This window comes from Peromyscus maniculatus, chromosome 17 (assembly GCF_049852395.1).
Source record: "Peromyscus maniculatus bairdii isolate BWxNUB_F1_BW_parent chromosome 17, HU_Pman_BW_mat_3.1, whole genome shotgun sequence".
Taxonomy (NCBI): domain Eukaryota; kingdom Metazoa; phylum Chordata; class Mammalia; order Rodentia; family Cricetidae; genus Peromyscus; species Peromyscus maniculatus.
In genome coordinates, this window is record NC_134868.1 from 51720804 (window position 1) to 52007829 (window position 287026).

Consider the following 287026-nt stretch of genomic DNA (forward strand, 5'->3'; position numbering starts at 1 on the left):
TCTCCTTTGGAGGCCCAGAAGGCTCTGCTCTTCAAGATGCAGGTGAGTGGTGGTGCCCAGTATGATAGAGGGTTGGAGTTTCCTGAGAGACAGGAAAAGATGTGGCCTGGAATCCTGTCCAGAGCTGTGTGATTCAGGTAAGTATCTCTGCTGATCCTCTAGGATCTTTCCCATCTTATTTATAGAAGTAAGAGTAAGATTCAAAACGTGTAATTGATTTTCTTTCTTTTTAAATTTTTGATCTAAAAATCTATCTTCAGAATAATTTTAAAATATAGAACCAATTGATTAGCCCTTTATCTATTCATTTGATAATTTTGGTATAGAAAAAATCTGCTTTGTATAAAATAATAGATTTAGGAATCAAATGCCAGTGTGTGAATGTGTTGGTTCAAGAAGACACAAAAAGGTGAAGGAAAGTGAAATGCCTGTCAAGTTGTGCATGTGATCAACACTTGTTCAGTGTATCCAGTGTTTGGAGTCGATCATAGTGCTGGGTGTGATGTCACCAATACAAACAAACCTATTTTGTACCATCTATCATGCATCTTCATAGTATTTTACACTATTGCATACTGTTGGCTACCTTACTTAATGCCTGATGCTCTCTGTTTCCTCAGCCCCAAGAAAGGTGACATGTCACTGCAGAAAAAAGGGTTGCAAACGTTCTGAACAAGTCTCTGGTTCCTGCAAGGAAGGTCCAATACACTCTGTATTCTGCTGCCGCTGAGACCAGAGACAAGATCACCATGTGCTCTGAGACCTCATCATCTGACACTACCCTTGTACTTTGCTCATTTGTTTTTCCTTCTCCAATAAATTTCCTTGCAGAAAAAGAATCTGTTTTTATGCTTCTTTGATGCTTTCTATGTGGCTTAGTCAGGACTCTTCTGAGACGTTTAGTAGAATCTGCAAATGAATCCCTTATAAAATATGTCTGGGGTCACTTATGTGTACTATCATATCATCTACAAATATTGAAAGTTTGATTTCTTACTTTCCAATTTGTATCTCGTTGATCTCCTTTTGTTGTCTTGTTGCTCTAGCTAGAACTTCAAGTACTATATTGAATAAATAAGGGGGGGAAGGTAGACAGCCTTGTCTCTTTCTTTATTTTAGTGGAATTGCTTTGTGTTTCTCTCCATTTATTTTGATGTTGGCTGTCAGCTTGCTGTAAATTGCCTTTATTATGTTTAGGTAGGTTCCTTGTATTTCTGATCTCTCCAAGACCTTTATCGTGAAGGGGTGTTAGGTTTTGTCAAAGGCCTTTTCACCATCTAGTGAAATGATCATGAGGTTTTTTTTCTTTCAGTTTGTTTATATAGTGTATTACATTGACAGATTTTCATATGTTGAACCATCCTTGCATCTCTAGAATGAAGCCTACTTGATCATGGTGGATAATTTTCTTGATGTGTTCTTGGAGTCAGTTTGCCAATATTTTATTGAATATTTTTGCATCAATGTTCATGAGGGATATTGGTCTATAATTCTCTTTGTTTGTTGCATCTTTGTGTGGCTTGGGAATCAGAGTACCTGTAGCCTCATAAAAGGAGTTTGTTAACATTCCTTCTGTTTCTATTGTGTGGAACAATTTTAAGAGTATTGATATTAACTCTTCTTTGAAGATCTGGTAGAATTCTGCACTGAAACCATCTGGACCTAGGCTTTTTTTTTTTTTTTTTTTTTTTGGTTGGGAGACTTTTAATGACTATTTCCTTGGGGGTTATTGGTCTATTTAAATAGTTTATCTGGTCTTGATTTAACTTTGGTGTGTGGTACCTATCCAGAAAAATTGCCATTTCTTTTAGATGTCCAAATTTTGTGGAGTACAAGTATTTGAAGTATGACCTGATGATTCTCTAGATTTCCTTGTTGTCTGTTGTTTTGTCTCCCTTTTCATTTCTGATTATGTTAATTTGGATAATCTCTCTGCATTTTGGTTAGTCTGGATAAGAGCTTTTTTTTTTTTGTTTTTTTTGTTTTTTTTGAGACAGGGTTTCTCTGTGTAGCTTTGCGCCTTTTCCTGGAACTCACTTGGTAGCCCAGGCTGGCCTCGAACTCACAAAGATCCACCTGCCTCTGCCTCCCGAGTGCTGGGATTAAAGGTGTGCGCCACCACCGCCCGGCAAGGATAAGAGCTTTTTTATCTCATTGATTTTCTCAAAGAACCAACTTTGTTTCATTGATTCTTTGTGTTGTTCTCTTTGTTTCTATTTTATTGATTTCAGCTCTCAATTTGATTATTTCCTTGCGTCTGTTCCTCCTGTAGGCTTTCGGTAATTTTTGTTGTTGTTGAAATCTAACTTTAAGCCGTGGTGGTCTGATAGAATACAGGAAGTTATTCCAATTTTTTTGTATATGTTGAGATTTGCTTTGTGACCGAATATGTGGTCAATTTTAGAGAATGCTCCATGGGGTCCTGAGAAGAAGGTATATTCTTTTTTCTTAGGGTGGAATGTTCTGTAGAAATCTATTAAGTGCATTTGAGTCATAACATCTGATAGATCCCTTATTTCTCTGTTAAGTTTCTATCTGGCAGATCTGCCCATTGATGAGAGTGGGGTATTGAAGTCTTCCACTATTTTTGTTGTTGTTGTTGTATGGAGACAGGATTTCTCTCTGTAGTTTTGGTACCTGTCCTGGATTTAGCTCTTTAGACCATGCTGGCCTTGAACTCACAGAGATCCACCTGGCTCTACCTTTTGAGTGCTGGGATTAAAGGTGTGAGCCACTGTTACCCAGCTAAATTCTCCCACTATTAATGTGTGGGGTTTGATGTGATTTATACTTTAGTAGTGTTTCTTTTACATATGTGGGTGCTCTTATATTTGGGGCATAAAGGTTCAAAATTGAAACTTCATTTTGGTGGATTTTTTCTGTGATGAGTATATGATATCCTTCTTGATCTCTTTTGATTGATTTTAGTTTTGAAGTCTAGATATTAGAATAGCTCCACCAGCTTGCTTCTTAACTCCATCTGATTGGAAAGTCTTTCCCCAGCCTTTTACTCTAATATAGTGTCTGTCTTTGAAGTTGAGGTGTGTTTCTTGCATGTAGCAGAAGAATGGATCCTGTTTTCATAGCCATTCTTTTAGCCTTTGTCTTTTTATAGGTGAATTGAGTCTACTTTCTAGCTATTGTGAACACAGCAGCAATGAACATGACTGAGCAAGTATCTGTGGAATAAGATGTTGAGTCCTTTGGGCATTTTCCAAGGAGTGTTTCAGCTGTGCCATATGGGGAGTTTCTTATAGTCTTTGAGAAGTCTGCACCCTGATTTCCACAGTTCCTGCACCAATTTGCAATCTTGCAATCCCACCAAGAGTGAATGAGGGCTCCCCTTTCTCTACATCCTCACTCACATGTGTTGTTAGTTGTTTTCTTGATCTTACCTGTTCTGACTGGGTTTAGATGACACTTCTCAGTACTTTCAATGTGCGTTTCTCTAACTGTTAATAATGTTGAACACTTAGATATACTTCTTAACTATTTTTATTAGCTCTTTGAAATTTCCAACAACCTGTTGATCTGTTGGGGTAAATCTCTCCCCAAACTCTTCCCAGATCTACTCCCTTCCTTACCTAACCAAGTTCATGTCTTTTTAAAAAAAGATTTATCTAGAGCAATTTGTGCTGCCCATGTGTTTTTAGATGTGAGATTTTTCACATGACCAATTTACCAGGGGTTACACTCAGAAAAAACCATTCCTCTGTCTAATTAGCTAAGAACAGGCTAATACTAGGGGTGGGATTTTTATACCCCACTCCCAAGTTCATGCTGGAATCTGGTCTGATTTGGGCTTGCACAGCCATAAGACAGACCCTGAAAATTCCTGATTTCATTTGAGGCATTTTAATTTCTTTTTTTCTGAGCTCTCTGTTCAGATCCATAGCTCATTTTCCAACTGGGTGGTTTTCTTAACTGTTTTAGTTTATCACTTTAATTTTGTTTATGCTGGATAATAACCCTTATCAGATGTATAGCTTGCAAAGGGAATTCCCACACTGTGACCTTCCTCTTTATTAGACTGATTAATATTTTTATTGGCTATAGGGAAGGATTTTTGTTTCATAAGGTCCTATAGTCAGTTGTTGGCCTAAATCCTAAGTGGTTAGTCCTGGACACACGGACATATAAGCGATATTACATGGAGGCTGTTATACATGCATGTATGTATTTGTATGTATTTTAATTCTTGCCCATGGATATATATATATAATAATTATAACTAAAAAAGTGGTAGTGAGTTTGGGAAGGGATGTGGGAGGAGCTGGGAGGGAGGAAGAGGGCCAGAAGCAGAGTGGATGCAGTGTTGTTCATGTACGTGATTCTCAGGAAAAATTTTAAAATAAAACTGAAATTTAAAACATCATATCCAACACAGATTCTGTTAGAGACCTCATCAAATTCTGCATGTCTCATAGTTACTGTGCCCAATGGACTGTCCTCCAAAAGCCACTCTAACTTGATGCCTTCTCTCTTTCTCTTTGTTTAGAAAACAAGCAGGCAAATAAAAAAATAAACAAACAAGAATAATTATCATTATCAACTGGAAGGGAGGGCTGTCACTGATCACACAGAACAACATCATGATGGCAGCTGTGAGAACAGAGGAACATCAAAGGGATCTGGAGGGCAACAGTTTCTCCCAGTTACCATCTGTGCATGCCTTCTCTAACAACAGGGCCTGTCTCTGCTCCTTCTCATGACAGCCCTATAAATGCAGCCTGGCTCCTCACTCCCCACACACTGGGCTCCTGTTCACCCTTCCTCAAGGTGACTCTCAGCCACGAACTCAATTGTCCTCCTCACTGCCTTTATCTAGCTTGTCATCCTGGCTCAGGCTGATCCTCTCCCAGAAACAACTGAGGAGACTAAAAATGAGGAGCATTCAGGGGTAGAGGACCAGGATGTGTCCATCTCCTTTGGAGGCCCAGAAGGCTCTGCTCTTCAAGATGCAGGTGAGGGGTGGTGCCCAGTATGATAGTGAGTTGGAGTCTCCTGAGAGAAGAGTGAAGATGTGCCATGTAATCCTCGCAAGAACAGTCTGGCTCTCTTGATAACTCTATCTTACTTTCTTCTATTTCATATTCATAGCATTAACAGTGAGACAGAAGTAAAGTTTTTTTTTTCATTTTCTTTTGCTTTAGTCTTTTGCTCTAAAAATACAATTTGGAATTTTACCATAATGGAGAGCAATATATTGAGTAGATCCTTATACAACAAAAGAAGTAGTCTTAGGTATGAGGAAAATAATTTTATTGCCTAAGAAAACCTCAAATCAGTGTAAGAGTTCATTCAATTATATAAATGGTAAGAAAAGGAGCATAAAAATTAAAGATACATCAGAATGGATCTGAAGTCTGGCATATTATCAACACTCCTCATGTACTTAATTTCAATTTGTGTTGAGTTAACCATCTTGCTGGCTGTAATGTTGCCAACAAAACATATCCATGCTTGTATCACACATCTTCATAAGACTGTATACTATCCCATCCTGGTGACCTCCAAACTCAATTCCCGTTTCTCTCTGTGTATCTCCAGCCTCAAAAATGCTCTTGACATGCTACTGTTGATGCCGATTCTGCAAAATGCTAAACCGCATCAGTGGGATTTGCACCAAGGGTAGCAAAATCTACGTGATCTACTGCCACTGAGCATGGAGACGAGAAACAACAAGATGACCATCTGAGGCCCGAGAGAGGCCTCTGATTACCACCGCCCTTGTGCTTCCCCTTTGTCCCAATAAACTGCTGGCATTATGCTCCCCGTGGGTTTGCATTCTTCTAGTGTTTGCTATAAGGCTCAGTCACGACTCTGGATATCAAGTACCAGAACCTTCAAGGAAACCTTTGCAAATGAATAAATAATTTAGTTTTTATTTTAAAAAGACTGACTCCAAATACTAGCAATTTTAAGGATGATCCCAGGGTTCAGACACAAAGTATAAAGGAAGTTCAGAGTGCTGATAATCTTGCTACATTTCTTTCTTGACTTTTGACTCTGTCTTCATGTAGATTCAACTCACTCTCAAAGACATGCCTACATGTTAAGAAAAACTACAACTTTGGTTTTCAGGTTTATAGAGTCCTAGTATCTTAATTTTTCAGAGAGCCACATTCTCCTTAAAAAGTGTTCAAGTTTCAATGAGTAGGTCTGGATTGTGCCTCAGCCTAGTAAGCCCTGGGTTGTTTTCAGCTCCATAGAGACAACTTTTTCCAATATTAGAAAAAGTTAATGCAGAGACACAATGGGTAGGAAGAAAATCAAGTCATTACTATCTATGATGTGCATATTATCTGCAGCACTTATGCTTATATACCACAAAATGTATTTTCTATACAGAAAATTGTTCTTCACATACAGAAAGTGCATGTGCCTAATGACTCCAGTATGCTCTGCAATATACACTCAAGTGAGTTACCTTATAGCTTTGGTGTGCTTAATACAGCTTGGAAGTAATTCCAAGAAAAATAAAGAAATCAGCAGACAGTTCTCCCTGCAGCTTGGAGTCCTCAGTGGTGCTACAGGTTGTTAAGACTCAGACTCCAGAACATTGCACACTCCTTACAGGAGTTATGTGTGTTATCTGATGAAAAGACAGCAGTGGTGACCTCTTAGACTGCCGACTTTAGTAGCCCAGATAATGTGGGTTCACATCATACATCTTTGTGGGCATTCAATAAGGAAGGAAGGATACTGGGAGAATAGAATACCACATCACTCTGAGGAAAAAAGAATGCTAGAAGCATCCCATTAGGTAATTGTTATAACAATCTGTGTTGGGCTGTGACAGATACCAACTCCACCAAATGAACTAGTAGATATAGTGTAACTCTAGCCAGTACAACTTTTTCTGCCTCAAATATCACAGAAAACTGATTATTGGATTGCAAATGTAATATTTAGTTACCAAAGTCTGGGGGCATGTATTTAGATATTTATGTAATGTCAGGATGCACAAAAATGTGTGATGGTAGTGGCACAAGAGAAGGAAAGGAAAATACCAAGGTTTAACGTGTATATTTATTCATATTGATTGTGATTGTTAAGGCTGCTGTCAGTAATGGTGAATGAGGGGGACCCACTTCACCTAGCACATATCATGCCCATATTCACATTCACCGTGCTGACCCAGGCACTGACTGCATCTTGTGGTCCTTGTATCCCCAGATGTGCAGTCAGGCTTGACTTGCTATTGAAGATTAAGGGGCTGTGGATTTAGAGAATGTCTCATCGGGTTCTGCAGGTTCCAGAGTGTCATCTAATAACTCTGCTGCCCCAGAGGATCACTAAGAACAAGAAGAATAGGTTTGTCATATGAATTGAAAGCATGAAAGATACTACTTGTCCCCTGCTGTGTGTCATAAAACAAAACAGCCAGGAAATCTGGGAACCATGGAAAAGCCAAATATAAGAATAATAGGAATAGAAGAAAAAGAAGAATGCCAACACAGAGGCACAGAAAATATATTCAACAAAATCATAGAAGAAAACTTTCCCAACTTAAAGAAGGAAATACATATGAAGATGCAAGAAGCCTATAAAACACTAAGCAGACTAGACCCCCCAAAAAAAGTCCCCTTGCATCATAATAATAAACCCCTAAACATAAAGAATAAGGAAAGAATATTAAGAGCAGCAAAAGAAAAAGACCAAGTGACTTATAAAGGCAGACCCATCAGAATAAGACCTGACTTCTCAATGGAGAGTGAAATCCAGAAGGAACTGGACAGATGTAATGTAGACACTAAGAGACCATGGATGCCAGCCCAGACTACTATACCCAGCAAAACTTTCAATCACCATAGACAGAATTAACAAGACATTCCAAGACAAAACCAAATTTAAACAATACCTATCCACAATGTAGACCTACAGAAAACACTAGAAGGAAAACTTTAACCTAAGGAAATCAGATGCACCCAAAAAACACAGACAATAGAAAACTCCACAGCAGAAAATCCCAAAGAAGGGAAATACACACACTACTACTACCAAAAGAAAATAGGAATTAACAATCACTGGTTGTTATTATTATCCCCTAATATCAATGGACTCAATTCAACTATAAAAAGACACAGGCTAACAGAATGGATATGAAAACAGGATTCATTCTTCTGCCTCATACAAGAAACACACCTCAACTTCAAAGACAGACACTACATTAGAGTAAAAGGCTGGGAAAAGACTTTCCAATCAGATGGAGTTAAGAAGCAAGCTGGTGGAGCTATTCTAATATCTAGACTTCAAAACTAAAATCAATCAAAAGAGATTAAGAAGGATATTATATACTCATCACAGAAAAAATCCACCAAAATGAAGTTTCAATTTTGAACCTTTATGCCCCAAATATAAGAGCACCCACATATGTAAAAGAAACACTACTAAAGTGTAAATCACATCAAACCCCACACATTAATAGTGGGAGACTTTAGCCAGGCAGCAGTGGCTCACACCTTTAATCCCAGTACTCAAAAGGTAGAGCCAGGTGGATCTCTGTGAGTTCAAGGCCAGCCTGGTCTACAGAGCAAGATCCAGGACAGGCACCAAAACTACACAGAGAAATCATGTCTCAATACAAAAACAACAAAAATAGTGGAAGACTTCAATACCCCAATCTCACCAATGGACAGATCTGCCAGATAGAAACTTAACAGAGAAATAAGGGATCTATGAGATATTATGTCTCAAATTCACTTACTAGATTTCTAAAGAACATTCCACCTTAAGAAAAAAAAAATATACCTTCTTCTCAGGACCCCATGGAGCCTCCTCTAAAATCAACCACATATTCAGTCACAAAGCAAATCTCAACATATACCCCAAAAAATGAAATAACTTCCTGTATTCTATCAGACCACCATGGCTTAAAGTTAGATTTCAACAACAACAAAAATTACAGAAAGCCTACAATCTCATGGAAACTGAATAGAGCTCAACTGAATCACTAATGGGTCAAGGAAGAATAAAGAAAGAAATTAAAGACTTCCTAGAATTCAAAGGAAAGGAATGTACTACATACCCAAACTTATGGGACACTTTGGAAGCAGTGCTAAGAGGAAAATTCATAGCACTAAATGCCCACATAAAGAAGCTGGAGAAATCTCACACTACTGACTTAACAGCACACCTAAAAGCTCAAAAGAACAAAAATCAATGTCACCCAGGAGAAATAGACAGGAAATAATCAAATTGAGAGCTGAAATCAATAAAATAGAAACGAAGAGAACAGTACAAGGAATCAATGAAACAAAGTTAGTTCTTTGAGAAAATCAACAAGGTAGACAAGCCCTTATCCAGACTAACCAAAAGGCAGAGAGAGGGGGATTATTCAAACTAGCAAAATCAGAAACGAAAAGGGAGACATAACAACAGACAACAAGGACATCCAGAGAATCATCAGATCATACTTCAAACACTTGTACTCCACAAAATTGAGAAATCTAAAAGAAATGGACAATTTTCTGGATAGGTACCACACACCAAAGTTAAATCAAGACCAGATAAACTATTTAAATAGAACAATAACCCCCAAGGAAATAGTCATTAAAAGTTTCCCAACCAAATAAAGCCCAAGACCAGATGGTTTCAGTGCAGAATTCCACCAGATCTTCAAAGAAGAGTTAATACCAATACTCTTCAAATTGTTCTACACAATAGAAACAGAAGGAATGTTAACAAACTCCTTTTATGAGGCTACAGGTACTCTGATTCCCAAGCCACACAAAGATGCAACAAACAAAGAGAATTATAGACCAATATCCCTCATGAACATTGATGCAAAAATATTCAATAAAATATTGGCAAACTGACTCCAAGAACACATCAAAAAATTATCCACCATGATCAAGTAGGCTTCATCCTAGAGATGCAAGAATGGTCCAACACATGAAAATCTGTCAATGTAATACACTATATAAACAAACTGAAAGAAAAAAAACACATGATCATTTCATTAGCTGCTGAAAAGGCTTTTGACAAAAAACAACACTCCTTCATGATAAAGGTCTTGGAGAGATCAGATATACAAGGAACTTACCTAAACATAATAAAGGCAATTTATAGCAAGCTGACAGCCAACATCAAAATAAATGGAGAGAAACTCAAAGCAATTCCACTAAAATAAGGAAAGAGACAAGACTCTCTACTCTCCCCATATTTATTCAATATAGTACTTGAAGTTCTAGCTAGAGCAACAAGACAACAAAAGGAGATCAAGGGGATACAAATTGGAAAGGAAGAATTCAAACTTTCACTATTTGTAGATGATATGATTGTATACATAAGTGACTCCAGACATCTTTTATAAGAGATTCATTGCAGATTCTACTAAACAGCTCAGAAGAGTCCTGATTAAGCCACATAGAAAGCATCAAAGAAGCATAAAAAAAGATTCTTTTTCTGCAAGGAAATTTATTGGAGAAGGAAAAACAATTGAGGCAAAGTACAAGGGTAGTGACAGATGATGAGGTCTCAGAGCACATGGTGATCTTGTCTCTGGTCTCAGGGGCAGCACAATACAGCGCGTAGTAGACCTATGTTGCAGTTTCCAGAGGCTCGTTCAGAACTTCTGCAACGAAATTTTCTGCAGCTACATATCACCTTCCTTGGGGCTGAGGAAACAGAGAACATAAGGCATTAAGTAAGGTAGCCAACAGTATGTAATAGTGTAAAATACTATGAAGATACATGATAGATGGTACAGAATAGGTTTGTTTGTACTGGTGACATCACACCCAGCACCATGGTCATCTCCAAACACTGGACAATAACACACTGAACAAGTATTGATCACATGAATAACTTGACAGGCATTTCACTTTCCTTGACCTTTTTGTGTCTTCTTGAACCAACACATTTGCACACTGGTATTTGATTCCTAAATCTATTATTTTAGGCAAAGCAGATTTTTCTTTCTATACCAAAATTATCAAATGAATAGATAAAGGGCTAATCAATTGGTTCTATATTTGAAAATTATTCCACAGATAAATTTTTAGATCAAAAAATTTAAAAAGAAAGAAAATCAATTGCACTTTTTGACTCTTACTCTTACTTCTATGAATAAGATGGGGAAGATCCTAGAGGATCAGCAGAGATACTTACCTGAATCACACAGCTCATGTCACGATTCCAGGGCACATCTTCATCTGTCTCTCAGGAGACTCCAACCCTCTATCATACTGGGCACCACCTCTCACCTGCATCTTGAAGAGCAGAGCCTTCTGGGCCTCCAAAGGAGATGGACACATCCTGGTCCTCTTCTCCTGCCTGCTCCTCATTTTTATCCCCCTCAGTCGCTTCTGGAAAAGCATCAACCTGGGTCAGGAAGACTAGCAGGATGAGGGCAGAGAGGAGGACAAGTGTCTTCATGACTGAGAGTCACCTGGAGGAAAGGTGAGCAGAAGGCCAGTGTGTGGGGAGTGAGGAGCCAGCCTGCATTTATAGGGCTGTCACGAGAAGGAAGAGAGACCAGCCCTGTTGTTAGAGAGGGCATGCACTGATGGGAACTGGGAGAGACTGTTGCCCTCCAGATCCCTTTGATGTTCCTCTGTTCTCACTCACAGCTGCCATCACGATGTTGTTCTGTGTGTTCAGTGACAGCCCTCCCTTCCAGCTGATAATGATGAAGGGCCTTGCTATCTTCTCCTGTTTCCCATCTGCTTGAGTATTTACCTTTCTTTGGTCAGGAAAGAAAAGAGTCGGGCATTTTATAAGTTAGTAAACTCATGGAACAAGGGTTTTTGTGTTCTGAAGTTGAAGCCTGCTATTGTCAGAAAATGTGGACCCTGGAACAGACCTGAATACCTGTGGCTTGAACAGTCAGTTCTTTGAGTGATGCTGGGGTGTTATCACCCTCATGAGGAAGTGTAGCAGGAATCTTAAAGGTTCTTATTAATAAAATCAAACCTGAGGCCAGTTATTGGGGTCAATGCTGCTGGATCAGAGAGACAGAACAAGCCACAGCTATCTCACCTCACCAGTTCCTCAGCTGGTCCTGTTTCCTCAGACTGGAAGCTTCTGTGTCCTCATCCAGAATGAATCTCAGCTGTACTGTGTTGCTCCATAGCCTGAAAGCTTAACCAGGCCAAATGCTTAACCAGCCAAATGCCTCTAGTTTCTGGTCCTCACGCCTTATATATATCTTTCTGCTTTCTACCACCACTCCCTGGGATTAAAGGCTGGCTTTCTGGGATTAAAGGCATGTGTCACCATGCTTGGCTATTTCCAATGTGGCCTTGAACTCACAGAGATCCAGAAGGATTTCTATCTCTGGAATGCTAGGATTAAAGGTGTGAGTGCCACCATTTTGTAGCCTTTGTATCTAGTGGCTGTCTGTTCTCTGACCCCAGATAAATTTATTAGAGTACACAATATTTTGGGGAACACAATATCACCACAAGGAAGACTTTGTGAATCTCTTCCTTTGTGTCCATTATACAGAAAGTTTGATGGACCTGGTGAATTGATCTCAAGAAGAGATGAGGGCAGAGTTGATCACAATGGAGCCAGAGCAAGATGTTCTAAAGAAGCCTGAGTGACCAGCACACATCTCATGAGTGCATTCCAGGTGCCTCTTCACACTTTGGGAGCCAACAAATGATGTGCTGTGGCTTATGTCTCAGATTCTGCCTTTTTTTTTAATTTTAGAAATTGTGATATTACCTAAAAGAAATAACATTCAAAATATAGAGATGATGATGTGTTTTGTCCCAATCCCATGAAATACTTCTACTCCAAGAATTCATTGTCATTCATATATAAACACAGGTCTGTACATATTTTTATCCATTTTCCCTCAGTATGTATATGCCAAAAGATACAGAACATTCTAATAATTTCAATCAGCATATAATGTTCCAGTGTTATAAGTGCTATCTCATTCATATTTCCATGTTGATAAATACTGTTCAATTGCTAAAATAATTTTAGTCACAGCTATGTGCAATGACTAGAAAAGCAGTAAGAATGCTACTTTACATGCACACCCACACCCACACCCACAAACAGATAGATAGATAGATAGATAGATAGATAGATAGATAGATAGATATAGATATAGATATAGATATAGATATAGATATAGATATAGATATTTCATATTGCCTAATGGGATTGCCTATCAGTGAAAAAGTATGTCTTATACTTCAGACACATCACTCACTGTCGTCTTGGTCTTCACAGAGTTCTCCTCACTAGCATTCATTAAGTTTTCATACCCGAAAGACCACCATGCTCATTTGAATGATTTATTTTATTGTGTTTTCATTTTCCATTCTTCCTGCCTGTTTTCAGCACAGAATCATCCATTGATGTCCCAGATTATTTCAAACCATTAAAATATAACCTTTAAGAAGAATGCCCCCTTTAAGTAAGGCAATCAAGTTTTGATTTGCTCCGTAGTTTTCCTTTTCTTGTTACTTTATATTCTCTCTCTTTTTTTTTCCTTTCCAAATCCTGGTGGCAGCAGCTTCTCACTTGAAGAAAGACATCTATCTGCTCATGTGGACACCAGAGAAGATAGAGCCCAGATTCCTCCAACTGTGAAGTCATCCTATTTCTGGATTTGCTGAGCCTTGTGGGGAAAAAGATCTTTACTTTGTGAGTTTACACTCTGCTGGAGATTTTATGATCTTTGTGGAAGTTGATACCTGTACTATGATGCTTTTCTCATAATTCCTAGTCCCAATCTAATAGGTAAAATTGTTATTTCAGTATCATCCTTGTTTACCTTTTTCTCATGCATCGATGGCAAAAGTGCACATGCCCAAGGAGTGTGTGCACCATGGGTACTTGGTCAAATGCTCCATTCAGGGAGGGGTTGCCACATTCATTTTACTCCTTTAAAAATATTTGCTTGTTTTTATTTTGTAAGTATCAGTAATTTGCCAGCATGTATGTGTGTTGTGCTTGTTGCCTGTGGGTAAGACAATAGATAGCCAATTCCCCTAGAACTGGAGTTACAGAAAGCTGTGAGAGCTGCCATGGGGGTGTTGGAACTGAACCTGGGTTCTCTGCAAGAGGTCCAAATGCTCTTATCCACTGAGCCATCCCTACAGACCTACATTTTCTCTAGTTAACCTTTAGCTGTTGTTCAGAAATTCTGGAAATTTTCTTTTTAACATGTTACAGGTTATCTTAAAGATTATCATCTTTCTTTGTCTTTTTTTATTTGCTGTGCCAAACTAGATTTAATTCAGTATTCAATAACATTTCTGAGTTTTCTTTATTTTAACTTAAATTTGTAAAACTCAAACTTGGGTGTCTTAGTGATTTTTGGCTTTAACAAAATTCCTGTCATATCCTGTGATTGAGACAGAGTTGTCTTTCTTACTCACTGCCACAACTGAGGAAGTTTCATCTTCCCAGGAAGGGTTTTCAGGATCATTAATGTTCTCTCATATAATATCACCTATGGATGCCCAACAAGCATTTAGAAAGTAGAGCTGTGGATGGAGTTGGTGGGTCAGAGACATTGAAGTGATGTTGGAGAATGAAGGAACTCTTCATAGTTCACTGGTGTTTCTCCTACATTTCATTGCACTAGATTGTGTCCAAGTACCATCACTTATTCAAAGAGTGCAGCTAAAGAATGGAAGTTACCTCCACTGGCCCCTGAAAGTTCAGATCTTGTAGCTGACCCATGTGTGCTCATGGAAGGGCTCTTCCTCTTCCTTCTTCATAGGCACACACTCTACTGACCTGCAGGAGTACTGGGTAAGATGGATCACAGCCTTGAGGACTCTAAGATGTATCAGGCTGTAATCATTCCTGCACTTGTTTTATGTCACAAACCAGTGTGCAAAATGTCAACAGAACTCCAAGTTACCCTTAATAATCAGCTCTATTTCTTTACCAGTGATTATATTGTGTGATTGTTTTATTTGATAACTGGCAAAAAAAACCTTTTCTTCAGGCATTTCTAGAGAGAGTAGGATATTTATTAGTTAGTTCACTTCAAATCCCAGAGGAAGGAATTTGCAGAGGTAGAGACCAAGGAGAAGCTGTGGAGAGACCATCTACCAACAGCTATCTTCCAACTTTGAGCAACTGTCAGGTTCTAAGCAAAAAAAAAAAAAAATTTCAATAAATGACAGAAGTTAGCACTCTAAAATGTAGACGTTATGGTGGAACATTGGCTAGTGTTGACATACAAGGGTTTTGGCCACAGCCCTGTTACCAATTCTTTAGTGCCTCTGAGTTAGGCAATTAACATCTTCAAAGCTCCTTTACAAAGTCACAAAATATTAGACAATAAGAGCAGGTACTTAATTTAGTTGTTGTGAAAACCTATTATTGAAATAAATAAATAAATAGATCTTAGCAATCAATAAATATAAGCTAATATAAATACACTGCATATAACATATACTTTGAGAATGCTACCTGGCATCATAAGTTTCAAATTATCATGATTTCTATGAAGTCTCACAAAGCTGTTTTGACTCTACAATAAATGAAAATTTAGTTTTCTCACCTTATGTAAGAAGTTAAGTTCAATAGCATTTAAATGTTTTATCCAATAGTTAATAACATATTTGTTAAATTAGCAAGGATCATATTTTCTAGTTTCAAATACCTCAAGTATTTTATGGCATTACTAATCTCATTGATAAAGAGAAACCACACAAAATAAGCAGTTTTCCAAGTTAAAGTCAAAGAAGTTAAGTATAACTATGGAAGAGTGAGATATCAAGTCTCCCTTGAGGATGGATGAGACTTGGATGATCTGAGAAGTGAAGTGTATTAGAAATGATAATGGTGAAACAGGGAAAGTCCAACAGAGTAATGTGCAGATATTTGTAACCAGAAGACCATGATGTTAGGATGGTTAATGGACAGGTAAGCTGAGCTTCATATTAAGTTGAGTAGTTTCCTGAGACCATGAGGACAACCCCCCTGTTCTAAAGATGAGTGTTCAGGAACCAGTGAATTTTAGTAGAACTTTAATTCTAAAATCTATATAGGACTTCTGATTCCAGTCCCAGTTTACACACTTTTTCCCTGTGTTTCCATGTTCTACAAGGATTCCAAAGTCACAGTAGGAAGATATAATTTGGGCCTGCCCAGAGTTGGCTGGTATGAGCCAGTAAACATGTCTTATCCATTAGAAATTTCTGTGATATTTTGAAAGATCTTGGGGTTTTGTTTTTTTTTAATGATAACAAAGGTTGCTTACTGATATTTCTTCAGAGAATCATTGTAGTGCTAAGTGATGGCATCTGGCCCAATTGGTGGACATGTTGACAATGCCATGTTGATAAAGAAGATGTGGTTCCTATATGGACATGTCTTCTGAGCATCACAAACTATAGTAATTCTCAATTAGGATATAAACCGGCAGTTCTTTGATGTTTTTCCAAGGCCAAATGAAGTTAACTGTTTAGACTTTTTAGGATTAGGCTAAACTAGGGGACCCATCTGTGGGACAAAGTATGTTTTCTGTAACTGAACCCCAGGGGTGTACCAGGCTTTATCACCAATCAGCTCCCAAATCATAACATTGAGACTTCTTTTTTTTAAAAAATGCCGAATGCCGTTTATTGACGTAAGGAAGAGGTCTTAAATACAGGCTTGTTGTGGATATCATTCTGTATAAATAAAACACTGATTGGCCAGTGGCCGGGCAGGAAGTATAGGCAGGACAAGGAGAGAGGAGAATTCTAGGAAGTGAAAGTCTGAGAGGGAGACACTGCCAGCTGCCGCCATGACAAGCAGCATGTGAACATGCTGGTAAGCCACGAGCCACATGGCAAGGTATAGATTTATAGAAATTAGTTACTTTAAGATATAAGAACAGTTAGCAAGAAGCCTGCCACGGCCATACAGTTTATAAGTAATATAAGTCTCTGTATGATTATTTTGTAAGTGGGCTCTCAGACTGCTGGGGCTTGGTAGACCCAGGGAGAAAATTCCAGCTACACAGGCTTACAGCACAATGGGAGAACCTCGGAGGGCAGAAGTTCACTACCTATGTTTTACAATCTTGCAACTAAGCTGTTAACACCCAATATGCAGTATACCCAGACAAGGAATTTCCCTTAAGCATTGAGGAGGGTGGAACCTGGAATGGAATTAGCATAGGGAGGATATTAAGGTCAAGATCAGCAAGCAAGGCAACAGATACTCAAAACGGGGGCCAGGACCCTACAGGTCCCACTTTTAATAAAAAAAAAAATGAGCTACTGACTTAGGTTGCATGGGACATCAGCAGGTCACCTTACCTGTCATGGAGACACCTACCCAGGCCACACAGGCGCTCTGTCTTAGGTTGATGAGACTTCTTATTATTTATGAAGGCTCAGCCTAGCTTATGCTCCTTTCTGGCTAGCACTTTTAACTTAAATTAACCTGTTTCTCTTTATCTACCTTTTGCCGCAGGGCTGTTTTCCTTTCTTTACCATTCTTTCTATATGTCCTACTCAGTTTCAGCTGTCTGGTGGCAGACTGGCCCGCCCCAGAATTTTCCTTTTTTTTTTTCATTTTCTCTTTTGTTCTTCTCCCTTTTCATTCTTCTTGCCCTCATTTGTCTTGAGCCTAGACTTCTCCTTCTATTTATTTTCTCTGCCCACCAGCCCCACCTATCCATCTTCTCTGCATAGCTATTGACCATTCAGCTCCTTATTAGACCAATCAGGTGCCTTAGGCAGGCAAAGTGAAACAAATGAAGCACATCTTTATATAATTAAGCACACATCCTTACATTGTTAGAAAAATATAGCACAAACAAATGTAATACACCTTATACTGTTAGTGTAATATTCAGTAACATAAACAATATAACACATTTTGCCTCATTAAAGTAAAATTTAACAACATGAGGGAGTCTGACTCATGAAAATTTGTTTTATATTTATATACCTAGTGTAGAGAGAACTCATATGCCACAGTACATGTGTGGAGGTCAGAGCATAGCTAATGGATCTGTTTGCTCCTTCCCCTGTGTGGATCCTGAGGTTGTTCAAGTGGGATGGTAACATCTCTCCCACTAAGCCATCTTGTTGGCCCTCATTTATTTAATTTCTATTATAACTGACTTACTTTGTGCATGATTTGTTTCCTTGGTATTTTATCTCTTGACTAGCCTTTCTCTTTGTTTTTCCCTCTATTTTTCACTACATGAATTCATTGATATTCCTTCTTCAGGTGTCTTGTATTCATTTTCTCTGAATGAGATTGTTTCAGAAAAATATGTGAGCCTATTGAATAAGAGATGCCTTTGTAATGAGTCCAGTATAAATTAAGGCAAAACTAAGAGAGAAGAGCTATATAACTGGGCCAGCAGAATCATTTGAGCTTTTTTTTTTTTTTTTTTTTTTTTTTTTTTTTTTACTTTGTAACTGGAATCTGTGCTCCCCTTTGCAATTGCTACTAACTGGAGTCTGGGTTTTGATTAAAACAGTTCATTTAAGAGGCAGACACTTACTTTCCAAAGACGTCATTAAGCTCACAGCATTATAGGTAAGTTCTATGTAATTTCTAGATTTAAAGTGAGCAGTACTTTAATTTTTCCCCATTCTTGATACACAGAATGAGCAGCATGAATCACCTTTTTATATAGCCAAAGATTCAGATTCAGTCAAGAGAGCTGTAGACTACTCCCATAATGGCAGGACAAGTCTTGGTTAGGCCTGGAGATGCAGAGAGTATAAAACACTGAATGAAGAAATTACCAATGAGTGAAAAACAACCTTGGTAAGATACTTGAGGAATCCAGAATGTTTGTCATATTGGCTTCATGACAGTCAGCAGCATGATCAAGGTGTAATATGGATGGGAATGGTTGAGCATGTATATTTTTTTTTATGTATCACTGGGGTAGTGTACTGATATACTCAGCATTTATGCTTCTAGATATGTAGTGAACACAATTGTTGTTTTTAGACTACATGACCTATTTTTATGTTTTTTAGTTATACATGTATCCATATAATGACATATATAGATGTTTTCCTACTTATTATAAAAATACAGAAATAACTAAATTCTACCAATTTGGAAATGATCTCAATTTTTAAAAATGAATTCAGAGATATCATATACCATGAATAATTTAATGCAAGACAAAATTTTGATATTTTTTTCCATGCACAACATGAGTAAAACTAATTTTACTGTGGAAAAGGTAATTAATAGTTGAGTACAGAAAAGTGTCCTGGTGAATACTGGTGGTTTTGTAGAGAACCAGAAACAGAGAATTTTCTAGCATAACTATGTAGATAAAATTCTAAACAGTCTTAGTAAATAAGTGATACAGAACCACATACAGAGGTAATAGTCAAAGGGAGCTGAGAGCCACGACTACCTTATCTTACAATCTTGCTGCTGTCGCTTCCCAAGAGAGAGGATCTTCCTGTCTGACTTGTCTTTTTATTGCCTTTCTGTTCTGCCTTCTCATTGACTCTAAACCCAACTGCATGACTTCCTCATCACTGCCTGTCTATACAGACATCCAAGTCTCTATAGTTGGTACTGGGATTTAAGGTTCATGTCACCTTGCTTGGCCTTGTCCTTGACCACACATAGACTGCCTGCCATGTGATTGGATTAAGGGCATGTGCTACCACTGCCTGACTCTGCTTATGGCTCACTTTGACCTCTGATCTCCAGGCAACTTTATTTACTAACATACAAATAAAATCACATTTCAGCACAAATAAAATATTACTGTATGACTGAGGATGAGAAACGGCTTGTAACCCTCTTTACTGTGTAAGTTTTGTGCATTTATTGTGCCTTAATTCTCATTTCCTAGAATTAGAAAGTCCAAGATCTCAGACATGAGACACAGCACATCAACTGATGGCTCTCAACGTGTAAAGAGGCACCTGGAATGCACTCATGAGATGTGTGCAGGGCACACAGGCTTCTTCAGAACAACCTGCTCTAGCTTCACTCTAACCAACTCTGTACCTCATCTCTTCTTGAGCTTGATTCACCAGGGCCAACTTACTTTCTCTATAATGGTCCCAAAGGAAGGGATTCATATAGTCTTCCTTCATGAGGGTGATAATACCCCAGCATCACTCAAAGAGCTGATGGTCCAAAGCACAGGTGCTCAAGTCTGGTCCATGGTCCATACTTTCTGACAATATCAGGCTCCAACTTCAGAATACAAAAACCTTTGTTCCATGAGCTTATAAACTTGGGAGTTGCCTAACCAAAACACCAACTAAGTAAGACAAGAGTCTTGAGTCCTCAATTTCTTAAAAACAACAACAACAACAAAAACAGAATTGTTCTTGGGATGTATTTTGAGGTTCCTCCCAAGTGTAGGGGTAGGAAGGAGTTTACTTCAGATTACTCCTTAACTGCTTGCTGTGGTTATTCAATTAAATGTTTAAGTGATCCTTTATGGATCCTCTATGGAAAAACACATTTTTGCCACCTGTGCCTTGTTATTGTGATTGTATACAGCTTGAACTCAGGAGAAATTTACTCATGTTACTTTTCTTAACCCCCAGAATATATATTGTCAGGGGCCCTGAATAAACTTGTGTATGGCACAAGACTTTAGTCTGTCTACTTTATTGACTCCATTCTCCCAGGTCCCACTGATGCTTCTGATGAATGTCCCCCATTGCCTCAAGTTCCTCCCAGCCTTGATCAGCATTCCAACCTTCTTTGCCCCTGACAATGAGATCCTAATTTCAGCAAAGAACACTTACTGAAGAGAGTATGTCACCCTTATCCTCAACAAAAGGCTGGAATGTTAGGTCCAAAGGAAACTAGTTCAAAAAAAAAAGAAAGAAAACCGACAAAAAGACAAAAAGAAAGGAAGGAAGGAAGGAAGGAAGGAAGGAAGGAAGGGAGGGAGGGAGGGAGGGAGGGAGGGAGGGAGGGAGGGAGGGAAGGAAGGAAGGAAGGAAGGAAGGAAGGAAGGAAGGAAGGAAGGAAGGAAGGAAGGAAGAAAAGCTAGTTCACTTCTACCAGAAGGAGTCACTTCTCTTCTCTCTGGCCAAATAACAAATAACCTGTGTGCCTATTGAATACCAGGGCCCATGATGGCCTCCAGACTCCTTCAGATCGCAATTAAAACTTACAACAACAACAAAAACTTGAAAAAGGATTACTCAGGATGGGATCTGACTGAATGCTTTACTCATGGTTAACAATTTTACCTGGATAAAGCAGATGTCTATTTTCTCTTACTGCTTTATACATCCTAATGCTCATTTGTGAGTGTCAAGGACAAATACTACATAAACACTGAAAATTAAATTTCCAAGATTCAAATCATTCACCTGGAGCCAGGGGGAATGTAATAGGCTACTAAACTGTAATTATGCCTTTTCATAAAAAGAAAATCAACTGTTAAAATATTAGCCCTACATGCTCAGTATCCACCTGTATCAACAGGATTCAATGAACTGATTCATATGCTCTAGAGCCAGTGGAGAATGTGATGCCTAAAGAAACTAACTGGAGGCCAGCTCTCAGAGCAACCTGAGGCTGCTTAGATAATACCAGGAATCCCAGGAAGGAAGACAACCCAGATGTTCTTTCACACCTGAGGAAACTCACTCCACAAGAGTTCATTGTGGCTTTTGCATTTAAAAGAAGCCCTCCCCCCTTTTAGCTGGGTCCCAGTTCCAAATCCAACCAAAGGAGCTGAGGATAGCAGCAGCTTAAAATACAAATTCAGCTAATTAAAATTTAAACTGAGTCAGTGTTTTTTGGGGCCCATAACACTTGGAGCTAGGATTTTTTTCTCAAAAGATTTTGAAGTAAGATTCTGAGGCTTGAACCCAGGTCTTTAGAAAGACACAAAGTAAATATCAATGAAATAGTAGAAATTTTTGAGATGAAAGTAAATTGCAGACATTGCATTAAAATCCCCTTTTAATATATAAGTAAATTAAAATTTACGGTTTTTCTGCTTTCCTTACACAACATAGAGAAAAGTTTCATCCTGTGACCCATACAGGTCTTATCTTCTGGTGGACACCTTTTTATTTAAAAAAAAAAAAAAAGTTTCTTAGCCTGGTAGGAGTGGCATAAGCCTTTAATCCCAGCATTTGGAAGGCAGAGGCAGATGGTTCTCTGAGTTTGAGGCTAGCCCTATCTCAGAACGAGTTCCAAGAAAGCCAGGGATACACACACACATACACACACACACACACACACACACACACACACACACACACACACACACACACACACCCCAACTGGAACAAAAAACTTCCAATGTTGGACCTGGAAACATGGAGAACATTAGACAATAAAAATAGGTCCACCTCACAATAGTGGAGAATCTGAGAAACCCCAGGCTGAGTTGGGTGGGTGTGTTATCCTGGCTACATCAGAGCAAGCAGCTTGAACAACTCTGTGGTGGGAATTGATATCCAGAGGAGCTGTTGTTCTCTCCAGGATGTGATAATTTTTCTTACTGCTTTTCCTTGTAGGTGTTTCTGGAACCCAGCCTCAGCCCACATGCTTTTAGACAGTCACACACACACCTCCACTTTCTATAATCTCTTCTAATAGGAAGAGTCAAGTAGGCTCTGCAATTAAAATGAATATTTAAATATAATTTTAATTACTCAGTTTGCCTTTTTCTAACTTATAGCTAGCAAATTTCAAACATATCAAAAGTTTATGGCAGAAGAAAATCTATACTTATTTGAGTCTCATGCTTGAACATATAGATGAGATAAAAATAAGCTAAAGAAGGACAAAGATATATAACTATAGACATAAATAATATAAATATATACAAATAGATGATATCAATATATGGATATAGATATAATCTTTCCAGAATTTTTTATGCAGACTGTATCTAGCTTCTCCTCTCTAGATATCTCTCCTATCCTTTTGTGGCCATTCTTCTGCTCTTTAATCATGTCATGGTTCTCTATCCAGATGTTCCTGGCATAGAGATGCCTCAGGTTTTTCTCAAAGTTGTCCGTTTTGGGCCGCTGAGGAATAGCAGTTCAGAGCCACCTTCAGGACTAGAGAGTGTGAGCTGAGTGTGTGTGTAGAGTGAAGGCTAACTGTATATGCATAGATCTGTTATGACCCTGTCAAGGATTTCATTAAGCAGTTTCCTATTTGAGTTTAAATAGCAACTTCGATAGTTTACACCTCTCACTCAAAGTCATTGAAGACTAAGCAACATGGCTGTTGCATATTAATTTTCAGCATGTTATAGAACTAGCTATTCTCAGTGTTGGTAACATGTGTGTTCTGTACCCAGAACCCAACAACTCACTGATCATCTTGTGTGGCTATATGCTTTAAACATCACTACCTTTGAGACAATGACATGCCTTAATCTCTTATCTATAAATAGATGAAGTATAGCTAATTATCAGGAATTTTAAGCCATAATTTACACATATGACCATTAATTTTTACTTAAATAGTAAATGGACATAGTCTGTCCAAGGAATGGTAGCTGCAGTTCTATTGACTATCCACATTGGTCTATGGCAAAAAAACAAGAACAGGAACAATTGGGAACAGGGAGAGACTGTTGCCATCAAGATCCCTTTGATGTTCTCTGTTCTCACAGCTGCCATCATGATGTTGGTCTGTGTGTTCAGTGACAGCCCTCCCTTCCAGCTGATAATGATGAAGGGCCTTGTTATCATCTCCTGTTTCCCATCTGCTTGAGTACTTACCTTTCTGTGGTCAGGAAAGAAAAGAGGCAGGCAACTTCCAAGTGCATAAGCTCATGGAATAAGGTTTTTTGTGTTCTGAAGTTGGAGCCTGATATTGTCAGAAAGTATGGACCATGGACCAGACTTGAGTACCTGTGCTTTGGACCATCAGCTCTTTGAGTGATGCTGGGGTATTATCACCCTCATGAAGGAAGACTATATGAATCCCTTCCTTTGGGGCCATTATAGAGAAAGTAAGTTGGCTCTGGTGAATCAAGCTCAAGAAGAGATGAGGGACAGAGTTAGTTAGAGTGAAGCTAGAGCAGGTTGATCTGAAGAAGCCTGTGTGACCTGCACACATCTCATGAGTGCATTCCAGGTGCCTCTTCACACTTTGAGAACCATCAGTTGATGTGCTGTGTCTCATGTCTGAGATCTTGGACTTTCTAATTCTAGGAAATGAGAATTAAGGCACAATAAATGCACAAAACTTACACAGTAAAGAGGGTTACAAGCTGTTTCTCATCCTTAGTCATACGGTAATATTTTATTTGTGCTGAAATGTGATTTTATTTGTATGTTAGTAAATAAAGTTGCCTGGAGATCAGAGGTCAAAGTGAGCCATAAGCAGAGTCAGGCAGTGGTAGCACATGCCCTTAATCCAATCACATGGCAGGCAGTCTATGTGTGGTCAAGGCCACAGCCAAGCATGGTGACACGAACCTTTAATCCCAGTACCAACCATAGAGACCTGGATGTCTGTATAGACAGGCAGTGACAAGGAAGTCATGTGGTTGGGTTTAGAGTTAATGAGAAGGCAGAACAGAAAGGCAATAAAAAGACAAGTCAGACAGGAAGATCCTCTCTCTTGGGAAGCGACAGCAGCAAGATTGTAAGATAAGGTAGTCGTGGCTTTCTGAGCCCTTTGGCTATTACCTCTGTATTTGGCTCTGTGTCACTTATTTATTAAGACTGTCTAGAATTTTATCTACATAGCCATGCTAGGAAATTCTCTGTTTCTGGTTCTCTACAAAAACACCAGTATTCACCAGGACACTTTTCTGTACTCAACTATTAATTACCTTTTCCACAGTAAGATTAGTTTTACTCATGTTGTGCATGGAAAAAAATATCAAATTTTTGTCTTGCATTAAATTATTCATGGTATATGATATCTCTGAATTCATTTTTAAAAATTGAGATCATTTCCAAATTGGTAGAATTTAGTTATTTCTGTATTTTTATAATAAGTAGGAAAACATCTATATATGTCATTATATGGATACGGATATAACTAAGAAACATAAAAATATATCATGTAGCCTAAAAACAACCATTATTTTGACTGCATGTCTAGAAGCAGAAATGCTGGGTGTATTACTACACTAATCCAGTGACATAAGAAATCATATATGCTCTACTGTTCCCATCCACCATAACCTTGTGACAGTTGATCATGCTGCTGACTGTCATGAAGCCAGTATGAGAAACATTCTGGATTCTTCAAACATCTTTCCAAGTTAAAAGAAAGTAAACTCAGAAATGTTATTGAATACTGAATTAAATCTAATTTGGCACAGCAAATAAAAAAGACAAAGAAAGATGATAATCTTTAAGATAACCTGTAACATGTTAAAAAGAAAATTTCCAGAATTTCTGGACAACAGCTAAAAGTTAACTAGAGAAAATGTAGGCCTGTAGGGATGGCTTAGTGGTTAAGAGCATTTGGACCTCTTGCAGAGAACCCCGGTTCTGTTCCAACACCCCCATGGCAGCTCTCACAGATTTCTGTGACTCTAGTTATAGCCGATTTGGCTATCTATTCTCTTCTCCACAGGCAACAGGCACAACACACATACTTGCTGGCAAATTAACCATACTTACAAAATAAAAATAAGCAAATATTTTTAAAGGAGTAAAATGAATGTGGCAACCCCTCCCTGAATGGAGCATTTGACCGAATACACATGGCACACACACTCCTTGGGCATGTACACTTCTGCCATTGATTCATGAGAAAAAGGTAAACAAGGATGGTACTGAAATAACAATTTTCCCTATTAGATTGGGACTAGGAAATATGAGAAAAGCATCATAGTACCGGTGTCAACCTCCACAAAGATCATAAAATGTTCAGCAGAGTGTAAACTCACAAAGTAAAGATCTTTTTCCCCACAAGGCTCAGCAAATCCACAAGTAGGATGACTTTGCAGATGGAGGATTCTGAGTTCTACCTTCTCTGGTGTCCACATGAGCAAATGTCTTTCTTCAAGTGAAACATCTGCTGCCACCAGGATTTGGGAAGAAACAAAAGAGAGAATATAAAGAAACAAGAAAGAAAAACTATAGTGCAAATCAAAACTTGATTGCCTGACTTAACAGAGGCATTCTTCTTAAAGGTTATATTTTAATGGTTTGAAATATTCTGGGACGTCAATGACAAATTGTGGTGATACTGTGTTGCCCAAAATATCGTGTACCTTAATAAACTTATCTGGGGTCAGAGAACAGAAAAGCCACAAGTTAGGCAGTGATAGCACACACCTTTAATCCTAGCATTCCAGAGATAGAAATCCCTCTGGATCTATGTGAGTTCAAGGCCACCGTTGGAAAAAGCCAAGCATGGTGACACACGCCTTTAATCCCAGGAAGCCAGCCTTTAATCCCAGAGAGTGGTGGTAGAAAGCAGAAAGATATATAAGGCGTGAGGACCAGAAACTAGAAGCATTTGGCTGGTTAAGCATGTGGCTGGTTAAGCTTCAGGCTTTCCAGCAGCAGTTCAGCTGAGAGCCATTGGGATGAGGACACAGAAGCTTCCAGTCTGAGGAAACAAGACCAGCGGAGAAGTTGACCAGGTGAGGTTAGTTGTGGCTTGTTCTGTCTCTCTGATCTACCAGCATGGACTCCAATAACTCGCCTCAGGTTTGATTTTATTAATAAGAACTTTTAAGATTCCTGCTACAACAAATTCTATGTGGAACACAATCAGGAAGAATGGAAAATGAAAACACAATAAAATAAATCATTCAAATGAGCATGGTGGTCTTTCAAGTATGAAAACTTAGTGAGTGCTACTAAGGCCAAGTCTGTGAAGACCAAGAAGACAGTGAGTGATGTGTCTGAAGTATAAGACATGCTTTTTGACTGATAGGCAATCCCATTAGGCAATATGAAATATATATGCATATGAAATAGTATTCTTACTGCTTTGTTAGTCATTGCACACAGCTGTGACTAAAATTATTTTAACAATTGAACAGTATTTATCAACATGTAAATATGAATGAGATAGCACTTATAACACTGGAACATTATATGCTGACTGAAATTAGTAGAATGTTCTGTATCTTTTGGCATATACATACTGAGGGAAAATGGATAAAAATATGTACAGAATAGTGTTTATATATGAACATCAGTAACTTCTTGGAGGAGAAGCACTTCTTGAGATTGGGACCAAACACATCACCATCTCTATTTTGAATGTTATTTTTTTAGGTGATATCACAATTTCTAAAAGTTAAAAAAAAGGCAGAATCTGAGACATAAGCCACAGCACATCATTTGTTGGCTCCCATAGTGTGAAGAGGCACCTGGAATGCACTCATGAGATGTGTGCTGGTCACACAGGCTTCTTCAGAACAACCTGCTCTGGCTCTATTATGACCAACTCTGTCCCTCATCTCTTCTTGAGATCAATTCAACAAAGCCATCAAACTTTCTGTGTAATGGCCCCAAAGAAAGAGATTCACAAAGTCTTCCTCATGATGGTGGTAACACCCCGGCATCACTTAAAGAACTGACTGTTCAAGCCACAGGTATTCAGGTCTGGTCCAGGGTCCACACTTACTGAGAACATGAGGCTCCAACTTCAGAACACAAAAACCCTTGACCATGAGTTTACTAACATAAAATGCCTGACTCTTTTCTTTCCTGACCACAGAAAGTTAAATACTCAAGCAGATGGGAAACAGGAGAAGATAGCAAGGCCCTTCATCATTATCAGCTGGAAGGCAGGGCTGTCACTGAACACACAGAACAACATCGTGATGACAGCTGTGAGTGAGAACAGAGGAACATCAAAGGGATCTGGAGGGCAACAGTCTCTCCCAGTTCCCATCAGTGCATGCCCTTTCTAACAACAGGGTTGGTCTCTGCACCTTCTCATGACAGCCCTATAAATGCAGCCTGGCTCCTCACTCCCCACACACTGGGCTCCTGCTCACCCTTCCTCCAGGTGACTCTCAGCCATGAAGACACTTGTCCTTCTCTCTTCCCTTGTCCTGCTGGTCTTCCTGACCCAGGTTGATGCTTTCCCAGAAGCGACTGAGGGGGATAACAATGAGGAGCAACCAGGAGTAGAGGACCAGGATGTGTCCATCTCCTTTGGAGGCCCAGAAGGCTCTGATCTTCAAGAAGCAGGTGAGTGGTGGTGCCCATCATGATAGAGGGCTGGAGTCTCCTGAGAGATGGGGAAGATGTGCCCTGGAATCCTGACATGAGCTGTGTGATTCAGGTAAGTATCTCTGCTGATCCTCTAGGATCTTCCCCATCTTATTCATAGAAGTAAGAGTCAGAGTCAAAAAGTGTAATTGATTTTCTTTCTTTTTAAATTTTTTGATCTATCTGTGGAATAATTTTAAAATATAGAACCAATTGATTAGCCCTTTATCTATTCATTTGATAATTTTGGTATAGAAAAAAATCTGCTTTGCCTAAAATAATAGATTTAGGAATCAAATGCCAATATGCGAATGTGTTGGTTCAAGAAGACACAAAAAGGTCAAGGAAAGTGAAATGCCTGTCAAGTTGTGCATGTGATCAACACTTGTTCAATGTATTATTGTCCAGTGTATGGAGATGACCATGGTGCTGGGTGTGATGTCACCAACACAAACAAACCTATTCTGTACCATCTATCATGCATCTTCATAGTATTTTACACTATTGCATACTGTTGGCTACCTTACTTATTGCCTGATGTTCTCTGTTTCCTCAGCCCCAAGAAAGGTGACATGTCACTGCAGAAAAAAGGGTTGCAGACGTTCTGAACAAGTCTCTGGTTCCTGCAAGGAAGGTCCAATACGCTCTGTATTCTGCTGCCGCTGAGACCAGAGACAAGATCACCATGTGCTCTGAGACTTCATCATCTGTCACTACCCTTGTACTTTGCCTCAATTGTTTTTCCTTCTCCAATAAATTTCCTTGCAGAAAAAAGAATCTGTTTTTATGCTTCTTTGATGCCGTCTATGTGGCTTAGTCAGGACTCTTCTGAGCTGTCTAGTAGAATCTGAAATGAATCCTTTATAAAAGATGTCTGGGATCACTTATATATACTATCATATCATCTACAAATAGTGAAAGTTTGATTTCTTCCTTTCCAATTTGTATCCCCTTGATCTCCTTTTGTTGTCTTATTGCTCTAGCTAGAACTTCAAGTACTATGTTGAATAAATATGGGGAGAGTAGACAGCCTTGTCTTTTTCCTTATTTTAGTGGAATTGCTTTGAGTTTCTCTCCATTTATTTTGATGTTGGCTGTCAGCTTGCTGTAAATTGCTTTTATTATGTTTAGGTATGGCCCTTGTATTTCTGATCTCTCCAAGACCTTGTTGGAAGGTGTGTTGTTTTTTGTCAAAAGCCTTTTCAGCATCTAATGAAATGATCATGTGGGTTTTTTTTCTTTCATTTTGTTTATATGGTGTATTACATTGACAGATTTTCATATGTTGAACCATCCTTGGATCTCTAGGATGAAGCCTACTTGATCATGGAGGATAATTTTTTTGATGTGTTCTTGGAGTCAGTTTGCCAATATTTTATTGAATATTTTTGCATCAATGTTCATAAGGGAGATTGATCTGTAATTCTCTTTGTTTGTTGCATATTTGTCTGGCTTGGGAATCAGAGTACCTGTAGCCTCATAAAAGGAGTTTGTTAACATTCCTTCTTTTCTATTGTGTGGAACAATTTGAAGAGTATTGGTATTAACTCTTCTTTGAAGATCTGGTAGAATTATGCACTGAAACCATCTGGTTCTGGGCTTTTTTTTTTTTTTTTTTTTTTTTTGGTTGGGAGACTTTTAATGACTATTTCCTTGGGGGTTATTGGTCTATTTAAATAGTTTATCTGGTCTTGATTTAATTTTGGTGTGTGGTACCAATTCAGAAAAATTGTCTATTTCTTTTAGATTTCCCAATTTTGTGGAGAAGTGTTTGAAGTATGACCTGATGATTCTCTGGATTTCCTTGTTTTCTGTTGTTATGTCTCCCTTTTTGTTTCTGATTTTGTTAATTTGGATACTCTCTCTGCCTTTTGGTAGTTTGGATAAGGGCTTGTCTACCTTGTTGATTTTCTAAAAGAACTAACTTTGTTTCATTGATTCCTAGTATTGTTCTCTTTGTTTCTATTTTATTGATTTCAGCTCTCAATTTGATTATTTCCTGGTGTCTGTTCCTCCTGGGTGACTTTGATTTTTGTTCTTTTGAGCTTTTAGGTGTACTGTTAAGTCACTAGTGTGAGATTTCTCCAGGTTCTTCATGTGGGCATTGAGTGCTATGAATTTTCATCTTAACACTGCTTTTATAATGTCCCATAAGTTTGGGTATGTTGTACATTCCTTTTCTTTGAATTCTAGGAAGTCTTTAATTTCTTTCTTTATTTCTTCCTTGAACCATTGGTGATTCAGTTGATCAGTGTTGAGTTTCCATGATATTGTAGGCTTTTTGTAATTTTAGTTTTTGTTGAAATCTAGCTTTAAGCCATGGTGGTCTGATAGAATACAGGAAGTTATTCCAATTTTTTTTATGTGTTGAGATTTGCTTTGTGACTGAGTATTGGTCAATTTTAAAGAAGGCTCCATTAGGGTGTTGAGAAGAAGGTGTATTCTTTTTTCTTAAGGTGGAATGTTCTTTAGAAATCTAGTAAGTGAATTTGAGACATAATATCTCATAGAGCCCTTATTTCTCTGTTAAATTTCTATCTGGCAGATCTGTCCATTGGTGAGAGTGGGGTGTTGCAGTCTTCCACTATTTTTTGTTGTTGTTGTTGTTTGGAGACAGGATTTCTCCATGTAGTTTTGGTGCCTGTCCTGGATCTTGCTCTGGAGACCAGGCTGGCCTTGAACTCACAGAGATCCACCTGGCTCTACCTTTTGAGTACTGGGATTAAAGGTGTGAGCCACTGCTGCCCGGCTAAATTCTCTCACTATTAATGTGTGGGGTTTGATGTGATTTACACTTTAGTAGTGTTTCTTTTACATATGTGGGTGCTCTTATATTTGGGGCATAAAGGTTCAAAATTGAAACTTCATTTTGGTGGATTTTTCCTGTGATGAATATGTAATATCCTTCTTGATCTCTTTTGATTGATTTTAGTTTGAAGTCCAGATATTAGAATAGCTCCACCAGCTTGCTTCTTAACTCCATCTGATTGGAAAGTCTTTCCCCAGCCTTTTACTCTAATGTAGTATCTGTCTTTGAAGTTGAGGTGTGTTTCTTGTATGTAGCAGAAGAATGGATCCTGTTTTCATAGCCATTCTGTTAACCTTTATCTTTTTATAGGTGAATCAATTCCATTGATATTAGGGGATATTAAGAACCAGTGATTGCTAATTCCTGTTATATTTTGGTAGTAGTGTGTATGTATTTTCCTTCTTTGGGATTTGCTGCTGTGGAGTTTTCTATTGTCTGTGTTTTTTGGGTGCATCTGATTTCCTTAGGTTAAAGTTTTCCTTCTAGTGTTTTCTGTAGGTCTACATTTGTGGATAGGTATTGTTTAAATTTGGTTTTGTTTGGAATGTCTTGTTCATTCTGTCTATGGTGATTGAAAATTTTGCTGGGTATAGTAGTCTGGGCTGGCATCCATGGTCTCTTAGTGTCTGCATTACATCTGTCCAGTTCCTTCTGGATTTCAGTCTCCATTGAGAAGTCAGGTCTTATTTTGATGGGTCTGCCTTTATAAGTCACTTGGTCTTTTTCCTTTGCTTCTCTTAGTATTCTTTCCTTATTCTTTATGCTTATGGATTTAATTATTATGATGCAAGGGGACTTTTTTCAGGAGGTCTAGTCTGTTTAATGTTTTCTAGGCTTCTTGTATCTTCATAGGTATTTCCTTCTTTAAGTTGGGAAAGTTTTCTTCTATGATTTTGTTGAATATATATTCTGTGCCTCTGAATTGGTATTCTTCTCCTTCTTCTACCCCTATTATTCTTAGATTTGGTCTTTTCATGGTTCCCAGATTTCCTGGATGTTTTATTTTATGACATTTTTGGCTTTGGTGTTTTCTTTGACTGACGAATCTATTTCCTCTATTGTATTCTCTACACCAGAGATTCTCTCACCCATCTCTTGTATTCTGCTGGTTATGCTTGCACCTATACTTCTTGTTTATTTACTCAGATTTTCTATTTCCATCATTCCCTCTGTGTGTGTCTTCTTCATTGTTTCCATTTCAATATTCAGATCTTACACTGTTTCCTTCACCTGTTTAATTGCTTTTTCATGGTTTTTGGCTTTAAGGAATTTATTGATTTCTTCCATTTTTTTGTCTTTTTCTCAATTCTAAATTTCTAAATTCTCTAATGGAATTTTTCCTTTCCTCTTTAAAGGCCTCTATCATCCTCATAAAGCTATTTGCAAGGTCACTTTCTTCTGTTTCTTTTTTGTTGTGATGTTCAGGTCTTGCTGTTGCAGAACTGCTAGTTTCTGGTGATGCCATATTGTTCTTTATGTTGTTGTATGTATTTTTGCACTGGAGTCACCCATCTCTTCCTCCAAGAGATGTCAAAGGTGCCTGTGTCTGAGTGAGCTCTTCTTGGTACAATCTGTGCTTGTTGTCTCAGGGGGCTACTTTTGGAGCTGGTGTATTCTGTGTCTCAGGGAGCCGCTGACCTCACAGGAGAATGGGTAGATTTGGGGTAGGGCATGAGACCTGCAATGAAGGTCTTGTATACTCCATATTCTGTTGCTGCTAAGACCAGAGACAAGATCACCATGTGTTCTAAGACTTCTAGATCTGTCATTAATCTGTACTCAGCCTCAATTGTTTTTCCTTCTCCAATAAATTTCCTTGCAGAAAAAGAATCTCTTTTTAATATTTTTCCATGCTTTCTATGTGGCTTAGTCAGGACTCCTCAAAAGTATCTAGCAGAATCTACAATGAATGCCTTATAAAAGGAGTCTGGGTTACATTTAGTAGACATATCAAGGATAAACAGAAGTTTAGATACAAAGTCACATTTAGTGATTCTGCTCTACCTACTTCTCCTGTCTGTCAACTCTACTGTCCTTTAGATGGGACTCACCTTCAGAACTATGTCCCACATTTCCAGGATCCATTTTTCTATTGGAGGACATTGAGGTTGTTTCCACTTTCTAGATAGTGTGAACACAGCAGCAATGAACATGTCTGAGCAAGCATCTGTGGAATAAGATGTTGAGTCCTTTGGGCATTTTCCAAGGAGTGTTTCAGCTGTGCCATATGGAGAGTTCCTTATAGTCTTTGAGAAGTCTACACCCTGATTTCCACAGTTCCTGCACCAATTTGCAATCTTGCGACCCCACCAAGAGTGAATGAGGGCTCCCTTTTCCCTACATCCTCACTCACATGTGTTGTTAGTTGTTTTCTTGATCTTAGCTGTTCTGACTGGGTTTAGATGAAACTTTAGTACTTTCAATGTGTGTTTCTCTAACTGTTAATAATGTTGAACATTTAGATATACTTCTTAACTATTTTTATTAGCTTTTTGAAAGTTTCCAACAACTTGTTAATCTTTTGGGATAATACTTATCTCTCTCCAAACTCTTCCCAGATCTACCCCCTTCCTTACCTACCCAAGTTCATATCTTTTTTTAAAATTTTATCTAGACCAGTTTGTGCTGCCCATATGTTTTTAAATGTGAGATTTTTTTACATGACCAATTTACCAAGGGTTATACTCAGAAAGAACCATTCCTCTGTCTAATTAGCTAAGAACAGGCTAATTACTAGGGGTGGGATTTTTATACCCCACTCCCAAGTTCATGCTGGAATCTGGTCTGATTTGTGCTTGTACAGACATACCACCCTGAACATTCCTGATTTCATTTTAGGCATTTTTATTTCTCTTTTTATGAGCTCTCTGTTCAGATCCATAGCTCATTTTCAACTGGGTGGTTTTCTTAACTGTTATTTTATCATTTTAGTTGTTTGTTTATGCTGGATAATAATCCTTATGAGATATATAGCTTGCAAAGGGTCTTTCCCACACTGTGACCTTCCTCTTTAATGGACTGATTACTATTTTTATTGGCTATAGGGAAGGATTTTTGTTTTATACGGTTCTATTGTCAGTTGTTGGCCTAAATCCTACGTGGTTAGTCCTGGACACACGGACATATAAGCAATATTATGTGGAGGCTGTTATACATGCATGTATGTATTTGTATGCATTTTAATTTGTTCCCATGGGTATATGTGTAATAATTATAACTAAAGAAGTAAGTTTGGGAAGGGATGTGGGAGGAGCTGGGAGGGAGGAAGAGGGCCAGAAGCAGAGTAGATGCAGTTTTGTTCATGTACGTGATTCTCAGGAAAATGTTTAAAATAAAACTGAAATTTAAAACATCATATCCAACACAGATTCTGTTAGAGACCTCATCAAATTCTGCATGTCTCATAGATACTGTGCCCAATGGACTGTCTTCCAGAAGCCTTGGTATAAGCTCTGTCCACTGTCTTTTCCTCCAGCCTGTGTTTAGTGCAATACTGGCCACCCATGATACCTGACAACCTGGAAGACCTCCTGCTTAGAATCTACTACAAACAGAATTCTGGACACATAAACAAACTCCCTCATAGGGTAGTGATGAGGATACCCTTTTAATATTAAATACATTTGACTTACCATATATATCTTCATCTTCCTATTGTTTACACTTTCTTCTCTCTTCCTTCCTGTATTGTGGGGTCAGGAACCCGCTACCTGCTATCTTCTCCATGGAAGAGCCAGTTGCTTGATGTGCATGAAGGTCCAGATTGAGGTGGAATTTCTGTGTCCTCAAGACCACAGTTTCAGGCACTTCACCCACACCCTGCCTTGTATGTAGTGGCATTTGCTTGACCCATGACTTTGGGCTATATGCCCCAAAGGAGGTGGTGCTTTCTATCATTATATGTGACCTCTTATAAGGAGTTGGAGAAGGGTCACATGCTTTTTTTCTTCCTGCTCCTGCCTGGGAGGTGGATTAGCTCCCAGTCCGATCAGAGGACAACTTCTGCTTTCTACTCCATTCTGTAATCGTGAGTGTATTTCCTCAATTTATATCTTAATAAATCCTGTTACCCACTTAATAGACTCATGTGGATTGATCATAATAAGTGGCGCCCACGTGACAAAAAGACCCCACTGTGGTGATATTTTATTTGTACTGAAATGTTATTTTAATTTTATGTTAATAAATAAAGTTGCCCTGGGGTCAGAGCTATTAGAGCCATAGTAAGAGCGTGGTGGTTAGAAGAGCTAGGTAGATTTCTGTGTGTTCAGGGATACAGCCAGTATTGGAGACATACGCCTTTAAGACCTGGAGGGCGGTACTTACAGGCAGTGATGAGGCAGTCATGTGGTTGGGTTTACAACCAATGAGAAGGCAGAACAGAAAGATTATTTAAACAGGGACACAGGAAGTACCTCCCTCTCTCGGGGAAGCTAGGAGCACTGCAGGAGGTAAGATTTTATCTCTGAGCTCTGACCTCTCGGCTTTTCTCTTTTACCTTGGCTCTGTGTTTCTTATTTTAATAATACGATTGGTTACATCTACATCTGGCGCCCAACGTGACAAGAATCCATTAAAAACTGCTTGGGGCTGGCTCCCTAGCCGGAGCAGCCGGCTCCCTAGCCCCGGCCCAGGTCTGCTTGGGCTCAGGCTGGACTGTGAGCTGCTTGCTTAAAGCCAGTGCTACAAACAGCTCAGGCCTGCCCTGCTAAACAGGGCCCCTGCCTGTAAAGCCAAGCTTTGACTTGGCTCAAGAGGGAACAAGTGGCTGGCTTTAAGCTTTAGCCGGCTACCCCTTCGCTTTCACTTTCACTTTCACTTTCGCTTTCGCTTTTGCTTTCTCTCTTGCTTTCTCTCTGTCTCTCTGTTTCTGTCTCTCTCTCTCTCTCTCTCTCTCTCTCTCTCTCTCTCTCTGGATTTACACCTAGGACTCTAGGTGGCTGTTTTGAAATTCGCTCGGATTTCTACTGTTCTACGCAGATTTGGTAAGTCATAAAGGAAACTATTTAAAAGACAAATTTTTTCCACATTTAAAAAAATGGGTTTCCTGTGTACATTGGAAGAAAATTGGGTTTTGTTTGAAATTTTAGGCAGTCTGACAATGGAACAACTATATGAAAAGATTAGTATTATGGGAATTATGCAGTTAATCACCATGCTTATTCTCATTTTACTATTTAAAAAGATAGTCGATTTAAGTGCCAGGATAACAGCTTTAGAAAAACCTGTTAATTTTAACAGTGAAGTTGGTTCAAGTTTGGATCATAAGGTTACAGAAAGAAAGCCTGTTTTCACACAGTCATCCTTAATTTATCCTGTAACCGTACAGCAGATGCCTGATCAAATGGCTACACAAAATATCTGGGCTCCAATTGAACTGATGGATTTTAAAAGGTTTAAGGAGGCAATAGTATCTTATGGCATGCATTCCCCATATGTAAAGCAAATGTTAAACTCTTGGTCAACATATAATAGGATTATACCACAGGACTGGCGGGACCTTGCACAAGCTGTTCTGGAACCCAGCCAGAGAATTCAATTTCTAACGTGGTTTAAGGAGGAAGCTAGAAACGTAGAAACACAATGGAGGGATAAAGGAATACAAGTTTGTCAGGATCAGCTTATTGGAGAAGGCCAATATGCTTCAATACAAACACAATGTTTATATGATGTTCAAACCGTAATTTTATGTCGAATGGCAGCCTTGAATGCATGGGACAGAGTTGATGAACCAGGAAAAAAACCTGAGTCATTCACAAAGGTTATGCAAGGCCCAAAAGAATCTTTCACAGATTTTTTAGAAAGACTGGCTTCAGCAGTAAACAGAATGGTCTCAGGATCAGAAGCTAGTAAGGCAATAATTGAAGCTTTGGCATTTGAGAATGTAAATGTAGCATGCAAAAGAATAATCAGGCCGTTAAGGGCAAGATCTGCACCTTTGGAAGATTGGATTAGAGAAACAATTAATGTTGAGGTTGATGAGCATGATACGTGGGTAGGAGAAGTAATTTCAAAAGGTTTGAGGAGTGTTAGATGTTTTGGGTGTGGAAAACAAGGACATTTTAAAAGGGACTGTAAACAGGTCATTCCTAGAAGCAATGTTTCTTCAAGGAACAATGGCAACAGAAGGCCCCTTCCTTCTGGAGTATGCAGAAGGTGTGGTAAGGGAAAACATTGGACCAACGAATGTAGATCAACAAAGGACAGACAGGGTAATCCTTTGCCTCAGATTTCGGGAAACTCCCAGAGGGGCCTCATGCAGGCTCCCATAGCAAAACCAGTTCAAACCTTTCCTGCAGCTGTAGAGGAAATCCCTGCTCTGAGCGATTAAATAACCAAATGACTATTGGAATAAATCATGCTGGTCAGGATGATGAAAAAGAGAGAATAGAAAATTCAGGAGAAAACATAAAGAAAACTTTTTGGCAAACTTCTATTAATGAACAGAGACCAAAATTAACGATAAAAATAAATGGTGTTTTGTTGTCTGGTCTGGTAGACACAGGTGCGGACATTACCATAATTGCACCAGAATTTTGGCATCCAGCTTGGCCTCTTCAAGAGGTAAACGTTCAACTGTTAGGAATTGGGACATTATCTGGAGTGAAACAGAGTGCAAGATGGCTGGAATGTATAGGTCCAGAAGGACAGAGAGGAAAATTAAAACCATATGTCGCTAACATAGCTATGAACCTGTGGGGTCGAGACTTGTTGCAACAATGGAATACTCAGATTAAAATCCCTCCAATCTCAGAAACAAATCATAAACTAGCACATGTTTCTGAGAGAAATATTAGAAGGCATTATTTTGAGTGGTCACCAGCCATCCATATTATACAAGAACAGGGCACAACAACTGATAATCTTCCAAAAATACCAACAGCTCTACCTTTAAAATGGTTAACAGACAAGCCTGTATGGGTTCAGCAATGGCCTTTAACAACAGAGAAACTCCAGGCTTTAGAAGAGCTGGTAGAAGAACAGTTAAATGCTCAGCATATTGAACAGTCAACCAGCCCTTGGAATTCTCCTGTATGTTATTAAAAAGAAATCTGGTAAATGGAGAATGGTAACAGACCTTAGAGCAATTAACAAAGTAATTCACCCGATGGGCTCTCTACAATCTGGAATTCCTTTGCCTACTCTGTTACCAAAAGGATGGCCTCTCATAGTTATTGATTTAAAAGACTGTTTCTTTTCAATATCCTTACAAGAAAAAGACAAAGAAAGATTTGCTTTCACAGTGCCTACTTATAATAATTCTCAACCGGTTAAAAGATTTCAATGGAGGGTCCTCCCACAGGGAATGTTAAATAGCCCAACTCTGTGTCAATATTTTGTACAACAGCCATTGGAAGTGATACGTAAAAAATTTCCTAAATCTATAATTTATCATTATATGGATGATATTTTACTAGCTGACTCAAATGCAGATACTTTAGAAAGAATGTTTGAAGAAGTAAAGAAAATTTTGCCTTGCTGGGGATTACAAATTGCTCCTGAAAAAATACAAAGAGGAGATTCTATTAATTATTTAGGATATAAAATAGAGCTACAAAAAATTAGACCCCAAAAGTTGCAAATTAGGAGAGATAGACTACAGACTCTTAATGACTTTCAAAGATTATTTGGAGATATTTCTCATCTACGAACTATTGTTGGGGTAAAAAATGATGAACTGACTAATTTGTTCAAAACCTTAGAAGGTGACAAGGACTTAAATAGTCCAAGAGAATTATCACCTGAAGCTGAGAAAGAATTGGCCTTGGTAGAAAAGAAAGTACATGAAGGGCACGTGGATCGTATTGATCCAAAGCTGGATTGCATTTTGGTTATTTTACCTTCTAGGCATTCCCCTACTGGAATATTAATGCAGAGGGAAGATATTATATTGGAATGGATATTTTTACCAAATAAACCAAATAAAAAATTAAAAACTTATGGGGAAAAAATCTCTGACTTGATTTGGAAAGGAAAATTGAGACTTCGTCAGTTAGCAGGAATAGACCCAGCAGAAATTGTCGTACCTTTAACTAAGGAGGACATTGAAAAATTATGGACAGAAAGTGAACCTTGGCAAAGAGCTTGCAGTAATTTTTTGGGAGAAATTAACAGCAAATATCCCAAAAGCAACAGAATTGATTTTATAAAGAGAGCTGATTGGATCTTGCCTCGAATTGTACGGCAAAAACCCATATCTGGAGTTCGTACATTTTATACAGATGCCAACAAACAAGGAAAGGCAGGTTACAAATCAGAAAATTTAAGTAAAGTGGTACAAAGTCCTTATAATTCAGTGCAAAAATCAGAATTGTATGCCATTCTGTTGGTATTAATGGATTTTTCAGAACCTCTCAACATAGTAACTGACTCTCAGTATGCTGAAAGAGTGGTGTTACATATTGAGACTGCAGAATTTATCCCTGATGCTTCAGAATTAACTTCACTATTTATTCAATTACAAGATACAATCAGGAAAAGGAGTCATCCTTTATATATAACTCACATCCGATCTCATACTGGTCTGCCAGGCCCTCTAGCACAAGGCAATGATGAGATTGATAAATTATTGATAGGAAATGTGCTGGAGGCCTCAGAATTTCATAAAAAACATCATGTCAATAGTAAAGGTTTAAAAAAGGATTTTTCCATAACCTGGCAACAAGCCAAAGAAATAGTAAAGAAATGTCCTACTTGTTCCTTCTATAATCAAACGCCATTACCAGCAGGATGTAACCCAAAGGGTACTCAGAGGAATGAAATCTGGCAGATGGATGTGTTTCACTTTGCAGAATTTGGAAAATTGAAATATGTACACCACACCATTGATACTTATTCAGGATTTCAATGGGCAACTGCTTTGAGTTCTGAAAAAGCTGATTCTGTAATCACTCATTTGCTAGAAGTTATGGCCATCATGGGTATACCTGCACAAATCAAAACTGACAATGCTCCATCATATGTCTCTGTTAAAATGAAACAGTTTTTTGATTATTACAAAATAAAGCATATTACAGGTATACCACATAATCCTACAGGTCAAGCAGTTATAGAAAGATCAAACAGAACTCTAAAGGATATGCTAAATAAACAGAAAGGAGTAACAAAAACCCCCAGAAATAGACTGCATAATGCTCTATTAACTTTGAATTTTCTGAATGCCAATGAGAAAGGAACAACAGCTGCAGAGAGACATTGGGTAATAGAAAAAACTACAGAATTAAATCAGCCTATATACTTTAAGGATGTGCTGACCTCAGAATGGAAGCCAGGGTATGTATTACGTTGGGGACGAGGTTTTGCTTTTGTTTCTATAGGAGAAGATAAGCTGTGGGTACCATCAAAATTGATAAAGGTTCGATTTGAACAAGAGAAACCTCTTAATTAGAGGAGGTGATAGTTCATCAACCAGCATGAACATCCAATTTAAACTAACTTGTACCTGTAACACATGTCTTTTCATTTAATCAGATAATAACTTGCCAAAAAGGAACATCCCCAAAATTAGTCTTGGGGGAAGGTTTTGTTTTTGTCTTTTAGGAGAATGAAGGTTAAGGAATCTGAAGGACACAAGACAAATGAGACAACTGAAGAAAAGGGACAAATCATCTATCCCAGGAAACAGAGTATATGGGAGTATATGGCATATGGGTATATATTATCTAAAAAATTTTATGTCTTCTTAAATGTTTGTTTCTGCTTTTCTCTGAAGATTTAACACTATTGGTTTTCTAGTCCCAGTTCAATTAAAATTTAAAGCTGACTTTGGAGTTGGAGAATGGCTCTCTCCTTCTTTAAACTCAAGCATGTTGTTAAAAGGAAAATGCAAACTCCCTGTATCATGCCAGAAAGAGCCATTTTCTGCTATGGGACAGGACAAAAGCCAAATTAATTAAGGGACTATTCTATTACTAATCTCAACTCTTTGATTCTATTCTGATTCTTTAAACTTTTCTTAAAGTATAAATTTTATATCAAAATTTACAAGATTAATATATATATACATTTTAAACTTTGTTAAGATATGAATGGTCATATAGAGTACTAATTCTAGAAAAAAGGCTTCAATTAGCTGCATATATATGTCTTTGTGTTCGAGTCTCTTATCAGTTTTCTGCAGGAAATCACGGCCAGGCCTAACATCAACTGAAGTCTCCAGGAAGAAGATGGGGCCCCACAACAACAACAACAACAATTCCACGTGGACAATAATAATATCAATAAGCTGACAAACATCATCTACAGATCAGCTTTGAACTACAAGGTGCTCAGAACAATTTTGAGATGACTAGCTAAGATGATCCAGTCTCAAAGACTACTTGAATAAGGACTTGAGATAAACCCTGAACTTTGGCATTATACACAGACTGGATAATAATGAAGGATATAGTTACCTTTCCTAGAATTTGACAATTAACCTAAAATTTTCTTTCAGATAAAGATAACTTCGCCCATACCCAGCAGGAAGCAATTTTAAGAATATGACACCCACATTGCCAAAGAAGTGGTGTGGGGCGGGTGGTTTTTTGGTTCTTTTAATGGGTTTTGGGTCTGGGATAATTTTCATTGTTTAGGGGGGTTGGTTACAAGTTGTCAAGGGTTAGGAAAAAGGCTAAGCAAAGGAGATTAGATTTAAGGTTCTTGTTTTTTTAAAAAAAAAAAAAAAGAAAAAAAGAAAGAAAGAAAAGAAAAGAAAAAGACAATTACTAGTTTTAAATACTTTACATTATTACCAACTATTAGGATATAAAGAAATGAAAGTTAGTAATTAGACATTACAATAGAAATTGTAGTCATATTAGATATGTTTTAAAAATTGAGCAGATATATTTTAGACAGGTCATCTTCAAACCCTTCAGAAATCTACCGAATATGGCATTTAAAATGTTTTAATAACTTAGAAATTTTTCTTTTTTGAGACATGTCGGCTCCTGGCAGTACCAATCTACTTCAGAGAAAATATGGGCATTGAAGAAACTGCATATGGAGTTAATTTTCATTGTGGCAAAAGTTAGCCACTGGACAACAAAGTATCCTCGTATCAACAGGACAAAATGGACAGACAGAACACGAAACAAAGGACTACCGATTCCTGCCAAAACAAGTGTGGTTATGGCTTTATCAGAAGGCATCTTCTGAGGCCAGGACAATATGGCACCATCCCTGAAGTCGCCTTCACAATCTGGAAAAGGTACAGTACCCTTTTCTTCGAAGGCAGCTGAACAGGCAGTGGGCCGATGGCTTCTGTTGTGCAATGGAACAGCAACTGAAAGCTCACGCCTCTCAATAGTAGACTGGCATTTAATAGAGGGATGTGGAGAAGGGCATGCTTAGATGAAGCCATATATACACAGCCAAGAAGAATGGACAGCTGAATTCAAAAACCATCAACAATTTCCAGAATTTAAAATCCTGAATCATGACATGACACTAATGGAATTCAGGTGTTTCTGGTACATGGACTGCTCTCACCCAAATGGAGGTTGAACTGTTGACCTTGTGTACAACCTACTTCACAAATGAGTCTGTCAGATACCATAAGCCTATAGGCTGAAGATGATGCCCCAACACTGTGGAGAAACCTCAGGTGACTGTCCAGGCAGCTGGCTGTTTCTGTCAACTCACAAAATTTTTGGAAGTTGCTTTTGTGCACTTCCTGTTTTTATTTTTGTTAGCTAATATTATTTCCTTCTTGGGTCTCTGAGGGAGTTGAAGATTAGTTAGTTATAGTTGAAGATTAATTAGGATAGAAAGTGAATTAGATACATTTTGAACTTACTAAAATAGGATAGATAAGGCAATTATTTTCTCTGATTTGTCAAATACAAATGGACTAGACATCGTTTAGGTATTTGTTACTTGTATATATTGTATATAGTTATTGTACTTTTGTATATAGTTTTTCTTTTGTTAGTTATAACCTTTTGCCTTTTTTCTTTTTATTTAAATAGAAAAGGGGAAATGTAGTGATATTTTATTTGTACTGAAATGTTATTTTAATTTTATGTTAATAAATAAAGTTGCCCTGGGGTCAGAGCTATTAGAGCCATAGTAAGAGCGTGGTGGTTAGAAGAGCTAGGTAGATTTCTGTGTGTTCAGGGATACAGCCAGTATTGGAGACATACGCCTTTAAGACCTGGAGGGCGGTACTTACAGGCAGTGATGAGGCAGTCATGTGGTTGGGTTTACAACCAATGAGAAGGCAGAACAGAAAGATTATTTAAACAGGGACACAGGAAGTACCTCCCTCTCTCGGGGAAGCTAGGAGCACTGCAGGAGGTAAGATTTTATCTCTGAGCTCTGACCTCTCGGCTTTTCTCTTTTACCTTGGCTCTGTGTTTCTTATTTTAATAATACGATTGGTTACATCTACACCCCACACTCCCTATAGCTTCTGTCCACAGCCTCTGTGGCAGCTGCAGCAGTTGGCTCAGAGGCTTGTATGCTCGCTGCAGGTCAACCACACTAGCACTGCCAGAGCTACTGGTCCCAACCACATGCATCTGAGCCCCTCGTGTCCCTACTGGGGCTACTTGCATGACCAAACCCTAAAGTACTTGGGTGGCTGCTGGTGAGTTTCTCTGCCCTGCAGAGCCTGCACAGCACAAGCCCCCCAGGAAGAGCCTGACCCCTGCTCAGGTGACCAGTGGCAGCACCATGGACTAGTAGAGCCTATAGACTAGGCAGCTCCTGCAGCATGAGTCAATCAATCACTCTCTGGCCAGGTAACTCACAAAGCGGCAGCTCTAACAGCCACTGCCAGAAGCACATGTGTTCCTCAGCAGATAGAGCACCAGAGAAAGGCGCCCACACTAGTCCATGCTTTTAGTGGCCAGATCAGGTCACAGTTCCTCTCCTGTTTAGAGATTCCCAGCAGACTGTTCCCTTTACTTTTAAAATTGTTCAGTGTAGCAGCTGCCAATTCCAGGACACCCTAGGACACTGCTCTTGTGAGCTTACCTGCCTGTGCTCTTGAGAGCATGCACCCCACCACCACCGCACCTGCCTGCCCACCCACAGGCTTCCACCACTCTGGCTGAGTTCAGTCCCAGCTGTGACCCGGCCTGCAACCACTGCCATCAGCCCTACAGCACGGGTCAGACAGGCGGCTCCTGCCAGGTGTGTGACTGCACCTGAGCGCTTCCAGCTCATTGGTGTGTTGCTTCATTGTTGTATACAGTCTGTTGTGGTCCCTGCAACCCTATCTAGTGCTCAGGGGTTGCCTGGGTAAGTGCTTAATTCATAGGAGTCATTCAGGGACCACAGTCAGCTTGCATTAGACCCGCTTTAGTGCTATACTGGTGACACCTTCTGGCCAAACAGTGCTACTACAGCCAAAAAAACCCATTACAATCAAGAATTTCATTCCAGGTAAGAGTACTTGATAATTTTACACCTTAAAGCTGATTAATAATAATAATAATAATAATAATAATAATAATAATAATAATAAAATTAATAAAATTTTCCTTACAAATTTTGAATATTTCTCAAAGCATGGCAGAAAATATTACCTCAAATTAATTTAAAAACTTTTTTGCTTGTATGATGAATGAAATTTTACAGGAAATATATGACCTTCCTGGGACAGATTTGGTATGCACCATTTTGGCATTTACCATAATAATTCACATAACATTGAAAAACTGGTTTAGTAATAATAACAAAGATGAGTCATTATTGGGACTGATATAGGCTTTAAAAGATAGCAATGAAGACTTACATAAAAGGATTCTTTCTCTGGAATCTGCTACCCAGAATTTATGAGATAGTAATAAAGACTTTAAAAAACAGGTTCCTTAGCTTGGAATCTGCTAACTTACTACAAGAACTTCAGTTCATTAATAATAAATGTACAACCAGATTTGATTTTATTGATAATAAATATGAATACTTAATGGAGGAAACAATAACTCTCCAGAGTAAAGTTGCCACTACTCAGATACTTTATAAAGAAGAAAGATTATTGTTAACTGATAAAATAAGTTCTATGGAATCATGTGTTTCAGAAGAACATAAAGGGTCGCATGATTCCATGAAATCTCTGGAATCCCTTACAACAGAGGAGGTTCACGCACTGTAACAGATCCTAGGTGCTTGTTTGCAAGCCCTGAAGAAACTCTCAGTAAAGATGACAAGGGACCTAATAAGAAAAAGGGCTTGTGACCCTTCTCCAACTCCTTATAAGAGGTCACATACAATGGCAGGAAGCACTACCTCCTTTGGGCCATATAGCCCTAGGTCATGGGTGGAGCAAATACCACTACCCATGCATGCATAGGGATTTGATGTGATTCATTGAATTCCTCCAGTCTTTGGGCTGAAAACAATCAATGCATATATATATATATATATATATATATATATATATATATATGTGTGTGTGTGTGTGTGTGTACACATATATATACATATATGTATATGTATGGTGTATTGACTAGTCCTGGTTGTCCTGGAACTCACTTTGTAAATCAGGCTGGTCTCCAACTCACAGAAATCACCTGCCTCTGCCTTCCAAGTGCTGGGATTAAAGGTATGTGCCACCACTACCCAGCTAGATAATTTAAAAATATATTTTCTAAGTTGATAGGCAAAAATTGGCATTCCACTGAAGTGCTGTTTGCATTTTTTGTATGAGTTAGTGCTCCATTTGCATGTAAAGAATAATTTGCAGTTCCTGGTATACTGTTGTCATCGCTCATTTTGCATTTTGGTTAATATGTAATATTAATAGCTCTTCATAAATTTGATGAATTAGCACTGTTTCCTAGGTTTTACAAAATTTCTGAAAGCTTATAATTTTCTCTGGCATTAATTCCATAGTACATAAATCCTCTATTGCTCCCACTGACTTTTGTAAACCTGGAATCTCTGTATTAGTGATTTCCTGGCATAAACACATGCCTTCCAAATCGTGTCCTGAGTCAAGGTCTTTCTCTCCAGCAGCGTTTCATGAATGTTGTCATTCTGACATAAATATCACGTGCATTCGCCCAGCAAGTGCAGAGGAAACAGGACTGGAGATGGCACTGATGAGTCAGAGATGGCAAAGTGACTTTGATGACACCTTCCTGGGCTGTTCCTGCTTCTTCTCTGGTCTTCTGTGCCACAACCTTCTTTCCATCCTCCGCCAACACATAAGTCTTTTCATCAAAGATCCAAAGTTGATCCTGGACTATTACCTCTCATCTTTACCTGACCAGTTTGTGTGCTCAAGATGCCTGATTGTTCCCTCTGCTTCAAAGACAGTCAGACTGGTGCTCACCGCAGCGTGGAACCCCAAGATGGGCCACAGCTTTCAGTACTTGTTTCTCCTTGCAGTCGCTGTGTAGACACAACACCAACATTTCTGTCTTTGTTTCTGACTTTTTATTGAAATTGTTCCTTTGCACAATATATTCTGATGACAGTTTTCCCTCTCAAATCTCCTCACAGATCCTCTCCACAACTCCAACGTGATGCTCCCCCCCCCCCCGTCTCGAAAATGAGCAGGCAAATAAAACAAATAAACAAACAAGAATAATTATCATTATCAGCTGGAAGGGAGGGCTGTCACCGAACACATAGAACAACATCTTGATGGGCAGCTGTGAGAACAGAGGAATATCAAAGGGATCCTGGGGCAACAGTCTCTCCCAGTTCCCATCAGTGCATGCCCTCTCTAACTACAGGGCCTGTCTCTGCTCCTTCTCATGACAGCCCTATAAATGCAGGCTGGCTCCTCACTCCCCACACACTGGGCTCCTGCTCACCCTTCCTCCAGGTGACTCTCAGCCATGAAGACACTTGTCCTCCTCTCTGCCCTTGTCCTGCTGGCCTACCTGGCCCAGGCTGATCCTTTCCCAGAAGCAACTGAGGAGACTAAAAATGAGGAGCAGCCAGGGATTGAGGACCAGGATGTGTCCATCTTTTTGGAGACCCAGAAGGCTCTGCTCTTCAAGATGCAGGTGAGTGGTGGTGCCCAGTGTGATAGTGGGTTGGAGTCTCCTGAGAGAGGGTTGAAGATGTGCCTTGTAATCCTGTCAAGAGCAATCTGGCTTCCTTATAAACTTTGTTTTACTTCCTTCTCTTTCTTACTCATAGCAGTAACAGTGAGATTGGAGTAAGTCAATTGATTTTCTTTCTCATAAGGCTTTTGCTCAAAAAATACACTTTGGAATTTTACTAGAATGCAGAGCAATATACTGAGTAGATCCTTTTGAACGAAATGAGTAGTAGTCTTAGGTAAAAGGAAAAAAATTTCTTTGTCTAAGAGAACTTCAAATCAGTGTAAGAGTTCACTCAGGTATATGAACAGTGAGAAAAGGAGCATAAAATTTAAATGATTCTGCAAAATAATGGAATGCATCAGTGGGGTCTGCACCAAGGGTCCCAAAACACATGTGTTCTGCTGCGGCTGATCATGGAGACCAGAAACAACAAGATGACCATCTGAGCCGAGAGAGGCCTCTGATCACCACCGCCCTTGTGCTTCCCCTTTGTCCCAATAAACTGCTGGCATTATGCACCCCGTGTTTGCATTCTTTTAGTGTTTGCTATAAGGCTCAGTCAGGACTCTGGATATCAAGTACCAGAACCTTCAAGGAAACCTTTGCAAATGAGTAAATAATTTAGTCTTTACTTACAAAATACTGACTCCAAATACTAACAATTTTAAGAATGATCCCAGGGTACAGACACAAAGTGTAAAGAAAGCTCAGAGTGTTGATAATCTTTCTCTCTTGACTTTTGACTCTGCCTTCATATAGATTCAATTCACTCGAAGACATTGCCTACATATTAAGAAAAACTACAACTTTGGTCTTCAGGTTTATACAGTCCTAATATCTTAATTTTTCAGAGAGCTACGGTCTCCTTAGAAAGTGTTAAAGTTTGATTGAGCAGGCCTGGATTACACTTCAGCCTTTTAAGCCCTGGGGGGGTTTGTTTTTTTTTTTTTTTTTTTTGGTTTTTTTTTTTTTTTTTTTTTTTTTTTGGCTCCACAGAGACAACTTTTTACCAATATTAGGAAATGTTAGTACCTGACAGAATTGTCAGGGAGAAAAACAAGCCATCCTGTTCTATGATGTGCACCTTTTCTGCAACGCTTACGCTTGTATAGGACAAATGTATTTTCTATACAGAAAACTGTTCTTCACATACAGAAAGTACATGGGCCTAATGACTCCAGTGTGCACTGCAATATACACTCAAGTGTGTTACCTTATACCTTTGCTGGGATTGATGCCACTTGGAAGTGATTCCAAGAAAAATAAAGAAATCAGCAGACAGTTCTCCCTGCAACCTGAACTCTCCAGTGGTGCTATGAGGTGCTAAAACTCAGACACCAGAACATTGCACACTCCTTAAGGGAGTTCTGTGTGCTATCTGATGAAGATGGCAGTGGTGACCTCTTAGACTACAGACTCCAGTAGGACAGATAATGTGGGTTCACAGAATACATCCCTGTGGGCATTCCATAAGGAAAGAGGCATGCTGGGAGAATAGAATACACTCATCACTTTGTAGCATGAATCTTAAAAGGTCTTATTAATAAAATCAAACCTGAAGCCAGGTGTTAGGGTGAATGTTGGAAGATCAGAGAAGCAGAACAAGCCACAGCCACCTCACCTTGTGGATTCCTCAACAAGCTGATCCTGTTTCCTCAGACTGGAAGCCTCTGAGTCCTCATCCGAATGGACCTCAGCTGAACTGCTGCTCAAAAGACTAAAAGCTGAACCAGGCTCTGGTTCCTGGTCCTCACGCTTTATATACCTTTCTGCTTCCTGCCATTACTTCCTGGGATTAAAGGTGTGGGTCACCATGCCTGGCTGTTTCTAGTATGGCTTTGAACTCGCAGAGATCTGGATGGATCTGTGCCTCCAGAATGTTAGGATTAAAGGCGTGTGTGCCACCATTTTCTGGCCTCTATATCTAGGGGCTGTTTTGTTCTTTGACCCCCAGATAAGTTTATTAGGGTGCACAATATTTTGGGGAAACACAATATCACCACATCACTTGGCAAGACCATCCATCTACTGCCAGTCTCTCTACTATCTGTACAGCCTGTGGGACATCCAGAAGACATTCTGACTCAAGGGACAATCTCCAGAGTGTTTTGCCCGTGTTGCTGTAGATGACTGTTTATCCTTATCTGGTGGCCTAGAACGGTTGCATCTGATACCTCCAGAGAATGACATGGTGCATATGTGTCCATAACACAGGAGACTCCACTAGGGACAGTAGAGGAAGCAAGATGAGAATGCCATACTGGGAGGCTAAACAAAGATAAGAATTATGGGTTAATTTAAGTATCAGAGCTAGTTAGTAATAAGCCTGAGCTACTTACGGGCTGAGCACATACAATTTATATTAAAGCCTCTGAGTTAATTACTTGAGAAGCAGCTACCAGGTATTTGGGAGGAGGCGAGTAGGAGAGAAAAGTCTGTTTACATAGGGCGCCCAAATATTTGGCAAGGATGTCCACATAAAGCCTGAAAAAGATTTAAAAGGGATTCTAAACACACAACAACGGAGTCAAACTCAGCTTTTTCTTTTTCTTTTCTTTTCTTTTATTTTATTTTACAATACCATTCAGTTCTACATAACAGCCACAGATTCCCTTCCTGCCCCCCTCCCCTTCCCTCCAGCTCACCCCCATTCCACCCCCCATTCCCACCTCCTCCAGATCAAGGTCTCCACTGAGGACTGAGATCGACCTGATAAACTCAGTCCAGGCAGGTCCAGTCCCCTCCTCCCAGATTGAGCCAAGTGTCCCTGCATAAGTCCCAGGAGCGCCGGGAGTCTAATTTAATTAGTGAGAAAGAGGAGGGTTTATATGAGAGAGAATTGTTGAAACCAAGGTTGGATAAAGCACACAAGGACAAATAGCCAAACGAATGGAAACACATGAACTATGAACCAAAGACTGAGGGGCCCCCAACTGGATCAGGCCCTCTGAATAGGTGAGACAGTCAATTGGCTTGATCTGTTTGGGAGGCATCAAGGCAGTGGTACCAGGCCCTGGGCTCATTGCATGAGTTGGCTGTTTGAAACCTGGGACTTATGCAGGGACGCTTGGCTCAATCTGGGAGGAGGGAACTGGACCTGCCTGGACTGAGTCTATCAGGTTGATCCCAGTCCTCGGGGGTGGCCTTGATCTGGAGGAGGTGAGAATGGGGGGTGTGCTGGGGGGAAGGGGAGGGGGCAGGAAGGGAGAGAACAAGGGAATCTGTGGCTGTTATGTAGAACTAAATAGTATTGTAAAATAAAATAAACTAATAATAATAATAAAAAGAATTATGGGTTAATTTTAGTGTAAGAGCTAGTTAGTAATAAGCCTGGGCTACTAACTGAGCATTTATAAGTAATATTAGGCCTCTGAATCAATAGTTTAAGGAGCGCTACTGGGTATTTGGGAGTTGCTGGATGGACAGAAACTTTCACTTACAGGGAATGATAAGGATATTGAAGCAGTAATTGCTCTGCTATGGGCAATATATGATGTGTGCACATATTAAAAGGTCATCTTATGACTCATTACTATCTACAATTATTATGCTAATACATTTTTAAATGTTGAAATTGAAAATATTAACTACCCTGATTTAATCATTACATTGAGCATACATAAGTCAAATTATCATTCTGCACCCCCTCATGAATATATACAATCAAAATACAAATTAATAACAGTTAAAAGTAATGTAAATGTGACGTTTATTAGTGTCCTTGTTTTGCCTGACTGTGGAGGCCCACAAAGGCTCCTAGTGAGATCTGAGCTTGCTTTATCCAGCAGAGCTGCATTAGAGGATTGCTTGGGTTACCTGGTATTTGGAAGGGTCTGCACTTGGTTGTGCTAGGGGGAGGCCTTTTGCTCTACCCCTTGGCATTCTTTTAAAAAGCTCTTTAGAAGAGACAGAAGGGCCTGGTGGATAAGGATCCAGGCCCTCTCAAGCTATCCTGTGTTTCTGTCTGTCTCTCTCCCCTCTGTATTTCTATCTAAATATTTCTCACTTCTCCCCCGTCAAGAGTACCCTGAGGTAAAAATGGGAGTGGGTCTCCCACACCTGACAGGAAAATTGTCTGGTCAATGGGACCATCTATTCTGTCTTCGCCTCCTTGGATGCATTTGGCATGAGGAGGGAAGCCATGCTTTTTCCAGGTTTGTGTTTCTTGGGTAACAAAACCAAGCCACCGACAGAACCAGGTGTTCAGCAGGGGCATAGTACAGCCAGCATGTCACAATTATACTCAGAGCACAGCTAAAAGAGGATCTAGGCTGGAAGGGGGACGGGGAATGTCCCTCCAATGGGGTAGGTGGCAGACTTCCCCACCTGATCATAGGAGAGGCATGGAGGAGCAAACAGCTCTTTTTCTCTACCTTCTGAAAAACAGTCTCCTCTGCATCCTCAAAGCCCTGGTCCCTCAGTGACCTGTCTTTTCTAATGTGTCTACATGACCTGCTCCTGACCATCAGAAAAGTAGAGAAATTCTGCTCCAATAAGGAGGAGGCAATAACAATATAGTGTGCCATGGGCGGTCCACCATACCACTTGCCACACTCTGCCCTATGCCCCATCGTTTCCTACTCAGGTCTGTCAGAGGACAAAGCCACCGAGTCTGAATTAATCTGGCAGGTTGAAACCAGGACCCAAGGTATATGGAATACCAGTCTATGATTAACATCTAAAATCTGGACTTTCTGGAAACTCATCCTTTAAGGAAAAGGAGTAGTGTAATTTGGGGAGTCAGAGATAGAAAATACAACACATCCAAAACAACTCATGATAGCTAATTATAGGTGTCAGGCTTTGGGGACCACAGTGCCCAGATATCTGGCTAAACACTGTTCTGGGAGTAAGTTTTGTTAAGTAAGGTCAATGTTTAATTGTTGAAATTTGAGAAAAACAGACTTTTCTCTACAATGTGGATTGGCTGTTTCCAACAGTTCAAAGCCTGCATAGTACAAAGGCTTTCTGGAGTGAGAGTGGATTCTTTCAGTGGAAAGCTTTTCAACTTGAATTGCACATGCTTCCTGAAATTCCAGGTCAAAGGGCCTTGGATTCTTTGTGGACTTCAAACAAATTAGGTAGGTCTAGCCTATTACCCCTGGGCTCAGAAGTGGAAGTAATGATGTAAGGGAGAAAGGGGTCTTAATCAGTGTGCCCATGTCACAAAGACAAGGGGACCAGTCATACCCAACTCATCTTTGGGTTGCTGACACTAACTTTAGTCTTGCACAGAGAAACAGTTGGGAAAGAAAGTAAGAGGTGTGCATAATGTTAGTCTTTAGACTCTTGTCCATTTGATCACTGTCTCTATCCTCATTCTGGAAGGTTCTGAAAGGTGGCTCTGGAGAAGTCATCATCACGACATTGCCCGTGGGGATGTTGCCCATAGATGCATCTCATATCAGGTGAGGAGAAACCTCAACATGAGGATAAGACCTGCTGTTTCTCAAATCTAAGGTGACTTGATTTATAGCAATGACTAGAGACTTCTGTGTGCCTTGAAGGGCTGGCTGTAGAGCCTGAGAGTAAGATCCTTTACTTGCTCTTGGTGCAGTGTCTTTAGTCATAAATAGGGAAGGTTACCCACTTTAGATGAATATTCCTTAAATGATTGACATGCCTGCGCACTGAGCTGAGCAGGAATCTGGCTCAAAGTAAGAGAGACGGATACGAAAGGAAGGCAGAGATGCCTAGTGTTACCTTGCTTTTAGCCCCCCATCAAGCATCTGCAGGTCCAAGAAAGGAATGTGTGCCTCCCAGTCAAAGTTCTTGGTCTCAGATATGCAACCCTTTCCTGGGTCTCTAGCCTGCTAGCCTCCCCCTGCAGACCTTACACTTTTTGTATTCCCACAATCTCATGTCTAATCCCCAATAAAGGAACTGGTTCTGTTTCTCTGGAGAACCCTGACCGATACACATTTAGTCCTAAGCAAATGACATGAGGACACCGTGGTGGGGCTCTCCCACAGGGCTGTCTGATTCTGAATGGTCCACCCTGTGAGATAGTCCACAGGATTCTCCAAGCTTCCCACATCCACGTCCTTCCTAGAAATTTAATCAAAATCCACAGATGAGGTTTGGTAAAAACAACACGGATCACACAGGCCTGTATTTCACTTCAGACTTACAGAGAGACAAGCTGGGCCAAAGAATGGACAAAGGCTGAAGTGTTCATGATAAAAAGCAAGGTACCAGGTCCCTAAAACCCTGGGTATCAAGAAGGTAGGCTGTAGTTGGGAGCAGAGAGATGGAAGATTCTTGGGAGGCGGTGAATTGTGGGATTTGCAGACTGATATGGGAGAGAGCCCCAGATATCATTTCTGGAGAACCCCAGAAAGAGGTGGTGAGTGTCAGAATGTCTCTGAAGCCTTGGCTGGCCAGTGACCGAGTAGTCACCCTTGCCTTCATCCCAAGATACCCGTATGGAGTGAACATACTTCTCTTTACTCAGCTCTCACCTCCCATCTGAGATTGGAGGATGAAATCAATAGAATGATGGAAGAAACTTACATGGAGCGTGGGTCCACCATGCTCAGTGCTGCATCATTGTCATTCTTACTGAAAGGAGATGAGAGAAGTGCAAGAAATAGAGAGGTGAGCAAGAGGAGGGCAGGGAAAGGTGGAGAATTGAAGGAGGTCAGTGACATGGATACCTGAAACCCGGTATTTCCCAGAAACCCGGGTCACTCTCTTGATAAATTGTGTATCTAATTGAAAATAATGAGAAAATGCAAGTCCCTGTGGCTTTCAGCATGGACTAAAACAATGAGTCATGACCAGGAATGTGAGCACCACTCTAGGTGAATCACAGGGGTAAAGGTAATGCTTATTTAAGCATAGTGAAGTATTCTATAGGTCAAATGGGTGTTGGTGGGAGGATATCAGCTATATTACACAAGCTTCAAGAAAAGTTGGGCCAAATTTTACCTGATCAAATTATGCATCAAATTCAATGATCCCCAGGCAGGAACTTCAAAGGATACCTGGGTATTAGAGAGAGGCATAAGGGAGGTGCACAGTTTGTTTTAATCAAAAGGGACAGTGGTGAGTTTGAAGAATAAAGAGGGGGACTTCAGAAGCCATGCTCTGTTCTACCAGTAGGGGACAGCAAAATACCTCAGCGTGTTCATAGGACTTGGGGGAGCTAGGCCTGTCTCTTGAAGTGGCCTTCCTATATACTCTCCAAATAGTTCATCCAAATATCACAGACTTCACTGAAGACCAGATGCCTTTAGAGAAAACAGTGGGATTCAAGTCTCCAAAGAACCAGTCCTTATTACTATCAGGCCCCAGCTGCCACCCACCTCTGCTCGACAGCTGTATTCTGTGAGCAGGGCTGCTCACTACTTCCGGGCAGCTGGCCTTTTTTTCTTTACTTATATCTCCCCTCTTATTTGCTAAGCTATAAATTTTATTTAAATGCATACAAATAGTCTTGTTTTATTGTTCTATTCAATAAACATAAAATTTTAGATCAATAAATATGATTGATCAAAATATAACAGAGAAAGGCAAAACTGTATATGTGCAAATATTTGTTCCTTTTTCTTGCTTTTTTAAAACTTTTATTTATTATTAGTGCTACGGGGGGAATCACATGGAGGTCAAAGGTCACTTTATGGAGTCAATTTTCTCCTTCCATTTTATGTGTGTTTCGGGGAATCAAACCTGAATCACTAGGGTTGGTGGCAAGTTCCTCTACCCACTTTAAACAGAGAACTACGATTCTGTCTGATTCCTTCCTCGATTGCACCTAAACCATCCCCATGCACTACTCAGAAACTTCTGGAGTCTCTTGGCAAATCACTCAGTAGAGTTATCTTATTATCTTTATATTGGATTAAAAATAAATATGCAAATTTTACTTCACTGACTCAATGTTAAATTATTAAGTTTAATGGAGATATTTGATGAACATTAAAATTATAGACTAGTTCTTTCAAAAATAAATTCTTATATTATAAATGCTGCTTGACAAACTAACTTCAATGTCGTACCACCTATGACTCTATAAACAGCTTGCATCACGTGTAACTCATGATGTGAATTCAACAGCTTTGCAATTAGTCATAATGAACTCACATATTACCTAGACCAGAGGCAAAAAGTTCACAAGTCAGCTGTGGCCCACATCCAAGCACTGGGTGTCATTGCTTCCAAGGATGACCCCTGAAGTGTCTAATCATTGAATTGGTTCTCCTGGGATACCCAACATGAACCACTTTCTCCTTCAGCTTGGGTTTGTAACAGTCAGCTTGAGCAACTATAACAAAACATACCATATAGTGATTGTCTTATCAAGACTTGTTTTTCACAGTTCTGAAGGCTGGGAAGTCTAAGATCAGTGGAATTTTCAGTTGATTCCCCCAGAAGGGCTGCCTCCTGGCTTGAGATTGGAACCTACCTCTTATACCCTCATTTGGTAAAAGAAGGAGCCAGACCTTTAGTGTCTTTTTCTTCATTGTGGTGCTCTACCATCAGGACCTCCTCTAGCCCTAATCTCCTCCCAAAGCTCCCATCTCCAAATCCATCACGTTGGGAGCGAGGGCTTCAACACTTGAAGTAAAGGGAAGATAATCAGCTCACAGCAGCACCCCTCAAGATCCCTTCACAGAACCTAGGGGGATTGGGAAAAGCACTGTCTACAGACAGATGTTGAGAGCATCTGGAGAGAAGACAACTGATGAAGTTTATCCTGCAGACAATGCTGCTGTGCCATCAAGAGGACAGGAACTCCCCCAGAACTCACAGCACAGAGAGGATCTCCTCCTCGGTCTATCACCTTTGATTCTGGAAGCACCCTGGGACCAAGTCTTCTCTCTCCCTCCATCTGAGCCGGGGTTGTTTTGCAAACACATGGAGAACTCAGCTCCATTTCAGAAGTTGAAGCTTCTCTCTCAATTTCCCCTATTTGCTCTCCTATGACAATTCATTTAGAAAGAGAAGATTAGCGATCCTAGGACATTCTTAGTTTATTTATTGATGTATCCTAGGTACCTAGAGTCCTTGAGTCACCCAGCTTCATGATCCCTCAGAAAGGGAAATAAGAGAAAAGATTTTACCTGCAGATTTATCAGAATCTCCACAACAGGAAAGAAACTACCAAGCTCCCTGGCAACTGTGTGTCTCCAGACAGTGAGTTTCCTTCTTGGTTATGCTATGTTCCGGTGCAGAATCCAGGTTCCTTCCTCCTAAGTGGTCAGCACTCTCAATACAGGACTCCCATGTTGCCCTGATGTCACTCAGACAGCAGGCAGAGATGGAGGCATAGATCCCAAAGAGTACATTCACTGTAACAAGGCTTATGGTGGTGAAATGTTCCCTTGTCACTCACATCTCACCCATGAGTACTAATTACACAGGCAATATGGACACTATGTGGCAAAGGAAGCATGCTTGGTGCTAAACAATAGGAAACAGGTTCCTGAGCAGCCGGCTGACCTCTGACTTTCTGATCACCAATTATCTTACTTCCAACAAAGGTCATACTTGCCCCTTTCCCTAGGGAGAACTTCTAAATTTTATCTCCCTCTGTGTAAAGCCCACTCACCTTCATTAAGGTCTACAGGCGGCTGATTGTGGTCCAGGGATATAGAACTGAAACACAATGGATGCAGGAGAATAGACTACCTGGATTTGTAGGTCATCCTGCAAGAAGAGCTCCTGCTGGGGTGTCCTTGCTCTGATAGGTCTGACTGCCATTCCATCCTCTAACTTAATAATGATGGATGTAATGATCATTAACACTTAGGTCACGCATAGGCGTGCCAGGTTTCAGTTGGCACATTATTGATCCATTCCCCAGGACAATTTTACAATGCAGGCTCTGGGAGTGTTTTGTTTTTTGGATACTTTAAAAAAAAAAAAAAGCCTGACTCATACAGTAAGTAGATAAATTGTCTGTATTTTCATTTTGAAAGCAGGACTGGGACTTGGAACTGACCCTGCCTGCTTCTAAGGCCTGTTTACCATGAAATGCAGCCTTGTTTGGATTAACCACTCAGGATTTCAAGGACCCTCAGAATGCAATGAAGGATGAAGCATGCTTCAGATGCATTTCCTTCCCCCACCCCATTCCCCAAACAGAAAACACGTGCATGAAGTCACCTTTCCGGGTCATATTTTAATAGCAGCCAGCAGGTCCAGACAAGCTGGTTAGGGAGTGTGCCGAGCTGACTCCCTCTTCACCCCAGAGCCCTGCCATGCCTACCTCTCCAGTTTGTGTTAAGTAAGTATAGGACAAGATTCTGCATCTCTAGCTCCTAGGAAGAGAGCTCTAAGTGGGGACATTTGATCAGCTATTTGATGGCTCACTAGCATGGACCTGCATCTCATTTTTTTTTTTTCTAAAGCCAGGAACTAAAATATTAACCCCTCAACCCTTTGTGGAGCATATGACTTCTTGGTTCTGGGAATAAAACAGTGAACAAAGAAGCTTTGTAAACACATCCAGCAGCTGTGCAATGTGTCCCTTATCTTCCCTGCCCCTTCTCTGAACTATTTCCCGCACATTTATTAAAACAAAACATTGGATCATATCCTTCTCAGAACCCTTGTCAGTATCCCATTGTCCTTAGGAAATATTTCAGACTCCTTAAATGGTTTGAAGTGGTTCCTATATTGTGGGTCTCAGTCCCCTTTGGTGCCACATGTGTGGTATGCTAGGTTACCCTGAATCAGAGCACCTTCTTTCTGTTTTTCCCCAGATGTTGCTTAGCCAAGTTTCTATAGGACCAATACTCACACACCACCATGGACTCTTTCTTCAAAGTTTGAAGAAAGACAATGTGACTACATATCCTTGGATACCATTGCCTCCTCCTCATGAAACTCAGTGTGGGCTGCCGCCAGCCCCTGCATCGGCTGAGTTGGGAGCATGGTAAACCCAATGTGGGCCTTTTAGGTGGTCCATCTGCAAAGGCATCATGTCTCCAAATGGGACCACCAAACTATTATATAGTCACATGAATGCTTCTTGTCTCCCAATTCCATGCCTAAGAATATGTGGTGGATGGGTAGCATTGACACTCTCTCTCTCTCTCTCTCTCTCTCTCTCTCTCTCTCTCTCTCTCTCTCTCTCTCTGGAGTCTTAACCATTTTTCTTGCAGACCCTTTGTGGAGATCAAATGACCTCAACCATGACTTCCCCATCAACAACCCTATTTTATTCCTGACCACATGGAAAACATGGCAAGGACATACCCCTTTGCTCTACAATGTTGCCATGGACTCATTTAAATCTTCCCCTGTGATTCTGAACTCCATCAGCACCAGGGATATATCTGACTCACTTGTTATGCTCCCCAAGTTTAGCCCAGAGACTGACATTAATGAGGAAGTAGTGTTTCTGACTCAACACACTTATGTAATAACTTATGAAATTGTCTAGAAAAACACTTTCTATCATGGTTGGGTTTTTTTCTTTCTTTCTTTATTTCTTTATTTATTTGCATCTTTTCTGGGCCCTGAGCTTCTAAAATTGTAACAGCAGTGTTTTATTTTATTTTAAAGTCTGTATATTGTGGTGATATTTTATTTGTGCTGAAATGTGATTTTATTTGTATGTTAATAAATAAAGTTTGCCTGGAGATCAGAGGTCAAATAGTCAATCATAAACAGAAGTCAGGTGGTGGTAGCACATGCCCTTAATCCGATCACATGGTAGGCAAAGTCTCTGTGTGGTCAAGGACACAGCCAAGCATGGTGATACACGCCTTTAATTCCAGTACCAATCATAAAGACCTGGAGGTCTGTATAGACAGACAGTGATGAAGAAGTGATGTGGCTGGGCTTAGAGCCAATGAGAAGACAGAACAAGAAGGCGATGAAAACATAGGTTAGACAGGAAGAAGCTCTCTCTAGGGAAGCGACAGTGAGGTTGTAAGCTAAGGCTAGTCGTGGCTATTTGCTATTTCTCTGATCTCTTCGGCTATTACCCCTGTATTTGGCTCTGTGTTTCTTATTTAATAAGACTGCTTAGAAATTCTTCTACAGTATATCCACAGAATATTTGCTCAGTAAATCATGGAGGGGCACAAAAAGAAGTGAATTGATTCAAGGTCCTCCCTCCCTCATAGGCGTCCTCTGTGAAATGAAATAGAGGAGATGATCTCTGCTGTGGCTTCCACATATGTTACACTCTGTAATGTCTTCATACCAGGCACAGACAGCCACATTTCCAAGTCTTGGGGAGACAGAGTCCCGGCTTCAGAGTTACCTTACATAACAATTACTCAAACAGAGGAACAAGAAGAAGGGTGAGTTAAGGAGCTCCAGCTAGTGTGTGCCTAGAATTTCCTGACTCTCAGAATCTTCAAAGAGAATTCAGTACTTAGAAGTTGTTAGTAAACATTACAGAACAAGTCACCTGACCCAAGTGATAGAAAGAGCTCTTTCTTCGAGACACTGGTCTCACATGCAGCCAGTGAGAAAATGTAACCAGAGCTCTAATCACACCCCTGAAGTTACATGTTTGATAAGTGTCCAGACAGTATGCATAATTCACCATGCTCGCCCTCGAAGCTGGGTTTCCTGAACTGCCATGGACACAGGCCTGGCACAAGGAAAGCAGACCCCAGACACAGCTGGCCTTAGCTTATCACATCTGCACCACAACATACCAGTGTGCTAATGTTATTATCATCTATCCAGGAGGACTCAGAGACACATGGAAGCAAAGTTCTGCTTTCTATAGTCTCCTTCTTCAACCACCTGAGGATGTACAACCATCCCAGACAGTGTTTTAGGTTGCCCATATGGACCATTGGCTAGAAGTGACTGGCAGGCACTAGCAATGCCTGAATGCTTGCATAAAGCTGAAGTGTGTGTGTGTGTGTGTGTGTGTGTGTGTGAAAATGTTTGTGAACCCACACAACATTCACATATAGACACTGTAGATATGTACATGCACATGTGTTCACATGTATGTCTGTACATGGATGTGTACATTTCTGTATTTATAATTGTTGGCAACTGATCATTAATTAACCCTAGTCATTCCTATACAAGGCCCGTCCTCACTGCTAAATTCTCTGTTCAAATACCTTTCTTAGATTCATCCTTTTGGAATACCTCCATTTCAGACTGATTTCCTGTGCTTTTCCTGCTTAACTTTTACATAAACCTTTCCCTAGTTGACACTACATTTCTACACACACACACACACACACACACACACACACACACACACACGGGGTTGATTTATACACACAGGTGCACTCAGGCACACATATAGTTTTTTGGTTTGCAGTCCCTCCCATTAACTTAATATCTTCCAATAAAATAGAAAAAGGGAAGCAAGATGGCTCAGAGGGTAGAGGGTAGAAGCACAGGTATACAGGCTTGATAATCTCAGCTCAATTCCTAGATCCCATATGGTGTTAGGAAAGAATCTATTCTTTTTTTATTTTTTTTATTTTACAATACTATTCAGTTCTACATAATAGCCACAGATTCCCTTGTTCTCTCCCTTCCTGCCCTCCTCCCCTTCCCCCCAGGCCACCCCCGCATTCCCACCTCCTCCAGATCAAGGTCTCCCCCGAGGACTGGGATCGACCTGATAGACTCAGTCCAGGTAGGTCCAGTCCCCTCCTCCCAGATTGAGCCAAGCGGCCCTGTATAAGTCCCAGGTTTCAAACAGCTAACTCATGCAATGAGCCCAGGACCTGGTACCACTGCCTAGATGCCTCCCAAACAGATCAAGCCAATCGACTGTCTCACCTATAAGAAAGAATATTAAGAGCAGCAAAGGAAAAAGGCCAAGTGACCTATAAAGGTAAACCCATCAGAATAACACCCGATTTCTCAATGGAGACTTTGAAAGCCAGAAGGACCTGGACAGATGTAATGCAGACACTAAGAGACCATGGATGTCAGCCCAGACTAATATACCCAGCAAAACTTTCAATCATCATAGACAGAAGGAACAAGACATTCCAAGACAAAGCCAGATTTAAACAATACCTATCCACAAACCCAGCCCTACAGAAAGCACTCGAAGGAAAGGAAGAATCTATTCTTTAGAGTTGTCTCTGACCTCCACATGCACAATACCATGTGTACATACCCTCACACACTGTAGCATGTGTGCACTGGCATCCACTCCCTCACACAGATAAATATAAATTTTAAATATATATTAATAAAAGCCCTGGGGAGATAGGATAAGACTGTCTCAGAGAAACTGAGCTCATTCTGAAAGGGAGTTGGGGCAGAGCGACCTAAATCCATTCCCTAGACTGGTACAATAAAGCATCCTGCACAGCCTAGGCCTCAAGTCCTGCATGGTAAGATACCAAGCTCACAAGAGGGCTGAGAAACTTCACCTCCTCTTGGTATTTACAAATTTCTCAAGTGCTCCCTATATAAACTGATTACATGACCATTCCAAGGTATGGTTAAAGGAAAGGTTTTTACTGTAGATATGAGAGAGAGAGAACAGACAGAGGTATCTGGAAGAGTCCAGAGCAGAGAGAGAAAGCAGTAGACTGAACACGATCAGCCAACTAGCCCTAGCCAGGACACAAGCAGAAGGAGAGAGAGAGAGAGAGAGAGAGAGAGAGAGAGAGAGAGAGAGAGAGAGAGAGAGAGAGAGAGAGAGAGCAGAAGGAGTGGAGGAGGGAGACAGAGAAAGGAAGACACAAAGAGTGTGCAAAAGAGAGGGAGAAAATCCAAAATAGCAGGGTTATAAGGAGAATGAGTAGTTGGGGGGGGGGAGCCCATAAGCTGGAGAAGTATAGAGCAGGGGAAGAGGTGAAAAGAGCTTAGATGTTAGCATGGACTCTGAAATGTGTAACAGTAACTTGTGACACTGAATGGGCCTGGCGGCGAGCATGCACTTTGGTATGATAATAGGCACCATAGACAGCCATTTGTCCCTTCTGCCAGTGATAAGGTAGAGGAGAACCAGCTTCACAAGTCCCTGAGGAGTGTTGTGTTTTGTCCAACAGCCAAAATTTGGGAAAATGGCATTTCCTTTGGACCTGACACTCCCCACATTGGCAACCTCACTCAACATGGCCAGAGGAACTATGACAGCAAGCAAGAGTGATGAATGGGTATTTCTGAATGGCTAGGCACAGAAGTATTTAGATTGACAGGATGTAACACAAAAACACTCAAATCTTTGATGTTCAACGTCTAGTCATTTTAGCTGTTTAAAAACATGTACAATCTGGCCTTCAAATGCCCATTGTTAAGTTTGCATAGTTCCTTAGTTAGGACATTTGAATGCACAAGCTTTGCCATCATTTTTTTTTAATTGGCAGCTATTAATCTCTCCAAAAGAAAGACAACAACCTTGTGCAATGACCTGCAACCTGCTCTTATCTCACTGTGTGGTGGGCAGGCTTCTGTTTTTGTTCTCAGGCCCTTATGGGCTTCAGCTGCTTGTGGGCAGAGACCAAAGCTTTTCATCTTGGAAATCTTCAGGCTGAGGCCCTGTAGTTGTGTGTTGAGTGAGTAACAAGACTACAAGCTAGGCACAGCTGGCTGCATTGTTAATCCTCTTTGATAAGATAAGATACCACAGACTTCATTGTCTCCAACCAAGACACATGGGAATGTACTTTTCTAGAATCCGGGCTTGTCATGACACAGGTGGCAGATGATGTGGCTGTCACACCCATTGAAACAGGGTGATACCTTATAGCATGCCAAAAGGGACAACCCGTCTTCTCAGCTGAGGTTCCCAGACCTCAGCTTCAGTGACATGCAGGTCAGATAATCCTTTGTGGTGGGAAGCGGCCCTGTGTCTTGTGGGATGCTTGATAGCACCCATGACCTCAAGCTACCAGGTGCTATTGGCACTGTCTTGCCAGATGGTATGCCAAGATGGCTCCAGACATTGCCAGATGGTCCCTGGGAAGCAACTTTGTCACTAGATGGGGGTAAGGGGAGAAAAAAATAAAAAACCACTATTCTAACTCTTTAAGACTTTGGGGGAGTTTGGGGATGGATATAGCTCTCACCCCTCAACAAAGAAACGTTTTGGTTTGTTTGTTTGTTTGTTTGTTTGGTTGGTTGGTTGGTTGGGTTTTTTTTTTTTGTTTTTTTGTTTTTGTTTTTGTTTTGTTTTGTTTTTGTGTGTGTGTGCAACAGATAGAAACCATTACAAAAAAATCACCACAGATCAAACTGCAGAGAACAAGGATGATGCCCAGTACACCTAATCCATCTACAACAAAATTCCTAAACCTAAGGCTCAGGGATCATGATGGAAGAGAGGGCTGGAAGATGGTAAGAGCCAGAAGAACAGGGAGTTTGCTGTAAAACTGTGCTTCCTACCATGGCAGAGACTCTATACCCATGAAGTCTCATCAACATGGCTGCCTAAACAAGACCTGAACAAGGACAACACTGATAGACATGCTAACATAAAAAGGAGAACTCTCACAGGGCCTCAACCCTAAACAAAAACTACAGGCAACTAAAGAATGCTGAGAGTGGGGGTGGGGTGGGGGAGTAGTCTTCTCTGGGGAAGGGGGGAAATAATTTAATTATATTTTAATTTTAAAAAAGAAAATAAAGAGTGAATTTTTAAGTGTTTTTATTGATAAAAAAGAGGGATGATCTGAGATGATGGACACCTTAGGTTGACGTGGCTCCTCCTAGATGTACATTTACTCTAGACCACTGTGAGGCAGTTTAAAGAGATGGAAGAGAGAAAAGAATTAGGAGTCTGACCTTCCACAGACGGGACTGTGCTTCTTGGCACACACAGTGAGGGGCAGCCTCTTTCTTGAAGGAAGTTGAAAGGTCTGCCAAGGGAAAAAGCTGACTGTGACTCACTATAGGGGTGGGGTGAGAGGCTTGAGAAGGGGGATGCCTTGCAGCCATGGGGGTTATGTGTAGTTCTGCAGTCGGCCTCTCTTTCCTGGAATGAACTGCTTCAAGCAAGACAGATTATCTTGGGAGATAGGTTTTCTTCTATAAGCATTCCTTTCTAGGCTGAAAAGCATGACTGATTATCTTGGGAGATAGGTTGTCTCTATAAACATTCCTTCCTAGGGTGGCCCAGCAAGGTCATCTGTAATTCTGTAGGAATCTGGTTCTACACAGGCCCTCTATCAGCCACCATAAACAAGTACTATTTTCACTTGCCAATTTAAGAAAGCATTTCTTTTTGGAAAGAAATTAGGTGAAATGTATGGAAGGCCAATTTTTCTGTATGGCTGTTTGCTGGGATGATTTGGTAGCGACTTTCCAGATAACAAATTAATCAGTCTCTTAGATCACCCCACGCACTGTGCTAGAGGCTTTCCCGGCAGCGATTCACTGAATGGGACCACCACTCTGTAACGGGTTGGCCACAGTGTCACCACGTCTCACTTGCAATAGGAGGTGACAGAGGGGTAACCAGTCAATGCCAGTGGATCGGTGAGCTGAGAAGCAAGGCTCCCCTGGCTGGCAGGCCCTGCTCTTCTCCACACTCTGTAAGTGCTCGTTCTCTGTTCTCATGCCTGTGTTTCTGCAGTGGGAACAAAAAGTCAGAAGCAGGCATCACTCACTCTTCTGAAAACAGGGGTCTTCCTGTTGAAATGAGGGACGTTTCCCGTCTCTGGGAGAATCCTCTCCCCCGAGGGCTATTTGTAATGATTAGAGTACCTTCTCCACTCAAAACTTCGAAACTGGTCTTTATCATTAGGCACACTTCTAGTCTTAGGCTTAATGGCTGGCCAAGAGACTGAGACACTCCTACCCCATTGACTGAGACACTCAATTAAATGAGATACCTAGATTAGGTAGCCATAATTCATGTAATGTTTGTATCCACATTAGAAGCTATTGGAGGTATGGTGTGGTAGGATAGAAAGGGTATGCATTTGAGGCTAAAAGCCTAAGTTTAAAGACTGGCTGCTCTTCTCTCAGATGATTCTGAAGGCTTCGGCTACCATTATAAGTGGGCAATATAACTTGTGTTATATTGAGTTGTGTGTAAAACCATATGGTCCACAAGGATGTGAAGAAATTAGAGTTCTTATGCACTCTTGGTGAACACATGAAATAGTACAGCCATTGTACAGTTATTCAAAAGAATTAAACATAGTTACCACATAGTTCAGAAATTCCAGTTCTGAGTACACACCCCAAAGAAGTGAAATCAGAGAAACAAACAGATATTCATACAATCATGCTTCTGGCAAAATTGTTCACAATAGCCAAAGAGTAGAAAAAATCTGAATACCAGTTGATAGCAAGGTAGACAAAATAGGGTCTACTTGTGCAATAGAATATTACTGAACCCTGAAAAGGAAGAAATTCCTGTGGCATGTGACAACATGGACAAAACATGAAGGCATGATGCTAAGTGAAATGAGCCAGTCAGGAAAGAACACAGACTGATGAATCCATCTATATGAGGTATCTAGAGTGGGTCATATTCATAGAGATTAAAAATAGGACAATGGGAACAGGGCCTGTCTCCGACTCTTTTACTGGCTTTTGGGACCCTACCCCTCATACTGGGTTGCCTTGCCTAACCTTAATATAAGGTGGGGGTGCTTAGTGTTATTACAACTTGATACGCCATGCTTTGTTGATATGCATTGGAGACCTGCCCTTTCCTGAACAGAAATGGAGAGGGAGTGGATTTGGGGCAGGAACAGAGGGGAGTAGGGGGAGAGACTGGAAGGAGAGGAGAGAAAGGAAACTGCACCTGGGACATAAAATAAATAATGAATAAGTTTATCTATTAAAAAATATAGAATGGGGGTTGCCATGGGCTGAGAGGAAAAGGAATGGAAAAGTAGCTTTTAGTGGGTACTAGATTTCAATTACATAAGAAAAATATATGAGGTTGGATGGATGTAGAAGTCTAATACAGTGTTAAAGTACTAACTATACATTTAAATAACTAGGATAGGGAGATTTCTATTATACATCTATCCATAATTTAAAATAGAACACTACATGGTATCATAAACACTGGATACATTAGTGCCTGCTTTTATCTATCTGCCTGTTGACAGGAGAGCTTGACAAAGCTTCCGCAAATAAGCCAGATGTAGATGCACCTGATGTATGTGGAGGCAGGGTCCTGAAGGAAGAAAGTTTCTTTCTTGTGATCCAAGTCTGTGTCCCCAGCTTTTGTTCCCACCAACACTTCTCTCCAATACACTTGCCCAGAGAATTCCTGAGAACTCTTGAAGATCTGGAGGCACTGGGTACCTCTCTTCTTTCATGAGACCCACTCAGCCCTGGCCTCAGAGTATGGTATCCGTCGACTGGGTTTTATGATGGAGGACACTACTGGCACCTGATGGTTAGAGACCAGGAAGGGTGGTTATTACCCTGCTCTATGATGTACAGGCAGCCTCCATATCAAGTAATTACACAGTCCAGAATGTAAGTGGTACTGACCATCAAACTCTTCTTGGGAAAAATGCTTTGAAGTCTCCTCAGTAGGTCAATAACCCTCCATTGGCTATATTCCTGCCTGTCAAAATTCCTTTCAATGATGATGCCACCAAAGGCCTAGTCTGGTCAAAGAAGCATGGTCTTTGCTTGCTTGGGAATATGAAAATGAGGGGGCAGAAGAAGCATTACTAGGGATAATGGAGGTGCAACCAATCGACCCAGCATTTTCTGTGAGCACAAACTCTAAAATGTCATACAGGCAGGCAGACAATGAAAACCTCAGGGTACATGGCAAGAGGTTGAAGTCAGCCCACTTTAATCTCAAAAGAGATGCCAAACTTGGGTCTCAGTGGATTATTTCATCAGTAAAGTGCTTGCCTCAAAGGCCTGAGAACTGTGTTCAGATCGTCAGCACTCACATAAAAAGTCAGGTGGCAGGGCACCCCTATCATCACAGTACTAGAGGCCCAGAGAAGAGATTCCTGAAGCTCATTGGCACTAGCCTACTAACTTCTGGGTTAGTAAGAGATGACCTTGCCTCAAAAATTAAAGGTGGATGGGCTGGTGGTATGGCTCAGTGGGTAGAGCACTTGCTGCCTCAGCCTGACACCCTTAAAGCCCTGAGACCCACATGGTGGAATGAGAGATCCAACTCCAAAAACTGTCCTGTGACCGCTACACTTGTGTCATGTGTACACATAAAAGAAATAAATAAAATGTAATTTTTAAAAACGTTTCTCATTTAAAAAATAGAATGAAATAATAGTGGGGGTCAACTGAGGAAAGAGATCTAACATAGACTTCTGGCCTCCACCTACATGTGTATTGGTATCTCTCTCTCTCTCTCTCTCTCTCTCTCTCTCTCTCTCTCTCTCTCTCTCTCTCACATACACACACACACACACACACACACACACACACACACACACACACAACCTAATAACAAGAAGAAACCATGTCAAACTTCTCCCAAGGGAAGGGTTCAAAACAGGTTCTCCTAACAAGTCAGAGTTTTTCACTTGATTTTCTTGCATAAAAAATAGGAATTATAACAATATGCTCTTTCAGGTGTGAGCAACAGGCTGGGGAAGCCCTTTGAACCTCATATCATATTCTATAAAACATTTCTACCTGTTGTTCACTTTGCTGGTCCTTTCTCCTAACCCTCTCATAGCCAGGGTCCCTCTGGAACCCCCCCCCCCCGCCTTTCCTGAGCCATCCCGAGTAAATGTCTAGGTTAGGAGTCAGGGCAGGTAGTGAGGAGTTCACTAGGTCCCTTCCTTGACATCAGAAGGGGAGCTTGGTGAGAATGGGTCAACAAAAGTCACATGGAGAAACAAACAGACAAAATAAAACAAAACAAGGGAAAAGTCCAGGTTAGTGTGCTCATCCCCATGTGTAAATGCAGAGCACAGTCTGGTGCCTGAGAAAGCAAAGCAGTAAACTTAACTATCAACACCCTGCCCCACCTCTTCCAGGAGAGGAGTGGGCCATTTAAGAACAGAAAAGGAATCAAAACCTACCTGGGTGTTGTGGAAAATTACTTTACACTGTGATTGGTTTAATAAAGAGCTAAATGACCAATAGCTAAAAAGGATTTTCAGGGCAGAGAGAACATTGAGAAGAAGAAGGGCCGATTTGAGAGGAGTCATCAGCCTGACACGGAGGAAACAGGAACTATGGGCAGAGTAAAGGCCATGAGGCAGGAAGTAAATTAATAGAAATGGGTTAATTTAAGTTATAAGAGCTCGTTAGAAACAAGCCTAAGCTATCAGCTGTCTCTGTGTAGTTATTTGGGAGCTGACAGGACAGACAGAAAAATCAGCCCACACCTGTGTTTCCTCAGTATGGATTCATTTCCTTAATTATTGTATGAGCACAATGGCATACATTAGTCCAAAAGTTTTAATGCTAACTCACTTTTATAAGTTTGGCTATCCTCTGTTTAGACACATATTTGTGTTAGAAAATTCCACAGCTACATACAGTTGAAAAAAGTCTACCTAGCACAGTTATATGTAATATATTAATGCAATGTAGCACGAATCTTAAAAGGTCTTACTAGTGAAATAAAACCTGAAGCCAGGTATTGGGGTAAATACTGGAAGATCAGATAAGCAGAACCAGCCACAGTCACCTCACCTTGCTAGTTCCTCAGCTGATCCTGTTTCCTCAGACTGGAAGCCTCTGAGTCTTCATCCAAATGGATCTCAGCTGACCTGCTGCTCAAAAGCCTAAAAGCTTAACCAGGCTCTAGTTCCTAGTTTTCACACTTTATATACTTTTCTGCTTCCTGCCATCACTTCCTGAGATTGAAGGCGTGTGTCACCATGTCTGGCTGTTTCCAGTGTGGCTTTGAACTCACAGAGATCCAGACGATCTCTGCCTCCAGAATGCTAGGATTAAAGGCGTGTGCCACCATTTTCTGTCCTCTATATCTAATGGCTGTTCTGTTCTCTGACCCCAGATAAGTTTATGAGGGTGCACAATATTTGGGGAACACAATATTACCACAATGCAACTATTTGTTCAATGAGAATAAAAAACACTCACCCAAACCCAAAGCCAGTGATTTGTTCAGGAGACTGATACCTGCACCATTTCCCATGCTGTTGTCTTCTGAGCACAAGGCTGGGGAACTCAGGGTTCTGTAGCAGAATGGAGGACCACAGACTTCAGGTCAGAGAGCATCACTGGAAACCTACTGTGGTCCACACAATGCCCAGGTAAGAGGCATATCACACAAAGCTCCTGTCTCAAGGTGGACATGAAATTAGGCACCTGCAGGAAGGAAAGAAACAACCCATCGGCTCATGCTGTGCCCAGCACAGCTGTAACTCCATAATATGTGCAATCCTGTGATTCAATTCACAATGCTGTGATTCAGCAGGGACACTGAGCACTCAAGTAGACTGGGTCACAGAGAGACCGAGTCATAGGGAGTTAAACACCTCTCCTAAAGCCACTGAGCACCTCAGGAAGGATGGTCAGGTTTTAACCTCCCAATTCAGCAGGTCCAGCCTGTCATTTGGCACTGCCTAAGCCGGTAACCCAAGTCAGAATGGGAAAAGGTGTCATGATGGCACTGTCCTGGAAGGAAGTCACCCATCCTGGATCCCAGATTCAGATGTAGGAAGGTAGGTAGGGTCTTGGGAATGATGTGGTGTGAACAAAGCACTGGAGAGCATGGCTGACAGACCATACCAGGTGTGGTTGTACATCCCTGTGTTCCCAGCACTGGGGAGACTGAGGTAGAAGGTTCTGGTTCCAGATCAGCCTGGGATCCAGAGTGATACCTCGACATAGAAGAGAAGAGAAGAGAAGAGAAGAGAAGAGAAGAGAAGAGAAGAGAAGAGAAGAGAAGAGAAGAGAAGAGAGAGAAAGAGAGAGAGAATATCGGGGGAAGATTGAGGCCTAGAAAATGACTTGAAGATTTGAAGATTCTGGCTGGGCCCTTGTTGGAGACAAACAGTTCATCTATGAGTATGGCCCTCCTATCTGGGAGCACACAGCTTGCAGAGACAGCACTAGCAGTCTGCCCCGACTAGAAAGATTGGCTTGGTACCAGAAGGAGTGGAGCGAGCATCTGTCTGATCACTTGCCAAGCTCCCCAGGGCCCTGGATTCCAGCCCCTAGCCTAGTCTGCTGGGGCTTAACTGGGAGGCAGCTATGAGCTATGGTGAAGTATGTTAGGGGAGGAGGCAGTAGACTGCAAAAGACAATACCTTCCTGTCTCCTGTGCTCTCCTGCTGGGCTGATGCTCTACTGCCTACTGCCGTTCAGAAACTAGATAATCTAAAAACTAAAATGTGCTTTGATTCTGAACACCTGTAGTGGAAGTCATGGGGTGGAATTTCAAAGCAGTTTGGAACAAGACTTGCCTCTTGCCTGTGCTCCATGAGAAGACCTGCCCCTCTGAGTGTCATTTGTAGTACATGAAGCTACGTTTGCCTTCAGACAGGTGGCATGGCTACACTTAGTCATTTCTTCTTCCTTTTCCTTCTAGACTTATGTAAACACCATAATAGGGCCAGAAACTAAGACTGATGGCATTTGCAGACCCAGGAGCTGCCAGACACCAAAAATGTCCAAACGCATTTCTAGGCCTCAACTTCTTTATGTAGTTAGTGGGAAAGCATTGAGGTTGAGTCTACTGTACTAACCTCACAGAGGTCATATGAGGGCATGAGTCCAACAGGTTTTACACACTGTGCAATCACACCAAATTGGGAGCCACAGCAGAGATAGCTGCTCCCTGGCTCTCCAAAAGTCTTCTCTAAGATGGAGTCAGTACAACTTCTTACATGTCTGACATCACACCTAGCAGAGGACCTAGCACAGACACCCACAGTCAGCTGCTCATTCAATGACCACATGAATAAGCCCAAGAGCATCGAAGGATGGACTTGTTTGGCATCCGCAAGAAGTCCCTGAGCTATTGTGCTGTGCCAGTAGTCCTTGTGGGTTTAGTGTTTAGGAATCTAAACACCAGTCTACATTTTCTAATATGACAGGAGGCAGGGGACTTTGATTCAAAGCAGAGACACAGAGGACCTAGAAAATGTGTGCAAAATGCAACATTCATAATGGGGGAGGGGAGGGATTATTGGTGGTTTAGGAAACAGTCACAGGTCTGAGGTTGTAGACAGATTTTCAACAGTGGTGAGGGAAGTATGTCCAGGCTAGGGAACCAGTCTCACAATGGTGGAAAGCAGGGATGGAAACCTAGAGAAGAGAGTGGAGACCTGACCTGGTCTGATGGAGGCTGGTGAAAAAGTGGAAGCCTAGTTAGACCTAAAGAATGGCACCTCCATCTACCAGCTGTGGGGGGCTGGGCAGGGGGAGGCATGACTCACTCTCAGAATGGAAAGTATATTGGAGTTCCTGACGGACTTCAGCCCAAACTATTCATTTTCCAGGAAGAGAAGGTGATGGCTATGGTTTGCAAATGGATGACTCCTACCCAACACAATTGACTGATACCTGATGCAAAGCCCTGGTCTTTCACTGTGCAAGTCCTCAGACTCTCAGGTGTCATTAGGAATTAAACTGGATTAACATTACCCAGCTCACAGATTGCTTTGGGAACTGATTCTGACAATAGCCCTGCCAAGAATCTGGCTTGGAGAAGGGTGTCTCTTTGTCTAAGGAATGGCAGCAACCTTCTCTGCCACTGTGGACTTTTTTTTCTGCAGTGCAGATGTTGCTGTATGGGGTTCCATTATCTGGGGTCAGCAGTCAGAATCATAGAGACAGAAAATGAGATGGGTGGTGTTGGGAGCTGGGATGGGGCAAATAGAGAGCACTTCGTGGGTTCTGGGTTTTGGTTTGGAACAGTGCCAATGATCTGAGGCTAGTTAGTGGGGATGGTTGCACAGTAATGTGAATGTGCTCTGTACCACTGAACTAACACAATTAGCTAAGAGCTTGAGACTCTTAATCTCAGGGTCGTGGGTTCATGCCCCATGTTGGGTGCCAGATATTGGTGAAATTATTAAGGTCACTCCACATAGTTAAAAGGGAGGTTTATTTTGTGGTGAATGGATAGTTTACAGAATCTGGGAAAGGCATAGTACAGTCAGGCGGGTGTTCTCTCGAGAACTGTGCTCAGTCTACCTCCTGAGTCCAAGGTCCAGGAACCAAGAGAGCTGGTGTATCCAGATCTTGGGTCTTCAGGGTCCTCTCCTGGCCCTGCCTTGTAGGTGTGACAGTTACCAAAGCCTCAATGGGGAGTGGAACTTCCAGATCAAAGCTGGAATGGCTACCCACTACAGGTAACTTTCACATTATGCATATCCTTCAACAATATAAACAAGAGTAGTTTTAATGGTTTCCTGTTATCCCTGGAAGAAAGTCTCAGACCTTTGACAAAGTTTCTGAGGTGTGGCAGGGGCTTCTCCTAACATGCTTTTATCTCCCTTTACCCGCTCTTTGCTTTCCAGTTTTCACTCTATCAGCCCCTGAAATGCAGCCCCTGGGGGGGGGGGGGTCTGCTATTCTTCTTCTCTCTGCGTCTTTACTTCTTCACCTGGACAGGTTTGCTCATTGTTTAAATCCCAGCTTTAAAACTTCCACCTCTGCTGCTGGAAAGATGGTTTGGCACGTGAAGCCCTGGATGACACACCTGATAACAGGCACAACCTCCTGAAAGTTGTCCTCTAATATCCGAACACCTCCACCTGCACACTGTGACATATACACCCACAAACACACAGTCGCAATCACAAGTACACACACACACACTTAATAAGTAAATAATGTAAAATAAAATTTAGAATGTTTTAATTTTTGAAACTCTGAAAGGACTTCCCCCTAACCCAAGTGAAGTTAACCCTTATCCTGTATTATCCTGTATAAGTGCTGTATGTGCTCCTTCACCATGGAATTTAGCCCTTGAAACTCAACTGACGTTTCAGTGTTATGCTAAGAATGAGAGCTCATGGGGTTGGGGATTTAGCTCAGTGGTAGCGTGCTTGCCTAGCAAGTACAAGGCCCTGGATTCAGTCCTCAGCTCTGGGGGGGGGGGGATGAGAGCTCACATCTGTCCTGCCCACTGCCGAACCACTCTAAGTCTCTCCTATACAAGCTTTATACCCTAAGATGACTGTATAGCATTGGAATATAGATCAAGAGCAAGCTCAGAGACAGAGGGCAGAATCTACAAGTTGCTGTGACCCAAAGAATGATCACAAGACAGCTCTCACTCAACCCTCTCCTCCACCTGTGAGGAACCTGGAGCATGCAGCCACTCAGCCTCTCCCTTTCTCTAGATAGTTTATAGCCCAGGATGAAAGCACATCCCCAAACATTTAATCAACCTGAACTAGCTCTTGTCCAGATTTCCTTTATCCATCACTCACAGCAGCCTTTCATTCTTCACAGAAAGATACTCGAGAAGCTTAGTAAGTCCCTCAAGGTAACATTGGTAATACAGAAGCCCCGAGCCAAGCTATGTCTACAATGGGCTCCTTCGTCTTTTCAGGCTCTGAAGACACACATGGCACTCAGGTGCCTCACATCCTGGGACCTTCAGCTCGATATCTTCTAAATGAGACTTCCTCCACAGTGCTCTGCTCAGTCCCCACAGGAGAGAATTGTTCTCCTCCAGGTCCCCCATAGAAAGCCAACACTTGGTCCAAATGTTAAAAACAGTGTGATTTTATGGATTGTGAAAGGAAACAATGGAGGGGTCTGGATCACAGCAGTCAGAAGATTGTCAGATCTGCCCTTACCTTAAAAACGCAAAAGTCGAAAAAGTGTTTGCTTTCAGAAACACATTATAAGGTGTGTATAAACTTCAAAACAATGGTGTGCACATTTGCGGAATGTGTCAAAAAGGCAGGTGCTGCTGGCAACTCTCCTCCAGGGGCTGCTTCAGGAAGGGCTGCTGGCCTAAACACTGGTTCTACAATATTGTAAGAGTCCTGAAATTGAACCTGAGGATGACAGGTGACCCATGACTTATCTAAGATCCTGTTCAGCCAGTTCCGTCTAAGCCCTGTCTCTGAGCTGGCCTTCTAGTCTTCACCCTGGGCTTCTCACCAGGCCACTGCCTCTCTCCCCACTTCCTCTTCCCCTCCTAGTCCCCCTCTCCCTCCTACTCTCCCATTCCTCCTGTCCTCCCTCCCTCTCTTCCTCCTCCTACCTCTCCTCCAGCTCAGCATCTTTCCCTGTGTTGACAACTACAGCAGCGCCAGACTCCTGGTACCTTCTCATCTCTGTAAATTTAATCACAAAAACATCAGCAGAGAAGAATGAATTACAACAGATTTGGGAGGACTCTGGCAGGGTTGATGGAACATACAACTCAAATTTGCTTTTCATTGAGGACTTGCAATGCAGCCTTGAAATGAAGCCCCCTCTTCACACTTAAAATAAATGGAATGTAGGCGGTGGTGGGGCACACCTTTAATCCCAGCAGTCGGGAGGCAAAGGCAGGCGGATCTCTGTGAGTTTGGGGCCAGCCTGGGCTACAGAATGAGTTCCAGGAAAGGCACAAAGCTACACAGAGAAACCCTGTCTCGAAAAACCAATAAATAAATAAATAAATAAATAAATAAATAAATAAATAAATAAATAAATAAATAAATAAATAAATAAATAAACAGAATGAAAAGATATCATTCGTTGAATTTCTGAAATGCTTCCAATTATTTTTGTTTTCAATAATGTTAATACTAAGAAACACCCCAGGGGCTCAGGCAGCCTGACAGACAAAATGTACTCAGTTCCCAACATTAAAGAGGCCATCATGAATATAGTAGATACTGGTAATATGGACACATACCTAAAGAATACCTTAATGATAACCTTCCCAGTGATGAGAAACAAATGCAGATCTTAATAAGTCAAGGGCCCTGCAGAGCCATGTGTATGGTCAAATTCCAAGACCCTGAGAAATTAGTCAAGGTCAACAGTGAAAAGTAGCTTAAGGACTCCCTTTAGGGCATCGTCCAGGTGGAGTGGCCCAATCCCAGGGCCAGAACAGGCAAGTCATGGACTGTTTACCTGGAAAGCTCAGAGGAATCTTCCAACAGCCCCACTTCAGTGCACGATGTAATATTAATTCATTCTGCAATTACTTTCTGTATCCACAAAACATCTGATCCTCTGGAACTAGATTCACTTTCTCTTTACTTTCCTAACTACCAGAAACCCTTTCTTCCACAAAAGCTCATCCATGAAGCCTGAGAAATGGTATAAATGTATCACAGCTGTTCAGGTCATGATGGTGACAGCCCTGCTTGGTCCTTGGACCTCTAAGTCCCTACAGGAAACAGGAACTCTCTGAAATAGCTACTGGTTAAATGTCTTCCAGCTTTGATACCGTGAGTCTATGATTCCAACTGTCAGTAAGTGGTGATTCTGGGCAAAACCGTGCACTGATGATATCCACACTATCAGCCAAGCAGGAGTCTATCCTTGGCCCCACCTGCCAGATCACAGTCTGGAGCTGGAGTAATAGACCAGTTCTGAATTCTGAGACTATCCTTTATGGAGTAGGAGTATATGCCAGTGAGAGATACTTCCAAATTGTAAGCATTATAACAAATGGGAGGATTCATCAGGAGAAGCACATCATGAGTGTTCCCTTTGTTATTTTCCCTGGACAGGAGACTTCTGATGGCAGAAGCCATGATTTTGTGACCTCCGATGGAAGAGAGCCAGAACCCTACTTGATCTGAAGCCACTGCAATGCTTTCTGCTGAAGCAGCTACTACATCAGGTTCCTCTAGAAACACAATGTGTTTCCCGACCTCTGCAGGGTAGTCATAGACCCTCTTACGGAGGGACCAAGCCAAGACCGCACTCTTCCCTACAAGCACTGCTGAGGGATGTGAGGGAACAGAGAGGGTCCCACACTGGGATGAAGGTTCCTTCTGAGAAATAAGCTAGAAAATTAATCATAGGATAGCTAAAGTTCTGTCAACACAGCCTTAAGAAACAAAATGTCTCCAGGGTTCAGAGGAGAAAACATCACTTCTGAAAATTAGAATTATCATTTTGATTCAGCTCGCTCCCCAAATTCCTAGTTAAACTGAGATTACATGACACCTAGCCATAGAATTTTGAGATGTTTTGTTTAAAGATCACTATCATGTTTCACCTGCAGAATGACAGGAGTGCCCAATGCTATTTCCATTTCTTTGAAGTCACACAGGCAGTCCATAAAGACATGTGGAGTCTCTAAGTCAACTTCTTCCTGATGGAATTGGGGTTCACACAATGAGTAAGAATGAGAAAGAGCCAGAGCTGTGTTTCCTGTCTATTCCATGGTAACGCCCTATTCTCCAACCCTCAGATTTCCTGAAGAGGCACCCCTAGAAACTAGCCAGCGGTAACTTTACTTACAGAGCAAGTGCAAGTCACACTTTCTTGGGGCTTTTATTTCCATCCGGATGACACCATTAGAGTACCTACCCAGCTGCATCCTATGTCATCTTCATGTGTCTATACTCTGAGCAAAATTTCCAAAAGAAACTCTTCTCTCACCATACTCCAAAGATACTGAAGACTTCCTGCCTCACACAGGAACCAAGTAAATGTGCCCGTGTATGTGAATGTTACTTGGATCTTGATATAACATGCACTTAATAGTTCTTATGTTACTCCCAGCACGTTACATTCTTTGAGCATCGGTCTGCATTTCAGAAAACTGATGGGAGACACAAATAACCATGCACGCTATTGAATAAACACCCAACAGCCTTGCTTTCCCAGAATCTCTTGTAGCCGACCTTATGACTGAGGCTCTAGCAGTCAGTGAAGTATCCAGACTCAGAGCATGACTACAGAGAGAGAAGGGCCAAGGTTGGGATTGGGAGAGAAACAAATCTCCCCATGTAAATCTTTCTCACTCTGTCTTTGTGTTTCTCTCTGTGTATTTTTCTTTTCCTTTGCCTCTGACTTTTTCCCTCTCTGAAGGCAAACCTGTGTCTCTGTCTTAGCCATTCTCAATCTCTCTTCATCTCTGGTACTCTTCTAGTTCCTCTTTTTCTGTCTCTACCATCTCTGTCTCTATCTCTGTCTATGTCTGCCCCGGTATGTGTATCTCTCTCTCTCTTTCTCTCTCTCTCTCTCTCTCTCTCTCTCTCTCTCTCTCTCTCTCTCTCTCATATATATATATATATATATATATATATATATGTATAGAGAGAGATAAATAGATAGTTGTGTGCATATGCATGCTTATGTGTATATGCTTGTGTGTGTGTGTATGGGTATGCTTGTGTGTGTGTGTGTATGGGTATGCTTGTGTGTGTGTATGCTTGCGTGTATGTGCTTGTGTGTGTGTGTATGCTTCTGTGGTATTTGTGTGTGGTTGCATGTTCTTGTGTGTGTGCTTGTATCTGAAAGGTCAGGTCCATGTCTTAGTATAGAAAGCTGTTCTGCTAGTGGTGGCCATAGTTTCTGAAGAGTCTGTGCTGGTGCCTCCTTTGAGGTGGCTGCAGCCTAGGATCCTCATCAGATCAAGTGGCACAGACTGGACCTTGTTCCTAGCAGTTTAGCTACAGCTCAGTCCTCCAGCCCCAACAATGGGGCTATATGCTTCTTAGCATCACTTTAAGAAACTCTGCTCTTGGTGACTACCCTAATTTTCATCATAGAACTTTCGTCCAGTAACTGATGGAAGCAGATGCAGAGATTCACAGCCAAGCATTGGGCCAAGCTCTGGGAGGAAGGATTGTAGGAGCCAGGGGGTCAAGATAATGACAGAGGAAACCCATAGAAACAGCTGACCTAAGCTCGTGGGAGCTCACAGACTCTAGACTGACAGCTAGGGAGCCTACATAGAACTGACCTAGGCCCTCTGCATGTGGTGACAGTTGTGTAGCTTGTAGACACCCTACCAGTGGGACCAGGATCTGTCCCTGATGCATGGGTTGGCTTTTTGGAATCTATTCCCTACAGTGGGATGCCTTGCTCAGCCTTGATGCAGGATGAGAAGCTTGGTCCTGCCTCAACTTGATGTGCCATGCTTTGTTGACTCCCATAGGAGGCCTTACCCTTCTGAGGAGTGGATGGGAGGGTTAGAAGGGAGTTGGGAGAGGGAACAGAAAGAGAGGAGGAAGGAAAATCTCTGATTGATATGTAAAATAAGTTAAAAAAATAATAAAAAACATTCTCAGCTGGAAAAAAAACTCTGCTCTTACATGTTGGGTAGAGGCATTTACTGTTGCTTATAAATAAGATCCTTCATAATATTCTAGGAAATCTGCTTATAGATTTGCACTGGAAATTCTATGAAAAATAAGATATTTTAAAATGGTACAATAACTGAATACTTAGAGCCTAGCTAAGCATTCACCAGGTGGACAATTGCTCCTCCCTGGACTTAACTCAGATGCTTTTCTGGAGAGCCAGAGTCGGGAAAACCCCAGGAAGAGGTGCCCAGTTGGAAACACCAGCTCTTTAGAGCCTTCAGGGAGTAAGGTTTGAATGCAGAGATGAGAAAGCAACCCCCACTGCTGCTTCCATCCCAGCAATCAGCTCACCATCCTGCCAGGAGAAGATAAACCCTGAGCACGGTAAAGGGAAACAGCTAAACAAAAGGGAACCACAGCAGCCCGGAGCCACAGAGTCACCTGTTTGGGTTACTGGGCGACTCACAGGTTCTCTGAACCTATCTAACCCAAGAGGTCCTGATAGGGGCTGCCTCGCAGAGTCTCTTAGAATCTCAACCTGAGAATCAGAACAGGCTTGACAAGAGATGCCTATGCCTATTATCCAGGCTGAAAAAATAAAATCCAGCTAGAGCTGAGGAGAGGTAATGTACCCACAGGACTTGGACTCTTTCTCAGGGCGAATACCATGAGGTGTCATTTGAACTGCACTGTGGTTTGCAACGCCTCCCTTCAGCTTATTTATGAGGTTATGCAACCAGTGTTCCTATAAAAAAAACAAGCTCACTCAGGCTTCCGGAAGCATCTGTCAACTCAGCTACCTGGGAGTCTCTTGTCCTCTCTGCACTCTGGACGCTGGACGACCACGCCGCCGCTGCCGCCGCCACCGCCATGAAAACTCATTACTTTCTCCTGGTGATGTTATTTTTTCTCTTCTCCCAGATGGAGCCAGGTAAGCCTTGGGAACTTGTTGATGGCCCTGACTGGGACTGGGGACACAGAGGCTAAGGGGAAACAGGTAATAGTTAGCTCCTGGTTTTGCAAGCCTAGTGACAGGAGAGCCTTGTGAGTGGCCTGTGGTCAACTGCTGGGCATCAGCAAAATGAGCTTGGTAAGGAATTCACAGTGAGTAGTGGGTATCTTCCAGCTGTGATGTTTGTCCCTAGAATCTGAGACAGGTCTTGTGTGGGAGTCTGCTTTGCCTGTGCTAAGATTCTTCCACTGAGAAACAAGCTTTTTTATCCAGGGAGACACACTAGCCTCACCTGAGTCCGGGGTGGAGCATCTCTGAGTATCCCGCTTCAGGCAAAGTGCCGCTGCCCCTTCACCAGGCCAGCTCAGCCAGTTGTAAATGCCTAGAAACGCCAGGTAAGCAGTCAAGAGATGACAGATGACCTTTCGCATTCCCCAGTAGCCACATTCTTCTGGCAAGGAGATTTTACCCATCAAATGGAAGGGCTTCACATCTGTCCAGAGGATGCTCAGACTGTCTGGGCCACAGTAGCCTGTCCCTGACATGGGAGACAGGATCCTGAAGTAGTGATTGAGGACATATTTTTCCCCCAAAGTAATCTCTCAGGGTAACATTGAGAAAGTCATGCATTTCTGAGCTTTATTTCCATATTTGTATTAGGAGGGTCCTGGGGAAGGAATTTTAGTTGTGAGATTCTCTGGAAAATCCTGTTTTGTTTTTCTCTAGGCTATCATGCTAGCCTCTGGAGGTATGTGTTTCAAAATAGTTATGTCCCAATTTTCCCATGTGAAATCTGGATCCAGGTGCATTCTTAACATACTGTTTTTCATGGTGAGGTAATGGCTCTTAGAGAGGTAAAGAAATGCATTTAATAAGTTACACTTTTTTAGAGTCTGAAAAATGCCAGTACATGCCAACTGCACAGTGCATGCTATTTGACACACTTGTCTTGGCATGTATTAGGGGTGGGGTGGGAATGCTTTCACTGAGTAAGAAGGAGACATTTCCTTCTTGTGGCCCAAATTCAAGAAAATTTAAAAGCGTATTTTTCAGAATAAAGACTTATTTTTGTCTACTATTCTAAATGTGATGCTAGGTAGCTCCTTCAAACCATGGAAACAGGACCACCTCTCAAGGGTGGGCAGACTCAGTCATACCTCCTGATCCTTCATTATAAGAATGGATCCAGGAATACTTACCAGGATTGCTAGAAACTTCCTAGGTACAGCCACTCTACTTCATTCTTTTAGGATACAAATATCCTTTCTGTATAACCTGTCAGTACAAGAATTCTCAAGCCACCTCTCTGGAAATAGTAAAGAGCAGAGCCTATCTCACACCTAAAGTCAATACGGTGATATTCAGGTCACTCTAAGGGTCCCCGGGGCCAAGAAGGAACACCGAGGAACACCTAGTGTACTGCAAGGTTCTATTTGACCACAGGGAAGGATGCTGTCTAGTAAAAGTATTTTCCTCTGGGATTAATATGCTGGCCTGGTCCTTATGCTCTAGGTGGGGAGGAAGAATGAAACACCTCAGGTGTCTTTGCATTAACATGTAGGTTCCTGAGAGTCTCCAGAGCCAAGCTGCAGGTGGATCTTGCGTGTATTTGGCATAGGTTTTGGAGTGTGAATTTTGAGAGTTCTTGATTTGCTTTGTTTGGATACAGCCATAGATTGTAGGTAAAAATCATGTAGGTTTGTAACACACCACATGCTGTTTTGGGGAATGCATACACTACAAAACAGTTAGGTCTAGCTAGATACTGTACCCATCACCTCAGGCATTCGAAGTCATTGTCAGCTCAGTTGCTTTGTTCCTTCTGGCCACATTCTCTCTAGACCTACACTGTCTGCTGAACTCAGTTTAGTGTGAAGGGTGATGGCTTCTGTTTCTGGAAGGCTGTGTGGCCCCTGGTCTGATGTCATGTCCCATCTGAACCCTCACAGGCACCATCCCCACAATTCCTTTCTGGCAGAATCCTTAGACCTTCCCTTGTCCAGCTGGTCCACAGGACTCCACAAGACAGGACCATCTAGTTAATCAGCCTGTTTTCCTGGGAAATAAATAAATGGGCTCCCCACTATCTCCCTGTAGAAATAGTCTGTGAAAACAGAATGATGTCAACATAACAAGATCTCAGCCTAGGTCTTTGGAAACCAAGGGTGATTGAGGCTGCCACTGAGCAAATACTTAGTGAGAAACAAATATGTACAGCTATTGCCAGGGGAAGGAGGAAGAGCCAGAGAGAGAGGGGGGTCTCCAACTGTCTATAAACCTTCAACTCTAGAGGAAAACACAGCTCAAAATCTAACTATACAAGTGAATAACTCCATCTGCCCTGGGAAATGCTGCTGGTTTCAGCCGCCAAGAGACCTTGTAAAGAGATAACCTCCTCTGAGACATCAAGAAAGGCTTCTCTAAAGAGATTGAGATAGAAGGAGAAACAGAAGTCATTTGGTGGACATCGTGTTTCAAACATTACTTCTTTCTCAACAGTTAACAATAGCAATATGCCACATATTAGACTCATCTTTTGTTACAAACAGAAGATGTGGCTATATTCTTACTTTACCAATGTGGAATGTGACTGATTAGGGAGTGTTACTCTACACAGATGTCCCTACCCCAAGTCTCTGCAGACTCTATCACAACCTATCACTTTCCTTCAGACCACTGGACACAGAACTCTGAGATGCCTGGCTGCTGAGGACATTGTATGTGACAGGCGAGATGATAAGAGGCATATATAAAAAGTTGGAGAGAAACAAATCAATAGGACATTTACATTAAGTCCTCATAATATTTCCAAGATGGATATAGAATCAATATCTACATTTTATGGACAAACAACAGTAGGTCAGGAGCTCAGCCCCAGACCTCAGCTCTCCTATGGCTTCACGGGGACTCTCAAGGCTTGGAGGTAAAGCAGGGTTATAGAAGGAGGCACTGAGAGAGGGGATAAAAATCCTGTCAGCAAATCTATAGATAGTCAGGGCCAGATCAAGATGCTTTATGAGGTAGGACACATCTGGGATGGGTTGAGACAGGAACAAAATGGAAAATAGCCTTCTGAGACACTGACTTGTCTGGAGACTGACTACAGACCAGTCCAAGGTGACATCAGGCAGTCACTAGGAAGTCCTACCATCAAAGCCATGTTTCTTCCTATTGCACCTGTGACAATTAATTAGAGGTCAAAGAATTAACCCAGCCTACCCCTACAGTCATTCACAGCTCCACAAGCTCCTCCCTCCCTTCCCCGAAAACTCTAGATGCAACCCTGCTAGGTTAGGCCTATTGCCTGTACTAAAACAGGAAAATGACTCCAGGTACTAGCATTGTGTGACCTCAGTTACCACCCTTTCCTCTCAAGTGTCTCATCCAGAAATCTCCACCCTGATCTGATTGTCCTAATTCTCTCTGTCTCTTCCAATTCCCATAAAAGCTTTCAGTAATAGAAATCTACCTGCTACCATCTCCATATTCCATCTAGACACCACACATTCCATTAGCTAAAAAACAAAACAACAACAAAACAAAAAACAAAACAAAAAAAAACCACAAATCAGTCATATAACCTCCACATTGGGTTGGAGAGGGCCCCAAGTTAGCAAGATGTAGGGTTCAACAGGCATACTCCAAAGCATCATAAAAACAACACTATACTTTTCGCCAAGATGGCACTGAAAGCAAAGAAGGAAGCTCCTGCCCCTCCCAAAGCCAAAGCCAAAACGAAGGCCTTGAAAGCCAAGAAGGCAGTGCTGAAAGGCATCCACAGCCACAAAAAGAAGAAGATCCACATGTCCAGTGGCCCAAGACCCTGCGGCTCAGGAAGCAGCCTAAATATCCTTGAAAGAGTGCACCCAGGAGAAACAAGCTTGACCACTATGCCATCATCAAATTCCCCCTGACCACTGAGTCAAGAAGATAGAAGACAACAACACACTTGTGTTCATTGTGAATGTCAAGGCCAACAAGCACCAGATCAAACAGGCTGTGAAGAGACTCTATGACATTGATGTGGCCAAAGTCAACACTCTCATAAGGCCTGATGGAGAGAAGAAGGCGTATGTTCAATTGGCTCCTGACTATGATGCTCTGGATGTTGCCAAGAAAATTGGGATCATCTAAACTGAGTCCAGCTGGCTAATTCTAAATATACTTTTTCACCATAAAAAAAAAAAAAAAAAAACTATAGGTTTTTTTTTTTCTTTTTTGTTTTTCGAGACAGGGTTTCTCTGTGTAGCTTTGTGCCTTTCCGGGAACTCACTCTGTAGACCAGGCTGGCCTCGAACTTACAGAGATCCACCTGGCTCTGCCTCCCGAGTGCTGGGATTAAAGGCGTGCACCACCACCGCCCGGAAACACTATAGGTTTTGATTTTCATCGATAGGGACAGCTTTGCCAGTGTCATCTGAGTGTCCCGGGATATCTTCCACATGGGGACTCTGCCAGGCCTGCTCTACAGATCTTTTTATGACTCAGACAGGTTGATGGCAAGAACACATGTCCACTCAGATCCCCAACCCTGTATTCTTTCACTCACTTCCCAAGATCCCTGAAGAGATCATCAGACACACATTCCCTCTCAAGAAGAGTCTAGAGGGGCAGTGCATTCAAGCTCCATGAAGTTGGAGAGAGGTGCTGCTGAGGACTGAAGCTGGCCTTGGGTTTCCCGCTGCACAGCGGTATCGGGAGCCACTTGAATTCAGAAGAGAGACTGACTTGAGTCTAAGCTGGTTTACAGTTTTGTTGCTTTTTCTGGGAGTGGCAAGTGTAGTTGATGACCCTCCTCTTCTCATGCCTCCACTCATGACTTCACAAACACCCCGCCTCCAAGGCAACGTTGACTTTTCTTTTAACACCTCCAATTGGTGTTCTTCCTGGGCCCCTCCCCAACATGCTGGAAGCCAATTTCCTTGTCCTGACCTGGAGAAAGACTTTCTCTCAATAGCAAAATAGCAAGGATTCTGACAGGCTGCTTTCTTGCCTATGATTGACATTCAGTCTCTGCTCCACAGTCAGGGCTACGGTGTAGGTATGCAGTCACCATTAAGAAAATCCAGATGGTTCCCCTACATCTGAGTTTCTCTTTCATGTTCCACATTCACTCTATCCCATGGCCCCGACCTCTCTCCCAGTAGGTGTTTCAACACTGAGTCTACCCGTAGATCTGTCGGGAGAGATGGGTGAATTGGGGCTTTAATTTTTACCAACCGTTGTCCTTTGGCAATCCATTCCACTTCAGCCTGAAGGTATTTTACTCTAAAAATTTTTATCTTTTCATCAGAAATTCTTCAATATTCATTTGCATTTTTAAAACTTCACATTTGCCTATAATTACACCATAGTATCACAGAGTCTTGCCTGTATGGCTCAGGTTGTATTTATTTGTTTATTAGTTTTTTTCTTTATTTAAGGGATATTTTTATTCATTTTACATACCAACCACAGATCCCCCTCTTATCCCTCCTCCTGCTCCCACCCAGCTCCCCCCCTCCACTCCTTCAAAAGGGTAAGGGCTCCCATGGGGAATCAGCAAAGCCTGGTACATTCAGTTGAGGCAGGACCAAACCCCTCCTCCCTTCATCAAGGCTGAGCAAGGCGTCCTACTATAGGTAATGAGCTCCAAAAATCCAGTTCATGCACCAGGGTTAGATCCTGATCCTACTGCCAGGAGTCCCTCAAACAGACCAAGCCATACAACTGTCTTCGTATGCAGAGGGCCTAGTCTGGTCCCATGCAGGTTCCACAGCTGTGGGTCTAGAGTTCTTGAGTTCCTTCTAGCTTGGTTCATCTGTCTCTGTAGATTTCCCCACCATGATCTTGACTCCCCCTCCTTTTGCTCATACAATCCCTCTTCCCTCTTTTCTACTGGACTCCCGGAGCTCTGCTTGGTGCTTGGCTGTGGATCTCTGCCTCTGCTTCTACCAGTTACTAGATGAAGGCTCTAGCTTCTCTGGTGTATTTAAAGCAGGGAAACTGAGGACACAAATCCCGACATCTGCAGCCTGATTAGTGCATGTTCATTCTCAGATATCAACTCTCCCTGTCTCTTAGTTCCCCAAAGTCTCCTTAAGAAAACTTATTTTCACAGATCTCTTATATAAAGACCAAAGATCGCACTCAGTCTTTTAATAGATCTTCATTTGTGCTGTTGGTCATCCTTCCTTGAATCCTTAAGCATCTGCCCTACACTAGGTCATGGTTGGCCTCAGTGGCATGAAAGGTCCTTGGCACTTCGTCCTGCTGCAGATTTACTATGTGATGATTGCATGGAAACCAACCGTGCCCTGCCGACTGCTGCAAACTGTTTTCCTCCCTCCCCCATCCCCCTCCATGGTCCTCGAGACATATGTTGTTCCTCATTTCCTAGTAGAGAATCACTTTTGGTGTTCCAATAGCCAACACCTATTGTGGTACTTGACTAGAAAAGTTTCTGCGACTTTAGGACACTGAGGAAAGGTGACAGGAAGGCCAGGAGTCACGATGTTAGCTCTGGAGCAGAATAGAAAACAGTATAATCCTGATGCCCAGAACAATGAAGCATTGCTACCCCATTTGGGGGATGACTAACCTGACCTCAGTCCCACGACAGGTGGTAAGGTGGGAGTGAAGAGATGAATGTCACTAGAACGTATTAAACAAAAACATGAAACTGTCAAAGAATGTATTAATAATTAGAGAATAATTGCTGGGTGGAGATTTAGGATGTCAGGCATAAAAGGCAAGATTGTACATCATACTTACACAAAATTAAATTGTTGTGAGTTTATAGTAATACACTTGAAAATTTAGATAAAACAGAAAAATGGCTAGAAAAATCAAACTCATTGACACAAATGCCCTATGTAAGTCTCAGTCCAGTTAAGATGGCAATGGAAATATACCACACTGCCTTCTCAGCTGAGCCAGAGAACATTGCTCCGAAGTTTATCACTGTCCACTCATAGCAGATACCTACAGATCTAGACTGCTGCTGTGTGACAAATGGCATAGATGACTTTCAGAGACTCTTTAATGAAGAAATGTGAACTTTCTCCCCTAAACGGATAGCTAAGAAAATTGCAAACCAGAACATGTCTCTTTACTCACTTTGTTTTGTATAGATATTTTAGTTGGTATAGTTGACTTTTGTGCCGCCATCTGAGGGTCATTTGAAGGACAGTCCATCTTCTTGAGAGCCGATATGGCAGAAACATGACTTTTGGGATTTGGCTGAGTTTGATTTGGTTGTGATGGAATAATGGTCTACTCATTCACTCTCTCTGAGCCTCAGTTTCCCTATCTATAAGTTAGATAAAGCAATGTATTCCTTAGATGGCTAGGACAACTTTAATTTATTAATCAACCATGAAAGGAAAAGTGAGCAGCCTTGGTGTATGAGAACTGGGGAGATCTGACGATCTAGGCTCCTCGGTTGCCAATTTGAGAGGTGTGGTGATCTATGATAGGTCATATAAGAGACTTGTTCTAGGACAGAGTGTAACTAGAAAACTGGCATTATACTAACTATACAAAGTAACTGGTTCTGTTGTGTCATTTCCATACATACATACAATGTTCTGTGATTATACTCAAAGCCCATGACTCTTCCTAATCTTCCCTCACTGTTTCCCCTTCTACATCCTCAATAGCACCACTCTCATTCCCATGGGCCCTCACCCCACATGTAAGAGACAACATCCAATACTTAGCCTTTGTAGGACCCGTTTCTCTTATTACATGACCGTCTCTGGCTCCATACACCCTGGGTTTGAATCCAGCACTTCAAAAAATATATTCCTATAAAGTTGAGTTATTTTCTAGTTTATAGTTCCTAGAATAAATTATAAATGTGCAGCCAAATCTGGATACACACTGTTCATAAACATTTGACATGTATAGATGAAATATTTCTAACATTTACAGGGTTGGATCATACTACTAAGACATATTTGGAGTATTTACCTAGTCCATTAGACATCAGGAGAAATCACAGATAAAATACTCTCCAGAGAGTGGAAGCATCTCTGTCTTTAAAACATATGTAGAAAGTATAATTCCATAAATGCCAGAACAAATTACTATGGAGTCCAATAATTTTAATGATGTACAATGAACCAAAATTAAGTTTTTTGAGAACATTTAAAAAGCCTGACACTAAGTTCAGAGCTCTTTGTACCCTTAATATAAGAGATGATTAAAACTACAGAGATAATTAGTTCCTGACTTTTCAAGCTAGTGCATATTAAATATACAACACAATGGGGTTCGTATTACATTTCCATTCATGAATATCATGGACTTTGATCAAATTCACCCCTTCATCACCCAATCTTTATCCTCACTTTCCCATATAATATTCCTAATCCCCTTTCTTCTTCACACACTCATTTATGCCCCCAGGTTCCATGTAGGAGAGAACATCCATGATGCTTGACTCTGAGTCTGACTTAGTCCTCTCGCTCTTATGCTCATCACTTCTATCCTTTCTCCTTAATGGTGTTTTCTCTCCATTACGGCAGAAGAGAACTCCACCATGTATACTCACCTGTTTAAGGACATCTAAGATGGTTCCATGCCTTGGCTACTGTGAATAGTGCCTGAAGTAGCATGGATCTGCAGGTACCTCTGTGGTGTGCAAACTTACATGCTACAGGTGCACACCCAGGGCTAGTGTTGTAGATGACATCACACAGTAGTGTTAGTGTTACCTTTTTGAGGATATTCCATACTCATTGTCACAGTGTCTGCATTACTTTGCATCCCCCTGGAAGTGTATGCTCTTCCTCTTTTCCTGTGTCCTCCCAGCATTTCTTTTTTTGTTTGTTTGTTTGGTTGGTTGGTTTGGTTTTGGTTTTGGTTTTTCAAGACAGGGTTTCTCTGTGTTGCTTTGTGCCTTTCCTGGAACTCACTCTGTAGCCCAGGCTGGCCTTGAACTCACAGAGACCCGCCTGGCTCTGCCTCCCGAGTGCTGGGATAAAGGTGTGTGCCACCACCGCCCGGCCCAGCATTGCTTGTTTATTTTTTCTTGATGAAAGTCAATTTGACAGTGGTTATATGGGATCTCAGTGTTGTCTTGATTTGCATTTCCCTAGTGAAAGTTTAGTGTGTGTGTGTGTGTGTGTGTGTGTGTGTGTGTGTGTGTGTAATCATTAGTATTTTGTCCTTTTTTGTTGGAAAAGAATCTGTTTAATTCATTTATTTCCTGTTATTTTCTCTTCTGGTATTTAACTTTTGGTGTTGAATTGGATATTACCTTTTCAGGATATTGCCACTTGGCTGGATGAACAGTTGCCAATGGCTTTCTCTGACTGGCAGCTCTCTCTTAATTTTGTTGATTTCTCTGCTGGGCCAAAGCTTTGCGACTGCATGAAATCCTACTTACTTAAAGATTCCAGAAGTCCAAATCAGCCATGAACTAGCGAGTCGATTCTTAAAGCACCAGCCTTTTGATGGACATTTGATAACCAAGTATCACTAAATACTAACCATAAAGTCTTTATATTCTATCTTTACATGACGTCCTTATGTTTATTGAGTCACTTCAAAGTTTTAAGTCTAATATCAAGGTCTTTGTTACACTCCAGGTCAATTTTTGTGAAGACTGAGAGGCAGGAATCAAGTCTTCTACATGTGTGTGTTCAGTGTCCTCAGCATCAGTTACTGAAGCCTTGGGCAAGGTGTTCTGTCACAGTGATAGAAAAGTAACCAAGATATCAGGTCTTCCTCGCCATGATGCGCTCTCTCTCTTTCTCTCTCTCTCTCTCTCTCTCTCTCTCTCTCTCTCTCTCTCTCTCTCTCTCTCTCTCTCTGTCTGAAACAATAGGACAAAATGGACCCTCTTCCTTCCTTACATTGTTTATTGTCATGATATCCTACCACAGCAACAACATATAAGTCACTTATAGTGAAGTTGGTATCAGGATAGTGGAGTTATTGACATGAAGAACATGAGAGAATTTGGAACTTTAGACTAGAAAAGTCACTGAATTCTGTATCCTGAGTTAAATGAGCTGTTCTAGTGGAGTCCTGGAGCGATTCAAAATTCTGGAATTCTGAAAGAAATTCAGACAGTGGAGGCCTTGGCTCATGAGTTTTCAAAGGGAAAAATGATTCAAACTGTACCTGAGCTAGAGGTCATTCATAAAATTTTGCCAAAGAATCTGGTTGCCTTCTGTCCATGGCCTGAGAATGTATGTGAGGCTAAATTGAAAAGTGATTGGAGGAGGAGGGAATGGGGGATGTGTTGAGGGGGGAAGCTAAGGGGATGGGAAGAGAGAGAAGAGGGGAATCTGCGGTTGGTATGTAAAATGAATAGAAATTTTCTTAAAAAGAAAAAAAAGTGATGTATCGATTTGTTATTGTTGTTGTTAGGAAATTTTAACATAAGACATGGTTAAGTCTGTGGCATGGTTTATTAATTATGCCAGTTATTCAGCTCTACAATCAACAGGGACAACACACATGGTAGGAAAAAATAAAAATGTGCAGTTTGGAAAGAAAAGGTCACCAGGAAACCTAAGACTTCAATCATGTACTAAAAAAGAGTTTGTATTTTTTCATATTTTTTATTTATTTTACAATACTATTCAGTTCTACATAATAGCCACAGATTCCCTTATTCTCTCCCTTCCTGCCCCCCTCCCCTTCCCCCCAGCCCCCATTCCCACCTCCTCCAGATCAAGGTCTCCCCCGAGGACTGGGATCGACCTGATAGACTCAGTCCAGGCAGGTCCAGTCCCCTCCTCCCAGATTGAGCCAAGTGTCCCTGCATAAGTCCCAGGTTTCAAACAGCTAACTCATGCAACGAGCCCAGGACCTGGTACTACTGCCTAGATGCCTCCCAAACAGATCAAGCCTATCTCACCTATTCAGAGGGCCTGATCCAGTTGGGGGCCCCTCAGCCTTTGGTTCATAGTTCATGTGTTTCCATCCATTTGGTTATTTGTCCCTGTGCTTTATCCAACCTTGGTTTCAACAATTCTCACTCATATAAATCCTCCTCTTTCTCACTAATTAGACTCCCAACGCTCCACCAGGGGCCTAGCCGTGGATGTCTGCATCCAGATTCCTCAGTCCTTGGATGGGGTTTGTGGCACAACTATTAGGGTGTTTGGCCATCCCATCACCAGAGTAGGTCAGAGTTTGTAATTGTTAAAGAAAAGCTGTGTGATCTGCACAAGAACAACAGGGAAGGTTGTAGCTAGAGTTTTCTTGCCTTGCCCACAGTCAGGACAAATCTTTGTCACCCGCCAGTCCCACAGCCGCTCAGACCCAACCAAGTAAACACAGAGACTTATATTGGTTACAAACTGTATGGCCATGGCAGGCTTCTTGCTAACTGTTCTTTTATCTTAAATTAACCATTTCCATAAATCTATACCTTGCCACGTGGCTGGTGGCTTACCGGAGTCTTCACATGCTGCTGGTCATGGTGGCGGCTGCAGTGTCTCTCTGCCTCAGCCTTCTGCTTCCCACAATTCTCCTCTCTCCTTGTCCCACCTACTTCCTGCCTGGCCACTGGCCAATCAGTGTTTTATTTATTGGCCAATCAGAGCAATTTGACATACAGACCGTCCCACAGCAGAAGGTCCTCCGAGGGGCAAGACCACACTCAGATGGGGCCTCCATGTTATGAGAGAACTGTATTCAGAAGCTTCTGCAACTGAAGTCCAAGTGGCTAGGGACCATCTCAAGCTGGAAGCAGAACTTGATAGTGTTGCCCATGTGGCACTTGTTTTGAAGACAAGAACTATGGAAGATGAAGGGGGTCATGGGTTTTTTTTCCTTTGCGGTTTTAGAGAACTAAGGAGAACAGGTAATGTGCAGCAGGGTTAGAGTTCCTTCAGGGAATTCCCAAGGAACCCTAACCCCCATTGCATGACGCTGTCATAGTGAAACCTGGGTTGTGGTTGAGATCCCAAGATGTTTGAGATGCCAGAACCATGAGATATCAGCCAAGGAGAACTGCATACAGGAAATGGAATAAAAAAAAATCAGCCTAAGAGAAAAATGCAGATTGCAGGCAGCAAAGCCGGAGAGTTGGTTCCATCTGACCTATTGAAGCTGAGGCTTTAGATGCTCTACATGGGCCAACAGAATCTGGTCTTACCATGGTAGCTTTCAGTTTTGCTTTGGTCTAATCTTCCCTTGCTATGCTCATATTTCTCCATTTTGGAACGGAAGTATATATTCTGTTGAATGTTGAAAGTGTGTGATTTGTTTTGTAATTTTTACAGAGGTCACAGTTAAGAGATTGCCTTGGGTCTCAGAAGAGACTCTGGATATTGGAACAGTTAAAGATTATGAGGACTTTTGAAGTTGGATTAAATGCATTCTCATCATGAGATGGCCATGAGGCTTAAGAGGCCATGGGTAGAATGTTGTGGTTTTGCTTAAGTAGTGGGGGAAGGGATCTTTTTGGCTTTCTGAGTTTCCCCTCTGCAGAGGCTCTTTGTCAGTTTGTCTGGTGTGTGTGTGTGTTTCCTCACCCCCAATAAACACCTTTCTTCAACTGCTAAAAAAAAAAAAAAAAAAAAAAAAAGAAGTGGGGGAAGGTATTATAAACTTCATAGATGCAAATGAAACTTAAACAACCAGTTATTGTAACCCATGAATATAGCAATGGACATTCTAAGGACATTTATAGCTATCAGTGCTTGCAATAAAAAAATAAGACCTCAAGTAAGGCTCATGAATCTGAATATAAGTAGATAATACTGTTGGGGTTAGATTATGGAAGCTTCGGGAAGGGCAGCCTTGCTGGATGAAGAAGTCATAGGTTCTTGAGGGTTTATAGCCTCACTCCATTTCCTGTTCTGTCCCCCTGCTTCCTGTGTGATGAAATGTGATTAGCTGGTTCCCTGCTCCTGCCACCATGCTTTTCTTGACTGTAGCCAGGCCTTCCCCACTGTGACGGACTTTATCCCCAATCCCAGAACTATAAACCAAAATAAACCCCTTTCTACTCTGAGTTGCTTTTGGCCATGATATTTTACCACAGCAACAGAAAAGTAATTAGTAGAAGCAATATATTAAATAAGAATGGTGAGAGTACATACAGTCATCTCCTTCCTGATATTAAAGGAAATGGTCTCAACTTTTCTCCATCCAGTATAATGTTGACTATGAGTTTGCCAAATATAAACCTTGTTATGTGGAGGCATGATCCTTCTTATCCTGGTGTCTTCAGGGTTTAAGCACAGTGATATTAAGTTTGCTCAAAGTCATTTTCTGCATCTATTGTCATGGTCATGAAAAAAAGCTTTTCCCTTCATTATATTTATGTGCTGCACTGTGCTTATCTCACACGTGCTGGACTACTCTTGCACACATGGAATGAAATAAACTTGATCATCATGTATTGACTTTTGAATGTGTTATTGAATTTAGTTTGCAAGGATTTTATTCAGAGTTTTTACTCTACGTTCATCAAGGAAATTGATATATAGTTTTCTTTTGTCATTGTGTGCCCTTATCTAATTTTGCATTGGTCTAATAACTGCTTTGGATAATTGATTTGGAGATGTTCTTTTCCTTGTTTTATGGAATAGTGTGAGGTTCTGTAAATACCTGGTAGAATGCTATAGTAAATTTCACCAGTATTGAGTTTTCTTTGTTGAGGATGAGAGTGACTACGCCTTGAGTCTCATTGCTCACTGTGGATCTATAGCATCTCAATTCAATGTTTATAGGTCAGATGTGTCTAAGAATCTATCCATTTCTTCTATATTATATACTTAATGTCAGTATAATTCTCCAGGTATTCTGTAGTGGCCCTCTGGATGTCAGAAGTATCTGACGTAATATTCCCTCACTCACTTCCGATATTATTGTCTTCAGTTTTCACTTTCTTTTACTTCACTTTCTAGTTATTGTGGCTATGAATTTGTCTATTTTGCTTATCTTTTAAAAGAAACAATTCCTTGTTTCATTGATACTTTGACTATTTCTTGGTTTTAAACTTTATTACTTTCAGCTCTGATTGACATTTATTGTTTATTTCCTTGTTACTAATTTAACTTTCATGTTGATATTATTTTTTTAATATGTCAAAGTTTGTCATTAGCTTACTTGAGGTCTTATTTTTTATTGCAAACATTGATAACTATGTCCTTAGAATGTTCATTGCTATATTTAATGGGTTATGATAATTGGTTGTTTAAGTTACATTTGCTCCTATGAAGTTTATAATACCTTCCCCCATTTCTTCAATAACATACTGATTTTTCAAGAGCAAACTTCATATTTTTCAGTATATTCATGTGTTTATACCTTTCTCTTGTAGATAATTCCTAATTTTATTCTACTGTAATCTGATGAGATACAAAAGTATTTTAACATTTATTTGTTAAAACTTGTTTTGTGTATTTTAGAGCCTTGAGATGGAATAGTCCTTATAATCACTGCATCTGTGTTACAATTACTCTGAAGTTTCTGAGTTTCTGTGCTCATTTTTGTCTGGGATATTTCTACTGATACTAGGGTACTGATATCATCCATTAGCACTGAATCTTGATATTCTCTCTCTCTCTCTCTCTTCCTCCCTCCCTGTCTCCCTGTCTCTGTCTGTCTCTCTCTCTCTCCCCAATAGTGTTTGTATTATGAAATTGGAACCACCAAAATGATGAATATATATTTACAATCATTACATCTTTCTCTTACAGTTTTTTGAGATTTTCATGAGTACTGTATTTACATCTTGTCTACCCCAATCTTTCTTCTTCCAACTCTTCCTACATTCCCACACTCGCTCTCAAATTTATCACCTCTTCTTTGAGGTGATAAGTTATTTGATTTTTATCACCAAACACAACCTACTCAGTCAATTCGGTGTTGCTTATATGTATATGTGCTTAGTGCTGGGGAACCTATCATGGGCTCATCCCTGTAAAAAGACTCACTCTGCCTCTCTTAGCAGCCATTAACTGTGTATAGCTCTTCATCTATGAGTGGGGCCTTATGAGATTTCCCCCATCCATGTTGTAATGGCAACTGATGTTGCTATTGTATAGGTCTTGTTTAAGCAACTGTGATGTTAAGATTTCACAGTGCAGCTCACTGTTGCATATATCAGGGGATATATATATATATATATATATATATATATATATATATATCCTGATAATTGTGCATATATATATATATGCAACAGTGAGCTGCACTGTGAAATCTTAACATACATATACAAATATATATATACAAATATATATATATACAAAACCTGAATTATCTTCCCCTAGAAGCTATCAACAGTCAATAGTTCCTTGGTTATGGGTAGGGGCTCGTGAGCCCCCTCTTCATACTGGAATATTGAAGTGTGGCTTTACTTAGGGGGCTCAAGATTAATTTCATAACAATTGCCTGTAAGAGAGAATTCTCTTACGTGCTACCAGCTTCTCTGCCTTGTATTTACCAAATGTTCTCAAATCTTTGGCGTTACAGCTAAAAGTCTAAACATGTCTGCTCTCCCCTTGTAGGTGCTGGTATTCTCACAAGTCTTGGCCGCAGAACAGACCAATACCGATGCCTCCAACATGGAGGATTCTGTCTCCGCTCCAGTTGCCCTTCTCATACCAGACTACAGGGAACCTGTAAACCAGATAAGCCCAACTGTTGCAGGAGTTGACAGTGATTTGAAGAATGAACATAAAAGACAAGTGAGGGATAAACCATTAGTATTTTAATAAAGGAAATGTTTTCAAAGCCTATTTATATCAAATCAAAATGAATTCCATTTCTCAGTTTAGAAGAGGTTTTTAAAAGTGTAAGGCTGAAGTACAGGGCTTAGAACAAGAGGTTGGAAAATCCAGAAAACCTGCTTGGCCCTGAGTAATGATGGTCACAATTTGAGTAGTGTCATTTTTATTTCATTTTTATCACCAAACTACAAGCATCCAGTGCAGGAAGGTCACACAGAACTGAACAGTGATCGCAGCTATCAGATCTCCTGGGGCCAAACAGGATACTCTTCCATGGTCTCAACAGTCAGTTAAGTGAGGTTCCATATGCAGATCCAGGGCCGAGGTCTCTTCTTACAGGGCTTAGGGCAGTAATAAGTTAGCCTTAGTATCAGAACCTCATTTAAACTGTAAATTGTCCCATGAAAGCTTCTCTTTCATGGGTATTGGCTGGATTCCCAGATCAGCAATTTAAAAAATATTTATGCACAGCTTTCAAGCCTAGCTGTCTATCACACATCTGTGTTAGGTCTGGGCCTTCTGTGGTTCAGGTCATCTCACTGCTGTGTCTACAGATGCCCACAAGTGGACAAAAGCAGCCATACATTCAGTTTTCCCAAAAAATTCGCTTCCATCTCTTGATGGCACACATAATGCTGTTGTTTTCTTAATCTGTCTCTGACACTTTATCATCTACTCTTGGCAGGTAGAAGATAAATAAAGGGTACTTGTGGCTCTATTCCTCAGGCCAAAATGAAAGTCCCATTGCAAAAAGAATTTATTTAGCAGTCCACAGTAATATTCATCAATGAGATGATCTTTTCTGTAGAGAAAAGCTGAATAAGGAAGATGTTAGCACTGGAGAGGACATTGACTGGACTCAAACATACTCAGTAATACAGACACAGTGGTTTAAATCCATGCCTTTAATCTCTTCCTTAACACACACACACACACACACACACACACACACACACACACACACACACACTTTGGTCTATTAACTAGCCAAAGTTTGCATATATATAAACACATGCTTTTGTCTATTAACTGATATAAACCATGTTTCTGGTGTTTTTGTCTTAGAAATTATCTTCTCATAGAAATGTGAAATGAAATTAAAGAGCCAAAGAACAAGTCTTTGAGACTACTTATAGACGAGAAATAAATACCATAGCAGCTCATTACAATGGAAATAGAAGGCATTGTAATGGGAACAGACAAGGTGTGGCAAACCTTGGACATGTTTAAGAGGGTGAAGCCGAGGGAAGATTTCACAAATAAAAATGAGGAAAATTACATCAAACAGTTCAGGAAAAAAAATCTTGATGGCAATGAGTAACAAGAATGGTCACAACCCAGCCTTGAACACAGGACTGCTGGCAGTTGTCCTTTCACAGAAGGCCCCTCTGAAGAGTGCTGTGATGGTTCCAGCTGGTCACTAAGAAAGTCTGTTGTGGTGATTAAAAGCAGGTTTGTGACTGAGAACTTTCCTATAACCTTCTGATTTCACTTGTATTTTGGTAGGGTTGACAGAAGTGACTTTAGTGACTTTAATTTAACTCTGACAACTATCACATTTTTTCATAAACAATTAAAACAAGAATTGTGACATCTTCTTTTTTAATATCACTCCCAAGACTCCATACTACACAATTCCACAGATGGTCCCTGGGTGAGGCCATTCTGAATTTTACACGGATTCTCTTTTCCATTTCAGTAGCCACACCCAACTCCACTTTGGCAGTCACAAGTTACTGCTTGGTTTCTCACACCCTAGAACCAGTCAACCTCGTCACATATTGGTTTCCAAAATTAGTGGCCACAGTTCCCACCATGAGTTCTGATCTACAACAAAGGAAAATGTTTAGCTCACTAAGGATACTTTGGCAACCTTCACAACCTCTTTCTCATAGCCATGGTGAAGAGACTGTCCTCTGGATCCTTCTAGTATGAGTGTGTAGAGTGAGTAGAGAAGTATGGGTCCTTTAGAGTTGAAAATCTGTGTTCATATTCCAATAACTCTAAGCCTCTTAACTCCTACCCTCCCATTAAACCAGGAAAAAATCATGCTTCCAAATTGCTTATATTTTATCCACTTGTTTCACACAGTTAAAGCCCTCTCAGCTTCCTAAGTTATGTTAAATGCAAAATCTCTGCTTCATAGGCCAATGGAAATACATCTGGAGTGATCTAACATGTTTACTTCATGATCCTATTCCTCCAGCACCTGTTTGGACACATATTTCCCACATATTTGTTTGTATAAAATAGAAAATTGAAGTAACTTATTTGAAGAGTGGTATGCTCCTTCCTCATGGGTGATGTTCTCTACCTGGCCTCTAGTGTTCTGTGGTAACCGTAGTTTCATGATACATCTAGAATGAAAGAGAGGGAGGAAATATGCCTGAGAAATGCAGCCAGATTTTACAAGCTATCTGATTTAGGTGTCGTCACCATTTCCTCAAGAACATCATTGCTGACTTTTTCTCAGGTGGGTGGCAGCATTTGTTCAGATAGATGACCAGAATTAGTTCAGTGTCTTCATCTTCATGGAGGTGTTGGTGCAAATCTGTACTATATCTTTAAGAAGACTGCCCATTTCTATTGGTTCTCTAGCAGTAACAGTAAACATGCTGTGAGTCTGGAAATTCATCTTACATTGTCCTCTGGTCCCTCCCGGGATGAGGTTCTGTATCTGGTTTTCATAAAACACAAACCAAAAAGTATCAGATTAAACATCAATCTAAACTGGATTAAATACTTAAATATGAAATATCAAGCTCTGATTTTACTTTTAAATGCTCCATAAGTCTGAACAATGGTTTCTTAAGCATGACCTTAAAATATAGATTGCAATTTAAAAAAAAAGCAGTAAACAGTTATTCTGGACAATTGGAATAGCAAAAGACAGAGAGACAGAGAACACAGAGAGTAACAGAAAGTGTTTCCAAATCATACATAAAGGTGGGCTAACACATTATCTAAGTAGCTACAACAACTAGGTAGAACAACAAAAGCCAATTGAAAATTGACAAAGTAGGGCTTAAGAGAGGGGTCAGTAGTTTAGAACACTCCAAGGGGACCTGCATTCGCCTCCCAGCACCTATGTGGTATGTGGCAGTTCACAACTGTTTGTAACTCTAGTTCCACAGATCCAGGGAGGGGACCCAGTGTCCTCTTCTGACCTTCTGGAAGCACCAGGCACCACACATGGTACTCAGACATATATCCAGGCAAAACACTCATGGACTAACATAAAATAAATAAATAAATATTTTTTTAAAAATCAGCACAGCAGGGCTGGAGTGATGGCTCAGTATGTAAGACTTTCCTATGCAAGAACGAAGGCATGGGTCTGGATCATGAGCACCCCGTGTGAAGAAAAGCGTTGAGCCTCCACATGTGCTTATAACCACAGCTCTGTGGGAAGGAGACAGAAGGAGTTCTGGGAATTGCCACCTGTTGGTTACTTTTCTATCGATGTGGTGAGACATCATAACCAATGAAACTTATAAAAGAGTTTAATTTGGGGCTTACAGTTTCACAAGGTTAGAGTTCATGGCCATCGTGGCTGGAGCATGGCACCAGGCAGGCATTTTACCGAGCATGGAGCTGAAACAGTAGCTGGGAGCTCACATCTTGACACTCAACCTCAAGGCAAAGAGAGAGAGACACTGGGAATGGCGTGAGTCGTTTGAAACCTCAACTCCTGCCCCAGTGATGTAGCTCCTCCTGCAAGGCCACACTTTTTAATCCTTCCCAGAAAGTTTTACCAACTAGGGAACAAGTACTCAAACCTGGGAGCAATCCTCATTCAAACCACTACACTAGCCTAGCTCTAGGTAAGGGACAGACTCTGTTTTTGAGCAATAAGTCAGATAATTATAGAGTAGGTCCACCTTATCCTCCTTTGACCTCTGCATTGACACACGCGCGCACGCACACACACACGTATGCACACACACACACACCCTCATGCACATCTCGCCCAACACCCACATGAAAGAAAATGGGCCAAAAGACTTGATCAGACATTCTAAAAATAACATGGACAAATGGACAAGTGTTTCAGGAAAAATTCTAAAATTACTAATCATTAGTAAAATGCAAATTAAAATTACAAGATATAACCTCTCTCTCATTATTTAAAAATGATGCATACATTGGTGGGAAAGAGGGAACCTTGGTATGATGATGATAATGTGATTAGTATAATTCTTAATTTTTATTTTAATTGGTTAATATTAGTAGTAGTATATGCATGTGGCTTTGGATTGTGTGAGAGAGAGATGAGGGGGTCTATGCATGCCCTGATGCACATGTGTAAGACAAAGGACAACATTGTGGGCCCTTTCCCTCTAACTCTACATGGGCTTTTGAGACTGGTCTCAGGTTGCCAATTTGTGTGGCAACTGCTTTTACATTCTGAGCCATCTATTTCCCCTAGTATAACTTTTATAACCAATTATATGGAAACTTCTCAATAAACTACTGGTAAATTCTACTGCAATGGTACGTTCTCACTTTTGTGTATTTGTGCAAACAAATGAAATATAGAAATTAAAGATATGTCTGCACTTGAATAGTCATCACAACATTCTTCACAGTAGCCAAAATACAGAACCAGCATAGGTATGCATCATGGAAGACTGGATTAAGAAAAAAAAATTCAAGACCAAATGGATCAAAGACCTCAACATAAATCCAACTGAACCTAATAGAAGAGAAAGTGGGAAATAATCTTGAATACATTCACATAGGAGACAACTTCCTGAACAGAACACCAATAGCAGAGGCACTAAGATCAACAATTAATAAATGTGACCTCATGAAACTGAAAATTTTCTGTAAGGCAAAGGACACCATCAATAGGACAAAATGGCAGCCTACAGAATGGGAAAAGATCTTCACTAACCCTACATCTGACAGAGAGTTGATTTCCAAAATATTATAAAGAACTCAGGAAACTAGATATTAACAAACCAAATAATCCAATTAAAAATGGACACCAGTAAATTTGAAGGCAAGTGGACAGAACTAGAAAAAAAAATCATCCTGAGTGAGGGAACCCAGACTGAGAAAGACAAACATGATATGTAATCACTCATAAGTGGATATTAATTGTAAAATAAAGTCTAACTATGCTACAATTTACAGATCCAGAGATGTTAGGTAACAAGAAGTGTTCATGGAGAGATACCCAGATCTCCCTGGGAAGGGGAAATAGAAGAGATTTCATCAGTAGACTGAGGGTGGGTGGGGACTGAAATGTGAGCCATCAGGTCATGGGGGGATGAAGAGGGGGAGTACTAAAATAGACTACTGGAAAAGGGGGCATTTTATGGTCAGGTGAAAACCTGGCACAAGGGAATCTCCCAGGAATCTACAAGGTTGGCCGCAGCTAAGACTCTGAGCCATAGCAGATATGTAGTCTGACCTGGCCATCTTCTGTGGCCAGGCAAGACTTCAAGTGGAGGGAGTGGGAAAGCAACCCAGCCACATAACCTTTGACCTTCAGTCTGTCCTACCTATGGGATATGCTGGGTAAAGGTAGCCTAGAGATTGAGGGAGTGGTCAAGCAATGACTTGCCTAGGCTAAAACTCATGCCAGCAGGATAAACCCACCCCTGACACTGCCAGGAGGACTGGAACCCACAGGCTGGATGACTCAGAGACCTAGGATAGAACCAAACAGAGGGGGAAAATGTCATTGTAATGACACCTAACAATTTTCTGCTATACACACAGATTGGTGCCCAGCCCAATTATCATCAGAGAAGATTCATCCAGCAACTGATGGTAACAGATGCAGACCTAGAGCCAAACATTAGGCAGAGCTTGGAGGATTCCTGCAGAAGAGAGGGAGAAAGGATTGTAGGAGCCAGAGGGGTCAAGGGCAAGAAAACTGACAGAATCAACTAATCTGAGTTCATAGAGGCTCACAGAGACTGATCAGAGAACCACAAAGTCTGCATGGGACTGACCTAGGCACTCTGCATATTTGTTAAATTTGTGTAGCTTTGTCCTCTTGTGGAACTCCTAACAGTGGGAACAGGGGCTGTTTCTGACTCTTTTAGTGGCTTTTGGGACCCTACTCATCATACTGGGTCTCCTTGCCAAGCCTTACTACATGGGGAGATGCTTAGTCTTACTGCAACTTGATATGCCATGTTTATTGATACTCATGGGATACCCACCCTTCCTAAACAGAAATAGAGGAGGAGTGGATTGGGAGGTGGGAACAGAAGAGGTGTGGGAGATGTACTGGGAGGACAGTGTGGCTGGGATATAAAATAAAAAAAATACTAAAAAAGTAAAAAGAAAATTAAAGTGTATACATACATCAGTCAAGCCTGCCTCCACAGACTCCATGTTCTTAGGTCCATCTCTGGTCCCATAGCCCCTGTACATGCTTTCCTTAGTGAATCCTTTCCAGAACCAAGGCTGTCCAAACCATTTCCACATCCAAGTCTAGCTCTGGACATGCAGTTTGTGCATCCATTTTGCCTGGAGAGTTCCCTCAGGAACAGGCCAAACTTCACTTTGTCCACCCTCAGAGGCCTAGCTCCAGCCATGCAGCTTGTGACCAGCTTTGACTAGTGATATTCCCAGCACTTAACCACCAGCACCATCCCTACAACCATCAGGCCTAGCTCTGGAAGACCTGCTTCTGTACTGGTCCAGTGTGAGTCAGGCTGGACTCTCACATCAGACATACAACCAAGGAAAGAAGTCCATATGCTCAGGTAACATCATAAAAACACAAATAGTATGGAAGGGCAAGATACTATGCACCCACAAGTACACCCACAAGTACACTAGTCTAAGGTCTCTAAAGAGAATTTCCTAGACATTCCCAATGACACAGAATCTAAAAGAACAATAACAAACCTTATCAGAGAATTCAAGTTTAAAGAAGACATGAACGAGCACCTCAATGAACTTAGAGAGGATAAAAATAAGTGCCTGGATAATGGCCAAGAAAATACAAACATGTGACTGAATGAAATGGTAAAGACAATCCAGGATTTAGAAACTGAATTGAGCAAAGGTACAGGAATATTGAATGGGACTGAGGCTGCAATTGAGATGGAACTGAAAGGTCAATAACCCAATCACAAAACTTGGGGGAAGCCTTTCAATAGAATGGATCAAGTAAAAGATAGAATATCAGGATTTGATAAAGTGAAGAACAGGACCACTTAAACAAAGAATATGACATTTTTAAAATCATGAATGAAACATAGAAGAACTGTGGGGAACAATGAAAAAAGTACCTCTTTGAATTATAGGCATGGATGGAGAAGAATCCCAAGTCAATAGCATAGGCCAGATGTCCAACAAAATTATAGAATAAAATTTCCCCAAATTCAGGAAATATACACTCATATAGAAGCAAGCAGAACTACAAATAGACAAGATAAGACAAGAAACCCTCCATGACATATTATAAGTACATAAAATAGCAAATATACTAACAAAGAGAGGATATTGGAGCTGTAGGGGAAAAAATAAGGAAAATCAAGTCATCTGTACAGGAAAAGCCATTAGAATGATGCCTTATTTCTTTATGGAAGCTTCAAGTGTGAGAGGAGCACAATGTAATTCAATTTCTAAAAGACTATACATGCCAACCCTGACTACTGTACCCATCAAAATTATCTGCCATAGTTGAAGGAAAAAAAGTAAACTTTCCATAGTATAAACAATCAAAAAGTGTAGATGTAACCAATCGTATTATTAAAATAAGAAACACAGAGCCAAGGTAAAAGAGAAAAGCCGAGAGGTCAGAGCTCAGAGATAAAATCTTACCTCCTGCAGTGCTCCTAGCTTCCCCGAGAGAGGGAGGTACTTCCTGTGTCCCTGTTTAAATAATCTTTCTGTTCTGCCTTCTCATTGGTTGTAAACCCAACCACATGACTGCCTCATCACTGCCTGTAAGTACCGCCCTCCAGGTCTTAAAGGCGTATGTCTCCAATACTGGCTGTATCCCTGAACACACAGAAATCTACCTAGCTCTTCTAACCACCACGCTCTTACTATGGCTCTAATAGCTCTGACCCCAGGGCAACTTTATTTATTAACATAAAATTAAAATAACATTTCAGTACAAATAAAATATCACCACATTTCCCCTTTTCTATTTTAATAAAAAGAAAAAAGGCAAAAGGTTATAACTAACAAAAGAAAAACTATATACAAAAGTACAATAACTATATACAATATATACAAGTAACAAATACCTAAACGATGTCTAGTCCATTTGTATTTGACAAATCAGAGAAAATAATTCCCTTATCTATCCTATTTTAGTAAGTCCAAAATGTATCTAATTCACTTTCTATCCTAATTAATCTTCAACTATAACTAACTAATCTTCAACTCCCTCAGAGACCCAAGAAGGAAATAATATTAGCTAACAAAAATAAAAACAGGAAGTGCACAAAAGCAACTTCCAAAAATTTTGTGAGTTGACAGAAACAGCCAGCTGCCTGGACAGTCACCTGAGGTTTCTCCACAGTGTTGGGGCATCATCTTCAGCCTATAGGCTTATGGTATCTGACAGACTCATTTGTGAAGTAGGTTGTACACAAGGTCAACAGTTCAACCTCACACTGGGTGAGAGCAGTCCATGTACCAGAAACACCTGAATTCCACTAGTGTCATGTCATGATTCAGGATTTTAAATTCTGGAAATTGTTGATGGTTTTTGAATTCAGCTGTCCATTCTTCTTGGCTGTGTATATATGGCTTCATCTCAGCATCCCCTTCTCCACATCCCTCTATTAAATGCCAGTCTACTATTGAGAGGCGTGAGCTTTCAGTTGCTGTTCCATTGCACAACAGAAGGCATCGGCCCACTGCCTGTTCAGCTGCCTTCAAAGAAAAGGGCACTGTACCTTTTCCAGATAGTGAAGGCCACTTCAGGGATGGTGCCATATTGTCCTGGCCTCAGAAGATGCCGTCTGATAAAGCCATAACCACACTTGTTTTGGCAGGAATCGGTAGTCCTTTGTTTCGTGTTCTGTCTGTCCATTTTGTCCTGTTGATACGAGGATACTTTGTTGTCCAGTGGCTAACTTTTGCCACAATGAAAATTAACTCCATATGCAGTTTCTTCAATGCCCATATTTTCTCTGAAGTAGATTGGTACTGCCAGGAGCCGACATGTCTCAAAAAAGAAAAATTTCTAAGTTATTAAAACATTTTAAATGCCATATTTGGTAGATTTCTGAAGGGTTTGAAGATGACCTGTCTAAAATATATCTGCTCAATTTTTAAAACATATCTAATATGACTACAATTTCTATTGTAATGTCTAATTACTAACTTTCATTTCTTTATATCCTAATAGTTGGTAATAATGTAAAGTATTTAAAACTAGTAATTGTCTTTTTCTTTTCTTTTCTTTCTTTCTTTTTTTTTTTTTTTTTTTTTTAAAAAAACAAGAACCTTAAATCTAATCTCCTTTGCTTAGCCTTTTTCCTAACCCTTGACAACTTGTAACCAACCCCCCTAAACAATGAAAATTATCCCAGACCCAAAACCCATTAAAAGAACCAAAAAACCACCCGCCCCACACCACTTCTTTGGCAATGTGGGTGTCATATTCTTAAAATTGCTTCCTGCTGGGTATGGGCGAAGTTATCTTTATCCTGAAAGAAAAATTTAGGTTAATTGTCAAATTCTAGGAAAGGTAACTATATCCTTCATTATTATCCAGTCTGTGTATAAAGCCAAAGTTCAGGGTTTATCTCAAGTCCTTATTCAAGTAGTCTTTGAGACTGGATCATCTCAGCTAGTCATCTCAAAATTGCTCTGAGCACCTTGTAGTTCAAAGCTGATCTGTAGATGATGTTTGTCAGTTTAGTGATATTATTATTGTCCACGTGGAATTGTTGTTGTTGTTGTTGTTGTTGTTGTGGGGACCCATTTTCTTCCTGGAGACTTCAGTTGATGTTAGGCCTGGCCATGATTTCCTGCAGAAAACTGATAAGAGACTCGAACACAAAGACATATATATGCAGCTAATTGAAGCCTTTTTTCTAGAATTAGTTAGTACTCTATATGACCATTCCTATCTTAACAAAGTTTAAAATGTATATGTATCTATTAATCTTGTAAATTTTGATATAAAATTTATACTTTAAGAAAAGTTTAAAGAATCAGAATAGAATCAAAGAGTAGAGATTAGTAATAGAATAGTCCCTTAATTAATTTGGCTTTTGTCCTGTCCCATAGCAGAAAATGGCTCTTTTATTCTGGCATGATACAGGGAGTTTGTATTTTCATTTTAACAACATGCTTGAGTTTAAAGAAGGAGAGAGCCATTCTCCAACTCCAAAGTCAGCTTTAAATTTTAATTGAACTGGGACTATTAGAAAACCAATAGTGTTAAATCTTTAGAGAAAAGCAGAAACAAACATTTAAGAAGACATAAATTTTTTTTTTTTTTTTTAGATTATATATACCCATACGCCGTTTCACTTTGTTTCCTGGGATAGATGATTTGTCCCTTTTCTTCAGTTGTCTCATTTGTCTTGTGTCCTTCAGATTCCTTAACCTTCATTCTCCTAAAAGACAAAAACAAAAACCTTCCCCCAAGACTAATTTTGGGGATGTTCCTTTTTGGCAAGTTATTATCTGATTAAATGAAAAGACATGTGTTACAGGTACAAGTTAGTTTAAATTGGATGTTCATGCTGGTTGATGAACTATCACCTCCTCTAATTAAGAGGTTTTTCTTGTTCAAATCGAATCTTTATCAATTTTGATGGTATCCACAGCTTATCTTCTCCTGTAGAAACAAAAGCAAAACCTCGTCCCCAACGTAATACATACCCTGGCTTCCATTCTGAGGTCAGCACATCCTTAAAGTATATAGGCTGATTTAATTCTGCAGTTTTTTTCTATTACCCAATGTCTCTCTGCAGCTGTTGTTCCTTTCTCATTGGCATTCAGAAAATTCAAAGTTAATAGAGCATTATGCAGTCTATTTCTGGGGGTTTTTGTTACTCCTTTCTGTTTATTTAGCATATCCTTTAGAGTTCTGTTTGACCTTTCTATAACTGCTTGACCTGTAGGATTATGTGGTATACCTGTAATATGCTTTATATTGTAATAAGCAAAAAACTGTTTCATTTTAACAGAGACATATGATGGAGCATTGTCAGTTTTGATTTGTGCAGGTATACCCATAATGGCCATAACTTCTAGCAAATGAGTGATTACAGAATCAGCTTTTTCAGAACTCAGAGCAGTTGCCCATTGAAATCCTGAATAAGTATCGATAGTGTGGTGTACATATTTCAGTTTTCCAAATTCTGCAAAGTGAAACACATCCATCTGCCAGATTTCATTTCTCTGAGTACCCTTTGGGTTACATCCTGCTGGTAATGGCGTTTGATTATAGAAGGAACAAGTAGGACATTTCTTTACTATTTCTTTGGCTTGTTGCCAGGTTATGGAAAAATCCTTTTTTAAACCTTTACTATTGACATGATGTTTTTTATGAAATTCTGAGGCCTCCAGCACATTTCCTATCAATAATTTATCAATCTCATCATTGCCTTGTGCTAGAGGGCCTGGCAGACCAGTATGAGATCGGATGTGAGTTATATATAAAGGATGACTCCTTTTCCTGATTGTATCTTGTAATTGAATAAATAGTGAAGTTAATTCTGAAGCATCAGGGATAAATTCTGCAGTCTCAATATGTAATACCACTCTTTCAGCATACTGAGAGTCAGTTACTATGTTGAGAGGTTCTGAAAAATCCATTAATACCAACAGAATAGCATACAATTCTGATTTTTGCACTGAATTATAAGGACTTTGTACCACTTTACTTAAATTTTCTGATTTGTAACCTGCCTTTCCTTGTTTGTTGGCATCTGTATAAAATGTACGAACTCCAGATATGGGTTTTTGCCGTACAATGCGAGGCAAGATCCAATCAGCTCTCTTTATAAAATCAATTCTGTTGCTTTTGGGATATTTGCTGTTAATTTCTCCCAAAAAATTACTGCAAGCTCTTTGCCAAGGTTCACTTTCTGTCCATAATTTTTCAATGTCCTCCTTAGTTAATGGTACGACAATTTCTGCTGGGTCTATTCCTGCTAATTGACGAAGTCTCAATTTTCCTTTCCAAATCAAGTCAGAGATTTTTTCCCCATAAGTTTTTAATTTTTTATTTGGTTTATTTGGTAAAAATATCCATTCCAATATAATATCTTCCCTCTGCATTAATATTCCAGTAGGGGAATGCCTAGAAGGTAAAATAACCAAAATGCAATCCAGCTTTGGATCAATACGATCCACGTGCCCTTCATGTACTTTCTTTTCTACCAAGGCCAATTCTTTCTCAGCTTCAGGTGATAATTCTCTTGGACTATTTAAGTCCTTGTCACCTTCTAAGGTTTTGAACAAATTAGTCAGTTCATCATTTTTTACCCCAACAATAGTTTGTAGATGAGAAATATCTCCAAATAATCTTTGAAAGTCATTAAGAGTCTGTAGTCTATCTCTCCTAATTTGTACCTTTTGGGGTCTAATTTTTTGTAGCTCTATTTTATATCCTAAATAATTAATAGAATCTCCTCTTTGTATTTTTTCAGGAGCAATTTGTAATCCCCAGCAAGGCAAAATTTTCTTTACTTCTTCAAACATTCTTTCTAAAGTATCTGCATTTGAGTCAGCTAGTAAAATATCATCCATATAATGATAAATTATAGATTTAGGAAATTTTTTACGTATCACTTCCAATGGCTGTTGTACAAAATATTGGCACAGAGTTGGGCTATTTAACATTCCCTGTGGGAGGACCCTCCATTGAAATCTTTTAACCGGTTGAGAATTATTATAAGTAGGCACTGTGAAAGCAAATCTTTCTCTGTCTTTTTCTTGTAAGGGTATTGAAAAGAAACAGTCTTTTAAATCAATAACCATGAGAGGCCATCCTTTTGGTAACAGAGTAGGCAAAGGAATTCCAGATTGTAGAGAGTCCATCGGCTGAATTACTTTGTTAATTGCTCTAAGGTCTGTTACCATTCTCCATTTACCAGATTTCTTTTTAATAACAAATACAGGAGAATTCCAAGGGCTGGTTGACTGTTCAATATGCTGAGCATTTAACTGTTCTTCTACCAGCTCTTCTAAAGCCTGGAGTTTCTCTGTTGTTAAAGGCCATTGCTGAACCCATACAGGCTTGTCTGTTAACCATTTTAAAGGTAGAGCTGCTGGTATTTTTGGAAGATTATCAGTTGTTGTGCCCTGTTCTTGTATAATATGGATGGCTGGTGACCACTCAAAATAATGCCTTCTAATATTTCTCTCAGAAACATGTGCTAGTGTATGATTTGTTTCTGAGATTGGAGGGATTTTAATCTGAGTATTCCATTGTTGCAACAAGTCTCGACCCCACAGGTTCATAGCTATGTTAGCGACATATGGTTTTAATTTTCCTCTCTGTCCTTCTGGACCTATACATTCCAGCCATCTTGCACTCTGTTTCACTCCAGATAATGTCCCAATTCCTAACAGTTGAACGTTTACCTCCTGAAGAGGCCAAGCTGGATGCCAAAATTCTGGTGCAATTATGGTAATGTCCGCACCTGTGTCTACCAGACCAGACAACAAAACACCATTTATTTTTATCGTTAATTTTGGCCTCTGTTCATTAATAGAAGTTTGCCAAAAAATTTTCTTTATGTTTTTTCCTGAATTTTCTATTCTCTCTGTTTCATCATCCTGACCAGCATGATTTATTCCAATAGTCATTTGGTTATTTAATCGCTCAGAGCAGGGATTTCCTCTACAGCTGCAGGAAAGGTTTGAACTGGTTTTGCTATGGGGGCCTGCATGAGGCCCCTCCGGGAGTTTCCCGAAAACTGAGGCAAAGAATTACCCTGTCTGTCCTTTGTTGATCTACATTCGTTGGTCCAGTGTTTTCCTTTACCACACCTTCTGCATACTCCAGAAGGAAGGGGCATTCTGTTGCCATTGTTCCTTGAAGAAACATTGCTTCTAGGAATGACCTGTTTACAGTCCCTTTTAAAATGTCCTTGCTTTCCACACCCAAAACATCTAACACTCCTCAAACCTTTTGAAATTACTTCTCCTACCCACGTATCATGCTCATCAACCTCAACATTAATTGTTTCTCTAATCCAATCTTCCAAAGGTGCAGATCTTGCCCTTAACGGCCTGATTATTCTTTTGCATGCTGCATTCGCATTCTCAAATGCCAAAGCTTCAATTATTGTCTTACTAGCTTCTGATCCTGAGACCATTCTGTTTACTGCTGAAGCCAGTCTTTCTAAAAAATCTGTGAAAGATTCTTTTGGGCCTTGCATAACCTTTGTGAATGACTCAGGTTTTTTTCCTGGTTCATCAACTCTGTCCCATGCATTCAAGGCTGCCATTCGACATAAAATTACGGTTTGAACATCATATAAACATTGTGTTTGTATTGAAGCATATTGGCCTTCTCCAATAAGCTGATCCTGACAAACTTGTATTCCTTTTTCCCTCCATTGTGTTTCTACGTTTCTAGCTTCATCCTTAAACCACGTTAGAAATTGGATTCTCTGGCTGGGTTCCAGAACAGCTTGTGCAAGGTCCCGCCAGTCCTGTGGTATAATCCTATTATATGTTGACCAAGAGTTTAACATTTGCTTTACATATGGGGAATGCATGCCATAAGATACTATTGCCTCCGTAAACCTTTTAAAATCCATCAGTTCAATTGGAGCCCAGATATTTTGTGTAGTCATTTGATCAGGCATCTGCTGTACGGTTACAGGATAAATTAAGGATGACTGTGTGAAAACAGGCTTTCTTTGTGTAACCTTATGATCCAAACTTGAACCAACTTCACTGTTAAAATTAACAGGTTTTTCTAAAGCTGTTATCCTGGCACTTAAATCGACTATCTTTTTAAATAGTAAAATGAGAATAAGCATGGTGATTAACTGCATAATTCCCATAATACTAATCTTTTCATATAGTTGTTCCATTGTCAGACTGCCTAAAATTTCAAACAAAACCCAATTTTCTTCCAATGTACACAGGAAACCCATTTTTTTTAAATGTGGAAAAAATTTGTCTTTTAAATAGTTTCCTTTATGACTTACCAAATCTCCAAATCTGCGTAGAACAGTAGAAATCCGAGCGAATTTCAAAACAGCCACCTAGAGTCCTAGGTGTAAATCCAGAGAGAGAGAGAGAGAGAGAGAGAGAGAGAGAGAGAGAGAGAGAGAGACAGAAACAGAGAGACAGAGAGAAAGCAAGAGAGAAAGCGAAAGCGAAAGTGAAAGTGAAAGCGAAGGGGTAGCCGGCTAAAGCTTAAAGCCAGCCAGTTGTTCCCTCTTGAGCTGAGTCAAGGCTTGGCTTTACTGCCAGGGGCCCTGTTTAGCAGGGCAGGCCTGAGCTGTTTGTAGCACTGGCTTTAAGCAAGCAGCTCACAGTCCAGCCTGAGCCCAAGCAGACCTGGGCCGGGGCTAGGGAGCTGGCTGCTCCGGCTAGGGAGCCGGCCCCAAGCAGTTTTTAATGGAGTCTTGTCACGTTGGGCGCCAGATGTAGATGTAACCAATCGTATTATTAAAATAAGAAACACAGAGCCAAGGTAAAAGAGAAAAGCCGAGAGGTCAGAGCTCAGAGATAAAATCTTACCTCCTGCAGTGCTCCTAGCTTCCCCGAGAGAGGGAGGTACTTCCTGTGTCCCTGTTTAAATAATCTTTCTGTTCTGCCTTCTCATTGGTTGTAAACCCAACCACATGACTGCCTCATCACTGCCTGTAAGTACCGCCCTCCAGGTCTTAAAGGCGTATGTCTCCAATACTGGCTGTATCCCTGAACACACAGAAATCTACCTAGCTCTTCTAACCACCACGCTCTTACTATGGCTCTAATAGCTCTGACCCCAGGGCAACTTTATTTATTAACATAAAATTAAAATAACATTTCAGTACAAATAAAATATCACCACAAAAAAGTTTTTTTTTTCTTGGTTTTTCGAGACAGGGTTCCTCTGTGTAGCTTTGCGCCTTTCCTGGAACTCACTTGGTAGCCCAGGCTGGCCTCGAACTCACAGAGATCCGCCTGCCTCTGCCTCCCGAGTGCTGGGATTAAAGGCGTGCCCTACCACCGCCCGGCTCAAAAAGAATTTTTATGTCCACCAAACCATTCATCCTGAGAATATGGGAAACAATACTGTGGAGTCAAGAGAGGAATAAGCATAGCCAATAGACTATGGAAAGAAAACAAATAATATGTAATTACTGAAAAACAAAAGAGGACTAAGAACACGGACAGCAAATAACAACAAAACCAAAGTGACAGCAATCAACAAATACCTTTCAATAATAACTTTAAATGTGAATGGCACATAAGCCTCCAACCAAAAGGCACACGTTTGTTGAATCCATTCTTTCTGTTGCCTAGGTAAGAAATATATCTTACCTTCAAAGGTAGATACCACTTTCAAGTGAATAAATGGGAAAATATATTCCAAGAAAATGGGACCAAGAAGCAAACAGATGTTACTGTCCTAATAATTGACAAAATAGACATCAAGCTAAAATTAATCAGAAAAGATAAAGAGGGACACTTTATCCTAATCAAAGAAAGACTTACTCACGCTGTCACTGCACTTCTAAACGTGTTCACTAAATCCTGGCATACTCAGTTTTATAAAAAGCATATTACTGGACTTAAAGACAGAGATTACTTCCAACAATGTATTAGGTGAATTTAATTCACCCTTTCTCCAATACATAGGTCATCTGAAACAAAATGAACAGAGAAACATCAGTATTAAATTACACCTTACATTAAGTGTACCTAATGCACATCGGTAGACTATTATACTTAAACACCAAAGAATACGTATTCTCAGCAGCCATTGAAAGCTTCTGTTATAGAACACACACACACACACACACACACACACACACACACACACACACTAATCTTCACACATCTAGAAAAACTGAAATAGCTCTGTGTACCTCTCTGACCACAATGTTATAAGGCTTAACATCAACAGCAAACAAATTTTTATCAATTATTCAAACTCATAGATATTAAACAACTCATTACTAAATAATGAGGACATCAAAGAGGAAATCAAGAAATAAATAAAATATTTCCTATAACTAAATAGGAAATATTTTAAAATTTGAAATTGAAACTTTAAAATTTAAAAATTGAAAATGAAAACACAATACAACAAAACTCTGAAATGCACTAAAAGCTGTGCTAAAAGAAAAATTCAGAACTTTGCTTGTCTATGATAAAAAAATCAGAAACAGCAAAAATAAGTGACTTAATGATACAACTCAAGAATTTGTAAAAAAGAACAAACCACACTCAAATCCAGGAGACGCCTAGAATATATAAAAATCAAAGCATAAATTAATGCAATATAAATAAAAATACAAAGAATCAATGAATCTAAGAGCTGGTTCTTGAAAAAGATAAACAAGATCCATAGACCCTTATCCCAACTAAACAAAATGAAAAAGACCCAAATCAACAGATTAGGAAATGAATGGGGAAACATTACAACAGACACTAAAGAAACTTGTAATTTATAAAGGAAACACTTTAAAAACCTATACTCTGGCTGGGCATTGGTGGCGCATACCTTTAATCCCAGCATTCAGGAGGCAGAGTCAGGTGGATCTCTGTGAGTTCGAGGCCAGCCTGGTCTCCAAAACGAGTTCCAGGAAAGGTGCAATGCTACACAGAGAAACCCTGTCTTGGAAAAAAAAAAAAAAAGCTATACTCTGTTAAATTATAAAATCTAAAAAAATTTAAAAAATTTAAAATTTTTCCAACTAAGACTTCATAAATTATTTTAATAAATAGAAACAGAAGAACAGTTACAGACCTTTTCTACAAAGTCAGTATTACTATAATACTGAAACCAGGTAAAGACAGCAAAATAGAAAGCTATAGGGCAATAGTCATGATGAACAAAACTTCTCAATAAAATACCTGAAAACTGATACAGGTATATGTCAAAATAATTATCCATTTTGATCTAGTTGGTTTCATCATCAGTTTGTAGGCATTGGCCAATATAAGTAAGTCAATAAAAATATTAGCCATATAAATGGACTTTAAGATAAAAATAACATAATCACTAATGGATGCAGAAAATGGCTTTGAAAAAAATGTAACAAACCTTCATGATATAAATCTCAGAGAGAGTTGGTTTGAAGAAAACAAATGAGAATAAAATAAAGACTATATAGGACAAAGCCAGAGCCAACATTGCCCTGAATGGAGATAAACTTGAAACAATCCGGTTAAAATAAGGAACAAGGTGGGTCTGCCCACTATTTCCACTCCTTTTCAATATAGTGCTTGAAGCCCTAGCTAGAACAACAAGATAAGAAAAGAAAATTAAAGGGATACAAATAGGAAAAGAAGTCAAATTATTCCTACTAGCAGATGATAGAATAGTATACTTAAGAAATCCCAAAAATTCCACCTGAAATCTTCTATAAATGATCAACATTTTCAGAAAAATGGCAAGATATGAAATCAGCTCACAAAAATCAGTGGCCTCTCTGTATACCATTAACAAACATACCAAAAATGAGATCATGGACATACTCCCATACACTACAGTCTCAAAAATAATCTAGAAATAAACCCAACCAAGGAGGTCAAAGACTCTTACAATGTAACTTTAAATCTCTGAAGAAAGAGACTGTGGAAGAGAAATAGAAAGACATCCCATTCTCGTGCATTGGTAAAATCAGTTTTGTGAAAATGACAATCCTACCAAAACCAATTTTCATATTCAACTAAACCACAAACAAAACCCCCATCTCATTTTTCATAGGAATAGCAAAGAACCCTAAAATTCATATCAAACTACAGAAGACCCTGGACAACAAAAGCCATCCTGAGCCAAAAAAACAGTGCTGGATGGGTTGCTATTTCAGATCTCAAGATGGATGACAGAGCTATTATTATACTTGGTTCTAATGCTGAGTTACCACAATTATAATCAGCTGAATTGGGGATCTCACCTAAAGAACTGTCCTGAAGGATGTGGAAAGTTGCACCACAATTGAGGGCTATACTATCTGTTAGGAGCCCAGATAAAATAAGTTTATTTTGAAAGTAAGTTTGTTCTCACCTTTATCTGTCCCATTATTGCTGATGCTGTCCATTCCCTTGCTAACAGTACAGCCATGTTTGTAGCAGGGTCCTTGCTGTTGTTCCCTTTGGTGGTGGGGGCCAAGTAGGCGCAGAGTCAAACCACACAGACTCTGGGAGAATGTCGAAACAACAAGCTCCATTTATTCAGGAAGAGGCAAGCCTTATATACCCTCCACCCCACCCTTGGGGGAGGTCTGATGAATATGCATCAGCTGGTGTGACATGGCTGCCTCTCATTGGTCCAGGTCATCTCCAGCTCATGTTTCAGCTGCTGTTGCTAAGACCATCAGGCAGATCCAGGCTGGCTCTCAGAAAGTATCTTTTTTACTTGTTTGGGTCGTCTGGCCCTCAAGCCGGTTAGGGATGAGTCATCCCACATATCCACCCCTTTTTATTATTTTATAGGACATGTTCAGTGGGAGCTAGGGTACATTGCCCCACCTCAGGAGAGCTCAGCATAGTGGACTGTGCCTGTCTTAGATTGGCTTGCCAAACAAGCTTGTATCCGTCATTGACTACCAGCCCTGGAAGAGCATCAGTCCTGAAGAGTTGTCTGGGTGGTGGGCTTTAGGCAGTAGCCTTCTGTATCTCAGTGAGCCATATGTGTATTATCTCTCTAGGAGGACTTTGATCTAGGTATCCGAGAGCCAATAAAACCTGTAGGGTCACCTTTGTGGATGCCTTCTGTTAGTGAACCTTTTGCAGAAGATATTTGAACAAGAGAAGGATTAGTCAAAATTTTCAATCTCAAGGACATGGATGGGACCCCAGTCATTTTTGTCATGCCAATTGAAGTCTTTTTGGTGGTGTATAATCGACCTTGTAGGGGTCGAGGCAATTGCTTAATCTCTAGGGTCGCATGTCAGTGATGCCATGACCTTTACTAATGTCACAGTAGCAAGACAAATCATACATTACCCCTCTGAAGCTTCTTCTTTGTCCAAATTCTCTTGGTCTGCTGCTGGACGCACATCTCTGGAGGGTACCCATAATGGTGTGGTGGTATCCTGGGGAAAAATGCAAGCATACCCTTACCCCCGGGTTAATAGGGGAACAGTGTTGCCATTGAAGGGTGATGGGATCCCTTCAATGTACCAAGAGCAATGTTGTCTCCCAAGGCAAGTAAATAAGTGTGTTGTCCAATTCGGGCTTATATGACAGGGTTAACTTATGGTCCTCGACCCGTGAGCATCTCAAGAGAAACAGAGATGTTGTACTGTATATTAAAACAAGCCTGAGCCTCAGCCTGGTCATCATAGACAGCTCTCCAATTAAGGAAGACCATAGGCTCCAACACAGCCTTTATCAAATTGTGCCAGTCATAATAAGTCTGTAAATGCATTGCCCATTGTCGTAGGGCTTGCTCAAAATATGGTGAGTCAGGACCTGATTCATTAGCACCCTTACAGACCAAAGACAGGTCTGCAAGAGGGGTAGGTATCCACGGCTGGTTAGCCACTTTGGGGCCCACATTAACTGGAAATGCCATGGTGGGCATGTGTGGCACCATAGGTAGAACAGGCTAAGAAGTATGCGGAGCAGCTGTCTCGGCAGGCAGACATCCAGTCAAATCACTCTGTGGATACTGCAGTGGTCGGGTCGCCACTCGAGGCATGGGGGGAGCAGAGAGAAGGGCTGCCAGTATAGGCTTAGATGCTGCTGCAAGCATTTCCTCTCCCTTTCCATCACTTTATGTCTATTCTCATGCCTCTCCTTGCCAGCAGAGGCAGAGTAAATAGCAGTCATGGATGGAATGAAGGTGATAGATAAGTTAGTTTTACATTGTTTCTGACAGTGTTTTTTGTGGGCCTCAGTAGAGGATGATTTTAGGCCTTCAATTGTAGACAACAAAATGGGCATGAAAAACAATTGGAGAGTTACTCCTGAGGCCACTTCACTGTTTCTGGCCAGGAACAGAACTCTTATCCAAAGATCGGGTTCCCACATGTTCTCTGAAAAAAATCTATGGAGTAAGCACTACCAACTACTGATCCATCTCTCCAGGCATCACAACCCACAAGCACACGCATGCATTCACACACACACACACACACACACACACACACACACACACACACACACAACTAAAAATACTCAGATGGTGGCTGTTGTTTCCTGAGGGTCCAGCCCTTATATGGAAACACCAAGCAAGCCTGAACAAAAGTATGTGCCACCCTACCGTACAGACAGACTCACAAACAAGACAAACAGAAAGAAGAAAGTGGGGGTCCCAGCATTTACCTGCTGAAAGGACCGAATTTACACAACCAACGTGGAGGGACCTACTCACCGAAATGTACCACTCAAGGGGGCTTCTCAGAACCAACGTAAATACCGCTCAAGGGGGCTGCTCAGAACCAACATAGAGGGACCTACTCACCGAAATGTACCGCTCAAGGGGGCTTCTCAACCATTGTCGCATATGAGTAAAGGTAGACAAACAGACCCTGTTCAAGTACCATATGTCCCGGGTTTCGGCACCAGATGTAGCAGGGTCCTTGCGGTTGGGAGTGGGGGCCAAGTAGGCGCAGAGTCAAACCACACAGACTCTGGGAGAGTGTCGAAACAACAAGCTCCATTTATTCAGGAAGAGGCAAGCCTTATATACCCTCCACCCCACCCTTAGGGGAGGTCTGATGAATATGCATCAGCTGGTGTGACATGGCTGCCTCTCATTGGTCCAGGTCATCTCCAGCTCATGTTTCAGCTGCTGTTGCTAAGACCATCAGGCAGACCCAGGCTGGCTCTCAGAAAGTATCTTTTTTACTTGTTTGGGTCTTCTGGCCCTCAGTCCAGTTAGGGATGAGTCATTCCACACGTTTCCAGTTTTCCTCATGGAATAGGGACCAACAGATCCACAAGAACTTCCAGGGCTCCCGATAATACCAGATTGGGACTAGTGAAGTACCCTGACTTGTGGACTAGATGACTATTGATCATCGCCCTCCACTGACAGACAGATGCTCTGAGACTACTCTAGTGTTGAGCCACCAAGCCTCAAGGACCAAGTAATGGGTGCTTAGAGTCACAGGTATGATTTGACTATTACAATTTTAAAGGCCATTTACTTAATTCTGATTGTTTTCTTTTCATTTTTTCATCTTCTTGATTCTGTTGCCCTTGAGAACCCAACTAATACACTTATAATAATAAAAACAGAATGGTCCTGGAACAAAACAGAGATTTGGATCAAGAGGACAAAATAGAAACCCCAAACATAATACACATAACTACAGCCCTCTGGTATTTGACAAAGATGCCCAAAATACACCCTGAAAAAATGATAGCATCTCTAATATATGGTGCTGGGAAAGCTGGGTGTCTACGTGTAGAAGAAGAATATTAGACCCATCTTATACAAAAATCAAACTCAATGGGACAAATATATTAATGTGAAACTTGTAACTCTTGAGACTGATAGAAGAAAACATAGGCAGTGCCCTTTAAGTATAGGAATAGAAAAGGACTTTATGAATAGAACTCCAAAAGATAGGAAATTAAGGCCAACAACTCACAAATGATACCTCATAAAACTGAAAATCTGAAAACACAGGAAATGACTAAATAAATAAATTGGTGAATAATTCCTCAGAGTGGGAAATTATCTTTGTCAGGTATACATATAATTGGGTATTAATATCTGGGATATATAAAGAACTCAAAAACCAAATGACCCAATTAAACAATGAGCTATGTATCTGAACAGAGAATTCTGAAAGAAGAAATAAAAATGGCTAAGAAGTATTTTTAAAGGTGATCAACATCCTTTGTCATTGGGGAGTGTAAATGAAAACCACTTGAGATCTCATCTCATCCCAGACAGAATGGCTAAGATCAAGAAGACAACTGACTATAAACACTGATGAGAATGTGGGGGGAGGGGACACTCACTCACTGTTGGTGGGATTGCACACCAGTACAGCAGCCACTGTGGAAATCAGAGTGGAGGATTCTCAAACAGCAAAAATTGCCCCTATTATCCATAGAGGTGTTATTAACCTCTATAGATAATAGAGGCAATTTTACACTGTTAAAAGTTAATTCCATTTTTACTCTTTCTATGTATGTGGGGGCAGAGTAAGCTACAGTAGTAGAGTTACATGTCTTCTTCAAAAGGACGTTAACATTATTAATCTCTCCTCATTCTCCTTTTTGCCTACTCTCTGCTCCCCCACATCATTTAATGCCATCTGTCTCATTATTCTATTTTAACCCTTTATGTTAATTCATTCTATTCCCTCCCCTGAATGTAGTTCCCTCATGTTTCCTTAGTAATTTCATGACTTCTATCAGTTTTCCAAATGAAATACAAACATCTAATGTAGATATTAAAGCCAATATCCATAAATAAGATAACAAATGTGACCTTTGTCTTTCTGTATCTGGGCTCCCTCACTGTAGTGATTGTTTGCAGCTCTATCAGTGGCATGAATGAGTTACTTCTTTTGAAGATTTTAGACAATGAGATACTATAGACCCCCAAATATCATGAGCTATTATCATTGATCTTGGTTAACCTCCAGAAATTGAAGATGCTATTGCTGAAGACGCCACATACTTAAGTTACAGAACACGATGAAATCAAATTGGCATGGTCCTGGAAGCTTCATCCTTACTGACTAGCTTTTAGTGTTGGAATATGCTATGGAAGGTACTGGAGGAGAAAAGAAATCATTAATTATACTCAGCTATGAACTCTTCAAGCTACAACAATGACTGGCCTGGCAAGACATGTTGAAAGACCCCCGAAGGTAGTCTTCCCTCTGGAGAGACCCTCGCCCAGAGATCACACCGAGACCACAAGTCAGATGCAAACAGCAAGAGGCTTTATTCAGGAACACAGGTACCCGGGGCAACACAGTCCCTCAGGAGGCTCAAGAGACTGGCGCCCCGACGGGCTGGAGTGGAGGGTTTTTATAGGGTCCGGCAGCAGGAGCACGAGGAGCATGGTTTACAGGGTTCTGATTGGACGATTCAAATGAGGCCAGGTTCAAACTCAGGACAGTTCGTGGTTTTTCCCCGAGCTCGACACGCCTGTTGACTTGGTTACAAGTTGTTTTTCTGACCTATAGTACCCTGTTCTGGGGCCAGGTGGCCGACCGTAGATACCCCGTGCTTTTCAGACCTTACTCGAAATGGCGTTAGGCTAAGCTAGTATGCTGGGGTCTTTCAATGTCTACTGATGTAATAGTGGTATGAACACCATGGGAATAGCCAACCAATTTCTGATTGGATTTAAGTCTCCCTACAAAAGACAAATCCCTTACAGAATAATTATCAGGTCAAAAAACAATGCCTACACAGATGAAAGAACCTAGAACAAGAACCTACTCTTACTACTCTGCTAAATGTACATAGTATGAAACTAATATTTATCTTTGTAATCATAGATCAACTCATCTCAAATCTGTTTGCAGTGTATTATTAATGCAGAGATCCTACACTGGCCAAGCGACACAGAATAAGAGACTATAGAATGTTTAGCTGTACAGGGAATACATATACTGCATCCACCCATCCTGTGGCTCAGGGTTCATTTCGGAAGAGGTAGCAGAAAAAGTATAAGAGCAGAGGTGGAGGATGACTACAAGAAAACATCATCAGGACACAGCAGGTCAGCTGCACATATGAGTTGACAGTGGTTGTGACACCATGTACAAAATCTGTGCAAGCCAAAGCCAGACCAAATAATAGCATGGAAAGGGGAGTTGGACACACAAACCTCTCACTATCTGTATAATAATTGAAAATTGGTAACTTTGGAGAAAAGAGGCTCAGTTTTTTTTTTAAGCATGTAGGCCTTACTAAGTCAACCATTCTTCAGGGAAAGATCATACACCCAAGAATCTTTGGGGCATCACAAATAAGTCTTCAAAGTGTTTTTTAAAGGACTTGAGGTTGAGTTGGTCAGTGAAAAGTTGGGAGTGAATATAAACATAATAGGTTGCAAGAACTCAAAACTCTCAGGAAGATAAAAAAAAAATAGGTAAATGTACATGTGCTCCGTGGCCCAGCAATACTACTCTTTGATCATCCTAATCCACAGATACTTGGTTAGTCATGTTCATTGCTGCTCTATTCACAAAAGCTAAGAACTGGTAACCCAGACCCAGAAAGACAAAGGCCACATGTCCTGTCTTCTTTGTGAATCATGGCCCTAGTCTGTAGATGTGACTATATGTCTGGAATAACCACTGAAGTCAGGAATCTAAAAATGGGTCATGACAGTAGAGAGGAGCTCTAGAGAAGAGGAGAGTAGGACACGGGTGCTATGAAAGGGAATTTGAGAAAAGGTGGAGGGAGTTAACTGTGGAAGAAGAAATGAGGTTAATGTAGAAGAGGGAGGGAGAAGAGAAACAAAAATAACACTAAATATGCATAAAAGAGAGATATGGAAATGTCATTTTATATTTACTTTAAAATACATACATGATGTGTATATGGTGCATATATATATAATATATATATACATTATACTTCCATGTATACATGTTATATATATACATATATATATATACATACATATATATATATATATAATAATACAGCCCCCAAAGGCCATAGACTACCCTGTCCTGATGGATACATCTAAAAAACACTTCCTCACCTAAGGGTCAGGGAACATTGCAGAAAATGGGGTATTAAGGTTCTAAGAGCCAGAGGATTAGGGGGGTTGTGTGAGATTGTATCTCCTGGTAACATCAGAAAGTATACCCCTAAAGTCTCATCAACATGGCCACCCAAACATGAGCTGAACAAGGAAGACACCAATAAACATGGAAACTGGACATGGAGATGCCCACAAGGCCTCAATTCTACAGAAAGAACTACAGGCAACTGATTAAAGCTGGGAGTGAAAAAGGTTGTCCCACCCAAGGAAGAACAAACCAATTAGTTGTCCAGAGCCAAACAGGCAGCCTTGAAAACATACAGCCAAGTAACATTATAGGGACTCATTAGGTTATAGTTAGAAATGTATATGTATATACAAATACATATATGAATACAGTGACAATTAGTGGCAGGGGGATGAGTTTGAAGGGGAGAGGAAAGCCATATATGGAATAGTTTGGACACAGGAAAGGGAAGGAGAAATGTTGTAATTAAATTGTAATCTCAAAAACTAACAAAGAAATATGCTTATTTGGAAGGGAAAAAGGATTCTTGCTGAAATGAACTTAATCATCCAACTCCTGTACTTTATCTTCAGAGTGGCTGATATTCTGTTTCCTATGCTCCTCTGAATTGGGAAGGCATTCCATTGATGTTTTTATTTGCCTTTCATTTCCAGAATCCCTTCAGCTTGGCTTTTCTTCAGCAATTCTATCTCTTACTGAATTCTATTATGTCTTGAATCAAATCGAGTTCTTTATTTCATTCAGATCTTTGTTTTGTTCTCCTGGAACGCATCTGTGTCTTTTTGAGTTATTTAAACAAATTCACAAATGCTTTTCTGAATGTTTGAAGTTCTAAGTCATTCTTATTAACATCTGTAACTATAAGATTCATGGTTTCTTTATTGCTTTCTTCCTCTTTTTGTTCAAGTCTCTCTTCTTTTTTTCCATTGAGTTCTTTGCCATTTTAATCATGGCACTAAGTTGTAGAGGGGCTGAGGCATCATATTCCTATCAGGCTGGCATTCAGGGTTTTGGGCTCTCTCCCTAGTCATCCCCTGAGAGTCACCTACTGTGTGGAATAACAACCACTTTTTAGGAGTCAGCATGACCTCAGCCAGTCTATGTGCCCATCACTGCTGTGTGGGGTGGCTCCCCATGACTGTGGGTCCTACCCTATCACAGGTCAGCTCCCAAATGCTCATTTGCTTCTGTCACTTCTGCTATGTGTTGTGTATCCCCATGTTCCTTGGTGCCCTTCGTTGGACCTGTTCTGGGTTGCTCCTCATGTCTGCCATATTTATGGGTCTCTTTGCACCTGGTCACAAGACCCTAAGTCAAAATATGCCCTCTTCTGAATTCCATAGCCTCCACCCTGTGTCGTGACTATCTGTACCTGAGTAATCTGAATTACTACTAGCCTATTCCCTGTCTCTGCCTCATTTTCTGGATCTTTTCAAAGTTGGGTACCCTACCCTTGGGTCAGGTCTGGGTTAGTTTGTCTTTCACAGACTCTTCTTCCACAAGGCAGCCTTATTTTCAAGGACTCCCATTTTGGTTCACATTCAACCCATTTCACTTTCCTACAGCCTCCACCAAGTTTGCAGATCTCCAAGTGCCTGAATACCTTCTCTTGGTCATGTATATTCTGCTCCCCACCTCTGTTACTGTGACTGGATACAATACCCCAGATGAGCTGTGGCCTAGAAGATTTTAATAACATCCCAGGGGCGGGCTGCCCATACACAATACACTTTATCTCAAAATTTTTTATCAGTATGTCTTGCTCATCTAAAAATCCTCTATTAGTATTGCCTGTCAAATAAAATCATATCAATGAAACATCTTTCAATAGAACAGTTTGTAAAGACATCCTGTTTATGAACACAATGTATGGTTTTGTTTTTAAATGTAAATACACAGCTAAGAATAATAATAAGCTGAGGACAACCACTGTTTGCTGAAAAATATCACATTAAAAGGAACTTCTGAGATACTGTATAAGGCCATAAGAAAATGTTCTGAGAAAAGAACAGAGAATGTAAAGAAGACACCAACTATTTAAGAATCACTGGTGAAACATCCAAGCATGGTATCTTATGTCTCTAATTACAGCACTTAGATTGGAGAATTAGTTAGGAGAATTTCTGCAAGTTAGACACCAACCTGCCATACACAGCAATTCTCACACTGCTGTAGACTATAGAGTGAAATGCTCTGTTTAGATTTCTTTCTGATTATGATTTCTGATCCTCTGTCTCTCAGTTCTTCTGAGTCTCTCTCTTATACATTCATTCATTTCATTAGTTTGAGAGTTTCATGTTTTCATCATATCAACCCCTTCTCCAGTTCCTCCCATATCCCTTCTCTACCTGCTCAACATTGTACCATTCCTTGAGAAAAATCTATAGAGTCCAATTTGGGTTGACCAAATTGTGGTCTTTCAGTGGAGCATGGTCAATTTAACAAAGGCTGTACTCTTAGAGAAAACTGACTTTTCATATACTAGGAGCTTTCAAATTCCAAAAGATCTTTAGCTAGGAATGGGATCTCATGCCCAACTCCATTCTCCATCACAAAATTTGACCTGGTTTGATCTTACACAAGTCTTGTGTATACTGTTATAATCACTGTATGTCCATGTATACAGCTGCCCTGCTGTGTCTCAAAAACACTTTCTTTATAGTTGTCCAATATTTCCAACTCCTCTTCTGCAATAATACCTGAGTCTTGGGAGGAGGTGTGATATGAATGTCTCATCTATGGCTGAAAATTCTCAATCTCTTACTCTTTGTACCTTGGCCAGTTGTGGATCTCTATGATAATCACCATCTTCTAAAAATAGAAGCTTCTCTGATGAATGGCAAAGATATACATTTATCTATGAGTATAACAATAAGCTATAAGAAGTTGGCTTAATAATATGTTTAATTAGCAGTCCTCCCTTGGATCCTATGACCTGTCTAAACATAGGTCCTTGACTCCATAATGGTGGCAGGTATGTGGGGTGGGCCTTCAATCCAATCAGAGAGCAATTGTTATTCAATGATGTTCATGCCACTATTGTACCAGTGGGCATGTCTTGCCAGGCCATTCATAATGTGGCTCCAGAGTTCACAGATGGGTAAGTCTGATGTTTACTTTTTTTCCTCCAATAGCATGATATGTTATTACTAGCTTCATTGCTCCATGTTCTATGATTCAAGTATGTGATGTCTTCAGCAGTAGGGTCTTACTACCTTCAATGCCTGGTGAATAAATAATAACAATGGCAACAGTCTGTATTTTGGGGAGTCTTTAGGAACTCACTGGCCAATAAATCCTAAAAAGGTAACCCCTTCCTAGCAAAAGCACTGGCATTGGATTTTATTTATTTATTAGCCTATGGTGTCTAGTAGGGGCATTGTCACCCCATATAACCCCAATTCAATACTTTGATACTTCTTGTTCCATAATTCCTCTTTAGACATTTATAGCGCCATTTTCTGACCCAGTGTGACTCTGTCCCTATGTCAATATGATCTCTCTGTCTGTTTCTCTATTATTCTTGTCCCTTCCTCTCTTGTGTCTCCAGTGCAGTGAAGGTAGTAGCATAAGTTCACTTGGTTCACAATGATGTAGTGCTGATGGTAGCAGCTGATGCCATTAGCTTTATTCTGACTGGAGGATAGAACTTGGGGTTCTGACCAAACCATTTCTATAACACAGGTTGGATGTTCTTCCTGTTCTCTGAGCTCCAAGTCCTGTTCTCCAGCCTCCAGGCCCCATATTTAATTCTCTGAGTTAATCAATGTCCTCTTAATAATCACATCTCATGCTTAATGTAGAAGAGCAGTTACTACTGTTTACAACTGAACCTCTCATGGAGATACTGAGATAGCTACTCACAGAAACACTAAGAAACACCAAACTCAGTTACAGCTCCTCATACTTGACCCTTCAGTCCCTTGATTAATGTTCTAGGGCCTGACCTCTAGGAAGACAATGGGGAAATCTTAGAAATACATATCCAATTAGAAAAAAGAAACTTCTATTTGATCCTGAACAGAAAAGTTCTACACATAGAGATGTGAAAATACCCTTTCCTAGAGGACTGCACACTACTTCAGTCTGGTCACCTTTATAACAGGAATGAAAAAATTCTGGGTCAGTGCTACACAGGAAGACCAATAGTAACTAGCCTAGAGACAGAAAGTCACCTGGTTGAGTTGCTGGGTTTTGTCTCATGAGCTGTATGACCATTGCAACAGAAAGGATACTGGCAGGGACTACCTTACCAGAAACTCCTTAGAACCTCCTAAGAAGGAAAATATAACAGGCCTCACAAAATGTACCTAATCCTAATAACCAGGATGTAAAAAATATTTACCAGGAGCACACAGTACTCAGTGACTACTCAAGGCAAACAATAGTAAATTGGTTATTGGAGCTTTATTCGATTGCAACATCTCCCTTCAATTTATAAGTGGGGTTGTGCAATCCCCAAATCCCTATAAAGAACAGCTGTCTGGAAGTTCTGTCCACTTGTACCAAGGGGTCTCTTGTCTTCGCCACACTCTGGACTTTGCTGGCAGTGACCATGAGAATTGTTTACTTTCTGGTGCTGATGTTTTGCTTTTGCTCCCCCATGATGGTCCAGGGTAAGTCTCAGAAGCTACTGGAGCAACTGCCCCAGGGCTGGGGTAAAGGGGCTAAGGAAAGTCAAGGGGAGCTAGTTCTGGGCCTATAGGAACAACAAGAGTACATCCCACTGTTGACTGACCTCAGTCAGTGCTCTTCAGCATCTATAAGGTATCCACTGGGGGGAAAAAAGGGCTAGATACAGGAAGATAGAGGCATCTTCCTGTGCCCATGCTTGTTTTGGACATTGAGGAAATACACTGTGTGAGAAGGAATTTGCTTAGCCTCAATGTGATTCCTCAGAGAGAAAACTGTCCTATCTGGAGAGGGGCAATAACCATCATCAATATGGTTACTAGGTGACAGGACTTTGGGCAACTTGAGACAGGTCCAACAGACCATGTTACTAAGGACATGCAACTCACCAAGTGAGCAGGCAGTCAGGGGACCACAGGAGACTGTCCACGACTATGAGATATACAACCACATTCTCCTGTCCAGGTTCTATCAGCCATCAATGCAGGCATCTTCTCATCTAGTCAGAAGAGGGAAACTTCTCTATGCCTAAGCACCATGTTCCTGATGCACAAGTCTGCAGGACGAATCAAGGACATGGTTTTCCCAGGTCAATCTTTCATGGTATCCTGGTGCATACCATATATCTTGGTCATAACTATCCCCTATTAACTCCCTCCAGCAGCCCCTGTACCACATCATGTCTCCCATCTCCCTTGTTTTATGTTGTTGTGTTTTAAATAACGCATTAAGTCTACTTAGTGCCATCCACAATCCCATCTGTGTAAGGTCATCCACTACGGCATGAAAAACCTGCCAAAGTCTTCCTGCCTCCCCTAGGAAAAGTGACATTCCCCTTTTTGGCTTTCATTAACTGCCAATAACTTCTCATTTAGGCATGGGACACATGGAGACCCTCCCTCTTCTTTGCTAGAATTATTAACTCTTTTGATCTCATGTGAGCATTGTTCAGATAACCCCAGATACTGTGAGTTCATGTGTGTAGCAGTCATGGCAGGTCCAGAGGCCAGCCTTTCACAAGCATCCTCTGGGTCTGACTTTGGATCCACTTCATCTTTCATGACATTTCCCGAGCCTGAGAGTGGCAGTTGGTAGGTGTCCATTCCATCTATAGCTGAGTACTCAACGAATGTATTTTGAATAGTTATGAGTCTGCATTAACCACTAATCTCATCAATGAGATGCTTCTTTGACCACAGTTAAGAGCAACTCAAATATGTAGATATAAATATTTGTAAAGGGTTTAACAACGTGACCATTTTGCAAAACAGCAACAGTGAATTCTCACCTAGTTCACTAACCATAGTTTTTGACCATGTTTACATTCCCAGGCATAAATTCCCTCCTGTGGATCAGTTCTCAAATCCAATCAAGAGAGTTAGCAGTTACTCCCAAAATTAGTCTGGCTGCTATTGTACCAACAGACACATCTTGCCTGGCAAGTTCTTGTAGCATGCAAAGCCCAACACTCAGTAAGACCACTGATGCCTTTTCTCTCCCAGCAGCCTGCATAGCATTTTGTAGCACTACGAAAGCTAGCCATCAGGAAGGGAGTTTCCTCATGACTTCAAAATTGATTTTCCTGCATCTTAAGACCAAAATTTGTGAAGTCCGCAGTAAGAATCTTACCATCTAGTCATGATGGGCATACAAGAACCATAGCAATAGCCTGCTTAGTTTGGGGTAACTCTGGGGTCTTACTGGTTTTTTTTTTCAGTTCTTTAAAGTGCCCATGCATGGTAAATAGAATAGCAGCGATTGCTGTTTGATTTAATTCCCCCATTCTCTCTCTCTCTCTCCCTTTCTCTCTCTCTCTCTCTCTCTCTCTCTCTCTCTCTCTCTCTCTCTCTCTCTGTGTGTGTGTGTGAAAGAGAGAGAGAAAGAGAAAGAGAGTATGCATGTGTGTGTTTTCACTGAGTACAGTTAAAGTTGTTTCTAGTGTCCAAGATTAAGAGTTTAAAAACATATTTTGCAATACAAAGAGTTTTGTAATCATCAGGCAGACATGTGACTCTAGGAGATGCTGTCTCCCAGGCTGAGGATGGCTTACAGCTGGACCTGCTCTGGCCACCACAACAAATGCCACATTCTAGGGACCTTCTACAACAGAGACTTATTTAGTTCAATTTTTCTCTCATTTTGTTTGTTATTTGTTTGTTTAGAAATTCATATTTATTTTTATTTTTCAGAGATGTACAGGTAATAATAGAATCTAAAATTATATGGTTCACTTAGCCATGTAATCACTGAGTAGCATGAAGGAGACAGATAACCCACACAGTATGGGATATTAATTTGTAAATTGATATTGGGTTAAAAGAAAATAGCCAACTTATTCTTCAACTCAATGCTCACAGAAGTGACTTCGAGAATAGTTCAGACAAACAAATGGGTATCTTGCCTTATCCACATGGATGACACTGATTCTCTATAGATCAATGGTTCTCAAACTTCCTAATGTTGCATCCATTTAATACAGTTCCTCAAGTTGTGGTGACCCCCTCAACCATAAAATTATTTTCATTGCTACTTCATAATTGTAAATTTGCTACAGTTATTAATTGTAATGTAAACATGTATTTTCCGGTGATCTTAGGTGGCCCCTGTGGTTCAGAACTGCTGCTCTAAATGGAATCTGAGGCCAGGGGCAGCCATGCTGCTGCTCTCCTTGTAGCATCTTTTCCTGGTTTGCAGCAGGCAGTTGATTTCTCTTGTGGGTCTACATTGTATTTGAATTCTTCCCATTGGGGTCCTCCAGTCTCTCTGGATTAGGGCATACACTGACAACTCTATTCAACTTTAATAACCTCTTTAAAGGCCTTCTCTCCAAACACTGTTACATTCTAAGGAAGTTTGGACTAGGACTCACTCAGGAATTTAGAGAGGAAAATAGTGTTCATATTTGTCAGCCAGCTTTTGACTTCTGAAGAAATACCTGATATAAATTTAAAAAGGAAAGATTTTTGCTCAGAGTATCAGAGATTTGGGTCCAAGCTGATATGCCTCCATCTCATTGGGCCTCATCAGAGGCAGTACACCCTGACAGTGGAGTGTGATGGATGAGGCTGTTCAAGTCAGGATGGATAAAAAGCAGAAGAGAAAATCAGGAGGGGGATGAGGTTGAAGTGTAGCCATCAAAGACACACCAACATGGATTTGCCCTCTTCTGCTAAGTTTCTGTCAGCTCCAAGCAGGTACTAAAACTTGAAGGCCTGCCCCTGAACATCATTCACTCAAGCCCTCAGTACATCAGAATGGGGTAGAGTCCAAATCCAAACCACAGCAATTGAACCATTATGCAGTTAAGGCTAGAGAAATGGTGTTGGAAAGATCACTTACCATGAAGCTATGCAAAGGCTTTGTTCCTCAGTGGACTCAGGAGATGAGAGATTTAGTTACTTTCTAACTGTGAGGTTCTGTCCAATGGGGCAGAAGACAAAATAAATTCCAGCTGATGCCTGTAGCATTTATCCAGAGTAGCCACAATGAGCATCTGGCAGAAAAGGACCAGAGGATTTGCAGAAATAGCAATTGAAGATATGTGGAACTTATGTTCAAGTGAGAAGGATTTGTTTAATGGAAGGGAAGGAGGCAGGGCATTTCTTATGATGGAGTGCCCACTGTGGCATTCTGAGCATATGGGTTATGCACTGCACCAATGGAATGTGAGATGAAGTACTAAACTCACGTGGGAAACTTCACAACATGTGACCTTTGTACACTTAGAATAAGTGTTCAGAACAGAAGCTGTGGGGCTTCACATTCAATCTTACACTTTCAGTATTGAATATATTTCATGAACTTAATCATTACTGAAACCAAGAACACACGACAGGATTAGAACCAGAGAAACAATTATATCCTCTTCATGTCTCTGTCTACACCTGCATCGAGGCCTTTCTCATCCCATTATACTCCATCATGTCTGTGTATTCATGTTCTACCACACCCTCATGTACTTTTACACACACACACACACACACACACACACACACACACACACACACACACAGATAGATTCTGCATAAGAGAGAACCTGTGTATATTGTCCTTTTTAAAATTGTGTCACACTTAACATGATATATATTCTAAAACCATCCATTTTCCTGCAAATTTTTAGATTTCATTTTTACTACCTTTAAATATTACATTGTGGAGTAGGCCTTAGATTCCCAGAATCTAGAATTACAGGTGGTTGTAAGCAGGCTGATTTGGGTGCTGGGAATCAAACTTGTATGTTCTGAAGAATGGTTAGTGTTTTTAACTGCCAACCCATCTCTCTAGCCCCAAATACCTCCTTTTTTTAGACAGGTTTTTTTCAGATATTATGAGGTCTGGATGGATGAGAACTCACTATGTAGACCAGGCTGGCCTCAAACTCAAATCTCTCTGCCTCTTGAGTGCTAGGATTTAATATGTACACCACCATGCCACAACACAGACTTCTAACATATGACAGCTACTTTATTCTTGTGGTGATAGTTATAGAGTGGGCATTTTATAGCTGTGATGTAGAAATGACATAACCTGCTTCAAGCCAGAGACTACACATGGTAAAATTCACAAGTAAAAATAGGTCAGTTCTGCAGATAATACTATTAAATACCAAACAAAATTAGATAATAAGTTTATTTATTATGCTATGGATAAACAAGGATTGATTTTTTTTGTCTGTGAATGTGGACCATGCAATGTTTGAGATGTGCTTATTCTAAAAGCTTAATTGTTACCTCCCTGAAAATTCAGATTTAATGAAGTGGTCTCATTTTTACCTGGTGATCTTGTATGGAGAAAGCTATATCCCTAGTCTTGACATCTTAAAAGAACAAAGGGATTCATCCTCCCTGAGGTGCAGATCCACTCAGGCCACAGGGGTGCTCTGTTCACTGCAATCCATCGGGCCATTCTCACAAAACCACCACCACCACGGGTGTTGCTGCCCACTGCAAAAGGAAAGAGCATCCAAGGAGTTTCACACTAGTAGTTAGGACCTGGAGACCCCACAAAGCATCCTTTCCATTCAAAATACAGGGGCTGGGCTCATAGCTATATGTACTTAGGCAAAAGGTAAGACCACCATATTTTTGTGTTGAGACAACAGAAAGCCAGACCAATTTTTGAACACCCTAATAGAAGAGAGAGGCAGAAGGGAATATGGACAGATGATTGATAGAGTATAGATGATAACTGGATGATGGGTATATTCACTGATGATAGATATGCTTATGGAGGTGACTGTGATAGTAGCGTATGTCTGCATTGGCATGTTTATTTTTGTTTTCTTTCTATAGTGGCAATATAGCTAGATTTAGAACTAAAGTCTCTTATTCCCAGCTGCTGTGCTCTCCATCACAACACAGCACCTCAAAAAGCCACAGGCTTTGATAGAAACAATACTCAGCATTTACTCATGGCTGTCTTTCATTCTTTGGCTTTCTTGGCTTGGGGACAGAATTCAGGTTCTCTCTACTCTCTAACTCTCTCTATGACTTCAGGTCTTCCTAGCCTAACTCACTGTGACATAGGACCGTTGACACTGGTTATGTGCTATGGCGTGTCATGTATGAAATCGCACACACCACACCAAACACAGGAGGTACAGCACTCAAACCCAGCAGCACACCTCTTCGGTCATTCACTAGCTGTGTATAGCCTGATATTGGTTGCATACTAGTCAAGTTTTGAACTGTAGATGTAACCAACTGTCTTATTAAAATAAGAAACACAGAACCAATGTAAAAGAGAAAGCCGAGAGGTCAGAGCTCAGAGCTAAAATCTTACCTCCTGCAGTGCTCCTAGCTTCCCCGAAAGAGAGCTACTTCCTGTGTGTCTGTCTTTAAATAGTCTTTCTGTTCTGCCTTCTCATTGGTTGTAAACCCAAACACATGACTGCCTCGTCACTGCCTGTAAGTACCGCCCTCCAGGTCTTAAAGGCGTATGTCTCCAATGCTGGCTGTATCCCTGAACACACAGAGATCTACCTAGCTCTTCTACCAAGTGCTGGGATTAAAGACGTGTGCCGCCACCGCCACCACCGCCACACTCTTGCTATGGCTCTAATAGCTCTGACCCCCAGGCAACTTTATTTATTAACATACAATGAAAATCACATTTCAGTACAAATAAAATATCACCATATTGAACTGTCTGGGAGGAAGGCGTTTTAGAAAGGCTTTATACAGGACATGCGCAAGGAAGTGAGTTACACTCAGATTCTGGAGACACAGTCATGGGAGGTGTTTTCTCTGACCCAAGCATCTTCACATGGAAACAAAACTAAGTTATAGGCACCAAAGGCTTTCTGATGGACCAGGAAAACAAAACCAACAAAGAGGCTCTGGTGGCTACATGGCCTCAGCGACCACACGTCACCTCTACTTTATGATAAAGCAACCACAGAGAGTGAGTGAGTAAGCATGGGTAAGCTGTCTTGTTCAACAACACTGAAATGAGGACTTCATGCATTATCAAATGAGCTCCCTCATCTAATTTTCTTTATAATAGTCTGCCAGTGAGAAAATGGTTACCAGCTCAGGTCACACCCGAGCCATTAGAAAGTTAGTGTAGGTCTTGTGGACTGGTTTGCCCACCCTTGCTAGGCAGAATAAATCACAGCATCTTTGTTTTGATGAAGCTTTGTTTCTTTACAACTTCTCTCCCTTTTCCTTACAGGGCTCACAGGAGATTTGAGACCTCGTCATTGTGAGACTTTCCTTGGCATTTGCACGAATCAGATAATCCCTGGATGTGCTGTCCTGCATGCAAAATGCAAAGACTGATGCACTGGATACAAATATTGCTGTGGTGTTTAATGGCAGCTCACTGACATGTGCAATTGAGCGTTGAGTAGACACCTGCTCTGATTTCCATGAAATAAGGACAACATAATGCACATGTACTCTTCCCAAGATGTAAATTTTCAGTGAAATGCCAGTGTGCTTGAAAAGGGATAATGTAGTGGAGGGGTGAGGGAGGAGTTTGTGGTCTAGTATTTCCAGGTTCTTGACCTCTTAAGTCAAGAAATTAAAGGCTCACACAGATTTATAAATGTAGCAAGGAAACTTTGCTGAAAGTTTGGGCCTAAAAGCAAGGGAGGTTGATACTGAAATTTCTTTTTTTGTTGTTTTGTTTCTGGTTTTTCAAGACAAGGTGTCTCTGTATTGTTTTGGTGCCTGTCCTGGATCTTGCTTTGTAGACCAGGCTGGCTTCGAACTCACAAAGATCCTCCTGGCTCTGCCTCCTGAGTACTCGAATTAAAGGCATGCCCTACCAATGCCCAGCCTGATATTGGAATTTCTACTTCCTGCCTGCCTTTTTCATGTCAGTGAAGGTAGGTACTTAATTTGAGGAAAGTCTAAACCAGAAAATCTGTGGAATTGAGACAGGAGGCTAAGCAAACTTGTCAATGAGACACAAAGTTGTAACAGTTGAATGTGGTGATTTCAAAGGGGATAGGCCCTGTTGGCTCATAGTTTGAATGCTTGGTCCCCAGTTAGTGGAACTGTTTAGAAAGGATTAGGGGTGTGGCTTTGTTAGGAGTGTCTCAGGGGGAAGGGCTTCGAGGTTACAAAGGACCACAAGGCCCAGTCTCATCCTGCCATCCACCCAGCCCATAATTTGTGAATCTTGCACTCCAGAGCAACGCCTGCTTTCCTGCTGCTGAGCTCCCATCATGATGATGGACAAAACCTCCGAAACCATAAAGAAGCTCCCAGTCCAGTGCTTTCTTCTATAAGTTGCCTTGGTCGTGGTGTTTTCACAGCAATGGAACAGTGACTAAGACAATGATTAAATGAATGCTGTAAAGTTGAGATGGAGTCAGCAGTGACCATCTCCATGAACCTTTAGGAAACTGCAGAGCTGCCTCGGAGAAACTAACCTCGTCCCTTCCCCTGAAGAGATGTCTAGTTAAACAGGAAGTCACTGACACATTAAAGTAGGCAGAGGTTTCAGAATATGTCAAGTACCCCCAAATATTAGAGGGGGTGAGTGATATATATGTGTATATGTGTGTTCACTGGTATGTGCGTGCATGCATGTGTGCATGTGTGTGTGTATGTGCGCGCGCGCGTGTATGTTTGTAAGCCAGAGGCTGCTTGAGGCATCTTCCTCTACACTCTCCATTTCAGCTAAACTGGCTGGTGAGCCCTGGAGAACCCGCCTCTCTGACTTTCCTGGCGGTGAGGTTACAAGAACTGGTCACTACATCCAGCTTTTACTGGGCTCCAGTGATTCAAACTCAGGGCTTCACAATTGTCCATGAGGGAGATCTATCCCACTGAGCCACTTACCCCTTAGTATAAATTATTTTCTATAACTCACAGAGGTTCACTCTGCCTGGTGACCTAAGGAGATTCGGAATCTTGCCCTTTACCAGAGCATTAAGAACTCATCAATGATGACCAATAGGGCTTGTGAACAGTTCTGCAGTGCCTGCTCTTCTTAATCTGGGACGATGCGAAAACATTCCACCCTCTAAAAGCCCACTGATCCCACAATGAAATGGAGGCTCAGAGGCCAAATGCAGCACTCAGTGATCTAGATTCAAGTTGGGCATGGCTAGAGTGGGAGACATGAGAATTGCAGACACAACCAAGATGTTTTTAATCTCAGTGATCTACGGCAATCTTGTGATGCTGTTAAAATGGACATAGGAGCACAATTTATTAGAATGGCTACAAGTGAAGCCCCCACAAGCTGCACCTCAGTCCCCTGGCCGACTTTCATCACCCTCTGTTTGTTTCCCTCCACAACTGGAAAGTGTGCTGTGATCTCTAACACTGTGCAGTGCCTTTTCATGTCTAACCTAGGTCCACCTTGAATGTTAGTGTTCAAGAGGACAACAACCTCTCTCCACACCCAATACTCTCTGCTACCCTTGTGTTCTCACAGATTAGTATTATTCATCTGCTATACAGTCCCAGTGTCTCTAAAACACTGTCATGCACAAATCACACTTTAAAACCCCAGGTCTGCAATTTCCTGGAAGTGTCCATTATTCAACAAGTCAAAAGTTAAAGTCTTCCCCCAAGATTCCACATCTCTAAGGACCAACCCCCCCATGCTGTCACTTCCTGTGTATCTTTTATTTTCCTTTTATTTTTCTAAAACATGGTCTCATGTGGCCTGGGTTAGCTTCAAACTACTCAGTTGAGGATGATCTTAATTAAACCTCCTCATCTTCTGTGTCCACCTCCCAAGTACTGGGATTACTGTCATCTTCCACCATGTTTGGCTCTTTACTAAGCCCAGCTACAAGACATTGGCACTGTCTTAATCCACACCCTGAACCCCCAAATAGTTCTGTTGAAGTTGTATATACTAACTGATTTCTGTTTCTACCCTCTATCTTTCAATCCTTCTCCACATCACTAAAAATTCTTCAGTGTTACTTTATGGTATAAAAGATAAATGCATTTAGCTTAGCATCTGAAGTTCTTCAGATGTAGACTATTCCTTTGCAAGTTTTTTTCTCTCATGTTTTAGTTCTCCAACTCCCTCAAATTAGGATGGGAGTCATAATTCAGGCATAAAAACCATACACATTTTTCCTTCACAACAGAAAATATTTAGATCACTTCAACTTTGCCTGGATAGTTCTTAACTTTTAAGATTATGCTCAGGCATGACTTACCAGACAGATAGTCTTGATCTACCCATGGATACAGTTTCTATGCCTCTAAGTTTCTTAGTAAAGTTGACCTTGGATTAGTACTCCACCTCACTAGCATAGTTCTGATACACAGAAAGTACTCAATGGTTGCTTGAAAAATTAGTAAATAAATGAAAATAATTGCGCATGAGGTCTTAGTGTTCTGCTATATTTCAGAAAGGACAGAAAATATATATTCCTCAGGTCATGGTTCTCACACAGCAAGAGTTCCTGCCAGGGCACAGCCCTGGCATTCCAGTACAATTTGTTTTCTTCTTCAAGGCACATGTTCATGTGAGAGTCACAGTAATGGTGATCATAATCTATAGAAGGAAAATAAGCTGTTTTAGGTAGAAATTCTCAAGCTCCCTGTGCCCGAATTGATACCATCCAGTAGGATCAGGAACCCATAGACTCACTGTTGTTGAAGGTGTCTTCCTTCTGTACTGAATCTTTCCATTCAGTCTCTCCTTCCTCTTTACAGCATTCAGGAGCTGGTTATAAACGAAAATATTTGTGTGGTAATTTGCAGGGTAAGAATCTTCAATATTCCTGTAGGGACAGCATGCCATAGAACTTGTACAATAACCACTGGAGCTCTTTCATGCAACTACTCAAAAAATGCTGTTTTGAAGCAATGGATTAAGACTTCATGCTTTCATCTTCTCGGGACAGCATACCATTAAGTATATAATATAATAGCTTGTTCCCCAAAAAGGATTGTATTAACACAGATACTAAAATGTGTGAAGATAAATGATATATCCCAAACTTTTTGAGGCATAAACAACACTCCAAAACCTATACTCAATTTCCAGGCTTATAAAACCATGCTTGGTAATACACATCATAAGAAAATGAAATTGTAGCTCTAAACTAATATTTGAGCAAGGGACTCAGAATGACAGACACAATCTGAGGTGGATGTTTCCTAACTGGAAAAATAACTAGCTCCAGTCATGCAGCTTGTGACCAGCTTTGACTAGTGATATTCCCAGCACTTAACCACCAGCACCATCCCTACAACCATCAGGCCTAGCTCTGGAAGCCCTGCTTCTGTACTGGTCCAGTCTGAGTCAGGCTGGACTCTCATCAGACACACAACCAAGGAAAGAAGTCCATATGCCCAGGTTACATTATAAAAACACAAAGAGTATGGAAGGGCAAGATACTATGCACCCACAAGTGCACAGGTCTAGAAGACCATAGATCCATAGGAAGGTCTCTAAAAAGAATTCCCTGGATGATCCCAATGACACAGAATCTAAAAAGAACAATAACAAACCTTGTCAGAGAATTCAAGTTTAAAGAAGATGTGAACGAGCACCTCAATGAACTTAGAGAGGATAAAAATAAGTACCTGGATAATGGCCAAGAAAATACAAACTTATGACTGAAAGAAATGGTGAAGACAATCCAGGATTTGGAAACTGAATTGAGCAAAGGTACAGGAATATTGAATGGGACTGAGTCTGCAATTGAGATGGAATTGAAAGGTCAATAACCCAATTATAAAATTTGGGGGAAGAATTACAATAGAATGGATCAAGTAAAAGAATATCAGGACTTGATAAAGTGGAGAATAGGATCACTTAAACAAAGAATATAAAATTTTTTAAATCATGAATGAAACATATAAGAACTGTGGGGCATGGTGATTTCTACACTGCTGTGTTTAGATTTCTTTCTGATGATGATTTCTGATCCTCTGTCTCTCAGTTTCTCTGAGTATCTCTCTTATTAATTCATTCATTCACTTTCATTAGTTTTAAGAATTTCATGTTTTCATCATATCTACCCATTCTCCAACTCTTCCCCGATCCTAGTTCCTTCTCTACCTGCCCAACATTGTACCATTCTTTGAAAAAAGTCGATGGAATCCAATTTCTGTTGCCCATATAATCTTGGATCTGTGGCCTTCTACTGGAGCATGGTCAATTTACAAAGGGCTGTGCTCTTATTAGGGAAAACTGACTTTATTCCAGGAGCTAACAAATGCCAAAAGATCTTTAGCTAGGATTGGGATCTCATGCCCAACTCAATTCTCCATCATGAAATTTGACCTGGTTTGAGCTCATACAAATCTTGTGTACACTGTTATAACCACTGTATGTTCATGTGTACAGCTGTGTATTGATTGGTATTTGCTCTGCCCATGACCTTGGGCTAAAGGACCGAAAGGAGGTGGTGCCTCTTGCCGTTTTGTGTGACCTCTTATAATGACTTACAAGGAGTTGGAGAAGGATCACATGCCTTTCTCCCTGCTCTTTATAAGAGGTCAAGTACAACAGCAGGAAGCACCGCCTCCTTTGGGCCATATAGCCCAAGGTCATGGGCAGGGCAAATACCACTACACAGCTGCCCTGCTATGTCTCAAAAACACTTTTTTATAGTCATTCAATATTCCCAACTCCTCTTTTGCAATAACACCTGAGTCTTGGGAAGAGGTGTGATATGAGTGTCTCACTTACGACTGAAAATTCTCAATCTCTTACTCTTTGTACCGTGGCCAGTTCTGGGTCTCTATGATAACCACCATCTTCTAAAAACAGAAGCTTCTCTGATGAGGGCCAAGAGATACATTCATCATGAGTATAACAATAAGCCATTGGGAGTTGGCTTAATAATATGTTTAGTTAGCAGAATAATCATAGTATAGTAGGTTCTCCCCTGGATCCTATGTCCTGTCTAAACATAGGTCCTTGACTCCATAATGGTGGCAGGTATGTGTTCATCTTGTGGGGTGGGCCTTTGATCCAATCAGAGAGCAGTTGTTATTCAATGATGTTCATGCCTCTATTGCACCAGTGGACATTTCTTGCCAGGCCATTCATTAATGTAGCTCCAGAGTTCACAGATGGGTAGCTGATTAATTTTTTTCCTCCAATAGCATGCTATGTCATTACTAGCTTCATTTCTCCAAGTTCTATGATTCGAGTATGTGATGTCTTCAGCAGTAGGGTCTTACATTCAATGTCTGGTGGATAAACAATAGCAATGGCAATAGTCTATAATTTTAGGAAGTCTTTGGGATCTCACAGGTCAATTAATCCTAAAATGGTAACTGCTTCCTGGCACCAGCATTTGACTTTTTTATTTATTAGCCAGTGGAGTCTCATAGGGGCATTGTCACCCCATATAACCCCCGTTCAATAATTTGACACTTCTTGTTCCATAATTCTTCTTTAGACATTTATAGCACCATTTTCTGACCCAGTGTGACTCTGTCGCTATGTCAATATGATCTCTCTGTCTGTTTCTCTATTATTCTTGTCCCTTCCTCTCCTGTGTCTCCAGTGCAGTGAAGGTAGTAGCATGAGTTCACTTGGTTCACAATGATGTTGTGCTGATGGTAGCAGCTGATGCCATTAGCTTTATTCTGACTCAAGTATGGAGGATAGAACTTGGAGTCCTGACCAAACCATTTCTAGAACACAGGTTGGATGTTCTTCCTGGTCTCTGAGCTTCAAGTCCTGTTCTCCAGCTTCCAGGCCACATATTTAATTCTCTGAGTTAATCAATGTCCTCTTAGTAATCATATCTCTTGCTTAATGTAGAAGAGCAGTTACTACTATTTACAATTGTATCTCTCTTTGAGATACTGGGATGGCTACTCACAGAATTACACTGGAAACCAATGGGAAAATAATTTTAATGAACAAAGAAAGGACATGAAACAGTAATAAAACACCAAACTCAGTTACAGCTCCTCATACTTGACCCTTCAGTCCCCTGGGAAATGTGCTAGGAGCCTGACCACTAGGAAGACAGTTGGAAAATCTTAGAAATACATGGCCAGTTGGAAAAAAGAAACTTCTATTTAATCCTGAGCAGAAAGGTTCTACACATAGAAATGTGAAAATAGCCTTTCCTAGAGAACTGTACACTACTTCAGTCTGGTCACCTTTCTAACAGGAGTGAATGAATTCTGAGTCAGTACTATACTGAGACCAGTACTAACTAGCCTAGAGAAAGGAAGTCACCTGCTTGAGTTGCTGGGGTTTCTTTCATGGGCTGTGTGACCATTGCAACAGAAGGGATACTGGCAGGAACTACTTTACCAGGAACTCCTCAGAACCTTCCAAGAAGGAAAATATAACATGGCCCAGCCATATCTGAATGGAATGGCAGAAATCATAAAAGCCAGCACAGCTGCTTGACAAAGGTCCAGCCAAGCTGAGCCACATGATGGCTGCCATGCCACTTTGGTTTTCATCTCCACCTGTTGCATACTTAAGAGACTTTCAATATTTGTACAATTTGAGGATATTGGATTGATAGAAAATTACTTATGAATCATTTATGCCTTCTCCCAGGATAGTCCTGAACATACTATTTCCCCCACTTCTAGGGAGGTATCCTTATTGACTTGAAGGTCTTCTTTATGCCTTGGAGGTTGTGACACATAAAGAAGCCAGAAGTCTCTTCATGAGGCTATGAGACATTCTTGAAACATCCGTCCCTGTACTGACTCAGGGACAAGATAATCAAAACAATGTAAACTGAAAAAGGTCAACATGATTTGGTAGGCTAGAAGAGTTGGCCACAGTTCAGATTACAAGCCTCTTCCCACTGTACACTCAGACAATTATGTGGCATACAATTCTGCCCTACAAGAGACATACTGATGAGCAAAGTATGGAGTGAAAAGATGATAAAAGTATGAGGTGCCAGGACCTCCCTCTCTTAGAAAAGTCAGCTCATGCACAGCCACTATAATGTCATATGACCAAGGAACAACAGAATGCCAGGATTAAACATATAAATAAATTATATAAAGATATAAATGTGAACATTGTATTATGCCAGAATTTGAATAATAACTGCAGCAGCTTTAGCCTGAGGATATTTTCCTGGGCACTCTGACCACTAAAAGTAAATAATACACTGCTTGAGACATGGCAAAAAGATTTTGTTTTGGCCTAGTGCCTTGAGACCACCGAAGCTACCAGCCTGAGAGCAGGCTGTCTTATGCCTCTCGATTATTAAAAATTGGGTTTGGGGACTAATGAGTAAGAATGATAACTCTGTTTTTTAATGATGTCAAAACATGAGGTAGAATGATTGGAAATGTTAACTCTGTTCCATCATAGTTTATTAATGATGACTAAAAGATGATCAAAAGAAGTTGAAGCCCATGTCCAAACCAAAAATGATATGATCTATGTTTTGGGACATCATGCATGTATCCCTGCTTACTAAATTCTGTATAAATAAAGAAGCACTCTGGCTGCTACTCAGTCAGGTTGCAAGATTCTCCCAACCACCATGTCCTGGCTCACTTCCTTCCCCTGCGGACTCCTTACATCTCTGTGGACCTTTCCACCGCCAGGGATGGCTCCCAGCAATAAAAGGCCTCATAAGATGTACCTATTTCTAATAACCAGGATGTAAAAAAAATTCACCTGAGCACACAGTAATCAGTGACTGCTCAAGGCAAACAATAGTAAATTGGTTATTAGAACTTTACTCAATTGCAACATCTCCCTTCAAGTTATAAATGGGGTTGTGCAATCCCCAAGCCCCTATAAATAACAGCTATCTGGAAGCTTCTCTCCACTTGTCCCAAGGGGTCTCTTGCCTTCTCCACACTGTGGACTTTGCTGGCAGTGACCATTAAGATTGTCTACCTTCTGGTACTAATGTTCTCCTTTTGCTCCCCCATGATGGTTCAGGGTAAGTCTCAGAAGCTACTGGAGCAACTGCCCCAGGGATGGGGTAAAGGAGCTAAAGAAAGAGCTAGTTCTAGGCCTATAGGATTGACAAGAGTACATCCCATTGTTGACTGACCTTGGTCAGTGCCCTTCAGAGTCTACAAGGTATCCACTGGAAAAATAGCTAGATACAAGAAGATAGCGGCATCTTCCTGTGCCCATCCTTGTCTTAGACATTGAGGAAATACACTGTGTAGAAAGGAGTTTGCTTAGCTTCAGTGTGACCTCTCACTCTGAGAGAAAACTGTCCTACCCAGACAGAGGCAATAACCATCATCAGTATGGTTACTAGGTGACAGCACTTTGGACAACTTGAGGCAGATCCAACAGACCATGTTACTAAGGACATGCCACTCACCAAGTGGACAGTGAGGGGACCACAGGAGACTGTCCGCAACTAGGAGATATCCAACCACATTCTCCTATCAGTCATCAATGCAGGTATCTTCTCATCTAGTCAGAGAAGAGAAACTTCTCTAAGCTTAAGCACCATGTCCCTGATGCAAAAGCCTACAGGATGAATCAAGGACATGGTTTCCCAGGTCAGTCTTTCGTAGTGTCCTGGTACATACCATATATCTTGGTCATAACTATCCCCATTGATTCCCTCCAGCAGCCCCTGTACCACATCATGTCTCCCATCTCCCTTGTTTTATGTTGTTGTGTTTTAAATAACACATTAAGTCTACTTAGTGCCATCCATAATCCCATCTGTGTAAGGTCATCCAATACGGCATGAAAAACCTGCCAAAGTCTTCCTGCCTCCCCTAGGAAAAGTGACATTCCCTTTTTTAGCATTCGTTAACTGCCAATAACTTCTCATTTAGGTGTGGGACACATGGACACCCTCCCTCTTCTTTGCTAGAATTATTTACTCTTTTGATCTTATGTGAGCATTGTTCAGATAACCCCAGATACTGTGAATTCATGTGTGTAGCAGTCATCGCAGGTCCAGAGGCCAGCCTTTCACAAGCATCCTCTGGGTCTAACTTTGGATCCACTTCATCTTTCATGATATTTCCCGAGCCAGGGAGTGGCAGTTGGTAGGTGTCCATTCCATCTATAGCTGAGTACTCAACAAATGTATTTTGAATAGTTATGAGTCTGCATTAACCACTAATCTCATCAATGAGATGCTTCTTTGACCACAGTTAAGAGCAACTCAAATATGTAGATATAAATATTTGTAAAGGGTTCAACAACATGATCATTTTGCAAAACAGCAACAGTGAATTCTCACCTAGTTCACTAACCATAGTTTTTGACCATGTTTACATTCCCAGGCATAAATTCCCTCCTGTGGGTCAGGTCTCAAATCCAATCAAGAGAGTTACCAGTTACTCCCAAAATTAGTCTGGCTGCTATTGTCCAACAGGCACATCACATGGAAGTTCTTCCCAAAGGTATTGGACAATGCCACTATACTAATAACACAATGAGTATCCTTGGAAGCCAGAAAACCAGCAAAGGGCCATAGGAGTTTTTGAGGGAGTGGAGGAAAATGGAGGCAATTGAATGAATATAATGAAGTAGGAAGTGTTAGATGGGGTGGGGATGGGAGATCAGTAAACATGCAGTAGTATGGGGGGGAGGGGTGTGGAAACTTACTATCACAGAAGCTTCCTAATATGCTTCCTATGTATGCAAATACATATATAAAATGAGTTTAAATGTAGTTACCATATTATGGGGATAATGCTTCTCTTGTGGAATTGTAGGCTATGAAATGAAAAGCACAATGGCCAAGTATGGATTGCCTCTTTCTAAGTTGTTGGTTGTTGGGGTCCCATAGACCCCCTCAAACATTACAATTGTTCTTGATTACTTTCTAGAACTTGATAGTAAGACCCTATTTTTGAATAAAGTATGACATTATACACTTGAGTCATAGACTACAGATAAATCAATCAGGTACCCTAGAAACTTCAGTCCTACTGGTAAGCTTTCACACTATGGGAAGGTGCTGCACACACCAGAGACAAAAAGGAATCAACAGCCTCACCCAGCTGTGCACCCAGGGAGCTATGATAAGGACTGGGAAGATACACCAGCCTATGCAACAGTGCTTTCCCAGGAAGACTTACTTATCAAGGATCTGTCTCACATTGCTTTAGTCTTGGTGAGTCAAAACTCCAGTGGGAGGGAGACCTGACAGGTTAGAAACTAAGGACAGAATTTCATTTTCAAAGCCAGAACACACTCCTAGAAGAATTCCTCTTCTGGGCCAATGGCTTGGTTTTTCTTCTAATATCTTTTTCTACGGATTTAGTGACTCCCAGGCACATATTAAAGAGCAAAAATCTACCAATTTAAACACTGTATTAAATGTATCTTAATGAGGAGTAGATGGGAGTGGGGGAGAGGTAGAAGGGAATTGGGAGAAGGGGAGGCAGAGGGAACTGTGGTTGATATGTAAAATGAAAAAAATCTTTAAATAAAAACAATTCATTTTAATGTATGTATTAATATTACAATGTTCTTGACATCGTCAAAATTAAATAAGGAAAGTGTTCTGGGGAAAATTAACCAGTTCTTAGAGACAGTGCAAAGATATTTCAGCATTCCTGTGACAAAATCCAGAACCGTCATCCTTTCTCTGGTTTAAATATCACAGAAGGCAGTCCTGCTCTGCTCATACCCTGGTGAGCTACCAAGCAACAAATGACCATCCCTAGTCCAAAGTTTACAGAAATCACGCAAAGTTGATTCTAAAACACACACGGTGCCCAGACATGCTTACACAAAATCACAGGAAAAGATTCTGGCTCTCTTCTCCCTGGCTCCCCTCTTCCAGTTTCTCATCATCTGCTTCCTGCTCGCATATCTGGTCATGTATGGCATACATTGTCTTGGGCTCCTAAGAAGATAAGAAAACTTTGAGTAATATCAAGTTGTTTTTTAAAACTGTCTTTCATAAGCCTTTTCTGTGTCTTGTTCCTATGAAACCTGAGTCATTGAGACATAAAAACAACTAAAGTAAAGTGTCTTCAAAAACACTTTACAAGGAACATTAGAACAATGCATGAGTAACTACCTGCACACTGTGGCCCAGTAAAGTCTGCAGATACCCTAAGACTCAGGAACTTACTGGCTTCTCGCTCACCCTGGTGCCAAGTTCTAATGCTGTACCTTTAAATGACAAGATCTTATCAGCATGCTCTCGCCATGAAAATTTTCCAAATGACTTTGTTTGTCAATGAAAGTTCAGCAGGGAAGGAGATGTTCCTGCAGATTAGGTTAAGAAGGACAAGCTGACCCTCTAGATCAAAAGCCAATCTTCCCCTTTAAATGTTAATACACCACCAAGAATACAAACAGAGGGGCAACCAAAACAGGGTGGAGAAGAGACATCCAATGACAAACTGCCTCTATGATGTTTCATCTATATGACAATAAGTAAATGCCAGGAAAAGAACAGAGAATGGAAGGAAGAGATTCTCAAGCTAATTATTTAGTTCTTTAAATTTTATTGTTGCACATGTATGGGTGTTCTGTCTACACAAATGTCTGTGTACCATATACATGCAGTCCTCATGGAGCCAGAAGAGGTTATTGGATCCCCTCAAACTGGGGTTACAGAGGATTGTGAGCAGCTCAGTTGGTGCTGAGAATGGAACCCAAGTTCTCTAGAAGAGCAACAAGTATTCTTAGCCACTGAGCCATCTCTCTAGCCCTAAAAAAATAAATAAATAAACATTCTATACTAAAACCTGAAAGATAAATTTGTGTAAGTGTTTGAAAGGCAAAGAACAGAAGTCATGAGAAGAGAAGGATAAAATAAATTCATGGTATTTTCAAGAACCCTCTGCTTAAAGAAATTATAGAAGAGACTAGAAAGCCTGGTGGTGATAGCAAATGCCTTTAATTCCAGCACTCGGGAGGCAGAGGCAAGTGAATCGCTGAGTTTGAAGCCAGCCTGGTCTACAGAGTAAGTTCCAGGACAGTTAAGGCTACACAGAGAAACCCTATCTTGTAGAGAGAGAGAGAGAGAGAGAGAGAGAGAGAGAGAGAGAGAGAGAGAGAGAGAGAGAGAGAGAGAGGAGAGAGAAACTAGAAAAAATGCAATAATTATCAAAAATAAGAAGGAATTTTCCTCAAAATAAAGAAACATGTAATTTCTACATTTAAAGAGCCTGTCTAATGCTCAATAAACATTTCCATGGAAAAGCCTATTATGTGGACACATCACACACCAGGAAGGTCTTAAATTAGATGGGGTCTTCTGTAAAAGTGCTCAAATAAATCTCTCCTTTAGGAAAGACTTCCAGAAGTTTCTGCAAGAGTGAATTCAACGCCGGGCAGTGGTGGCGCACGCCTTTAATCCCAGCACTCAGGAGGCAGAGCCAGGCGGATATCTGTGAGTTCGAGGCCAGCCTGGGCTACCAAGTGAGTTCCAGGAAAGGCGCAAAGCTACACAGAGAAACCCTGTCTCGAAAAACCAAAAAAAAAAAAAAAAAAAAAGAGTGAATTCAAATACATCAGTGAAAAGGTTGCTCAAGTCAGAAACCATAGGAACAAATTGAATGCCAAACGTGTAAGATATGGATATTTTCTTTATTTTTCTCTAACAACAAAATTTATTTCTCACCTTTATTTTGGAAAGTAGGAATCTGAAATTTATGGGAACAAATGAATATTCAGACCATAGCAGGCCACAACTTCATTTAACTTTAATTGCCTCCTTAAAAGTCTCATATCCATATGCAGTCACTCTGGGGTGAGTCAATGCTTCAGCATGTAAATTTGAGGATGAGAGAGAGACAATGTGATTTGTAATACAAGTCTAACAAAGAAGAAAGTTGTTGGTTATAGTTTATAGGTCAAAAACCTATAAATACTAATATGGAAAAGGAAGTATCATTTTTTCCAGGATCTATAATCATGCACGGATAGCCCAAATGCTATAAGACCTTCATTCACTTCTATATACTGATCATACACATCACATACAAAATTCCCTAAAGTTGCCATTCATGTTATATGTAGCATGAAACCACACTTTTAGAAGGTCAGAGATACGGAAATTCTCAATACAGATGGATCTAGAAGTGATTGGTCTGGTGTATCTTCACTAAGGAAATATCTAGATGGTGCGTATTTGCTAATTAAAGTTAAATGAATTGGCCTGGAACCTAACTCTCATCCTTTTTGCCAATGTAAAAGGAGTAGAAGTAAAAATCCATTCCCCTCAGGCAAGAAAATATTTATCTCAGTTCTCTTCTTCCAGCCTGTATGTAGCTAAATGAAGTTTCTTATGCCATATAGCTAATGGAACTATGAGACAGGCAACAGCTAATGCTAATTAATCATTTCAGGTCAACTACAATGTGAAAATTCAGTTTGTTGCTGATGTTATGCAATCTTGTTCTTGATTACGCTTCTGATTAATTTATCAATTAATTAGAATTGTTCACATATCAAAGAAATAAAACTGGTGTTTATCAATCTTGCCTATTTTTTAAAGAACCAACCATCCTTTCATTGAATATTTTTTTAATTCTTTGAAGTTTTCACTGTAGAGGTCCTTTACTCCCTTAGTTAGGTTTATTCACGGATAATTGTTTTCTTTGAGACTATTGAAAATGGGAGTGTATCCATGATCTCTTTCTCTGTATGTTTGTTTTTGTTGTGTAGAAAAGCTATTGATTTGTACAAGTTGATTCTGTACCTTATCACATTACTGAATTTGTTTATCATTTCTAGACTATGGCAGAATTTTGAGGGTCTCTGATATATAATATTGTATCATGTGAAAAGAGAAATAGTTTGACTTCCTCTTTCCCTATTTGTATCCCTTTACTATATGTCTTCTCTTGCCTTATTGCTTTAGCTAGTACTTCAAGTACATTATTGAAAACAAGTGGGGGTAGAGGACATCCTTGCTTCATTCCTGACTTTGGTTGACTTGCTTCACACTTTTCTCCATTTAGGATGATGTTGGCTATTTTCTACATTCTCTAGGACTTTGGTGAAGACATGTTGGATTTTTTTTTTTCCAAAGGCCTATTCTGCATCTACTGGGATGATGGTATGATTTCTTACTTCTGGCCCATTTATGTGGTTTGTTACATTTATTGACTTGCATATGTTTGACCCATCCCTGCATTTCAGGGATAAAGCTGACTTGGCTGTGGATGATCTTTTTGATACATTCTGTTTATAAGTAGTTTGTTGAACGTTTTTTATTCTGTGTTCATTAGGGAAGTTGGCCTGAAGTTTTCTTTTTGTTGTCATTGTGTCTTTACCTGTTTTTGAGTATTACAGTGATAATGACCTCATAGGATATGTGGAGATGTTCCTTTTGTTTCTATTTTTTTTTAATGGTTTAAAAAGGATTGGCTATAGATCTTTGAAAGTCTGATAGAATTGTGCTGTGAATCCATCTGGATCTGGACTTTTTTTGTTATATGGAAGGCTTTTTATTACTATTTTTATATCTTCATTTGTTATGGGTCTGTTTAGGTTGCTGACTTTTTCTTAGTTTAACTTTGGTGGCTTGGCTGAATACAGAAATTCATCCATTTATCTTAGGTTTTACAGCTTTGTGGACTACAGTATTTTAAAATATTCTCTTGTACAAGTCGGAATTTCTGTGAGTTCTGTTGTAATGCTTCCCTATTCATGGATGATTCTATTAATTTTAGTCCTCTCTTTCTTTTGGTTAGGGGGCCAAATATCTATCAGTCTGTTCATCTTTTTTAAAAACTAGCTCATAGGTTACTTGATTCTTTATATTATTTTCTATCTTATTGATTTCTGCTGTGATTTTTTATTATTTCTTGCCATTGACTGAGCTTTGATTTGATTTATTCTTGTTTTTCAATTTTTTGACTTGTATAAATAAGCCATTTATTTGTGCTCTTTTTGATTTTTCATGTAGGCACTTATATCTATAAATTTCACTCATATGACTGCTTTCAATGTGTCTTAAAGGTTTTGTTGTATTGTGTTTTCAATTTCATTTAGTTCCAGGAAATTTAATTCTTTCTTGATTGCTTCTTTGATCCATTCTCCATGCAGTAACAAGTTGTTTAATCTCCATGAGTTTGTGTTTTTACTAGAGATTTGTTTGCTATCAATTTCAAGTTTTATAGCACTGTAATCAGAAAAGACACAGGAGCTATTTTAATTTGTAAAGATTTGTTTTGTGTCACAGGATGTGTTCTATTTTAGAAAAGCTTCCATGCACACCTGAGTATAATGTGTTTTGTGAGTGTGGGCTTGAGTGGAATATTCTATAGATATCTGTTAAGTTCATTTAATGTATGATATTAATTAGTCTGTTTCTCTGTTTTTCCTGATTACCTGTCTATTGGATAAAGTGGGATATTGAAATCATATACTATTAATAGATTGATGATAGTCTTTGACTTTAAATCTAGTAGTACATTTTTTAAGAAAATGGGTACACCAGAATTTAGTGTTTACATGTCCAGAATAGTATTGTCTTCTTGGTTAACTGTTTCCTTAATTGTAATTAAGTGTTCCTCTTTATCTCTTTGTTTAGTTTGAAGTCTCTTTTGTCAGATATTAGGATAGTGGTGCCTGTTTGCTTCCTGGTTTTGTCTGATGGGAATACTTCTGTTGGTGTTTTTACTCTAAAATGGTGACTATCTTTAAAAGTTAAAATGCGTTTCTTGTAGAAAACAAGTAGATGGGTTTTATTCATTAATAAAGTCGGTCTGTGTGTTTTGATTGGAGAATTGAGGCCATTGATATTTAAAATTATTGTTAAAATGTGTGATCATTGTGTTGTTGATTTTTGGTGGTGATGTTTGCATTCCCCGTGGTACTTTGTGTTTTTATCATTATGGCTTCATATTTTTCTTTCCACAGTCTCTCTTGCTTTGCTCACTCCTCTCTTCAGCCTGAAGCATTGCTTCCTGTATTTTATTTTCTTTAGGATTTTTGTTGAATATAAATTTTTAGGCTATTTATATCATGGAAAGTTTTTCTTCCCCCTTCAATTACGGCAGATTGTTTTGTGAGTATATTAGTCTAGGCCAGCCATCATAATCTTTTGGGACTCAGAACGCATTGCTCCAGGCTCTTCTGACTTTCAAATTTTCCATTGAAAAATCAGCTGTTGTTCTGATGGGTTTTCTTTTATATGTGCCTTGTGTATTTTCTCTTGCAGCTTTCCATACACTCCTTTGGTCTTTATATGTAGTGTTTTAACTGTGGTATGCTATGGAGATTTTATTTCCTGGACTTGTCTATTTGGTGTTCGGTGTGCTTCTTAGAAGTATGGGTGTGGATGTCTTTCCCTAGTTTGGGGAAGTTGAAGAGCTTGTTGAATATCAGATCTATACCACTGATATTCTTCTTCTAATTATTCTTCCTAAGATTTTTCTCCTTAATTTCATTGAGATGGGGTTGTGTGTGTGTGTGTGTGTGTGTGTGTGTGCCTTCTTTAAACTCCTTGAATTCCTGATGAAGTTTATGATTGTTCTTTTAAATTCTGTGTACTGTGTTCATCTCATTGGCAAACATTTTTACAGGACTGGTAAGCTTCAGAGAGAAGACAGTGCCTTGATCATTTTTATATTGTTGATTTTAATCTGGGCGTGTGGACTCCTTTGGTTAGATGTGTATGTGATATAGACAGAGAAGGTTGAGGCATAATATAGGATATGTGGTTGAGTTTGTGCCTAAAGTTTGAAATGACTTGGGTGGAATAAAGTCAAAGTAGACAAAGGGGACTGGGTTGGTGTGCAGAATGTGTGTCCTGGTCTAAGCCTAGAGTGTGGGGTTAGATCTGGCTGGGTGGAGAAGTTAGGTATGACATGGGAAAAGTCTGTAGCTGCAAAGTATCAAACCTGAGTCCTCTGCAGCAAAAGAAACAAGTGTTCTTAACCACGGAGCCATCTTTACAGCCCAATCAGATCATATTTCTGATGGTTGCAAGTCTATAGCAGAATTGATGGAAACTTGTTTCAGAGCTCCACCTAGTGATAAGGCAGCAGAGCTAAGTCCAGACTCAGATTCTAGGCAAGTTACACGTTTGTCTGTACTCTGTTCTTGCTCTGATCAGGGATTCCACTGCTTTGGGTGTATTTTTGTTTTCTTCATATTTAATTTTTGTGTTCTTTGTATATTCTAAACACTCTGCCACATGTATAGCTTGTAGAGATTTTTCATCATTCTGTAAGCTGCTTCTTCACTCTTATAGTGTACACACATTTTTTAGTTTAATTAGGTCCCATTTTTCAGCTCTTGGTGTAATGCCTGTGCTTACAAGGGCACTATCAAGAAATTCATTTCCTGTCCCTATAAGTTGAACTATATCTCCTGCTTTCTCCACTAAGTTTTGTGCAGGGTGAGAGGTAAAGACCTAGTTTTGTTTTTCTGCATTTCTCTCTCTCATTTGTCAGAGGTTCTATGTTTTTTCCAATGTCAAAATTTAGGAAGTTGTAGGAATGCAGAATTATATCTGGATCAGTTCTATACAATCAATCAGTGTGTCTGTTTTTATATTTTATTTGCATGACCCTGTAGGATACCTCTAAATCAGAGGTGGCAGTACTTTTAGGAATATTTTTTATTGCTTAAGGTTGTTTTAGCCACCCCTGGCTCTGTTGGGTCTCTATATAAATTTTGAGGAATTTCTTTTTCAGTTTCTGGGAAGAAATGTGCTTGAATTTTAATGAGGATTGTGTTGAATCTGCAGATTGTCTTTGATAATTTAGCCATTTTCACAGCACTAGTCCTACCAATCCATGAGCACGAGAGGGTTTTCCATCTTCTGGTTTGTCCTCTGAGTTCTTTCTCTGGTGTCTGGTGTATCATCTTTCACTCCCTCAGATTGATTTGTTCCATGGGTTTTGTTTTGTTTTGCTTTTGAGGCTACTGTGATAGGATTGTTTCTCTGGGTTTTTATCTTCGTATTTGTTATTAGAATATGGGAAGACTACAGTTTTAATGTATGTGTGTTTTAATGTACCACCCTATTACTTTGATCAATGGGTTTATCAGCTATAGTTTTCTGGTAAGGTCTTTTGTATGTAGAATCACGTCACTTGTAAAGAAAGATACTTTGACTTCTTCCTTTCCTGTTTGTATTTATTTCATTCCCTTCATTTGTCTTATTTCTCAAGCTATGACTGCAGGGACTACTTTGAACAGAGTGGGAAGAGTGAACAAGCTTGTCTGGTTCCTGGTTTTAATGGAAATGCTTCACAGTTTTTACCATTTAGTATGATGTTGCATGAGTTATTGTTGACAATTGCCTTTAATATGCTGAGAAGTGCCCCCATACCTAGACCCTTCAGCACTATTAGAGTAATGTTGGATTTTGTCAAAGGCCTTTCCTATGTAACATACTGTATAAATAGACTCAAAGATAGAAAACACATGATCTCTAACTAGATGCAGAAAATGCACAAAGAAAGAACAGAGAATACAAATAAAATATCCTCCAATTAAGAATTACTTGAAACGTTGTCACTCGCAGTAGGATGAATCTCTATAAACCAGTTGACTTAATAAGACAATCACATGACCATAGACAAACTCAGTATAAACAGTCTAGTCTTGAGACTTTTACAGACAAAACTAGGTTGTGTCAGGTTGAAAATGAAAACTAACCAACATATCACATGATTCATTAGGTACAATCAGTGGGTATAGGGCTGTCTTCTTCAGGCCTAAAGAAGGAGTCTACTGAGACACACACACACAATTGAGAAACACAGGTAACAGGATAACACTCACAGTGGAATGAAGGTTCCCACTGAGAAACAGAGCTGAGAGCTGATCCGCAGGAAGAGAGTCTACAGACACAGTCTTAAAAAACAAGTCTCCAAATTTCAGGGCAGAACCTAAGCTACAGTTAGGCTCACCTTCCTGAGTATAGATTGCTTTTACTCCTGGAGTCACTAACTATAAATGCAGTTTTTATGTTCCCTACTATTGATATTCTGAGATACTATTGATATTTAAAACTTCAAAATCTATATTTCACAGTGATTGGGTGAGTACCTAACATTATCCCTATTTTAAAGGAAAAAAACCACTAGAGTACAGAAAGCTTAAATATTATTATTTAAAGTTATATAACTAGTACATAGAAAATCTAATGTAATCGGCCAGAGAGCCTAATTCTCTAAGAGCCACGTAATTGTCCCCCAGAGTTCTTAGAATATCTACAAGGAACACAAGAAAGGAGACTAGGACTCCTTCCATTCCACCTGCCCTCAGCTTTTCTGATAGGAACTTTGTGTCTCCAAGACAACTCTTTAAGCCTTCCCCTGCTGTGGGATGGTCTGTATGTCAAATTACTCTGCTTGGTCAATAAATAAAACACTGATTGGCCAGTGGCTAGGCAGGAAGTATAGATGGGACTAACAGAGAGGAGAAAAGAAAGAACAGGAAGGCAGAAAGAGTCACTGCCAGCTGCCGCCATGACAAACAGCATGTGAAGATGCCAGTAAGCCACAACCACGTGGCAAGGTATAGATTTATAAAAATGGATTAATTTAAGCTATAAGAACAGTTAGCAAGAAGCCTGCCACGGCCATACAGTTTGTATGCAATATACGTCTCTGTGTTTACTTGGTTGGGTCTGAGCGGCTGTGGGACTGGCGGGTGACAGAGATTTGTCCTGACTGTGGGCAAGGCAGGAAAACTCTAGCTACATTCCCCCACATCCTATTTCATGTCCCCAGTCTGTGGAGCAGATGCTAGCAAAGTTCTGGAGGACACCTGACCTCCAGCAATTGTCACCTCCGAAGCTCCCAGGGTGGTCCCTGCAGTCACTTTCACAACTTCATCCTTAGTCCCGTAGATAAGCTTACATAATGTTCACTGTGCTGGTCACACTAATTGCCTTAAGGGAGCATCATTTCTTTGTTAAAAAAATGCCTTGGCAAGGCCTCCCATGGGGAGTCAGCAGAGCCTGGTACATTCAGTTGAGGCAGGTCCAAGCCCCTCCCCCTGCACCAAGGCTGTGTAAGGTATCCCACCATAGGCTGGTATGTGAGGTTGGTGTGTAAAATGAATAGAAAATTTCTCAATAATAAAAAAGAAAAAAAAAACAGGTACAACCATAAACTTAAAAAAGAAAGAAAATGCCTTGGAACACCTATCCAGTTTGGGGGAGGGGTGGACAGTGAAGGAGAAAGTTCTTCAAAAAGAGGGAGACAGCTACTGCTGAGAGCGAACTTTCACCCCTCGACCCTCTTAGCTCCTGTCCAGGGAGGGGAGATGTCTGAGCTACCCGGCCAGACCTCTTCTTGCAGGCTCTCTGAGTCATTTTGGCCAGACAGAGACTAGCATGGACTACATTGCCAGAGAACATTCAGACTCTCTAACCTGAAAGACACAGCAACCCAGGCATGAAGCAACAATTTAGGGCTTCCAGAATGACAACAAAATCCATGCAGAGCTAAACATGAACAGCTATTAACAGCACTGGAAATGCCTCAGGACACACAGCACGAGGGCAAATTAACGGAACTTCACTGGCACCGATGGCAGCTCATCTGTGAGGTTGTGCAGTCTCGGCTGCCTACAAATACAGCTGCCATCAACCCTCAGGATTCCTGAGACACTCAGCCTCCCAGAATCCCCGGTCCTCTCAGCACTCTGAGGACTCATTCTACCCACCTTGAAGACTCTGCTTTCTGCTGCTGCTGTGTTACTTCCTCTTCTCCTATACCACCTCCGGTAAGCTTGACGACCTGCCGCATCTGCCCAGGACGGAAGGGGGTGGGGACATGAAGACAGGCCGTGGAGGTAAGCCTGCCCAGAATGGGGGACATGGAGGCAGAAAACCAGAGTACAGAGAAGTGATTCTGGCAGGGATGCAGACCTAGTCATAGGCAGACTCCAGTCCTGTGCAGGACATGGGGGAAGTGCCTTGTAATGGATTCTACTTCATCCATACAGAGGCCATCTTCTGATCCACAGACAGGAATTTCCATACTCATCTAAATCACTGAGGAGTGTTCCCCAGGTACCCTGACTCAGCCAAGGTGCCACCACCTCCCCTCCAACTATGCCAGCTAAACGAGGAGCCGGGACTTTCTCAAAATGTAGATATAACCATCTTATTAAATAAGAAACACAGAGCCAATACAGAGATGAAAGCCAAGAGGTCAGAGCGATAGCTAAGAACTAAAAACCTTACCCTTCACTGTTGCTGTTGTCCTATCTCTCCGAAAGACAGCTATTTCCTGTGTGTCTGTCTTTTTTATAGAGTTTCTGTTCTGCCTTCTCATTGGTTATGAACCCTACCACATGACCTCCTAGTCACTGCCTGTCTGTACGGACCTCCAGGTCTTCTATGGTTGGTATTGAGATTAAAGGTGTGTGTCTCCAATGCTGGCTGTATCCTTGAACACACAGAGATCTACCTAGCTCTACCTACCAAGTGCGGGGATTAAAGGCGTGAACCACCACCGCCCAGCTTTCGCTATGGCTTGCTAATAGCTCTGACCCCTGGGCAACTTTATTTATTAACATACAAATCACATTTTAGTACAAATAAAATATCACCATATTAAAATGTTCAAGCAGTCAGGATACCATAGGTGGTATTCTATTTCCTGGGACACACATCCAGATTATCCCCTGAGGGAATGTCTCATTCTTAGATGGGTGCTTCTTTCTTATCCAGCTCAGAAGATCCCACACACTCTGAGACAAAGGAACCTATCTCTGACTCAGGAACAAATGGGTTCCAGCCAGAGAAATTAAAGACATATTTTCCCCATCTGTGACTTCTGTTGATCCCAAGACACAAGTTTCTGGCCTTTATTGTCCTCATCTGCACAATGAAGGTTCCAGAAATCACAACAACTGTAAAGTTCTCTGGGAAGTATTAGTAACCTTTTCTCAAAGCTCTCTCTCTCTCTCTCTCTCTCTCTCTCTCTCTCTCTCTCTCTCTCTCTCCAAAAGACGTGTCAACTTCTTGTGGCTCAGCCTCATTTATGCACATTCACTCTCAGAATCTCTCCCTCTGTGTCCCTCCATCTTAGAAAGCTACTCAGAAAAATCTCATTTTCATGGATATTTGATAAAGAAAGCAAAGATCACCGTGTTTTAACATAGCTATACATTAGTCTTTTTATTCATGTTCCCTTTATCCCCAACATCTGGCCTGTGTCAGGTCGTGTTTGACCTCAATGGCCTAAAGGTCCTTGTCAGTTCTTCCTTGTGCAGGTCTCTTTCTGATGAATACAACACTCTTCCCTGCCCTGTGCTCACGGCCCCAATCTAGTCTTCACAACTCTTCTCTTTTTCTCCATTGTAGCTCCTTAGTCAGCATTTCCTACTTCATTTCTGGCTGCATAATCAGTTATAGCCTCACTTGAGTCGCTGGCTGGGAGTGGAGGATAAATACAGTCAGATGAAAGAAGACCTCAAGTCACTCTGAATACAACTATAAGCTGTCTTCCTAAAGTCCATAGCTAAATGGTAAAACAATCTATCTTTGCTCAGAGTTGCGGGTATAAAATTGATCCCATTAATTTGAAGATCGCCTGTCCTACAAACCTTCTTTAAAGGCCTGCTCACCTTCCTAAGTCACTGAGAGGTGTTCTCCAGGTACCCTGACTCAGCCAAGGTGCCACCACCTCCCCTCCAACTATGCCAGCTAAACGAGGAGCCGGGACTTTCTCAAAATGTAGATGTAACCGTCTTATTAAATAAGAAACACAGAGCCAATACAGAGATGAAAGCCAAGAGGTCAGAGCAATAGCTAAGAACTAAAAACCTTACCCTTCACTGTTGCTGTTGTTCTATCTCTCCGAAAGAGAGCTATTTCCTGTGTGTCTGTCTTTTTTGATTGCACAATGAAGGCTCCAGGAATCACAACTGTAAAGTTCTCTGGGAAGTATTAGTAACCTTTTCTCAAAGCTCTCTCTCCAGAAGACGTGTCATCTTGAGTTGATTTGGCAAAAACACAAATTTCAGAATTCAGCAGAATGTGAGCTGATTGGGGGGGGGGGAGTGAAAACTCATTGAATTCCTCTGAGCCCTGGCACCTGTGCTAAATTTAAAGGGGAAAAAAGCATTTGTCTGAGGAATAAATGCAAATATAAGCATGCAATTTATCTCTTGAGAGGAAAGACCAGCATCATATTAAACATAAGGTAGACTGTACAATTGTATCTCCCCATTTAAATGAGAAGCCATAACTCAGACCACAGACTGCACTGCAGTCCACTGGGATACGGTGTGCAGTACACTTAATATTACCTTCACTACTGTTGACACTATTACATTTCTTTTGTGGCTTAGTTTTTCTTTCCTGTAGCTTTCAAAACACTTGCTTTAGTCTGTGTTTCCAGTGTTTTAACTATATGGCATGCGGACCTTCTCTTCTGGTTCAGTCTATTTGGTGTTCTGCGGGCCTCTTGAACCTGGATGAATATCTCTTTCTCTGAAAATGAGAAATTTTCTACTATGATTTCATTGAAATATTATCTATGTATTGGCCTAGAATTCTTCCTTTATGCCCATAATTCATGGAATTGGTCTTTTCTGTTACTTTTCTTGGAGAGAAGTGAACAAATGTCTATTCACTCCAGCTAAGACACCAATGACAATCCAAAAAAAGAATTCAACACAACTCCAAACTGCTGAAACAATAAGTTTATTTTGCTTACCTATAGTCATGGCCGGGGTTGGGGGGGGGGGGAATCCCAGCTAATCATGGGTGACAACCTCAAGGAAACTATTTCATGGAGTTCCACATTCACTTAGTCTTCTACATCATGTATAGTCTATCATGTCCTCACCACCTCCTGGAGCTGGGTGCAGGGAGGAGGGATGGGTGACATCACACAGAGAGTCCCATGATATTACTGATCTCTTACTATGGTGTGTCACCGCCCCATTTCCATTACCACACACCTCCATCTGTTTGATTCTTTTGTTGCCATGACAAGTATTTTGGTTGTCAGTCTAGCTGCCTCCCCTCTATAATGACAGAGAAACAGGACATGCCCAATGGAAATTATTCTACCTCAACATCACTATGCAAGTATACTCGCATTTGAGATCTACCTCACCATGGGCCTGCATGCATCCAGATGAGAGAAAGTCCGTCTTTCTCAATATTTTTCAGTGAACTCTAACAATACCAAGGCATGTCTGTAAGACTATTGCCTCCTGGATCTGAAACAATTTCATTTTCCAACCCTATCAGTTATAAAAAGAATGAAAGTCATGAAGAAAGATAAATGATAATGTGCTAACTTGTATTGAAAATTAAATATAAAGAATTAATTTATCTCAGAAAAATATAACCAATGATCAGACCAAAATGACATCCATAAAGAAAAAAGAGATTCAAGAGTCATTCAAATTTTCAGTGCTTATGAGAGAACTTAAGGTTTCAACGAATATTCAAGGTTCTGAGTACACATACTAAACAATAAAACTTCATCCTGTTTCATGTGCTTTCCAAAAACACGTCAATGAAAAATGATTTGTGTTTGATTATCTGACTTTATGTATGTGTTGGAAAACAATTCTATCATTGAAAAAGTAAAGTGAGTTCTTTTAGAAAAGAAAAAAAAAATGAAAGTCACCAATGATAAAAATTATTTGTCCCCAGGACTAAATTATATAGTTTGTTATAAGGTCTTCTTTTGAAAGGAAAGATTGATAGAGAGAGATTGTAGTTATAGGGGGACATTAACTGGTCTACCCATTTCAATCACCCAAACAACTTGGTTTGAATTATGTTCATTTAGATATTTCCTTCATCTGAAAGCTAAGGAATAATCCAGGATAAGTCTGGCCTGAGACTGAATCTCAGGGAGCAGGCACAACCAGGGGTATTAAGCCTCCCTCTTCCTGTAGCTAGCACATGCCTTTGGGGCACTGGGCTTACTACAAGTGAATTCATTTCACTGTGATGAACTCTTCTAAATGCCCAGCTTATATATGATGGGTCAGACAACAGTTACCCATGATGAGCAGCCTGAGCCCCGTGGTACATGGTGGCCTATGATGGTGGGAAAATGATTGACTGTAAGTTTGCAGCAGTAAGTGAAGTCCTTCTATTTGCCAGGTATTCAAACATCTGCATGCTTGGAATTCTGTGTCTGAAACACTATACCTTGTTTTCACTGGACAGAAATTTTGATTAGAATGGCTTTGCCAAGACCACAGGCATGACCAACTTGCAACCAGACTACCAGAAACTCAAGCATATTGTTTTAACAAGTTATCTAGGAGGCTTGGGGGAAAGTTTCAAGCTTCAAAATCAAGGATCCAAAAACTCTCAATTTTTTACTACGTATCAGAGTTAGCTACTTCTTTTAATAAAAATGATCCCAAAAAAAGTAAATCAAATCTTCAAGAGCATCTCAGTAGATTCTGAGATGTATACAAAGTAGAGAAATGCTAGGTCAGTGTCTCCCTACTTGGATACACAGGGCTCTTTGGTATAAATACTTCAGTCTCTAGGCTCCCCTGTATTGTAAGACACCAAGGAATGTGTCTGTGCATACCAGTAAGCCCCTGTGTCAGTCCTGTTTTTTTTTTTTTTTTTTTTTTTTTTTAGTTCCTGTCTGTATCCAACACAGTAACTGATAGAACATTTAAAAGGAGGACGGAAATGTTGACTTGTAGTTTCAGAAGTGTCAAGCATGACACCTTTGACAGGAAGGGCATGTCAGAGCAGTAGGGATAGGTGAATGCTGCTGACTCAGCTGGACTTCTTTCTCCCTTCTATTCCACACAGGCTCCCAGACCATGGAATGGTGCCACCCATTTCAGGGTGGATCTTATGATATCGGTTAGTCCTCTCTGGAAACACCACACAGACACACCTAGGGAGAGTATAATCAGTGCCCTTATTAGTGATTCTCAGTGCAGTAAAGGTGCCAATGGAAATGAACTATCCTTTCTGATCAGCAGTGACAAACAAAAATGTCTGCAAACAAACCCAATGTCCACTCCTGGTGGATACCCACAGTTCTGGGCTGCTGCCGTATGTGATAATAGGGTCATTCGGCCTCACCAGCAGTTTCCTTGAATGGGGAAGATGAAAAGCAGTAAGAAAATGTTCTGGGACTCTTTCAAATGCAGAACTGTGAACTGACTCATCAACTTCAAGAAGTAATTATATGATAAACCAGACCACCATATCTCTTCACACTACAGTGTGTGTGTGTGTGTGTGTGTGTGTGTGTGTGTGTGGTTGTGTACTTTATACAATTGTTCTCTGTGAAAAATCTGAAGGCATTTGAACACTAAGCCATCTCCTGGGAGATGAAGCAGTAGAAACACGAATTTTGGAATTTGGTTGAATTTAATTTGGTTGTGATGGGATAATGGCCAACTTACTCACTCTTTCTAAGCCTCAGTTTCCTTGTCTGCAAGTTAGGGGGAAGCAGTATATTTCTTGGACAAAAAAAGAACAGCTATAAATGTAATAATCCATCATAAAGGAAAAATGAACAGCCTTGGGATATGAGAACTGGGAATATATGATGATCTAGACTCCTCAGTTGCCAATTTGAGAGGTGTGGTGGTCTATGATAAGTCATACAGGAGACTCGTTCTAGGACAGAGTGTAACTAGAAAACTGATGTTATAATAATTACACAAAGTAACTGGTTCTGTTGTGTCATTTTCATACATACATATGATGTCCTGTGATTATACTCAAAGCGCATGACTCTTCCTAATCTTCCCTCACTTTTCCCCTTCTACATCCTCAATAGCACCACTCTTAGTCCCATTACACCCTCACTCCACATATAAGAGACAACATCCAATACTTAACCTTTGTAGGACCAGCTTTTCTCATTATATGACAGTCTCCGGCTCCATACACCCTGGGTTTGATTCTAGCATGTCAAAATTGCACATTGCTATAAAGTTGGGTTACTTTCTAATTTATACTCCCTAGAATAAACTATAATTGTATATTATATAGTGCTCATGGTTAACATGAGATTATAAAAGATGAGAGATTTCTAACACTTACAAGGATTGGGTCACATGACAAAGACGTACTCCAAGTGTTTACCTAGTCCCTCAGACTTCAGGAGAAATCACAGATAAAATACTCCAGACAGTGAAAACAATTCTACTCTTAAACACATGTAGAAAGTAAATCCATAAATTCAAACAATAAATCACTAGATCGTTCAATTATTTTGATAATGTAAAATTGAACAAAATAAATGAAATAGTAACACTAAATTCATTGTTATTCCATCTGTGTCCTTAATATATAGGATAACTGAAAGCAATGAGAATTTATTCTTGCTCTTTCAAACTAGTATGTATTATTGCAATAGAATTCATATGACGTTTTCATTTATGTATACCATGGACTTTGATCAAATTCACCCCTTCATCACCTGATCCTTATCCCCCTTTCCCATATAATATTCCTAATCCTTTTTCTTCTTCACACACTCATTTATGCTCCCAGGTTCCATGTAGGAGAGAACATCCATGATGCTTGACTCTGAGTCTGACTTATTCCTCTCACTCTTGTTCTCATCACTTCTACCCTTTCTTCTTAATGGTGTTTTCTCTCCATTACAGCAGAAGAGAACTCCACCATGTACACTCACCTGTTTAAGGACATCTAAGAATGTTTCCATGCCTTGGCTACTATAAATAGTGCCCAAAGTAGCATGGATCTGCAAGTACCTCTGTGGTGTGCTAACATACATGCTACAGGTGCACACCCAGGGCTAGTGGTGTAGATGACATCACACAATAGTTCTAGTGTTAGTTTTGTGAGGAACCTCAATAATTTTGCCATAGTGTCTGCACTACTTTACATTCCCTCTGGAAATGTATGCTATTCCTTTTTGTCTGTGTGCTCACCAGCATTTCTCATTTTTCTAGTGGAAAGAGACTTAACAGCTTTTTGTGATTTTTGTCGGCATTTTGTCCTTTTTCCTTTGAAAAGAGTCTGTCTAATTCATTGCCCAATACTTGGTGGATGATTTTCTCTCTTGGCATTTAACTTTTGGTGTTGAATTTGATGTTACATTTTCTGGTTATTAACCCTCTGCTACATGAAGTGTTGGCCATGAAATCCTACTTTTCAATCATTGCTATCATTTCCTGAGCTACTGAAATCATGGTTGCTTTTCTGCTACTATGACCAAATATATATGAACAGTATGAAAGGAGGAAATACTCATTATGACTAAGATCTTCAGAGTATTCAGCCCATGGTTGCTGGACCCCATGGGCTTCTAAAGAACACAGTGGGGGAGGAGTATGTGGAGAAGAAGCTCCTTTAGCTCAAGGCAGGTAGGAACCAAGAAAAGACAGGAGGGAGCAGGGAGAAGGTGCCATTTTCCACCTGCGACCTACTGCCCCCAGAAAAGTCTCATCTCCTAAAGTTTCTAGAACTTCCCAAATTAAGGTCATGAACCAGAAACCAGCTCTTCCAAACATGAGCCTTTTGGAGGACAATTTATATCCAAACCATCACCAAGTCCTAATCAAACATGTCTGTGTATATTTACATCTCTATGTGATTCCCTCATATTTCTCTAGTTGCTTCAAAGTTTTGTCCCATTCTAAAATCTTTGGCTTGTTTTTAAGGCTGAGAAATAACAATCAAAATTCAACCCTCTATATAGGGGTACTCAATTTCTTTGGCCTCAGTTACTGAAGTGGCTGTGTTTTTGTGCAGTGTACATAGGATTTGATCACTAAAACAAAATACCTTGCATAAATAACTTACAGGAGGATGGGTAGATCTGAACTCATATTTTCAGAGGAATTGGTCTGTTGAGGTGCGGAGGCTGTGGCAGAGCAGCGAAGTTCTCAGCATGACGGCCAGGCAGCAGGCAACATCAGCACTACAGGATTTCTCACTTTTCCTATTATTCCACCTGGACCCCATTCTATGGAATGTTGCCACCCATCGTCAGAGCAGATTTTCTGCCTCTAGGTAATCCTCTCTGGAAATGCCACCACAGACCCACCAGAGGTGTGTTTTTCCACCCTGCCAGCTGCTTCTCAACCTAATCAAATTAACAATAAAAATTAACCACAGTGCCTTTGACAAGAATCCACTGGCAGCTATGTGGGTTTATTTCAAGGCCTTCTCGTATATGCTATCGGTATTTTTGTTTCTGGGCTGATGCCATACTGTTTTTGTATACTGTAATATGGCTCTGTGATATCATTTGAAGCCAGATATAATGGTCCCTCCAACATTGCTCTTTCTTCTCAGGAATGTTTTGGCTATTTGGGGGTTCTTTGTATTGCCATACAAATGCAAGGATTGTGTTTTTTCTATTCCTGTGAAGAATGTCATTAGAATTTTAATGGGCACTGCCTTGACTCTGTAGATAATTTTAGTGTCATGGCCATGAAAACATTAGTAAGCCTGCTGATGCACAAACATGGGAGGTCTTCCTATCTTCCTGTGTCTTTGTTTCCTTCAATGCTTTGGGCCTCTCACTATAGTGGTCTTTAACATCTTTGATTAAGTATACAAGTCTATACATATTTTAGAGGCTTCTGTGAAAGGGCTTCTCTTCCTGATTTATTTCTTAACAAGTTCTTTATTGGTGTATAAAGAAGTAAAAAGGAAAACACTGTTGATTATATAGCCTACTATGTTACTGAACATGTGTATTATATGTAAGAGTATTCTGATAGACTCAAGTCTTTCAAGTATAGGCTCATATCATCAGCAAATAAGGATCATTTCTTTCCTACTTCTATCCTTTTTATTTCTCTCTTCCCTTGCTGCTGTAGCTAAGAACCCAAGCACTATATTGAAAAAGAGTGACGAAAGTGAATACAATTGTCTCCTTCCTAATGTTAAAGGAATTACTTTCAATGGTCCTCCATTCAGTATAATGTTGGCTGTTGGCTTACCACACATGAACCTTATTATAGTGACACACTCCTTCTCATCCTCCAAAAGTCACTCAGGCTTTTATCATTAATGTATGTTAAATTTGATCAAAATCATTTCCTACATCTACTGACACGGCCATGCAATTTTTCTCTTGGCTATATTTAGTGTTGTATTATTTTTGTTATTCTGCACATATTGAACCACTCTTGCATCCTAGCATGAAACCAACTTTATAATCACACGTGAATGTTTTAATGTGTTATTTAATTCACTTAGGAAATTGCAATCTATGTTCACCAAGGAACAGTTGTATACAGCTTTCTGTGCTTGTTCTGCCCTGTGGTGGTTTGAATGAGGTGCCCTCCATATTCTTGGGCACATGAATACTTAGTGCCCCATTGGTAACTATTTGGGAAGGTTTAGGAGGGATGACATAGCTAGAGGAAGTGTATCACTAGAGGCAAGCTTTGAGGTTTCAAAGCCTTCCCCTATCCCCAGTTGGCTCTCCCTGCTTCTTCCTTTTGATTTGAGGTATGAGCTCTCAGATGCTTCTGCCACCATGCCTGCTTGATGCTATGCTTTCCTGCCCTGATAATAATAGTCTCTCATCCATCTGGAAGTGTGAGTCAGAATTAAACCCTTCTTTCTGTAAGTTGCATTGGTTAACATGTTTTATTACAGCAATAGCAAAGTAATAAACATATACTTCTACTCAGTTTTATATCCAGATGAAAATTAGTTTGGAGAATTAACTTGGAAGTATTCTTTTCCTTACTATTTTGTGAGCTAGTTTGAGAGCTATTAATGTTTGTTCTTTAAATACCAGATAGAATGATGCATTGACACTCCAGTATTGTGCTTTTCTTTGTTAGAAATCTACTGCTTGGAAACCATTGATTGCTGTATTACAAATCTTCTTAGATTGCTTATATCCTTTCAATTCAGTTTTTCTTTCTTTTTTTTTTTTTTTTTTTTTTTGGTTTTTTGAGACAGGGTTTCTCTGTGTAGCTTTGCACCTTTCCTGGAACTCACTCTGTAGCCCAGGCTGGCCTCAAACTCACACAGATCCGCCTGGCTCTGCCTCCCAAGTGCTGGGATTAAAGGCATGCGCCACCACCGCCTGGCCTTCAATTCAGTTTTGACAAGTCAAATGTGTTTAGGAAATTATCCATTTCTTCTAGATTTTATAATTCATTGCAATATAATTTTTCAAGTATTCTGTAACAACCTTCTTGTGGTATCTTTTGTAATATCCCCTCTCTTCTCTCTATTTTTTTGGCTTCTCATTGCTCTTTCTTTTAATTAATGTGGCTAAGGGCTTGTCTATTGTGCATATCTTCCCAAAGATCCAATTCTTTGTTTTGTTGTTATGCACATTGTTTCCTTGGTTTCAATTTCATTAATGTCACCTGTTGCTGATATTTCTGCCTTGCCTATAGTAGAGCCTCCTCTGCTTACTCAGCACTAAGAAGTAGAAGGGATAAATAATATATATTGCATATTATATATATATATATATATATATATATATATATATATATTTGTAAAGGACTATATAGATACCCATGAATTCTAAATGCTTCTAAGTATTTATGTTACTTTCCTAGTTAGAGATAAACATTTGGAGTCATTCCATTGTGAAGCTGAAGTCACACTAAACATGCTGTAAGATCCTTCTCAGCACTGATAGTCTTGATAAGAAATAAAAGCTATCAGTGGACTTCTGCAGAACCTAGTTGACTATGAATCTACCTGATATCAGCATTTCATTGACACTATAGCAATTTACAACAATAATGGACAATATAAATAAGAATCAGGATGATATAGAGATAGGATGTGAGCTAGAGATCAGACAATGATGCCCCTGTTATCTACTGGGTGACTTTGGTCCAAGATGCTTCTACAAATCATGGATGGTGTGTAGGAAGCAGATTTCCTTTACTTCCTTTCCTATCTCCATGGCAGCACAGTTGATTTAAATTTCTGTGATGACAGGTTCTATACATGCCTTGTCCTATGCATGCTCCACAAGAAAAATATTGATATTTAGCAGTGGCACTGTGCCTTATGAAACTTCAATTTCTTTAAAGGTGAATGGGTGCATTAAGTTAGGGGCTACCATATTGAACACAGAAACTTCACAAAGAACAAATTCAAACAAACAAAGCCTCTTTTGCTCTTGACTGGTGATACACAAACTCAAAATGCTTTGTATATATTTCCTGCCACTCAAATCAAATTTGTGTCCAATCTAAATACCTCATTTAATGCTAATTAATTGTAAATGCTATGTCTCCAAAAACTATCACAATCTGGGAAACTAGGGAATTGCAGCTTGTGAGCAGGAATTTTCAGAGAACTTGAGTCAGCCTACAATTTATCAGAGGATGTAGATAAAAACTATAGCTTGAGGGCTACTTACCAGGGGTATCACAGAGTAATTTTGTTCTGTGCTAGCTCCTGTTGAAGACTAATCTAGAATACCTCCTGTGTATTCTGTGATTCTCCACAGAAGGCAGAATAAATATCAATTTCAGAAACTTATGAAATTCTCACAGGGTAATCATTATATCAGTAGAACATTAATGATTATAGGTTTCAGTGAAAATGGTGGTAGAAAAGTCTGGAAACTTGGACTAGAGTCAGAAGGTCCAGTCTAATTAAAAGAGAGAAATGATCTCAGGATAAATTCATGGTGTGGTAAAACCTGTAGAATTAGGAAATAGAGGATATTGCATCTTGGGGACAACAGTAAGATGGGGTAATAACTGCATTGGGGAAGAAACTTGAGTCTCAACAGCAAAAATAAAAGCTACATTCAGAACCCTGCTGCTCATCCTTGGCAAGTGACCTTTACATTGGTGTGATTTCATTTCCAGTCCCAAGGATCAATTCCATGACAACTGTTGGGAAGAGAAAATTATCCTGTAAACTTAGATAAACATTCACCAAATGTTTTCAAGTATTTGTTGTTATAGCCAAGAATCTTAAGGACATCTGTTTGGATGTTGGAGTTCTAACAGGTTTTAGAGAAAAAAGGAGAATAGTACCTATGCCAGAAAAAGGAGGATACTGTCTCCTTTCTGTTTGTCCTCATTCTGCCACAGTTGTGGGCAGCTGTAAACCAGATAGACCCGACTGTTGCAAGAACAAAGAATGACTGGAAGGAAGAACATAGAGATCAAGTGACAAATGTTTAATTGATGTTTTAATAAAGGAAACATTTTTAAGCCTATCTACTTCAGATCATATTGAAACCTGTGTTTCAGTCTAGAAGAGGCTAAGAAAATGCAAGGTTTGGGTACAGGCTTAGAACAGAAGACAGGACATTCCAAAAATCCTGTCTAACCATGAGTAATGATTTGAGAGAAGTCATTCTTAGTTGATTCTATTGCCAAATCACATGTGAGCAATGCAGAGGGATGACACAAGACTCGACACCCAGCTCTCAGGTCTTCTGGGGCCTGACCTAACAGAGGGTGACTCTTCCATGGTCTCGGCAGTTAAGGGAGGCTCCGTTTGCTTATGTCTCTTCTGATAGGGCTTAAGGCAATGGATAGACCAACCTCTGTATTAGAACTCCATTTATAGCTGTATATTATCCCACCAGAGTTCATCCCCTAGGAATCATGTCTCAGTTTCCAGATCAGCATATTTTTATTCAGCAACAGTTAAAAAAATTCTATTTATTTTTTGTTTGTTTTGTGCTTCATACAATAGATTTTGGTTATATGCTTTCCTCTCCCCAGCTCCTCCTAGATTTCCTCCATACCCATTCCACTACATATTAATTCTCTCTCTTAAAAAAAAGAAACTGTACACACACACACACACACACACACACACACACACACACACACACACACACACAAAGGGAAGGATGGAAAAGAAAGCATGGAGTCCATTTTGTGTTAGCCAACTATTCCTGAGCATGTGGTTTGTTCTGGGTTATGGTTAATAAACCCAGAATTGCTCCTGTTGCTGAAGAATGAAGACATCATGTTTTCACACTATTGAACATGGAAAAATTGAGCTGGTGTTCAGGTTGACAGTTCATCTCTACTGCCTAGTGTTCATAGTGTGGAAGGGACTATATATGCTACCAGAGGAGAAGAATAATTATCAATGTCACCCAGATACAAACCCTGCAAACTACAGGAATGATTTGCCTGCAAACTATACCCACTGGTACAATAATAGCAGCACACATGTTATGGGAGTATCCAATCACATTTTTATTGGATTTAAAGCCCGCTCTTTGAGATGGAAACCATACCTGATAGTGACGATGAGGACAAGAACATGAGACTAGATAAAACTACTCCTATGGACATATTGCTATACCCATAGACTGGTGCATCACTCACTCAACCATCATCAGAGAATTAACTAAGAGAACTCAACAAGGTTCTAGCTCCCTTGGTCCAGTTTGAATCACTGGCCTCTGGCCATCTGGTCCTTCCCACTGTGTCCTTAGGTAGTGTGCCTTCCCTCCTGAATCTGGGACCAATGAGAATAAAACCTTGCTTCCCAGCTTCTTCGTGTCACCACACCTGACAGCTCAAGAAGTAAACGAAGAAAAATCAAACATGAATCTCATCCAACGTTCCCATGCATTCACAGTTGTTCCAGAACAAATATTCAGCACTGACAGACAAAGCTATAGTTAACACTAAGTAATACTCAATGTTAACACCATCTTACAGGCACAAGTCCTGCTAGGGTGAAGATGAGCTTCTACACTGGATATTAAAATGGTCATTTCTAGCAGTGTGACCTCCCCTGTCTAAAAATTGCCAGTTGGTTTGTCTGTAAAACCAGGAAACATCTTCCAACTGAGTATCTTGGAAGTACACCCACCTTCTCTAGAGTACAAGTTAGGTCTTTTTTTTTTTTTTGCCTAAAAATGTAGATGTTAGCAGATTTGGTGTTCTGTTATTCTGTTCCCCAACAAGCCAGGTTAGAACACCCATCCTGCATAAAACAATTAAAACAGTATAACAGTTAAAAGCAGGAAAAGGATCTGTGTTTGATGTGACTGTCTTAGGAAAGGCAACAAATAGATCTAGTGCCCCCATTCCTCTCCAGCCCATCTTTGAGATCCTGCCATGAAAGCAAGTTTTAGATGGAAGGTGAGAGGCATGCATACCTAAGTAGTCAGGCTAAAATGTGGTCTCCCTCTCATTGTCTCAGCTCAAGATCACCTGAAAAGTTGTAAATCTTTCTCCAGGAGGTAAGTTCCTTCTCTGGTGGCCCTCAGGCCTACAGATTTTTCTAGGTGATTTCTAGGGACATTCTAATTTATTTGGGACCACTGTCTCAATAGTCTGGAAAACAAAGACTGGGGCACAAAGTGATTTTTGGGAAGACATTCACTCCTGCAGGCAGGCTTATTTCATAAGCAGACAACTAAGAGCATCAAGATACTGAGGACGAAATGCATATGAAGAACACAGTATGTGATGTGTGTGACACCGAGTTCATCATCATTATGTTATTGCTTTAATTATTGCCTTTGCTGGTTTCTTATTAATGTATAGTCATTGTAAAAAAAAATTAGTTTAATTACATTTTCATCCAAACCTATGGTGTTTTTTTGACCACACATTACCCTCACTTGTTCTCACAACATCCAGTTGGATCCACTTCTCTACCTAAAACATTGCTCCTCTCCTTTCATGCCATATTGTCATATATGGGTTGTATATATGATAGATATCTAAATTAAATATCCATATATGTATAATTTTGAGTCCATAATATAGATGAAGCATGTGAGGCTTGTGAGTCTGGTTTGTCTTAATGTGGTAATAACTAGCCACATCTGCTTTTGTGCAAATCTGTAATGTTATTCTTCTTTTCTGTCATTGTTTCTCTTTTTGAGATAATTTCATGTATTCCAGAATTGTCTCCAATTCACTAAGTAGCCAAGATGACCTTGAACTTTGAATCCTTCTGCCTTGATCTCCCTAAGGCTTGGATTAGAGATGTGAATCCTTCTGCCTTGATCTCCCTAAGGCTTGGATTAGATATGTGAATCCCCCTGCCTTGATCTCCCTAAGGCTGGGATTAGAGATGTGGTTCCCCCTGCCTTGATCTCCCTAAGGCTGGGATTTGAGATGTGGATCCTCCTGCCTTGATCTCCCTAAGGCTTGGATTAGAGATGTGTGCCCTCATGCCTGGCTTATGTTGTGCTTGGGGTTGAAGCCTGGGCTTTGTGCATAGTATCAACTGAATTACAACATTTTTCTTAATGAGAGAATAAAATTTATTATGTATGTATATATGCAAAATAATATATGTGTAACCTATTACATTTGTATCCATTCATCTTTTGAGGGACATCTAGCTGACTTACCAATAATGTGGCTATTGTGAATACTGCTGCAAGAAATGTGGATGTACAGGTATCTCTGTAATATAATGACCTACAGCCCTTCAAGTACATTGCCAGGGTGACACAACAGGGTCACATCATAGTTCTATGTTTCTATCCATGAGGAATTTGCACAGCCATTTCCATAGTGGTTGTGATAATTTGCACCAACACCACCAGTGCCTAAGGGCTGCATTTTTTTTCCTGCTCCTCAGAAGCACTATGTTTTCGTGATCACAGCCATATTGATTTGATGATATAGAATCATAGAATCTCAAAGCTGATTTGATTTGCATTCCTTAGTGACTAAGGACAGTGAACATTTCTGCACTGTGTATTGAAAGACTTTTATTTTTTATTTTTAAATGTTTTTAACTGAAATAAAATTACATCACTTCCCACCTCCATCCAGTCACTCTCAGTTACCCTCCTATGAACCCCTCCCATACCCCTCCACTCCCAAGTTGATAGACTTTTTCTTTGTATTTTTTCATACATATGGATATGTATATACGTTTATGCACAAATAAATATAAATTCAACCTGCTGGGTCTGTTTTTGTTGTTTGTGAGTATGTTTTTAAGGCTGACCACTCTGCACTGAACAAACATTTTTTGTATACTGATCAGTACTTCATACTTAATCATTTGACGGCTCTCTATTCATGTCATTTGCTCACTTATTGATCTATGCGACTTCGCATTTTATATTTTGTAGTCATTGTATATTCTGGACATAAATAGCTGTCTGGTCTTTGGCTGCCTAAGATTTACTTCTGTTCAGCACCCTGTGTCTATGTGCTATTACCTTTTGCCCTTATTATGAAGAAGCCTTTTAATTTTGCATTTCAAAAGTGTTGACCCCAACTCTCCTGCCTTCTTTATTTCTTGAACTCCTGGTCCTCTTTCTCAGGAACCTGTCGCTGAAGAATAGCCTGCTGGTCCAGGTCAGCCCTGCCTACACTGAGAGTGGTTACTGTGATCAGAAGAAGAAAATCTTATGCTGCCCCAAAGGAGAGTGAATGAGTACAAGAACACAGAATCACAGTGAAGGATATATGAAAACTGCATAAATAAAGAAAAATTAGCATGGTGGTTCAATTTCAGAGACGTGAGGAAATGAGAGATTATAGTACATGGCTTGGAATGACAGGAGAGTCCACAAAGCCTCACTGTTTCAGAGGATGAATAGCTAGAGCTTCATTGATATCATTTCCATGTGACTTTAACAGGAAATGCATATACAAGTAACACAGAGGATCCCTGCAACACTGAGGATAGATGAAGTTTCCTGTGTTCTAGAAGATGACTTCACTTGTGTAGAATCCATAGTCAGCTCAATGACATGGTACATCTTCAGAGCCAGGGCTGCTACCTCCTCCTCATTTTTTTAAATAATTGAATTTTTGAGAACTTTATACATGAACACACTAACATCATTCCTATCTCTGCTTTCCTCCTCCAACTCCTTCCCTGTCTCCCTCTCCCCCTTCCATTTTCAGTATCTCTTGATTATTATCATGACGTGTACACACGCATGTCTATACAACCTACTGAGTCAATTTAGTGTTACTCTTAAGTACATATGTTCTGGGCTAATCATTTGAGATTTGGAAATCTATTTGGGGGCTCATCCCTGGAGAAAATTGGTTCTCCCTCTCTCGGCATCCACTGACCACCTATAGTTCTTCATTTAGGAGTGAAGACATGTGAAATTTCCCCTGTCCACACTGGCATGCCAACTGGTGTTGTCATTGAGATTTTATGTGTGTAGCTTCCCTGATGTGTTTAGGGTACACTAACTAGCAACATGTATCCTAGACCTCTGACTCTTCTCACCCCTTCTATGATTTTCCTTGAGACTTATAAGAATTACACTGGGGATGTATTAGATAGAGTTTGGTACACCATGATCACTTATTGGGTGTAGGAATTATGTTGAGGGTGTATTAGATAGAGTTAAGTATCCTACAGTCACTTGTTCTCTGAATTTTACCAGTTGTGAATGTTTGTAATAGTCTTTATCTGACACAAAATGAAGTTTCTTTGATGAATGGTGAGAGCCACACTAACCTGTGGGCATATGGATAAATACTTAGAATAGAGTTAGAAAGTGTACTAGCTTAGGAAAATAGCAGTGGATGGTTCTCCTCTCGGGTCTATGACCTTTCCAGATATAGGTAGTTAGATAGGATTATAGTACCAGGGATAAATTCTCCCCTATTGAGCAGACCTGAAGTCCTACTAGACAACTATTGGCTACCCCTAAAAGTGATACTATTGCACAACTGAGAGTGCCTTGCTAGTCTATTCATTGTTGTGATTTATAGGCCTTATGGCTGGTTAAAACTACTAATTGGTCCATTTCCTTGGAAGAATGCATAGCACCTTCCAATACTACAAAAGGGAGCTTCCAGGTCAGTTTCAGCTCAATTTCTCTGGGTTCTGTGGTCAAAGTGTGTGGCATCTAGGCTTAGGGTGATTAACCTCAGAAGTCTATCCTCCTGTATAACAGCATAAAGCATTTGGTGAAGTTGCATTGTTCACAACTAACACCCGGATTTCTGGATCCTCATTTTTTTTTCTCCCAGCCACATATGCACAGCATTGCTTTGTATCACAAAACAGTCACCTGTTGTGTTACATTTCCTAGATAGATGTGAACAACTATTGATTCAATTCAAATAGGGTCCTAGTGACAGACCTAAGAAATAATCTAACCCAACTCAAAACTGGTAACCCAGGAAGCTAATTTGGCTTCATAATAGAAGTGCATAATTGAGGGATTTCTAACAAGAGCATGATCACCCAAAAACAGCTATGTCACAGCATTACTTTTCTATTGCTGTGATAAAACACCATGACCTAGACAAGTTACAGAAATTTATTTTAGCTTACAGTTGCAGAAAGCTAAGAGCCCACCAGGACAGGGAAACATGAGCATGAGCATGAGCATGAGCAGCTGGTACGCTGGCAGGAAGTTGAGATACCATCTTTCACACAAACACAAAGCACAGAGAGCAAAGGAGCAGTAATGCAAAGCTCTAAATCTCACAAAAACTCCTCCCCAGTGGTGCAGGTCCTCCAGCCAGGCCACACTTCCCAAACATCCCTAAGCTACATCACCACCTGAGAACCAAGTGTTCAAATACCCAAGCTGGTGAAAGACATTCCTCATTCAAACCACGATAGTCACCTAGAAGTCCAACCCCATCTTCTGTAACAACTTCACACAAGCTTTTTCATAGAGTCTTACTTTCAATTACACTTCTACATTCTATATAGGCTAGCATGTCCCCAAAGATGACCTACGGCTGGGGCCAAGAAGGAGTAATATCTTAGATCCTTAGAGTCCCGTGATGATAGCCCTCTCTTCTACCAGCATATGTTAAGTCTGCTACAATTACCATATACCTAGCTATCAGTGTTTCATTTTAGTCATATATTGGCACAGCTTCTACTCCATGGTAACAGAAAATCAGGTCATTCCCAAAGGAAATTGCTTTTCCCCAACATCATCACATAAGACTATTTGTATTTCAGGTCTATACCACCATGAGCCTTTCCACATTCAGGTGTGTGAAAATAGATCATCACCATATTTTCAATAAATTTCCCTGGACTCTGAGATTCACTTGAGACACTTGTCTCCTGAACCTGCAATGGTATCACTTTCCAACCCTACTAATAATAAACATAAATGAAAGTCAATAATGATTTTAAAAAATAAATAAATAAAAGCATTTGTCCCCAGGATCTAGTCATAGGGGAATGTTAACTAGCTTACCTATTTCAGGATTCAGGCAAGGTGATTTGAATTACACTTTCTCCATCTGAAATTTGAGAAACAATCTAGCCTGCATCTGCCCACTCTAGCCTGGATCTGAGGTATCAGGAGGCTACTAAGAACACTGGGACTCCTCCATATGACTAGCTTGTACCTTCAGGTTCTGCTCAGGGCTGGCCAAAAATGAATCTCTTTCACTGACTATGGGTATTCTGAATGCCCAGGTTGATGATCTCATGGATCAGATAACAGCCAGCCTGTTGTGGATATCGTTTTATATAAATAAAACACTGATGGCCAGTGACCAGACAGGAAGTATAGGCGGAACAAGGAGAGAGGAAAATTAAAAAAAAAAAAAGAGAGAGAGAGAGAGAGAGAGAGAGAGAAAGACACTGCAGCCACCGCCAGGACAAGCAACATGTAAAGACGCCGGTAAGCCACAAGCGACGTGGCAAGGTATAAATTTATAAAAATGGGTTAACTTAAGATATAAAAACAGTTAACAAAAAGCCTGCCACAGCCATACAGTTTATAAGTAATATAAGTGTCTAAATGATTATTTTATACGTGGATTGTGGGACTGCGGGGCTTGGTGGAACCTGGAGAGAAGCCCTCCAACAACACCAGCCCATGATAAACATCCCATAGTACATGGTTGTGCAGTGGCTCCTGACCAAGGGAGAACAATCAGCCCTCTTTGTTTTCAGTGGTATGTGGCATCTTCAGTTATGCATCTAGTCAGGCACTAGCTCAAAGTTTGTTCAAGATGGAGCCCTACCTGTACTCATCCTAGGTTCTCATCTCCTGCTTCCTTATACACTAATTTTAAGGAAGGGAAAGTATCACAAATTCCTCTCCTTGGAATTTGAAGTGCTATATAAATATAGGAAAGATACATCACAACTGCCTCCTTTAATACTTTACATATGAAATGGAGGGAGGCATGGTTTTCATGGCTTTACTGAGTGAAGATGATTATTCCCTGATAAAACACAGCTATCTTACATGTTTGTTTTTTAGTTTTCTTTAATTCTGCTTAATGAGTTAAGTAGGAGATATATAGATGATAGATAGATAGATAGATGATTAGATAGATAGATAGACAGATAGAGAAGATAAATACATAGATACATACATAGATCATAGATACACAGATCAAAAAAACCACATAGACTTACTATTGTTCCCTCCTTTAAATGGACCTATAGATCACCTGGATGAGAAATCATCTCTCAGGAAGCTATTAGTTCCAGAAACCTCAGGAAACATAATACACTCAATGCTGTGTTAAGAAAATGGAAGGAATAGCTAGCCCCTTAAAGAGAGATGCACTTAAATACTCCAGAAGCCCCTCCCTAGTACTGCTGTGCCTGCCCACATTCTGAACTTTAAAAATAGAATTTTTCTGTCATTTATTTATGATTTTAGATTCATTTTATAAAGAATTCATAAGTGCTTAATGTTTTGATGACACTTCCATTATCCCCTACAACCACTTTCCCTTCACAACTTCATGTGCTCTCTCTCTCCCTCTCCCTCTCCCTCTCCCTCTCCCTCTCCCTCTCCCTCTCCCTCTCCCTCTCCCTCTCCCTCTCCCTCTCCCTCTCCCTCTCCCTCTCCCTCTCCCTCTCCCTCTCCCTCTGTCTCCTCACACTGAGTCCATCTACTTAGACCTGCCTATATGTGTATTGGATGCAACACTATCTGCTAGAGCAAATGCAAACTTCAATATGATGAGATGTCACTTCCCTCTTGAATCAGTGGCTACTACCTGAAAACTGAAAGACAGAGTTGATGAAGATGAAAATTAAAAAGTGCACTTGCTCATAGAATCCCTCTTCTCTCTCTTTGAGTGCACTCCTGGAGCTCTGCCTGGTGATTGGCTGCGGATCTCTGCATCTGCTTCCATCAGTCATTGGAGAAGAGTTCTGTGGTGACAGTTAGGGTAGTCACCGGTCTGATCTCTGGGGCAAGCCAGTTCAGTTCAGGCACCCTCTCCACTATTGCTAGTAGCCCAGGCTGGGGTCGTTATTGGGGATTCCTGACAACTTCCCTAGCACCAGGTTTCTCTCTATCCTCATGATATCTCCCTCTATTATGGTGTCTCTCTCATTGCTTTCCCCCTCCCTCCCTATTCCAGTTCAACCATCCCATTCCCTTATGCTCTCATCCCCTATCCCCTACCCTCCATTGCACACCCCTCATCCCCAGTTTACTCATGGAGATCTCATCTATTTCCCCTTCTCAGGGCGGTCCATGTGTCCTTCTTTGGGTCTTCCCTGTTAGCGTCTCTGAAGTTGTGGGTTGTTGCCTGATTACCCTTTGCTTTATATCTAGCTCATGATGGGGAAACATGCAGGGACAACCAAACTGAACTAGAGTGAACTCATGAAAGTTGGATCAAAGACTGTGGAGCCTACATGGAACTGGACTGGCCCTTTGCATGGTGAGACAGTTGTGCACCTTGATCTGCTTGGGAGGCCCCCTAGCGGTAGGCTCAGAATCCATCTGGTGCATCAGCAGGTTTTGTGGAATGCACTACCTATGATGGGACCCCTCTTGTAGCCTTGAGGCAGGGGGAAGGGCTTGGACTTGCCTCTACTGAGTGTGCCTCTCCATGGCCTTGCCTTCTTGTGGGTGGGAGTAGGGTGTGGGTTGTGAGGGGGAGGCTGGGGGGGGTGGGAGGAGGGAAGAGGGGGACCTTTGGTGTGTAAAATGAATGAAAAAAATTGTCTTAATTTAAAAAAAAAAGAAAGAAAATTAAAAAGTGAATTTTGTAAGCTGTTGGTGGAAATGTAGATTAGTGTCGGGGAATTAGCTAATTGTTGGAACATGGTCATGGGATGGCAGACACATGTAACCTCACAGAAGTCAAGCTTATACAAACTGAGTTTGTCAGTGTCAGGAAGACCTAAAAGGCTCTCCAGGCTCTCCAGCCATATCTGTGACATGCAAACCAACCAGTCAAAAGCCTCCTCCTGTCTCAGTCCACAAATCCTAGGAGATGGTATTCTTTTACTTCAGTCATCTGAAGACCAGAGTTCAGACCACACTATATCTCTGAGTCCACAGAAACCACCCAAACTCCCCCAGCCTAGACTATAACTACTGCCATGTCCTGTGCTTCAGAGAAACCTCGACAAGGTTCTAGCTCCCGTAGGCCTGGTTCAAGCCTTCTTCCTCCTGATCATTGGTTCTCCACAGATAACCTCATATAATGTGGCCTGCCTCCTGTCTCTGAGATCCATGAGGATGCAAAACATGCTTTCCAACCTCTTTTCATCCTCATATCACTAACCGATTGATTATTATATACAAGAACAAAAAGAGCTGCAAATTTCATCCAAGACATACTTTCCTTGAAATAACAGAAAAATTATGCTCAAACATCTGGTGCCCATACTCAGCCAACTTAACTAATAAGGTTAAAACATCAAAGCATCTCGAATGCTCTCCTGTGGCCACACCCCTTGCTGAGCAGACCTCACACACAGATCATTAAAAGAACAGTTTGTTATCAGCACGATGTGTACATCTCAATAATCCCAGCTGGTTTCAGCTATCAAACAAAAACTTTCCAGAGAAACTTCTTTCAATTAAACTGCTTCCATGAAATGGGGCTTGGATCTTCATGATTAATCATAAATTTGCAAACAAACATTACAGTAAGTGAAGGTCAGTGTGCACCTGAAGAACAAAGCCAGTACAAACTGCCACTGAGATGTTGCATGGTAAGACAGACATGGAACATTCTGGGTGAAGATCAGAGGCTAGAAAGGAGATTTAGGAATTACTGCCAAATCAGATAAGCTAAGTCAACATGAAAGAAATTTTTGAGTAAATGGAAAAAAAGTCTAAACAGTAAAAGAGATAAGGGAAATAGATAAAATATATTTTAACACAACTAAGAAATCCTTTAACAGAAGTAGAGAAAAATCAGAAAAAAAAATTATATCATCAAAGAACTCTGTCAGTTATCTCTTCACAGGGAGAGAAATCTATAACCTCTAAATTGAATGGTTTTCCAATGCTGTGGGAAAGACCAATATCCAGACAAATCTTCACAAAATAATGAGGATGGACTATGGATGTAGCTGTTTGTAGACTGTGTAGTATGCACATGATCCTGGATTAGATACTCAGAACCTCAGAACCTGTTTATCTATATACACATCAATGCATAATCTGTACTCAAGAGGTGCAGACAAAAGCATCACAAATTAAGGTCATTCTCAGTTTGAGGGGGAACTTGGGGACAAGCTAGATTACATACAAATGTGTCTGAGAAGAGAGTACAAAATAGCAAACACAGACTAAAAGGGAAGATCCCATATTTTCTGGAGAGAAAAACATGGAACCCTCTGAAAAGCCACTTTGCATATGTCTGGAATAGACTTCTCTTCTGTAGGGGTCTTTGAGGGGGAAAAACATTCAAAGTTCTGAAGGAGAATAAGCACAGCATGAGAATTCATGTGAGTCAATAAAATGAGGCCCAGAAATGCAAGAGCATAACAATTTTCAACACAAAACAACTAGCAGTTTCTACCTCTGTGTGTTCTGTAAAGAACTGTCCATAGGTGTTCTCTCATTTTTCCTAATGCTTCTCATTGGAAATGAATGACATTTCTATTGAGCAATCAATAGAGCTTCAAGATAGAGTCACCTGTAGTCACAAGTGAAGACAGATGATGATGACAACAGCTCACATATGAACTGGTGAACAGATTTACAAGAAAAGCACAGTAAAAATTATGGAATAGTATCTGAGGCAACTTCCAATGCTGCATGGAGAGAGTGAGGAATCCAGACATGCACACCCATCAGAGGGTGGAGGGCTATCTGTCATATTGTAGTGACAAGGGCGGGGTACAAAGCAGATGTGCAAAGACTACACACTTAGACCTCTAGATTAGGGGAAATTTAATTCTAAATTGAAATTATCTAACAAGTAATTTATGAGCATTTAAATGAAAACAATTAATTTGACTTCTCATGGTGCTGGGGATTGAGCTCAGGGCCCCTTGCATGCTAGGTACGTGCTCTACACTGTGCTATAACCCTATAGAGATCCATCTTTATAGAGTTTCACAATGCAAACTAAAAGAGGAAGGTCTTAAATGTTCTAGGGAAATAAGAAAAAAAGTTTCTTCTATGTAAAACCTAATTTCTTGAATCTATTCGAAGAGAAAGTGAGGAATACACCGTTCAATGTATAGGGCCAGGAAAGGACTTTCTGGTTGAGACCTAGAGAGCTCGGTCATTAAGGCTATCAATCAATGAATAGAACCTCATGAAACTAAAATGTAACTGTACAGCAAAGGACCCCATCATTCAAATGAACAGGCAGTCCATACAGGGGGAAAACCTTACCAATTATATATCTGACAGAGGATTATTGTCTAAAATATCCAAAAAATTAAACACACAAAAAAAACCACACAACCAAATTTAAAGTGGGGGCATGGAACTAAAAAGAGAGATTTCAAAAAGAAGGAGGAAGAAGAGGAGGAGGAGGAGGAGGAAAAAGAGGAAGAGGAAGAAAAAGAAGAGGAAGAAGAAGAGGAAGAGGAAGAAGGAGGAGGAGGAGAAGAAGAAGGAGAAGAAGAAGAAGAAGCAGCCGCCATTAGGGACATAAGTTGAAACTACTTTAAAATTTCAACTTCCCTTAGTCAGAATGGCTACACACACACACACACACACACACACACACACACACACACACACACACACACACACACACACACACACAAGATAATAAATGCTGGTGTGTATGTGGGGAAAGGCAAGTAGTTATTCATTGTTGATGGGAGTATTTCCACAGTGCAGTCACTATGAAAATCACTGGGGCAATTGGTCAGAAAGCTAAAAGTATTTTTACGATTCAACTACTCCTAGGCAAATTCCTCTATATCCTCTAAGAGAGATATGCATGTTCATTGATGTTCATCAGAGATATGCATGCTCATTGTTCATATCCATCCTCAAGAGAGCTTATTCATGTTCCTTGCTTCTTTCTTCACAATATCTAGGAAACCACCCAGATGTCCAAGAACTGATGAGTGGATAATGAAATGTCAACTTCCACAGTGGAATGTTATCCAGCTGTAAAGAAAATGAAACTAAGAAAATGGCCTGTAAATGAATGGAACTGGAAATAATCCTGCTAAGGGAAGTAATCCAGATTCAGAAATACACACACCATATGTTCTTTCTCAATGTGAATTCTAGCTTTAAATATATATATATATGTATGTATATATGTGTGTATGTATGTATATGTGTGTATGTATATATGTATGTATGTATGTATATATCCCCATAAGTCAAAAAATTAATAAAAGTCAAAAAATAATATATATACATATATATATATAATGCCACATAAAAGTCAAAAAAATTAGTAAGGGGCCATGGGAGGGGGAAGAATTCAAGGGAAGGGAGATAGGACATGAAGAGGGAACGAGGACTAATGAAACAGGAAGGGTTAAATGTGGTGGTGGGTGCATAGGAAAGATGGAGGAAAGAGTATAGGGAGGGATAACTAACACTAAAGACCTTTGAAAATGCCACAAGGAAACCTACTATTGTAGAAGCTTATGAAATATATATATATATATATATATATATATATATATCATATACATATATGCAACAATCATTCCCACCCACTGAGCCATCTCCCTAGTCCCATCTCTCTGTTTCTTTGACTGTGAATTCAACATGATTGCATGTTCCTTCCATCATGCCTTCTATACCATGATGGACTGTGTCTCTTAAACTATAGGCAAAATACTCCTGTCCTCCCTTGGGATGTCAAGAAGAGTAACACAGCATGCCAGCAACATACCCATCATGTAAATGCAAGATGTGTTTTCAAACACAACAGAACTATATTTTTTTTGTCCTATACACCCACTTCTAGGAAATGTCTAATGAGTATTCTCTCACCATATTTACATGCTATTTCAAAAGAAAGGTATACTGTGATAAACACAGTTACTTGACATTGTGTGGTATGGATCTTTCCCTAGGGCTTAATGGCATTATCTGCATTCCATCACTATTAAAACTTTTTCATGGTAAATAGACATGATAGAAGTAAGGTGGCTGGATCACTTTAGAACTGAATATAACTAAAAATATAAAACAACATCAGATTATTATAAGGCCACTCTGCAAAAAGTTCATCCTAGAATGTGGCAATAGTAGGCTAACACAAACCACACCAGAGGATCAGCCTTGGCCTTACTGAGAGAGGCCCACAGACACTACTGCCGCTCCTCTTGTGAGAGACAAAGGACATAAAGACATGGTATAAAATATTCTTACCCACAGATGACATTGAATCTAGTTGAGTCTCCAGATCTTACTACTAATTCACAGAGAACAGAAGTGAAAGACTTAGGAAATTGATCCTAAAAGAATCAGTCCAGTACAGAGTGGGAGATACACTATCAGAAAAATGACCTAGTTTCTCATACAACTCAAAGGTAAGAGAAGATAGCAGGTATTTTATAGTGCAAGACAGAAAAGAGCCAAAAGCAGAGTGTGACCATGTTTGGATCCACAGTAAGGAATAAGGAGGTCCCTGCATTTGTAGTTACTGAGGACATTCCCACTCAGGGACCAACAGGATTGCAAGTCTTAGAGCCACCTGTAATCACAGGGGACATTGGACAATAGCAACAGCTTGACACCTGAGCTGGTAAAAAGTGCTTTATATGAGAATCAGAAATAAATATTTTCATTTTTATTCTCGTTTTGCTAGTCACATAAATGTCTGGGATAACTGTCCAGTGCTATCCCCAAAGGCTGAACATCCCACAGACAATAGGTCAGTGAGTAGACAGCTGTGTGTCAGTGAGACCATATGACAAGAGCAGACAGGACCCAAGCTCCTGGTTTCCTGTCTCCCTTTAGTTGACTCTGGCCAGGATTTAGAATGGGACATCTGTAGCAAATTCTTGATATGCATGGACATTTTCATCATCACTTTTGTCTGAAAGTTTGTGATGTAGCCACAATATTTTTTTAAATGGTGTCGTTTAAAACATAATAACATGAAAGTCTGGAGAAAATAACTCCTTCTACCTCCTATACATGTCCTGTACTATAAGATAATGGGGTACAAACTATAAATGAAACTAACAAATGTGCAATTTTATAAGTTTTAAAAAGCCTGGGAAGTAAACACATTTTTTAAAAAATTGTATGAGTTTCCTATGGAGCATTCACATACCCTGGTTAGATAAGAGGAAATTAGCATTTCCAGGATGAGATCAACATCTAGGCCTAGGCAAACAAAGACTGGAATGACATCAGGATTTGAGATGCCTCAAGATAAAAGATGTGAAACTTGGCTCTAGATTGCCACCCCTCCTTACAGCTATCTTTGAGGTCACGTCATCCTGGCCGTCTATTAATACAGATGCACTTTGTACTCTGGGTTTGTCTTTGAGCTCAGTTCTCCAGCTCTGGGCTTGTCTTCTAATCAACTCAGCAACCATGAAGATCTTCTGCTTTTTGTGGCTGATGCTCTGCCTACAAATCTTCCAGGTCAATCCAGGTAAGTACCAAGACCTGCTAAACCCCTGATCAGGGCTGGGAACATGGGGTCTACAAACAGGTGATAAATGTGTTCTGGGTCTGAAGAACAATCAACAGAAGAGCATTCCTAGGGTCAACAGCTGACAGCCAACAGTCATCAGGGTCTCAATCTGTGCCCTAGGTATCAGGACAATGAGCCTGGCCAGAATGAAGAACTAGTAAGAGAAATTTCCCAAGACCTTTAATCCCTTTTTTGTCATGGTCATCTAGGACATATTCTTTGTAGAAAGTATTCCTCTGTACCTGCAGGAAGGCGTAGCTCCCTGAGAGGCCAGATTCCTATCTGGAGCCAGGTGCCCGTTTCTTTACTGCCTTTCGTGGATCCATTTAACACATGATTACAATATGCTGGGCTAATGGAGAACATGAACATGAGGTTCTAGAGTAGGTAAATTTGTGACAGATGCAGCATGTGGGTCTTGAAAAGCAGTGTGTATGAAGTGTAGACATAGAATAAAACAAAAAGGTTCCTATTTTAATTCATTCCTCCCAATGCCTCTGTGAATAAAAGGGAGTCACAACCCATTTCTTGGAGAGTTTACCCCCATCACATGACTAGTGTTCAGTAGGTCAAGACCCCAACCCAAGGCTTCAGTTGTGATGTGGCCTTGTGGAGACCTCGTGTTTAGAGTGTAGCATGACACTGAAGGGAAAGAGCAGGAAGGGTCATAAATCCCAAGAACAAGCTCAAGAATGGCCTGAGATAGAATCAAAAGGCCACAAATCTGGGGCTAGAGAACCCTAAAGGTTTCTGAATAGCACAGGAACAGAATGGAAGATGTTTTTTTCAGAAATTCATTTGTTTGGGAGAAAATTACAGGCCAATAACAAATGAGCAAGAATGGAAAAGGTAATTCACTAGGCATTCCTATTAGCAAAGCTTTGTTGTAACTGAAGCTTTCCTGTGTCCACCCAGCTCCTGCAGCTGCTCAGACCCAAGTAAACACACAGAGACTTATATTACTTATAAACTGTGTGGCTGTAGCAGGCTTCTTGTTATCTAGTTCTTATATCTTAAATTAACCCATTTCCATTCATCTATAAGTTGCCATATGGCTTGTGGCTTACCAGTACTTTTACATCTTGCTTCCTCTGTGTCTGTCTGGTGACTCATGACTCAGCCTTCCTGTTCCCAGAATTCTCTTTTCTGTCTGTCCCTCCTATACTACCTACCTGGCTACTGGTCAATTGGCATTTTATTTATTAACCAATCAGAGGAACACATTCACGGCATACAGAGCGATATCCACAGCACTTTGTCCCTCGGATGTACCTGTCCCCATGTCATTAACTGTACTCCACAGGAAAATCAGCTAAGTTAACCCAGCCCTCTACATAGGCATTTATAGCTCCAAGACATCTTTCTTCCTTTCCCTAAAGGCTGAACACACATATCATTTAGGTTTGGTCCATTTCCTGCCTTCAAAATGAGGCAAAAATGAGGACTCCAGGACACACGATTCTATACTCCAATTCCCATCTTCTCTGTCTATACTATGTGTCTCACCAAGGAATTTCCCAATGACCAGATGGCCCAACTTCTTCTGTCTCTCTGATCTGGCATGGACCAGCAGGGCCATTCTTCAGTGACAGGGGGAGAACAGGAGATAAAAAAAAAATAAAGAAGATAGGAAACTTGGGGTCAGGAGGTCTTACATGAGCTGTTGGCTCATGCCAAGCAATATAGAATCTTAGATGTGATTTGCAGGGGGAAAATGGGACAGTCAGAAGAAGCCTATCATACAATGAGACAAAGTATCAGGAAGCTAATCAATCAGTGCTGCACAAAGGAAACACGTAATATCTCCAATGTGTCACAGACTGAGCACACAGTAGCCTTAGGACTCACCAAAACTTTGATTTCTGCCGGGTGGTAGTGGCACATGCCTTTAATCCCAGAACTCAGGAGGCAGAGCCAGGCAGATCTCTGTGAGTTTGAGGCCAGCCTGGTCTACAGGGTGAGATCCAGGACAGGCACCAAAACTACATGTAGAAACCCTGTCTCTGAAAACAAAAACAAAAACAAAACAAAACAAAAAAGAACACTTTGATTTCCTTGAAACCCTAGCCCCATCCCCAGAACAAACCATGCCAGGTCTGCCCTTGGGAAAGGACACAGAACTAGAGTTCCCTTTTATTGGGACCACCACAAAAGCTTTGGGTCAGCCTGACTCCCAACACAGATCTCTGAAATATCCCCTGGGATTATCCCACAGTGGCACTCAGAGTCCATCTAGAGACTGTAAGCCCGTTGCCTAAGACAACAGCACTGCAGTCTTCACATCAGTCTGGACAGAGCAGCTGGTTAGCAAGACAAGGGGAGGCACAGCTGTTGTCCATTGTAACCCCTTAACAAGAATGTCTTGCTTTATTTCCAGCTGACTAATAGCAATGGCCCTTCTTCTACACATACATTTGATTCTCCTGATTGGGAGTGGAGAAAAAAAATAGACTCAGGTGAACAACAGCATTTTGTGAGACTGAATGCATGAAAAATATTTACCTCAAGTTTCATAACAGTAAGACAGACTATAAATTAACTGGATTAAAATCTATATAAAGACATCTGATGCTCAATGACTCACAACAAACTTTCCAAGAAGCCAGTACATCTCCCAGTGATTTTTTTATCCAGAAAACTATATTTTAAACTCAGAAAAATATGGCTTTGCTTTCATGGGAATCATTGAAAAGTGTTCAGTCTCTCTGGCACTCAGAGCCTCTCTGAAAATAAGAAAAAGAAAAGGATTCTTGGAAAGCAAAAGACAGAAAAGAAACAGACTAGTTGTCCACCAAGGTAAAATGACCAGCTTTAGGATGTGAGAGATGACTGAGATCAACCAAACCTCTTCCTTGGTAAATCTGAGAAGCTGCCAAGCCAGACTGGGTGGGTGGTTAACCAGCACCACTGCCTAAGGACATCTTGAACTCAGATCATAACTGAATCACTTCACACAAAGCCCAGAGCTATTTCTTTCTTGTGATGAACAGAATTCAATTAAAGAAAAGCCAGAAATACATGCTTATGGAGTAACAGGATCCGGTGGTCAGCCAGGGGGTATGGTTAGATGAAATGAGATTCAAAATGGGTCTACGAGAATCCATCCTGGTCCAGGTTCTGTCTTTGTGGGCTTTCTGCTCTGTGAAGAGAATGACACCGCATTTGTCATCTGATATATCAGAGAGATGTTGAATTAACTGCATTCTGAATCTCTTCTTGATTCTAAAACAGTCCTGTTATATTTAACACTCTCTGCTTAGCAAGTGCCTTAGGTTCTTTTTCCGGTGTTGTGGTATAATATTCCGACCAAAACAACATAGGGGAGAAAGCATGTATTTTATTTCACAGCTCAGTATATTAGTACACTGTGGCAGGGAAATCAGAGCTGTAGGAGCTTAGAGTAGCTGGTCACATTGCATCCATGGAATGAATAATTTTGTCTACTTGACATAATCTGGAATAGCTTGGGAAGAGATTATCAGTGAGGGATTAGGGTTTCCTGTGGACATATCTGTAGGTGATTGTCTTTCTTGAGTTAACTGCCCATTGATAATGTCACGATTTAGGTTTAGGGCCTCAGTTATAAAAGGAGAACTGAGTACTGTCATGCATGTCCTCTCTCTCTCTCTCTCTCTCTCTCTCTCTCTCTCTCTCTCTCCCTCCCTCCCTCCCTCCTTTTGATTGTGGGTGTGACTACTAACTGCTTCAAGTTCCTTGTAGTGATGGATGATAACTTATAATTGTGGACCAAGCACTTTCACCCATAAGTTGTTTTTGTCGGAATATTTTGTCACAACAATTGGAAAAGAAACTACAATAATCCACAGTTCAAAATCAGAGAGCAATGAATGAGTACATACTTGCTCAGTTTCTCCATTTTATACATTCAATGATGCCTGCCTGGCGAATAGTCCCATTCACAGTTACATTGGATCTTTCCACATCAATTTACACCATAAAGATAATCTCCCACAGGCATACCAAAGGCCCATCTCTCAAGTGAATCTAGATTATGTCAAGTTGACAATTTAAAATAACCACAAAACTGATCAAAAATAAAGAAGAGGAACACACACACACACACACACACACACACACACACACATACATATACATATACATATACATATGAATAATTAGATTGGTAATCTCATTAAGAAAAACAAACAAGAAAAAGCAGAGTGGACTTCTATCAAAGTGCTTTCAAAAATTTTTTTCCATTGTTCTTCCTAGAAACAATCAGTTGCAACTAGTTTACCAGGGAACATAGAGTACACTAAGCATCATCTTAGAATCATGCCAGCATAAACAGTACCACAAAAGGACAGAAAAATCTGGTTGTTCACCTCTAGAGAGTCTAACTGAGTATGATCATACATAAGGTCAACATTAGTGAGGTCAATGCCCTTACAGCAATCATAAGCAACAGAAGCCAGAGCCTATATAATGTAGAGAAAGGATATAAGACTAAACTCAGAAAAAAATGGATTTAGTGTGAGCAACTGAGTGGCTTAGGCTGTGATACATCTCTGAGAGAGTGCTGGAATGGTAAAGGCAGAATGTCACTCCATTTTCTCCCTCCTCCACAGCACCACTGGCCCATTGAATAGTTTGTGGTGATGAGAATTTTCTACAGACAGAGATGGTGATTTTTAATCCCAGCATCTAAGAGGGCAGATAAAGAGCATTTCTGTGATTCAAAGCCAGCCTAAGCTACATAATGAATTCCAGGCCAGTAAGTCCTATAGAGTGACGTCCTGTCTCAAAATAAATAGAAAGGAATACTCTGCAAATGCCCCTTCTAATGTAATCACTACTAGCTCTGTTGCTATTGAGCCCTGGGATTTTCCCTGGTAAGCAAGTTAATGGTTATTGAGCCCTGGAACTCTCCCTGGTAAGTGAGTTTATGGTTATTGAGCCAAGGAGCTCCCCCTGGTGAATTCCAGACAGGTCTGTTTTTATTAGAGATCCTGAATTTCAGTTGTGGACAGTTCTTTAAATTATAAAATTCTCTATGTACTTAGTGTAGAACTCTCATGCCTTCATCAAACATGCTAAAAATCACGGCAGCTAGAGCCCACAGTCAGGTTTTTCTGCTTTTTTTTTTTTTTTTTTTTTTTTAGTTGCTGGTTACGACACACATCAATGTGCCAAGAAAAAAGGAACCTGTGAAGCCAAAAGATGCCCATTATTGTCTATTCAAGTTGGCACCTGTTTTCAAGGAAAATCCCAGTGCTGTAAAAAAAGATGGAGCAGAAACACCAGAAGGAAGAATGTGTAACCATTGCTTTAATAAAGGAAAACATTCTTTGAGGTATAGCTTCCTCAGACTGAGTCTTCTGTGAATTTGTATTGAGTTAAGAAAATGTGGGTTATTTCAGGGTACCTGCAGTGAAGGACAGGCCAGTCAAAAACACATGTCTGTTCAAGGGGAAACATGGCCGTAAATTAAGCAAATATTATTCCACTTGATTTTTGAAGAAATGTACTATTGAAGACCATTTTACTCAGAGTAGGAAGTCATCTCAGGTGTCAAGAGGAGGGAACAGGGACATTGAGCCACTTCTACCTAAAAATAGTTTATGTCTTCAGGACTTGTTCAGCTCCAACCATCAAGACCACCTTCCCATCCCCCTCATATCTGTAGGTTTCCATGCTGCCATGGGTATCTGCCACCCTTGGATTCAATTACCATCATTGCATTTCGGTTTCTGAATCCAGTGGCCGCCATTCCCACACCAAGTTATGACCAACAAAAGACTACTGTGACACTCTTCAGAGATAAGACTAGCTTTACACTTTTAATCTACTAACATTTCTTACAAGACTCCGAAAATACTATAGACTTATGAGGCTTCCAGAGTTGGTGAGAAGAGAGTAAGAGCAATTCTGTGAGCTAAAGATAAGGAGGAAAACAGACACTGCTACTTTTCTAATAGTGAGCATTTTGGGCTTATGGCATTATCCCAACAACTACACATAGAATCTGAATCCTTTTTACATCACTGAGTTACAGCATCAAATGTAAAAATTTCTGCTAGCTAAAACTATCTTTATTAAATCTCTGACCTGATCCAAATTTGAGGACAAGGGTTGTAACACCCTACTCCCTTAATATTTGCTCTCACACATTATATCCAAGTTAGCTTCTATAAATCAGGAAATGGAAACTGTGTTTTGGAAGGCAATGCACATCCTCATGAGTAACACTGTGTGATTAATCTTGACATAACATTTAGAAGTCAAGGTCCACTATGTGTACAGAAGCACATAGGAGTTTAGATGGTCCTGAGAACACCTAGGACAAGCAAGGCCTTTATCTAATGGTGGTCATTGTCATTTCTCTACAATCTGGAATTCCTTTGCCTACTCTATTACCTAAAAATGGCCTCTTATATTTGCTGATTTAAAAAACTATTTCTTCTCAACACCCTTATGAGAAAAAGACAAAGAAAAATTTGCCTTCATGGTACCTACTTACAATAATTCTCAGCCAGTCAAGAGATATCAATGGAAGGTCCTCCCACAGGGAATGTTAAATAGCCCAACCCTGTGCCAATATTTGTATGACAGCCATTGGAATTGATACATAAACAATTTCCTAAATCTATAATTTATCATTACCTGGACAATATTTTACTAGCTGATTCAAATGGAGATAACTTAGAAAGAATATTTGAAGAAGTAAAGAAAACTTTGCCTTGTTGGGGATTACAAATTGCTCCTGAAAAGATACAAAGGGAAGATTCTATTAATGATTTAGGATATAAAATAGTTCTACAAAAAAATTAGACCCCAAAAGGCACAAATTAGGAGAGATCAATTACAGACGTTTAATGACTTTTAAAGATTATTTGGAGACATTTCCTATCTACAGACTGCTATTGGGGTAAAAATATGATGAAATGAGTAATTTGTTCAAAACCTTAGAGGGTGACAAGAACTTAAATAGTCCAAGAGAATAATCAGCTGAAGCTGAGAGAGAATTGGCTTTGGTGGAAAAGAAAATACAGGATGCATATGTGGAGTGTGTAGATCCAAAGCTTGATTGCATTTTGGTTATTTTACCCTCTAAGCATTCTCCTACAGGAATTTTAATGCAGAGGGAGGATGTTATATTGGAATGGATATTCCTACCAAATAAACAGAGTAAAAAAAATTAAAAAAAACTTATGGGGGAAAGATCTCTGACTTGATTTTAAAAGGAAAATTGAGACTTCATCAATTAGCAGGAATAAACCCAGTAGAAATTGTATTACCTTTAACTGAGGAGGACATTGAAAAATTATGGGCAGAAAGTGAACCTTGGCCAAGAGCTTGCAGTAATTTTAGGGGAGAGATTAACAACAAATACTTCAAAAGCGATAGAATTCAACTTATAAAGAGAGTTGACTGGCTCCTGTCTCCCATTGTGCAGGAAACACCAATATCTGGAGCTCCTACATTTTATAGAGACACAAACAAACAAGGAAAGACAGGTTACACATTAGAAAATTTAAGTAAATGGTTCAAAGTCCTTATAATTCAGTTCAAAAAAATCAAAATTATATGCTATTCTGATGGTATTAATGGATTTTTCGGAACCTCTCAACATAGTCACTGACTCTCAGCATGCTGAAAGAGTAGTCTTATACATTGAGACTGCAGAATTTATCCCTGATGAGTCAGAATTAACTTTGTTATTTATTCAGTTACAAGATATAATCAGTAATAGGAATCAACCCTTATATAACTTACACCCCATCCCATATGGCTCTGCCAGGCCCTCTAGCACAGGGAAATTATGAGATTGATAAACTATTGATAGGAAATGTGCTGGAGGCCTCAGAATTTCATTTAAAAAAATCATGTCAATAATAAGAGTTTAAAAAAGGATTTTCCATAACCTGGCAACAAGCCAAGGAAATTATAAGAAAATGCCCTACTTGTTCTTTTTATAATCAAACTCCACTACTAGCAGGATGTAACCCAAAGTGTACTCAGAGGAATGAAATCTGGCAGATAGATGTGTTTCATTTTGTAGAATTTGGAAAACTGAAATATGTACACCACACCACTGATACCTATTCAGAATTTCAATGGGAAATGACCCTGAGTTCTAAAAAGGCTAATTCTGCTGTGGGACGGTCTGTATGTCAAATTGCTCTGATTGGTCAATAAATAAAACACTGATTGGCCAGTGGCCAGGCAGGAAGTATAGGCGGGACTAACAGAGAGGAGAACAGAGAAAACAGAAAGGCGGAGGGAGTCACTGCCAGCTGTCACCATGACAAGCAGCATGTGAAGATGCTGGGAAGCCAAAAGCCACGTGGCAAGGTACAGATTTATAAAAATGGATTAATTTAAGCTATAAGAATAGTTAGCAAGAAGCTTGCCATGGCCATACAGTTTGTAAGCAATATAAGTCTCTGTGTTTACTTGGTTGGGTCTGAGCGGCTGTGGGACTGGCAGGTGACAGAGATTTGTCCTGACTGTGGGCAAGGCAGGAAAACTATAGCTACAAATGGCGCCCAACATGTTGGCAAGGGTTTCCAACTAAAACCTGAGTAAAAAGATTCTAAAACAGAGCTAAAAAAACAGTTCCTAGTTGTCTCTTTCAAGCTAGTGGCAGCCTGTGTGTTTGAGCTACTATGGCGGGTTCCTGGCGGGTGCGCTCGATCTGCAATATGGCAGGAATGAGGCCTCTGCAAGTGGCACATTAAGCTGCATGGTGGATTTAGCCTTTGCTAGTACAAAACAAAAAAAAAAGAGGTTTCTGGGCTACACGCTGCTTTGATAAGAAGCATAGGCCCACTATTTCTGAAAATTGATGGCTCTCAGAGCTGGCAGAAAATGTACCACTGCCATGTTGGGAAGCTGAAGTGGGCAGAGCCAGCAGCCACAGCACCATTTCAGGGTTAGAAGGCTGCAGTTTAAAGCAATAGGCTCAAGGTAATATAAAAAATAAGCCACGTAAAGATGGCTACCACACAGAGAATCTAGATTATGTTCTCTTTGACATTCATAACTGAAGAAAAACATTTGATTGTAAAAGCTGATGAGTTATGCCAAAATGTATATTTTAAAGGGACCTTGACTTCAAAATTTGCATATAAGGATATGTTGCCTTGGAAAGGAGGCTCTGCTTTTGTTTCCATATAAAGCCAGAGGCTATGGATTTGTTCCAGATTAAGATACATCAGGTTTGACCAGTCAAGACCCCTTGAAAGGTCTCTGATGACACCATGGCCCAGATGATCCAACATCCAGAATGGTTTAAAGGCAGCTGGCTCAGACAATACAGCCTCATGGACTACTCTATAATCCTAAAATTTTCTTTGTGTCCCCATAAGATACAGTGCCCCCCTCCAGCAGGAAGTAGTAAGAGAAGCTATGCCCAAATTCCCAAATTATATGTAATTTTACTATGTTAAGGTTAAAACCTTCCTTTTTGAAAAAAAAAAAAAAAGAAAAGGGAAAGTGCTGTGAGATGGTCTGTATGTCAAATTGCTCTGATTGGTCAATAAATAAAACACTGATTGGCCAGTGGCTAGGCAGAAAGTATAGGTGGGACTAACAAAGAGAAGAATAGAGAAAACAGAAAGGCGGAGGGAGTCACTGCCAGCTGCCACCATGACAAGCAGCATGTGAAGATGCCAGTAAGCCACAAGCCATGTGGCAAGGTACAGATTTATAAAAATGGATTAATTTAAGCTGTAAGAACAGTTAGCAAGAAGCCTGCCATGGCCATACAGTTTGTAAGCAATATAAGTCTCTGTGTTTACTGGGCAGTGGTGGTGCACGCCTTTCATCCCAGCACTTGGGAGGCAGAGCCAGGTGGATCTCTGTGAGTTTGAGGCCAGCCTGGGCTACCAAGTGAGTTCCAGGAAAGGCGCAAAGCTACACAGAGAAACCCTGTCTTGAAAAACCAAAAAAAAAAAAAAAAAAAAGGCTCTGTGTTTACTTGGTTGGGTCTGAGCAGCTGTGGGACTGGCGGGTGACAGAGATTTGTCCTGACTGTGGGCAAAGCAGGAAAACTCTAGCTACAAATTCTGTAATCACACATTTACTAGAAGTTATGGCCATCATGGGTATAACTGCACAAATTAAAACTGACAATGCTCCAGCATATGTCTCTGGTAAAATAAGACAGTTTTTTGCTTATTACAATATAAAGCATATTACATGTATACCACACAATCCTGTCGGCCAAGCAGTCATAGAATGATCAAATTGAACTCTAAAGGATATGCTAAATAAACAGATAGGGGTAACAAAATTCCCCAGAAATAGATTACATAATGTTCTATTAACTTTGAATTTTCTCAATGCTGATAAAAAGTAACAACAGCTGAGGAGAGACATTGGATAATAGAAAAAAAAAACTACAGAATTAAACCAGCCTCTATATACTTTAAAGATGTGCTGACCTCAGAATGGAAACCAGGATATGTATTACATTGGGGATGAGGTTTTGCTTTTATTTCTATAGGAGAAGAAAAGCAATGGATATCATCAAAATTGAGAAAGGTTAGATATGAACAAGAGAGACCTCTTAATTAGAAGAGGTGATAGTTCATCAACCAGCATGACCATTAAGTTTAAACTAACTTATACTACTAACAAATGCTTTTCATATAATCAGATATAACTTGTCAAAAGGGAACCACCCAAAATTAGGGTTGGAGAAGGGTTTTTGTTTTTGTCTTTCAGGAGAATGAAGTCTAAGGAATCTGATGAACACTGGACAAATGAGATACCTGAAGAAAAAGGACAAATCATCCAGAAAAAAAAAAGGCCCAAGAAAAAGAGTAAATTGTCCTAGTGGTATATCACATATAAAATTTTGTAAGTCTTCCTAATTATTTGTTGCTGCTGTTCTCTACAGACACATAATGCAAGTCATCTTTATGAAGTCCCAGCTCAATTAAAAATTAAAGCTGGCTTTGGAATTGGAGCATTGCTCTCTCCTTCTCTAAACCCAAGCATGTTGTTAAAAGAAAATGCAAAATCCCTGTATCATATCAGAAGAGCCATCTGATATGGGACAGAAGAAAAACAAAATTAAGGGGCTATTCTATTGCCACTAAACTCATAATTCTTTTGTTCTATTTTGACTATTTAAAACTTTTCTTAAGGTATAAATTTTATATCAAAATTTATAAGATTAATATATATATATATATATATATATATATATTAAACTTTTGTCATGTTATTAATGGTCATAGAGTACTAACTAATCCTAGAAAAAAGACTTCATCTAGATGCCTGTAGATGTTTTTCAGGTTTGAGTTTCTATCAGTATTCTGCAGGGAACCAATACCACATCTAACAGTGACTTTGAAGTATCAAAAAAGATGATGGGGCCCCACAACAATGATTCCATCAAGATGATGATAATAGCACCAAGCTGTCAAACACTACCCAAAGATTATCTTTGGACTACAAACTGGTCAGGACAATTTTGAGATGGCTAGCTGAGATGACCCAACCTTACAAACTACTCAAACAAGGACTTGAAAAAAAGCCCTACATTTTCACATTATGCAGAAACTGGACAACAGATGACACAGATAACTCTCCCAGAACTTGACAATTAACTCGAAAATTTTCTACTCAGGATCCACTAAAGATGCTGTTGCCCCCAGACATCTGGAAGTAATTTTAAGAACACCACACCCACATTCTTAAGAGGTGGGAGTGGGGCATTTTTGGTCTTTCAATGGGTTTTGGATAATTGTCATTGTTAAGGATGGTTGGTTACAAGTTGTTATTGTTAATGGTCAGGAAAAAGGCTAAACAAATGAGATTAGATTTAAGGTTCTTGTTTGAAAAAGAAAAAAGAAGATATAGATAAGAGGTAGATTATTGAATCTACTCTGAAAAGGAAAATGGGGAAGATACAGATATGACAAGATAAAAAGGTATATTATTGAATCTACTTTTAAAAGGCAACTACTAGTTTTAAATATTTTACATTGGATTGGATTTTTGTATATTGTATACAAATTATGTATATTGATACAAATTTGAAATTGATTTTGCTAGAAAATACTGTACATATATTTCTAATCTTGTTCAAGGTATTATACCTATACAGTTCAATTAACAATATAATGCAAATTTCTAGTCCTTGAAAGTTATTACTAACTATTTAGGATAATAAAGAAGTGAAAGTTAGTAGCTAGCCATTACAATCAAACTTGTAGTCATATTAGGTATGTTTTCAAGGTCAAGCAGACTTGTATTTTAGATATACAGGTCATCTTCAAATAATTCAGAGATCTACAGAATATGGCATTTAAGATGTTTTAATAAAATAGATTTTTTTCTTTTTTTATGACAATGAGATATGTCTGCTCCTGGCAGCATCAGTCTACTTCAGAGAAGATGATGGACATTGAAGAAACTTCATATGGAATTTGCTTTTATTGTGGCAGAAGTTAGACACTGGGCAAAAAAAAAAAAAAAATGTTCTTACCTCAATTAGTGACAGTATGCTATCCAAAATGGATAAGCAGGACACAAAAGAAAGGACTGCTGATCCTTGCCAAGACAAAGTAGGAAGGCTTTTAGAAAATCCTGCCTCACAGATGAATCTGTCAGATATCCTAGGCCTGTAGGCTGAAGATGGGTGTCCCAATGTTGCAGAGAAACCTTGGGTAACTGTTCAGGTGGCTAGCTGTTTCTGACATAACTCACACTTTTTTGGAAGTCACTTGTTTGCACTTCCTGTTCAACTAACTAATATTATTTATTTCCTTCTTGAGTCTCTGAAAGAGATGAAGACTAGATAGTTAAAATTTTCCTTGTTAGCAACTTCAGAAAAGAAACTCACTAAAGAGGTGTAAAGTGTATAAGTTTGAAAGACATCAAAAAGATAGCAACTCGTGTTATAATTATTCACAATAGTCCAAACATGTTATAAACATCAGTGTAGCTTAATGGGATAAAGAACAAGGAAAATGTGGAATATATACAATAGCAGAATACCATCCCAACTTTATAAAGAATACATTTCTGCCACTGGCAATTAGATGAATGGTTCTGGAGAATATTAATCTAAATGAAATCTGCCAGAAAGACATATACACACACACACACACACACACACACACACACACACACACACACACACACACACACATACTACCACAGGAAGATGCTCACATGTCAAAATGTGACACTCATAGAAACAATGAATTAAAAATATTGGTTACTAATTACAGGGGCATGTAGGAATGAGAAGCTAGTGGCCATAGAATATATCCTTTCAATTAAGAAGGAGGAATATCTCAGAATATGTTGCAGCTGATTATATCCAGTGATGGGATATAAGACAATTGAGATAATGAATCTCAACTGTCATACCATAGACAATGGAGACAACTGTTAAAATGACCTTAATTTAATAATCCTATACCATGAATTTATATTTAAATTTTTCATTTTTTCAATCAAGTATACAAATCTGAGTTGTCACTTTTCCTTTTAGAAAACTTTTTTAAAAATTTTTTTCTTTACTTTTTGGTCTTGGGGGAAATTGATTCCCAATTTTCTGAGAAAGCGCCATATTGATTTCCAAAGTGGTTGTACAAGCTTGCATTCCTACCAGCAGTGGAGGGGAGTTCCCCTAGCTCCACATCCTCTCCAGCATAAGCTGTCTTCAGTGTTTTTGATCTTAGCCATTCTGACACATGTAAGGTGGTATCTCAGAGTTGTTTTGATTTGCATTTCCCTGATGATTAGGGATGTTGAGCAATTCCTTAAATGTCTTTCAGCCATTTGAGTTTCCTCTGTTTAGAATTCTCTCTTTAGTTCTATAGCCCATTTCTTAATTGGACTGTTGGTCGTTTTGATGTCTAATTTCTTGAGTTCCTTATATATTCTGGATATCAGTCCTCTGTCAGATGTGGGGTTGGTGAAGATCTTTTCCCATTCTGTAGGCTGTTGCTTTGCCTTGCTCTACAAAAGCTTCTCAGTTTCAAGAGGTCCCATTGATTGATTGTTTCTCTCAGTGTCTGTGCTACTAGTGTTATATTTAGGAAGTGATCTCCTATGCCAATGCATTCAAGAGTACTTCCTACTTTCTCTTCTATCAGGTTCAGAGTAACTAGATTTATGTTGAGGTCTTTGATCCACTAGGACTTAAGTTTTGTGCACGGTGACAGATGTGGATCTATTTTCAGCCTTCTACATGTTGACATCCAGTTATGCCAGCACCATTTGTTGAAGATGCTTTCTTTTTTTCCACTGTACAGTTTTGGCTTCTTTGTCAAAAATTATATGTTCATAGGTATGTGGATTAATGTCAGGGTCTTCAATTCAATTCCATTGGTCTACATGTCAGTTTTCATGCCAGTACCAAGCTGTTTTTATTACTGTAGCTCTATAGTAGAGCTTGAGATCAGGGATAGTGATGACTCCAGAGGTTGTTTTATTGTACAGGATTCTTTTGGCTATCCTGGGTTTTTTTTTTTTTTTTGTTTTTCCATATGAAGTTGAGTATTATTCTTTCCAGGTCTGTGAAGAATTATGTTGGTATTTTGATGGGGATTGCATTGAATCTGTAGATTGCTTATGGTAAGATTGCCATTTTTACTATGTTAATCCTGCCTATCCATGAGCATGGGAGATCTTTCCATTTTCTGACATCTTCTTCAATTTCTTTTTTCAGGGACTTAAAGTTTTTGATGAAATATTATCACATCTATACCCATCCTTCCCCTTCTAACCTCATCATGTCCCCAAATCTGAGCCTTAGTCTTCTGTAGGTTAGTCTCTTAGTGGTAGGTATTGAAGCTTTCCATTCAGTAACACAGATATTCAATTGGAAAGTGGGTTTTCTCAGATCATATTTTCAGGCCCCTATTTTTCCAAATGATACTAGGAGTAGCCCTCTAATCTTGTTACATTTGTTAGCTTGAAAGGCATTACAAAGTATGAGATACTTGGTCATCACATACTTGCCTCCTTAAGGGATTAACATTGGTCAATGTTCTGGACACCTATAGAGCTATGCCAGTCTTCTTTAGAATCATTGACATCTATGAACTCATCCAATATGGATGATTCCAGAAATTTTTCAGACAATACAGAAAACTCATCTGTAAAAGATTAAAGGAGAATAATGGAACAGGAAGGCTTAAATTTGGTTCGGACATGTAGGGCATGGAGAGGGATAAAGTTTTTCAGAGAATTCAGTTGAAACCTACTATCATAGAAGCATCATTCCATATATGTATAGTTATGTGTTTAGGTACAGGTTGTGGAATATAAAGAGGACTATGAGAGGGTTAAAAAGAAGTTTCAAGAAAGGGGGAAGATTGATCAAAGTTAAACACATTGAAAGTAGAAAGGGGTGTATTAATGGCAAAGGGGTATGATGAAAGGAAAAAAGAAAGAGAACCAATCCAAAAAGTAAACATGGAAAAGGGGTTATTACTTTACATTTCAATTAAAAATAAAAACTAGAATTCTGTACCACATCCAACTCCCCTTCCTGCCAGACCATCCATATCTTTTTCCAGTGTCTAGACAAGTGAGTTTCCCTGATGCTCCCTAATCTCTAACCCTCCCCAATCCACCAGATCCAGCCTGAAACCCACATTCAGTGCCCTGGTATAGTCTGGCCACCCCTATCTGTGCCACAACCAACCTCTAGGCATCTGTCAGGACCCTCCCTATCTATCTGTCAACCCACAGGCTCTTCCAATGTCACATAAAAATTTTCCACCCAGCCAAATCTAACCCACACTTAAGGCTTGGAACAAAAGGCACATCCTGTATATGATTCCAGTCCCCTCTGTCCACCAGACTTCATGCCATGCAAGACCTTTCCAACATCTAGGCCCAATCTAGCCACAAATTTTCCCTTCTGCCCCAACCTGATCTCTCCATATCAGACCTAGAACTAACAAAAGAAGTTCACATGCCCAGATCTCATTGCAAGAAAAAATATAAACAATATGAATAGTCAAGCCAGTATCTTCTCTCTGAACCATAGCAGTCCCTCAGAAATGTTTGCCAATGAGATGAAACCTGGGCACAGAATTTCAAAGAACAATTATAAACTTCATCAAAGATGTCAAGGAGCTTAAAGGAGACACAAAGAAACATCTCAATGAAATTAAGGAGAAAAAATGTTAGGAAAGATAAATGCCTGAGTGATGCTCATGAAGACACAAATATAAGTTCGATAGAAATAGTGACAGTCCAGGACTTTAGAACAGGACTCAATGAGGAGAGAAAAACAGTAAAGAGGACTCAAACTGAAATGAAGATTAATTTAAATGATGGAACTTAAAAACCAACAACTCAACTACAAAATTCATAAGAACGCCTTATAAGAAGAATTACTTCAGTAGAAGATAAAATATCAGGACTTGAAGATAATGTAGTGGATCTAGACCAAATGAGTAAAGCATATAAAAAATAAAACTTAAAAAACAAGAAAGAAACATGCAGAAAATGTGAGGCACCATAAAAAGACCAAAACTACAAATTACAGGCAGGTGAGGGAGAAGAAACCCAAGTCAATGGCATAGACCAGATCCTCAACAAGATAATAGAAGAAAACTTCCCTAACCAGGAAACAATACACCATACAAGATAGACTCAAAGCACCAAGTAGACAAACCCAGAAAAGAAAATCCCCATGGAATATTATAGTTAAAATACTAAGTATACATAACAAAGAAAGTATATTGAAACCTGAGGAGAAAAAGTGCAAATCACATATAAAGAAAAATTCATCAGTTTTCACAATTGAAACTTTGAAAGTCAAAAAGAGCCTGGAACAATGCATCCCAAGTCCTAAGAGACTATGATGGTTGCCAACCTAAAATAATATGCCCAGTAAAGATATCCACCATAGTTTATGGAGGAAAAAAAAAACCTTCCCATGATATAAACAGCCTAGAAGAATTCATATCCAACAGACCAAATCTAAAGAAAGTACAGAAAGCAAGATTTTTTTTTGCCTGAACAGAAGAATGAGCATACCAGAGAGAATGAGGAAGATATGAAACAGACCTTTTGCTGTGCCTTCTCCTCACTCTCTGTTCCCATTCCTTGGGGACCAACTAAGCAGACCCTAATGGGACACCTTGCTTTCCACCTTCCTGCACAGCACCTCCACCACCCCCAGGCCATCCCCATTCCTAAGTCTCAGATCTCAATACTAAAAAAAAGCACATTTTACATGGAATTCCCAGCATCTACTTATCAAGACCCTAGAATATTCTCCTACAGTCAACTCAGCCATCACACTCTTCTAAGAACTAGAAAGAAAACAGAAAACAAGAACCAAAACATCTATCCAACAAAGATAAAAAAAAAAAAAAACAGATACCAGCACTTAGAATTACACTCTGCTCAATACCAGATGCCTAGATGTCAGCATAAAAAAACAATAACAGCCAGAACATATGTCTCCAATAGAGCCCAACAACCTTACCACAGCAGGCCCTGAATATTATAACATAGCTGAAACACAAGAAAAAGACCTTAAAACAGCCTTTATGAATATGATAAAGGTTCTTAAAGAGGAAATGAATAAATCTCTTAAAGAAATCCATGAAAACACCAATAAACAGTGGAAGGAAATTAATAAAACCATTCAAGACCTGAAAGTAGAAATAGAATCAGTAAAGAAAACTCAAACTGAGGAAAATCTGGAAATGAGAAATTTAGAAACTTGAACAGAAACCAAAGAGGCAAGCTTCACCAACCGAATACAAGAGATGGAAAAGAGAATCTTAGACATTGAAGACATGATAGGAGAAGTAGGTACACTGGTTAATGTTACTCCTGGCACAAAACATCTAGGAAATCTGGGACACTGTGAAAACACCAAATCTAAGAATAATAGAAAGAGAAGAAGAAGAAATCCAGGCCAAAGACACAGAAAGTATTTTCAACAAAATTGTAGAAGAAAATTTCCTTAGCCTAAAGAAGGAGATGCCTATCAAAGTACAAGAAGCATACAGAACAAATAGACTAGCCAGAAAAGAAAGTCTCCTTGGGCACATAATAATCAAAACACTAAATGTACAGATCAAAGAAGGAATATTAAAAGCTGCAAGAGAAGAAGACCAAGTCACATATAAAGGAAGACCTATTAGAATTACATCTGACTTTTCAATGGAGACTCAAAAAGCCAGAAGAGCATGGATAGATGTGCTGCAGACTCTAAGAGACCACAGATGCCAGCACAGACTACTATACCCAGCAAAACTTTCATACACTATAGATGGAGAAAATAAGGTACTTTATGATAAAGTCAAATTTAAACAATCTCTGCCTACAAATTCAGCCCTACAGAGGTTACTAGAAGGAAAACTCCAACCTAAGGAGCTTAACTACACCCATGAAAACACAGGAAATAATCTCACACCAGCAAAACCAAAGGAAGGAAACACACACACCACACACCAACTAGACAGAGAAATGCAGGAGCTAAGTGATGTTATAAACTAAATGGACCTAACAGAGATTTACAGAACATTTTACCCAAACACAAAAGAATATACTTTCTTTTCAGTACTTTATGGAATTTCATCCAAAATTGACCACATACTTGAACACAAAACAAGACTCAACAGTTACAAGAAAATTGAAATAATACCCTGCATCCTATCTGACCACCATAGATTAAAGCTGCATATTAACACTAACGGAAGCAACAAGTTCATAGAAGTTTAACACAATAGAGTATTGAATCAGCTGTTAGAAAATAGACATTATGAAATTATCTGAAAATGTAAATTACCCCAATGAAATGTTTTTCCTTTGTAAGAGTTGCTGTGGTCATGGTGTCTCTTCACAGCAATAGAACACCTAAGACATAGGCCTATATCCAACTATGGTTGAAATATACCTGTATACTATATTTCAAAATTCATAATTTCTTTTTTAATTGATTTATTTTTATTTTGTGTGCATTGGTGTTTTGCCTGCATGTGTATCTGTGTGAGGGTGTCAGATCCCTTGGAAATGGAGTTACAGACAGTTGTCAGCTGCCATGTGGTGTAGCATGAATTTTAAAAGGTCTTATTAAAAACAAACCTGGAGCCAGGTTTATTGGGGTGAATGCTGGAAGATCAGAGAGACAGAACAAGCCACAGCTAACCTCACCTTGCCAGTTCCTTAGCTGATCCTGTTTCCTCAGACTGGATGCCTCTCAGCTAAACTGTGCTGCTCAAAAGCCTAAAAGTTTAACCAGACTAAAAGCTTAACCAGCTCTAGCTTCTGGTCCCCACACCTTAAATACCTTTCTGCTTTCTGCCATCACTTCCTGGGATTAAGGGCTCACTTCTTGGGATTAAAGGTGTGAGTCACCATGCCTGACTGTTTCCAGTGTGGCTTTAAACTCACAGAGATCCAGATGGATCTCTGCCTCCCAAGTGATAGGATTAAAGGCATGTGTGCCACCATTTTCTGGCCTCTGTATCTAGTGGCTGTTCTGTTCTCTGACCCCAGATAAGTTTATTAGGGTACACAATATTTTGGGGAACACAATATCACCACAGTGTGGTTGCTGGGAATTGATCCCAGGTCCTCTGAAAGAACAGCCAGTGCTCTTAACCACTGAGACATCTCTCCAGCCACCCTCACACACACACACAAAAAAAAAATAACAATTTCTTATCACCCTGGCATCTTTTCCTAAAAATGTACCTATTTTTTCCTATGGCAAGAGTCCAGGAAAACATCACCCAGTAGAACAGCTTGGAAGGACGTGGTGCCTCCCAAGAACACAGCTTTGATCTTATGCTGTAAAAGTAAACACACAGGCAAAACCTGAAGACAGCAGCGCCTAAAGAATCTAGACATAAAACAAGTGTAAATGGCCCATGAGCTACTCGATCTTTGGAGCAATAATAAAATTTCTGTGTTAAAATCGGAGAATTTAAAGAAAATATTATCAGTTTAAGATTTACTGGCAATGCACGGCATGGTAGTGCCTACCTTTAATCCTAGCATTTAGGAGGCAGAGGCAGGTGGATCTCTAAATTCAAGGCCATCCTGGTCTACAGAGTGAGTTTCAGAACAGCCAGGACAACACAGAGAAACCCTTTCTTCTGGGGGGGGGAGGGGATTTATAGCAAAATTTAAGAATATGAAAGATAAATAACAGTGAAAAATGGGGAGGGAAGGGGCGAGAGTTATGAATTTAGATTTTAAAATATATTAATAAAACACTCAAGAGTAACAGAATAACAGAAGAAAAAATGAAAGTAATAAAGAATATAGAAACAAAGAATATAAAAGACATTTTCTCAGAGATAAAAAGTCATATAATTTCTAAACTGAAAGAACTTACAAAATGCAAAGTAGGTATATGAAAAGAGAATAGCACACATACAGATGCTTATATACACACATGCATATACACACACATGCATACACTATATACACACACATGAACACACACTATGTACACACAAGTGCACATACATTATGTTCACACACATGCACACACACTATGTACACACACATGCACTCACACTGTGTACACAAACATGCACACACTGTGTACACACACATACTCACACACTGTGTACACACATGCACACACATTATCTACACACACATGTACACACACTATGTACACACACATATACACACACTATGTACACACACATGCACACACACCATGTACACACACATGCACACATACTGTGTACACACACATGCACACACATTATGTACACACACATGTACACTTACTGTGTACACACACAAGCACACACATTATGTACACACATGCACACACACTATGTACACACACATGCACACATACTGTATACACACACATGCACACACACTGTGTACACACACATGCACACATATGCACATACATACACTATGCACACACTCTTTCCAGATCATGACCTGGTGACTGAAATATCCTTCAGCATCCCTTCATCTGTGTAGTTCTCACTGCCCCCTGACCTCTCAGGTCCCTCTGTGCCAGTAAATGTTCCTTTCCATCCAAGTCAGGCTCGGTGTCCTCTTCCTTGATCCTCAGCCCCTGAGCTTCATCTCCTTCCCCGTCTAGGGACATCTGATGCTTGTGCCACCAGTGATGAGGTAATGGGTCCTTACTCCATCTCTCTCCAACGTGATGCTTTGTGCTAAAACAGATGCTCCATCTGGATCTATGTGAATACTCTCAGCACACATCTCTAGAGTGACCCACTTAACTAACCGCTCTTCCCTGTGCACCTCAGCGTTCAGGGTGGTCACAGCTACTCACAAAATAGAAGGTCTAGAAAGGACTCTGCTTCCCCACACAGACTGCTGAGGAATGTGGGGTAACAAAAAACCTCTCAAACTGGAATGGAGGTTCCCTTGTGAGAAATGAACAAAAAAAAAAAGTCACAGAAGGGTTGGCATCCTATAAATGTAACCTTAAGAACCAAGTGTGTTCTAGATTGAGAGCAAAAAATCCCAGTCCTCCAAGTCCCTTTCTGGGATGTAGTTTCCTTTCATTCCATGATATAAAAAAGCACGCTTATTCAGCAGCAGCCTTTCTAAGAGGCTGTGCTTCTTATCTTGCTTAGCCCACATAATAATTGCCTAAATAATAATGCCATTCCACTTTTAAAGGAAAAGACACTAAGTTGCAGAAATGTTTTCTAATGTCTCTAGTCATGAAGATAGGAAAGCGGAAAAAAATGGAATGACCTCCTAGACAGCCCAATTCTCCAGTTCTTATGCTAAATGCCACCCTGAAGGACTGGGATACAAACAACAGAAGAGAAAGCAGTGGACCCGAAGCTGTGTCTCATTTATCCCCAAGGTGAGACCTCACTCTACCTGTCTTCACATTGTTAAAGGGAATTGTGTCTCCAGAGAGCTCAGTAAGCCTCCCTGCTAAACCTTCCATAGATGTCCCTGAAACTAGCAGTATGCCCCTGAAAGCCAAGGTACACCAAGGTCTAAAGCCTCAAGATGCCTAACTTCTGGGGGCTGTCACTTTCCAGCACCTGCCGGTGGTCCCTTTGTGACACCATAGAACCACTTATCCAGCTTTTCTGTAAGTCTCAAGTGCTCACCTCCACTACCCCAGTGAAAGTTTTGACAGAATCCACCTCACATCTCTCCACTGGACTCGAAACCACTCCTAATATAGATGGGAACAACATGAATATGCTAGAATGAGTGATGAAAGAGCTGATGACCTGGAATATAGTAAACTTTTCCAGTTTGCTTTTACCCACCAGACTCCTTGAGTTGTGTGTTGGAGGAATTCTCTCAAGGGAGGACACAAACAACCTTTAAGGTACTAAGTGAACACAAAGGTTCTTTCCTTCCCAGATTCTCCTGTAATCTTGTGACTGAGATGCCTCTCCTCTACTATCAGGACATGTTCTGAGTTTAGGCAGATCGTGAGGCCAAATGATAGGGTTAAAAACAACAACAACAAAGGGCAGAGACTGGGGGATGGTTCAGCAGACTTGTCATGCAAAACAACCTGACTTTGATCCATGGAAACTACAGTGAAAGGAGAAAACCCATTTCCAAAAGTGTTCTCTGACCTTCACATACACACCATGGCACATGCCCACCTGTACTCATACACATGTTATACACAAGGATAAAGAGAGGGGGGAGGGAGGGAAGGAGGGAGGGAGGGAGGGAGGGGAGGGAGGGAGGGAGGGAGGGAGGGAGGGAGGGAGGGAGGGAGGGAGGGAGGAGAGAGAGAAACTCTGTTTCCATCAATCAGTCTTTGCTCCTCTCTGTGTGCCTCAATGATATCTTACTGAATCTGTTTTTCTACAACTCTGGGTATCAGTCTTTTTCAGTCCATGTCTCTATTTTCATGCCTGACTCTTCAACTTTTATTTCCTCATCTTTTTCCCTTTCTGTATTCTCAGTCTCTCCCTCCTTTTCTCCCATTCTTCTTCTATTTTCCTCTCTCCCTTCCTCCCTCTAGTGCTCACATAATGAACGTATCAAAAGATCTGAAAGATACATGCCTCGGTACAGAATGAGATTCAGGTGGTGGTGGCAAGAGCTGCTGTTGTGACTGTTTTGGTTTCTCATGCAGTGGGAGCTGCCCAGACTCCTCACCAAACCAGTTTCTACGGCACAAGTCGGACCTTGCTCCTGGCAACTGGCTCAAGCAGTTTGTGATCTCTTGATGACTCTGTGAGCTGGTGAATGACCTTTACAAACTCTTTCCTGTGTGTTGCCCATAACCAGGAATTACTGGTTGTAACCAATAACCGAAATATGCTACTTACAGACTTGCAATCTTTTTTAACTTTGAGTCCATGGACTCTCGGTGGATTTCTATATCCTAAGAGAAGATAAAACTAGAGACAGACCTATTTATGGAGACACACAGCTGCCCTACTTCCCATGCTCTCTCTCAATATTTGACCTTGGAAACTTCCTTGGAACACGTGCACAGTTAGAAAAACAAAACTGCTTCAGGCCCCTGAAGGAGAATGTTCTTTGAGAGGAGAGAGGCACAAGAGAAGGCTAGACTGAGGAAAAACCTCACAGCCACTCTTTGTCCTTTGAACGGTAGGGCTCATATTGCAAACTTCCTTGCCACAAAACTCTCAGCATCCCCTAACCTTGAAAACAAAGTAAGCCTGGCATGAAATACCAACTTAGGGTATTCAAAATGACACCAAAATCCATCTGTATTCAGAGACACAGTACCCCTAAGATTGTAAACAACTCAAGGCAACTGACTGGAAATTTGGCTATTAGAGATATACTCTGAATTCCAGTATCTCCCTTTCACTAATCTCTGGTAATGTCCAATCCTGGTGCCTATAAATAAAGCCACAGTCAGGCTTTGGGGTGGCACTGTCTACTCGGCAGCCTAGAATTCTCATTTTCTCTACACTCAGTCCCATGTGGAAATTATGCGTCTCTACTTGCTGATTCTGTTGTTCTTCAGCTCCAAGATCATGCCAGGTATGCCTCTACAGAAGCTGAAAAAATGTGTCAAGGCTGGGGATACAGAGGCTGAGAATAGCTGAGGCTAACTAGTCCCAGGCATGAGGGAACAAAACATCAAGACAGCATCCTGTGGTTGGGTGGTCTAAATCAGCGTTCTTCAAAGGTCTCCAGTCTTTACCTCTGTGTGTCTGCTCAGTCTATCTTAGTGAATCCGACTTTCTACATTTCTGGGTATCTGTCTTTCTCAGTCTGTATTTTTATATCTATACATGTCTAGGAAAGACAGAGATGAAGCTGGTGGAGATATAGGATTAGCCTCAAGTAGTTCTTGCCATCATTTAGGCCCTCATCTTTGCTCTGAATGTGAAAGACATTTTTTATGTGGAAGTGATTCTGTTCAGCCTACAGAAAAGGTTTCTCACACTGAAAGGCCAGCTTCCTATCCAAAGCAAGCTACCCACAGTGACATGGTTAGAGCACAGTGGCTCAAAGGGCAGCCTGCTACAGGTAAAATGCCATAAGTCCTAATCATCAGATCAACTCAATCACAACCTAGGAAATAAACATTGCATCTGCATCACCTGTCACTACTGCATTCTTTTCCCACCTTCTAGAAATAGCACATTGAAAGACCCAACTCATCTCCAGAGAGATGCAGAGAGGCTCTGAGGGCCCCAAAGGCTCAGGGGCCACTGCTGTCTGAAATGTTCCAGGTTGACCTCAGGGAATGGCATTGCTGAGTAAAAGTGTTATCTACTGGGACTCATGTGCTGGTGAGACACTTGCTGTCAGGATAAGATGTAGGAATGAGCATCTTCATTGTCTTCTGAATTAAACATAAAGGTTGCCACCAAGTCTCAAGGACCACTATGAAGGTATGCAATCAGTTTTCATTTCTCAGCACTGCTTGAGTTGTTTCTAGTTTTATTTCCTACTGAAGTGTAGAAGGCAGATAGAAATATACACCAGGTATGTACCACATGCGTTTTGTTATATGCAGGCTCTGATGTGGCTGAACAGTTCAAGTAAGAAGTCTGATAGATTGTATCCTTTCTGTCATTTTCAATGCTCTATCTCCACTTCCTGCAGTTCCTGTACTCCCTGCCCAGCTGTGATATAGGATGGGGTCACTGGGTAATAAATACTAAAGGTGGTATAAACTATCTAGAATATTCCAGTATCTTTGCCACAAAAGGACTATGTTATGCTAACCAGAGGCATTAATACTCACATACCCAGCCAATGAGCACAAGGACATATGTCAATCTCTGACTTCTAAATTCTTTTACACACTTCCCCAAAACTCCTGTAGGGGTCACTAGTCACACCTTAGAAACAGTCTAGGTGAGAAGTTCATCACATAATCCAAAGGTTAACCAGAAGCAGTACTGAGTTCTGTGATCAGCTTCACTTTGTTGCTCACTGAAGCCTGAACTAAAAAGAGAACATCTCCTCTATTGTGACTATTCATTTATCTGGGATGTTATTTGTTTGGTTGAAAAGTCATTGTGGAGCTCATTTCATCCTCTGCTAATTTAAATACACTCACAGAATTGATCCACACCTCTCAGGCCTCCACAGCTTGAGTCTCTACCAATCTTAAGCCCTAAGCTAATGGCTTCCTTTCAACACTACAAACAGGAAGAATCTATTGCATCCTGAGGCCTTCCCCAGCACACTGGTGGCTTAGCAGGTGCACTGGTCAGGAGAAATCTCTAATTAACAAGTCTTCAGTGTTCTGGCAAGCTACTTTGTGTCCTGTAACTTTTTTTCTAGTCCATGTCCATGAATAAAGTCTGTAGATTTATACTACAGGTATAGAGTTTGTTAACACTTTTGAGAATATCTGGGTTGTGCCCTGGGCATCAGGATTTCTCCTCCATGGCCAACCACCAGTACAAAGCAGGTGGGATGAGAATGTACAGGAGTTTAAGAGGCTTCTGTTGTGGTCCTAGCTCTGGCTTTGTGGGCTGCCTGCACATTGGACTCTGATGGACCTCATCACATCTGTCATCTGGGAGAGACGCTGAGTTAGTTAAGCTCAGAGGGCCTTTGCGGCTCTAAAAATACTATATTTGATCCTTCTCTGCCTGTCTATCAAAAGGAAATAGAATGAACACCAATGAATTTTATTCATTTAATTATTGGAAAAAATACAAGCTTCGTAGACCTTCATGATATCAAATCGCTCTCATAAATCTTAGTTCCAAATAATCACTTGGAACATTTCATCACGTACCTTCCTAGTACCAGATAACTACCTGGGAGTATTCCATCATGTGCCTTCTTAGTACCAGATAATCTCCTAGAAGCACTTCTTCATAAAGCACAAGATAATCTAAACATCCTTGAACTATCCTTCTAGCATGGAAAGTGTTTCCAAAAAAAGGCACACAATCTGGAACTGGTGGCTGCTGGGGAGTTGGGTTGACTATGATCCCCCTGATGTCAATGTTGTGGTGATTGTCTTGCCACATAGGGCAATAATGGGTAACATTATAGGAATCTGGAGGACACAGAGAAAGGATATGAGCTGGAGATGGAGAAAATGGGATCAGTGTCAGCAACGGAGCATCCTAGGCCAAGAGGCAGCTCTGAAGAAAGGATAGGATGGTGGAGGCAGCAGATCTCTCAGTTCTCTTCCATCTTTACACCAGGGTCCCTCTGAACCCTCGATGGTGATGATAAATTTCTTCCACTAGGTATTTTGGTTCATTACTGTAATCTCAGCACTCAAGAGGATGAGGTAATGCTGAGGGCCATGGCAGTATACAGCAGGTGACAACTAGTGTTTGACCAGTCGACCCACCAGACGTATAACTCCCTGATGGGGAGCCTACCTGGCAAGCTGTGGGGTCACTGGCTGTGGAAACCAGTTGTTTTCTGTCTGTAACTTTCTCATGTGCCACCATTATACCTCCCTAAAAGAACAGCTGTGGGGTGCTTTCCATAGCCCTTTGGTAGTGTGTTTAACATCTTTGGGCATACCTGTAGTTGTGGATGGTCAGGTTATGATTTCTATTTAAGCTGGGTAATTTTGATGTATAGAAATAACGCTAGGATATTTTACATTACTTGGACTGATATATAATTCTCAATCACAAAGACAGCCTTTTACACAGACAGCAAATTTTGGACTTCAGAACAGATTCAAAACAGACTTATCTGCCCCTGCAGAAAATACACAAAGTCTAATTCCCAGGTGTTGTTTATTGCTCAATCAAGGCCAGGCTGTTTACGTTGAGATAGAGCTCCCTGCAGTGGCTCTCTTTCTGCACGTACCCTGACTGCTCAAGGTTCAGCCAATTGTTTACCATCTAGGACCCCTCATCAGCTTAGAGCTACGTGCATGGGTTAATGTGACATTACTAGCCTAAGAGACTTACCTTGTGTTGTGAGAATGGGTAGGGCCCTGAGAATGTAACTTATAATCGTCCAGAGTTTGACTGTGGGCAGCAGTGGTGGTGTGGAGAGAGATGGCTGTGTAGGACTATGTGAGAGCAGCTGCAGAATGTGAGTGAAGTGTGTGTGTGTGTGTGTGTGTGTGTGTGTGTGTGTGTGTGTGTGCTGAGTGAGAGATGAGGAAGAAGAAGCATGAGAGAAATGTGAGAGAGTGAGTGGGTGAAAAAGTGAGTAAGGAGTGAGTGAACAATGTAGAAGTGTGTGTGTGTGTGTGTGTGTGTGTGTGTGTGTGTGTGTGTGTAAGTATGAGAGAGAGAGCTATGAGAAAGAGCTGCTGCTGTGCAGAGGAGCTGTGTGTGTAAGTATGAGAGAGGAGCTGTACCTAGGAAGTGTGTAAAGTGCTGTGTGGTGAGAGATGTTTAGCTGTAACTGGGTGGAGATTTTTAACTGTGTGGAGGGAAGGAAGATGAAGCTGTATAGAAAAGAGATGTAGAAGAGAACTGTATGTAAAAGAAAGATGTGTAGCCATGTGAGTGTATGTACGTAAAGAGAGGTAGCTGTATGCAGCAGTATGGAGCTATGCAGCTGTGTGGAGACAGAGTCAGAGACCATTCCTAAGATGAAGTAAAAGAGAAAGTTATCATCAGAGAGAGTATGTTTACCTATATTACCAGTCAGATAGCTAGAAACTTATTTCTAAATACCCTCAGATAGAAAAAGTCTAGCCTCTAGCTACAAAAGAATTTTTCCTAATCCCTCGCTACTCTGAGGTCTTCTATTCACAACCCTGGAGCAGTTCTGGGGAGCTGGGCTCCCCCAGTCCATGATAAGGTAAGATTATGTCCATAATTTAAGGCCAGCCTGGACTTCAAAACAAGTATGAGAGTATAGCCGAGATGTAGAGGGAGACCTTATCTCCACTCTCATCCCCCTCAAAAAAAGGAAAGAAAATATTCTACATATGTCCTTTCCAATGTAACAGTCACAAATCATATATGGATATTGATCGCTGATACACTCCCTGGTGAGTGAATTCCATGAAGACCTGCTTTTATTAGTGTCCCCATGGATCAATTATTCAAAATATCCTTAAAGCAGAAAATTCTGTGCTTGTTTTGAAAAGCTGTGTCTTGCTGTTATCAAATTTACTAAGACCACTGTGTCTATAGGCAGAGTATTCAGGTCTTTCTGTTCCTCCTTGCAGATACTGGCATGCTCACAGAGTCAGCCTTTGTAGGTGATAGTATAAACTGCTTCAAAACTGGAGGGAAATGTTTCCACGATCATCGCCCCTTCTTTGAACAAATTGGCAACTGCTGCAATAATCCAGGCAAGTGATGCAGGAAACCCACAACACAATGAATGGCAGATGCCAAAAATCACATGAAGGATTTGTAACCACCCCTTTAATAATGGAAGTCATGTTTTGGAGAATGTCATCAACAGAATAAAATGAGTCTCCTGTGAATTTTGAGTAAGATGCGGTATGTTATTCGATGGCATTTAAAATGAGGGACAGGACAGGTCAAGAAGGATGGCCAGGGATGGAGCAAAGTTTTTTCTACTTAATTTTATAAAGAATTCAAATTTAGACTCATTTCTTTCTTTCCACAAAAGGAATTTCAGGTGACTGGAAAAGGAAGCCAGGTTATGGGGATCTTTTCAGCCTGTGAATAGCTTCTCTCTCAATCATCACCCTGTCTTCATTGGGGTTTCTATCGCTGTGATAAAACACTGTAGCCTTGAGTGGCTTGTCAAGGAAAGGGTTTATTTCACATACACTTCCACATCACAGTCCATCATGGAAGGAATCTGGGGCAAAAGCTCAAGCAGGCCAGGAATCTAGAGGCAGAGATTGATGCAGAGGCCATGGAGGGGTGTCACTTCCTGTCTGGCTCCTTATTGCTTGCTCAGCCTGCTTTCTTATAGCACCCAGGACCACCAGCCTAGGAATGGCCCTGTGCACAGTGAGCCAGGCCCTCCCACTTTCATTATCAATCAAGAAATGATGGAGGGCTAGAGAGATGGCTCAGAGGTTGAGAGCACTGACTGCTCTTCCAGAGGACCTGGGTTCAATTCCCAGTGCCCACATGGCAGCTCACAACTGTTTGTAACTCCAGTTCCAGGGGATCTGATACCCTCACACGGACATACATGCAGGCAAAATGCCAATGCACATAAAATAAAAAGAAATAAATTTTAAAAAGAAATTATGGAAAGTGCCACATAGGCTGCTGTGGAAGAAATGCACCAATAGTTTTACTCAACACTGGACCCACCATGCTACAATACTGATTTACTACTGCAACACTGTCAAGCCTGTTAATAAGGGTAACCTCTTACTCTCCTAATTGCAGCTGAGGTCTATTCCATATAAGGAAACTCATGCCTTGTGCTATAAACAAAGTTGTACCCCATGGCTAGAAAAGTCATAGTCCCAGTGGGCCCATATTTTGCTAAGAAGTTATGTTGTCAAGCTGCCTGCTAAATAGTTATGCTTACACCTGTTGGACTCCAAAGTTTAGGGTCTCAAGTGGGTGCCCCAAGAACCCAGACTCCAGTCCAGTTGATGCAATAGCAGGAGGATTTTATTATTAAAGCTTCTATATAGAAGGGCAAACCCCACTCCTAAGAGCAAGAGCCGCCTCTTACTGCAGCCCCATGGGGGTTTTTAAAGGAAAAACCCACAAAAGCCATAAGATTACAATTTCGTTTCACAAGATCATGGTCTGGGTACAGAGTGATCACAGACTGGGTACAGTTATGTCAACAGGTACATTTTTCCTGAAACCTCAAGGGGGGGTTGGGGTATCAAGGTGGGAGTGGAGTTTACACACAGGTCACGGTGGTCCTTCCTGGAACACCTGCAACTATCCCAGTCACAGTTGAGCACATCTCTTAACAGAAATGTCTTTACATTGTTATATGGTTGCAGGGGAGATTGAACAATGGCTAAGTCAGGTTGCCCTTGGAACTAGATTTTTAGTTTCTCATTTCCTGGTGCTTGAAGTTTCTCTTTTCCAGAGGCTTGGGGGTGTAAGCCTGAAGAGCTAGGGTCTTTCACACCCATAAATTGTAATGCCCCAATCTTGGTCAGAGAAGCTTCCTGTCACAAATGCTAGTAGCTAATGCAGAGACTCATAACTGTTCAGAGTGTCGAGCATAAGAAAGTGTAAGTGCTCAGCCATAGATAGGACATTTACATTAAAGCCCCATCCCAAGGCTCAGGAATATCATGGAAGAAGGGGTGGAAAGAAAGCCCAGGAGGATGAGAAGTGCAGTGAAATGCTGTCCCCTGGATGTGATATGACAGTTGTACACATGAAGTCACAGCATCTGTGGTTACCTGTACAGACCCATACAAAATCAAGCAAGTTAAAAATACCAGCAAAGATCCAGATGGTGGTGGTTCACGCCTTTGATCCCAGCACTCAGGAGGCAGAAGCAAGTGGATCTCTGTGAGTTCGAGGCCACCCTGGTCTACAGAGTGAGTTCTAGGATATCCAGGGCTACAGAGAGAAACCCTATCTTGAAAAATGGAAAAAAAGAAAAGAAAAATTCCAGCAAGAAGTAGGAACATACTTCTAAGACCTCAGCCCAAGCTGAGGAACCCTTGACAGGTGATGGCTGCTACGAGGGGACAGAGTTATTGGTCACTGATAGGTTGTTCACCTCCCCCACCAGTGGATGTACCCACTTAACTCTGTGGGTTATAATAATAATAATAATAATAATAATAATAATAATAATAATAATAAATGAGGACATGAAATTTGGAGAGCGGTGTGATGGAAGGTTTGAGGGGAGATGGAGGGAGGGAGTAAGAGTGGATATGTTCAAGATACAATTTTACATGTCTGGATTTTTCAGAGAATAAAAAATTTGGTTGCTAGTAGCAGGAGGAGGGGAAGAATATGAAAATGCTGGTTACATAGTATGTCGATTCCATTGGGCACAAGGAAAGGTTTCAAGCTCTGCTCACAGCTACATGACCATACTGAGTCAAGATGCATGTTTTTCAAAGCTAAAACTGGGGCTGGAGAGATTGCTCACAGATTAAGAGCATTTGTTGCTCTTCCAGAGGACCAGGGTTCAATTCCCAGCACCCATGTGGCAGTTCAAACTCCAGCTCTGGGGGATCTTACGCCTCTGGCCACTCACAAGCACATACCCATACGCAGACACACACACCTATGCATAACTAAAAATAGTTAAAAAAATAAATCTTAAGAAGCCAAAAAGAGGGGAGCTCAAATGTCACAGTCACCACATCCACCTCACAAAAGAAGGTTCTGTGTTGTCACACACGCCCCCCCCCCCCACCATGAGGTCCAAATACTCTCTCACACATTGCATTGAGGCTGCAGATGTCAGTAGCCACAGTTCCCACCGTAAGATCTGACTTCAGACAAAGACCACTGAGGTGTTTGGAGATACTGATAGGATAGTGTCCCTCCATTTATTTACTTCTTAGTCATGTAAAAGGACCAGCTGGGGACACTTTATGGCACAGTGAGGTAGAATTGTGTGAGGAGCAAGAGAAACACTCACTATCACATTCCAGTAACTAAGCTTTGATATTCTTTCCACCATGTAAAACCAAGGCAGGTGATATTTTCATTTGCAGCAGTGAGCACACAGAGCCCACACTTGATGTGTCATCCAAACAACTAAGTGCAGAAATGCAGTCTCTACCTCACCAAGATGTAATATTGAAAGAAGAATTGTGGGAACTAGGCCAATGCTGTTCTTCATGACCCACTCTAACTTTGTAATTATTGTTTTCCTTTCATTGCGGCGTGCACATGAGACCCACTCCCACACACATCTCCCAGTTTACTTTCTCTGGTAAGAGGACTCTTCACCTCTTAATTGGTCACACTGTGTGTCTCACCTTGAGGAGACTGCTGGGAGTGAGTCTAATATTGCTAGGCATCTGGAAGCAAAAGGGAGGTAGAAATGTTCTAGGAAGACTCAAAGCCCTGCCTGGCACCTGCCACAGAGTGTCCGGCCATAAAGCATCTCCATAGGTATGGGGAGTTCACATTTTCAGATGGGTGGATTACATTGCTTCTGCTGGCAGGAACTTAAGGGATCAATGTCCCCTAAATCTTTTAAAGGTTCATAAACTTTCAGAAGGTATTTGTAAACTTCATCAAGATCTGTGTAAGGTGCCTGCATTTCCCCCCACCCATCAGCACACACTGGAACCACACTGGTCCCTAGTTAGTACCTCATGGAAATAGTAGACACAGAGTCAAGACTTTACATTGCAATCCATCTGATCACAGGACGAGCTCTGCAGACTGAGTTTCAGAATCTCATCCTCTTATCTCCAGTCATATGTTAATATGAGATCAACCAATTTGGGTTAAATACTTGAATATAAAACCTCAACCTGTAAGACTAGAGGTAAACAGGAAATGGTGTTTCTGCTTAGGGAAAACTAGGGCATTAATTTGAACTCAAAAGCACAGACCACAAAACAAAATCAGAAGTGGACAAATGGGAGTATATCAAAGTAAAAATTATTTTGCACAGAAAAAAAAAAAGAAGAAAGAAAAGAAAAGCTCAAGGATTTTTGTGGAAGAGGGGACAGAAAGAATGTAGAAGCCAGAGAATGGGGGAGAGTCTAAGGATATGCTGTGTTCCGGACATGGCAACGGTACTCATGAACTCACAGCGATATTGTTGCCTGAACAAGATCCTCCTAGTAAACACGTGAGTATGGATGGAGGGGGTCTCCCGGCCCAACCCTAACTGAGAAGTTGTTGGCAATTGACGGCTACTAAGAGAAAAAAGTCATTTTTTTTTTTTTGGTGGTATGCCACTAGCAGTTTGTTCATATTCCCCTAGGTAGCCCAACACTCGTGTTCACATGTGCAGCATGAATTGCATTCAGTGAATTATTTTTTAAAAAATGTTTTAAAGACATAAATTTGGGGCTGACATGGGAAGGGAGGATCCAGGGGAAGTTAAGAGGGAACGGGAATGGATATAATTAAAATACACTGTATACACTATTAACTTCTCAGACAATAAATTTAAAATGTTACTTTAAAATCGGGGGAATAAATGGAATCTTTGGAAACTATTTAACAGAATGAACTCTAGTTGCGGTTCTGAGGAGCGTGCACAGCTTGCCCTCTGCTGGTCAGGCTGGGAGTTCATGTTCTGAGCCGACGCCATTGTGGGACTACATGTCCATTTGCAGAAATGAAGCTGCTGGGACCCCTACTGGAAGAAAAGCATACAGCACCACACAGCGCGGGCCTGAATCAACACTAGAGAAAGCTGCTTTGAGTGTTGAGCCTCCTCAGACAGGTTCTTTGAGTCCCTGCAGCAGGAGGGTCCCTAGTGTGGGGTTCCTTACCAGAATTACCCAAACGCGCCCAAACTGGGAAGTATAACCGGTCTGGAAGGGGGCACTGACTTGGGCATCCAGGATAAAAGCGAAAATCTAACCACAAAGACATGTTGCCCACAGGATTGGAGGCTCCTTGAGGTGCAGGAAGGTTGCTTATCAGAACTTCACTTGAGGTTGCAATATCATGCTCTGCTACAGAGCTGTGCAGTCCTGATCCCTATAAATACAGCCACAACTGGGCTTTGGGACACTGTCCAATGGGCATCTCAAGAGTCTCTCTTCCTTTCTGCATTCTAGACACGGTGAAAATGATGAAGATCCATCACCATCTGATTCTGCTGCTCAGCCTCCTCTTCTCCCAGATCACCCAGGTAAGCCTCCTCAGAAATTGAAGCATATATCAAACCCAGGAATACAAGGGCCCAAGAGAATGAAGAACAACAGTTGCAGGTAGGAGGAACACCTGGAGAGTACACCCTAGCTAGGTAGCCTAAAGTGACAACCTTCAACATCTATGAGCTGTCTCCTAAGAAACACAGGGATGAGACGGTCCTGGATATGGATGCAGGCTTACTCACAGGCAGACACTGGCATCTTCCATTCCCCATATTTTATCTGTGTCTAAAGGACATGCCTTGTGTGGAACGTATTCTTAGCGTGCAAGAAGGTCTTCTCACAGAAAGGCCACACTCACACCCAGTGAGAGATTCCACTCCAGCCCCCACGTTCTGGGGTTATGGACTGGTGCTCTCTGGATATATGGCAGCAGTCCTGGTAACACAGCCCCTCCCACCAACCCAAGTGAGTTAGGACCAGAGACTCACTCGGTGTCCACATGGGCAATACGAGAAACTTTTCATGCCTCAACCTTACTCTGTTGGTTAAGATCTCCTCTGGCATCATAAGCCACATGCTTGGAATGCTGGGCTTCCTGGAACTACCTCTCTGAGTCATACTTGGGGCTGCCTGTCAGTAGGCCCAGGGTTCTGAAGATGAGAGCTAAATCAAATCATATCCAGAAATGCATTCGCCCGGAATTCCAGAAGCGTCCGGACAAATGGCAGGAGGTTTGAGAGTCAGGGCTTCACTCTGGGCTGCAGCTCCTCCCTTAAGGGTATCTATGAGCATGGGAAACCCTATCCCCATTAAAATAAGGCCACACTCAGGCCTTGGGTTGTCACATCCCCTGGACATCATGGCAATCTCTCTCTGCTCTGGGCCTCGTGGGGACCATGAGGATCCACTGCTTTCTCTTGCTGGTGTTTTTCTTCCTCTGCCCCTGGAGGATGGCAGATAAGTCTCTGCACCAATTGGAATACCCAGAAAAGCCTGGGGATACAGGATTGAAAGGGAACAGAAGAGAGTTGGTCCTACACCTGAGGAGTCAACAGGAGCCCATACCCTGGTTAGGAGGCCTGAGTTGGCAACCTTCAGAGTCTACAAGAAGCCCCCCCACCCCCCCGGGAAACAAAGACACACTTGACAGAGATGCACAAGTATTCACAGGCAGCTCCCGTCAACTCCTAGGACCCATTTCAGTCCTGGGCTCAGACATGTCTTGTGTGGAAGGGATTCTGCCTGCCTTGAGGAAGTCTCTTCATACTGAGAAGCCGGATTCTTACGTAGAGAGAGCCCACCAGCAATCCAGCCAAGCCATGTCAGCTGGGTCCTGGAACTCACCAAGAGTGTAGGGAGTTCTTAGCCCCCACCCCCCACCAAAACAGGGTTTCTCTGTGTAACAGCCCTACCTATCCTGGAACTTTCTCTGTAGACCAGACTGGCCTCGAACTCACAGTGATCCTCCTGCCTCTGTCTCTCCAGTGCTAGAATTAAAGGAGTGTGCCACCACTGCCTAGTGTGTGTGTGTGGGGGGGGTGTCTCAAGACCACAAAGAATCTCACAACCCAGCTCCCTTCTCATGAGATTTCCCCAGTCATCATGAGGGGTAGGTGATACCAGCATCTCTGGACTAATGCCATTTGGACCCTGTGGGAGGAATCTAAGCCCACATCAGAGCGAGCTTTTTGATGATACAGCTGCTTCTGAGTTATCCCTGCTCCTGTTAGAAACCCTAGTGAGAACTCGTTGGTCCACCAAGTTGGACATGGGTGCAACCATCACTTCTGTCTGTCATGTTACATCTCCCCAGGAAAAGTCTCTCTCAACAGTCTCCCAAGTCAAGTGCAGGGACAAAGTGTCAATAGTCAGATGAAGGCCTCCCCTCCTGCCATAGAATGATAGTGAAAGAAGACACACTACCCTGGGGGGAAGTAATTAGATGATATAAGTGGTGTGAAGAAAAAGAAGGCAGAGAGAAGGAAGGCTGAAGGCACGTGTCCGTGGTCATGAGCCATCCACCTTTGCCACACAACCTTCAAACCAGATAGAACATCCCAGCGGGAATTCCCTGTCCTGTCTTCCGGAAGATCCTTCTGTGTTCTGTATAGACAAGATGCAGAGCCTGAGGGAGATGCTCCTCTACACTGCGCACAGCACACAGGCAGAGCAGAGAGGCAGCCCATGTCCTGATTATCCATCTTACCCTCCCTGGACTGTTTTTAACATATGAAATATGGGATATGTATCTATTTCTCAAACCATACACCTAGAAATTGGGGAACAATGTTCTAAGGCTATAACGGTATTGGAATGTTCCCCACCCCACACCAATCATGAACAGTGTTTATTCCCATTCCTAATTTATGTATTCTTATTCCTTGGCAGGAGTTCTGTTAGGCCCTGTTAGACAGAATCTCTGCAGGCCTGATCTCCACTTAGTAATTTTTCTACCACGCCCTCTTTGCTCGGTCCTTATAAAACGATTTTCCACTGCACATCAGGAGTTCAGAACAGTCTTTCTGCCCCATATCCGCAGCCACACCCTACAGAACCGCTGCCTTGTAACAAATGTAAGGGTGATGCTTTCTCATCGCCCAGAAAGACTTTCCTTAGGCAGGTTTACTTCTGGCTTTGGGCGATCTGGATCCTCAAGGATACCTGGGGAAAGGTCTGTAAGCAAAGCAGCTGTTGGGGGGCGGGGGAGTGCCCTCCCTTCTTCTTTTCTGACCACATAACTGAAAAATTTCAAAAGACCCAGTCAACTATTCAAATCCCTCTCCTCCCATCACACACACACACACACACACACACACACACACACACACACACACACACACACACACACCACTCTGACTAGTGGTTAACCCGTCTTTGAGCAAACCCACTGACTGTGACCTCTGTAATCACCCAGTGACTAACTCTTAGCGCCTCTCAACAAACCCACTGTGCCTTCAAGCCATTAGGACGTTGGGGCGGGAGGAGGGGCCCCGAGGACTCAGGGGGGCAGCGTACAAATCTGGCACAGACCAAGAAACGCAGCCCAAGCGAGGCTGCCCCCTAAGAACCTGTCCGCCACCCCCTCCCCACGTCCCCGCCCTCGCCTCCACCCAGCTAGCAACTCGGCATCAGGCTTGGACGAAAAGCCTCTTGCCTTGGGGCCCCAGGCCGGAAGCCTCCCCTACTTGGTCTTGGACAGGGGAAGGGGCGGGCGCAGGCGGCAGCGGCACCGAAGATGTACGCGGGGCTCCTGAGGCTCTCTGCCCTGCTGCAGGCGGCCGAGCAAAGCGCGCGTGAGTGCGGTGCAGCCCGCGAGTGCTCACCCCTCCAACACCCCTCTCCATCCCAGTGTGCGGGGGCACATCTGCCCCTGCTGTCCCAGCAGGCGGCAAACACCAAAGGCCTGGGATGCACGCACAGTAGCTCCCCTCCTAGCCTGCAGAGCACTCCCGGTCCGATCCCCTCACTAATGCATGATTCCCTCCACCCATGCAGACACCCCTCCATGCATGGTATGGATCCTCTCCACACCCCAAACCCGGGCTCCTGAATTCCTGCCCGCTACGCTACTCGCTCCAGCCTGCGCTCTGCAAAGAGCTGCGTGAGGAGGCTGCATGGAGCGCCAGCGCTTGGTGAGGTGCCCCGGCTCTCTGGACACCCGGGGTTCCTGGCTGGGGTGGCCGCTTGCGAGCCGCCGAAGGCTGGGAGAGTGGAGGGGTGCGATCCCAAAGGCCATTGATTTCCTTTTGGGGTTTGGGATACGGTAGAACGCTGGCTGCAGGGGACACGGGTCCTGTGGGCGGTGGAGGTGAGGCAAGATGGCCATTACTTTTCGCGCCTTTCATGTTTGAACTTGTAACCCTTTCGGTGCTGGCATAAAGTGCTTCCATCCACTTCCGCCACTCTCCTACAAGGCCTTGTCCCTGAGGAGTCTCAGCCACCCTGAACCTCCAAGGTTCCGCTTTCCCTCTTGGGCACGGCCCCTCTGAAATTTATCCTTAATTGACAACTTAGTCTCTGCAGATTCCTGCCCCGATAACCGCTCAGAATTCCAAAGGGCGCTAGACTGGACCCTGGAGAGGCCAGGATACACATTGCTGTCCAAAGTGACCTAGGCACCCACGCTTTCTAACAGGGAAGGGTTGAGTGTTTAGCAGGAATCTCCTGGAGTTAGAGCACCAGACAGAACCTGAGGCGGAGGAAGGAATGGCGCTCATCCCTCTGCCCATAGCTGCCAGGTTCGCAGCGGTGCCTCAGAGCAGTGGGGTTGTGCTTACAGATCCAGATTCTTTGTTCACCCTCCACTGCCACCCTCAGTAACCAGTAGTACCATTAGTTACTTGCTGATGTACAAGGTTCCATGGCCAGAGCCTGGCCAGATAGCACCGACCTGTAATCCAAGCCATTGGAGGTGGGGGGGAGTTCTAGACCTAAGGGGGCTACAGAAAGAGGTCAAAGCTGGCCTGAGCAACTTAGCAGAACATTGTCTCAAAACAAAAAGTAAAAGTGGGCTGGGGGAATAGCTCAGTGGTGGAGGTCTTACCTAGCATAGGCACAGGCCTGAGTTCAGTCCCTATGCCCACACATGAAAAGAAAGGACAAAGCCAGCCTCACACAGAATGTGACTGAAATCCAGCACAAGCAGCTCTGGTAGGCAGCAACAGGGTGGTGAGGATGAGATCACTCCATGTTGTTGGCCCCCACATCCCTGGGCCTCCCCTGGGAGAAGGTTCACCTGTTTGGGCCCACACTAGCCATCAGGTACTTGGCCCGTGTTCTGTGTAAGCCCATGGACGACCACACACACATACCACTACCCTTGTGCCTGTCTTATATCTAGCAGGCCCTGCTGGCTCTTTGCTAGTGATAAGGATGCTGTGTCAGGTTGGTTTGGGACCTGGGTTATTTTGTTTTTTGTGATATGTCCCAGTGGACAAGGAGACAGGACAGGCTTAGGAAAGCTCACAGGTCCCAGGGGTACAGAGGCAGGACATACCACGTGGGGCCATATGGGAATACTCATTTGACTAGGAGCCAGACCTCTGGTGGGGCTTCCTCAGACAAGACAGACTGACCAGGGTGAACAGATTCTGAGGGTTTGGTCTCTGTGGGTAGTTTCTGCGAGCTTTGGGCTAAAGGGAGGTTTCTATTCACTTGGCCCCTGGCCATGGATGGCTAAGGCAGAGCAGTACCATCTCCCAGGGTGCCTGGGCTTAAGACAGAAGCTCTGAGCTGGCTAGTATGCATATCCCTGGCACGTTCGTGGAAGAACATTGTGCCGTCTGTGGCAGGAAGGTCTTCAGGTGTCAGAGCATTGTGACATGCAAGAGCAAGCGTTTCTAAAACAGTTGCCTAACTCTCTCCTTCCCACACCCTCACCTTTCTCTCACCCCAGGCCTCTGCACCATCGTTTACTACTTTGCCACAGGTCATCTCCTCTGGGGCTGGCTGACCCTCTCTGTTCTCCTGCCCGGCTTCTTGGTCCAGGCCCTGAGCTATCTGTGGTTCCAAGCAGATGGGCATCAGGGTCACTGGTGGCTGGTGTTGCTGCATCTTCTGCAGCTTGGCGTCTGGAAGCGGTAAGGCACTGCCCTCTCTCTTCCATCCGATGCGGTGGGAGAATTCCCCCTGTCCATACACACCCCAGCCTGAAAGCCATGGACGGACGTTCAAGGCCACACCTCTGTTTGGCCTTGGCATCCTAAAGCATCTCTAACATCAGGAGGCTTCCCCCTGACCTCGCCGATGAAGTTTCAAATGGTTTGTTTGTTTGTTTGTTTGTTTGTTTGTTTGTTTGTTTTGAGTCAGCTTCTACACCATCCCTTAATCAACCTCTGGAACCACATAAATGAGTCTGCTTAAAGTGCTCCCTCTGACCCCTGCTACCTTAGCCCATGACAGCAGCACAGACTTAATTAACCACAAACTAGATGGTAAAGCCCACTTGATGGCATTTGCTTTATGCTTTTGTGGCAGGAAGAATTGACCTGGGAGCTAAGGCCAGCGGTTTGGGGTTTTTTGTTTTTGTTTTTGTTTGTTTTGTTTTGTTTTGTTTTGTTTTTCCTTTTCTTTGTATGAAAGGTTGCCCGGTATGGATCTGGTACAGGTGGCTTCCCTGGGCCCAGAGGCGTCTCCAGAGGTGAAGTGGAGATGGAAAGCTGTGTTTACACACACAGCGCATTTCTGCTCTCAGCCGCCCCATAACCCCATAGAGTTGAGGGCCTTTTATAAAAGGGGAAAACTAAGGAGCCAGACAGGTGAATTCTGAAGTTCAAGTGCTTATTAAATCACAGGTGACCACGGTTTGAAGGGCATCCAAGGAGCCATTGCCAAGTGCTGCTCTCTGCCGTGGGAGCATGTGCCTTCTGTGTATACCCAAGTGGGACTCGGGTCAGAGTAGAAGGTGCTTCCTCTTCATGTTCCTACCCCCCCCCCAGACCCTTACCATATAAAGGCATCAAGAACACACATGTGCCACGGCAGTTTCTCCCGAGCTGGGCCTCCCTGTCTGAGCTCTATGTTCTCCTGAAACAACAGAGCTGTCGATAGCAAGGGGAAGCAGTCATCTCCCAGAACTTGGGAGGGCAGCCTTCTTGGAGCAAGACCTACTATCTACCCCCTCGTCTGCCTGGCCTTGTAAGAAGGCCGGAAGGTTCACTGCTGGTCAGGTAGCTGGCTGTCCAGGGTGAGACCTCAAAGACAATGGCTTATCAAACAACTAGAGTGGCTTCAATACAAACAAGAATTGGATAGCTCAAAAACAGAATTCAGAGTAGTCTTTAGGAAGAAGCATCCCTAACTACTCTCTGGTGAATCTGCCTTCTGGGGCTCTGTAGAGCCCCTGGGGACACTTGTAAACCTTCAGAGAAGTGAGGCCAGAGGCTGAAAGATGGTCAAGACCTGTGGTATTGGACAGTGAACTCCCCTGAGCGCTCAACATCACCACTAAGTGGCGGCATGGTCTCTGGTACATACTTAAGAATTAACGTGGATACATGAAAAGACAAGTGCAAACCGAAGATTGGGAGAAACAAAAAGACATGTATAGCTAATTTAGAAAAGCCATTCGGGTGATTAACAAGTAATGTATCGAGCCTGGTGTGGTGACACAAGCCTTTAACCCCAGCCTTCAGGATAGAAAGCCAGTCGGAACTCTGTGAGGTAGAGGCTAGCCTGAGCTACATTGTGAATTCCACGCCAGTTGGGGCTACATAGTGAGACCCTATCTCAAAATAATAATAATAATAATAATAATAATAATAATAATAATAATAAACAATGCACAGGCTACTCTTAAGTTCCCAGAACTCACATAAGATGACTTACGACAGCCTCTAACTCCAGCTCCAGGGGATGCCCTCTTCTGGCCTTCATAGGCGCACGCTTGCGGGGGGCACACACACACACACACACACACACACACACACAGGATGGGGAGGGAGGGAGATGGGGGGAGCTAACAGACAGTCACATAAATAAAAATAAATCCTCATGAGAAACTTAGGGAAAAATAAATATTGATTTCCAGGAAGAGGTAAAGTAACACATCCGGCGGTACAGCCAGAACGTGCAGTTTTTAGAACTGGACCGCAGATTAGGCTCTCCGCTCCCTGGCAGGCAGAAGAAGCACAACGGATGCCCCTCCACAGTGTTCCAAAAACTGCAGATGAGGCCAACTGCAGTCTACCCCCTCAGCAGGAAGTGCTGAACGTTGAAAGTGGTGAATCTCTCACCCTGATACAGCCTCTTCATAAACAAAGCAGGAGATAAGCCATGCAGATCAGGTTTGGTTTGGTTTGGTTTTCATTGCAGTTTGGCAAAGCGCCTGTAGGGGGAGCCAGAGCAGCTGTGTTTTGCACAATCTGGACCTTTTTAAAATGAAGCCCGCCCATTAACTGACTCCATAATGAAATGCAGACGAATGAACTACCAACAGAAAAATCAATTAAACACAAACCCCTTGAGGTTAAAAACCCCTTATAAAAAATGCAAGGGCTGAAGAATATAAATGGATTCTGGTTTTAATTCCAAACAACACAAACTATAATGTTAAATCTACTGTTCAAGAGAATCTGACATTAGTTACAACTCATTTTACACAATAGCAGTTATTTTTTCCTATCTGAACATTTCATTTCCACTCTAATAATGTGTGTACGTGTGTCTCCTTCACCCTTTTTAAAAGCCTGCATATCTACTTAGAAACTCAACCCGAGAGGATGGGAGACTACCTAAATACTCTCCTCCTCAGCGAGCATCTTGGCATAGCAATTTTTTTTTTTTTTTTTTTTTTTTTTAGTCAAGAGAAAGTTAAGACAAAGTTTAAGGGCGTATAAGACCAGCTTGGCACAGATAGGTGCAGATTCAATGTTTAAACACAGGTAAAGGCACTTGCCACCAAGCCTGACCACCTGAATTCAATCTTGGGGAGTCACTTGGTAGAAAGAGTCAACTCCTAAAAGTTGTCCTCTGACTGCTACTTGTATGCCATTGTGTACACACACACACACACACACACACACACACACACACACACACACACACAAATAAATAGGCACATGAAGCACGGCTGTATTCAAACCTTTCACTGTTGACAGTCTCAGCCCTAACATCACCAAAAACATTAACACGGACAGAAGAATCACTCAGTCCCCAAGCTGTGAGCCCAGGATAGACCATTCTAGTTGTGGTGGCAGTGTTGTTAAGAGCCGAGACCTGTCAGGTGAGGTAATTGCTCTTCTAAACTTCCATTTATGGCATATGTTGTTTTTAATGCAAATAGGGATCTTGGGCCATCAGCAGTACGGCTCACATTGGGTAACTTGTGTGTGCCCTGACAGACTGCAGACACACATAGTTGAGTACGGTGTCCGAGACTAACTTGGGAACAGCCAAAAGCACTGGCACCATCAGGACAAAGAGAAGGGTCTGGAGCAAAGGAGAGAATTAGGCCTTCGAGAGACGGCACCAGGAACAGTTGGCACCAGCAGCCAGAAACCCAGGACAGAGGAAGGGGGAAAGGAGCCGAAGCACAGCATCCAGAAAAGAAGTCTGGGTGCCTTTCAGGATCTCAGAACAAGCTCCCACTAGCCGCATCTCGTTCCAGCTCCCTAGGGAGCTCCCCAGGGGCTACCCGCTAGCCTCAGCCTGAATTCCTCCATCTCTCTGCCTGACCACAGCCTGGCAAAGCCACTCTGCTGTTTTTCTGTTCCAAGCCATGGGTCTCATTCCAAAGCCTGTGTCCTGTCCCACTGATCTCTCAGACTCCCTACTCTCAACTCAGCTTCCTATCTGCAGCTGTTCTGTTCTCTCCAGGAGACACTCACTGAGCACCTTCACCTCCCTAGTGAGGACCTGTATGCGAGACACTCAGCTGATACACTTTTCTTCCCTGATTTAAGCATGTAGAATGTGTGTGTGTGTGTGTGTGTGTGTGTGTGTGTGTGTGTGTGTGTGTGCTTTGCCCAACTGAAGCTCACATCTCTAAAGAACATGTTTCATTTTTCTTAGTCTTTCTGTAGTCAAAGCCCAATAAAACTCCATGTTCATGGAGTTGAGGATGCGACTCAATGGTAGAACACTGACCCAGCAAGCAGAAGGCCCTGGGTTTATTCCCAAGTGCCAAAGGGGAAGGGGGATGAACTAAAAAAACCTTTGTGGGGACTGGAGAGCAGACAGGAAGAGGAACTAGCTTTGAGATGCTTTGAGAGTATTCGTGTCATAGGGCACTGAGAGCGCTACACTCCATGGAGGAAAAAATGAGAGCTCCTTCATCTCTGTGCTCTAAAGAGATGATTACCCACAGTGCCTTGCAGCAGATCTCTATTGAAGGAGTCCATTGTCCTCCCTGAAAGACTTGAGGTCAAGACATTGGTCAAAATTCCTTGCAAGTCTCACCAGGTACAGGCTTGGCTCCTTAGCCCAGCAGCAACTTCAGCCTACACACCCCTAGCCCTTCCAACCTTGGGGACAGTCGCATACAGTGACACCCTGCTGAACACATGAAGTTTGAACTGAAATATGCAGCTTGAACTCAGAGTTCAGCAGCTGCATCACTGGTGGCCCTAAGAGGCATCCGTAGGTACCAAGGACACTCTTGAGAATGCCTCATGTGTCCATATGAAAGGCTGGTGTCTGCACAGCTGATTTCATGGTCTATGTCATGATGTCTTTGCTCTCTGTAGGCACTGGGACTCTGTGGCAGCCGCTCTGTGGAGGGGAAAGGAGGCACCCTGCTGGGGACAGCTGCACCTGCAGGAGGCTGACCTGTCAGCCCTGCGGCTCCTGGAGGCTCTGCTCCAGACAGGGCCCCACCTGTTGCTTCAGGTGTATGTGTTCCTGGCCTCTGACTTCACTGATATTGTGCCAGGTGGGTACCTTTCACCACGGACTCACACCAGCTGCTTCCCAGATGACAGGAACATGTGCCTGACCTTGTTGGACCTGGTGTCCTCTCTAAGATTCTCCTATTTGGGAGACCAGGAAAACCCCATGTTCACTAACACAAATGATGGTTACAGTTGGCTTTTGCTCAGTGTCATGAAGTCACAGAGAATTGGTTTCTTGGGGGTAGAGTAAACTAAAGTCAATCCTTAAGACAAAAGTTGTGCAGAGAGGAGACAACCTTTACACTCCCTTAGGAAGTCTGCTTCTCAGGGAGTTCCACATGTCCATCTCTCCTGGGTCTAGCCTGTCACAGTAGAGCTGACACCAGAAAGCCCCAAGAAAGCAGAGCTCAGTCTCCTGCAGATGTGTTCCCGACTTCCAATCCAGTCAGGGCACCTCACTACTTCCTCCTCCCCCTCCCTCCTCTTCCTCCCCCTTACCCCTCTGCCCTCCATTTGAGTATCCAAACTTAAAACAGAAGGTCTGAATACTCGGATGTGACTGCTCATCCCATCATTCTTCCATCAAAACTCCTTCATGTGGGGAACAAATACTCGTAATGAGCCGTGGCTGGGATCCTGTAGGACCCATATCCTTTTAATCATAGTTTAGGCTAGAGGCCTTAGAAGCCCAGTGGCTGAGATGTTTTTAAAGGGCATCAAGGAGAAGGGCATCTACGGCACTGGACAGTGGAGCCGTGTCCTCCTGCCTCCCCTTGTTTCCATGTAAGTGTGTGTCTGTACACCATTGCAGGGTTACCCACCACCAAGGGGCTTGGTTAATGCTACATCACCATTGGGCTAGTTTTTAATAAGAAATTGGTTGTCCCCAGGAAGGGATAGGGGAAGGCGGCATCTCCATGTGTGCTTCGGAGCCTGTAGGGAGCTCTGTCTGTTCAATCCTCCAGGCATCAGCACCCTACTTTCCTGGTCTTCGCTGTCCTGGGCCCTTGTGTCGTACAACCGTTTCCTGGGCATCATGAAGCCAGGCCACCGCGCGATGCTATGGGCTGCTCTCCTGTGCCAGCAGCTCTGGCGGATGGGCATGTTGGGAGCCCGTGTGCTGAGCCTGGTTCTGTTCTGCAGAGTTTACCGTGTTTGGGTTTTGGTGGTTGGAGGTAAGCGGGACTTCCCTTCTGTTCATAAAGCCTTGATAGCAATGGTTCACGATCCTCTGCCCTAGATCTGTGGCTAGCTGGGTTCGGCAGAGGATCTTATGCAGACAGTAGAAAGCAGATCTCTGTGTTCCCAGGAGATCTCAGCTTGCTGGAGGCACAGACGTGGCTCCCCTCTTCAGCAGAGTAACCTGGATTCACCCTTGATACTGACAATTCCAAGAAAGAGGAAGTAGAAATATCCAGTCCTCTTAACCCTAGAACACCCACAGCATGGCTTCTGCTATGCTCTGCCAGGCAAACAGTCCTTGGTAGCGCAGACCCATGAACACGGAGGTCCAGACCCTAGCTCCCAAGAGTGTGCATCCATGGGGGTAGTGCATGAGTGCATGCTGGCTCTTTGGATACACCACCATAAAAATCCCAGCATCCAAAGTTCCAGCTAGAGCTGGAAACCACAGTCCTCAGGAGACTGTTGAGGAGCGCATGCTTTCCTGTAGAAAGTCGCTGCTCACACAGGAGGGAGGTCCAGGTTCCACCTGATCCTGTGCAAAACTGTCATATATATATATATATATATATATATGTATGTATTTATGTATATGTATATGTATGTATGTGTGTATACATGTGTGTATAGGTGTGTATATGTATATATATGTGTGTGTGTGTGTGTATATATATATATATGCTGCTTAGAACTTCCATAAGCACCTTGTTCCCTTTGGTTTTTTGGGGGGGTTGGATACTTTGTTTAAAACAGGAAGTCCCCACTGAACCCCAACCTTCTCTTAGCCAACAGCACAGATATGAATGTGAGGACCGAGAGTCTGTCTAGCCCTTCAGACTCCTGAATGGGGCCTGTGTGTCCTTGCCAAGGACAGCAGTGTCCTCTGGTCATCAGTGAATACACTCTGCAAGAGGGAACAGTGTACTCTTGTTTTAAGAGAACCGAGAACATTGAGAAATAGCTGGCCCATGTACCCAGAGCAAACATTTAATACAGTTATTGGCAGAAAAGAACATTTTTTTGGGAAAAGAAAAAAAAAGTTGTGTTCTTACAGAGAAATTAACTACATTTTATTCATTATTTTCAAATTCAGCTTGTGCTCCAGAATGAGGCTATTCATTTTAAAATATAAGAGTGAAACTTGTAGCTGGTCCACATGGAGTGCTCTTTGGGTCTGGAGGGCTGGGACTTGTAGAGCAACAGGGTAAAAAGAGTAGAGAGTTTTACAACTGCATCTTTAGATGCTTTCTGGAAGCAGAAGGGTGTCCCTATGTAAGGCCTGATGCATATCAATGAAGCCAGTGTGTTTTCTCAATGGCAAACGAGGTCAAATGCCCCCTGTGAAGCTCAGAGAGACAGACATGCAAAGGACGGAATGGGTGGCTTGTCTGGGCCCCTCAGTTCTCTCCTGGCTGTGTGGGGTGTCATCTGGGATGGTCAGTGTCAACCTTATCCCCTTCCCGTGGCCTCACTGAGCACCGACTTCCACCCCTTACCCTCTCTCTCCAGGCGCTCACTGGCTGGTGATGACCTTCTGGCTTGTAGCCCAGCAGAGCGACATCGTGGAAAGCACCTTCCACTGGCGACTGTTCAACCTGCTGGTGGGGGCCGTGTACATCCTCTGCTACATCAACTTCTGGGACAGCCCTTCCAGAAGCAGGATGGCCAGCTTCTACCTGGCAAGTGGCAGTGGTGGTTTTCTTTAAGCCTGACTTTTACATTCCCTAGAGCATGTTGGGTGGGGAGGTGCACATGAGCACGTGTGTGCCTGTCCATCTGTTAAAGAAGGATTATCAGGGGATGGGGAATCAGGTCAGTGGGTAAGAGTGTTTGCGATGCATGTATATAGACCTGAGTTCGAATTCTCAGCAACCAAATGCCTGCGACCTTAGCACTGGGGGGAGGAGATGATACAGGCAGATCCCAAGACCTTACTAGACAGCCTTGCCAAAATGTCAAGCTTCCAGTTTTGTGAGAGACCCTGTGTCTCAGGCAATAAGATAGAGTGATAGAAGACACTTAGATCTCCTCCTCTGCCTTCCACATGCCTGCACACTGTGTGTATGTGCCGTGAATGCACCACAACACACACACACACACACACACACACACACACACACACACACACACACACACACACTCAGGAACCACTTAGCATAAGGAGAAGTTGTAGACAGTGATTATATACTTTGAAAGCAGCCTGACATCCAACCATTGCCGTATCATCAGGAGCTTCAGGTGCAGCCAACCCAACAGACTTCACTGGCAGGTGTGCTTGGGGACTTTTCCAAAGTGTAGATTCCCAGGCCCTTCCCCCCATGAGGCTTGGGAATTCTTGTTTTGGAGATAGTTTTGGGCAACATTGCCAGTCCACCTCCTTTGGAAGTTGCATGCCTGGCTGAGCTCTTTCTCCTTTTTCAGAGGTGGAACAGCTCTGGAAAGCATGGCTTCACCCATGAGGGACTTATTCATCTCAGCCTACACACAGCCTAAAATATGTTAGAAATGAACTGGAAGCTAGTGTGTCAGAAATCCAGCTCTCTGTACCTATAGATACACAAAGCAATGTAGTCAGTGTTTTCAGAGAAGCAATGCTCTCAGAGTCCCAGAGAAACACAAGGGCCAGGTGAGGACAGAGGCTCGGGATCGACAGTGGATGTGGCTGCAGAGCAGTGAGAGAAGTCTGTCTGAAGAGAGGCTTGGAGGAGTCAGGGCATTGCGGGCCAAGCTACTAAGGTAGCCTAAGGACCACAGAGCACAGAGGATTCTGTATGGTACTTCCAGAGACAATGCCAGAGGATAGTGAAAGGCAAAGAGAGTCTCTGGTCCGTAGTGATAGAACTGAATTCTGATTTGTACAGAGGTGATGGGAATTCTTAGAAGGAAAAGGAGAGAATAGAGAGGGGTAGTGTAGGGGCTAAGGCCGAGTCAGAGAAATGGGAATGTGTAGGAAATAAGGGAGGTGGTTAGTGACTGTCCCATCTGGTGTGTTAACTGGAGTTGTCGAGAACAGGAATACATGACTAGTATCTTTATGAATGGCGGGAGAGAAGCGTCACTTGAGTTAAGAGAACAAGGTGCCCACAGGCTGGGAGAGTGACCTCCTTGAAAGTTCGTATTTCAAAGAGATGTCCTCAAGTCCTTAAGGTGGCAGTTGTGAGGGTGGGGTGGGAGACTCGTGTCTGAAAGGACAGAGGGTGGATTCACAGCGGCAAGCTCTCTGGTGCGTCTGCTGTAGGAGAGGCGAGGACTCTAGTTATCCCTCATCATGTTTAGTCCAGAACAAGAGGCGACTGCTCCCGGCAGCGTTGAGCTTTCCCAGGCCCGAAGTTCAAGGCGCTGCTGTCAGATCCTGGGGATGTGGTTGAGCTGATAGAACCTGTGTCAGCATCTGTCAGCTGTCCTAGTGTGGGAATGGATAGAATCACTTGTGCCGAAGGGCTGTCATACCCCCCGGACTTCCTTTGTGTCTGTCCTTCTGTGGACGTGGTCGTGAAGCACACCAGCAAACCTCCCTTTGTAGAAACAATTCCCACTGGGGCCCTGGTCCTGCTTGGAGGAGGCACCTGGGTTTGTGGACCCCAGCAGGTACCAAGGACAGAAGAGAGGCGCTTCAGATAGCAGGACATGGGGCTGTGTGGCCCAGGTACAGTGACTCTCTCTTGACCCCACAGGTCATGCTGCTGGAGAACTCCATCCTCTTACTATTGGCCACTGACTTCCTGCAGGGGAACAACCTATGGACCGTGGCCGGAGTCTTGTCTGGATTTCTGATTGGTGAGACCTAATGAGCCTTCCTAGCTGTGGTTCCTCGCTGACTTGTATTTGTATTTTACTTTATTTTTATTCTTTTTATTTGTTTTCATGTGTGGTATGCATGCATGTGTGTGCACATGTGTGGTGTATATGTAGATGCTCAGGCATGTGAAGTCCTGAAGTTGATCCCAGATGTCTCCCTTAACCACTTACTGAGACTGGGTTTCTCACTGAACCTAGAGCTCACTAATTCCTAATAGACTAGCTAGCCAGCTTGCCCTGGGCATTCCCCTGCCTCTGCCTCCCCAGTGCTGGGATTACAGGCAGCCGCCATCCCTGCCCAGCTTTTATGTAGGTTCCCAAGCATTCACACTTATGCAGCAAGTATTCAATCCACCGAGCTCTCTCCTCAGCCACAACTTGCTTTTCTATTTGTTTGGTTAGTTGGTTGGTTTTTCAAGACACAGTGTCTCTGTGTAGCCCTGGTTGTCCTGGAACTCAGAACTCTAGACCAGGCTGGCCTTGAACTCAGCACTCAGAGATCTACCTGCCTCTGCCCCTTGAGTGCTGGGATTAAAGGTGAGCACCACCACTGCCTGGCTACAACTTGTATTTTTTAAATGAGCTGGAAAGACAGGGAAGAGATTAGGAGCAGTGAGCAGGGGATGGGACCCAGGCTGTGGGTAAGGAGGCTGCCATCTGCAGTCTGAGATTCTGAGCTTAGCTTTGTCTAACTGACTAGACTTCTGGGAGCCTCAAACAAAGGTAGGAGCAGCCACATCTGTCCAAAATGCTGCCCATAAGTTGAGTAGAAGATGATGATTTCTAAGCTGTGTGTGTGCATGTGAGTGGACAGTTGAAAGCCTAGGACAGCTGGCGTCCAGGCAAGAGTAACTGGGCCACCTACAAATCAGCCTATGTGCTCTTGGCCTGTGCCCAGTCATCTCCCTGTGGAGAGGGGCTCCCTTGGGGTATGATGTGACGGTCTTCACAGCTGAGAGACTTAACCATTCGTCTGGGGTTTTCTAGTTCCCAGGAGGTATGGCCACTTCCAGGAAGCATAGTAGGCAGGAAGTAAAACTATTGTCCCCTCATCTCAGAAGGGGCTGAGCCACGTCATGCTTTTCCTTTGCCCAACAGCAGGTGGCGCTGGACACATCTCTGGCTTTCCTTTGGCCCTCTGGGGAACCCCCTATAGGAAAGGAAGAGTCTGTCAAAAGAAGGAATAGAAACAACAGGACTGTGAGTCAGCCCTTAAACCCAGGGCATTATAGAAAATTATATTTGATACATGTTTAAAGTCACACCAAATTATGTTATTGCCAGACATGATGGCTCATTTCTATAAATCCAGTGATTGGGAGCCTGAGGCAAAAGTGTTGATATGAGTTCCAAGCCATCGGGGCCTACAGAGTGAACTTGAGGCAAGCCTGGGTTAAGTTAAAAAAAAAAAAATCCGAGAAGCAATTCACAGTATAGGGACTGTTTAGCTTTCAAGAATCCCTGAGTCCAATGCCCAACACTAGTATAAATGAACTATAGCCTGGCGGTGGCTCACACCTTTAATTCCAGCACTTAGGAGGCAGAGGCAGGCTGATCTCTGTGAGTTCAAGGCCAGTCTCTTTTACAGAGCGAGTTCCAGGACAGCCAAGGCTACACAGAGAAACCCTGTCTCAAAAAACAAAAAAACAACAAAACAATGAACTATCTACACCAAATATGATGGTTCATGCCTGCAATCCTAACACTTAGCTGAGTCGAGACTGACACGAACTTGAGGCCAGCCACTGATATGTAGCAAGGCTTCATCTCAAGAAAACAAGTAATTTTTTGTTGTTGTTGTTTTTTGTTTGGTTGTTTGGTTGGTTTGGTTTTTCAAGACAAGGTTTCTCTGTGTAACCGCCCTGGCTGTCCTGGAACTCACTCTGTAGAACAGGCTGGCTTCAAACTCAGAAAACAAGTAATTTTTTAAAAAGAAAAATTATAAGCCAGGTGGTGGTGGTGGTGGTGGTGGTGGTGGTGGTGGTGATGCACACCTTTAATCTCAACACTTGGGAGGCAGAGACAGGCCTCGGTGAGTTTGATGCCAGCCTGGTCTACAGTGTGAGTTTCAGAACAGCCAGGGCTACAAAAAGACACCCTGTCTCAAAAAAAAATTTAAAAAGAAGGAAAGAGGAAGTGAGGGAAGGAGGGAGAGATGAAAAAGAGAGAGAGAGGGAGGGAGAGAGAGAGAGAGAGAGAGAGAGAGAGAGAGAGAGAGAGAGAGAGGAAGGAAGGAAGGAAGGAAGGAAGGAAGGAAGGAAGGAAGGAAGGAAGGAAGGAAGGAAGGAAGGAGAAAAAAGAGAAGAGAAGAAAAATCATAGAAGCTGGAAAGATGGCTCAGTGGTTAAGAACATTGGCAACTCTTCCAGATAATCTGGGTTTCATTCCCAGCACACACTTGGAGGCTTACAAGTGTCAGGAATTCCAGTACTGGGAAACCTGATGGCCGCTTTGGAGCACCAGGCAGGCATGTGGGTACACCGATATACATGCAGGCAAAACACAGGTATACATGAAATACTATTTTTAAAAGAATTCTAGTTCCAAGAACACAGGCTTGAAACTGTTCCTGCCCAAATCTAGGCTCCTGTTTCCTTCTTTCCCTGGAGAAACACGTATTTAGTGCCTACTGCCTGCCAGGCTGGAGCCAAGCCAAGAGTCCAACAGGTGGCAGGATCCCTCAGAAAATCTGTGCCTCAGTGCCCCTGTCTGAGGGAGATCCTGCTGCCTAGCTGGCCTCTCCCCGGTGGGTAAGGCAGCATAGGTCAGCTGGCTTGCCGCACTTTCCTGGCCTTGGGGGGGACTTATTGCAAAAGGTGCATGACTGTATACCATTTGGGCTTGCTGAGACTCCAAGGCATTGTATAGAAACTAGCTTGTCCAATACGGAGATGACAGGGGCACATAGGCATGCTGGGCCTTGTCCCCACTTCCAATCCTGCCACAAACCAGTGCCCTGCCCTGAGCCTGCCCTTGTCCCCAGAGACACTGAGGGTCTAAGGGCAATGTCCTTTGGGTTCCTCCTGTCACATTGCCATCTCCCGGCGCCTTCAGCCTCCTCCTCCTCCTCACACTTAGTTCACGTCTCCTGAATCTCTAACGAGCACCCTTAACCCAGGCACTTTCTCCAGGGCGACAGGAAACTGGAAATAACGTGGGTGGCTTACTGGAATGCTCTGCTAAAGAGATTATTGCGGCAGTCAACACTTCTGATGGACACAAACGAAGCTGACAACAACGTGATTAAGATGTTTGTGCACAAAGGAAGTGTTGTTGTTCGTGGAAGTGCCTTGATAGGGGCTTTTGAGGAGCATGCCTGACCTCTGCTTCGGGCTCTTGTTTTCGAGGCTGCTTTCTTACCTCCTGCCGCCCCCGGCTTTGGCCTCCGTCCACAATGTGCCGGTGGTGGGATTCGGAGAGTGAGGAGATGACTACCATGCCTCTGGTGCTCACACGCAGGCACACATTTGCACCTAGCTTGAATGGTCCCTGGCAGATGCCCTCCAGGAAGAAGGCTGAGACCCAGCAGGAGTGAAGCCATGTTGTACACTGTTTTGGGTTCAGAAACATTTGTAGCTGCTAGACGCTGGGACCTATCTAAAACTCTCCCTGAACGATGTCCAGTTATGAGTCTCCACAGAGTCTTACTGTGGGTCAAAATGATATGGCTCCCTTCAAACTAGCCACTGAGCCTGTCACTGGCAGGAGGATATGGGGTGTCCCGGAATATAACCTCATGCTCTCCTTTCTGTTGTCTTCTTTCTCAGGCAGTGTCTCACTGGTGATTTATTATAGCCTGCTACATCCAAAATCCGCAGACATCCAGCAGAACTTCATGAGGAAATGCTGTGGCCCCACAGAGAATGACAAAGCTGAATCAGAGCCTTCTCCCAGGGCCGTGGTTCCAGCAGGAGAGAGGCCAGAGATTTCAAGCTGGTGCCAAGAGGAAAGCTATGAGCTAAGCAGTCTAGATAAGGCCTCCAGCCCAGAGCAGAATACTACAGAGGCAGGGCTGGGGGACCAGAGATCCGGGGAGTATTCCTTCTTCAATCACCACCACTGGCTGTTGGTGAAACTTGCTCTCAAGACCGGAAATGTATCTAAGATCAATGCAGCCCTTGGAGGGGACAGCCCTGGCTGCTCCTGTCCCCCTGTGTTGGGGGAGAGTCAACACTGTAATCTGCAGAGGAAGCCCCGGTTTTCCCAGCAAGACCTCCCATCCTCTCCTCGCGACCCTTCGACCTCGGAGAAAGGCCCTGAGGACGCAGGTGCTCCGAGAGCAGAGATGGAGTCATTGGAAACTTCAAGCTTTGTCTCCTTTGCCAGCGAGCATGAGAACAGCTCAACTGCCCAGAAGCCACCAGCTGCACAGGAGGAGGACAGCCCAGAGGACGGGACTGAGGCCGACCTGGAAGCTCGGGAGAAGGATCCGGACGGGCCTCTGAAAGGGGAGGAAGGACAGGCGAGCACAACACTGTACTTCAGTGCCACCATGGAAAGGACCACGTCCTCCTACCAAAAGGGCAGCCCAGTGGCTCTGCGGGCACCCCACTCGGGGACATTGAGAGAGAGCAGGCCTGTGCAGCCTGCTTTGCCTCAGGCAGTCACTAAGCCCTTTCCTGTTGCCATGGCCAGCATTAGTCCCATTCCAGGCAGAGTCTCGGGCGGAAACTCCTGCCCCAGTGCAGGCCCCCCTGGAGGAGCCCCAGATAGTTCAGAGTGTGAGGAGTGGAGGGAGCCTGCAAAGGACCTCAGGTTACAGAGGGCATTGCCAGTGATGAGCCTGAGACCTGCTGAAGAACCCTGCTTCACATCTACCCCTAAGTCGGAGTCTATCCAGAGGGACTATAGCTTCAGGGACAGGAAGAAACAGGAGGTGAGTTTTTTCATCTGATCTTAGCCATGGTGGAACGGGTCAACACATCAGACTGGCCGTTCGGCGTCACGGGAAGAGAAACCCCACGCCTGACACCTGTGTCCTTCTGCTTCCGATCTCTACCTACATACTTGAAACGATGAGGGGACAAGATTGGATGATGTCTAAAATCTCCCCTACACATCACATCATGGTACTTAGGCACAGCAGAGATTCCGGTGTCGCGGGGAGAGGCAAAGGGACTTCCGGTTCCTTTCGCGAGGTGCAGGACCCCTAGGGCACCTCTTTTCTGCCGCTTCTAGGAAATGCAAAAGTAAAACTCAGAGTCCAGTTTCATCCTGGATTCTTTACAATTAGCTGTTCTTCACATGGGAGAGTCATTAATCACCTTTTAAAAAATGCTTTGGGGCCTGGAGATTTAGTTCAGCAGTTTAAGTTATGCTCTTCCAGGGGACCCAGTTTCAATTCCATAACAACTCATGACCCCCTGGGACTGGAGTCACAAGGAAAAACAATACTCTCTTCTGGCCTCTGTGGACAGTACACACACGGTACACAGACATACATGCAGGCAAAACTCCCACACACTTATAATTTTTAAAAATAAAAACAATGTTTTCTAGATACATTATTTTTAGTCTCTTATTGTTATAGAACCTACTCTTTTCTGGATGTAAATAAACACTATGCTCATAATGGACATAAGTGAAAGTGTGAGCACCATTTTGAGTTCAGATCCCTTTGGCAGGACCTAAGTAACATCTAGGCACAGGGGTTGGTTGGTTAGTTGGTTGGTTGCTTGCTTGGTTCAATCTGGTTGTTTTTTTCTTTTTTTGTTTTTAATAATTTGGTTTTATTTTATGTGCACTGGTGTTTTGCCTGCATGTATGTCTGTGTGACAGTGTCTGATCTTAGAGTCACAGACAGTTGTAAGCTGTCATGTGGATGCTGGGAATTGAGCCCAGGTCCTCTGCAAGAGTAGTCAGTGCTCTTAACCTCTGGGCCATCTCTCCAACCCCCACCCAGTCTGGTTGTTTTAAGACAGAATCTCAATCTCACTATGTAGCCAGGGATGACATTGAACTCCTCCTGGTCCTTCCTGTAAACCACCCAGTGGGTCTTTGTTTGCTTTAGAACCCATTTCCCTCAGCTCTACACACTCCCATCCCATGTAAGACAAGAGCATCAACGAGGGAAGGAAACATCCTTTCCCAGATGCTTGAGCCCTTTCTAACTCTTCCCCTTCAGGCATCCTTTGTCGGTAGGTTATTCCTGTCATTTCCCAGAGTTCTCCTTCCCAGCTGGGTAAGGAAGCCCAATCATAGACCATCAAAGAGAAAAGCATGTGGTAGGGTGCGTGGTTAAACCCTCTCTGGACACCTCCAGGTCGAGGCAATCGTAGGACCTGAATAAGAAGTGTGGTGCCGCTTAGCTCAGCCTCACATGGCTAAGGAGACGCACAGTGGCTGCAGTGTGCTTTCAGGTCAGCAGCAGCCTTGCTGCACACACGTACGCTGATCACAGACGGCAGAAGGGTATGACGGTACCCGAGTCAGCAAGACAGGACGCAAGGAGAGTTTGTTAACAGCGAAACTGGTGCGTTATAATCCCTGTGCTTTCATAGGATTAGGCTCCTGTTCTACCTAGGCTCACCCCAACCAGGGGAGAACAACATGGGCATCTTCTTGCTTCCGAACAGACCCCCTCCCCATCTCTCCCACAGTATCTACTCCAGCACTGCCTTTGGCTGTCTTCCCAAACCTGACCTGGCTACACTCCATGTCACTTTCCCGCTTGTAGGTGATCTCTTCCTACACTTTAAGCTCCCATTGTTGTCACACACACACACACACACATAAGACCACTCACTAAGGTGCCGTCTCATCTTTGAGCTCTAACGCCAAGGCCCAGCACAGCGGTCCCTGGGACAATACAGGAAGGATGAACTAGCCATCCCTCATAAACGCCATTACAAATGGCGGCTTCTGTGTGGCTCCTAGTGAACAGACACTGTATGACCTGGAAAGTAGGGAGGAGAGAGGGGATGAGAAATAGAGGGAAAGAGAATTTGTTCTTTCGTTACAAACTTCTCGCTTCTCAGACAAGCTGGAAAGCTAGATCTTTTCCCATGATTCCTTCTCCCTTTCATTTAAGGAATCCTGGTTAGGGGGCACTAAGTAAGACTCCTCCTTTCTGCTCCAGGCATTCAGCCTAGCATGACCTTCGTAAATGACCCCCTCATGTCATGCTGCAAGTGAAGTCATTGGGTAGCCAAAAGGATGAGAAAAGCTGTGAGTCCTTACCAGAGAACACCAGTGAGCCCACACTGAATTTAAATGCTTATTGTGCTGCCCCCTGAATGCGGGACAGCAGGACCACACAGCTACACAAGGTAGAAATTCAGTGGTACTGAGGGAAGCAAGTGGCACCCACGCCTCCCCGCCTCCCTGCCTCCCCCTTCCCCTCTGAGACTGTCTGCCATCCACAGGACCCAAAGGCTCATCTAAGAAAGACAGACTTGCTGGGTGGTGGTGGCACACGCCTTTAATCCCAGCACTCAGGAGGCAGAGGCAGGCGGATCTCTGTGAGTTTGAGGCCAGCCTGGTCTCCAAAGCGAGTTCCAAGAAAGGCACAAAGCTACACAGAGAAACCCTGTCTCAGAAAAAAAAAAAAAAAAGACAGACAGACTTTATTTCCCTCCTTCAGAGCTAATATAAACCACCAGGACACTCTCTAGGGGTGAATTCAAGACCTTTAGCAGAGTTACCACCGGTGGGCAAGGTCATCTCAGTGCATCATCACACAGCAAATAAAGCCCTTAGGCAGAAAGTTCGAGAAGCAACGATAAGGCCCCAGCTCAGGGGCCTTTTGAGTGATTGGCTCTGATGGGTCAGGGGGCAGCAGGGTGGGGGGGCTCTTAGGTCTGTCCCGGAAGTGCTGTTCCGCAAGTGGACACTGCAGTTCTCACTTGTGGGAGGACGGCTCAAGGAAGAGAAGCTGTGGTGGGCAGAGAAGCAAACACCACCATGTACTTTGTGAGAAAGGGAGACCTCGGTATCTTAAGAATCATATCATCTTGCTTTTGCCTTGCTTGACAAGGTCTCCAAGTGGCCTTGCCTTGTGCTCTATAAGATGGTATTGCCCAACCGGAGAACACCATGGCCATCCTGCCAGCGTCAGGCCAGCTCCTAGAGACTGCTCTCTTCCCTCAGAAGATTCCTGGTGACTGAACGAATGGCTGTCAGGTTACTGCTTCCTGGATCAGAATCCAAGCAGTAGCCCTTCCAGAGAACAAACAGCGCTCATTCTTCCCACGTCTACACCACAGAGTGAGCTTGTCTTCCGTAGGCGAGAGCTGGTCTGAGATAGGTAGGCTTCACGCCTGCCCAGGAAGAGAGAGAGGGTGGGCCATGGAATCTCCTAGAAATGCAATGTCATATGACCGCAACCCAGCTAGGAAGAGCAGAATCAAGCCAGCACCATCTTGCCTGTGCCCATCATCAAGCTCGGAGAAAGGAGAGGGTACAGCCCTGCTGGGCACAGGCATCATTCCTCCTGATGAGCACCCCACTATTGCCTGCTCCTCCTTCTACACATGAGCCGTGAGGAGGTCCAGCTAGGCCTGGAGCTGAGGCCTCTCATGGATTCTCCCCTCCTCCATCCATCTCATGATTTAGCCTGCCCTACAGGTCCCCACCCTCAGATCCAGGGCCTCCTCCACAGTCCCCTGCCAGCTTCTTGGAGCGGTCCCTGCTCCTGACGAGCGCAAGATGGTGGAGCTGGACAGGTGGACTGAGTTCCACCCAGACTCCAGCAGAGGCAGCCATGACCTGGAAGTCCAAATGGGTCTACAGGGAATTGACCTCTGCTGTTGCGACTGCCTGGTCTCTAGTTTTTCAAGTCTGCCTCGCCTTCTCCGGGAAAGAGACATCTCATGTGTCTGAAGACTACAGACTACTGCAGAGACATCTTCCTTGTACTGCCTAGCAAACCGCAGGAGAACCAAGAGCTCTCAGGCTTGCAGGAAATTAGCGCTGCTTTCCGTAAATGTTACTATAACTAGCTCCCTAGGAAGGCTGGTTTGCTCTGCTGTCTGCCCCTCATGACCTCTGGCCTGATGAATGGCCGTGCGCGGCTGGCACTCAGCAGCCGCTTCCTACGTGGGGTTCAACTTGGAAGTTCCCTGCACAGCTCTAGAAACAAAACTTCCAAGTTTGGATCCAGACAGTTGCCCCAGCTCTAGAACCTTTGTAACAAGCTTCTGTTGCAGGGACAGAGTTTCTGAAGCCGACGAAGGTCAGGAGTTTGGGTTGCTTTTGCCGCCTGAAGGATGACAGGGCAGCAGCTTCCTCCACAGTTGGCCACCATTACACGGTGCTACCAATGCGGACAGTAGCCAACGCGCAGGGATCTGGCAGAAGAAAACACAGTAATGACCACCCTGGCTCCCTCTCATCCAGGGACCAGAGTAGCCAGACCCACGCAAAAGCTGGAGGGCACCAAGATGCCACATACCCTGTAAAGTCAGCTCCCACCAACCAGGGCAGGTTCTATATGGAAGACACTGAGCCTTGGGCTCTGAAACAAGTGACTATGAACCCATGTTGTGCATCTCTACTTCCCAGAGCTGTCCTCACTCCTGTTACACATACAAATAAAAGCCTGTTTCTTGCCCTGTCACACTCTGAAATGCTAGTTAGTATCTTTCCATGGCCCCTTAAGCATGGTAATGCAACTCACTGGAGGCACCTCCATTAGGATGCTGGGAAGTCAAAATGGAATTGTTGGTAGGCTTGTTTTGGTTTGATGATTTGGTTGGTTGTTTTTGGTGGTTCTAGGGATTGTGCCTCTGACCTTGCACGTGTTGGACAAGCACTTGACCACCAACCTTTATCCCCAGCCCTCTTTGTACTTTCTGTTTTGAAGCAGGTTCTCATTAAGTTGCCCATGCTGGCCTTGAATTTGCCACCCCCCTGCCGCAGCCTCCCAAGGCGCTGAGGTTACAGACTCAGTAAGAATGGGATTTTACATCGCCTGCAAAGAGAAGAATGCTTGGAAGAAGCTGTTTGGGGAGGCCTCTTTAAGCTATCGTAGCGCATACAGAAAGGCTCACCTGAAGACTCGGCCTGACACTAGCTGGCTATGCTCCTCCATAGATGGCACCCCAGCTTTGACAGACTCTCAACAGTCTCTGTCTGCATCACACATTGCATTGTGGGTCATCTACAGGCTCTTCTGTAGCCTGAATGTCCGTGGTATGTCCAGTCACAATCCAGGACCATCACCAGGCCAGGGATGTGCTAGAGAGACTGGGGGGTCTTACCAGGCCCGGCTTCCACAAGGAGGAAGCCACACTTCTTCAGTGGAGGTGTGGACAGACCCATGCCACCACAAGAGGTCTACGGCTGCACGCCACCCACATGCCATTCTTCCAGCCAGTGACCCTGCAATCACCGTGGAAAATGTCTATAAGAGGGAAGAGCTAATGCACAGTTACCAAAGGCTCAGAATACAGAAATAGAGATGTAGGCTTTCCATTTACCCAAGGGACTCGTTTTGATGAATTATTTTTAAAGGTTCAATACACATTTTCTCTTGCTCAAGAGAGTTGGCGGAGGGGCCACCCACCAATACATGTGGGTTGTACACTGTTCAGCTTTTAACCTTCGCTGATTCCATACGCCACTGCTGCTTCTTCTTAGCTGTGCTCTGTCTACCATCTGCCTGAAGTCAGGGCTGTTTGCGGCACTTGGAAGGGCAAACAGATAGCTTACGGGATTTGTTGGCCCCAGATAGAACTCATCAGCTCCTCAGATAGGCCCTTGTGCTCTTTTTCCTCATCTCTTTCACTATAGTGAGAAGAAATCCAGCTAAGGAGGGTGCAGGGAAGCCACGCCCTTGACGGCAGCCCTGGAGTGCCAAGCACACACAGTGGTCCGAGGCTAGTGTGTAACACCGTCAAGCGGAACACAGCTCTTTGTGGTCTTCTGTACCCTGTCAAACATAGGATTGTCAGACTCCGTCTCAGCTCTTACCTGAGTTGCTTTGCAGGCTAAAAGCCGATCCGCCGACCGCACTGGGATTAGTTAAACACCACAGAGGAGTTTAACATTTTTTATCATTTTATCATTTTGTATGTACGGGTGTTTTGCCTGCATGCACGTCTGTACACCATGTGTATGCAGGGCCCACAGAGGCCAGAAGAGGGTGTAGGATCCCCTGGAGCTGAAGTTACAGGTGGCTATAAATAGCTATGTGGGTGCTGGGGGGTTAACCTAGTCCTTGGGAAGAGCAGCCGTCCTCTTACCCACTTCAGCCATGGCTCCAGTCCACACTTGGCTTTAAAACTCAGCCCAGTGGCTTTCTTCACTGTTGGTACGAGACCCTGTGGCCCAGGCTGATGTGGTCTTCTCTATATAGCCAACCGTGGTGTTGAAACTTCTGGTCCTCCTTCCCAGCGTCATGTCCTGTTTATGTGGTGCTGGGAACAAAGCAGGGCCTCACTGATTCTAGACAAGCATGCTGTCCCCTGAGCTTCCTCCCCAGCCCACCCATTAGACAGTTGGCTATCTGAATTTGATGCCAATTTCCACTCTACTTAGGACAACTGAATTTCCCAGCTTTCTGGGGTTTCCTGGGATGGAGGATTTTCATGCTAAAAAGACCCAAAAGGCTGGGAATTCACCAGAAAGTTAGTTCTGCTGAACTTTTTTTTTTTTTTAACCTTAATACAACCGTCAAGTCAGAAGAGAAAGAAAATGCTTCTGACTTACAATGCAAAGGGAAAAAAATCAGGTGTGGTAGAGCATGCCTGCAATCCCAACATGCCAGAGTCTCAGGCAAGAGGACTGTAAATAGGAGCCAGGTTAATTCACAATGACCCTGTCCAAAAAAAAAAAGGTAGCAGCTGTAAAGATGGCTTAGCAGTTAAGATCACACACTGATCTTGCAAAGGGCCTGTATTCTAAGCATCCTTGTCATAGAGCTCACAACCACCTGTGACGCCGGTCCAAGGTGGATCCTACACCTTTTTCCTCCCTATACTCATGTGCACACAATCACATGCAAGCATACACATCGTTTTAAAATAACAAAATAATTTTTAAAAAAGTAGTAGATAAAACAAGTTCCCTGCCGGGCGGTGGTGGCGCACACCTTTAACCCCAGCACCCGAGAGGCGGAGGCGGGCAGATCTCTGTGAGTTCGAGGCCAGCCTGGGCTACAGAGTGAGTTCCAGGAAAGGCTCCAAAGCTGCACAGAGAAACCCTGTCTCAAACAAACAAAAAACGAGTTCCCTGCGGCCAGCCCCTGTACACAACCCCATCAATGGAGACAGCACCACCACTGTCTACGCTACAGCATGCCTTGCTCTGGAAGTCACAGCCCTTATCTAGATTCTAAGTGAACAGCTCAGAGGAGGAAATCACCCATGGAAAGCCACCATGGAAAAGTCCACAAGGATGAAGACTCATTCCAACATCCCTGTTAGGGTTTCCAGGGCACATGGAATCCGGGTCTTGGTGGAGCTCAATTCTTTCCAGCAGCTGTAACTGAGACAGGTTTTCTGGTTTGTTTACACACTGGCAAGGCAGGGGTGGAGGAAGGGAGGAGATGGAGAGGAGGATGGAAGCAGAATACACAGCTGGATCTGTTCCTGGTATGGCCCCCTTCAAACTGAAATGCGGGAAACAAGGCAATGCCATTCTCATCGGCCCGTGAATTCGCATCTTTTAATTGACAGTTCTTTAGCTCTCTTTTTTAAGTAGAATTGGATAAAATGAGGTGATTTCCTTTTTTATTTTTTTATTTATTTTCTTATGCCTGAAATTTGGCCAACTAGTAAAGAAAGAAGCTCAGGGCTCTCCGCTACTCAGTCTTGTGAAGAGCAACATAGGAAAGGAGCCCAAGTCACTGCGGCAGCCCCCGGGCCGGTGTGTCTGCACCCCGCTGAACTTCCCCTTGGTTCCTCCAACACTCCCTAACAGTCCTTGCTCCGGTGCCATAAGGACACTTACAGACACCTCATCACCCTTGACGGACCTCGCATGGCACCAAGATGGGAATTGTGTTCACAGTCCTGGGAAATGAAGGTACAGTCCCTTCTCAGTACATGCAGGTTCTCAGGGAGACCAATAAAAAGCCCCCCTAAAGCAAGTAACTTGAGCTCTCCAGCAGGATGGGTGGGCCCGCCTTCTGCCGGAGGCCTTCGGAGCATGCGTGCATCATTTCTTTTGCTGGGTTTCAGTCACAGCCATTGCAAAGCGGTTGGTCATGTCGCCCTCCGCTATTCAGGCCCCAGCTTCCACACTCAGTTTCAAGAATTTGGAGGTTAAATGTGTCTGTTTGGTTCTCTATCAGTCAAAGGATACTGTGTAATCATGGAGCTTGCTGATGGATCCGGGGAAGGGGAAGGAAATGGGTACAGTTGAACGTTGTACACCCTAGAACGCGCTCAGGATTTTAGTTATAGATTTGCAATAATTGACAGCTGAAAGCGTTATCTGGTTTAGTTTGACTTGGGTTTGAAATAAGCAGCTAGCTGCCTCCATCTCCTGTGTAATTCATGGTAACGCTGAGCCCTGATTCTAGGCTGCAAATAAACCATTTCTTGTGGCGAAGGAATCAGCTGACATTTCAGCACACCCAGAGGCCAAGGTCTTGTTGACAGCCCTAATTAAGACATGTTCTGCGGTGAGCTGCTGAAGTAGGTTGTGTTTCAGTACCCTGTTGCTTTAGGAGCAAAGGATTCTCACACCCTTCCACCCCACCCCCACCCCGACCCCCCTGGGTTACTAGTAGGGCAACCCCAGAGTCTGAGCAGAGAACTGGCCTGGCGCCATTGGCCACTAGGTGGCGCTCGCACACCTCCCCTGGCTCAAACCCTCTTAATGATGTACCATCTGACCCCGGGCCTCTGAAGTGCAAGCTTGAGGAACTGATATGTATCCTGTTACTTTCAGTCACGCTCAGAAATGCCCGCGTGGATGGCACATGAGTCTCACTAAAAGCTAAGCCTATGCAGGGCAGTTTGCATTTCCCCAGCTCTCTCCTGTTGGTGTCTGGCTCTAGAGGTCCATGAAGGGAATTAGATGTTCAAATGCTAACACCCATTTTCCGTAAGACAAATGTGAGGGATTTCTACTTCCAATAGTAATCTGCCTGACGTTCAGAGTCAGCATCAATGAGACAACCATCCAGTTTAACACCAGACTAAACAGTGCTCAAAATCTACTGGCTGCATACAGTAGAGTCCAAAGGCCCAGGTTTACCAGAGGGCCAGTGCCCACAGCTCCTATTGCTGTGCTCATTGAGAAAAAGAAGACAAGGAGGATGGCGCTTGCCTTTAATCTCATCGCTCAGAGGCAGAAGCACACAGACCGCTGTGAGTTTGAGGCCCACTGGAGTTCCGGGCCAGCCAGGGCTGCACAGTAAGACCGTGTCTCAAAAAAATCAAAAAGCAGGAGAGGTGGCCCAGTGGGCCTGAGTGATCACTCTGCAGCACGAGGACCTGGGTTCAAATCCCCAGCGGCCAATACAAAAGCAGGGCAGGGCCACCAGGGCATAGAATCACAAGGCTGGGTGGTGGGGACAGACAGACAGATCCCTGGGGCTTAGTGACAATCTGCCTAGCTCCAGATTCAATAAGAGACCCAGTCTCAAGGGATTTACAGCCGGGTGATAGCGCAGGACACACAGCATCCTCTTCTGGGCTCCACGGGTGTTTGTACAAGCACACACACACCGGCACACACAGGGGCTCATTCACCACATACAACACACACACACACACACACACACACACACACACACACACACACACACCAAGGAAGGGAAGGAAGAAAGGGAGGAAAGAAGACTGGAAGGAAGAAGGCCCGTTTTGCCCTTTGCAGACAGTGGGATGCTATCCAGCACTAAAACCAATGGAACCATCAAACCACGGAAAGACACGGTGGAAACGTACCTGCCGATCACCCAGTGAAGGGCACCGCTGAAAAAGCTGTGTGCTGCATCACTTCATTGGACATCATGAGAACATGATGTCGAGCACCCGCCGCCAAGCGCAGCACAGCAGCCTTCTAGGCAGAGGTGTGTGATCACGTGATAGGGGAACCGCAGCACGTACGCTTCCCCTGTGCGAAGCCACGGGTGTACAATACCAATACCGAGGGTAAACAACACTAGTGTGAACAGTGACTCTGAGCTGATGATGTGCCAGGCAGGCCCACAGACTTTGACAGAGCACCCTCGGGTGGAGGTGCTGATACCCAAGGAGGCTGTGTATGGGAAGGCCAAGCATATGTGTGTCCTTGGTATCTTCGATTCAGTTTTTCCGTGAATCTAAAATTACTATTAAACAACAAAATATATTTTTTTAAAAAGCTTCATAATTATGCTTTCTCAGCCATGGGCCACAGCCTGCTCCCATTCACTGAAGTGTTTGGGTGGATGCCTTTGTATGGTAGTACTGGGCATGCCATCAATTCCAAAGCCAGACACAGGCCATTCTTATTCTTATTACCCTTGGTTAGAGGGAGGGAAATTCTCACAGAAAGGTTGAGTCACACACCTAATGGGGGGGGGGGGGGGGCGGCAGAGCAGGATGTGGAACCGAGGTCCGTGAACTCTGCTGTAATGCATGGAACTCCAAGAGTTACCTGAGTTCAGACCCAACTCACTCAGACTTAGCTCCAGAAAAGCCCACATGTCTGGAGCTCACATGAGCCATGAACCTGACACAGGTTGGAGACCATGCTGGTGTGCACATGGGTGGGCCTCGCTGTCTTCAAAAAAGGCCCCCCCACGCATATTTCTCCCTTTGGTCTCAATCGGGCTTCTCCAAACATGGTTTTATCTGAAAAGGAGTCAGGGTAAGGGGGGTCAAAATGAAAGGTTCCTGAGTTACCACATGGGCCATCTCCCTAGATCTAGACCTGTAGTCCCACACATCACAGCGAGCTTTGCTGGCCTGGCTTCATCCGGCTCTGACCCTGACATGGTCTGGAATTTCAGCAACGGTTTTAACCTTTCTATGTGAAATGTCCCTTCCTCTGAACTGGGGTGGTAATAGCAAGCCCTGTCTTAGGGCCATGTAGGAGTCAGTTCAGCTTTTCAGTGAAGTATATTTGGCCAGACTGAAAATACAGTGTGAGTGTATTTTCAGGGAGCACTGTTCGCCCAGGCAGTGGGAAGGTTTGCTGGGAGAGCCACGCGAGCTGTGAGTTCATCAGCTTCACCACGACATTTCGACACACATCCAGGGCTGGAGATGTGACTCGGTGGGTTGGGTGCTTGCCTAGCATGCACAAAGTTGCAGGTTCAATCCACAGGATGGCACAAGCCTAACACTTAGAGAAAGGAGGATCAGGATTTCGAGGTCATCTTCTGCTATATAGCAAGTTCTAGGTCAGCCTGGACTGCATGATACCCTGTCAGGGGAGGAGGAGGGGGAAGAGGGGAGGAGGGGGAGGGGGAGAAGGAGGAGAGGGAGGGAATAAACACACCTGTTCTGCCAGACACACCTGCAGTACCCACACAACACCCCCTTTCTGCCCTGTGCCCTGACTAGGACAAGGACAAACTCCTCTCGCCTCAGGAAGGCCTTTTGCCCATCACTTTATCCAGAATACCTAAACTCTCCTCACACAGATGAGAAGCTCGCATGAGGCGGAAGTCTCTGGATTGAAAGGTAAATAAAAAGAGCCTAGAACTTTCTTCAGCAAAAGAGCGAGAAGGCTGTGGCTTCCTTCGGGTCAGAGTGTTCCTGACGAGCTTTTTCTTGTTTTCTTTCCTCGCCAGGGACAAGAGGAATGAAACATGGCCTCGCCATGATCTCAGGGCAGTATCCAGTCAACTATGATATATTTACTGAGAAATTTTTAATAAATAAACCACAGCCTTGAACCCGTGTGCCCTTATAAACCAGTCGGTTCTCATGGGGCGAGTTCACGAGCTTTTATGAAGCAGCACTCTGTTCTCATGAGAATTTTATTAGAAATTGGAGACTCGAAATGCATCAGGCAGGAAATTTATGAGGCTGCTTGGGAGCTGGTCCTTTCATTTTGTCATCCGGATTAATTTACTTCTTCATCTTATGTTGATTTACTTTATAAATTTTAGTCCTGAACACTGCCCTGAATTTCTCAGCAAACTTAAGCCAGCTAATTGATTCTAGAACTTTCTACTTTCCATTTTTACCCTCAGAGTCAGATGGATAATTATTGATAGTCTATAAAAGAGAGCCCTCAGAGTCTATGGGAAATACAAATGACTAGACCCAAAAAAAAATGGCCTCGGCAGGTCTTCCCAAACATCCGAGGGATAAACAAGGATCATGGTGGGAAACATTTTTTACAACCACAGACAATTCTCCACGTCTCGAACTATTCCACTTAATCGTTTCTTCAATTACCGTTGTAATTGTGTTTTGCAAAGTACCCAGTTAAAAATCTCACTCCCTCTCTATTGTTTACCATCGTGTAACCCAACTTGGAAAGAGCCCAAACCCAGAATAGATGTTTGTCCTGCTGAAGTGCAGAGGAAGTGTCCCAACACGTTTCTGCTCTGGGCCTGTTCCAGTGTTTCGGAGACCTCCCTGTTACTGGTGTGAGGGACGACGCCAGGCCGGACCGGCCTTGGCTGGAGTCTAGAAGCGTGGGTGAGTGACACAGGAAGCAGCCCTCTATTAACTAGCTGACCCCTGGTCGTTGTTTGCACCTGATTCCTGGGTAACATGCCCACCAGAGGTGACATTTCCCAGTCTCTATATTTAATTATTTGGCTGTGGCTGTGTTTTTCCAGCCAGATTCTTTGCCTATTAAGTTGCTACAGTGACCTGGATGGAATATTTTAATGTCTTCTAGATAGGGTTCCAAAGTGCCTAGACATAGATTTTAGAAAAGAATATAATTTACACACACACACACACCCCTTATGGTTAACATTGTCAGTGTGACGGGATCTAGACTCACCTAGAACACAAACTTCTGCGCAGGTCGTTAAGAGAGTTTCTATATTGAGAAGGCCCAGTCTAAAGATGGTGCCACCATCCCATGGGCTGAGGCCCCCGACAGAATGAAGGAGGAACTTGGGAACGGAGCTGAGGAGCATCCTTCAACTCTCTGCTTCTTGATGGCAGATGTCATGTGACCTTACACGCCCTGCCATGCTTTCCCCCATCCTAATGGACTACTGTACCACCACCATGAGTCCAAACAAGCCCCTCCACCCCTAAATTTCCTCTTGCCGGATTATCTTGTCACAGCAATGAGAAAAGGATCTAACACGGTACTCCTAAGAGAAGCACACAAGAAGGCACACCCGGTGCTGGGCTTCAGAGCACCCAGCAAAGCACTACACCACTGTGTCGGAGAAATGCTTTGGGTGCCAACTAAGCCTATGAGAAGACGCCCCTCTCCACGGGACAGCAGGAAAACTGTGAAGTAAGCAACTGGAGTCCGCCTCTACTCGCCTCTAAGATTGGCCTGACCCAGAATACTGACGGCGCTGGATAAGCCCGGCCCGCACATAGAGCAACCGAAATGCTCACACATGCCTGGTCGGAAAGCAAAATGAAACAGACACCTCGGAAGATGGGTTGGCAGGTTCATAGACAGCTAAGCACGCTGCCGCCACCAGGGCTTGCACTACTGTTTCTGAACTTCTACCCAAAGGGACTGAAAACATCTGCCTACACAAAAACCTACACACAGGGATGGGAGTATAACTTAATAGCGAAGCATTTGCCTAGCATGGCAAAGTGCTGGGTTGCAATCCCCAGCACCCCACAAATAGAGGGGGAGGCGGGGAGCCTGGAGCTGGTTGCTAGGATAAAAGACGGCGTGTATGTCCTGTATGATGGCAAGCACCGAACACTGAAAATGTAAAACTGTGGACACAGTGAAAAACCAGTGGCTGCCACATGGTTGGAAGATGTGGATGAGCAGGTGGATCACAGGGAATTTGAGAGCAGACACTCCTCTTTATGGCACTCTGGTGGGTGATGGCATCACACATTTGTCCAAAGGCAGAGGGAGCGTGCCCAGCACTGCAATGGGCCGGTGTAAGCTGTGGGTTCTTGATGACAATGTTAATGTAACTAAAGGATTATAACAAACACATCCTTCTGATGTGGGATGCTGAGTGTGGAAAGGCTTGGGGGCCAGAGGGGGATACGGGGGGGGGGGGAGCGGTAATCTGGGAAATCTGTGTCTTCTGCTCAATTATGCTGGGAACCTATAACTATTATTGGTTTACAGTCCTTTAAAGAGTAAGAACCCTGAACAATAACCACAAGAGACAACCTGGACTTGGGAAACAACCTGGACTTGGGAAACAGGAACCCCAGATCCTTTGGGGTAGAGAACTCTGCTGCAGGGGTGTGGCGTTATAAAAAGCATAAGGGCAAATCAATCAAGCCCTCCCATGGGTGCCAAGCACAGACTCCACCCCACAGGGGTAAGTGTGTTGCTAATAAGATTGAGAACTATAAGATGGGCTTCCTGAAGGAGGAGGCTTGGCCAGGACTTTAGGGTGCAAGTGTGCATGTCTAGCTCCTGGTGGGATAATGGGACCTTAGCAGCGGCCTATAATTCAGGTCCTCAGCCTGGGATTTTGCCTCTGGAGTCTTCCCGCAGCTGGCCTCCTATCCCTGAGAAGTTAACAAATTGGTTTTCCTCTACCTCTGTGTTCTGATGGCAGGCCAAGGAATGCATGCATGCACTGAATGAAAACCAGCCCAGCTGAGAGCGCAGCAAACCCATGTCCCCAGTGAGAATCCACTCGGGCAGCCCCCCAGTGCCTTCCTTGTGGCGGCCAGGAACCCGAGTGGTGGATTTCAGCATTCCACAGTGCCAATTAGTTCAGCCTCCGCAGGGCAATTGGAAACAACAGGCAGGTCTGGCAGGGTCTCTCCAGCCCTGGAACATGTCCAGCCACCACACACAGGCCTGGGAAAAAACCTCAGTCCCCTGGGACAAGCCCCAAAGGGCAGCACCCCCCCCCCGCCCCCCGTTTAAGGCAGGAAGTCCCAGCGTAGGGATGCCCTGGGGTAAACATAGTTGGGAGACTCAGGCTTAGCTCATACCCTTCCCAGTGGCATCACAACTCCCAGTTGGGTGGATGGCACCAGCCCTGAGGGAAAGGAAGAAATTTACTCATCACATATGAGATTCCAAACAGGCGCCCGCTGGGTAGACTTACAGCCTACCAGTGCCTATATAATGCTTGTCACAAATAAGCCCTGCTGGGAAGGTAACCTCTGAGTCCAGTGAGCCTGACTCATTTCCCCATATGTTGGACTGAATTTTGTGATCCTCCCAAAATCCCTCCATTGAAATTCTTTTATTTTTATTTTATGTACATTGGTGTTTTGCCATGGGTGTCCGGTTCCCTGGAACTGGAGTTACAGACAGTTGTGAGCTGCCATGTGGGTGCTGGGAATTGAACCCAGGTCCTCTGGAAGAACAGTCAGTGCTCTTAACTTCGGAGCCATTACTTCAGCCCTCCCCCATTTAAATTCCTACCCCCAGTGTGCCGTCCTTGGGTATCTGGGCCTTGGGAGATGATTACATCATTAGAGTGGGACTCTTGCGAACCGGCTTAGGACCCTTAAAAAGGCTTAGAGAGCTTCCTTGTCTCTCCCATCTCAGGAGAATACTGTACCATGGTGCAGGTCCTCAGCAGGCCATGGCTGGATCCGAATGACCTTGACCTTAAGTTTCCCTGTTGTTGACAAGCATCCCAATCTACTATCTTCTGTCACTGCACCTGAATGGACCAAGACACACTCTCTTGTGCTTTCAACCAATTGTCCTATTTGGGGCTTAGCTTGTTGAATGCTACACAAAGTGCATGCTTCTGTTTTCTAGACGAAGAACTCTGAAACATCTAGATAGTCCCTGCAGAGCTAGAGACAAGGGGATGAGCTATTATTGACTTTCTTCAAGAAAACTGATGACTCAGCCAGAACTCAGCATCATTGTCCTTAGATGACCCGGATATTCTAGACCTCTGTGAACCCCTCCAGTCTCTGCCAGGACTTCACTTGAGAACATTGCCCAGAATGTGGGAGGCACAGGTCAGAGTCAACGTGCCTGGAATCTCTGAGCATGATCAAAATAGAAACCAGCTTCGCCTTTGAGTTAGAGCAGAGAAACGGCCAGAATCCAGCTGGCTAGCTGAGCTCTCCATGCTGAAAGCGAACCTATCTTTTTAAAGATGTTCCTGCTCCAAACACTCTGGTGTTTGACCACTTATGGCAGGGGGACAGCGAATCACTGAAATGTGAGCTCTTGGGAACCAGGGCCGCAACTGCCTTACCCCTGTCCTCACTGCCGCTATCACAGACTGCCACAGACTACGAGCGTGACAAAGAACAGAGCGTTTCTCTCTCTCTCTCTCATGGTTCTGGAAGCTGGAAAGGTCAAGGTCAAGATGCCAGCAGATACAGTGTCTGATGAGGACTGGGTCATCTTGTTACTGAAGTTGTTAGGGTCAGAGCCTGGACCCTGGCAGCCCTAACAAGCTGGCCTCAGCCATTCACCCTCAATAGACCAATTAAGGAAACAAGGAACAGTGAAGAGCAGAGAAAGGCGATTTATTCAGTGTGGCCACACGGGGAGAGGACACAGCGCTCCAGTGACACAATCCCACCCCCACCCCCGCAGCCCATCTTGGGGTTCCTAGCAGGATATTTGGGTTTAAATAGAAGGCTAGAGGCATGCATAAGTGAAATGGGGGTCCTTCCCATCGTTAACCTGTAGTTGTCTCTGCCCCCGTCAGTCCTGCAGAGTGGTCTGAAGCGAATGAAATCTTTTTCTGGGGTCCCACCAGGGTCCCACACATTTCTTCTCCCAGCATGAGAGTCCTGGGAAAACTCCCATTCCTTGGGGTCTACTGCTTTAATAGTGTGATCACGGAAAAGACCCAAGTGTCTGTATGGAATATCTTTCTTCCTGCCAGGACAGTCACACTCTGGAGGGGACAAGGGCTGTCTTTACAAAGCAGAGGTGGCCTTAGGTGGAAGGGTCTTTATTTAATTTTTTTTATGGAAACATTTTATTTGAAAAATTGTTTTCATCAGTATATTCTGATCATGCTTTTCCCCTCCCCCAGACTCTTTCCAGACCCTCCCCATGTCTCCACCCACCAAACTCCACACTCTTTCTCTTACTTTCCTTAAAAAATAAACAAAGCAAATAGATTGAAAACAATAAGAAACAAGCACACCCACACACAAAAACACCAAAGTGGAAACCAACAAGCAAAAGACCACCAACACCAAAACAAATGACCAAGCAAAGCATTGTGACACAAAAAGTCTACAAAAATAGCACTGAGATCGTTTTTGTGTGGGCCAGCTACTCCTGGGCATGGTACTTGCCTGAGGTGTGGTTGATATCCGCAGTGAGACTCCATTGGAGAAAACTAACTTTTCCTTTACCAGTAGGTGTCAATGCAGATAGCTTCTTGGTTAGGGGTGACCTTGTCCACTTTCCCCTCTCAGCGCTGGGACCCTGTCTGACTTGAATCCATGTAGGTCCTGTGTATGCTGCCACAGTCTCTGTGAGTTCATGTGTGCATCAGTCTTGCTGTGTTTGGAAGACACTGTTGCTTGGAGTCATCCATCACCTCTGGCTCTTCAAATCCTTCTGCATCCTCTTCTACGTAGATCCCCGAATCCTGATGGGAGAGATTTGATAAAGACATCCCATTTAGGACTGTGTGTTCCCAAAGTCTCTCATTCTGCACATTGTCCAATTGTGGGTCTGTGTGTTAGTTCCCATATTCTTAATCTGGTGACAGATAAGTGAGGCACTGATCTATGGGTGTGGCATAATGTCATTGGTAGTCATTTTATTGCTATGTTCCTTTAGATTACAGTGGTTCTCAACCATCCTAACACTGTGGGTCTTTAATACAGTTCCTTATATTACGATGATGCCCCCCAATCATAAAATTATTTCCTTGCTACTTCATAACTGTAATTTTGCTACTGTTATGGACCATAATGTAAATATCTGATATGTGACCCCCCTCAAGGAGGTTGTGACCCACAGGTTGAGAGTTGCTGCTTTAGAACATGTTGGTTTTCCCCTAGGTCTATGGCCTATCCAGTCTCAGGTTCTTGGCCATAAGAGCAGTATCAGGCATGGGATATATCTTGTGGAGTGGGCTTTAAAGCCAATCAGAGAGTGGTTGGTTACTTCCACGACATTTGTACCACTACTGCAAACAGCATCTCTCACAGGCAGGTTTTTATAGTGGAGTTGATGGTGATCTTTCTCCTGTGGCAGCCGTGGTACTTTCCAGTATCATGAACACCAGTTAGTAGGGGTGGAGGCTCTAGCTAGGCACCAATTCGTCTTTTTCATATTCAATGAGATATGTGTTGTCTTCAGAAATAGGGCCTTGCTGTCAGTTTGTGGTGAGCAACCAACAGCCTTGGCAATAGACTGAGATACTTGAGGGGTTCCATGGGGCCCCTCTGGCCAACAACTCAACAAGATATAACCCGTTCCTGGCACTGGAGGTTTCACTTGGTGGCATAAGATGTCTAGTTGGGGCATTGTCTCCCCCGTGATTTGGATAGTCCATTTAAATTCCTTTCATATATGCTTATATTTTAAGAAGCTCCTACAGTGGCAGGTTTCCCTATGGCCCCTCAATGGCAGTTAGGGTTAGTTGTCCCTACCCATATCTCCTCCCTTACCCCGCTCTTGCATCCTCCTCCCCATTAATCCTCCCACTCTAGTCTCACCCATGTTTTCCCATAACAATGCACCTGTTTCTCCTGGCAGAAGGGTCTTTAATAAGAGCCTTTATACCACTGATGAAGGAGCTCTCTTCTGGTCTAATCACTTCAAGACCTCACTTCTCATCACTGTCACATTCGGACTGAATGTGGAGAGGACACATTCACACCTGCAGGACAGTGTCTGTGCCACTGTAAGTAATTTCTTCATGCATCTGCAGTAAAGCACCAATTCCCCTCCGTTGTAAGTGAAGACATTGCAAGTTGAAATGCATTTAGTGTGCCTAACTTGTTAACCATCACAGCTAAGCCCAGCCTGCCTTAATGTACTCAAAATGCATTAGCCTATGGTTGGGCGAAATCATGTAACACTAACCTACTATATAACAAAGCATTGGTATAACTTGCTGAGTACTAAACCAGGAGTCAAAACCAGGGCGGCTTGGGCACATTATCAAGCCAAAAAAATGTTTGCACCACACCATCCTATAGATCTGCAGTCACAGGACCTCAGTTGTTTGTCTTTAATAATGCTGAGTCCAAGTTGAGGGACATTTCCAGCATGTTAGGAGCCAGTCCAGGAAAGTGAAGCTATGTGAAGTTCCTCAAGATGGCTACACCAGGCCACATGCTAGATAGATAGGCACACCTTCCAAGAAGAGGAACCAAGGCTCCCTGGGATGAGGTCAGAGCCCCGATCTGTCAGTGTTTTACCCATAGAAAAATTCAAGTTCTTAATCCTCTCATCTCTAGCTCTCCCATTCTCTGCCCCACTCTTACAAAATCCTGACTCATGAGGTAGAGCTCTCAGACATCATCTCATCCACCCGCTCCCTTCAGAGGTGGAGAAAGCTGAACACAAGGATGGCAGCACACATGCCAGTGTCTTCATAATTATGATGCATTTGGAGCCCAAATCCTGATCTCCTTCATCCCATTAAAAATGCTCGCTTCCCCCACATGGCTTCCGTACTCGAGGACCCTCAGTGAGGGGAAGGAGTCCTGTCCCCCACCAGCCTGGCAGCACCCCAGCCTCACTGCACCTTTCAGCTTGAAAGACTTCCTCCCCAGCATCTTTCTTGGTTCTACTATCCCACTCAAGATGATGTGCCTGTCCATGAGCTCCTCCATCCTCACAACCTCTGATGGCTGTTAATTAGCCATTGGTCTCCTAAAACTTAAGGCATGGGTCCTCTGCTGTTCACTTTCACATTCTACTCTGGGAGTTCCAAAACGCTCTAAAAGGCGCGTCTCCTATCTTATTTCCTCTCTGTGGTGACTGTGAAAGCAGGCTGCCTAGAGAGAGAGCCATTGCTCCCCAACCAAGTAAGGGAAAGGACCAAACAACAGACATTTTCAAACGTGTTAGCATTGATATTTATTACAGGTGAATAGTTTCCTGAATTTCTTTAACTGTACCAAGATCCCTTTCCAGAGAGCAGCAGTTAGCCATCCACATCAGATTCTTTTCCTGCTACAATCCCAAGTCCAAGGTCCTCCCCACTCTCTGGAGATTCTGTCCTGTAGAGGACAAGCCAGATGCAGCAATGTCCACTTGGCAGTGAAGAGGAAGACCTCCAAACCACTGGTCAGCAGCACTTCTTTGTTTTCCTTTGGGTATTTGTTGAATTAAAACATTCAAAAGTAACAAATTTCCCTGTGGGATTCCTGTATGCATTTATCTTGGTTAATTTTCCCCTTCTGCTCCTCCCTCATCTCTTGCCTCCCATCCTCTGCTCCACTCTTTTGCCCCCAGTCTCCCCGATTGCACATTGTTCTGTTGTCTTCCCCAGCCCTCCCTGAAAGCCTCTTTTTTTCCAGTCTCATTGGCCCCCTTCCAGTTTCCTAGTCTTTACCCAACTTTCCTCCCACGCATAGTTAATGAGGTAAAATCCTCCTATGAGAAAGAACACACAGAATGTGTCTTTCTCATCTGGGCACCTCATTTAATATAATGTCTTCCAGTTCTATACATTTTTCTGCAGAGCTCATAGTTTCACATTCCTTTACAGCTGAATAAAATTCTGTTGCGTATATTATATGTACCACTGCAGCCAGAGTGGCTACAATCAAGAAAACAAATGACAAAGGGTGTAGGAAAGAGGACTCCTTAGACATTATGACGATGTAAACTGGCGCAGCCACTGTAGAAACGAGTGTGGAGGCCCCTCCAGAAAACTAAATATACAGCGGCCATATGACCCAGCTATTCTACTCCTGGGCATCTACATAAGGAACTTTACAACCTTCTAAAGAGGTCCACATGCATCCACGTTTATCACTGTTCTTTTCACAATAGTAGGAGTTGGAGTCAGCCTAGGTGTCCATCAACAGACAAGTAGCACCTTTTTATAACAGAAAACTCTGGCCGAGACATGGACACTCACCAAGTTACACTGGAGTCTCTTTTGCTTGGGGACTCACCAAATTAATCTTTTTCTTTCCCATCAATAACCATCTATCCTGGTACAAACAAGAAAAGCAATTCTAGGACATATTGTACCCAAATGACAGGTGGCCATCACAGAGAGCCATGCCGTGTGACAATCCTGTCACATGGGCTATCTTTGCAATACTTTTGAATGTTGAAGATAGTTTCTTGTCTCAGGCTGGAGAGATGCCTCAGAGGTTAAGAACACTGGCTGTTCTTTCCAGAGGTCCTGAGTTCAATTCCCAGCACCCATATGGTGGCTCACAACCATCTGTAATGAGATCTGGCGCCCTCTTCTGGCCTGCAGGAATACATGCAAACAGAACACTGTATACATAATACGTAAATAAATCTTTAAAAAAAGTTTCTCATCTCTAAAGACACTGTTCTCATTTGAAAAAAAACTAGATAACACTTAGAAAAGCAGTATGGGAAATAAAAATGTCACTGAGCATTGACCTCCAGGAAGAATGGGATGGAGTTAAAACACCCTCCTGCTAGTCCATCCACCTCTGGTGATGCTCCCCTGGTTCTGCCTCCTCACAGTAGGCCTGCTACCAGACCATAGGAGTCATTTTGAGATTGAGCACCTAAGATGGTGTTTGCCATGTTAAACCCTCGGTGAATTTTTAGTTGAAAAAAAAAAATCAAGCAAGATTGAGCTTGTGGGGACACTGCCACAGAGAGATTCCTGGGTGCTACTCTCTTCCTCCCCTTTAGTATCTGATTCCTCCAGGGCAGGAATGATATTTTACTAGTCTCTGTGTCCAGTCACTCAATGCATGGCCACTGCGCCAGTTCCAGCCACCACAGTCTCCTAGGCCCCTGGGTACAGGTCACAAAAATGGCTGCCCTGCCTGAGAGAAATGTATCTTCATCTGTCCCTTCTGCCAGATGCTTTATGCAAGACAGAACGTGTGCATTTGTGAATGGTGTTCCTGATCTTCACTACTACTCTGAGCTAAGGAGAAACCTAGGTTCACAGCTGGAAGAGACAACGGGCAGCAAAGTGCTGGCCTTGAGCTAGAATTCTCAAACGCCATCCAATCTACCCCACCCCTTCCTTTGGTGGTCAAGGAAGCCAAGCTCCATCTCCAGAACTTTTTTTTTTAATGGAGAATGGTGGCATATACTTGTGCCCCCAGCACTGAGAGGCAGTCACAGATCCTTCCTGCTCACTGGACAGGCAGCTTAGCCTACTTGATGAGTTCCAAGCTAATGAGAGACTCTGTCACAAAAAATGAATGGCACTCGAGAAATGACAACTAATGCTATCCCCTGTCCTCCACATGCACAAGTATGCACACACACGCACACACACATGTACACGCACATGTACACACACACACACACACACACACACACACACACACACACACACACACACACACGCACACGAGAAGAGTAGATACAAAGATGTCCTCAATCCCTTCTAAAGATTTTAACATTCTCTTCTCTAGTCAGTTGCTCATACTCTCTATTGGTGGGTGGCTACCTACAAGGTTTAATTTTCCAACATGTCTTCACTTTTTAAAAAAAGCCTCCAAAGATCTTAGGTCTCTGGGAGCTTTGCCAGCAATTCATACCTAGGCCTTTGATTTTTCTCACAAAAACCAAATAAAATCTCTGCCTGATGGAGCTTGAGAACTGGAGCCCTGGTGGGTTGGGGGATGATGGTAGATCTTAGGAAATGTGACATCAACTGGAAAAACTCTGAGAGGAGGTATCGCTGTGCTGGAGTCCGGCACTGTGCCAGGAGCAGAGAGGAAGCAATCACTGGGAGCTGATTCCGCATGGGAGGCATCTTAAGAAGGTGTTAACGCCGCTCCAGACACTCGGGTTTCCAGCCCCCTCCCCCTTAACAGCACCTCAATATGCATCCTGTCCCCCTGAGAAGCCTGTAGGTGCAGCATTGTGTGGCCACTGCCTCTGCGAAGTGTTTTGGAAGCTTTGTTAGTTCATCTTGGCGTGGAAAATGGAAAATTGGAGCTGTGAAAACACACCACGTGGTCAAGTTTCGTGCCTGGGATGGTATACAAGGAAAAATCTTACAGGGTCAAGATGTGGGTGGCTGTGGGCGCCAGCCAAGTGGAGAGTTCATCAGTCCCCTTGGGGGGAAAGAAAGAGGAGATAGGAACAATTAAAGCTTCAGTAGGTTATGGGTTTGGGGGAAAGAAGGTTAAATTACTAAATGTAACTGCCTTGGACTCAAATCATGGCTGCCAGTCAATGGCATAATCACCCTGGTTGCCATTGATCGAACTAGTCATTGAAACAATAGCTCAGTTAGCAAGCTGGCTCCCCAAGACACACATCTCATGTGGGCATGATGGTACCCTTCCAGTTGTCCCAACTGTGGGAAGCCTAAGGCAGGAGGATCATGGATTTGAGGCCATCTTGGAGTATATAATGAGACAAAAGTACCCAAAATCAAAGACAAAGCATTGTCTTGAGGGAATCCACAATTGGTCTTAGTGTCTTCCAGTTTACAGATAGCAAACTCTTCCTTATATCCCTGTGGGATTCACCCACCATCCTAAGCTAGTGGTTGCTATCATGAGGCATGCAAATGCAGCTCCCCCTAACTACTGGCTCCTGCTTTCTTCTGGAAATCAAGTACTGCTCTACCCCCCTACCACCAAGACTTGGTGACTCCCTTCTCCAGAGATTTGTCTACCCTTCAGTTCCCACAGCTACACTCTTCTCCATAGGTACTGGCATCTTCTCCTGGTACCCACCATGTCCCACTAGTCCTTTGAAGCTCAGTTGGAAATCTGCCTACCCAAGCTGAAACATCCAGTGGTCCCAAGTGTAACACATCTACAACCATGAATATGGCTCACTCCTCAACTGGGAAGCATAAATCAAAATGTTACCAGGCCATACAGTTGACAAAGACTATAAAGGAAGCTCTAAGCTGTAGCCAAGGGTCACAGCTCCTCTTTATCCCCTAGCTTGTACTCTCAAAACACAGATGATACTATTGTCTCCCAGGAGACAGAGGACCAGAGTTCTGGGTCTCAGATCAGCTCCAGCCACCCACTCTGCACAGCACTATACTCACTCTGTAGACATATCCCAAGCCTGCTGTATCTCAGGTTCTGGGGTAAGGCATGGAGATGCAAAGACAGTGTCTACCCAAGGGAACCCACAAGATAAAAGGGATAACAGATAAATAAATGACTCAGTACACTTAGCCTTTTCACAGGCAGCACACGACCTAGGATTAACAAAGCACTACACAAGACATCCCTAGCACATCCATACACTATTTCACCCATAGCCAGAAGGACTTGGGAGCCACATCCCTAAGAATTCACTAGCAACACCTCTCACTTATCAAATGCATTCCTTGTGGGATGCCTACTAGAGTGGGGTGATAATGTTACATCAGATTGGGCAATGGGATCTTCCAGGGGTAAATTGGGTCTGGAAATTCAAAGCTGGAGTTCGCTGGCCCAGAGATCTTTGAGGAGCAAGGGATGGGCCAAACGCCTAATGCATTTGGGAAGAAGAGGAAAAACCTCACATGAAACACAGGAGTGGCTGGGCAATGGGAGACCAGTCTCGAGTGGGTCCCTGAAATGTCTTGACATACAAGGGAGCTACTGCACCAAATGTGGCACATGAGCCAAGGCCTGTGTGGACTGGGAAAGAGATCCAGTCTAACCACACAGTATCACCGATCATCTCTGCACGGTGGTTTGGCCACAGTGTCTGGAGCTGACCCACTCGGAGCGCTCTCAAGAACGGGAGGCAGGTGGAGGCGCCGCAGATGCGGGCTCCCTTAGAGGAGTTCTGGGTAAAGCAGAAGCAGACTGCTGGGCAGTTGGGAAGTGGAGGCACACAGGTGATGGATGGGGCATGGCTCAGAGCAGAGCCTGGGCTGGTGCCCCACGGGGGCAGACGCCAGAACTCAGGCACAGAAGAGGAGTGTAAGTGACAGGGGTGTAAAAATTCCCTTTGGACTGCTAAGAGGAGAAGGTCCATGTATGTGACGCTTGACTGGTCTGAGGGACACCCCCACAGCTGGTGACGTAGGTGTTATTTCTGTGATCTGGATCTGAGTATGTGTACAAGTGTGCATACATGTCAGAGTGTGCGTTTAGGTATGTTTGTGTGTGTGTGAATGTATGAGAGTGGAGGGCATTTCTGAGTGTGTGAATGTATGTAGAGAACTGTGAATGTGCTTAAATGTCTGGATATGGGTGAATTTGAGGGTGTGACTGTGGTAATATGTGTCTATATTTGAGTGAGTGGGTTTTGGGGTGTTTGAATATATGGATGTGTGCTAATGTAGGGATACATCTATGTGTCTGAATGTTTGAGTGTGTTAAATCTGACAGTATTACTGCATTTGTGTGTGTGTGTAAGTGTATGTTTGAAGGTGTTTGAGTGTGTAGATTTGTGTCTAAGTATATGTTTGAGTGTGACTGTGTTTGAATGTATGAATGAATATGTGTGTTTGTGTGTGTAGCTATCAGAGCCGGTGCAGAGGATATTCGGGGTTAATGGAGTAGAGGGGCTGGGTGTGGAGAGGTGGGAGAGCGCCTCATGGAATTCCACACCTCCCACGCACTGTGCAGGAGGGGCCCTTTGAACACAAATATGGGAAAGGCATAAACAGCAGGAAGGGCAGTTGTGCCTGGCACAGGAGTGTCATGGAGGAGTAATGGGGTAATTAAGGAAAAGGAAATGCAAGCTGCATTGTCCAGTAAGCTTCCTGAGAATCTCAGCCCACTGGTGGGCGTCTGCCGTACCCCCATCCCAAGCCAAGTAAAAAGAATGGGGGACCTGGAGGCCACTGCCAACCCAGCCCCATCCCTAGACCTGACTGGGGAGGGGCAGTGGCCTTCACCTGCTCTATGCTGTGCTGAGGTTCTCCTGATTGGCCTGGAGAAGCAAGCAAGCAACTTCCAGGAGAGTCAAATGGAGCCAAGATACCACCATCCAGCCACAACCTGTGCTGGCCGTCAGGGCTCTTTCCCTTGAAGGAAAAGACCTGGGCTAGCTCCCAAGATGGAACCCAGGAATCCAGTGGCCCATGTCTGAACATCTGAGCCTCCCTCCACAGTGGTCTTAAAGCACAATGCTGAACCCATCCTGTCCCATTTGATACATAAAGGACAATGATATAATGCAGCGAATGGTTAGGCTAGGCTAGTAGGTCTGTGCCTCATGCTCTCTGCCTCCACCCTGGTCACACCCACCCAAGAGATCTCAGGCTTTAACAGTGTGTAGCATTCCCTTGACTTCTCTTTTTAGCTGCATGGTAAAATAATTTTTAGGGATGAAGGCATTGCATCTATTTATCTGTGTGTTATTTATTGGTTTTTTGAGATCAGGCATTTTTCAGGGTAGTATGGCTGTAGACAAGGGCAGCTATTTATTTGTTTTTCAAGACAGGGTCTCACTATGTAGCCCTGGCTGTCCTGGAACTTGCTTTGCAGACCAGGATGACCTCAAACTCAAGAGATCCCCCTGCCTCTTCTTCCAGAGTGCTGGGGTTAAAGATGTGTGTCACCACACCCCGCTGAAGGCATCACACATAAATGACAACTTTAGACTAAGAACTTGATGCACAGCCAGGCAGTGGTGGCACACGTCTTTAATCCCAGCATTCAGGAGGCAGAGGCAGGCAGAGCTCTGTGAGTTCAAGGCCAGCCTGGTCTCCAAAGTGAGTTTCGGAACAGCCAGGGCTGTTACATAGAGAAACCCTGTCTCTAAAATAAAAAATAAAAAAAGAAGAACTTGCTGCAGAACTGAGAGTGAAATGTCCCAGAGCCCCTTGGAGCTCAGTTAGTCAGGGTTTCAGAAACACACAAGTGCATTTTTTTTCATGGCAGCTCCTAGGCCATTGGCTGTGTCAAGGTGAAGCTGAGTATCTCCCTCCAAGCCATCAGCTCTCAGAAACTCATTGAAGTGGGCAATGTCCATAAGCTTCATATTTTCCATGAGAAGTAAATGGCCACAGAAGTAGCTGCTGATACTCTGCGTAAAGAATGGAAGGGTTATGTGGTTCAATCAGTGGTGAGAATCACAAGGTCTTCACATGAAGCAAGGTGTCTTAAGCCTGGCAGAATATATCTGCTGTTCAGTGAGGGGCATTCTTGCTATAGACCAAGGAGAACTGGACAGAGGAAGCGAAGCCTTTTTGAAGATGCATTGTGGATGCCAATCTGAGTGTTCTCAACTTGATTATTGTAGAAAAAGAAAAGATAAAAAGAGAACATTATATTCCTGGACTGACAAGTATTACAGGTATCTCTTTGGTTGGGGCCCAAAAGAGCTAGCAGAACCTGAAAGCCTTACAATCTAAGTAGATGATGTTCACCAATAAGATTTCAAAAAACCCTTAAAGAAGGTAGGAAGCTCAGAACCAAAGCACCCAAGATTCAGTGTCTTGTTACTCCATGTGTCCTGCAACACAAACATCAACCTATTGTTCTGAGGAAACAATGCACTGAGAAAAATAAAGAGGAGGCTGCAGAATATGCTAAACTTTGAACCAAGGGAATGAAGGAAGCCAAAGAAAACCACCAGAAACAGACTGCCAAGCGACATAGACTGTCCTCGCTGGGAACTTCAAGTCTGAGTCAGGTCAAAAATAAGCCTTTAAGAGCAACAAATAGCCTGGTGGTGGCAGCGGCACGTGTCTTTAATCCCAGCACTTGGGAGACAGAGACAGGCAGATCTCTGTGAGTTCGAGGCCAGCCTGGTCTACAGATCAAGTTCCAGGACAACCAGGACTGTTTCACAGAGAAACCCTGTCTCAAAAAACAAACAAAATGAGAGTACCAAATAAATAATCAGACCTTGAAAACAAACAACACTCAACAGGTACTGTGTGTGCAAATGAAGGCCCAACATGGAAGGATGGCTTAAGCTCCACAAGTCTGTCCATACAATGGAGCATCCTTGACCTTAACATGAATAGAGAGGTACAGGCCTCCTATCTCAACACTCACAGCACCAGGCACCAGGAAGGCTGAAGCAGAAGGAGCCTGGCGGGGGGGGGGGGTATGTTACAACATGGGTGTGCCTTGGGGAGATTATGATAGTCATAAAGCAGCAAAGGCTCTTCCATAGAAAAGTCCATACCTGACCATGAAGTGTTCTGTCCTCTGCCAGTTTGAAGTTCACACTAACTGTTTGTGAGGGTCAGTCCTGATTGTCCACTTGATTGGCTTGAGGAACTCCTAAGAGACGATCAGGAAAGCATATCTTTGGGTGTGTCTGGAGAAGAGAAGATCCACCCTGAGTGTGGGTGGCACCAACCCATAGGCTGGGGGTCCAGACAATAAAACAGGGAAAGAAGGAAAGCCAGCCAACACCATGTACACCAGGTTAGCCTAGAACTCAGAGACCCACCTGCTTCTGCATCCCTAGTGCTGGGATTAAAGGCATCAAAGTCTGGCTCCTCCCTGCCAGCCTTTGGTACTCTTAATAACTAATATTCCCCATGAGATTGGCACTTAGAGAGACCTTAATCGAGGGACATAAAAAGACATTAGAATTCAAATGTTGACCAGATCTCCCTCCTTTTCTTTTCCTCTAGATGAAGTAAACAGTCAATAGATGCATTTATATCTGTCCACTATTATTTGTAATAATCTTAAATCATCAGCCTACTTACTGTTTAAAGGCATCCTGGGTATTTTAAAAGTGAATGGCTCCTATTTAGAAAGCAAACGGTACCTTCCCAGTCTATTGAGAAAACTGTGTGTGTGTGTGTGTGTGTGTGTGTGTGTGTGTGTGTGTGTGTGTGTGTTTGTGTGTGTGTGTAAAACTATTACTTTAAAGATTTAGGTCTGCAAGAATAGTTTTCCTGTATTTATCTGTGTTTAGAAACTTCACCTGAAAATCCAATCAATGGCATTTGGTAGGTTTCACTTTGATCCAACAAATTTGTTATGAGTAATAGTTCATTAGACCTAAGAGGATCTTAACTTCTCTTAATTTTGTTCTTGAGTCTTTAACACTTTGCTAAATTAAGAGTTCTTTCCAGAAATCTGTGTTCTTTCCCTAGGACTGCCCAAATGTCATATCACAAACTGCTTCAGACAACGTGTTTAGTGTCTCTGAGCTCTAGAGACTAGAAGTCCCAAGTCAAGGTCCTAGCAGGGCCATCCTCTCCTGGAAACACACAATTGGAATCTTTTCTTGGTTCCTCTGACCTTCTAAACACTGCCTACAAAGGGTGCCTTGTGGATACCTGGCTCCCAGTCCCAGTCCTCATGTGGCATTGTGCCCTCTGCCTTTTTCTGATCCTTGTCCCTGTGCTATATTTGTTATGTGGATGAACTGCAGTTGAGAGAGAGGTTTTTTTCTATTTAATTTTATTTTATATGTGTGCTGCCTGCAAGTATGTATTTACACTACTGGAACCGGAGTTACAGACAGTTGGGAGCTGCCATGTGGGTGCTGGGAATTGAACCTAGATCCTCTGCAGGCACAACTCACTCTTAACTGCTCATCTGTCTCTCCAGGCAGAGGGAGTTGGGTTTTTAAAGTACAAAACCTCAGTGCACTAGGGATTGCTCCTCAGCCGCTATCCATCACCCTGTAGGAGCCACTGTTCCAGTCAACTACTCACTCCCTTCCCCAGACACGACTCAGCATCCCTCTCATACTCTCAAAGCTGAGACTTCTTGACTTTGGCCACTTAGAGCCTCTCTGATTAATGTCAACTTGACAGGATCCAGAAACACCTAGGAAACCATCCTCTGGGCATATCTGTGAGGAGCTTCTAAATGAAGTAAAGACCTGGGAAGACCCACCCGGAATGTGGGTGGCCCTCTTCCATGAGCTGGGAGCCTGGTTTAAATAGAAAGAATACTGCAGGCTGTGTATCAACATTTATCCCTCTGTGCTTCCCAACTGCAGACATGATGGGACCAGCTGCCTCACACTCCCGACGCCATGACTCCCCTGCCACGATGGACTATCACTCAAATCATGAACCGAAGTAAACCCTTCCTTTACGTTGATGTCCTAGTTTAACTGTCAACTTGACACAGTCTGGAGTTATCTGAGAAGAGAAGTCTCAGTTGAGGGACTGCCCAGATCAGATGGGCCTTTGGGCATGTCTTAGGGGAGGGGAATTATTTTGTTAATTGATACCTGAGGGCCCAGCCCACTATGAGCCATACCACCCCCTGGGCAGGTGATCCTGAGCTGAAGAAAGATGAGCTTGAGTGAGCCAAGCAAGCAGTGTTCCGCCACGGTTTCTGCTTCCGGTTCATGCATGAGTTCCTACCCCAACTTCTCTCAATGACGGGCTACGGCCTATAAGTGGGAGTAAGCTGCTTCCTCCCCGTGAGTTGCCTCTAGTCAGGGTGTTTTCTCACAGCAACATAATGAAACAGAAACAGTAGCTTTTGTTAAGCATTGCATCACAGCCACGAGACAAGGAACTAAGAGCAATGAGATGCAGTCTCCAATGACCTCTGTCAGCTGCAGTCACAGTTCTCAGAACCCCATACCTATGGGAGCTTCCGGTGTCTGCAGATGCCTGGAAAGCAGAAGCCAAAGGAATGCCAGCTAGAGACATCAAAGTCAGCCATGGCCAAAACGCATGGTACTAACTTCTCTGCAGTCTAGCTCCGTTATTTTCAAACCTCTGTTCCCTTCCTAGGCAAGATGATAAACATATTTTAAAACTGGTTTCTTCAATACCTCGTACATAGGTGTTCTGGCACAAGATGTATTGATCTGAGTCTTAAAGGGTCTTGTATTGGGGGAGAGGAGGTGGGTCTCACTTTTGAGACCAGAGACTACTGCCAGATGTGTGTGGGATTGGGCCAGATGTTCTACACCACCTAGATCGCAACCTGCCTGAAGAACACCTGCCTCTCCAGGGTCAGCTTCCATATTGTACAGTGAGAAAGTTTGATGGTGTGGCTCACTACCATCCATCAATGGAGGCACAAACCATGTAGCCTCATGCATCTGTCTGCTTTGTGTGAATGCCAGGCTTTCATTGGAGGAGTTCCGCTCTCCCCCATATACAGGGTACAGTCCATATCATCCCACCCCACTCTCCCCACCACACCCCATCCCATCCCACCCCACCCCGTGTGCCTGCTTATCACATACATACAGTCCATAACATTTAGTACGTGGGAAGACTCACAGAGGCCCCTGCCCATGAAAAGGTAACAGACATCAGAAGCCATAGGGAGTTCACTCAAGTTGACTGACTTACTGTGCACACACACAGTGCTGCCTATCACTGGCTCACTGTTAAGAATACACAGAGAGGGGCTGGAGGGGTGGCTAAGTGGTCTAGAACATCGACTGCTCTTGCAGGGTATCTATCTGGGCTTGTCTCCTAACACCAACGTAGTGGCCCACAACCACCTGTAACTCCAGTTCCAAGGGATATAACACTCTCTTGTGATCTCTGTGGTCACCTGGGACACATGTGTTGCACATACATACATATAGACAAAGCACACATACACACACACCAAGATGTAAAATTTTAAAGCAAAAAAATAATGTGACATATATTCACAAATATTCTAAAAGTCAGTCCTTACAACTTCAGCAATCTCTTTGTAACCTTGATGTCACCAATATGTCAACGTATGTTCCCTCTCATATACTGAGATGATTATATATATACTGAGATTATATATATATATGTGTATATGTATGTATGTATGTATGTATGTATATACTGAGATTTTCCCACCCAACTCTTAAGGTTTTTTTTTTTTTCAGTCTCATTTTGTACAAATACACAATGGTTGGAGAAGAGCAACTTTCTTGAGGTCACTGCTTTTGTTTTTGCTCGAGTTTTGTATTGTGTTTTTTGCATATGTGTTTGGTGTTCTTGCATGTGTGTATGAATGTTCAAATGTGTGTAAGGGAGTGCGTGTATGTGCATGTGTGTGGAGGTGAAGGTTGATCCTGGGCATCTTTATCAATTGCTCTCTACCTTGTAGACTGAGGCAGGATCTTTCACTGAATCCAGAACTCACCATTTCCACACTCTGGCAAGCCTGCTTGCTGTGGGAATTGCCTGTCTCTGCCTCCCATTGCTGGTATTTCAGGCGGGGTACCACACCCTCCCAGATTTCATGTAAGTTCTGGGGGTCTGGATTTTGCCTTTATGTTTTCACGACAAGCATGTTACTTTCCGAGTCGTCTCCCCAGACCTCCACTGCTTTTTTAAAGAAAGGACCTCTTGTAGCGCAGTCTGGCTTTGGAATTCACCAAGAGTTGTGATTACAGATATGCACCATGCCTGCCTTAAGATCTCAGTTTGTACACAGTGTTTAGAACTAGGTGCTTGGACTAGGGCATGCTGCTTGTGCAAAGGCAAATTTCTGTTGTTCTCTGAACAATAGGACTGAAACCATCAGCAGTGAGGAGCCACATGAGCAAGGATTCCAACCCACACTGCACAGCCAGGGCTGGGGAGAATTCTAGTTGTACGATGTCGATTTTCATATTTTGAGGATAAACTCCTCAGGGACACAGACTAGGAAACACATCTGACAGTCATGAGGTGTACAGGGTCCCAGGGTGGGATTCCTCTACTCACTGGGGTTTTTCCATGTGGAAGAAAACTGTCACCTAAACATGGATTTGGGGCTGGTCGGAGGCCAGTGAGAACTGTTCTCACAGCAGCGTCGTAGACATCACAGATGGAAAATGTGCCTCAGTCATCCCATCCAGTCCCGGGAAGGGCATTCTCTAACGATTCCACACACGGCCACAGAGTCAGTGCATCCACCCTGTCCCGGGGGAGGTCTTGGAGTCAAACAGCTCCCCAAGTTGTAAATTTCCTTTCACTCTTTTCTTGTTATATTTCAAGAGGGTTATTTTTAATGAAAATAAAAAAGAAAGAAACAAGAAAATAGTTCCTGCTTTTGGCCTTGTTGTAGAGCGCTACAGCCACCGTCATCTGAGCAGACGGGACCGCTTGCCAAGAGAACCCCCACCCCCAAGATGGGGCCTGTGGACTGTTGACATTCTATGTATCAGAAGGAGGGGTGGGGAGCACCCACCCCTCCCACACTCCAGACTTTGTATGCGGTGCCGTCCTAACTGCCTGTAGCCTTTCCATGGCATTAGAGTTAATAAAGTGTAGATGTTTAACGGAAGCCGGTAGAGCCCATCTATCCAACTATGGGAAGTCCCCATGCACGCTGGGGGGAGTCTGTCCAGTGCCGTGTGGCCGCTGTCACTCGTGCTAGTGACGCCTCACCCAGCTCTGTAAGCAAGGCCAGTAAACTCATTGGCTCCCCAAGTTGGACTTCGTGAAAACAGCACTTTGGTTTATCATGGGCGGCCTCTAAGGAGGGGCTGCACACTTCTTTATGTCTCGCCAGGGAAAGAGTCCCTGAACTGAGCCTAAAGGTAAGTTTCCTATATAGGAAAACGCTCCCAGTTAAGATCAACATCCAGTTCCTGGGACTTCTCTGAATGAGTTACACTGTCTTCAGACACTAATACGAGAGTGAACACATATTTTAGAAATCCCTAGAATCACCCTCTGTTTCGTTGAGGTGATGGATGGGACTTCCCGTTTGCAGGGGACTTTCATCTCCTTCTGGCAACATGCCATAACAGACTTCTTCCCCTCAGGCCTTCTTAAAACCTTGCTTCATGTGATCTTTATCATGCCATGGAGCCAAAAGGATGATCACCAGGGGAATAAATTTCTGTGAGGTGTGTCCTCCATGTCTGCGGCTTCTGTACCCCACACACCACAGGACTCAATGCTGGGCTCGGCAACGCCCCCTCTATTGCAGTTCTTGGAAACTGTCCACCTAGCTAGTCTCTTCTGATTCTTATGATTCTTCTGTCTGGTTCCCAATCAGATAACATAGATACCTCTTTTTACACAAAATAATTGTGTAAAAATCCCTCACCATACATCCTCAGAAGTAGAATACTCTTGGGTTCTCCAAAAGGTAGCCTTTGTATATGTATTAAAAGAACTAGACTGAAGTTACTGATGAGTGAGTTTGTGGATGAATATGATTCTGGTAGTAGGACCCTTTCCCATCCCTAAGGGACCTTATCCCCACAGTCAGCCACCACCTCTGTCCCAACACTTGAAAAAACAAGGCTGTGGCTCTCAGCTGTTGGCTCAGTCTCAGCAGATGGACCGAGGAGACTTAAGGATCAGGTTACCAGGGGCAAGCCCGTTGGCACCATCCCTCCCTAGCTACCAGGGATGTGTGCACTGACCTGGGGAGTTTCTCCTATCAGGAGCAAAGCTCGTGAAAAGTTAAGGACTGGGTGGTGCGTGTGTGCATGCAGGATGATCCAAATCCTCCTGAGAAAACAGAGCAAATACTACTCATAGCTTTTTTTAAAAGGATGAGCCAAACTTGGTATGGTGTCACATGCCTCCAGTCTCAGCACTTTTGAAGCACAGAAACTGGTTTACATAACAAAATCCTAACCAAACAAACAACTAAAAGAGACTAGAAAAGAAAGAACTGGCTGGTAGGAGAAGCAACGCTCTCCCCACAGAGGTGGCTACCAGAGGGGAGGGCTCACTGGTGTGAATATGGTGGCGAGGCTCGCAGGGTCCGCTGTTCTCTCTACTTTGTATTATTTTCATCGTTGTGTTCAAGCTATTGTTTCGGGACTTGGACCCAGAGCTATTCAAAAACTTAACTGGCGGCTTTTCTTCTTCTGGCCACTAGGTGGTGCCAAATCCCCAGTTGGCGTCCCACTTAAACTGGGAAACTAGAAAACGAAGCCCAAATGTAGAGCAGAATTACAAAATGAACAGGGTGGAGGAGGCAAATGTCCTGAACCCCAAAGCTAATCTTGGAGTAATCCCAGAAAGAATCCCCAGTGGAAGTTCTGGCAGCCAGGGCAGCCCCTCGTTCATGGAGCTGCCTGGTGCTACCCACCACTCTGACCCTTCTCTCCAGCTAGCCGATTTGCCTTTCTCTTTCTTTCTCTTTGTGCGATTGGCTGCTCTCCCCCCTCAGGAAGTGAGAGCTGTTTACTGCTTCTGCATCCACAAAGAGGCCTTTCCCCAGAGATGGCCAAAAGTGGCTCACTCACCCTGTTTACCAGGGCTGGCTGTAAATCCTTCAGTACCAGCTTGTCCTCTGGGTAGGGGCGAGTCACTTCATTCACCATCCCAGGGAAACCGGCTTTCTGTGCATGTTCCTGTCAATTCTGACTGGGGGGGGGGGGGGGGCAACAGTCTGGGCAGCAGGGCAGGCTTGGGCTCTGAGGGAATCTGTCACAGAACAGGCTTGTAACTGGCATCATCAGGCTGCTGCCATCCCAGGACAAACAGAAAGCCCACGCATAAGGGAAAGGAACAGCAAGGCCTGATTCCCTGGGAGCTATTATGGTCTGCTTGTGAGATAGTAAGCGCGTGCTTCCCACCTGCCTGAAAGCACAGGGCTGAGAGATCTGATTGTCAGCGTTGGCTTGCCTTCCTCTGAGGTGAAAGACAACACATACCTAAGTGTAAACAAAGACAGGGGTGGGCAGGTGGGGGCCTTCCTCACCCAACACAAAAGGCCTGACCAACATTCCTGCAACGGGCAGATTACAGATGGCAAGATAAAAGTATAATAAATTTACTTAATGACAGATTTATGGACGCCGGAGCCATAGAGAACGAAGCCCCAAAGACCGTAGGGAAGTACCCCGGGTTTATGTTACATTTTGATGAGGGATGGACAGCCACATTGGAATGTGACTAAGTCGGGGTCAGATGGAGGGAACTCACAAGACCCACACAACCTCCTCTCCTTCCCCCACACCTAGGAGATGGGACACTTGCTGGTTCTAGGCTCCTTTGGGGGAAAGGAAAGCTGGTTTCTAGAACTCTTGGGGAGAGGGGAAGGTCAGGTGACAGGAGACACATCAGAAAGGCATGACCTCATGTTTTGAGAGTCTTTCCTGGGTCACCCTGGCCATCCTGCTAACTCAGCTTATGCCCAGGGAAATCCCACCATGTGGACTTTCCACCCAGGGAAATCTCACCAGGTGCAGAGTGCAGAGTTGAAAGGCCCCTTCCTCCAGGAGCCCCTTTTGTAAGGTGAGTGACATCACCTGCATTCTAGTCAGCTCAGCTATTGTCACAAGGTGCCGGATGGGCAATTCCACTACAGACAGCTATACCTTACAGCTCTGGAAGCTGGAATCCAGGACCAAGGGGAGGTAACTCCATAGATGCCAGCCTGCAGGGCGCAGTGCTATGCAGCCCCCTTACTCCTTGTCTGGTTAACTGGTAACTATGGTTTGTGTCAAGTTGGCATAAAATAAGCCAGCACAACTGACCCCTTGACAACTTGACACACAAACATATCACTGTTAAGCCATAACCTTTCCTTTCTTGTTCATCCCCAAGACTACACATCAATACAAGTATCACAATATAAAACATTTAATAAACTTTAAAAGTACCAGTCTTAATTCAAAAGCTTTAAAATTCAGTCTACTTAAAAATCCAAAGTCGGGGGCGACCCCTCGCTGCTGGAGAAGCGGCTCTCGGAAGACTCGCCCCGCTACTGGCTGCTTCAGAAGTGGGCGAGCATGTCGAGCGCGGACGCGGCGGAGGCGGAGCCCGAGCCGGGCGAGGAGAAGGCGGCGGCGGCGGCGGCGGCGGCCGCCGGGGAGAACCCGCTCCTGTTCCTGTGCTCGCGCTGTCGCCGGCCGCTGGGCGACTCGCTCACCTGGGTGACCAGCCAGGAGGACAGCAACTGCATCCTCTTGCGCTGTGTTTCCTCCAATGTGTCTGTGGATAAGGAACAGGAACTGTCCAAGTGTAAAGGCGAAGACGGCTGCATTCTTGGGACGCTGTATTGTACAGGCTGCTCCCTGCGCCTTGGCTATGTGTCCAGATGCACTCCCAAGAGCCTGGACTACAAGAGGGACTTGTTCTGCCTCAGCGTCGAAGCCATTGAAAGTTACACTTTAGGGTCCTCCGAAAAGCAAATCGTGTCGGAAGACAGGGAGCTTCTCAATCTGGAAAGCAGAGTTGAAATAGAGAAGTCTGTAAAGCAGATGGAAGACGTCCTGAAGGCCTTGCTGATGAAGCTGTGGGATATTGAGTTAAAACTGTCCTCCGCTGGCTGCTGCCGCTGAGCTGCCCTTCCCGACCCGCCCCCCCCCCCCCCCCCCCCGTTCCTAATGGTGGTCAGACTCCTTCTGGGTACTTTAGGGGAGAAGTACCTGTTCTCCCTATGTGACTCTTAAAGCCAGTTTATGATACATACATGTTGGAACGAGATTTTGTGAGTTTTTATTTTATTAAAAAACGGGGTGATTTTTTCTTTTTTTTGTTAAATTCATTGTATGTGTGCATTTTTCTATTTTTTAAAAACTTTGTCACTTAATACTTTGGATATTAAAGAGTGAGCAGTAAGAAAAAAAATTTAAAAAAAAAATCCAAAGTCTTTTTTAAAAGCCTAAAATCTCTCTTAAAATCCAGTCTCTCATCTCTGGGCTCCTGTAAAAACCAAAAGTAAATTAAATACTTTCTTACTTCAAGAGGAAAGAACCAGGGCACAGTCACAATCAGATCAAAGCAAAACCAAACTCCCAACTGTGTAAGCAATTCAATGTCTGATGCCTGGGATTCCCTTACTGTCTTCCGGACTCCTCCAAAGGGCCTGGGTCATTCTCCAGCTCCGCTCTCCGCAGCACACACAGCTTGTCTTCCAAGCTCTGGGAGGCTCCATTCCACAATTGCTGCTCCTCTTGGTGATCATTCATGGCACTGGCACCTCCAAAATGCTGGGGTCTTCCGCTGCAACTGAACTGCATTTTCACCGATGGCCTCTCCTGGGTTCTCACAGTGCCAAGCCTCGGCTGTTGTCCATGACCCCTCATGGTTTCAAAACCAGTAGTACCACCTGGGTGGCTCTCACACAATGACGTTCAGCTGCCAGCATTAGGTACAACCTTGGCCACCTCTGGCACACAACTTTCATGTGCTGACTCTCAGGAAATACTTCCCAGAAGATTTTGCCTCAATGATGCTGGTCTCTTCTCCATCACTGCTAATTTCTCAGCTCCAGCTAAGCAGCATCAGTTGTCCCTGTAAAGCAAAAGTTGCACTTGGAGGGTGCCGGGCTCTTGTTAATCACAGCTGACTCTTCAGCCCCAGATGACCAGACTCCACAGATTCCTCCCACAAATGGCTCAGTAGTGTCTTTGCTTCCCCTCTGAAACTTCTCAGGCCAGGCCTTCATCTTCTGTACTGCTGTCACCATTCTTATCGTCTAAGGTCCTACAGAAGAACAGCTCACTCAGCTCTCAACACTCAATGGCTTTCCTAGCTCGGAAGTTCCAAAGTCCTTCCACGATGGTCCCCAAAACAACATGATTCAGGTCTGTTAGCAATACCCCACTATCCTGGTACCAACCTCTGTCTTAATTAGGATTGCTCTTACTGTGATGACACACCATGACCACAAGCAGACAGGGAGGGGGAAGGGTTTATTTTCCTTACACCTACGTCCACATTACTGTTCATCATCGAGGACAGGAGGAATTGCACATGGGGCAGGAACCTGGAGGCAGGACCCGCTGCAGAGGCCACGGAGGAGTGCTGCTTACTGGCTGTTCCTCATGGCTTGCTCAGCCTGCTTTATTATAGCAGCCAGGACCACCAGCCCAGGGGTGACCCCACCCACCATGGGCTGGGCCCTCCTGAATCAGTCACTAATTAAGAAAATGCCCTACAGGCTTGTGTACAAGTGGATGTGATGGAGGCATTTTCTAATCGAGGCTCCCTCCTGTCTCATAACTTGACCAGTGGTTCTCAACCTGTGCTATGGGTCAAGACCCCTTTGGAGTCACATATCAGATATCCTATATATCAGATATTTGTATTATGATTCATTACAGTTATGAAGTAGCAACATGATAATCTTATGGTTGGGGGTCACCACAGCCTGAGGAACTGTATTAAAGGGTTACAGCAGTAGGAAGGTGGAGAACCACTGCTCCTAGACTCACTGACTCTGTTTAATTCCCAAACACACCTTCAAACATCACCGGATTGGGAGCTCGGACTTCAATACGGGAGTTCTAGGGTGGACAAGAGTTTGGTCTGTGAGACTCCATCATTAGATTGAGAAGCATTGATAATGACGGGGAGCTCTGCTGAGCTTGGGGGGGGGGTGACAAGAAGCCGTGGTGGGGAATGAGCCTTGAGATGGGTTTTGAGAGATGGATAGGAGTGGGAAGTGCATTAAAAGAAAAGATTGTGTCAGAGGTTAAGCAGCATCAATCTTTCTTAATTATTCAGAATGAAACAGCAACAGTGTCTCTAATGAATTAATAATTCAAAAAGAACTTAACTTGGCTCTTACTCCCAGGTTGCTCTAAGAACAGCTGCACTTCTCCTATAATAGATTTCAGATGTCTAGACAGATAGATGGATACCTAGCTGCTTTTAGAACCTCAGTGACAAGAGGCATAAACAGACTTTGGCAATTTTCAGAGGGGAGAGGTCTGAAAGTGGCTAGGCTGTCTCCATCCCAGTCTGGCTGGCACAGGCTCCTCATGGACTTGGCCCACCAGTGATGGTAGCAGAGCTTGGGCTACAACCCCAGCATAAACAGAGCCTGGTGGACAGAGAGCAGAGGAGCCTTGTCAGCCCCACAGGGTCACAGCAGTCTTCAGAAGCAGTGGGTATAGAGTGTCTGCAGGGATGTCCACGTATTTTATGGACAGCTTCCTTCCCCCGAGTGGACATCTTGATCTCTGGGCTAGCTTGCCCCAATTGCTGCAAGAAAGTGCCAAAGACTGGGAGACTCCAGCAGTCATTCGTAATAGACGATGGAAGCCTGAGCCCACGTTATCAGCAGGGCTGCTTTCTCCTGGGCCCCCTCAACTTAGGGGTAGTTGCCACCTTCTCCCTACGTCTTCATATGGGCTTCCCTCTGACTAGTCTGACTGGTTTATGGGCCCCCTAAGGACCTCATTTAATTTCTGGAAAGGCCATCTCCAGATGCAGTGTGTGCTGAGGGATTTGAGAGTTGGGGCTTCAACATATGGGGGTGGGGGGGGCTGGTTATAGTTAACAATCTCACCAGGGCAGAGCCAAGCCTGAGCTGGCTTGTGGGGGCTGTCTGGCACATCTGTTCCCTGTACCAAAAGGTCTTCTCCCCTCTATTGGACAACCTCATGGCACATAAAAGAGGGCTAACTTTTTTGAGACAGGACATTGTGAGGATTAGGCTTGGAGGGCTAGGCTGGGCTAGAAGCTGGGTAGGTTCTGAACACCATACTGGAGGTCTTCAGGAGCTTCCCCTAGACTCGGGGAAAGACTGGCCAGGGTCTGGGTGCCATGCCCATCCTATGCTCCATGGAAGGGAACAGCTGCTGAAGACTCAACTCCTTCTTTGCATTCTGTGAGCAAGCTCGAGTAGGATGGGCATCTGCTCATTGTTAGCCACACATCAGTCCCAATGACACCTCTGTACATAAGGACAGAGCCAATACCCTTATGGTCCAGGAGCTTGTGGGAGGCCTTCCCAGACAAAATGAGAGGGAGGCTGAGAACTGCTAAAGGAGTGTATGTCACCACAGACTGTTCTGTTTAGGCCTTGGGTGTGTAGGGGTTGTTGAGAGGTTGTTGTCCAAATCACATCTTCCAAGGAAAGAAATCTTGTGAACAAAAAGAGTGATAAGAGATACATAGGGCCAGCATTGAAAAGAATAGGCTCTTTGTGGGAGTGGCCTTGCTATAACTGCTGTAGGGGTGGGTGGGTGGCATGCATATCCTCACCCTATCCTGTGTGATTGTCCAGGCCACCATATTGGCCCAGTGAGCAATGTGACCACCATATTGGCCCAGTGAACACTGTGACCCACACACCCAGTTGGTGGAAATTAGCACAGAAGTCATTATCTTTATATCTGAGAGTCCTTGAAAGACCTAGTTTCCACACGAAGGACTTTGACCTCAAGAGCAGATGCATACTTCCACTGGAGATCCTCAGAGCTCACACTGACCCTCGCCTATTGCTTGAGGGAGGGCACGGGACACAATTGGTCCCTAGTGTTTCGGTGACTTGAAGTGAACGTCAGGCCCTCTCTCCCTCTTGCCATATCAGTGTCTCACTCCCCCTCCACCTCCACCAGGTTTACCTGGTGAAGGACAAGTATTCCCATTCCTTGAAGCTCTTAAAAGTTGATAGCCTTTGGCATCTACCGCCTGATAGACTTCATTTCCTGGACTATAAAATAAAATAGTGATGCTATATTCATTACTTTTTCTCATTGTCATGGCCAAAAATCTAGCCAAGAACAAAGGAAAAGGATCTACTTTGGCTCAGGGTACAAGGGTAGAGTCCACCATGAAGGGGAAAGCTCACTTGGTGTTGGCAGTGGCTCACTTCAGGGTGATGGCATTGGGAGTGAGGTATCTGGATATATTACAATAGTTAGAAAGCAGAGACCAGCGCAGACACGGGAAAGCCTATCCCCCTCAACGCCAGTCCCCTAGAAGCCCATTTCATCAAGGTAGGTCCACCTCCTAGACAGCTTCCATAACCTCCCTCCACAGCTCCATTATCTGGGGATCATGTGTTCAAACGTGAACCTGTTGGGGGGCTTGTCATATTCAAACCATAAAGCCTTGCTTACTGGCCTGTGAGGTCAACAGGAGAACCATGTGCAACTGTGAGCAGGTGAGTAACATTCTAGTGCTTATAAGAGAATAAAGGAACAAGTATTCCCAGTAACCACTGCTTAGAATCATAGCTACAGGTAACATTAGTTGATTCCACTGTTTTTCAGTCCTCAGATTACAAGAGTTCACAGAGTCAACTCCTAGTTGGGTTAGAAGAGCAGGGGAAAGTGGTATTTAACTAGTAATAATAATGCAGCATGGACATATATACACACATATGTGAATATATACACATGGCCTAGTCATATGAATGTATATGTACTGTTCTGGAGCTCACATTTGCAATCCCAGCTGCTTGGGGAGCTAACACAAGAAGTATTATGACTTTAAGGCCAATCTGGGCAACTAAGACTCTATTCAAAATAAAATGGGCTGGGAATAGAGCCCAGTGGTGGAGCACTTACCCAGCATGTACAAGGGCCTTGGGTCCAATCCCCATGGGGGGGGGTGTTGTGGGAGCCCGTTCTGGGGTTCCTCGTGGCTTTACCCAGCAGGTCCGAATAGAGGATGATCAGGACCACGGGCCTGAGTGCAGGTGTTTGAGATGGCCTGCACTTGGCTGTGCTGGGGGAGGAGGTCTTTTGCTCCACCCCTTGGCGTCTCTATAAAAACCCTGGGCCAGAGACAGTCCGGGCCCGTTGGAATAGGTTCCAGGCCCTCTCGAGGCTATCCTTTATTTTCTATCTGTTTATCTCCACAAGATTCTCCGCTATAAATCCTTCTATCTAATATTTCCTGCTGCTCGCACTCAAGAAAACTCTGGGAAGCTGTGGGGGTGGTGGGTAAACGCCCCACAGGGTGTATTTCTTTTCTCATCACTGTGACAAAATGCTTAATGAAAGCAACTTAAAGGTGGGCTTATTTTGTTTAGTTTGAGGGTATAGAGATGACATCATGGCAGGAGTGTGAGGTAGCTGATCACATTGCATTCAGTCAGAAAACAGAGAAAATGGAAGCTGGTGTTTATCTCACTTTGAAATTTTTATTCAGTCCAGGACCCTACCCCAAGGAATGGTACTACCCAGTTAGGGTGGGCACCCCAACCTCAGTTAATCCAGTCAAGAAAGAGACTCCTCACAGACATGCCGGAGCATTATCCTATGTGATTCTAGCCCTGTCAAGCTGGCAATACCAACCATGATGGGCAAGGACCGACATGGAGAATAGAGTGGAATGGTACTTGCTGTACCCCAATCCAGAGCAAGCATACCTCAACTTTCTCATATTTACTTCAGATTGCTTCCTGGCTGCACAGAGCTGAAGACCAACAATCCCTGGGTGACCATTCAAACTGTAACTCCCACATCTTACTAATGCTTATTCATCACACCACTTACTTTTTGAAACAGCTTGACTGTGTCCCATAAAATTAAAATGTAGCCGGGCGGTGGTGGCGCACGCCTCTAATCCCAGCACTCGGGAGGCAGAGCCAGGAGGATCTCTGTGAGTTCGAGGCCAGCCTGGGCTACCAAGTGAGTCCCAGGAAAGGCGCAAAGCTATGCAGAGAAACCCTGTCTCGAAAAACCAAAAAAAAAAAAAAAAAAAAAAAAAAAAAAAAAAAAAATTAAAATGTAACTGCTTTATGCTACATGTGAGAAATTATCTAAGAACAAATGTAATTTTAAAGACGTAAAATAAAAACTTTAGAAATACTTAACATGCTGTGATTAAGCTGTGGATTTTCCAATCTCACATTTTATCTACTGAATGAAACACTTCTTGAGGGCTTAATGTGTGCCACACATGGCCACAATTTGTGGCGGGGAAAGCTGAAGGAAATGTCCTGTCCTTTGTCATCTTATGCTCCATGTTCATTGAGGGAAATATGCCATGTACACATCCAATATTAAACTTCCTAGTGGCCACATTTTTTAGAAGGGTTAAATTAATTTTATTAAGCACAAAATTCCAAAACATTACATAATGATTATAAATATTAATGAACTATTGTTTTGTGCTTGGTTTTCAAACTCTGCCATGCATTTTAGACTTTTAGCGCAGTTCATATTTTCTCAACTCTACATCTCCATAGGAGTGCAGCTACCATTTCGGGGAGTGCTGCTGTGCCAGGTGGAGTGGCTTAGGGTCTTAGGAGAGCAGTCAGGGAGTTGTAAGTTGCATTACCCCAGAGCTCAGTGAAGAGACTTAAGGAGGAGGGCTGAGACAGAAGAGGCAGGTGAAAGAAAAATCACTACACAGGCTTGCTCGGCAGCAGGTGGTAGAGATGATTGAAGACAGTCCTAGGCTTTAGGTCCTAGGGTAAAACACTTGAGAACTACACACAAGAATGGGCTGCAAGTCAGAAGCTCATTTTTTAATAAAAGGGGGACCTGCAGGGCCCTGGCCCCCGTTTTGCATAACTGTTGCCTTGCTTGTGGACCTTGACCTTGATATCCTCCCTATGCTAATTCCCTGCCAGGTTCCACCCTCCTGAATGCTTAAGGGAAGTTCCTTGTCTGTGTATCCTGAATAATGGGCATTAACAGCTTAGATGCAAGATTGTAAAACATCAGTAGCGAACTTCTGCCCTCGGGGGTCCTCCCATTGTGCTGTAAGCCTGTATTTAAGACCTCCTACCCCCTTCAAGAAATGACATTCGACATTTAAAATTTAAAAAAAAAATTAAATTAAAAAAAAATGGGCTGTTGCTGGGCAGTGGTGGTGCATACTTTTGATCCCAGGGGGCAGAGGCAGGTGGGGCGGATCTCTGTGAGTTAGAGGCTAGCCTGGTTTACAAAGCAAGTTCCAAGAAGGGCACAAAGCTACACAGAGAAACCCTGTCTCAAAAAACCAGAACCAAAATCAAAACAACAACAACAAAAAGAAAAAAAAAAATGGGCTGTCATCAGCCATGTGATAAAGCCATATCTTAAGATGTGGGGGTCCAGAAATATGACACATAGGATCCAGCCAAACCCCACATGTCTCGACCCTCAGAGCAATACTTCTGCATAGTGGGAGACCTTGAGGCCAGTTTAATGTCTCATTCCAGATTCACTGGAGACTGCAGCTGGCCAGTCATAAGACAGACAAGGAAAGAAAGTGATCCATGTAGCAAGCCAGACAAGCACCAGACAACCAGTAAGTGAGGTAACTGGAACGGGAGCTTGCAAGAGAGAACAGTAGACCCAAGGGTTCTGCATCCAGACACATGACAGACCTCTGGTTGGATTTATGTCTCATACCCTTCATTTCAGTTTTTAGAAACAGAGAGGGGGAAAGACTCAGGACCAAATAAGACTGAAATGCTAACAAACATGAGGAGCAGGCATACACTGTTTTGGGATTGGTCTTTGTGGGCATACACAAGCTTCACTTCCCTTCGCCATGCCTGGTTTGCACTTGTCACACACATTAGACCAGCATAAAAGAAAACCTCAAACAAAATATGAGGAGCGGTGGAGCAGGATGGTACATGTCTACTGCCATTCTTAACACTCAAGGGACTGAGAGGCAGGAGGAGCATGAGTTCCAGGCTGGCTTAGGCTATGCAACAAAAGCCTGTCTCAAAACAAAACAGTTATCTGCTCCAGGATGAAACATAATCTTACCACATGTGTGAGCAAAGGGGTCTGCAACAAATGCTGGAGCTGCGATCATCTTGCAGGCCATTTCCTACTGGACTTCCTGCCACAGCACAGAAGTGGTAGTTGAGCCAACAGCCGATGCTTGCTGCTCAGAAAGGGAGGGGCACTATTGCAAATACATCACATAGATGGATCCTTAAAATAGGCCTGAAGTTAGTGATGTCATCAGGTCCTCCTTTCCAAAGTTAAGGGAACTGAGGCAGACATATGAAGGCACTACACAGCTTCCCTTGCTGGCTGGTGACAAGACAGGGATCCAGTCCTGTCAGCTCCAGAACTTATTCCCACAGTAACTGACCCACATCCAGGTCTCCCCAAATTGCCCCCACAAACTAGTCATACTGAAAGATAGAGTGTGAGGCTGGAGAGATGGTGATTAAATGCATTCAATGCTCTTCAAGTTCAGTTTCCAGCATCCATTCCAGGCAGCTCACAATAGCCAGGGAACATGATGCCCTCTGCTGGCCTGAATGGGCACTACACTCATGTGCAGATACCCACCTACATAATAAAAAAAGATGTGACCCTAATGTGCCACCATTCCCTGGAGCTATCCTTCAGCTCTCCGAAGCACCATGCTCATGATGTCTTCCAAAATCTGAACCAGGTGCATGGCAGAGGAGATAGAGTTGGGTGCCTGCATACTCAGTGGTGTTCATGGGACAGTGGAGTTCTTTCATCCTTAGTGCTCACCAAGCTTGCTTTACAGTGGGCAAGAAATGTTGGCATCTCATTATCTGGCACCTAATGCAGAGCAGGTACTCCACAGACATTAAGAGGGAAACAGTTCTGGAGAAGTTGCAGAACAATGGTACAGTTGCACTATGTTTTTTCCTGTCTTTCTCACTAAGATTAAACTTCAGCTACTGTAATTCCCCCTTGAAAGTTGCTAGTGAAAACTACTCAGAGTAAAATCAAACCAACAGAAGAGGGTGAACAAGATAATGAAAATCCCATTCTATTTTGTAGATATGTTTCAGGACTTTGGGGCACACACTCATAATTCACATTAGATAAATGGTACCTTTACAAAAATTCTTCTCGTTATAGCTCTCCTTCATTGGTCTTGGAAACGGCCCTTTAAGAACCCAAATAGGCCAGGGCGTGGTGACACACCTTTAACCCCAGCATTTGGGAAGTGGAGGCAGGCAGATCCTTATGAGTTCAAGGACAGCCTGATCTACATAGTGAGTTCTAAGACAACCAGGGCTATGTAGAGAGACCATGTCTCAAAAAACAAAAAAGAACACAAATAGATGTTGAAGAGCACTTTTTTTTTTTTTCTATTTTATTAAAGTCTTACTATGTATCCCTGGCTGGCCTGAAACCCTCCCTACCCTCCTGCCTCTGCCTCCCAAGTTCTCAGAATACAGTCCTGTCCCACCATGACTGGTTACAAATGAGCTTTTTCAAATTGGAATGTTACATTCATTCATATCTCTGATCAAACCCTCCAGAAGCCTGACTAGGTGTGTGAAGCCCTATATAATCTCCCTGATCCCCACATAATGGAAAAGTAGGGAGGAAAAGATGGAATTGGGGATAAAAGGAAGACAGAGGCATGCCCTACCTGATCTCAGAGCAAGATGATGCATCAGGTGGGTGGCCCAAGGTTATGACATCATGTCATCCCAACACCCCTTCCTGACTACAACAGCAGCCCCGAAGGGGTTGTGGTACAGTCCTGCAATCTAAGTACAGGGGAGGTAGAAGCAGGAGGGTCAGAAATTCAAGGTCAGCCGGAATATATGAGATCCTGTCATGTGTGTGTTCTCATATGTTTGTGTATATATGTGTGGAGGTATATGGGCACGTGTAGTGTACATGTGCAGAGAGAAGAGGTCTGTCATTCCTCAATTGCTCTCCACTTTATTTTTTGGAAACAATAAAAAGGTCTCTCGTGAATCTGGAGCTCACCAATTGATCGAGACAGACTGGCCAGCAAGCCTTTCTTGCCTCAGCTTTCCCAGCACTGGCACAGGCCACAGTACCCAGCCTTGACATGGACTCCTGGAATTGAACTCAGGTCCTCATGTGTGTACAGGAAGCACTTCACTGACAGAGTCATCTCCCCAGCCCCGAGACCCCATCATTAACAATTATAAGCCACAGAGACAGGCCAACACGTGTTGAGCACCCTGTCTGCTCTAACCACCACACAGCACTCTCCCAGCACAGCCTCACACACTGGGTCTACACTGGCTCTGTCACCCTTATCACTTAAAGGTAGGGATTTAACCTGTCTTGGGTAGACAGGGAAGAGCTGGTTGACTGTTCAGGCTGCCTTTATCTTGAAAAGCGCCATCTACCTCTCACCTTCTCTGGCCCTTCCTGGGGCTTCCCTGGGGCATCCCCTCCCTGACTCACCACACCCTCACTGATTCCTATGTACAGGAAGAGGTCAGAACGAGGCGGCGGCGAGAAACTGGCACACGCAAGGACAGTGCTGTGAGGAGCTGAGCGAGGAGGAGGGCACCGGCTCATTAAGTTGTCTTCCTTCCAGACGGGGCCAGAGCAGTGCCTTTCTCAAGCCCATCTCAGCCCTGGTGTCCATCCCTGACTGAAATTCTTCTGGTGAAGCCATTCCCTTCTTGGGCTAAGCACCTCCAGATGGACAGTCTGGAAAAATTAATCTTTTGAAAATGGCTCCATGCTGTATTTCTTATAAACAAGTTTGTAGCAGCAGCACCAAATCCATGTATCCTGGGGAGCTTCCAGCTTTTGTTAGCCTTGGCTCCAGAAGGATCAGCTAGCTGTTGGACCGTCCTCCATCTACCCTTTAGCTTGCTGGTCAGTTTGAAGCTTCCGCTGCTCTTGTGTTTCACTTTTGTGGTTCAAGGACGCTTGTCCCCGTCTGAACTGCTGGCTGCTAACCTGTATTTCCCCCTTGCCATGTGGCTGGTGGCTTACTAGCGTCTTCACATGCTGCTGGTCATGGCGGCGGCTGCAGTGTCTCTGGTCATGGCAGCGGCTGCAGCCTCTCTGGTCATGGCGGCGGCTGCAGCCTCTCTGGTCATTGCGGCGGCTGCAGCTGAAGAGCACTTTTAAATAGTCACGGTGAATTTCTGCCAGTCAAAAACAACAGAACAACAACAACAAAAAAAAAAACAACTAGAACAAACCTCTAGGCTTGAGAGGTGGCTCAGTCAGTAAAGTTCTTGCCATGAAAGAACGAGGGCATGAGTTTGGATACCCAACATGCATGTTAAAAAAAAAAAGCCACAGTACTTGGCGGGGGAGGGGGAGGGACAGAGGCAGGGCTGCTGGGATTTGCGAGTCTGTCCTGTTAAATCAGTGAATTCCAGATTCGGTGATACTGTCTTGAAAGGTAAGGTGGGATTTATCAGGGACTAAGGGGGTCCAGCCCCTCGATAGTCCCCTCCCAGGGTCCGGGAAGAATCTACAACCAGCTGATAATTAATCTTGGATGAAAAAAATGAATCTATGTACACGAAACTCCTTAGTTCATACACTTTATTATTCTGTGATAGTTCTCTCTCTACACAGCTTCTATTCTGCTCTCATGCCTAGCTCCTTTCTTGCCTGATTTCTCTCTATATTTATCTACTGTCCCCTCTAGGTTCTATCTTAATTCCTTCATCTAGTTCTGTCCTTTCTAGGTTCTCATTTATCTAGTTCTTTCCCCATATCAGCTCCTCTCCCATCTCCTTCTCTCTCATCTGGCGCTTCCTCATCTCCCATCTCATTCCTCTAGTACTCTTCTAGCCCTTCAATCTAGTTCTTCCCCATCTCAGTTTGTTCCTCTCAAGTTCTTACCCATCTAGTTCTTCCATTCTCTTTTCTCTTCTCCGTGGGCTGCTATAACTGTTAGTCCTTGAAAGTTGTGGCCCACCTGGGTGGTGTCTCCTTGTGAAATTTAAGTCAGGAGACTTTGCACATGGGCTGTTATCATTGTCAGTCCTCGGAAGTTGGGCACCCACCTGGGTGGTGTTTCCTGTAGTCCTTGAAAGTGGCTAAGTGATATCTGATTCCAGAGACATCTGATTCCAGAGAAAGCCTTTCCCGAGGCTGTTCTCCAAATACCTGGAATGTGTATGTGATCAGTCCACACTGTTAGCTCTTAGGGAAAAGTCAATTGGGAAAACTATGAAGGCACACATGACTTTCCTAACAGAATACAGCTGATATATATATAACAAGCCAAGTAACACCAAAAACCCCTTGGGATTTGGCTTCCTCTGGAGGAATTCCCTGATTCCTCCAGGTAGTGACTTTGCCATAACCAGCTGAGTTCTTATGATATATTCCTGCGGGCTGCAGCAGGGAGTTACCCAAGCTGGTCTCCAACTCACTATTTAGCTGAGGATGACCCTGAATTTCTAATCCTCCTGCATCTGCAAGCTGAGTGCTTGGGATTAGTGTTACCACAGCATGTTTATGTGGTGCCAGGGATCAAATTAGGGTGTTCTATGCTAGGCAAGCACCGTACCAACTTAACCACATCCCCAGCCTGCTCTACTGATTTGACTGGTAAAATTCACCATATCCATTTAGAAGTAATCTTCAGCATTTATACTCAAAGGACTGTGAACATTGCCACTCTTCTCAGGACATTTTCATCCTTCAGATCTTCAATTCTGTTTGGGGTAGCAGTGCTGAAGATTTCACTTTTCAACTTCCCTTGCAGCTAAATAAAGCTTCGCAGTAAGTCCTAGTCAGGAACTGTAAGTAGAAACACTAGGAACTCTCCGGAAATGCCTTAGAGGGACACAGGCATCCCTTTGTCCTTTACTGTTTCCTTTGCTGGCTTTAATGAGAGGTGATTGTGGGCCTCTGGCAACTACTATGGCCTATGAAGTACATTTTGTGAGGCTGAGGCTAGCGGTGCAGAGGAGAACTTAGATCCCTAATAATAGATGAATCCAACTCTACGGTGCTTTGGAAAAGAAACCAGCTGTTCAAGTGGTTCATTCTGAGGGGAGGGGAGTTGTATATAGCAGGACCCCAATCCAACTTCATCAGGAAGGCTATCTACTTTTAAAAGCAGTTCCTTCAGAACTCCTTAAGAACCTCCCAAGTATCTGACTCGGTGATCATGAGGGGTTTACCATGGTCTGAATGTCTCTCCGAAATTCAAGCACTGAAAACTTAATCAGCAATGTCACAAGGTTGAAAAGAAGGGTCTTTGGAAGGGTCGGGCACTAGGTGGAGCCCTCACGAATGAAGTAATGCCATCAAGGGACTTGGGATAGCCTGGTCCCTTTTCCCTTTGGCCTCCCACAGCTCAGCAATAAGGCCCTCACTGTACCACAGGAGCTGCCACCTTGATCAGGACTTCCGGCCACCCAAACTATAATGGGTTTCCCCGGGAGAAATGAGGTGGGGGAAAGACAGTGACACAGAGGTACCCCGGTTCTTCAATGCAAGTTAGCTTCTCTCATTTCTATTACAAAGAGAAAGGACGGTTGCCACACTAGCTGTTGGTTGTTTTCCATTCCAGCAAGGGAGCAGAGACCATGGCAGGGCTAGGAGACAAGAGGGCTTTCCCTGCTATTTCTGCAGCACAGTGAAGGGACAGTGCAGGTAAGAAAGTGGAAGAGGCCTCGAACAAATAAGAATGTTAGCAAGTGGAAATATGGTAGATGTCCAGACAATTATCGAAATTACTCCTGGTCCAGGCAGAAAGTGGCTCATGCAGGCATAGAATAGAAGTCAATATATAGGTATGGTTTTAAGTGACAAGGAAAAATGTTTAATAATAAACATTTCTGACAATTCTGAGTTCCAATATATATCAGAAAATAATGAACAACATTTACCCACACTTCTGACAAGTAGAGTTGAGCTGAGTGAAACGTTACATATAGAATCCGCACTCCATGGAGTCATCACCACACTGACCTCCCCAACAGAATTCAGCACACTCCCCACTACAGATAAAGGAAAGTGCCAACAGGCCTGTCCTGAAGGTTACATCAGCACAGACTTAGTCTAGGATTTTCCTTAGTGCAGAATGCTAGGAGGAACTCCTCAGGCATAACTGCAGAGGACATGCCATTCTCTTCACCTGAGCCTCAGCAGGAGCAGTCAGGCCTCACCCAGCCCTGAAGATCTACCTTCTATCCAGCAATGGTTGAGAGGCCCAGCGACTTATAAAGGATGGAGATGTCCTTCCCTTTGTCATACCTCCATATCACTTGATCAAATCTTAAACAAAACCTACACTCTGTACCACAACCAGGACCATCCTCTTCCACACCCCATCGTCTCTTTGTGAAAGAGGAAAGGATTAGATTATATCACAGTACTGTGGGTTTGATGTGACTTCACTCAAGCTCGGTCTGCCCCGAAAGTCATCTATGAGGACAAGAGATGAACCTGCATTAACATCTGCTGTGTTCTCCCGACGCTCTGCATTGGCTGTTTTATCTGTAGTAACTCATGTGGTTTCAAAAATCCTTTGTGGCTAACATCTTAGCAGTGTTCTACAGGTGATAAAATTGGGGCACAGTTTATTGAAAGTTGTCCAAGGTTGGATGGCTACCCAGTGGTAGAAGGACTCAATATG

The 287026-nt window shown here is 42.4% G+C and overlaps 3 protein-coding genes, 3 long non-coding RNA genes and 2 pseudogenes across 9 annotated transcripts; 6 read left to right on the plus strand and 2 right to left on the minus strand.

The window, feature by feature from the left end:
- Positions 1-72726: 72726 nt before the first annotated feature.
- LOC143269074 (uncharacterized) lies at positions 72727-83463 on the minus strand. Its single transcript, XR_013045416.1, has 3 exons — positions 83362-83463; positions 73861-73933; positions 72727-73651 (listed from the first exon to the last, which is right to left on the minus strand). It is a non-coding gene; the product is annotated as an uncharacterized LOC143269074 (long non-coding RNA).
- Positions 78506-94510, plus strand: Defb1 (defensin beta 1). Its single transcript, XM_006998483.4, has 2 exons — positions 78506-78791; positions 94280-94510. The coding sequence occupies exons 1-2, from the start codon at positions 78731-78733 to the stop codon at positions 94426-94428; spliced, it is 210 nt and encodes a 69-aa protein (XP_006998545.4). The 5' UTR covers positions 78506-78730; the 3' UTR covers positions 94429-94510.
- On the plus strand, positions 78798-94510 carry LOC143269073 (large ribosomal subunit protein uL23 pseudogene; annotated as a pseudogene). Its single transcript, XR_013045415.1, has 2 exons — positions 78798-87422; positions 94280-94510. The product of XR_013045415.1 is annotated as a large ribosomal subunit protein uL23 pseudogene (transcript).
- Positions 94511-110477: 15967 nt separating this feature from the next.
- LOC143269070 (uncharacterized) lies at positions 110478-182116 on the minus strand. Of its 2 annotated transcripts, XR_013045411.1 has the most exons (5): positions 181950-182115; positions 143039-143155; positions 114581-114669; positions 113640-113772; positions 110478-111267 (listed from the first exon to the last, which is right to left on the minus strand). It is a non-coding gene; the product is annotated as an uncharacterized LOC143269070 (long non-coding RNA). The 2 variants fall into 2 exon arrangements; XR_013045410.1 differs by having other exon boundaries at positions 110478-113772; positions 181950-182116.
- On the plus strand, positions 124709-131835 carry LOC143269071 (uncharacterized). The gene is made up of 2 exons (XR_013045412.1): positions 124709-124916; positions 131605-131835. It is a non-coding gene; the product is annotated as an uncharacterized LOC143269071 (long non-coding RNA).
- LOC121823404 (beta-defensin 38-like) lies at positions 180683-186199 on the plus strand. Its single transcript, XM_042262697.2, has 2 exons — positions 180683-180840; positions 186006-186199. The coding sequence occupies exons 1-2, from the start codon at positions 180780-180782 to the stop codon at positions 186161-186163; spliced, it is 219 nt and encodes a 72-aa protein (XP_042118631.1). The 5' UTR covers positions 180683-180779; the 3' UTR covers positions 186164-186199.
- A 28665-nt stretch (positions 186200-214864) lies between these two features.
- Xkr5 (XK related 5) lies at positions 214865-235705 on the plus strand. 2 transcript variants are annotated; one of them, XM_076553663.1, is made up of 7 exons: positions 214865-214932; positions 220293-220476; positions 225082-225266; positions 226191-226400; positions 227917-228086; positions 230082-230184; positions 233973-235705. In XM_076553663.1, exons 4-7 carry the CDS (start codon positions 226262-226264, stop codon positions 235097-235099), a joined length of 1539 nt encoding a protein of 512 aa, XP_076409778.1. In that variant the 5' UTR covers positions 214865-214932; positions 220293-220476; positions 225082-225266; positions 226191-226261; the 3' UTR covers positions 235100-235705. The 2 variants fall into 2 exon arrangements, with proteins under 2 accessions (XP_076409778.1, XP_006998546.2); XM_006998484.3 differs by lacking the exon at positions 214865-214932 and adding an exon at positions 218133-218190 and having other exon boundaries at positions 233973-235239.
- Positions 235706-268404: 32699 nt separating this feature from the next.
- LOC102906811 (protein Mis18-alpha pseudogene) lies at positions 268405-272534 on the plus strand (annotated as a pseudogene).
- The last annotated feature ends 14492 nt before the right edge of the window (positions 272535-287026 follow it).

Excerpts from the sequence above, each read along its gene's own strand:
- Defb1 (XM_006998483.4), top strand. The coding sequence starts at position 78,731 with ATGAAAACTCATTACTTTCTCCTGGTGATGTTATTTTTTCTCTTCTCC. Across the intron at positions 78,792-94,279 it reads CTTCTCCCAGATGGAGCCAG|GTGCTGGTATTCTCACAAGT; the intron begins GTAAGCCTTGGG and ends CTCCCCTTGTAG.
- Xkr5 (XM_006998484.3), top strand. The coding sequence starts at position 218,133 with ATGTACGCGGGGCTCCTGAGGCTCTCTGCCCTGCTGCAGGCGGCCGAG. Across the intron at positions 225,267-226,190 it reads CTTCACTGATATTGTGCCAG|GCATCAGCACCCTACTTTCC; the intron begins GTGGGTACCTTT and ends TCAATCCTCCAG. Across the intron at positions 228,087-230,081 it reads GGATGGCCAGCTTCTACCTG|GTCATGCTGCTGGAGAACTC; the intron begins GCAAGTGGCAGT and ends TTGACCCCACAG.
- LOC121823404 (XM_042262697.2), top strand. The coding sequence starts at position 180,780 with ATGAAGATCTTCTGCTTTTTGTGGCTGATGCTCTGCCTACAAATCTTC. Across the intron at positions 180,841-186,005 it reads AATCTTCCAGGTCAATCCAG|TTGCTGGTTACGACACACAT; the intron begins GTAAGTACCAAG and ends TTTTTTTTTTAG.